This window comes from Rhinoraja longicauda, chromosome 3 (assembly GCF_053455715.1).
Source record: "Rhinoraja longicauda isolate Sanriku21f chromosome 3, sRhiLon1.1, whole genome shotgun sequence".
Classification (NCBI taxonomy): Eukaryota; Metazoa; Chordata; class Chondrichthyes; order Rajiformes; family Arhynchobatidae; genus Rhinoraja; species Rhinoraja longicauda.
The window spans coordinates 4,671,555-4,877,476 of record NC_135955.1 but is presented as its reverse complement, the minus strand read 5'-3'; the positions used below and the strand labels follow the sequence as shown (position 1 = coordinate 4,877,476).

General features: G+C 49.1%; 2 protein-coding genes across 2 annotated transcripts; one reads left to right on the top strand and one right to left on the bottom strand.

Moving 5' to 3' along the window:
- Positions 1–25,549: 25,549 nt before the first annotated feature.
- Positions 25,550–37,231, bottom strand: LOC144592307 (uncharacterized). Its single transcript, XM_078396836.1, has 4 exons — positions 37,070–37,231; positions 34,615–34,983; positions 26,229–26,328; positions 25,550–26,121 (listed from the first exon to the last, which is right to left on the bottom strand). The coding sequence occupies exons 1-4, from the start codon at positions 37,173–37,175 to the stop codon at positions 26,103–26,105; spliced, it is 594 nt and encodes a 197-aa protein (XP_078252962.1). The 5' UTR covers positions 37,176–37,231; the 3' UTR covers positions 25,550–26,102.
- A 25,343-nt stretch (positions 37,232–62,574) lies between these two features.
- LOC144611919 (dual specificity testis-specific protein kinase 2-like) lies at positions 62,575–201,453 on the top strand. The gene is made up of 10 exons (XM_078431248.1): positions 62,575–64,495; positions 134,565–134,686; positions 143,051–143,099; positions 147,969–148,115; positions 149,094–149,176; positions 167,763–167,853; positions 170,530–170,613; positions 184,093–184,179; positions 190,083–190,230; positions 200,052–201,453. The coding sequence occupies exons 1-10, from the start codon at positions 64,277–64,279 to the stop codon at positions 201,332–201,334; spliced, it is 2,313 nt and encodes a 770-aa protein (XP_078287374.1). The 5' UTR covers positions 62,575–64,276; the 3' UTR covers positions 201,335–201,453.
- Positions 201,454–205,922: the final 4,469 nt, after the last annotated feature.

Here is a 205,922-nt window from a genome sequence, read left to right as displayed (position 1 = left end):
TTTGAGTCCATTGGCGAGGTGAGGCGTTGAAAGCCTAAGAGGGAACAAGGTGCTGCGGTAAGTCTGGATTCTCAGAAGCATCTACGTTGGGTCCCAGGCATGTGTTTGGTGAACCAGGTGCGTGAAGGCGGCATTAAGGCAACTCAATGTCAGGGATTTAGAAACAGTTATCGAGCAGAATGTAGAATGAAACATCTGTATCTCTCTCATGTTGGGAGTCCACGGCTGACGAGGTACCTGAGAGATTGGTTCTTGGTCTCAGCTGTTCACAGTCTGCATCAGCGAGTTGATTGAAGGGGCCAATTGTCAGGTTTGGTGATGATGGTGAGAGGGCAGGAGGACGCGAAGATATTCGGGGAAGGTGGACAAGCTGAATGAGTGGGTGGCAGCTGGACAAGCTGAATGAGCAGATGGCAGCTGGACAAGCTGAATGAGTGGGTGGCAGCTGGACAAGCTGAATGAGTGGGTGGCAGCTGGACAAGCTGAATGAGCAGGTGGCAGCTGGACAAGCTGAATGAGTGGGTGGGAGCGTAACGTGGAATAAAATGTGGCAAATTACCAAATTGTCCACATGGGTGACTAAGTAGAAAAGCAGAGTGTTTATTAAATAGTGAGAGGTCGGGTGTTGTGGATGTTCACAAGGTCCTGAGTGTGCTTGTTCTCATGTCAATGAAGGGTGACGTCCCGAGGTGGAAGGGTCGACAAAGGCAATAGTTGGTCAGGTTTTATCAAGAGAGGATTTATAGTCAAGGGTTGAGATGTTTTACCGCAGTTATAGAAGGATCTGGCGAGACCTCACCTGTAGTCGGACATTGCTCTTCTTAACTACAATAAAGCCACGATCAGTGTGGAGGGGGTGCAGTGAAGATTCCGTCACTGTTTCCCGGAAGGGCAGGTTGAGTGAAGATATGGGGAGATTGAGTTGACCAGAGACACCGGAGATTGCAGGTACGGGAACCTTGAGCAAATAAAACGGAACTACTGGAGGAACTCGGTAGGCCAGGCAACATATCTGGAAGGAAATTGGCGGATGACAATTCATATCGAGACCTTGTCTCAGAACTGGAAGTATTCCCGGTCAAAACGACGTCTGTATATTTCCTTCTACATTTGTCTGACGTCCTGAGCGCTGTCAGCAGTCTGTTCTTTGCTCGAGTAGATTAGACCTGTACTCTCCAGAGTGTAGATAATGACAGATGATCTCAGTGAAGCATCCACCATTTGTACATTTTCCATCGCTCCCCTTTCCCGGAGACCACTCAGACTTCTCTCACTCTCTCCTCAGTCGCACAGAATTACCTGGTTGTGATCTTGTGGATCCCTTTTGGATTGAAAACCCTTGTCCTTTTAGTGATGTGTACTATCCTCTACAGAGACAAACTCAGGTATGTAATGTTGCTTTTCAATGCCTGGAATATGAACTCAATGGCCTTTGGGGAATGTTTCAAAAACTTGAGGCTTCCCAGGCCGCGCCAACCATCGATCATCCAGGCACTAGTTCCATCCTGCACTATAAGGGGGCGTTTGCAGCGGCCAATTATCCTACAAACCCGCACGTCTTTGGGACATGGAAGGGGGGGGGGGAACATGCGGTCACGGGGAGAACGTGGAAACTCCGTACAGACAGCACCCATAGTCAGGATTGAACCCGGGGCTCAGCGCTGCAAGGCGGCATCTCTTCAACTGCGCCACCGTGCTACATCTGTCACGTTTGCAATACATGGTTCACGTACATCATGTACGTACAGATGGAAGAGCAGCTTCTTACCCGCTCAGACGCTTTGAGAAACCCCTCAAAAGATAAGAATGTATTCCTGATCCTCCAGTCTACCAGAGGGCCCTTGACCTTTTCCCTTTCTCTGTAAGACTATATTCTGCACGGTTTGGCTCAATGGAATAATTTATCTGCAAAAAAAGTTTTTCCCACCGTGTCCGTGTCAAGGTGACGATAATAAACCAACCTTGCTGCAGGTAAGACAATCCTCCCCACTGACAACACAACGACCAATATACGTGTCCCCTGCTCAGTCAATCACCTTTTTTGCATATTTAACTCCACCTCAAATTTAGTTGTCAAACGCTGACATTGACAATAACGTCTCCCCTCTGGAGAATTCCGTTTAAATCTCCATCAGAATCTCTTCAGAGATTGAACTGCCGGCTGTGAATGGAGATGCCAGAAATGGTCTTGTGGTGCAATTACCGAAGCTTGTTTTAATTGATCTTGTTGTGTCCGCAGCAAGCGTGAAGACGGATCCATCGCAGGAACCTGAGCAGACCCGTGTTCCGACTGCAATGTCATCGGCTTCGCAATGAAACCGTCCGCCGGTCCCACCTGCTTTTCCGGCCTGGCAGATTTTTTCCGACCTTTGGGTGTGAATCGTGTTAACGCACCGACTCGCTTTTAATTTGTTAATGTCACACGTCCGTTTACTAATTTCTCGAGTGTACCCAGTCAGTTTCAATGGAGCACTGGAATGTGTCCCCCCGCCGGTTTAATGGGAGTGAGGGACCTGGGGTCCGGTGAGTTTAAGGGGAGGGTGGGAACAGGAGCTCAGTTTGACAAGTCGGTGCCTGCTTCTCGAGTCATAGAACTTGCAAACAGGCCCTTCGGCCCAACTCGCAGATGTTGCTCAAGATGCCCCATCTAAGCTAGACCCATGTGCCCGAGTTTGGCCCATGTCCCATCTAAATACTTTTTTATTCATAGACAGATCGCTGTCTCAACCTTTACTTTCCTGGTCCGCTGTGTTACCGAGGAGGTGCCGTGAGAATACATAGCCTCATTGAGTTTAAAGGGGGTGTGGGAAGCCGTACCCTGGTTGATATAAGGGAAGACAGAAAGCCAGACGCCCATAATCAATCGTTTCTAAAAAAGACACGAAGTTTTGGTGAAATTGAGATACACCAGCATGTACGACAGACGTTTAGGCGCATGAACAGGCACTTAATTAGGAAAAGGTTGGAAGGATAAACAAAGTGCTGCAAATTCTCAGCTGGTTAGAAGGGAACCGGACACGAAGCCTCACCTATCCATGTCCTACAGAGTTGCTGCCTGACCCGCTGAGTTACTCTAGCACATTGTGTCCATCTTTGGTTTACACCGGCATCAGCAGTTCCCTCTTGTTACAAGAGAAGGATATGGATCTAATTAGGACCAACAGGATTCATGCACAAAGACAAAGATGTTCATATCGACATGGTTGGCCGATGGCCCAATTTCTCCACTGTACAATTCTCTGACACGTTTACTCCAGAAGCATGTCCAAACCTCCCTGCTGTGACAATCCCTAGATCCTGACTAACTCATTTCTCGTCCTTTTCTTTGTAGTACTCTGCTTATAAACCTCAAATGGTGCATTGAGCACGCAGGGAACACACCCTTATTATTAATGCAGTTTGCTTAATTTAAAATATTTACAACCTTCGAAGTAAATTTTAATAGAAAAGCGACAAATCGAAAATGCTAATTAAGTTCACGTATGCAATACATAGAGAACGTAACTTTCATTTTGAATGCAGTTTGCTTAATTTCGGAAATGCACAAATCTTTCAATGTATTTGAATGGAAGAGCAACATAGAACAACGTCTAAAATGGTTATTAAATTCAGCAAAACAATAATTATTTGGTTTGCTTTAATTTGAGGTTTTCTTTTAATTCATTGACGTTCTGAATTGCTTGTAACATTTCCACAGGACCATTCGGCCCATTGGGTCCATGGCCACACCGAGCGTTTGACCAGTTCTATGTCTTTGTTACCTGTTATCTTGCACAAATCTCTGTCCATCCCCCGCCATACTCCAGCCAATCACTGTAGCGCTTGATCTTAGTTTAGAGCAAAGATAATACAGCAGAGTAAGATGGACCACTCGACCCTAAACACCGTAGTATGTCATGGCGCCATTTTAGTAGGCAGAAACTTGCAGAAACATATATATATTTTAAATATGTGAATTGATAGATGATATATATTCTGCATTGTTATGGTATCATCACACATACAGTTCTCTCACAACACTGATTACACTGCGAAAGGCATAGCGAACGGCGGGTTTTGCTTACTAAAATGGCGGACGTTACGCTCATTTGCGTACTACACTTCAGTATAAGCGATTTCGACGGAGTGGTTCATCTTGCTCCTCTAGTATATTTGGTTTAGAGATACAGCATGTGAACTCCTTCGGCTCACAGAATCCACGTCCACCATCGATCATCCGTTCACACTCGTCCGATCTTATCCCATTTTCTCATGCACTCGCCATTCACTGGGTGAAATAAATACAATACAATACAATACAATATATCTTTATTGTCATTGTGCCCAGGGGTGCAACGAGATTGGGAATGCGCCTCCCATACGATGCAATAATTTAATTAATTTAGACAACAGCAACCCAACGAAACAATTGTAACAGTTTTAGACAGGATAAAGTGCAAGTTGATCTGTGCCGGATCACTATGCGTTGTGACCATCCAGCTCAGCAGGACCAGTTCATAGCAGCTATGGCCCTGGGGATGAAGCTGTTCCTGAGTCTGGAGGTGCGGGCGCAGAAGGCCTTGTATCGTCTGCCCGATGGATGGAGTTCGAACAGACTGTTGCAGGGGTGTGAAGAGTCTTTGTGGATGCTGGTGGCTTTTCTGAGGCATCGTGTGTTGTAGATGCCCTCCCAGTCTGGTAGCTGTGTTCCGATGGTCCTCTGAGCTCTATGGACTACCCGCTGAAGAGCTCTCCTTTCTGCCTCCGTGCAGCTGAGGTACCACACAGGGATGCCATGCGTTAGGATGCTCTCTATGGTGCAGCGGTAGAAGGTCGTCAGCAGCTGTTGGGGTAGACCAGACTTCTTCAATCTCTCAGGTACCTCGTCAGCCGCAGACTTCATTGTTCTCTGTGCCTTCTTGACCAGCGCAGCAGTGTTATTGGACCATGTTAGGTCCTCCGAAATGTGAGTGCCCAGAAACGTGAAGCTGGACACTCTCCACACTGTCCCCGTTGATAGAGATCGGGGTATATTCCCCGTTATGTGACCTACGGAGGCCGCTTGACTTACAGACCCGCACGGTTTTGGGATGTGGGATGAAACTGGAGAACCCGGAGAAAGTCCTCCCGATCACAGGGGGAACAGCGCGGTCAGGAGCTCAGTTTGAACAGTTGGTGCCTGCTTTTAGAGTCACACAACATGCAAACAGGCCTTTCGGTCCCACTCATTGACGTTGCACAAGATGCCCCACATAATTTGGATCCGTTTGCCTGCATTTGACCCATATCCTCTCAATCTTTTCCACCCATTGGCCCACAGATGTCTCAACCTTTCATCTGCTAGTCCTTTGTATTTCCCAGTCCGAGCAGCTGCTATGGGAATACTGAACCTTAGTGTTTAAAGGGAGTTTGGAACCCGTGTCCGGGTTAAAATAAAGGAACACACACTGGTTTTTCAGAGGTGTTACGAAAATGTAACCAGACCTTATGCTTTAGAGATATAGCGTGTAAACAGACCCTGCGGCCCAGCGCGTCCCCGCCGATCAGTGAACCCCATATTAGACTATCCTGCACATCGGAGGAAACCCACGTGGTCACAGGGAGAACATACAAACCCCGTACTGACAGCACGCACAGTCAGGATCGAACATGGGTCTCTGGCGCTGTAAGACAACAACCCCTCTGTTACGTCACTGAGCCGCCCCAAACTCTACTTCAAACATCTGAAGATGGGGTCCAGTGTCAGAGGGGGATCATTCACTTTCTGACCCATGGACCACAAGCAGCGAAAATGGGCGACAAAACACCCTCCACAATAATTCTCAACACATGTGCCCCGCAAGGAGGTATAGGCAGTCCCCTACTATTCTCCCTCTAGTCGCGTATATGCGGGCGAACTCTGCTCTTGATCACCTACCAGTTTGTAGATGACACCATTGCAGTGGGACGATCTAAAACAATGACGAGATAGTGCACAGGAAGGAGAAAGAGAGCGTAGTAAATTGGTGTTAAGGCGACACCTCCCCCCCCCCCCCCCTTCAATATCAACAACACAAATGAGCTAGTCCTGCACTCCAGGAAACCTGGTGTTAAAGACGTCATAGACGCTCAAGTGGAAGTGGTTGAGGGCTTCCGGTTCGTTAGACGAATATCGCCTGCACCAAACACGTTGAAGCTACAGCCAAAAAAGCAAATCGTTTACTTCCTCGGGAGATGAAGATAGTTCAGCATGGCCCCAATAACAACCCACAGGGTGGTGGGGGCCTGGATGGTTCTGCTTGGCATAAAGCTGGAGACAAATGCAATAAATGGCATTCAGGAGGCGTTTGGATAGGCAGGTGGACATGCAGGGAATGGAGGGGTATGGATTAAGTGCAGTCTGGTTAGAGTTGGAAAATATCAAATGACGGCGATCCACTGCCTTCTGTGGGAACGAATTCCACAGATTCATCACCCTCTGATTAAAGTAATTCCTCCTCATCCATGTTCTAGTGGTACGTGCTTTTATTCTGAGACGCTGGCATCTAGTCCTAGACTCTCCCACTAGTGGAAACATCCTCTGCACGCCCACTCTATTCAGGTTTTTCACTATTCGGTCATGTTCAATGAGGTCCCCCCTCATCCTTCTACCTTCCCGTTTCCTCTTTACCCGCTGTTTTCACATTGTTGAACGACCCTCCCATAAACTATGGTTTAGTCCCGATCTTACAACCGAGCTGAATGTGGATATATTCTCTGGAATTGTAATCCTATAATGTTCTAAATCTATATTCTGCCCTCTGGTATATTTCTCTCGACACTACCTATTGTACCTGTGCATGGCTTGATTTCACTCATGTACACTGCAATATGATTTAGTTTGACTGATAGCACACAAACAATGGGCTTTTCACAGTGTCTCGGTAGACATTACAATAAAACCAATATCCACATCTCCAGGGCCAGTCTTCTCATTGTTTCTCTACCCCAGTCCTCCAGCCAACCGCCACCACGTTTCAGCTCATCCAAGACCCCGTCCCTACTGTCCCCCATCACACTCTACCCCCATACTGTTCACTAGTCACTGCTACTTTACCCCCACTGCCCCATTAACCAATCACTCCTGAAATGTCACAAAGTCATGGAGTAACCCGGCGGCTCAGGCAGCGTCTCTGGACGACGTGGATAGCTGACATTTCTGGTCGGAAACCTTCATTGTTCTGAATCGTCGCCTCTCCATGTCTTCCAGAGATGCTGCCCGACCGGCCGAGTTACTCCAGTACTTTATGTCTTTTTTATAAACCACCATCTACAATTCATTGTGTCAACCAATCATTCGTGTTTCAATCCCAATGTGCCATAAACCAATTATTCTTAGTTTAGTTAAATTTAGTTAAGATTAGTTTAGTTTAGTTCAGTTTAATTTAGACATATAATGTGTAAACAGACTCTTCGCGCCACCGATTCCGCCCCGACCAGATATCCCTGCACTTTAACACTTTCCACGCACACTTGGGACAATTTACAATTATACCAATCCAATTAACCTACAAACCTGTACGTGGTTGGAGTGTGGGATGAAACCGGAGAAACCCCACGCAGGTCACAGGGAGCACATACAAACTCCTTACAAACAGCACCCGTGGTCAGGATTGAACACGGGTCTCCAACGCGGCGAGGCAGCTCCTCTACCGCTACCTAGTCTGTCTTTTCTTCCCTTTTGTTATTTTAAGTATGTGTTAAAAGTATGTTTTAGTGCTTCTTGCTTTGTTCTTTGTGGGGAAGGGGTTTGGGGCAAACTTTTTCCAATCTCTTACCTCGACGGAGATGTGATTTTTCCCGTGTCGTATCTCCGTTCCCCATTGCGACCTCACATCGTGGAGCGGCGCGGCCTTTACTGGAGACCGACCTGGCGCTTCAACCGCAGGTGCGGCGCGGACTTACCATCGTGGAGCTGCGATTCCCTTGCCGGGGATCGACTGTGGAGAGCTCCAACCGCGGCCCTGTGAACTTTAACATCACGGAACCGGTTTAAACATCGCGGTCCCTGGTTAGAGATTGTGTCGCGGCTCCAAGACGAGGGAGTTTCACCACCCCGACGAGAGGGCCTCGGATCGCCGGCTGCGGGACATTTGATGGCCCCGACCGCGGATGGTTCGACAGCCCCGACCGCGGAGAACAAAGAGGGAGAGATTGGGCTTTATTGCCTTCCATCACAGTGAGGAGTGTGGGGAGCCGCTGTGGTGGATGTTCATGTTAAATTTTATTTGATGTGCTTGTGTGTCTTATTGCTTTTCACTTGGTGTGGCCGTACGGTAACTCAAATTTCACTGTATCTTATGGTGCATGTGACAACAAATCTACCTTGAATCTTGAAAGGTGCGGCACGGCGGCGCAGCGGTAGAGTTGTTGCCTCACAGCGCCAGAGAACCGGGTTCGATCCTGACTACTCTCGGTGTTGTCTGAGCGAGGTTTGTCGGTTCTGACCTGCGTGCGTTTCCTCCGGGATCTCCGGTTTCCTTCAACACACCAAAGACGTACAAACTTTTAGGCCAATTGGTTTGGTAAAATTGTACAAATCAGCCAAAACATTATGACCACTGACGGGCAGTGAATTACATTGATTATCTTGTTACAATGGCACCTGTCAAGGGGTGGGATATATTAGGCAGCAAGTGAACAGTCAGTTCTTGAAGTTGATGCGTTGGATGCAGGAGAAATGGGCAGGAGTAAAGACCTGAGCGACTTTGACAAGGGCCAAATTGTTATGGCCAGACGACTGGGTCAGAGCATCTCTGAAACGGCAAGGCTTGTGGGGTGCTCCCGGTCAGCAGTGGTGAGTACCTACCGATAGTGGTCCGAGGAGGGACAAACCACAAACCGGCGACAGACAGGGTGTTGGGCGCCCAAGGCTCATCGATGCGCGAGGGCAACGAAGGCTATCCCGTCTGGTCCGAACCGACAGAAGGTCGACTGTGGCACAAGTCACAGATTTTTTTAAAGTAGGTCACGGGAGGAATGTGTCACAATACACAGTGCATCGCACCCTGCTGTGTATGGGGCTGCACACGGAGGACCAACAGCATATTAGGCAGGTGGTCATAATGTTTCGGCTCATCTGGTCATAATATCTTGGCTCATCGATGTAAATTTTCTCTAATTAATTCCTACTTACGCTATCCTTAGCGTTAGTGAGTGGGGATCGCGGGGCAGCACGGACTCGGTGGGCCAAAGGGCCTGTTTCCACTCTGTATCTCTAAACTAAATTAAACTAAGAATGATTGGTTCGTGGCACACTGGGAATGAAACACGAGTAATAGGTGCGGAGATCGTTGGTCGATACGGACACGGTGGGCTGAAGGGCCTGTTCAGGCACTCTATCTCGAAACTAAACTAAACTAAACTAAACTAAATTAAGTAGAGAAAATAGAACAGGAGCATCCAATTCCACCCTTCAGGGTTGTTCCTCCACTCACCACAGTTCTGACTAACTCCAGGATCCTACTCCCTGTCCTCCCCGTGTCAAACATCCTCCACAAGCCTTGCCGTTTCAGAGATGCTCTGACCCAGTCGTCTGGCCATAACAATTTGGCCCTTGTCAAAGTCGCTCAGGTCTTTACTCCTGCCCATTTCTCCCGCATCCAACGCGTCAACTTCAAGAAGTGACTGTTCACTTGCTGCCTAATATATCCCACCCCTTGACAGGTGCCATTGTAACAATAGAATAGAATAGAATAGAATAGAATAGCCGTTATTGTAATCGAAAAACATGTTTTTGGACGAAATTCCGTTACCCGTAGTCAACAATGAGAGGCAATAAAAAAGAAAGCAATAAAACACACAATCACAAAACCAACATAAAACAAAAAACACAACATAATCAATGTTATTCACTTCACCTGTCAATGGTCACAATGTTTTGGCTGATCGGTGTATATATATAACATGTCCAAATCTCGACCCGAAAAGTGAGACTCAAAGACATTACATTATCAAGGCAAATGGGGAAAACGTAGGAACGGGGTACCGATTTTAGATGATCAGCCATGATCATATTGAATCGTGGTGGCGGTTCGAAGGACCGAATGGCCTACTCCCGCACCTTTTTTCCACGTTTCTGAGTTTCTATTAATTGCTACAAGCAGCATGCTTTATTTTACTTGTCGCTAGAAGAAAGCGGCTGAATCAAGTGCTGAGGTCACCTTCAATTAACCCGATCCTGCAGACCTGCCCCTCATGAAACCTGGAGTCCAGAGGGCGGGATGGCGGGACGACAATGGGGTTGTGGGGAAAAGGCAGGACAATGGCGTTATGGGTAGAAAGCCGGACAATGTGATTGAGAGGGTAATGTAGATCAGCCATGATTAACTGGTGCAGTAGACTTGATGGGCCGAATTGCCTAAATCTGCTCCTGGAATTTATGGTTTAGTTTAGAGAGGAAGTGAGGAGGCTATGAATCTATGTGGGATGATTCTAGAGCCCCTTGTTCGTCTCGAGAAATAAAGCCCATCGGGCGAGTTCACTCGACCCGAAACGTCACCCATTCGTTCTCTCCGGAGTTGCTGCCTGTCCCGTTGAGTTACTCCAGCACTTTGTGTGTGTGTGTCAGTGCATTCATTATTGACCCGGTGTCGTGACCGACGCCACGATACAGAGAAGTAAGCAAGTTTCTTGACATGGCGCATGAAGGTTCCAGGAAACTGTTGAACCAAGTGATTAGTTCTGCAATGTGTACTAGCTGATCTCAGCGGAAATATTTTAGTAATATCTTGCGAGAGAACTTACAATTAACTGCCCACATAACGAATGCACGTAACTAATTCGCGTTTACTACTGAAGTAAACAAATGGATATCTTTTCTGTCAAGTATCTCGGTACACATCACAATAAGAAAACCAATATTAACTTTTCGCATTTAAGCAATTATCACAATACTCTTCTGCACTCCGTGCTTTTTGTCCAGAAGATAGACACAAAATGCTGGAGTAACTCAACGGGTCAGGCAGCATCTCTGGAGAGAAGGAACGGGTGACGTTTCGCGTCGAGACCCTTCTTCAGACTCGACCCGAAACGTCACCCATTCCTTCTCTCCGGAGTTGCTGCCTGTCCCGCTGAGATACTCCAGCACTTTGTGTCTTCCTTCGATTTAAAGCAGCATCTGCAGTTTACTTTCCTACTCCCTTTTGTTTTTTCTTGGGACAGCAGTCATCGTTATTTTCAGCATCCAATTGTCATTTGCATCAAATAACCACTTTAATTTCCCTCTTCAGCCGAGGTAAAACCAAGGGCGATCCGATCTTACAGAGAGATGGTTCGGATGACAACCATCTGGACGGTCATCAGTTCTAGCACACCTCCAGTTTCAGGGACAGTTTCTTCCCAACTGTTAGCGGGCATCCTCCCAACCACTAGATTGCGGTCCCGAGCTATTATCTACAATGCATTCGAGATTCTCGGACGATCATTGATCGGACTTTACTGGACAGTATCTTGAACTAATTCATGTTACTTATTTTATCGTGCATTAAGGATTGTAAACGGCTCCATTGTAACCGTGCATTATGTTTACGCTGACTGGTTAGAAAGCAACAAAAGCTTTTCACTGTACCTCTGTACACGTGACACTAAACAAAACTAAAAGTATGTACCTTGCCTCTTTCCCTACCTCGGACCAGCTTCGCACTGCGCACACCCCATCAGCTGAATAAATGGGTGATTTTTACAGAGGTATAACTGCTGTGTTGAAAGACGTTGACATGCAATTGGACCTTAATCTGTTATAACAAAGTTCATAATATACAAAGTCTCCAAATTCCTCTGCTTTGCATGGGACAGGGGTACAAGGCGATAGAGTTGCTGCCTTCAAGCGCCCGAGACCCGTGTTCGACCCGGGTGTTCCGCTTTCCTTCCACATCCCAAAGACGTACTAGGTTAATTGAATTCGCTAAAGATTGTAAATTGTCCCTGATGTGCAGCATAATGTTGGTGCCTGGGGATCGCTGGTCGGCGGGCTGCAAGGCCTGTCTCTGCGCTTTATATCCCAAACTGAAACTTTTCAAATCCAGACCTTGTTTTCTTCGGCTAGCACATTCTTGCAGTATGAGCCATGTTGGACTTTGCCTAATTTGTTTTGTTGTTGCAGTTTTCGTGATGAGCAAGATCTTGAACAGGATCCCTCATATCTGGGATACAGGTTACCTACACATACACATAGTTACCTACACATAGTTGCTGGGTTCCGGGCTATGATAGCTGCGCTCTGCAGGGTTTGTCGACCTGTGTTTCCGTGACCAGAGAGTCAAAACTAGAAACCCCTCAGAAACGTGCCCTTCGGTCCACGGAGACCGCGGCAAACAGCGGCAAACAGCGGGGCCCGACATCCTTCACAAAGTGATTTGCCACTGTTACGGCAATTTACACTTGCACCAAGCCAATTTACCTAAAAACCTGTCCGTGTGGGAGGAAACCGAAGATCGCGGAGAAAACTGACGGGGAGAACGCACAAACTCCGTACAGACAGCACGCGTAGTCGGGGTCGAACCCGCGTCTCCGGCTCTTCAAGCACTGTAAGGCAACAAGACTACCTCTGCGCCACATTAGATATCCATGATGTAGCTTATTTTGCTCTAGCGCGTTAACATCCAGACCCCGCTTTCGCAAATCCCAGTCTCTCTAACCTCTTTTGAAAAGAGAAAACGATCAGTGAAAGAGTATCAGTTCCTGAAATTGGTTTTACTCCAGATTGAGGTGTCGAAATCGGGGTGTGGTCGAGAGTGCCGCCCGTCACCGTCGTTGAACAAAATCCCCTTCAGTAGAAACAGCGGTGGCAACGAAGGGACTTTCTCTCCCGACCAACAGGCGCGATTTTTTCATCTTCGTCCTCCCAGAATTTGGATAAACGATCTCGGTGGAAGCTCCAAGGAACTGTTGGATTCTCAACCCGAAGTGAGTCTCAAAGACTCGTTACATTAACCAGCAGCAGCAGCAGCAGCATTTGTCATTTTACTTGCCGCACGGAGAGGGCGTCTCAATCATGGGCTGAGGTCACAACTCCAACGATAATTGTAATGTGCGGATATTTATACAGAGAAGTACGGACGTTTCTAAACATGGCGCATTAATGTTCGACCAAACTGTTGGACCAAGCGGTTAGTTCTGTAATGTGCACCAGCTGATCTCGGCAGAATTTTTTTCAGTATTGCGATTAACTGCCCACATGACGGGGACAGCGGTCGAGTTGCAGCGTCTTACAGCGTCAGAGACCCGGGTTCGATCCTGGCCCCGGGTGCTGCCTGCAGGGGCGCATCTCCGGGAAATAGCGCATGTGGCAAGCACTGCAATTGCTCCCCTGTCCAAACATCTGACTGGGACCAGGTAGGACCCGTCATGTACGTGTTTCGAGGTAGAGTTTAGAGATACCCAACGGGTCCGCGCCGACCAGCGATCCCCGCACATTAACACTATCCTACACCCAGTAGGGACAGTTATTACATTTACCAAGCCAATTAACCTACAAACCTGTACGTCCTTGGAGTGTGGGAGGAAACCGAAGATCTCGGAGAAAACCCACGCAGGTCATGGGGTTAACGTACAAACTCCGTACAGACGGCGCCCGTAGTCAGGATCCAACCCGGGTCTCCGGCGCTACATTCGCTGTTTGGCAGCAACTTTCCCGCTGCCCGCAGGTCCTACAGGTGCTACTGATCCCCCGCCGATTTTCTGGAAACCAGTGATCCACCTCCCCCCCCTCCCCCCTCCTCCCCCCTCCCCCCTCCTCCCCCCCCCCTTTAATCCGGAGAGAGAGCGCACTTGAAATCTCCCCCTGGAAGTCCCCCCCCCCACCCACCTCCCGAAAATGTTGTGCCCAGGCTGGTTGAGGCGGCCGACCTCGACCTCGACCTCATCCGGACTTCAGTGCCAATTGGCGGGTCGAATTTGCTCCCTGCGGCTGGGGCTCTGGAACTCCGGCCCGGCCGGAGCCAGCTGATCTGTCCCCTTAGCCGACCTCCGAGTCTGGCTTTGCGGACCAGTATCTCGGCGCCGTAAGACCGTGGCCTCTGTTGGTCTGACAAAACGGATAATTTGGGAAGGCTCCGGAACCAAGAGTGCCGGTAGTGGACCTGTATTCCAACAACAACCTGGATCAGAGGTGATCTGCTAGCCTTTGAGAAGTCTATATGTGTATAACTGTGGAGTTGAACAAAACCTCTAGTTACAAAGCACCATTTAATATTTTACTATGACTTGCGTAAAGAGTTAATGGTATCACGGATCAGTTGGACCAAAGCACGCATTATCGGCAACGTAGCGGTGGAACTACTGCCTTAGAATCCTGACTACCGGCCTTGTCCGTACGGAGTTTGTACGTTCTCCGCATGGGTTTTCGCCGGGTGCTCCGGTTTTCTCCCCCACTCCGAAGGCGTACAGGTTAGTAGGTTAATTGGCTTGGTAAAATAATGTAAGTTGCCCCTAATGTGTGTAGGGTGGTGTTGGTGCGCGGGGTTGGCTGGTCGGCGCGGAATGGCCTCTTGGGCCGAAGTGCCTGTCTCCGCTCTGTATCTCTAAACTGATCTAAGACCAATGGTAAGATGGATCCAAAGAGCTGGAGTAACTCAGCGGATCAGGCAGCGTCTCCGGAGAAAATGAGTAGGTGACGTGTTGGGTCGAGACTGAGAGTCAGGGGAAAGGGAAACGAGAGATAGGGGCTGGGATATAGAGAGAGAGGTACAACAAATGAATGAAAGATATGGAAAAAAGTAACGATGATACAGGGAACAAGCCAATGTGAAACGAGTAGCAGGTGAAACGAGTACAGACAATGACACACAACAAGACGAGCTTTGAAGCGATTACAACGACACGGATGGAGGAGGGACGGTGAGAACGTGGATGCCTGGATTGCTTGAAATTAGAGAAATCATTAATCATACCACTGGGTTGAATGCTGCCCCAGCGAAATATGAGGTGCTGTTCCTCCAATTTGTGTTTGGTCTCACAATGGAGGAGGCCGAGGACAGAAAGTTCAGAGTTTGGCAACCGGGAGATCAGGTAGGTCTAGGCGGACTGAGCGAAGGTGTTCAGCGAAACGATCGCACAGTCTACATTCGGTCTCGCCGATGTATAAGAGTCCACACCTTGAACAACGGATACAATAGATGAGGTTGGAGGATGGAGATGGGAAGATGTGACTAGTGGTGGGATCTCGTTGGAGGTGACCGAAATGTCGGAGGAATATATGTTGTATGAACGGCTGATGGGGTGGATGGTGAGGACGATGCGGACACTGTCCCTGCTGCGACTGGGTTGAGGGGGAGCAAAGGCCGAGCTGCGGGGTACCGAGGAGAGTTGTATGAGGCCATATTCTATGATGGAAGTGGGGAATTCCTGTTCCCTAAAGAATGAGGACATCTCTGATGCCCTGGTATGGAACACCACATCTTGGCTGCAAATAAGGCGTAGACGAGGAATTGGGAGTTGGGGATGCAGGATTTGCATGAAGCAGGGTGTGAGGAAGTGTAGTCTAGATAGTTGTTGGAGCCCGTACGTTTATGATAGACATCAGTCAATGGTCTATCTATTGTGAGATCAAGAAAGGGGAGGGAGGTGTCGGAGATTGTTCGAGTCAATTTCAGTGCAGGATGGAAATTGGTGGTGAAGTGAGGGAAATCTATGACTTCTGTGTGGGAGCAGGAGGTAGCACCGAAGCAGTTGTCAATGTAACAGAAAAAGAGTTCAGGGATAGGACAGTGTACACCTGGAACAAGCATAATGCTAGATGTGTGTTTACAAATAAACACATTTATAGCTTTTGTATCAGGTTCCTCAGTATCTCAGCAAACTCTTAGGCAATTGTCATCGAACTCTTCTATAAATGGAAACAGGCCCCTTGGTGCACCTTGTCCATGCTGACCAAGTTGGCATTCTGGGCTTGTCCCATCTGCCCACATTTGGCCAATAGTGCTCTAATCCCTTCCTGTCCATATCCATAAGTATGTCCAAATATTGCTTGCAAGTGATCATTGTATCCACTTCCTCTGGCAGCTCAATCCAGATACAGACTATCCCAGTGAGTGAAAATATTGCCCAGCAGTGGTGGCACAGTGACGCAGCGGTTGAGTTGCTGCCTTACAATGCCAGAGTTCGATCCTAACTACGGGTGCTCTCTGTATGGAGTTTATATGTTGTATTCTGTGACCGCGTGGGATAATCTCCGGGTGCTCCGGTTTCCTCCCACATTCCAAAGACGTACCGGTTTGTAAGTTAATTGGCTTCTGTAACTTGTCCCTTGTATGTCAGATAGAACTAGTGTATGGGTGATCCTTGTTCGGTGCGGACACAGTAGGCCGGAAGGCCTGTTTCCACGCTGTATCTCTAAACTAACTAAAAGTTCCCTCTTAAATTTCTCCTCTCTTACCTTAAGCCCATGTCCTCTCATTTTTGAATCCTTTACTCTGGGAAAAAGACTGTGAGGGTTCACTTTATCCATGCCCCTCATGATCTTCTGCATCTCAAGAAGGTAATCCCTCAAAGGTAGACACAAAATGCTGGAGTAACTCAGCCTGTCCGGCAGCATCTCTGGAGAGAAGGAATGGGTGACACTTCGGGTCGAGACCGGTCTGAAGAATGGTCTCAGCCCGGAATGTCACCCATTCCTTCTCTCCAGAGACGCTGCCTGACCCTTTGAGTTACTCCAGCATTTTGGGTCTACCTTCGATTTTAATCAGCATCTGCAGTATTTTTCCTACAGGTAATCCCTCAAGGTCGGCTGCAGAAGGTGTCGCTGGGATCTAAACATCCAAGGAATGTGATGGCTGGAGGCCGTGCAGCAGCCTGGAGCTCACCAGGATTGGGTGCCACTCATAGGACCTGGAGTGCAGACTGGACTTTTAAATGGTGCCAAAACCTTGCGTCCCTTGCATGCAATCTCAGTGGACTATTTCCGCACACTTTGCTAATGGGCGGCACGGTGGCGCAGCAGTAGAGTTGCTGCCTTACAGCGAATGCAGCGCCGGGGACTCAGGTTCGATCCTGACTACGGGCCCCATCTGTAAGGAGTTTGTATGTTCTCCCCGTGACCTGCGTGGGTTTTCTCCGAGATCTTCGGTTTCCTCCCACACTCCAAAGACGTACAGGTATGTAGGTTAATTGACGGGGTAAATGTAAAAAAAAAATTGTCCCTAGTGTGTGTAGGATAGTGTTAATGTGCGGGGATCGCTGGGCGGTGCGGACTTGGTCTGTTTCCGCGCTGTATATATATGAAATATGAAATAATCGGGGATTGTGATTAGGTATTGCAATATGGCATTAGAGACCCTCGGACTATCTTTGATCGGACTTTACTGGACTTTGTCTTGTACTAAACGCTATACACATTGTTCCCTTTATCATACATCTGCACACTGTGGATGGGTCGATTGTAATCTTGCAGTTGTCTTTCCACTGACTGGTTAACCTACAACAAAAGCTTTTTATGAGACCTCGGTACACATGACAATAAACTAAACTCAAAACTTTACTGGGCTGTATGTAAGGAAAATAATTCCACTGTGTGTTTCCACATGTGAAAATAAAAGCACCACTGGAGCATTGATTCTGACCAAAAAGGGCTAGAATGTGGAAGATGGGCTGACTGGTCCCCTATGCTCTGACTGAGTGCAGTGCAGATTATCACTGAGGAACAGCCAACATCCTTGCACAAAACAGGTTTATTTGTTGCATTTCAAGTCATTGTGGCATTAATAGACAATAAACAATAGGTGCAGGAGTAGGCCATTCGGCCCTTCGAGCTAGCACCGCCATTCACCGTGATCATGGCTGATCATCCACAATCAGTACCCCGTTCATGCCTTCTCCCCATGTCCCTTGACTCCACTATCATTAAGAGCTCTATCTAACTCTCTCTTGAAAGCACCCAGAGAATTGGCCTCCACTGCGTTCTGAGGCAGAGAGTTCCACAGCTTCACAACTCTCTAAGTGAAAACGTTTTTCCTCATCTCCGTTCTAAATGGCCTACCCCTTATTCTTAAACTGTGGCCCATGGTTCTGGACTCCCCCAACATGGGGAACATGTTTCCTGCCTCTAGCGTGTTAAATCCCTTAATAATCTTATATGTTTCAATAAGATCCCCTCTCATCCTTCTAAATTCCAGAGTCTGCAAGCCCAGTTGCTCCAATCTTTCAACAGTTTCAACGAAATCTATCCACTAAAACTCTCGTTTTTTATCTTGTTTGTGACTGAACTTCAGCCAAAACGGTACACGATAGCGCGACAATTTTAGGCCCACCTTATTCACCATTGTCACTTTAGTGATAATGCAAGTACTTTTATTGAAATCGGTGTTATATTATTAAAGTTATTCACATTTTAAAGTTTAAAACTAGGGGAGGGGAGGGGAGGATGGAGGAGGGCGGGCGGAGTGGGGGAGAAGGGAGAGGGGATGGGGGGGTTGAGGAGAGAGGCGACGGGTGGGGGAAGGACAGGGTGCTGCACCAATGCAGGAGAGGTTTGGGCCCAACGGGTCCACTTTGTCTAGTGCTTTGATAAACTCAGAGACCAGCTTGGATATGGCACCTTGGTTGGCATGAGTTGGTCTGACGAGTCTGCTTTGCGCCATACGACTGTGAAAGCACAGTCCACCGTATTGGCCAGGGTTAAATTAGCAAGGGTTACGAACTCTTAATGGGGAAATAAGGGTCTGGTTGCCCTGAGACACACAGACGCAAGGGGAAGCAACTATCCATGAGGCTGGGGCTGTTCCCACCAGCTGCGTTCCGAAAGTCTTCGTGACTGGGAGGTCACAAAGAGAGAGGAGCTCATCCCAACTCCACATTCAACGATACCTCCCCGCTTATCCCTGCTTTCCCATCGAGGGTGTCTACGGCAACCTTGTGTGCGGATGATGGGCGGCACAGTGGGTGGGAGTTGCTGCCTCACAGCGCCAGATCCACGAGTTCGATCCTGACCACGGGTGCTGTCCGTGTGGAATTTGTACGTTCTCCCTGTAACCCTCCGGGTTTCCTCCTGGTGCTCTGGTTTTCCTCCCACATCCCAAAGTCATGAGGGTTTGTCGGTTAATGATCGCTGTAAATTGCCGTTCGTGTGTAAAGAGTGGATATGAAAGAGAGATAACGTAAACCAGTGTGGTGTGTGTTTGTGTGTGTGTGTGTAAATACATGCATCGCTGTATAATAGTATCATCCTGCACCATTCATGCTTGCACTCTTGTATGCTTATGCACATGTTATATGTACAGTAAATGCATGCATCAGCAGTACATGGACTGTGTTTGCAAATGGATGTAGGTACACCAATCAGCCAAAACATTATGACCTGAGGAGTCAAACCATTATGACTATCTGCCTAATATGCTGTTGGTCCTTCGTGTGCAGCCCCATACGCAGCAGAGTGCGATGCACTATGTATTGTGACACAATCCTTTAACTTCTTTACTCCTGCCCATTTCTCCTGCATCCAGCACATCAACTTCAAGAACTGACTGTTCACTTGCTGCCTAATACATCCCACCCCATTGACAGGTGCCATCGTAACAAGATAATCAATGTTATTCACTTCCCCTTCAGTGGTCATAATGTTTTGGCTGATCAGTGTGTGTGCATGTACATATATGATCTGTGTGTTATATGCTGTGGATAATTATGTGTGCAATTCTGTACAATTATACTTGTGTGAATAATTATGAATCTATGCAGCTTTGTGAAAGGTACATATGTTTGCAATAATTTACCCTTCTATCTAAACCTGTGGTTGATTTTGGTGGTGAATGCGTTTTATTATGTCTGCCTTCACGTACATTCCGAACTTCTGATGAGAAAGTGGGATAACCTAGAACTAGTAAGTGTGGATGATGGATGGTCGGCATTGGTCGGTGGGCCGAAGGGTTTGCCCCCATTCTGTGTCTCTAAACTAACCTCTCCAAATCCCACCACTCCCCTGACCTATTCCCTCCACACTCATCATTGCCTCTCCTTCGTACCCCTCGCTACTCACCCCAAAATAGATGTCCCCAAATTCCTCACCCTGGGTGTTCGTGAAGTCTAGTTACTGGTGTTCATGACCAGTATTATTATTGGGAATGATCGTACAGAAATCCCAGCGGAAATGCCAGGGCGGTGTACAACTGTGATGGATGGCTCGTCGGCAGGACGAAATTTGCACTTGGGGCCCGTGCATCGCGCATCGAATGATTGCATTCACAAGCGCAGCTGAGAATGGCGGAGGCAGGCAGTGTGGAAAGAGCGGCAGATGGGCACGTGGACGAAAAACATGGGTGTCTCAGCTTCCAGCGGTGGAGCAATCCCGCCTCCTTCTGTGGACAGAACAAGACCAGTTAAAATGAGCTTAAGTAATTCCACAGGAAATTATTTTTTTCTCCATTGATTGGTAGCATCACGGAATGGTTACGGCGCAGGTGGTGACCACTCGGCAGGTCAGGCAGCATTTGTGGAGTGAAATGGACGGACGGCATTCCCGTGTGTAACAACAAAGAACTGCAGATACTAGTTTATCAAAGAAAGACGCTTGATTATTACGGGCGCCAGGGGTTATGGGGGAGAAGGCAGGAGAATGGGGTTGAGAGGGGAAGATAGATCATCCATGATTGAATGGTGGCATAGACTTGACGGACCGAATGGCCTAATTCTGCTTCTTGAACTTATGAACATCTATATACTAAAACTCTCGTTTGTTTGTTTGTTTGTTTGTTCCTGAACTACAGCCAAAAAGGTACAAGATAGCGCGACAATTTTAGGCCCACCTTACTCACCGTCATCCCTTTGGTGCTAATGGAAGAAATTTCATTGAAATCGGTGTTATATATTTAAAGTTATTCACATTTTAAAGTTCAAATCTATCTCTTAGGGAGGGTGGGAGGGAGGGAGGGGGTGGAGGGAGGGGGAGGAGCGAGGATAAGGGGGGTTGAGGGTGATGGAATGGAGGGGGAGGAGGGAGGGGGTGGCGGGAGGGGGAGGAGGGGGGAGGGGAAGGTGGGAGGAAAGGGTGCTGCACCAATGCAGGAGAGGTTTGGGACCATGGTCTAGATTTTATTTAGAGACACAGCGCAGAAACAGGCACTTCGGCCCACCGGGTCCGCGCCGCCCAGCGATCCCTGCACATTAACACTGTCCTACACTATCCAATTTTTTTTTTTACATTTGCCCAGCCAATTAACCTACATACCTGTACGTCTTTGGAGTGTGGGAGGATACCGAAGATCTTGGAGAAAACCCACGCAGATCACGGGGAGAACGTACAAACTCCGTACAGACGGCCCCCGTAGTCAGGATCGAACCTGAGTCTCTGACGCTGCATTCGCTGTAAGGCAGCAACTCTACTGCTGCGCCACCGTGCAGCGGTAGACACAAAGTTCTGGAGTAACTCAGTGGGTCAGCAGCATCTCTGGGGAACCCTAGAGAATTTCTGGTAGATCTTCCCCTTTGCTCTACCTATTGTACTTGAATTTCATTTGATTGCATTCATGTATCATATTGTCTGATCTGACGTCATGCAAAACAAAACTGTACCTCAATAGCCGTGACAATAATAAGCCTCATCCTGAACCTCACTCGGTCACACTTGCAGCACTACATTCACTGACAACCATCACATCTGAGTTATTCAGGCCAAGAATGTGAAGGTCCGTGGGGAGAGATGGAGAAGATCATGGAGACACAAGGAACTGCAGATGCTGGAACTGTGAGAAAAATACAGAGTGCTGGCGGAATTCATCAGGTCAGGCAGCGTCTGTGGAGGGAATGAACAGATAACATTTCGAGTCAGGACCCTCCTTCACCCCCTGAATTTCTTTTCCCCTTTAGGTTTAGGTTCATTATTGTCACATGAACTGAGGTACAGAAAAAAGCTTTGTGTTTCATGCAAAACCATCAGATCAGAAAATGCTGCTCATAAATACGATCATGTCAAACAAGTACAATTGGTTAGAGCAAAGGGGAAGATACAGAGTACAGAATATACACCGATCAGCCAAAACATTATGACCTGATGGGCGAAAACATTATGACCACCTGCCTAATATGCTGTTGGTCCTCCGTGTGCAGCCCCATAAACGGCAGGGTGCGATGTGTATTGTGACACATTCCTCCCGTGACCATTAATATTTTTTGTAACTTGTGCCACAGTAGACCTTCTGTCGGTTCGGACCAGACGGGATAGCCTTCGTTGCCCTCGTGCATCGATGAGCCGGTCGCCCAACACCCTGTCACCGGTTTGTGGTTTGTCCCATCTCGGACCACTGTCGGTAGGTACTCACCACTGCTGACCGGGAGCACCCCAGAAGCACTTGCCGTTTCAGAGATGCTCTGACCCAGTCGTCTGGCCTAAAAAATTTGGCCCTTGTCCAAGTCGCTCACGTCTTTTACTCCTGCCCATTTCTCCTACCTCCAACACATCAACCAAGAACTGACTGTTCACTTGCTGCCTAATATATCCCACCCCTTGACAGGTGCCATTGCAACAAGATAATCTATGTTATTCACTTTGCCTATCAGTGGTCATAATGTTTTGGCTGATCAGTGGAGTTCTCAGCATTGTAGCGCATCAGTTCCAGAGACAATGTCCAATGTCCGCAATGGACACGAAAGGTTGAGAGGGATGTGGGTCAAATGCCGGCATATGGGATTATCTTAGATGGGGCCAAAGGACCTGTTCCATGCTGTATGGACTAGACAAATTGGATGCTGGAATGGGTAGACAAGGTTTGACACAGAGGAAAACAGAGAAAACCTGGGAAGATAGGAAAATGACAGGATGGGCAGATCCACATTTCCTGAATAAAGAGAACTTCTCAGATGTCCGAGAGGGGAAATCATCATGGGAACAGAGGGAGAAGGGATTGGCAATCTGTAGGAGACAGGGTGGGGCTGGGTGTAGTCAAGGAAGCTCTTGTGTCAGTGTGTTTGCCGTAAATATCTGTGGATAGTCTGTCCCCTGAGGGAGAGAGACAGAGAGATTGAGAGAGGAGAGAGTAATAATATAATAATAATAATAATAATATTCATTTATTGTCATTGCAACGAGTACAACGAAATTAAAAAATAGCCAATCCTGACGGTGCGTACAAACATATATGCAATAAATGCAAAAACAAATAAATACATAAATACAATTAAATACAATTATATTAAGTACAAGATTTTTTAACGGTGTTGCCTAGTGCAAAGGTAGTGTTCAGTTCTCGTATGGCCCTGGGGTAAAAACTGTTCTTAAGTCTGTTTGTTCGGGATTTGATCGACCTGAAACGTCGACCAGAGGGCAGATGAACAAACAGACGGTGGCCGGGGTGGGATGGATCTTTTATTATTTTGCCTGCTCTACTGAGGCAGCGTAGGCTGAACAGGTGCTCCAGGGAGGGCAGTGAGCAGCCGATGATCTTCTGGGCCGTCGTGATGACCCTCTGAAGGGCCTTCCTGTCCTTTTCTGAGCAGCTGGCATACCATGTGGTTATACAGTATGCCAGCACACTCTCGATGGAGCAGCGATAGAAGGACAACATGAGCTTCTCCTGCAGGTTGGTTTTCCTGAGGATCCTCAGGAAGTGGAGTCTCTGCTGTGCCTTCTTTACTGTGGTGATGGTGTTGGTAGACCAGGTAAGATCCTCTGCGATGTGCGTACCCAGGAACCTGAAAGCTGGTACCCTTTCCACACAGACCCCATTGATGTAGAGTGGGTCGTAGTCTACACTGGTTTTTCTAAAGTCAATTATAAGTTCCTTTGTTTTGGAGGAGTTCAGGACCAGATTGTTCACTGAACACCATGCTGCCAGCCTTTGGATTTCATCCCTATAGGCTGTCTCATCTCCTTCTGAGATGAGTCCAACCACAGTCGTGTCATCCGCGAACTTGATGATGGTGTTGGTGGGATGGGTGGGGGCGCAGTCGTGAGTGTAGAGGGAGTAAAGGATGGGGCTCAACACACAGCCCTGTGGTGAGCCGGTGCTCAGTGTAATGGTGGAGGAGAGGTGAGGGCCTATTTTGACGGTCTGGGGGCGGTTGGTCAGGAAGTCCTTGATCCATTGGCAGATGGTTTGGGAAAATCCAAGGTCGGAAAGTTTGGTGACCAGTCTGCTCGGGATGACCGTGTTAAAGGCAGAGCTGAAGTCGAGGAAGAGCATCCTCACATAGCTCCCCTGGTGTTCAAGGTGGGTCAGTGCAGTGTGAAGAGCAGTGTCGATGGCATCCCCTGTAGACCTATTTGCTCTGTAGGCAAACTGGTGTGGGTCGAAGGTGGGTGGGAGGCTGGCTTTGATGTGCTGCAGGACCAGTCTCTCGAAGCACTTTGTGATGACCGGTGTGAGTGCTACCGGACGGTAGTCGTTAAGACCGCTGATGACAGACTTTTTCGGCAGTGGGATGATTGTGGCGGACTTCAGGCAGGGAGGGATGGTGGATTTTAAAAGGGACAGGTTGAAGATTTTTGTGAAGACCTCAGATAATTGGTCTGCACATTCCCTCAGCACTCTGCCCGTCACACCATCGGGGCCTGCAGCTTTCCTGGGATTCACTGCTCTGAGCACGCGCTTAACATCATACTCCTGCACAGTGAAGGTGTTGCTGTCAGGTGCTGGAGAGGGTGTTATGTCTGCCACTGTAGCTTTCACCTCGAAACGAGCAAAGAAACAGTTAAGTTCCTCTGCCAGCGAGGCGTCGCCGTCGGCAGTCGTGCGGTTGCTGGTCTTGTAGTTGGTGATGTGCTGGATGCCTTGCCATACCCGCCGTGGGTCATTGTTGGAAAAGTGGTCCTCAATCTTCCTCTTGTAGGACGCTTTGGCATCCTTGATGCCTCTCTTCAGGTTGGTTCTAGCAGCACTGTATAGAGCTCTATCACTAGACCTGAAGGCGGTGTTACGGTCCTTGAGGAGAGACCTGACATCCTTTGTCATCCAGGGTTTTTGATTGGGATACAATCGGATGCGTTTGTCGACGGTGACATTGTCAACACAGTTTTGGATGTAGCAAAGTACAGTTGATGTGTACTCCTCCAAGTCCTGATCCTCAAAAATATCCCAGTTGGTCCTTTCGAAGCAATCCTGCAGCTGCGAGGAAGCTCCTTCAGGCCATGTCTTAACAGTCTTTATGGTGACTGGAGCTTTCCTCCTGAGTGGGGTGTATGCTGGAGTTAGGAATATGGACAGGTGATCTGACTGCCCCAGGTGTGGTAGTGGTGCTGACCTGAAACCCTTCTTAATATTTGAGTAAACCTTGTCTAGTGTGTTTTTCCCCCTGGTAGCACATCTTATGTGTTGTTCAAGTTTCGGGAGAACTGACTTTAGGTCTGCATGGTTGAAGTCCCCGGCTATGATGTGGGCTGCTTCTGGATATGTGCTCTGTTGTGAGTTTATTGCACCGAGCAGGTAGCCTAAAGCTGTGCTAGCGTTAGCATTCGGTGGGATGTAGACTGCTGTTACTATAACCCCTGTAAATTCGCGAGGAAGGTAAAAAGGCCTGCATTTAACTGTTAGGGACTCCAGATCAGGAGAACAGTGGCTATCTATGATTTGGATGTTAGTGCACCAGCTGTTGTGCACGTAAATGCATAACCCCCCCCCCCCCCCTTGCTCTTACCGGAGTCGATGTTTCTGTCCCAACGAAACGCTGTACGCCCGGCTAGCTCAATGGCTCCATCTGGGATAAGTGGATGAAGCCATGTCTCTGTTACTAAGAGAATGCAACAGTCCTCCACGAGTTTGTTTGCTGATATCTGTAGTTTTAGTTCGTCCATTTTGTTGATGATGGATCTGGCGTTGGTGAGAAACATGCTGGGTAGCGGTGGTTTGTGTGGCTGTCTCTTTAGCTTGGCAAGTATACCGGACCGGCATCCTCGCTTTTGCTTCCTGTTTCTCCTCCGCCTGCGACGCCTGTTCGCGCCGACAACTATCCACGGAGCGCCCGGTGTCCTGGCTATCTCTTCCGGTATATTTCGCGGGTGTGGAAATTCGCGCACAAGGTCCCGATTGCACTGGAATCCTATGATCAGAAGATCCTTTCGGTTGTAGGTAGGATTTGCCTGATTTGCCTGGTTTGCATGACTAAAATTGACTAACAGACATAACACAGATAACACACATAAAACGCACCGAAAGGGAGAGCTGTGAGCCGCTGCGTCCGTGCGCTCAGTTGGTCAGGCAGCATCTAGAGAGAGAGAAAAGGAATTAATGTTTTAGATGAATCACCAGAAGCAGACCATGAATCACATGGCGGGCATTGGAAGGAAAGTATCTTGCAGCAAAATTACGTACCTGGTTTTGTCCCTGAATAAAATGAAGCCCATCACCAAAAGGACAAGGGTTTTCACTCCAAGTGGAATACACAGTATCACAGCGTAGGAAAACTGTGGGGCTGATGAGAGAGTGAGAGAAGTCAAACCAGACTCTCGCAAAATAACATGGAGACAATTTGTTTTACCATCTCTGGCAGAAAGTACAGAAGCTTGAAATCGCGCACCACCAGACTCGGGAGGTATGCGCGAAATCTGTTATCAGGCTTCAAAACGGTCCTTCCATAAGCTAGGGTGCTGTCACCTCTACCTCATTGAGGTTAGTTTCCTACCTCAAATATAGGAGTTTCTCCATCAACATAGGCAATTATTCCTCTTCCCTAGCTAGCCTCTCCTGTGGGGTTCCACAAGGCTCCATCCTAGGCCCCATTCTCTTCTCTCTGTACATGCTCCCCCTCGGCCAAATCATTCAAAGGTACGGCATTTCCTTCCACTGCTATGCGGATGACACACAGCTTTATCTCCCCCTGAAACCCAACAACCGGTCAATTTAATCAGCCTCATGCACTGCCTTGAGGACATAAAACGTTGGATGGCACAGAACTTCCTTCAACTAAACGAGAGCAAGTCTGAGATCATCCTATTCGGCCCTCCGACTCCATCAAAACGATAACAGGCAGCCTTGGAAGCCTATCCTCCCTGGTCAAACCGCATATCAAAAACCTTGTCGTGATATTTGACTCTGCATTAAAGTTTGACAAACAAGTCAACGCTGTGGTAAAAGCCAGCTTCTTCCAGCTTCGTACTATAGCTAAAATCAAAACAATCCTCCAATTTCACGACATTGAAAAAAATCATCCACGCATTCAGTTCGTCCCGCCTAGACTACTGCAACTCCCTATACACTGGGATCAGCCAATCATTCCTGTCCCGCCTGTAATTGGTCCAAAACGCCGCAGCAAGACTCTTGACGGGTACCCGTAAATGGGACCACATCACCCCGATTTTGGCCTCTCTCCACTGGCTCCCAATACGGTTCAGAATCAACTTCAAGCTCCTCCTATTCACATACAAAGCCCTAAACGGGCTTGCCCCCCCCCCCCCCCCCCCCCCACCATATCAAAAATCTTCTAAACTACCATTCTATCTCCAGGTCCCTCAGGTCGGCCGACTTGGGGCTACTCACTATCCCGCGGTCTAGGCTTAAGCTCAGGGGTGACCGCGCTTTTTCGGTTGCAGCTCCTAGACTGTGGAACAGCATCCCTCTCCCCATCAGAACTGCCCCCTCCATCGACTCCTTTGTCCAGGCTCAAAACCTATTTCTACTCCCTAGCGTTTGAGGCCCTCTGAGGGGGCGCTGTGAACTGTTTATGTATGTGCTGTTATGTTTGTGTGCCATTGTATGTTCGTTCTTAGTACCTGAACTGATGTACAGCACTTTGGTCAACGTGGGTTGTTTTTAAATGTGCTATACAAATAAAATTGACTTGACTTGACTTTGCACGCTGTCTGTGGAACTGGTGTGCTATGCAGGACACTGTCACTGCACTGAGTAGCACCTTCAGTGACAGACTCCTTCACCCCAAGTTTGTGAAGGAATGATATCGGAGGTCCTTCCTTCCCACTGCTTTATGACTGCACAACCAGCACCCCTCCCAATAGACCAGTCAACAATAGACAATAGACAATAGGTGCAGGAGTAGGCCATTCGGCCCTTCGAGCCAGCACCGCCATTCAATGTGATCACGGCTGATCATTCCCAATCAGTACCCCGTTCCTGCTTTCTCCCCATACCCCCTGACTCCGCTATACTTAAGAGCTCTATCTAGCTCTCTCTTGAATGTATTCAGAGAATTGGCCTCCACTGCCCTCTGAGGCAGAGAATTCCACAGATTTACAACTCTCTGACTAAAAAAGTTTCTCCTCATCTCTGTTCTAAATGGCCTACCCCTTATTCTTAAACTGTGGCCCCTGGTTCTGGACTCCCCCATCATTGGGAACATGTTTCCTGCCTCTAACGTGTCCAACCCCTTAATAATCTTAAACGTTTCGATAAGATCCCCTCTCATCCTTCTAAATTCCAGTGTATACAAACCTAGTCGCTCCAGTCTTTCAACAACAGACCAGTTAACAGCAACAGTAAAAAAAACACAGTTAATGAAGACAATTATCCTTATCTTTTTTTAATTTATAATGAATGTCTCTTGCTATTCACTTTCCTGCTGTAACACCGCAAATTTCCCCAGTGTGGCACAAATAAAAGAATATCTACATACTAAAACTCTCGTTTGTTTGTTTGTTTGTTCCTGAACTACAGCCAATACGGTACACGATAGAGGGACAATTTTAGGCCCACCTTACTCACCGTCCGCCCTTTAGTGCTAATGGAAGAAGTTTCATTGAAATCGGTGTTATATTTTTAAAGTTATTCACATTTTAAAGTTTAAATCTATCTCCTCGGGAGGGAGGGGGGAGGGAGGGAGGGAGGGAGGGAAGGGGGAGGGAGGGGGGAGGGGAAGGGAGGGAGGAGGGGAGAAGGAGAGAGGGGAGGAGGGAGGGGGGGAGGGAGGGGGAGGAGGGAGGGAGGGGGAGGAGGGAGGGAGGGGGGAGGAGGGAGGGAGGGGGAGAAGGGGAGGGGAAGGGAGGGGTGGGGGAAGGGGGGAGAGGTGAGGTGGGGGAGGGGTGGGAGGGAGGAGTACAGACAGGGTGCTACACCAATGCAGGAGAGGTTTGTGCCCAGACTCTAGACTTGGTCTAGTATATTATTATAATGTTGAGAACTATATTCTGCACCCTGTACCTTCTCTGCTCCACCTATTGAGCTCGAGCTTGGTTTGATTGTGTTTATGTGCAGTATTATCTGATCGGATTAGATAACATGCGAAATAAAGCTTTTCACTGTACCTGGCTACACATGGCAATAATAAACCTAAATCTAAACCTAAAGGACACGATAGGCATTAAAATGGGCAAAGGCTTATGAAGGAGACATGCCTAGTATATCATGGAAGGACTGGTGTTTAACCCAAGAGCTTACCTTGTGGGGAAGCATGATGCAAAAAGATGTCAACATACCAAAGGTAACTTAGTAAATACTCATGCTTGGAGAGGCAATAAATTGATTTAGGATGTGCTTAGATTACAAGGCATAGCTAGCTGAAGTAAAGATAAACAGAGTAAAGATTTTAAAAAGATAAAAAGATAACAGGTTGTAAATCAGGCGGAGAGGAATAAAAACTGATCAGAAAATAGAGATGTCCTTTATTGCACCCACTGTCAGACAAATGGGGGAATGTTTCTCTAAGTAACAAGGAATGGAAGATAAAAGAGAGGTCCTGGGGACAAAAACAAGGATGAAAGCTGCCGAGAAACGGTGTTGAATTATTTCAAAACGTAGAATCTATATGTAGCCATTGTGACCAAAAGCCTATCGATGCCAGCATTTTGTAGACCAGGGTCTCTGGTGCCTCACAACGCCAGAGACCCTGGTTCGATCCCAACCTCAGGTGCTGTCTGTGTGTGGAGTATGAACGTTCTCCCTGTGACCGCTTGGGTTTTCCCTCCAGTTGCTCCACTCAAAAGACGTACAGGTTTGTACGTTAATTGGCTTTGGTAAAATTACAAATTGTCCCTAGTGCTTGGAATAGTGCTAGTTTACGGCGTGATCACCCCCCCCCCCCCCCCCCGCTTGGAGGACCGGCGCCCGTCCCGGCTTGCCCTTCCTCCCATGATGCAGCGATTAACCTTCCTCCCATGATGCAGCACGGCGGCAGAGGGTCAAAGAAGATGGCCGTCACCGTCGAGCTGCCCCTGCAGGAGTGGTTTCCATCCAACGGGTCCACGGCTCGCTCTGGCCGTCGCCATGGCCGCCCGAGGCCGGGGTGAGTGGCTCGCTCTCCCCCCTCGCCCGCCCACGGCCCCGGGGAAGACTCCCAGGCCGGCAACGGTTCCATGGGTCGTCAGTTAGGGGAGGGTTGCCGGGCCCGCAGGAGAGGTTTGGACCCAACGGGTCGCTCTGGTCACCCGGGACCGGGGTGAGTGGCTCCCTCTCCCCTCTCCCCCCTCGCCGACCCACGGCCCCGGGGAGGCTTCCCGGTCGGCAATGGCTCCATGGGTCGTCAGTTAGGGGAGGGTTGCCGGGCCCGCAGGAAAGGTTTGGACCCAATGGGTCCACGCCCGTCTGGTGTATCTCTGAAGTCCAATGTCTAAAGCACGCGAAAGAAAGCTTTTCACGGTGAAGAGCTTTTGTTCGCTGTAAAGTTCACTTTTCACACGTGACAATGTGGAGTTAGAATGCTGACTAGAGTAAAATGAAAACTGATCAGTTGACTAAAGAAAAATGAGCTAACCTACTTGAGTCAAGACCTGGCGTCATGTTTTGCAGAAGTGTGTGCTGAGTTAACAAATGTGCAGTCTTATAGACAATAGACAATAGACAATAGGTGCAGGAGGCGGCCATTCAGCCCTTCGACCCAGCACCGACATTCAATGTGATCATGGCTGATCACTCTCAATCAGTACCCCGTTCCTGCCTTCTCCCCATACCCCCTCACTCCGCTATCCGTAAGAGCTCTATCCAGCTCTCTCTTGAAAGCATCCAACGAACTGGCCTCCACTGCCTTCTGAGGCAGAGAATTCCACACCTTCACCACCCTCTGACTGAAAAAGTTCTTCCTCATCTCCGTTCTAAATGGCCTACCCCTTATTCTTAAAATGTGGCCCCTTGTTCTGGACTCCCCCAACCTTGGGAACATGTTTCCTGCCTCTAATGTGTCCAATCCCCTAATTATCTTATATGTTTCAATAAGATCCCCCCTCATCCTTCTAAATTCCAGTGTACACAAGCATAATTGCTCCAGCCTTGCAACATACGACAGTCCCGCCATTCCGGGAATTAACCTAATGAACCTACGCAGCACGCCCTCAATAGCAAGAATATCCTTCCTCAAATTTGGAGACCAAAACTGCACACAGTACTCCAGGTGCGATCTCACCAGGGCCCGGTACAACTGTAGAAGGACCTCTTTGCTCCTATACTCAACTCCTCTTGTTATGAAGGCCAACATTCCATTGGCTTTCTTCACTGCCTGCTGTACCTGCATGCTTCCTTTCAGTGACTGATGCACTAGGACACCCAGATCTCGTTGAACATCCCCTCTTCCTAACTTGACACCATTCAGATAATAATCTGCCTTTCTATTCTTAGTTCCAAAGTGAATAACCTCACACTTATCTACATTAAACTGCATCTGCCATGTATCCGCCCACTCACACAACCTGTCCAAGTCACCCTACAACCTTGTCAGTTGTAACTGATGTAACCTCAGGAAATCTAGCTGAGGAAGCGAAAATGGCCAACGCTCCTCAAAGGGCAAAGATCATGAGTTAGGGCAAGACAGCAGCTTGTGACCTTATAAGGATATATTGCTTAATTACTAATGCTGATTTGTGATAGATACCATGCTTGTGGTTTTTCGGAATAAATACGAGCTAAAAATCTGGAGCAGTGGACTTTTTTCCACTAGCCCCCGAGTTAACGACTCTGTGTGTGTTTTTAGAAACTTGTCTAAGAGCTCTCTAATAAACGAAGGTTGAATCATAAGTCTGTGCCGTCTGATTATTGACGACCGACTGACGGTGAACCGAACACAACAACAATAATAACCCTAAACCTAAACTGACTGGACCAGTTACGTGAATATTGTGACCGCAAGAGCGATAATGATATCCTGTATGAGGCAGCCACCTAGTGACACTCCAAAGACTTGACACAATTTACAGAGCACAAGTCAGGTGTGATGTAACACTCTGCATTTCTTCACTAACAGCGTTTAAGAAGCTCAAAACTTTCCAAGACAAAGCAGCCAAATTAGAATCGTGTTTAGTGATACAGCGTCCCCGCCGACTAATCCCACTTGCCTGCGTTTGGCCCCGTATCCCTCTAAACCTGTCCTATCCATGTACCTGTCTAATTGCTTCTCAAACATTGCGATAGTACCTGTCACAGCTACCTGCTCCGGCAGCTCGTTCCATACACCTCCCACCTTTTGTGTGAAAAGGTTACCCGTCAGATTCCAATAAAATCACATGTACACTTGTTCCATGGTCTCCTGGTTTTCTACACACTTGGGGCCATTTACAGAAACCAATTAACCTACAAACCTGTGTGTCTTTCAAATGTGGGAGCAAACCGGAGCACCCGGAGAAACTCCACACGGTCAGAGGGAGAATGGGAAAATTCCGTACAGAGAGCACCCGTAGTCAGGATTGAAACTGGGTTTCTAGCGCTGTGCGGCAGCAACTCTACTGCTGTGCCGTCCTCTTAAGTCTATATTATCCGACTTTTGCATTCTAAAACCTAAACAATTTACAGCTGCCCAGTAACGTACACATCCACACGCCTTTGGAGTGCGGGAGAAAACTGGGGCACCCGGAGAAAACCCAGACTGTCACAGGGAGAACGTGCAAACTCCGTACAGACTTCTGAACGGTCCTTCCATAAGCTATGAGAGAGTTCCGATTTTCCAACCTACCTCATTGTGGACATTGGTCTCTGGAACTGTAACCTGACAATGTGAAGATAGTTTTCTATAATGTGGGCGGCACGGTTGCACTGCGGTACAGTTGCTGCCTTACAGCACCAGAGACCCGAGTTCAATCCGGACTACGGGTACTGTCTGTACGGAGTTTGTACGTCTTCCTTGTAACTGCGTGGGTTTTCTCCGGGTACTCGGGGTTCCTCCCACAATCTAAGAACATTCAGGTTGATAGCATAATTGGCTCTGGGAAGATTGTAAATTTTGCCTAGTGTGTAGGATTGTGCTCGTGTAAGTGGTGACCGCTGGTCAGTATTAACTCGGTGGAACGAAGGGCCTGTTTCCGCGCTGTAATTCTGCAATCTGTTATCTTTCTCTTCTCTCTACCTGTCAATGAGTCAATGAGTCATTGGGTCGTACAGTGTGGAAACAGGCCCTTCGGCCCAAATTGCCCACAGCGACCAACATGTCCCATCTACACAAATGTGTAGCAAAAGAACTGCAGATGCTGGTTTAGATCAATCTGAAGAAGCGTCTCGACCCGAAACAGCACCCATTCCATCTCTCCAGAGATGCTGCCTGTCCCGCTGAGTTACTCCAGCATTTTGTGTCTACCATCTACACTAATCCCACGCCTGCGTTTGGCCCATCTCCCTCTAAACCTGTCCTATCCATGTACCTGTCTAGTTGTTTTTCAAACGTTGTGATAGTACCTGCCACAGCTACCTGCTCCGGCAGCTCGTTCCATACACCTACCACCCTTTGTGCGAAAAGGTTACCCCTCAGATTCCAATAAAATCTTTCCCCCAGTGGAGATTACGACCCACTCTACATCAATGGGGTCTGTGTGGAAAGGGTACCAGCTTTCAGGTTCCTGGGTACGCACATCGCAGAGGATCTCACCTGGTCTACCAACACCATCACCACAGTAAAGAAGGCACAGCAGAGACTCCACTTCCTGAGGATCCTCAGGAAAACCAACCTGCAGGAGAAGCTCATGTTGTCCTTCTATCGCTGCTCCATCGAGAGTGTGCTGGCATACTGTATAACCACATGGTATGCCAGCTGCTCAGAAAAGGACAGGAAGGCCCTTCAGAGGGTCATCACGACGGCCCAGAAAATCATCGGCTGCTCACTGCCCTCCCTGGAGCACCTGTTCAGCCTACGCTGCCTCAGTAGAGCAGGCAAAATAATAAAAGATCCATCCCACCCCGGCCACCGTCTGTTTGTTCATCTGCCCTCTGGTCGACGTTTCAGGTCGATAAAATCCCGAACAAACAGACTTAAGAACAGTTTTTACCCCAGGGCCATACGAGAACTGAACACTACCTTTGCACTAGGCAACACTAAAAAATCTTTGTACTTAACATAATTGTATTTAATTGTATTTATGTATTTATTTGTTTTTGCATTTATTGCATATATGTTTGTACGCACCGTCAGGATTGGCTATTTTTTAATTTCGTTGTACTCGTTGCAATGACAATAAATGAATATTATTATTATTATTATTATTATTATTATTATTATTATTATTATTATTATTATTATTATTATTATTATTATTATTATTATTATTATTATTATTATTATTATTATTATTATTATTATTATTATTATTATTATTATTGAACTATTGTCCTCTGTTTCTCGATCTCCCTACTCTGGGCAAGAGTGTGCGTCTACCCGAACAATTCCTGTTGTACTCGTGTTTGGTTTGATTGTATTCATGTAGAATATTATATGACTTGATCAGATAGCCTCGCAAACAAAAGCTTTGTAACCGTACTTCGGTACACGTGACAATAATAAACAAAAACCTAACAAGACAGCTAAACCTGAAAACCTTCACTGCACACTGCAGCATCTTACCTGTTGCAACTTGCAGCTGGATCTCACACTGGAACATATCGCGAGTCAAGGGAATTGGAAAAGGGGTTGAGGTCACCATCTCCACCAGGCACAAGTAGCCGTGACTGTCTTCCACCCTCAGCTGCTTTATCCTGGTTGTGGCGTTTCCCCGCTCTGGGTTCCCGACCAGCTCCAACCGAGTTGCTCCGTTCTCCACCGCCCAGGATCCATTAGCTTGGGGTCTGAACGTGACGATGTGTCGGTAGGGATCCTTCCTCATCCATGTGACCGCGAACGGGACGCGGCCGGGTGCCGGCGCTGGGAACACGCAGTGTAACGTGGCCGAACCCCTCTCAGTCCCTGTCACCGCTGGGCTGTTCCCAACAGGAGCTGAGGGAAGGACAGACACCGGTCAAGAGAAGGAGGACGAGGGAGCAGGGGATACTGTAAGCTGGAAATAAGAACTGGAAGCTGGACTCATGGTGAATGAGCTTTAGACCTGTCATAGGATCATAAGTGATATGAGCTGAATTAGGCCATTCGGCCCATCAAGTCTACTCTGCCATTCAATCATGGCTGATAGATCTTACCCCCTCAACCCCATTCTCCTGCCTTCTCCCCGTAACCTCTGACACCCGTTCTAATCAATAATCTGCAAATCTCTGACTCAAAAATATCCATTGACTTGGCCTCCACAGCCTTCGGTGGAAATGAATTCTACAGATTCACTACGCTCTGACTAAAGAAATTCCTCCTCATCTCCTTTCTAAGGGTACATCCTTTTATTCTGAGGCTGTGGCCTCTGGTCCTCGACTCTCCCACTAGTGGAAACATCCTCTGCGCATCCACCCTATCCAAGCCTTTCACTATTCAGTAAGTTTCTATGAAGTCCTCTCTCATCCTTCTAAACTTCCCATTTCCTATGGAGACCTACTGCCTCACAGTGCCAGAGACCCAGGTCCATCCTGGTTGTCCTTGTGTCCTCTGGTTTCCTCCCACATCCTAAAGACGTGCAAGTTTGTAGGTTAATTGGCTTCTGTAAGTTACCCCTAATGCATAGGATGTGAAACTGGGATAACATAGAACTAGTCATCGCTAGTTGACACGGACTCAGTGGGCCAAAGGGACTGTTTCCATACTGTATCTCTAAACTAAACTAAATCTAGAAGACATTTGGACAGTTACATGGATACGAAAGGTTTAGAGGAATATGGGCCAAAAATGGGCAGGTAGCACTTGTGTAAATGAGGCATCTTGGTCATCATGGGAAAGTTGGGCAGGAATGCCTGTTTCCACGCTGTGTGACTATGATATGATTTCAACACAACAGGTGTCAGTTATGGGGTGAAAGCAGGAGAATGGGGTTAGGAAAGATGGATCAGCCATGATTGAATGGCGGAGCAGACTTGATGGGCCGAACGGCCTAATTCTGCTCATATTCCTTACGACCTTCTGACCTTAGCATGCAAAACAACGATTTTCACTCCATTTCGGTAAACTTGACAATAATACACCAATAACCAATTAATACCCAATAAAATCGACGTAGGGGAGAAACTCAGTGGGTCAAGCGGCATCTGTGAAGAGAATGGACAGTCTGTCTTGTCCCTCCACCAATGCTGCCTGCATTGCTGAGTTCTTCCAGGACTTTGTTTTGCTTGGAATTGGAGCATCTGTAGGTATTTTGTGTTTCCAACCAATTGGCTTGGTTGGTTGGGATGTATTGGTTTCTGGAAGGGCCAGTTACCATTTTAATTTATTGTTCAGAGGTATTGGGAATCATCACAGCGTGGTGTGGGAAAACCTCGCCGGCTGCCCCAACATTATTGGCACAATCCTGTTTACCACTGACAATTTTTCGAAAGTGAAATTTACCCCCACCCTGTTTTGTTCAGTAATTTGAGTTTACACTTCTATCCCAAATTAAGCAACCGACAAAGGGGAAATTTTAAAATACTGTTTGTAACATTATTATTTTAATTTAAAATGACATATAATGGTTGGCGAAATTTACCCCCTTGGGGTAGATTTGCCCCAGGTTGGGAACCCTTGACTTAGGGCAACTTACAGAATCCAATTAACCTACAAACGTGTATCTTTCAGAGGTGAGAGGAAACTGGAGCACCCGGGGAAAACCCACGCGGTCACAGGGATAACGGGCAAACTCCGGACAGACAACATCCACAGTCAGGATCGAACCAAGGTCACTGGCGCTGCGAGGCAGCAGCTCTACTGCTACGCCACCCAGCCGCCCCTATGTTGAAATGTTGAGAGGTTGAGTATGCGAGGTGGTGCAAAGGAGAAAACTATCAGAGCGCGGAGTAGAATGTGCTACAGCTACGGAGAAAGTGCAGGTAAAAAAATCGCAAAGGCTGCAACGAGGTGGATTGGAAGATCGATCCCAGGTCTCTGCTGCCGCGAGGCAGCGGCTCGACCACTGCCCCACCATTATTGGTACAATCAGAGCCTTGCTCACCTCTCACAATCAGGCGAGTGACTTGTAGTAGTAGAGGACGCCCAGAGAGGTCATTCACATTGCACTGGTACAGACCATTGTCCTCCTGTTCCAGTCGCTCCACCATTATCGAGGCATCCCTCCGACTGAGGTTCCCGATGAACCTAAACCGACCTCCTCCTCCCTCCTGCCCCACTTCACCGCACCAGGAGTGGACGGGAGCTGTGAACAGACACTTCATAATGATATTGAAACCCCGCAGGTCGCCTTTGAACCAGCGCACCTGGAGTTTGAGGGTGTGATCAGTGGGCGGGTGGGTGAATGTACACGGCAACACAGCCGCGCCTCCTTCCAAGGCGGACACCTCATCGGCAGCTGGAAAATGCCAGGTATGGGTGGCTGTTGGAATAGAAAGGGTCAGTAATCAATATCGTGTCGGTAATATCGTGAATAACATTTAGTGCGATATAAAAGTCCAGGAAAGTTCGATCATAGACAGTCCAATGAGGTAGATAGTAGATCAGGACTGCTCTCTCGTTCTCGTAGGTAGACACAAAATGTTGGAGTAACTCAACGGGTCAGGCAGCATCTCGGGAGAGAAGGAATGGGTGACGTTTGGGGTCGAGACCCTTCTTCAGACGGAAGTCTGTAGGCGGGTCTCGACCCAAAACTTCACCCATTCCTTCTCTCCCGAGATGCTGCCTGACCCGCTGAGTTACTACAGCATTTTGTGTCTACCTTCGATTTAATCGGCAATTGCAGTTCTTTTCTAGTTCTGATAGGATTTTGATTTTTTTAGATTTAGAGATACAGCGCAGAAACAGCCCCTTCGGCCCACCGGGTCCGCACCGCCCAGCGATCCCCGCATATTGACACTATCCTACACACACTAGGGACAATTTTTACATTTACCCAGTCAATTAACCTACATACCTGTACGTCTTTGGAGTGTGGGAGGAAACCGAAGATCTCGGAGAAAACCTAGGCAGGTCACGGGGAGAACGTACAAACTCCGTACAGACGGCGCCGGTAGTCAGGATCGAACCTGAGTCTCTGGCACTGCATTCGCTGTAAGGCAGCAATTCTACCGCTGCGCCACCGTGCCGCCAAATAGAGGAGGCCGGAACAAAACAGGACGAGCAACAGAAGACGTCAGGAAGGGTGGAGGCCATAATGGCCTCCATTAATTGTCCAGGAACGGTGGAGGTTTCTGGTGGTGACAATCCCATTCCCATGCCTTCTTCTCCTGCAGCCTGTTATTTACTCATGGTGATCAGTAAGAAGGGTCTCGACCCGAAACGTCACCCATTCCTTCTCTCTGGAGATGCTGCCTGTCCCAATGAGTTACTCCAGCTTTTTGTGTCTATCCGCAGACAGTATACATTAGCCAAAACATTATGACCACTGACAGGTGAAGTGAATAACATTGATTATCTTGTTATAATGGCACCTGTCAAGGGGTGGGATATATTCGGCAGCAAGTGAACAGTCAGTACTTGAAGTTGATGTCTTGGATGCAGGAGAAATGGGCAGGAGTAAAGACCTGAGCGACTTTGACAAGGGCCAAATTGTTATGGCCAGACGACTGGGTCAGAGCATCTCTGAAACGGCAAGGCCTGTGGGGTGCTCCCTGTCAGCAGTGGTGAGTACCTACCGACAGTGGTCCGAGGAGGGACAAACCACAAACCGGCGACAGACAGGGTGTTGGGCTCCCAAGGCTCATCAATGCGCGAGGGCAACAAAGGCTATCCCGTCTGGTCCAAACCGACTGTGGGAAGATGACAAGGAGGGAGTGTGATGCTCTGGGCAATATTCTGCTGGGAAACCCTGGGTCCGGCCAATTCACGTGGACTTCACCTTCCTAAACTTCGTTGCAGACCAGGTACACCCCCCTCATGGCAATGGTATTCCCCGATGGCAGTGTCCTCTTTCAGCAGGATAATGCGCCCTGCCACACTGCACACATTGTTCGGGAATGGTTTGAGGAACATGATGAAGTGTTCACGATGTGGCCTCCAAATTCTCCAGATCTCAATCCGATTGAGCATCTGTGGGATGTGCTGGATCGACAAGTCCGATCCACGGCGGCTCCACCTCACAACTTACAGGACTTGAAGGATCTGCTGCTAATGTTTTGGTGCCAGATACCACAGGACACCTTCAGGGATCTTGTAGAGTCCATGCCTCGGCGGGTCGGCGCTGTTTTGGCGGCACACGGAGGACCAACAGCATATTAGGCAGGTGGTCATGATGTTTTGGCTGATCGGTGTGTAGCCTCCTGTACCCTCTGTTAAATCTCACCCCTCATTCCTGAGCGTTCTAATATCTAAGCTGCCACATGGTGGCGCAAGTGGTACAGTTGCTGCCGCAATGCCTGGGACCTCGTGTGCTATAGACAATAGGTGCAGGAGGAGGCCATTCGGCCCTTCGAGCCAGCTCCATCATTCAATGTGATCATGGCTGATCATCCCCAATCAGTACTCTATTCCTGCCTTCTCCCCATACCCCCTGACTCCACTATCCTTAAGAGCTCTATCTAGCTCTCTTTTGAAAGCGTTCAGAGAATTGGCCTCCACTGCCTTCTGAGGCAGAGAATTCCACAGATTTACAACTCTCTGACTTCCTCGTCTCCGTTCTAATTACCCAGCCCTTATTCTTAAACTGTGGACCTAGGTTCTGGATTCCCCCAACATCGGGAACATGTTTCCTGCATCTAACGTGTCCAATTCCTTAATAATCTTATATGTTTCAATAAGATGCCCCCTCTCATCCTTCTAAATTGCAGCCTATACAAGCCTAAGTCATGACACAGTCATAGTTATGCAGCGTGGAAACAGGCCCTTCGGCCCAACTCCTCCATGCTGGGCCATTCGCTCGCCCCCTTTACCTGAGCCTGACCCATATCCCTCTCAACCTTTCCAATCCACGAACCTGTACAAATGTCTTATAAACATTATAATTGTACCTGCCTCTACCATTTCTTCTGAGAGCTCATTCAACACACACACACCACCCTCTATGTGAAATATATGCCCCTCAGGTCCCTCTTACGTGTGTAGTTTTAGTTTGGAGAAACAGCGTGAAAATGGTCCCTTCAGCCCGCTGAGTCTGTGTTCACCACCCATCACCAATTTAACTTTTAGTTTAATTTAGTTTAGAGATACAGTGTGGAAACAGGTTCTTCGGCCCTTGTGCGTGTGAGTGACTTTATTTACGTGTGTGTGTGTGTGCGTGTGTGTGTGTGTGTGTGTCACTTGCTGGTGTGTGTTTGTGTCTGTCTATATTCATGTATGTGCACAGATCATTTGCGTGTGTGTGTATATGCGGCAGTGTGTATGTGTCACTGTGTATGTGTCTCCTACATCAGTGACTGCGTGTGTGTGTGTGTGTGCGTGTGTGTGTGTGTGCGTGTGTGTGCGTGTGCATGCGTGCGTGCGTACGTGTGTGTGTGTGTGTGCGTGTGTGCGTGTATGCGTGTGTGTGTGTGTGCGTGCGTGCGTGTGTGTGTGTGTTTGTGTGTGAGTGTGCATGCGTGTGTGTGTGTGTGTGTGTGAAGTGTTTGTACATATGTGTTAGCACGTGTGTTGGTGGTGCGAGCCGCAGGGTGTTGCATGTGTCCAGTGCCCTGGTATAAATCCAGATGCCGCTGGCTAGCAATTTTTGCGATAAAGTGAGCCGAGTGCGTGAGCCTCCCCCTGCCAGTACATCACCTCTGCATCATCAAGACTCTAGCAGTGCCTCCTCGTGGCAACACATGGTAACTGCGGCTACCTTCAGTCCCAGGCTAAACTGCGCGGGGATCTCGGAGGAACTCTGGCCCCCATAGATGGGACGTGCAGGCCCAGCGACGTGTGGACACGTCCTGACGTCACTCCGCTCCTCTGGAATCAGCCTATCAGGTGGAAAGGGGAATGCAGATGCCGGGCAAGTTTGTGTTCCCATTTACCTGCCATGGGTCAGCGGCCAAATCAAATGGAGAGGGCACTTCATCCTTGCTGGGCACAGTGAGATGTAAGTACAGATGAAAATCCCCATCTCCAAGCAGGACAGCGCCAAGCCGCATCATCATCTCACGCAGATGGATGGATGCCTGTACAGTTAGCACGTGTGTGTTTGTGTGAGTGTGTGCATGTTGTGTGTATATGCGTGTGTGTGTGTGTGTGTGCATGTTGTGTGTATATGTGCCTGTGTGTGTGTGTGTGTGTGTGTGCATGTTGTACCTGTGTGCGTGTGTGTGTCCAGTGGAGGTTTACGAGAATGATCCCAGGAATTAGTGGGTTAACATATGATTAGCTTTTGACGGCACTGGGCCTGTACTCGCTGGAGTTTAGAAGGATGAGAGGGGACTTCACAGAAACTTACTGAATAGTGAAAGGCTTGGATAGAGTGGATGTGGAGAGGATGGTTCCGCTAGTGGGAGAGTCAAGGACCAGAGGCTACAGCCTCAGAATTAAAGGATGTACCTTTAGAATGGAGATGAGGATGAATCTCTTTAGTCAGAGAGTGGTGGATCTGTGGAATTCATTGCCACAGAAGGCTGTGGAGGCCAAGTCAATGGATATTTTTTGAGGCAGGGATTTGCAGATTCTTGATTAGTACAAGTGTCAGGGATTACGGGAAGAAGGCAGGAGAATGGGGTTGAGAGGGTTAGATAGATCAGCCATGATTGAATGGCGGAGTAGACTTGATGGGCCGAATGGCCTAATTCAGCTCATATCACTTATGAACCTATGACAGGTCTAAAGCTCATTCAGCATGAGTCCAGCTTCCAGTTCCTATTTCCAGCTGACAGTATCTCCTGCTCCCTGGTCCTGCTTCTCTTGACCGGTGTCTGTCCTTCCCTCAGCTCCTGTTGGGAATGGCCCAGGTTTGACTGATTGAGGGGAGTTCGGCCACGTTACCCTGTGTGTTCCCACCGCTAGCACCTGACCACGACCCGCTCATGGTCACATGGATGAGGGAGGATCCCTACCGACACATCGCCACGTTCAGACCCCAAGCTGGGCGGCAGAGAACGGAGCAACTCAGTTTGAGCTGGTCGGGGACCCAGAGCGGGGAAAACGCCTCAACCAGGATAAAGCAGCTGAGTGTGGAGGACAGTCATGGCTACCTGTGCCTGGTGGAGATCGTGGCCTTGCCCCCTCTTCTAATTCCCCATTGTTTTAAACTTACCAAAGCCAATTAACCTACAAACCTCCACATCTTTGGAACATGGGAGGAAACCGGAGCACCCAACGTGAACCCACAGAGGGAGAATGTACAAACTCTGTACAAACAGCACCCATGGTCAGATCAAGCCCGGGCCTCTGGCGCTGTAAGGCAGCAGCTCGACCATAGCCAATATGGATTTTTTTCTCTTTAGTGCTTGCGTGTGGCATGATTGCAAGTCAAGAATCAAGAGTGCTTGATTATCAATTGTACTGAAAGAAAACAATGAAAATCTTATTTGCAACAGCATAACAGGTCTGTCAGCAGAGTATTCATTAGATAGCATAATAATCAAAAGATCAATAAAGTTATAAATAAAACAATATCAGTGATGGGGGTTTACACCAAAGATAGATTCAAAACGTTGGAGTAACTCAGCGGGTCAGGCAGCATCTCTGGAGAACATGGATGGATGACGTTTCACAGAGTGCTGGAGTAACTCAGCGGGTCAGGCAGCATCTCTGGAGAACACTCCCTCTTTTCCCCTCCCGCATCAGGCAAGTGGTACAGAAGTGTGAAAGTGCACACCTCCAGATTCAGGGAGAGTTTCTTCCCAGCAGTTATCAGGCAACTGAACCGTCCCATCAACAACTAGAGGGCGATCGTGAGCTACCATGTATCACATTGGAGACCCTTGGATTATCTTTAATCAGACTTTACTGAACTTTATCTTACAATAAACATTATTCCCTTTATCCTGGATCTGTACACTGTGGACTGTCTGTTTCTAATCATGTATGATCTTTCTGCTGACTGGGTGGCACACGACAAAAAAAGCTTTAGGGAAAAAAACTGCAGAGGCTGCTTTAAATCGAAGGTAGACACAAAATTCTAGAGCAACTCAGCGGGTCAGGTAGCATCTCTGGAAAGAAGGAATGGGTGACATTTCGGGTCGAGACCCTTCTTCAGACTGTAGCTTTACACTGTACCTTGGTGCACCAGGCAATAAACTAAACTGATCTAAACTGGGTGACGTTTCTGAAGACAGGCCCCGACCCGAAACATCACCGATCCATGTTCTTCAGTCTGAAAATGGGTCTACGTCTCCTCACTCTGAAGAAGGGTCTCAATTCAAAGCGTCACCTATGCCTTTTCTCCAGAGATGCTGCCTGGTCTGTTGTTACTCCAGCATTTTGTGTCCATCTTCTCCAGAAATGCTGCCTGACCCGCCGAGTTAACTCCAGCACTTTGTGTCTATCCCGATATTAGTAAATTACTCGGTACAGGCAGCAGTAATAAACCTACACTGTACCAATAATACGATCATAACAAAAAAAAACACTTACTGTTTCCATGTACTGAGACCAACAGCTGAACGGTAAGCAGCCAAATAGAGAGGAACCCCATCGCTGGCTGTCTCCTGGTGTCCAGCTCTCCACACTGGGTCTTTCCGCCAATACACAATAAAGTACAGATGATGAAGCCAGCGTTTCTTCACTTCCTGGTACACTCCCAGCTAACAGTGAATTCAGTGACAATGAAGAGAGGAGGGAGGCACAGTGGTAGCACGGTGGCACAGCGGTTGAGCTGCTGCCTGATAGCGCCAGAGACCCAGGTTCAATCCTGACCACGGGTGCTGCTTGTACAGAGTTTGTATGCTCTCCCCATGACCACGTGGGTTTTCTTCGGTTTCACCCCCCACAATCCAAAGGCATTGCAGGTTGGTAGGTTAATTGGCTTTGGCAAATTTGTAAACTCTCCCTAGTGTGTAGGATAGTGCTAGTATACTCGGTAGGCCGAAGGTCAGCATTTCCGCGCTGTATCTCCAAACTAAACTAAAATTGCGCAGAAATGGATAATTTGGTCTCTTGAGCATACGGCCATCTTCCCATCCCATTTTAAAAGGTATTAGTTTAGTTTAGAGGTACAGGGTGGAAACAGGCCCTTTCCACAGAACAGCAATCCCACAATGTTTACATTTACCAAGCCAATTAACATGCGTGGGAGGAAACCGAAGATTCTCGGAGAAAACCCACGCAGGTCACGGGGAGAACGTACAAACTGTGTACAGGCAGCACCGTAGTTAGGATGGAACCCATGTCTCCGGCGCTGCATTCGCTGTTAGGCAGCAACTCTACCGCTGCGCCACCGTGCCACCGGAGCGGGCAGGGAAGTGGACATGAGCTATTGTTAGTATAGTAAGACCTGAGTAATCTCCTGGACAAGTTTCGATCGCCTAGCTTGGGGTCGGAGAGGAATTTCCCGGATTTTTTTCCCAAATTGGCCTGGGTTTTTATCCGGTTTTTCGCCTCTCCCAGGAGATCACACGGTTCTTTTGGGTGGGAAGAAGGGCGATAGTGGGAAGGGGGTTGGGGTAGGATCAGCCATGATCGTATTGAATGGCGGAGCGGGCTTGAGGGGCCGGTTGGCCTACTCCTGCTCCTATTTTCTTGTGTTCTTGTGTTCTTGTGTGCAGGCCCTTTATTATCAGCCACAAGGAAAGGTTGAACAAACGTGAATTGTTTTCTCTGGAGTGTCAGAGGCTGCGTTTCGAGCTGATAAACATGTACGAGTAGAAAGGGTGTTTTGTTTAGAAACATAGAAACATAGAAAATAGGTGCAGGAGTAGGTCATTCGGCCCTTCGAGCCTGCACCGCCGCCATTCAATATGATCATGGCTGATCATCCAGCTCAGTAACCTGTACCTGCCTTCTCTCCATACCCCCTGATCCCTTTAGTAAAAAGGGCCACATCTAACTCCCTCTTAAATATAGCCAATGAACTGACCTCAACTACCTTCTGTGCCAGAGAATTCCACAGACTCACCACTCTCTGTGTGAAGAAATGTTTTCTCATCTCGGTCCTAAAAGACTTCCCCCTTATCCTTAAGCTGTGACCCCTGGTTCTGGACTCCCACAACATCGGGAACAATCTTCCCGCATCTAGCCTCTCCAACCCCTTAAGAATTTTATATGTTTCTATAAGATCCCCTCTCAGTCTTCTAAATTCCAGCGAGTACAAGCCTAGTCTATCCAGTCTTTCTTCATATGAAAGTCCCGCCATCCCAGGGATCAATCTAGTGAACCTTCTCTGTCCTCCCTCTAAGGCAAGAACATCTTTCCTCAGATAAGGAGACCAAAGCTGCACACAATACTCCAAGTGCGGTCTCACCAAGGCCCTGTACAACTGCAGTAGAACCCCCCTGCTCCTAAACTCAAATCCTCTTGCTATGAATGCCAACATACCATTCGCTTTCTTCACTGCCTGCTGCACCTGCACGCTTGCTTTCAATGACTGGTGCACCATGACACCCAGGTCACGTTGCATCTCCGCTTCTCCTAATCGTTCACCATTCAGGTAATACTCTGCTTTCCTGTTCTTGCCGCCAAAGTGGATAACCTCACATTTATCCACATTATATTGCATCTGCCATGCATTTGCCCACTCGCCTAATCTATCCAAGTCACTCTGCAGCCTTGCTGCTTTACAGCAAATGCAGCGCCGGAGACTCAGGTTCGATCCTGACTACGGGTGCTGCACTGTATGGAGTTTGTACGTTCTCCCCGTGACCTGCGTGGGTTTTCTCCGAGATCTTCGGTTTCCTCCCACACTCCAAAGACGTACAGGTATGTAGGTTAATTGGCTGGTAAATGTAAAAATTGTCCCTAGTGGGTGTAGGATAGTGTTAATGTACGGGGATCACTGGGCGGCACGGACTTGGAGGGCCGAAAAGGCCTGTTTCCGGCTGTATATATATGATATGATATGATATGATAACACTGCCACCCAGCTTCGTGTCATCCGCAAACTTAGAGATGTTGCATTCAATTCCCTCGTCCAAATCGTTAATATACACTGTAAATAACTGGGGTCCCAGCACTGAGCCTTGCGGTACCCCACTAGTCACTGCCTGCCATTCCGAAAAGGACCCGTTTATTCCTACTCTTTGCTTCCTGTCCGCCAACCAATTTTCTATCCACCTTAACACTGAACCCTCAATACCGTGTGCTTTAAGTTTGTACACCAATCTCCTATGTGGGACCTTGTCGAAGGCCTTCTGAAAGTCCAGATATAACACATCGACTGGTTCTCCCTGATCCACTCTACTAGTTACATCCTCGAAAAATTCTATATGATTCGTCAGACATGATTTGCCTTTTGTAAATCCATGCTGACTTTGTCCGATGATTTCACCACTTTCCAAATGTGATGCTATCACATCTTTAATAACTGACTCTAGCATTTTCCCCACTACTGATGTTAGGCTAACTGGTCTATAATTCCCCGTTTTCTCTCTCCCTCCCTTTTTAAAAAGTGGGGTTACATTAGCTACCCTCCAGTCCTCAGGAACTACTCCAGAATCTAAGGAGTTTTGAAAAATTATCACTAATGCATCCACTATTTCTGAGGCTACTTCCTTAAGCACTCTGGGATGCAGCCTATCTGGCCCTGGGGATTTATCTGCCTTTAATCCATTTAATTTACCTAACACCACTTCCCGACTAACCTGGATTTCCCTCAGTTCCTCCATCTCATTAGACCCCCGGTCCCCCGCTATTTCCGGCAGACGGTTTATGTCTTCCTTAGTGAAGACAGAACCAAAGTATTTGTTCAATTGGTCTGCCATCTCCTTGTTCCCTATGATCAATTCACCTGTTTCCGACTGCAAGGAACCTACATTTGTCTTAACTAATCTCTTTCTCTTCACATATTTATAAAAGCTTTTGCAGTCAGTTTTTATGTTCCTTGCCAGTTCTCCCTCATAATCTATTTTCCCTTTCCTAATTAAGCCCTTTGTCCTCCTCTGCTGGACTCTGAATTTCTCCCAGTCCTCTGGTATGCTACTTTTTCTAGCTAATCTGTATGCTTCATCTTTTGTTTTAATACTATCCTTGATTTCCCTAGTTAGCCACGGATGCACTACCTTTCCTGGTTTGTTCTTTTGCCAAACTGGGATGAACACTTGTTGTAGTTCATCCATGCGACCTTTAAATGCCTTCCATTGCATGTCCACCGTCAACCCTTTCAGCATCAATTGCCAGTCTATCTTGGACAATTCATGCCTCATACCCTCAAAGTTACCTTTCTTTAAGTTCAGAACACTTGTTTCTGTATTGACTTTGTCACTCTCCATCCTAATGAAGAACTCCACCATATTATGATCACTCTTGCCCAAGGGGCCTCGCACAACAAGACTGCTAACTAACCCTTCATCATTACTCAATACCCAGTCTAGAATGGCCTGCTCTCTCGTTGGTTCCTCGACATGTTGGTTTCGAAAACCATCTTTCAAACATTCCAAGAAATCCTCTTCCTCAGCACCCCTGCAAGTTTGGTTCACCCAATCTATATGTAGATTGAAGTCACCCATTATAACTGCTGCACCTTTGGTGCATGCATTTCTAATTTCCTGCTTGATGCCATCCCCAACCTCACTACTGCTGTTAGGTGGCCTGTACACAACTCCCACTAGCGTTTTCTGCCTCTTAGTGTTTCGCAGCTCTACCCATATTGATTCCACATCCTCCGAGCTAATGTCCTTCCTTTCCATTGCGTTAATCTCCTCTCTAACCAGCAACGCAACCCCACCTCCTTTTCCTTTCTGTCTATCCCGCCTGAATATAGAATATTCCTGGTGATTAAAGAACCACTCAGTATGACACTATTGAATGCATAGATACTGAGAATGTCTGAAATGCTTTGGCACAGTTTTGATTTGTATATATTTTTCGTTCTGAATAAGTTTGTTTTTGCAACAAGAATATCAAATTATGAGAGGCACGGACAGGGAAGATAGTCAGAACCTTTTTCCCCAGGGTGGAAATGACAAAGGCGAGAGGGCGTAGCTTTAAGGTAAGGGTGGTAAAGTTCGAAGGAGATGTGTGGGGCAAGTTTCTTTACACAGAGGGTGGTGGGTGCCTGGAACACGCTGCCAGGGGTGGTGGTGGAGGCAGATACGATAGTGGCGTTTAAGAGGCTTTTAGATAGGCACGTGGGTATGAATGGAATGGAGGGATATGGATCACATGCAGGCCGAGATTAGTTGAACTTGCAGCATGGATATTGTGGGCCGAAGGGCCATTTCTGATGCAGTACTGTTGTGTGTTCTATGTTTCTATCATGTGATATAGAAGCGGATCATTTAGCCCACTGATACCCTTCAAGTATTTGGTTATCTTTCTAAAGCTGTGGTGATAGAGTCTGGAATCCACTAGCCTTTTATAGAGGGGTGTAAGTGTGTCTTTAATTCCACACACTATCAACTTTGTGCCGTTCCTTCATTACGATCCTGCCTTCATTACCAGACTCCCTCTGCTCTGACTCGTAATCTGAAGAAGGGTCTCGTCGTGAAACGTCACCCATTCCTTCTCTCCCGAGATGCTGCCTGTCCCGCTGAGTTTCTCCAGCAATTTATGCCTACCTTAATTACTGTCCCGCAGGGTGGCGTGGTGGTGGTGAACTAGGCAAGTAACCTGCAACCTGGAGAAGGTGAGTTCAAACCCCACTCAGCACAAAAATAAATGAGTGCTGAGGCAGTGTTTGCAATGAATGAACTTTTTGTGAGCGGCACGGTCATGCAGCGGGTAGAGCTACTGCCTTACGTCGTCAGAGGCCCGTGTTTGACCCTGACCTCACGTGCTGTCTGTGTGGACTTTGCACGTTTAACCTACAAATCTGCACCTGTATGGAATGTGGCAGGAAACTGGAGCACCCAGAGAAAACACAATGCAGTCACAGGGAGAACGTGCAAACTACCTGCAGACAGCACCCGTAGTCAGTCTCTGTTATTGTAAGGCAGCAACTCTACTGCTGTGCCACTGTGCCACTCCAAATAGATAGGGTTATATAGATAGGGTGAATGCACAGGCATTTACCCAGAGTAGGGGAATGAAAACGCAGACGACATGTGTTTGAGATGAGGGGGGCAAGATTTAGAAGGAACCTGAGGGGCAGCTTTTTCACACAGAGCCTGCTGGATATATGGAAGGTGGAGAAGGTATTTAGGCAGGTACTATAACAGCATTTAAAATACATTTGGACGGGTACATGGATAGGAAAGCTTTAAAGGAGCATGGTCCAAACCTGGGCAAATGGGTCGAGTGTCGAGGTGACACCTTGGGCAGCATGGAGAATTGGGCTGAATTCTGTCCTGTGTGACTCTATGGCTCAACTTAGAGATAAGCCTACTTTGTTGAGAGAAATCATACCAATTGGAGCACAACTATAAGATAAAAATATAAGGTAAAAATACTTATAAAAGCCATATTGAACCTTGTTGTGGGTGGCACGATGGCGCAGCGGTAGAGTTGCTGCCTCACAGCGCCTGAGACCTGGGTTTGATCCTGACTGTGGGTGCTGTCTGTACAGAATTGGTACGTTCTCCCTGTGACCGCATAGGTTTTCTCCAGGTTCTCTCCAAAGACGTACGAGGTTTGTAGGTTAATTGGCTTCTGTAAATTGTAATTTGTCCCTAGTGTGTGTAGGATGGTGTTAGTGTATGGGGTGAACGCTGTTTGGCGCGGACTCGGTGGGCCGAAGGGTCTGTTTCCGCGCTGTATCTCTAAAGTCTAAAGTTCAAAATAAACCACTGTGTAATGTAGTTCCTCATTTCAGGCAGAATGTCTGAACGGATGTGTTTCCAAATCTTCCTGTTGCATTATGCACTACAGTTGTGAAATCCTTTTCCAGTCAGAAGATCATTTGTAAACCCAGAACGTATTGACCATCTAAGTTAAGTGATCTGCTGGGGCCACTGCAGAGGGAAGTTCAGACTCAGCTAAGGTGGTGTGGGCCTGCTGTTATATGTTGAAACAATAAAGATGTCGGGTTTGCTTCTCAAAAGGACCTTAGTAGCTCAATTAGTTTAGTTTAGAGATACAGTGTGGAAACAGGCCTACTTGGCCCACCGAGTCCACGCCGACCAGCAATCACCCACACAATGGTTCTATCTTACATACTAGGAACAATGTACAGAAGCCAATGAACCCACAAACCCACATGTCTTCAGAATGTGGGAGGAAACCGGAGCACCTGGAGAAACCCCACGCGTTCAACTTTCAAGGTTTCAAGGTTCCAGGGTCAGTTTATGGTCACATGTACCAATTAAGGTACAGTGAAATACGAATTACCATACAGCCATACTTATAAAAAAAGTAACATAACTACATAAAAGTCAACATAAACATCCACCACAGGGGATTCCCCACATTCCGCACTATGATGGAAGGCAATAAAGTCCAATCTCCTTCCTCTTTTAATCTCCAGCTGTCGGGGCAGTCGACCCATCCACAGTCCCACGCTCTAAAGACGTACAGGTTCGTAGGTTAATTGGCTTGGTCTAATTATAAATTGTTCCTAGTGTGTGTAGCATAGCATTAGTATGCGGGGATTGCTCGTCGGCAAGGACTTGGTGGGCCGAAGGGCCTGTTTTTGAGCTGTATCTCGAAACTAAACTAAAGGAGCCAGTTGTGTAGGCACCATAAGAGCATTTAAATGACAGGTGCATGAATAGGACAAGCTTAGAGGGATAAGGGCCAGGCATGGACAAAAAGGACTAGCTTAGATGGGACATTTTGGTTGGCATGGACTTGTTGGGTTGGAAAGACTGTTTCTGTGCTGTATGACTCTATGACTAATAAAATGGGTTATGTTAGGAGTAGTGTAAACAAGTGGTTGATGGGCCAAAGGGCCTACATCCCTATGACAACAAACCCATGATCTTCCCATTGTTATCCTCGAACAGGAACCCCTCAGGGAATGTGGGACTCAAATCTGATTTCAGAAAACAAACTGCTGGAGCAACTCAGCCGGTCAGGCAGCATCTGTGGAGGAGAAATGAACTGTCGACATTTCACACCAATACCCGACGTTAGAGCCTTTGTAAGGGCTAACATTAGGAATGCAACTATGTGGGTTTTATTGCAGGAGTGTTAAAGTTCCAGCTCGATTACATTTCTGGGGCATCCTGGGGCATCCTGTTAGTCAGCATGCCACACGGTTTATGGCTGATCGTATCCTCTGATATCAGCAACCAGCGTTCAAAGCTTTGAAGTGCTAAGAAGAACATCTTCCCACATGGACTGCCCTTTGTTCCCAAGAAAGAAGAGGTCACGTAGGTCACGATGGACACGGAGGTCCCGAAAGACACATAGAGATTTATAGGACATTGTAAACTTGCCACAAAAGGCAGCGATGGAAAAGTACTGGCACATGTACTTAGGGTATAAAATGTGTGTAAATGAAAGCTTTCGGGGAGAGAGGCTACACTAGCTGCCTGAGCGTTTCTGAACGCTCCAGTGCCTAGGTTCTCTCCCACAAGGGTGAGTAGAATAAAGAGGTTAAACGAATTCGGTTGTCTGACTATTCTGTTAATAGGGCACAAACTACAACACCTTCACCCCCTCCTCAGTCCACCAATGACTACCGGCCTGTCTCTCACCCCTCTCACTCTCCCCTTTACATCCATCTTCCTCTTAGTCCTGATACATCATCAACTCCTTTCCCTCCACAGATGCCGACTGACCCGCTGCGTTCCTCCAGCAGATTGTATTTTGCTCCAGATTTCAGCGACTGAAGTCTCTTGTGTTTCAAATCAGATTTAACTCCATCTCATTGTTTTTCATTAACGGCTTGAAAGATTCAGCATGGAAACAGGCCCTTCGGCCCACCGAATCCACGTGGACCACAAATCACCCGTTGACACTAGTTGTATGTTATCTCACTTCTGAATCCGCTTCCTGCGCACTAGGGTCAATTCACAGAAGGCCAATTAACCTACAAACCCACACGTCGTTGGGATGTGGGACAAAACCGGAGGAAACCCATGCGGTCACAGAGAGAACGTGCAAATTCCATACAGACAGCAGTCGAGCTCAGGAACTAACCTTGGTCTCTGGTGCTGGAGGCAGCAGCTCTACCAGCTACGCCACTATTGATTACTGATAAGATTTCTAATCACTCTCCAATCTCAGTTTGTTCTCAGTCTCCAAAAGTTAACCTTCATCCCGAGCCTTAATACCAAGGGAGACGATAAAACAGGTCGTTGACATGTTCTGGAGCAGAGTTCTCCGCATGTGCTTCCTGGCATTGTTATTGATAAGGCAATTGATAAACTCCCCCATGGCAGGCCATCAGCTCCCGACCAGCCGCGTGGGGCAGCAGAAGATCCTGGTGAGCCGCGGCAGGCCGGCCTCAACTTCCACGGAACCGGGAACCCAACTGCAATCATCTGGGCCGCACGGTGGCGCAGTGGTAGAGTTGCTGCCTTACAGCGAATGCAGCGCCGGAGACCCGGGTTCCATCCGGACTACGGGTGCTGTCTGTACGGAGTTTGCATGCTCTCCCCGTGACCTGCCTGGGTTTTCCCCGAGACCTTCGGTTTCCTCCCACACTCCAAAGACGTGTAGGTTAATTGGCTTGGTATAAATGTAAATTGTCCCTAGTGTGTGTAGGATAGTGTTAGTGTGCAGGGATTGCTGGTCGGCGCGGACCTGGTGGGCCGAAAGGGCCTGTTTCCGCGCTGTATCTCTAAACTAAACAAAAGAAATCTGATGCTCGTCTCCTGCTCAATCCCGAAGACCAGGAACCGGGGAAGGGGGGGGAGGGAGTCGACGACGGTAGCGGGCGCTGGACACAGGGCCATTTTCAAGATGGCGGCGGACGGAGGAGAGGATCGGTGTCTCCAGGACAACGGGCCTTGAAGGCCCAGATAAGACTGCACTCTTAACAACTTTGAAACTTTGTAGGCAGCAGAAACGTGGCGACCCTTTGTTTACTGTCTCGGGCGGCCGCCGTTGGTGGAGCGGGAGCACGTGGCGGCTGGCTGGGTGAGGTCACCTGGTCCCTTATTTGGGAGTGAGGAAGTTGGCAACCCTCGTGGCAACACAAGTAGATATAGTGGTAAAGAAGGCATATGGTACGCTTGCCTTCATTGATCAGGTCATTGAGTATTAGAGTCAGGAAGTCACGATGCAGCTTTACAGGACTACTTTAAGGGCAGCATGGTGGCGTAGCGGTAGAGCTACTGCTCACAGCAGCAGCAACCCGGGTTCGATCCTGATTATGGGTGCTTGTCTGTACCGAGTTTATACATTCTCCCTGTGAACTGTGTGGGTTTTCCCCGACATCTTCGGTTTCCTCCCACACTCCAAAGACAAACAGGTTTGTAGGCTAATTGGCTTGGTATAAGTGTAAATTGTCCCGAGGGTGTGTAGGATAGTGTAAGCGTGCAGAGATCACTGGTCGGGGCGGCTAGGTGGGCCGAAGGGCCTGTTTCCGTGCTGTATCTTTAAACTAAACTAAAATAAACTTAACCAAACTAGACTAAGGTTAGGCCGCATTTGGAGTATTGGGTGCAGTTCTGGTCACCCCATTACAGGAAGGATAGGAAGCCTTTGGAGAGGGTGCAGAGGAGGTTTACCAGAATGATACCTAAATTAGTGCACAGCCAAGCTGCACAGAGTTTGATTATATTCTCTGGAAAGCCTGATGGAAGACCTGATAGAATTATAAAAAATTATGGAAGGGGTAGAAATGAAAAACAATCAGAACTTTTTCCCAGGATAGATATCCATATACTAAAACTCTTGTTTGTTTCTGAACTACAGCCAAAACGGTACACGATAGCGCAACAATTTTAGGCCCACCTTACTAAACGTCAACCCTTTGGTGCTAATGGAAGAAGTTTCATTGAAATCGGTGTTATATTTTTAAAGTTATTCATACTTTAACGTTTAAATATATCTGCTCGGGATGGGGAGGAGGATAAGGAGGGTTGAGGGGGATGGAGTGGGAGGGGAGAGGAAGGGGAGGGGGGAGGGGGAGGGGAGGGGGAGGGGGAGGGGGAGGGGGAGGGGAGGGGGAGGGGGAGGGGGAGGGGAGAGGAGGGGAAGGGGGAGTGGGTGCTGCACCAATGAGGGGAGGTTTGGGTCCAACGGGTCCACTTGGTCCAGTATCAAATATTTGGAGACATCACTTTAAGGTGAGATGGGTAAAGTTGAGAGGAGATGTGTGGGGCAAGTTTTTGAAACAGAGAGTGGTGAGTACCGGGAACATCTTGCCAGGGTTGGTAGTGGAGGCAGATCCGATAGTGGCGTTCGGCCCATCATTAGACAATAGACAATAGACAATAGGTGCAGGAGTGGGCCATTCGGCCCTTCGAGCCAGCACCGCCATTCAATGTGATCATGGCTGATCATTCTCAATCAGTACCCCGTTCCTGCTTTCTCCCCATACCTCCTGACTCCGCTATCCTTAAGAGCTCTATCTAACTCTCTCTTGAATGTATTCAGAGAATTGGCCTCCACTGCCCTCTGAGGCATAGAATTCCACAGATTCACAACTCTCTGACTAAAAAAGTTTTTCCTCATCTCTGTTCTAAATGGCCTACCCCTTATTCTTAAACTGTGGCCCCTGGTTCTGGACTCCCCCAACATTGGGAACATGTTTCCTGCCTCTAACATGTCCAACCCCTTAATAATCTTATACGTTTCGATAAGTGGAGGGAGAGGGAGGGGAGAGGTGAGGAGGGAGGGGGGAGGGGGGAGGGAGGAAGAGGGAAGGACAGGGGGGGTGAGGGGATGGGGAGGGGGGAGGAGAGAGTGCTGCACCAATGCAGGAGAGGTTTGGGCCCAACATGTCCACTTGGTCTAGTAGAATATAAAAAGGACAGCACAGGGATAAGCCCTACAGCCCACAATGTCTGCGTTGAACATAATGCCAAGACTAACTCTTATCTGCTTGCACTTAATCCATATCCCTCCTTCCCTAGGACCAGAAAGCACAGCCTCAGAATAAAGGGACGTACCTTTAGAAAGGAGACGAGGAGGAATCTGTGGAATTTGTTGCCATAGAAGGCTGTGGAGGCCATCATGGATATTTTTCAGGCAGAGATAGATAGATTCTTGATTAGTTCAGGTGTCAGGGGTTATGGGGAGAAGGCAGGACAATAGGAGTAAGAGCGTCCTGTCAACGGAAGGTTAAAGGCCCTAGACCGCTGGAGGACAAAGAAGGGAAGAGATTGAACTTTTTTTCGCAGAATGCGGAGAAGTCACTGTGGTGGATGTCCATGTTAAAAATGTCTTTTGTGCGTTCTGTTGCCTTTTATTGGTATGACTGTACGGCAGATGAAGTTCCTCATGTGTTGCAAAACATACTTGGCTAATAAAGTATGATTATGATGAGAGACACAAAATGCTGGAGTAACTCAGCAGATCAGGCAGCATCTCGGGACAGAAGGAATGGGTGACGTATCGGGTCGAGACCCTTCTTCAGACTGATGATTAAGATTATTGTGATTAGGATGGGGTTGAGAGGCAAATATAGATCAGCTATGATTGAATGGCGGGGTAGAATGGCGGGGTTCAATCTCTTCCCTTCCTTGTCCTCCAGCGGTCGAGGGCCTCTAACCTTCCGTTGACAGGACGATCTTACTCCTATTGTCCTGCCTTCTCCCCATAACCCCTGACACCTGTACTAATCAAGAATCTATCTATCTCTGCCTGAAAAATAACATTGATGGCCTCCACAGCCTTTTATGGCAACAAATTCCACAGATTCCTCCTTATCTCCTTTCTAAAGGTACGTCCCTTTATTCTGAGGCTGTGCTTTCTGGTCCTAGGGAAGGAGGAATATGGATTAAGTGCAAGCAGATAAGAGTTAGTCTTGGTATTATGTTCAACGCAGACATTGTGGGCTGAAGGGCTTATCCCTGTGCTGTCCTGTTTTATATTCTACTAGACCAAGTGGACATGTTGGGCCCAAACCTCTCCTGCATTGGTGCAGCACCCTCTCCTCCCCCCTCCCCATCCCCTCACCCCCCCTGTCCTTCCCTCTTCCTCCCTCCCTCCTCACCTCTCCCCTCCCCCTCCCTCCACGCTCCCTCCCCTCCCCTTACCTCCCCTCCCTTCCCCTCCCCCTCCCTCCACCCCTTCCCCCTCCTCCCCTCCCCTCCTCCTCCCCCTTCCCCTCCCGCTTCCCCTCCCCCCACTCCATCCCCTCAACCCCCCTTATCCTCCCCCCTCCCTCCCCCCCTCCCTCCTCCTCCCTCTCTCCCTCCCTCCTTTCAGCCTCCCTCCCTATGAGATGGATTCTAATTTTTAAATGTGAATAACTTTAAAAACATAACAGCGATTTCAATTAAACTTCCTCCATTAGCACCAAAGGGACGATGGTGAGTAAGGTGGGCCTAAAATTGTCGCGCTATCGTGTACCGTTTTGGCTGTAGTTCAGGAACAAACAAACAAACAAACGAGAGCTTTAGCATGTAGATGATGTTCTGACCTGTTGACTTGCTGCAGCACTTCGTGTTTTGCAGAAGAATAAAACATATGATTATTATATTTTTGTACTTTAATCTTTTTTGCACTACTTCAAGAATAAAACAGTCCATCTTTTTCCCGAATGTATCGTAGAACCGCATGGTAATTCAGTTATTTAATATTTAGTGTTGAGAATAATTGGTCATTTTTGTGTTTGGTGGTGGGTGTGTTGGTGTTGTTTGCTTATTGTAAATAATTGAACACATTTATTCTTGGTAAAAAAAATCTTGTTCCTGATAATAAATCGGTGCATTACGTGCCGAACGGGTGCAATTTCTGAAATCTGTCATGCTGGGAGGGGGGGCAGTTCAAACCCTTGTTCGTTACTATTAGTAATGTACTTGACCAAGTGGACCAGTTGGGCCCAAACCTCTCCTGCATTGGTGCAGCACCCTCTCCTCCCCCCACCCCCCCTCCCCTCTCTTACCCCCCTCCCCTTTCCTCCCCCTCCCCCTCCCTCTCCCCTCCCTTCCCCTCCCCATGCCCTTCCCCTCCCCCCTTCCCTTCCCCCTCCCCCCCACTCCATCTCCTCAACCTCCCTTATCCTCCCTCCTCCCCCTCCCTCACCTCCTCCCTCTACCCCCCTCTCTCCCTCCCTCCTTTCCCCCTCCCTCCCTAGGAGATAGATTTAAACTTTAAAATGTGGATAACTTTAAAAACATAACAGCGATTTCAATGAAACTTCTTCCATTTGCACCAAAGGGACGATGGTGAGTAAGGTGGGCCTAAAATTGTCGCACTATCGTGTACCGTTTTGGCTGTAGTTCAGGAACAAACAAACAAACAAATGGGAATTTTAGTATATAGATGTGTGAACAGATACTGTATCCAGAAAGCTTACGTCTCTGGGAACCACCTATTGAACGAATATCCATAGGGACTGCTTCCATCGGTTTGGTATCCATGGAAACTACACCTAGATAGAGTTGTTGTGGATAACACATTTCCAATTGATTGACCCTGAAAAGTGCAGTCTCATGATCAGCAATGGAAGTCACAGATCAGATTAGTTTATTGTCATTTCCCACAGGGTCCAATGAAATTGCTTGTTCACTTGAGATGCACAGAGTAAACAGTACACATATAGCAATGATAAATACAGCAAGAATTTCAACAAGAGCAAAACAGCAGAATGGAGAAAGATATATATATATATATGTGTGTGTGTGTGTGTGTGTGTGTGTATATATATAAATATATATACGCCAACACGCACAAAATGATGGAGTAACTCAGCGGGTCAGGCAGTATCTCTGCATCTGAAGAAGGGTGTCGACCCGAAACGTCGTCTATTCCATTTCTCCAGAAATGCTGCCTGACTCGCTGAGTTATTCCACATGTTGTATGCATGTGTATATGTACAGTATATATCTATATATATGTATATGTATATATACGTTTGTGTGTGTGTGTATATGTATATACGTGTAGATATATATGTATGTCTATGTATATCTATGTATATATGTGTGTGTGTGTGCATATGTATTTTTTTATACATATATATATATACACCGATCAACCAAAACATTATGACCACCTGCCTAATATGCTGTTGGTCCTCCGTGTGCCGCCAAAACAGCGCCGACCCACCGAGGCATGAACTCTACGAGACCCCTGAAGGTGTCCTGTGGTATCTGGCACCAAAACATTAGCAGCAGATCCTTCAAGTCCTGTAAGTTGCGAGGTGGAGCCACCGTGGATCGGACTTGTCGATCCAGCACATCCCACAGATGCTCAATCGGATTGAGATCTGGAGAATTTGGAGGCCAGGGCAACACCGTGAACACTTCATCATGTTCCTCAAACCATTCCCGAACAATGTGTGCAGTGTGGCAGGGCGCATTATCCTGCTGAAAGAGGCCACTGCCATCAGGGAATACCATTGCCATGAAGGGGTGTACCTGGTCTGCAACAATGTTTAGGGAGGTGACACGTGTCAAATTGACGTCCACATGAATGGCGGGACCCAGCAGAACATTGACGTCCACATGAATGGTTTCCCAGCAGAACATTGCCCAGAGCATCACACTCCCTTCACTGGCTTAGCATCTTCCCACAGTCGCTTTGGACCTGACGGGATAGCCTTCGTTGCCCTCGCGCATCGATGAGCCTTGGGCGCCCAACACCCTGTCTGTCGCCGGTTTGTGGTTTGTCCTCCCTCGGACCACTGTCGGTAGGTACTCACCACTGCTGACTGGGAGCACCCCACAAGCCTTGCCGTTTCAGAGATGCTCTGACCCAGTCGTCTGGCCATGACAATTTGGCCCTTGTCAAAGTCACCCAGGTCTTTACTCCTGCCCATTTCTCCTGCATCCAACACATCAACTTCAAGAACTGACCGTTCACTTGCAGCCTAATGTATCCCACCCCTTGACAGGTGCCATTGTAACCATTGTAACAGGATAACCAATGTTATTCACATCACCTGCCAGTGGTCATAATGTTTTGGCTGATCGGTGTATATATATATATATAATCTATATCTATATCTATATCTATATATATATCTATATATGTATACTGAAACTTTTTTCTATTTATTATATTGTTTACAAGGTACTATGTTTACCCACATACACACACACACACACACACACACACACACACGCACACACACACACACACACACACACACACACACACACACACACACACACACACACACACACACACACACACACACACACATATATAATATATATATAAATATATATTTATGCTGAACTTTTTTCCATTTATTATATCGTTTACAGGGTATTATGTTTACATATTCTTTTGTGCTGCTACAAGTAAGAATTTCATTGTTCTGTTTGGGACATTTGACAATAAAACCCACTTCACTCTTGAGATTGTAGTGCAATCTGAAGTAGTGCAAAAAAAATTTAATTACAAAAACATAATAACCCTATGAGCTAGAGTTAAGAGTAAGCGTTTGTGCCAGCACCTCTGGCAATGGGGTGTGAATGAGATGGTTAGTTCAAGAGTTGAATTTAGTATAGTTTAGGGATACAGCATGGAAGCAGGCCCTTCTGCCACAGAGTGCATGACGACCAGCGATCACTCCGTACACTAGTTTTATTCTGCACACCACGGACAATTTACAGAAGCCAATTAACCAACAAACCCACACGTCTTTAGAATAAGGGGGGGAAACTGGAGCACCCGGAGAAAACCCACGTGGTCACAGGGATGCCGTACAAACTCTGTACAGACAGCACCCAAAGGGAGGAGCCAGTGCTGCCCTCACAGCTGCGGCTTGCCTGCAGTCCGTCTGTCTTTTGTGTTTTTTGTTGTTTTTGTATGAATTGTAGTTTGAATATGGTGTATGTTGTATGTTATGGGGGGGGGGAGGGAACGGGAACTGTAACATTGTCTCTCCCGAACGGAGACGCGACCTTTGTTTCTGTGTAGTGTTTCCGTTCCCGCTGCGGCCTACCACCGGCCATGCACCTGGGACCACCTGGGGCTCTGGTTCGCAGAGCCCGCGGCCCGGACTCACCACCTGCGGCGCTGGCTGCCTGCGGATGCTGCGGGAGCGGCTGCGACTCGTCTCCGGAGGCTCCGGCGCGGGCCGCGTGGACGTCGGAAGCCCACAGGCCCCTGGGTGGGGGCCGACATCGGGAGCTCCGGCAGCGGCAGCGGCAGCGTCTTCGCCCGCCCCGAATCGCTGGGCTTGGGTCGGCCCGCCCCGGACTGTTCACCGTCCAGTGCGGCCTGGAATAGGCCGCTGGATTTTCTCCGCCCGGCGGGGGCTTCAATGTCGTGAGCCACGACCGCCCCGATGTGGCAACTCCAACAGCCTGACCGCGGGGGAAACAGCAGGGGAAGAGAAAAATACATTGTGGCCTTCCATCACAGTGAGGAGGTGACTGGAGGAGACTCACTGTGATGGATGTTTCCTTTTGTTTGGTGTTAGTTGTGATTGTATGTCTTATTGCATTTTTATTGATTATTCTTATTGGTCGTATTGTTGAACTGCGGGTAATGTTTCATTTCACTACACATTTATGTGTATGTGACAAATAAACGACTATTGACTATTGATTGACTACTCAGGATCGAACTCAGATCTTTGGCGCTGTGAGGCAACAACTCTATCGCTGCTCCACTGTGCTGGCCATGGACAGTGGTGGTGAAGAAGCTGTTTTAAAGTCTGGATATCGGGCTTTCAAGCTCCAAGCTGAAGAAGGGTCCCGACCCGAAATGTCGTCTATCCATTTTTTTCCATTGGTCCTGCTTGACCCGCTGAGTTACTCCAGGACTTTGTGTCCAACTTTGGTATAAACCAGCATCTGCCTCCCGTACCTTCTCCCAGAGGGTCTCTGAAGAAGGGTCTTGACCTGAAACCTCACCTATTCCTTCTCTCCAGAGATTTTAGATTTAGATTTAAATTTAGAGATACAGCGCGGAAACATGCCCTTCGGCCCACCGTGTCCGCGTCGCCCAGCGATCCCCGTACACTAACACTATCCTACACCCTAGGGACAATTTTTACATTTGCCCAGCCAATTAACCTACAAACCTGTGCGTCTTTGGAGTGTGGGAGGAAACCGAAGATCTCGGAGAAAACCCACGCAGGTCACGGGGAGAACGTACAAACTCCGTACAGACGGCGCCCGTAGTCAGGATCGAACCTGAGTCTCCGGCGCTGCATTCGCTGTAGGGCGGCAACTCTACCGCTGCGCCAATGTGCCGCCTGTCCCAGAGTTACTCCAGCATTTTGTGTCTATCCATGTTCTCAGGGAGAGGGGGGAGGGAGTGAGGGAGAAAGGGGAAAAAGAAGAGAGGGAGAGGGAAGAGCGAGAAGAGTGAGGAGGGAAGAGGATGAGGGCAGAGGGAGGGCAGATTGGGTGAGAGGAGGGGGAGAGAGATAGGAGAGAGAGAGAGAGGGAGAGGGGAGAGGGGGGGCAGGGAAGAGGGAGAGAGTAGAGGGAAAAAGGAAAGTGAGAGGGAGAGGGGAGGGGGAAGGGGGAGAGGGGTGAGAGGGGTGAGAGAGGGGGAGAGGGAGTGGGACAGGGAAGAGGGAGAGTGTAGAGGGAAGAAGGGGAGAGTGGGAAGGGAGTGAGGAAGTGGGTGAGGGGAGTGAGAGAGGGGGGAGTGAGGGGGAAAGGGGAGAGGGAGGGGGACAGGGAAGAGGGAGAGAGTAGAGGGAAAAGGGAAAGTGAGAGGGCGTGAAGGAGAGAGGGGAGAGATGGAAGAGAGAGGGAGAGAAGGACAGTGGGGAATGGGGACAGAGGGGGGAGAGAGGTGAGAGAGAGGGGGGGGGAGAGGGGGGAGAGAGGGGGAGAGAGAGGGGAGAGGGGGAGAGAGAGGGGAGAGGGGGAGAGAGAGAGGGGGAGAGAGGGGGAGAGAGGGGAGAGGGGGTGAGAGGAGGGGGAGAGAGAGAGGGGGAGAGGGAGGGGGACAGGGAAGAGGGAGAGAGTAGAGGGAAAAGGGAAAGTGAGAGGGCGAGAAGGAGAGAGGGGAAAAAGGGGAGAGAGGTGAGAGAGGGAAGAGAGAGGAGGGGAGAGGGGGAGAGAGAGAGGGGGAGAGAGGGGGAGAGAGGGGAGAGGGGGTGAGAGGAGGGGGAGAGAGAGAGAGGGGGAGAGGGAGGGGGACAGGGAAGAGGGAGAGAGTAGAGGGAAAAGGGAAAGTGAGAGGGCGAGAAGGAGAGAGGGGAAAAAGGGGAGAGAGGTGAGAGAGGAAGAGAGAGGAGGGGAGAGAGAGAGTGGGGAGTGTGGGGAGAGGGAGAGGGGTGAGAGGGGGCAGAGAGAGGAGGGGAGAGGGAGGCGGAGGGAATGAGAGACGGGGGAGAGGGTGTCAAGTCAAGTCAAGACAATTTTATTTGCACAGCACATTTAAAAACAGCCCAGGTTGACCAAAGTGCTGTACACTCATGCACTCAAGTCCCGGGCTCTGGGACACTCTGAGCTTTGCTGGGCTCGGCAGTGGCCCGCAGGCGGCGCCCGGTGTCTAGGGCTGGGCTGGGCTGGACGGGACAGGACAGGGCAGGGCAGCGCCGCCCCGCTCCAGCCTCCCCGCCTCCAACATAAGGAGCCGCAGCCAGCGCTGTGCGCAGCCGGGCGGCAGCTCCGTCAGCCCCAGCCGCAGAGCCCAGCCCAGCCCAGCCCAGCCTAGAGAGGCCTCGCCGGAGCGGCAGCAGCAGCAGCGGCAGCAGCAGCAGCTAGACCGGGAGCAGAGGTGGTCCAGCACTGACACCCGGATCACAATCGAGGCGAGGGAACCGAGAGCAACTAAACTGAACTGACATCAGGTCAGAGACGTGTGGACCGGGATCACACCAGGAGCAGACAGACTGGGATCAATCCAGGATTAGATAGACTGGGATCTATCCAGGATCAGACAGACTGGGATCAATCCAGGATCAGATCAGGAGCAGATAGACTGGGATCAATCCAGGATCAAATCAGGAACAGATAGACTGGGATCAATCCATGATCAGATCAGGAGCAGATAGACTGGGATCAATCCAGGATCAAATCAGGAACAGATAGACTGGGATCAATCCATGATCAGATCAGGAGCAGATAGACTGGGATCTATCCAGGATCAGATCAGTGGCAGATAAACTGGGATCAGATCTGGAATCAGCTGCAGATAGACTGGGTTCAAACCAGGATCGAACTGGGATCAATCCGGGATCAGAAAGACTGCGATCAGACAAGGAATCGGTGGATATCCTGGGATTGGACCAGGACCCAGGATCAGGTAGACTGGGATCATTACTGGGATCAGACTAAGAACCAGGATCAGATGGACTGGGATCAGTCCAGGAGCAGATAGACTGGGATCAGACCAGGAGCAGATAGACTGGGATCAGACCAGGAGCAGATAGACTGGGATCAGATCAGGAGCAGATAGACCAGGGTCAGACCAGGATCAAACCAAGAGCAGATAGACCGAGTTCAGGCCAGGATCAGATAGACTGGGATCAGACCAGGAGCAGATAGACCAAGGTCAGACCAGGAGCAGATAGACCAGGGTCAGACCAGGATCAGATAGACTGGGATCAGGCCGAGATCAGTGCAGGATCAGATAGACTAGGTCAAACCAGGAACAGGTAGATTGGAATCAGACCAGGAATCGGGAACAATTAACAACTCTGACGGCTTTGAGGAGAGAAGAGGTTCTGTTGCGACTCTGTCCACTCTGAATCAATGCAAGCCATGCACAGGTTCAGCCACCTCCCCGGTCAACACCCCAATGGTGACTGCTGACCAGTCTCCGAGTTCAGGAGATCTATTGCTCTCTTAGTTTGTGATTGAACTCTGAATATTGTCTGCTGATTGATCATCGCTTTACCATTCACCTTTGCCTGATCATACCGATCATTGATTCATGGATCGTCAATCCGTCGGTTGACTTGTTGAATTATCAATGCTGGATTATTGATGACTTGTTGCTGTGCAGGTCCAAGTTATTGATCAATATTGCAAGATTATCCACCGATTACTGTTGGATTGTTGAATGGCCGATGGATTATTGATTCATGGTGATTGGGCATCTAAATGACTTGCAGAGCGATCCAGGTGGGCCCCAGTTTGTCATCAGTTGCTCGTTGCTTCTTACCTCTCCATGGCCACGGCCCGATCACGGCCCGAGTGGATGAAATGCTGGAGTTGAAGGTGTGAAGGCTTCATCTCAGAACACTCCCGGACACCCCGCCTCCCCCCCTGCGTTCCGCTGCCGAGCCCGAGGAGGATGTGAGTCAGGTTGGGGCAGGTCTGGTGGGATCACCAGGAAGAGGGCAGGCAGAGAGATGGCCAGGGAAACGAGCCTGAGATTGGACTTACCCAGCGAGGTCCTGGTGCCGGACTGCGGCCCCTACTCGGCCCCCGCGTCGGGCATGATGCCAGGCTGCAACTGCCTGCGGCCCTCCTCATACAGGGCGCTGTGCAGTGCCGTGTCCACCCTGGCCAGGATCGACGACTTCTACTGCGAGAAGATCGGCTCGGGATTCTTCTCAGAGGTGTTCAAGGTAAGGGTCTGATCGTCCGATCTAAAGAGTCAAGAGTGTTTCAATGTAGACTCGTGGAACTGCAGGTGCTGCTTTACAAATAAGCACAAAAGCAGCGGGTTAGGCAGCATCTCGGGAGAACACGGATAGGTGATGTTTTGGGTCAGGGAGAGACACAAAGCTCTGGAGTAACTCAGCGGGTCGGGCAGCATCTCTGGAGAACATGGGTAGGTGTCGTTTCACAGAGTGCTGGAGTAACTCAGCGGGTCAGGCAGCATCTCTGGAGAACATGGATAAGTGACATTTCACAGAGTGCTGGAGTAACTCAGCGAGTCAATGGACAATAGACAATAGACAATTGGTGCAGGAGTAGGCCATTCGGCCCTTCGAGCCAGCAGCACCATTCAATGTGATTATAGCTGATCATTCTCAATCAGTACCCCGTTCCTGCCTTCTCCCCATACCCCCTGACTCCGCTATCCTTAAGAGCTCTATCTAGCTCTCTCTTGAATGCATTCAGAGAATTGGCCTCCACTGCCTTCTGAGGTAGAGAATTCCACAGATTCACAACTCTCTGACTCAAAACGTTTTTCCTCATCTCCGTTCTAAATGGCCTACCCATTATTCTTAAACTGTGGCCCCTTGTTCTGGACTCCCCCAACATTGGGAAATGTTTCCTGGCTCTAACGTGTCCAACCCCTTAATAATCGTATACGTTTCGATAAGATCCCCTCTCATCCTTCTAAATTCCAGTGTATACAAGCCTAGTCGCTCCAGTCTTTCAACATATGACAGTCCCGCCATTCCGGTCAGGCAGCATCTCTGGAGAACATGGACAGTTGACGTTTCACAGAGTGTTGGAGTAACTCAGCAACTCAGGCAGCAGCTCTGGAGAACATGGATAGGTGACGTTTCACAGAGTGCTGGAGTAACTCAGCGGGTAAGGCAGCATCTCTGGAGAACATGGATAGGTGATGTTTCAGGTTGGGACCCTTTTTCAGATAAAGATTTTACTTGCTGAACCTGAAGCTGAATTTGCAGTATTTTCTGTATTCAGTTTTGGACAGCCTGCTGTCGGAAGGATGTCGTTAAGCTGGAAAGTGTGTAGAGAAGATTTACGACTATTTTGTCAGGACTCGAGAGCCTGAGCTGCAAGGGAGAGTTTTGTCAGGCTGGGACTTGATTCCTTGGAGTGTTGAGGGATGAGGGATGATCTTACAGAGGTGTATAAAATCATGAGGGAATAGATCAGATGAATGCACGGAGTCTTTTACCCATGGTCGGAATCAAAAGCCAAAGGACCTAGCTTTAAGGAAAGAGGGGCTGGAGGGCAATGTTCTCACTCTGAGCGTGGGAGAGGGGGAAGTGGGGTGGGCGGGACGGTATATGGAACAAGGACGTAGTTGAGGCAAGTACTGTAAAACAACATACAACTACGTTGAAAGACTGGAGCGACTATGTTGAAAGACTGGAGCGACTAGGCTTGTATACACTGGAATTTAGAAGGATGAGAGGGGATCTTATCGAAACGTATAAGATTATTAAGGGGTTGGACACGTTAGAGCCAGGAAACATTTCCCAATGTTGGGGGAGTCCAGAACCAGGGGCCACAGTTTAAGAATAAGGGGTAGGCCATTTAGAACGGAGATGAGGGAAAACTTTTTCAGTCAGAGAGTTGTAAATCTGTGGAATTCTCTGCTCCAGAAGGCAGTGGAGGCCAATTCTCTGAATGCATTCAAGAGAGAGTTAGATAAAGCTCTTAAGGATAGCGGAGTCAGGGGGTATGGGGAGAAGGCAGGAACGGGGTACTGATTGAGAATGATCAGCCATGATCACATTGAATGGTGGTGCTGGCTCGAAGGGCCGAATGGCCGCCTCCTGCACCTATTGTCTATTGTCTAAACTTGGGCACATACATAGATACGATTTAGAAGGTAGACACAAAAAGCTGGAGTAACTCAGTGGGACGGGGAACATCTCTGGAGAGAGGAATGGGTGACGTTTCAGGTCGAGACCCTTCAGAAGGATATGGGCCAAACAGGGACAAATGGGACTAGCTTAAATGGGGCATCTTGGTCAGCATGGATGTTGGGCCAAAGGGCCAGGTTAGCGGAGAACATCACACACACAGATAATAATGTAGTGAACAAAAGTTCAACACATTAATAACCCCAACACCAGTGCAGAAAACCCAAAGTCCTCAGATCAAGCAAGGACAGTCCATTCTTCATAGCTGGTTCAAAGTGTTGTGTGGTGTTAAAGATCCTGATGGTTGTTGGAAGGATCTGAAGAAGGGCCCCGACTTGAAACGTTATCTATCCGTTTTCTCCAGAGATGCTGCCTGACCTGCTGAGTGACTCCAGCGTTTTGTGTCTCTCTTTGGTTGTTGGAAGAGGCTGTACCTGAACCTGGTGGTCACAGTTTTCAGACTCCCAAGTGAAATGAGAGTGCGACCAGGCTGGTGTGTGTTTTTGATGCTGGCTGACCCTTCTGAGGCAGTGTCTCCTGTAGATCCCTCCGATGGTAGGGAGGTCAGTACCTGTGATGGACTGGGGCAGTGTTCACCACCTTCTGCAATCTCCTTCATTCCTAGTACAGCATGGAAACAGGCCCTTCAGCTCACCATGTTATCCCACTTCTGTACAAGCTCCCTACATACTAGGGGGCAAATTACCGAGGGCCGATTAACTGTGTGCAGTTTTGCTCTCCTGGTTTGAGGAAGGACATTCTTGCAATTGACGGAGTGTCGTGTAGGATCACCAGGTTAATTCCCATGATGGCGGGACTGACACATGATAAAAGAATGGATCGATTGGGCTTGTATTCACTGGAATGTGGGAGGAAATTGGAGCACCCAGAGGAAACCCACGCGGTCACTGTGAGCATGTGCAAATTCCACTCAGTCAGCCCCTGTCTGGGTGCGGCCCTGTCGAGGGAAGTGCCCTGTGAGAAAAGTGTGTCTTTGGCTGCGAGTCTTCGGCGAGGAGGCTGAGGTGAGGAGGATACACTTGTTTTTGCGCCTGATTTATTTTTAGACACTAAAGTAATGGCAGACAAGTTGGTGCAGTGTGTTTCCTACAGGATGTGGGAAGGTAGGGACACCGCTGGAGCTTCTGGGAGCTACACCTGCAAGAACTGTGTCCAGGTGCGGCTCCTGAATGTAACTAGGAAAATTGATAGGGGAGAGTCAGTGGATGTGGTGTACCTCGACTTTCAGAAAGCCTTCGACAAGGTCCCACATAGGAGATTAGTGTTCAAAATTAGGGCACATGGTATTGGGGGTAGGGTACTGACATGGATAGAAAATTGGTTGACAGACAGAAAGCAAAGAGTGGGGATAAATGGGTCCCTTTCGGAATGGCAGGCAGTGACCAGTGGGGTACCGCAAGGTTCGGTGCTGGGACCCCAGCTATTTACGATATACATTAATGACTTAGACGAAGGGATTAAAAGTACCATTAGCAAATTTGCAGATGATACTAAGCTGGGGGGTAGTGTGAATTGTGAGGAAGATGCAATAAGGCTGCAGGGTGACTTGGACAGGTTGTGTGAGTGGGCGGATACATGGCAGATGCAGTTTAATGTAGATAAGTGTGAGGTTATTCACTTTGGAAGTAAGAATAGAAAGGCAGATTATTATCTGAATGGTGTCAAGTTAGGAGGAGGGGGAGTTCAACGAGATCTGGGTGTCCTAGTGCATCAATCAATGAAAGGAAGCATGCAGGTACAGCAGGCAGTGAAGAAAGCCAATGGAATGTTGGCCTTCGTAACAAGAGGAGTTGATTATAGGAGCAAAGAGGTCCTTCTACAGTTGTACTGGGCCCTGGTGAGACCGCACCTGGAGTACTGTGTGCAGTTTTGGTCTCCAAACTTGAGGAAGGATATTCTTGCTATGGAGGGCGTGCAGCGTAAGTTCACTAGGTTAATTCCCGGAATGGCGGGACTGTCGTATGTTGAAAGGCTGGAGCGATTGGGCTTGTATACACTGGAATTTAGAAGGATGAGGGGGGATCTTATTGAAACATATAAGATAATTAGGGGATTGGACACATTAGAGTCAGGAAACATGTTCCCAATGTTGGGGGAGTCCAGAACAAGGGGCCACAGTTTAAGAATAAGGGGTAGGCCATTTAGAACGGAGTAGAGGAAGAACTTTTTCAGTCAGAGTGGTGAAGGTATGGAATTCTCTGCCTCAGAAGGCAGTGGAGGCCAGTTCGTTGGATGCTTTCAAGAGAGAGCTGGATAGAGTTCTTAAGGATAGCGGAGTGAGGGGGTATGGGGAGAAGGCAGGAACGGGGTACTGATTGAGAGTGATCAGCCATGATCGCATTGAAGGGCTGAATGGCCTACTCCTGCACCTATTGTCTATTGTCTATTGTCTATTGACGTGTGGTGGAGTTGGAGAAGCAGCTGGATGACCTCAGGGCCATCCGGGAATGCGAGAGTTACCTGGACAGGACCTACTGTGAGGCTGTCACGCCAAGGGTCCAGGTCGAGCGAAGGTGGGAGTGAAGGGGAGTGAACGTGGACTGCAGGAGACCCCGGTGGCTGTGCCTATTGTAAACAGGTGCACACTCTTGGGAACTGTCGGGGCAGAAGACGCTTCCAGTCCGAGCGGTGGACAGGTTGGTGGCTCTAATCCAGGCAAGGAGACTCGACCGGGGAGACTGAAGTCGGGAAGAGCCATAGTAGTGGGTGACTCCATTGTCTGAGGTACGGACAGTAGATTCTGTGGCCGCAGGCGGGACTTGAGGATGGTCTGTTGCCTCCCTGGTGCCAGGGTTCAAGACATCACGGAGCGGCTTCAGAACATCCTAGCGAAGGAAGGCGATCAACCGGAACTAGTTGTGCACGTGGGCATGAACGACGTCGGGAGGAAGAGGAAGGAGGTACTGCAATGTGAGTTTAGAGAGTTAGGAAGAAGACTGAGAAGTAGGATGTCGAGGGTGGTTATCTCTGGACTGTTTCCTGTACCTCGTGCTAGTGAGGGCAGGAACAGAGAGATCGGGGATATGAATGTATGGCTGTGTGGTTGGTGCAGGGAGCAGGGATTTAGATTTCTAGACCACTGGGATCTCTTCCCATCTAGAACTTTCCTTCCCATTTATTCGAGAGTCCTTTGCAATTTCTCCTGTATTCGCTTCCCCTTTAACGAAGTCTGGAAGAGCCGTAGTGGTCGGTGACTCCATAGTCCGAGGGACGGACAGAAGATTCTGTGGCAGCAGGAGGGACTTGAGGATGGTCTGTTGCCTCCCTGGTGCCAGGGTTCAACACATCACAGACCGGCTTCAGAAAATCCTAGTGAGGGAAGGCGATCAACCTGAAGTCGTTGTGCACGTGGGCACGAATGACGTCGGGCGGAAGAGGAAGGAGGTGCTACAGCGGGAGTTTAGAGAGTTGGGAAAAGCGCTGAGAAGTAGGACGTCGAAGGTGGTTATCTCTGGACTGCTACCGGTACCTCGTGCTGGTGAGGCCAGGAACAGAGAGATAGAGGGTATGAATTTATGGCTGAGGGGCTGGTGCAGAGAGCAGGGATTTAGATTTCTGGACCACTGGGATCTCTTCTGGGCTAGGGGTGACTTGTACAAAAGGGACGGGTTGCATCTTAACAGCAGGGGGACAAACATTCTGGCAGGCAGGTTTGCTAGTGTGACACCTGTGGCTTTAAACTAAGTAGTGGGGGGGAGGGGTTAACAAATTGTGAATATGAAGATGAGGTCAAAGGGAATACAGGAGATATTGCAAAAGACTCTCGGAAGAATGGGAACAGAAGTTCTAGAGCGGAAAAGAAATTAAGGGCAGGGCCAATTGTGAACGATGTGAGAGAGGAGGTAAATACAGAAGTTAAAGTGTTGTACTTAAATGCGCGTAGTATAAAAAATAAAGTGGATGAGCTTGAGGCTCAGTTAGTCATGGGCAAGTATGATGTTGTAGGGATCACTGAGACATGGTTACAAGAGGACCAGGGCTGGGAACTGAATATTCAGGGGTACACAACGTATAGAAAAGACAGACAGGTGGGCAGAGGGGGTGGGGTTGCTCTGATGGTAAGGAATGATATTCATTCCCTTGCAAGGGGTGACATAGAATCAGGAGATGTTGAATCAGTATGGATAGAAATGAGAAATTGTAAGGGTAAAAAGACCCTAATGGGAATTATCTATAGGCCCCCAAACAGTAGCCTCGACATAGGGTGCAAGTTGAATCAGGAGATAAAATTGGCGTGTCAAAAATGTAATGCTACGGTGGTTATGGGAGATTTCAACATGCAGGTAGACTGGGAAAATCAGGTTGGAAATGGACCCCAGGAAAGAGAGTTTGTAGAGTGCCTTCGAGATGGATTCTTAGAACAGCTTGTACTGGAGCCTACCAGGGAGAAGGCAATTCTGGATTTAGTGTTGTGTAATGATCCTGATCTGATAAGGGGACTAGAGGTAAAAGAGCCATTAGGAGGCAGTGATCACAACATGATAAGTTTTACTCTGCAAATGGAAAGGCAGAAGGGAAAATCGGAAGTGTCGGTATTACAGTATAGCAAAGGGGATTACGGAGGCATGAGGCAGGAGCTGGCCAAAATTGATTGGAAGGAGGCCCTAGCAGGGAAGACGGTAGAACAGCAATGGCAGGTATTCCTGGGAATAATGCAGAGGTTGCAGGATCAATTTATTCCAAAGAGGTGGAAAGACTCTAAGGGGAGTAAGAGACACCTGTGGCTGACGAGGGAAGTCAGGGACAGCATAAAAATTAAGGAGAGGAAGTATAACATAGCAAAGAAGAGTGGGAAGACAGAGGATTGGGACTCTTTTAAAGAGCAACAAAAGTTAACTAAAAAGGCAATACGGGGAGAAAAGATGAGGTACGAGGGTAAACTAGCCAATAATATAAAGGAGGATAGCAAAAGTTTTTTTAGGTACGTGAAGAGGAAAAAAATAGTCAAGGCAAATGTGGGTCCCTTGAAGACAGAAGCAGGGGAATTTATTATGGGGAACAAAGAAATGGCAGACGAGTTAAACCGTTACTTTGGATCTGTCTTCACTGAGGAAGATACACACAATCTCCCAAATGTTCTAGGGGCCGGAGAACCTAGGGTGATGGAGGAACTGAAGGAAATCCACATTAGGCAGGAAATGGTTTTGGGTAGACTGATGGGACTGAAGGCTGATAAATCCCCAGGGCCTGATGGTCTGCATCCCAGAGTACTTAAGGAGGTGGCTCTAGAAATAGTGGAAGCATTGGAGATCATTTTTCAATGTTCTATAGATTCAGGATCAGTTCCTGTGGATTGGAGGATAGCAAATGTTATCCCACTTTTTAAGAAAGGAGGGAGAGAGAAAACGGGTAATTATAGACCAGTTAGTCTGACATCAGTGGTGGGGAAGATGCTGGAGTCAATTATAAAAGACGAAATTGCTGAGCATTTGGATAGCAGTAACGGGATCATTCCGAGTCAGCATGGATTTACGAAGGGGAAATCATGCTTGACAAATCTACTGGAATTTTTTGAGGATGTAACTAGGAAAATTGACAAGGGAGAGTCAGTGGATGTGGTGTACCTCGACTTTCAGAAAGCCTTCGACAAGGTCCCACATAGGAGATTAGTGGGCAAAATTAGGGCACATGGTATTGGGGGTAGGGTACTGACATGGATAGAAAATTGGTTGACAGACAGAAAGCAAAGAGTGGGGATAAATGGGTCCCTTTCGGAATGGCAGGCAGTGACCAGTGGGGTACCGCAAGGTTCGGTGCTGGGACCCCAGCTATTTACGATATACATTAATGACTTAGACGAAGGGATTAAAAGTACCATTAGCAAATTTGCAGATGATACTAAGTTGGGGGGTAGTGTGAATTGTGAGGAAGATGCAATAACGCTGCAGGGTGACTTGGACAGGTTGTGTGAGTGGGCGGATACATGGCAGATGCAGTTTAATGTAGGTAAGTGTGAGGTTATTCACTTTGGAAGTAAGAATAGAAAGGCAGATTATTATCTGAATGGTGTCAAGTTAGGAGGAGGGGGAGTTCAACGAGATCTGGGTGTCCTAGTGCATCAGTCAATGAAAGGAAGCATGCAGGTTCAGCAGGCAGTGAAGAAAGCCAATGGAATGTTGGCCTTCGTAACAAGAGGAGTTGAGTATAGGAGCAAAGAGGTCCTTCTACAGTTGTACCGGGCCCTGGTGAGACCGCACCTGGAGTACTGTGTGCAGTTTTGGTCTCCAAATTTGAGGAAGGATATTCTTGCTATGGAGGGCGTGCAGCGTAGGTTCACTAGGTTAATTCCCGGAATGGCGGGACTGTCGTATGTTGAAAGGCTGGAGCGATTGGGCTTGTATACACTGGAATTTAGAAGGATGAGGGGGGATCTTATTGAAACATATAAGATAATTAGGGGATTGGACACATTAGAGGCAGATAACATGTTCCCAATGTTGGGGGAGTCCAGAACAAGGGGCCACAGTTTGAGAATAAGGGGTAGGCCATTTAGAACGGAGATGAGGAAGAACTTTTTCAGTCAGAGGGTGGTGAAGGTGTGGAATTCTCTGCCTCAGAAGGCAGTGGAGGCCAGTTCGTTGGATGCTTTCAAGAGAGAGCTGGATAGAGCTCTTAAGGATAGCGGAGTGAGGGGGTATGGGGAGAAGGCAGGAACGGGGTACTGATTGAGAGTGATCAGCCATGATCGCATTGAATGGCGGTGCTGGCTCGAAGGGCTGAATGGCCTACTCCTGCACCTATTGTCTATTGTCTATTGTCTAACTCCATCTTCATCTTCCCATTTTGTCAACCCCTCCCCCCACTACTTAGTTTAAACCCACACGTGTAACACTAGCAAACCTGCCTGCCAGAATGTTGGTCCCCCTGCTTTTAAGGTGTAACCCGTCTCTTTTGTACAGGTCATCCCTACCCCAGAAGAGATCCCAGTGGTCTAGAAATCTAAATCCCTGCTCCTTGCACCCTGCTCCCTGTAGCATTACATTTGCGACATGCCAATTTTAGTTCTTGATTCAACTTGCACCCTATGTCGAGGCTACTGTTTGGGGGCCTGTAGATAACTCCCATTAGCCTCAACTGAGCCTCAAGCTCATCCACTTTATTTTTTTATACTTCGCGCATTTAAAAAATAAAGTGGATGAGCTTGAGGCTCAGTTAGACATTGGCAAGTATGATGTTGTGGGAATTACAGAGACATGGCTGCAAGAGGACCAGGGCTGGGAACGGAATATTCAGGGGTATACGACCTATCGAAAAGACAGACAGGTGGGCAGAGGGGGTGGGGTTGCTCTGTTGGTAAGGAATGATATTCACTCCCTTGCAAGGGGTGACATAGAATCAGAAGATGTAGAATCAGTATGGATAGAAATGAGGAATTGTAAGGGTAAAAAGACCCTAATGGGAGTTATCTACAGGCCCCCAAACAGTAGCCTCGACACAGGGTGCAAGTTGAATCAAGAGCTAAAATTGGCATGTCGCAAATCATCATCATCATCATCATATATATACAGCCGGAAACAGGCCTTTTCGGCCCTCCAAGTCCGTGCCGCCCAGCGATCCCCGTACATTAACACTATCCTACACCCACTAGGGACAATTTTTACATTTACCCAGCCAATTAACCTACATACCTGCACGTCTTTGGAGTGTGGGAGGAAACCGAAGATCTCGGAGAAAACCCACGCAGGTCACGGGGAGAACGTACAAACTCCTTACAGTGCAGCACCCGTAGTCAGGATCGAACCTGAGTCTCCGGCGCTGCATTCGCTGTAAAGCAGCAAATCTACCGTTGCGCTACCGTGCCGCCCTTGAAGACAGAAGCAGGGAAATTTATTATGGGGAACAAGGAAATGGCAGATGAGTTGAACCGGTACTTTGGATCTGTCTTCACTAAGGAAGATACAAACAATCTCCCAGATGTTCTAGTGGCCAGAGATCCTAGGGTGACGGAAGAACTGAAGGAAATTCCCATTAGGCACGAAATGGTGTTCGGTAGACTGATGGGACTGAAGGCTGATAAATCCCCAGGGCCTGATGGTCTGCATCCCAGGGTACTGAAGGAGGTGGCTCGAGAAATCGTGGACGCATTGGTGATCATTTTCCAATGTTCTATAGATTCAAGATCAGTTCCTGTGGATTGGAGGGTAGCTAATGTTATCCCACTTTTTAAGAAAGGAGGGAGAGAGAAAATAGGAAATTATAGACCAGTTAGTCTGACATCAGTGGTGGGGAAGATGCTGGAGTCAATTATAAAAGACAAAATTGCGGAGCATTTGGACAGCAGTAATGGGATCGTTCTGAGTCAGCATTGATTTACAAAGGGGAAATCATGCTTGACTAATCTTCTGGAATTTTTTGAGGATGTAACTAGGAAAATTGACAGGGGAGAGCCGGTGGATGTAGTGTACCTTGACTTTCAGAAAGCCTTCGACAAGGTCCCACATAGGAGATTAGTGGGCAAAATTAGAGCACATGGTATTGGGGGTAGGGTACTGATATGGATAGAAAATTGGTTGGCAGACAGAAAGCAAAGAGTGGGGATAAATGGGTCCCTTTCAGAATGGCAGGCAGTGACCAGTGGGGTACCGCAAGGCTCGGTGCTGGGACCGCTGCTATTTACAATATACATTAATGACTTGGATGAAGGGATTAAAAGTAACATTAGCAAATTTGCAGATGATACAAAGCTGGGTGGCAGTGTGAACCCGTGAGGAAGATGCTATGAGGTTGCAGGGTGACTTGGACAGGTTGTGTGAGTGGGCAGATGCATGGCAGATGCAGTTTAATGTGGATAACTGAGAGGTTATCCACTTTGGTGGTAAGAATAGGAAGGCAGATTATTATCTGAATGGTGTCAAGTTAGGAAAAGGGGACGTACAACGAGATCTTGAGGTGTCCTAGTGCATCAGTCACTGAAAGGAAGCATGCAGGTACAGCAGGCAGTGAAGAATGCCAATGGAATGTTGGCCTTCATAACAAGAGGAGTTGAGACTAGGAGCAAAGAGGTCCTTCTGCAGTTGTACAGGGCCCGAGTGAGACCGCACCTGGAGTACTGTGCGCAGTTTTGGTCTCCAAATTTGAGGAAGGATATTCTTGCTATTGAGGGTGTGCAGCGTACGTTTTTCGAGGTTAATCCCCGGAGTGGCGTGACTGTCGTGTGTTGAAAGACTGGAGCAACTAGGCTTGTATACACTGGAATTTAGAAGGAGGAGAGGGGATCTTATTGAAACATATGATTATTAAGGGGTTGGACACGTTAGAGGCAGGAAACATGTTCCCAATGTTGGAGGAGTCCAGAACCAGAGGCCACAGTTTAAGAATAAGGGGTAGGCCATTTAGAACGGAGATGAGGCAAAACCTTTTCAGTCAGAGAGTTGTAAATCCGTGGAATTCTCTGCCCCAGAAGACAGTGGAGGCCAATTCTCTGAATGTATTCAAGAGAGAGCTAGATAGAGCTCTTAAAGATAGCGGATTCAAGGGGTATGGGGAGAAGGCAGGAACGGGTTACAGATTGAGGATGATCAGCCATGATCTCAATGAATGGCGGTGCTGGCTTGAAGGGCCGAATGGCCTACTCCTGCACTTATTGTCTATTGTCTATTGTCCCTCTTCTCCTCTCTCCCATCAAGCAAGAAATACGGAAGGTATGTAGGTTAATTGGCTTGGTAAATGTAAAAATTGTCCCTAGTGGGTGTAGGATAGTGTTAATGTACGGGGATCGCTGGTCGGCGCGGACCCAGTGGGCCGAAGGGCCTGTTTCCGCACTATCTCTAAACTAAACTAAACTAAATTAAACTCAAGAAGTTCTGGTCACCCAATTACAGGAAGGATGTGTGAGCTTCAGAAAAGGTGCAGATGGGTTTTACCAGAATGCTGCCTAGATTAGAGGATATTAGCTGCAAGGAGCAATTGGTCAGAGGGGCGAATTTTAAAGGGGAGGTGCGGGCCAAGGTAATTTCTACTCAGAGAGTGGTGAGTACCTGGAATGGTGACAGTGCAGACCGATATAATACTGGTGTTTCAGAGACATTTAGATAGGCACATGGATGCTGCTTGGATTAGAGGGGTATTAGCTTCAGGGGCAGGTTGGACAAACTTGAATTGTTTTCTCTGGAACGCCAGAGATAGAGGGGAGAAATTACAGAAGTATATAAAATTATGAGAGGCTTAGATAAGGTAGACAGTCAGAAACTTTATCCTCAGAGTGGAAATGTCAAAGACTACAGGCCAAAGCTTTAAGTTGAGGGGGGGGGGGAAGTATAAAGGGGCAAGTTTTTAATTATTACTAGACCAAGTGGATCTAGTACTTGGTACTTGGTACCAAACCTCTCCTGCATTGGTATAGCACCATCTACTTCCCCTCTCCCCCCTCCCCTTTCCCCCCCTCCCCCCTCTCCCCTCCACCCCCTCCCTCCTCCCTCTTCCCCTCCCCTCCCCGTCCACCTTCCCTCCCCCTCCCCTCCACCCCTTCCTCTTCCTCCCTTCCCCCCCTTCCCCTCCCTCCCACTCCATCCCCCTCAACCCCCTTAGCCCCCCCCCCTCCCTCCCTCCTTCCCTCCCTAGGAGATAGATTTAAACTTTAAAATGCGAATAACTTTAAAAATATAACACCGATTTCAATGAAACTTCTTCCATTAGCACCAAAGGGACGACGGTGAGTAAGGTGGGCCTAAAATTGTCGCGCTATCATGGCTATAGTTCAGGAACAAACAAACGAAAGTTTTAGTTTTCTCCGAGATCTTTGGTTTCCTCCCACACTCCAAAGACCTGCAGGTTTGTCAGTTGATTCGCTTTGGTAAAAATTGTAAATTGTCCCTCGTGTGCAGGATAGGGCTAGTGTAGACGGTCAGTGTGGATTCGGTAGGCCGAATGGCATGTTTTCGCACTCTATCTTTAATCTAAAGTAGTTTAACTTGACATAGTGTTCGGCATGGACATTGCGGGTCTTAGTTTAGAGATACAGCGCGGAAATAGGCCCTTTCGGCCTACCGGGTCCGCGCCGACCAGCGATCCCCGCACATTAACACTATCCTATATCCACTAGGGACAATTTTACATTTACCAAGCCAATTAACCTACAAACCTGCACGTCTTTGGAGTGTGGGAGGAAACCGAAGATCTCGGAGAAAACTAAAACTCTCGTTTGTTTGTTCCTGAACTATAGCCAAAACGGTACATGATAGCGCGACAATTTTAGGCCCATCTTACTCACCGTCGTCCCTTTGGTGCTAATGGAAGAAGTTTCATTTAAATCGGTGTTATATTTTTAAAGTTTTAAAGTTTTTAAAGAAAACCCGTGCAGGTCACGGGGAGAACGTGCAAACTCCGTACAGACAGCACCCGTGGTCGGGATGGAACCCGGGTCTCCGGCACTGCATTCGCTGTAAGGCAGCAACTCTACCGCTGGGCCACTGTGCCGTCCCAAGGGTCGAGAGGAGTGTTCCTGTGCTGACCTGTTCTACTGCAGCTCACTGTGCAATGCTCCCTGACACGCAAGTCAGCGGGAGAGACAGCAACTGAGAAATGAGCAGGAATCCTGACACAGAACTCTTCTCTAGCTCAAAGAGCAGCAACAATCACCAGGGCAGCACCAATCACCTGTGCGGGCCAGTGGAACCGGGTAGAGCAGCTGCCTCACAGCACCAGAGACCCCCCTCCCTCCTCCCCCATTTCCCCCTCCCCCCTCTCCCCCCTCCCTCCCCCTCCTCCCCCTCTCCCCTCTCCCCCCTCCCCTCCTCCCTTCACCCCTCCCCTCCTCGTCCCCCCACTCTCCCCCTCCCCCCTCCCCCTGCAGTGTGTCACGGAGGGGGTGAGCTGTATTGTACAGGATGCTCCGCAGTTTGAGGAACATCCTCCCCTCCAAGACCCCCTCCCGTGAATCCAACTCCGCTCCCAGGACGGAGCTACAGTGTTTAGAGTTTAGAAACACCAAAACTCTAGTTTAGAGATACAGCGGGGAAACGGCCCCATCGGCCCATCGAGTCCACACGCTTACACTATCCGACACACACGCAATAACGTCCAAGCTTCTTCCCGCTTTATTCTCCCGCGGTCGGGGCAGCCGAACCATCCGCAGTCGGCGGGATCGAAGCTCTCGCAGCCGGCGGTCGACGCATCCGCGTCGGGGCGATTGAAACTCCTGCGTCGGGGCGATTGAAACTCCTGCGTCGGGGCGATTGAAACTCCCGCGTCGGGGCGATCGAAACGCCTGCGGCTTGGAGACCCCGATGCCGGTCTCTGACCAGAGACCACGGGCTCCGCGATGTTAAAGTCCTCCAGCTCCCACGGTTGGAGCCCCACAGACGACCCCCGACAGGGATCACGGTCTCCGCGAGGTTAAAATCCCGCAGTGGAGCTCCCGGGTCGATCCCCAGCAAAGGCCGCCAACTCCTCGATGTTAGGCCGCAGTGCGGATGGAGATACGATATGGGGAAAAAATCGCATCTCCCTCGAGGCGAGAGATGAGAAAAGGTTTCCCCCAACTCCCCCCCCTTTCCACCCCCCACAAAAAACAAGCAAAAGGACACTAAAAAACAGACATTTAACACATACAAAACAGACATAGAGAAGGAAGAGACAGACAGACTGTTGGCGAGGCAGCCATTGCTGGCGCCACCCTGTGGGGAATCTTGAGCAAAACACACAGAGTGCTGGAGCAACTCAGCAGGTCAGGCAACATCTGTGGAGGGAATGGTCTAGGTCTGACTCCATGTTGTATGACTGCATTGCTAGACTAGTCCAAATAAGGAAATATGAGCAAGTAGGGGGAATTATGCTCATGGCTGATTTGGTCAAAGTGACCTCAACTCTACATTCCTGTCTTCTCTGCCATAACCTTTATCCAAAAAACATCCATCTTTGCCGTGACAATCACTGTAAATCTTTGCTTCCAAATGCTTTTTGTGGAAGAATGTTCCAGAAATGTAGAGAAAACAAAATCGTCTTCATCTCACTCGTAAACGGAGGAGATTTTATTAAAACATTTGTTGAAGTGCAGGAAATGAGGCAACGACAGGAACCTCGAACAAACTACATGAAGATTCTGATGAGATAGTCAATTCTTGACACTCTCAGTTGAGATCAAATGTGTCTTCATTATCTCTGGTGTGCTGGCAAGGACTCTGGAGATAATTCATCCACTGCTCTTTGTCAGGAGGCTGGCTGTAGTTCAAGAGGTCACAGTGGCGTAGCGGTAGAGTTGCTGCCTTACAGCAAATGCAACGCCGGAGACCCGGGTTCGATCCCGACTACGGGTGTTGTTGCTATGGAGTTTGTACGTTCTCCCCGTGACCTGTGTGGGTTTTCTCCCAGATCTTCGGTTTCCTCCCACACTCCAAAGACGTGCAGGTTTGTTGGTCAATTGGCTTGGTAAATGTAAAAATTGTCCCTAGTGGGTGTAGGATAGTGTTAATGTGCGGGGAATGCTGGTCGGCGCAGACATGGTGGGTCGACGGGCTTGTTTCCGCGCTGTATGTCTAAACTAAACTAAACTAAACTAAAGGGGTCCCCGGCTCAAAACATAATGCTGGAGGAACCCAGTGGGTCAGGCACCATCTGTAGAGGGAATGGGCAGGCAAAGTTTCAGTTCAGGACCCGTCTTCAGATAGAGAAGGGTCGCGACCCTTGGTGAGGCCGCATTTAGGGTATTTTGTTCTGTTTTGGTCACCGTGTTATGGGAAAGATGTTGTCAATCTTGAAAGGGTTCAGAGAAGATTTACCAGGATGTTGCCAGGACTCGAGGGACTGAGCTACAGGGAGAGGTTGTGCAGGCTAGGGCTCTATTCCTTGGAGCGCAGGAGGGTGAGGGGCGATCTTATAGAAGTGTATAAAATCATGAGAGGAATAGATCGGGTAGATGCACAGACAGACTTTTTACCCTAAGTACGGGAATCGAGAACTTGAGGACATAGGTTTGAGGTGAGGGGGGCAAAGATTTAATGGGAACCTGATGGGTAACTTTTACACACAAAGGGTGGTGGGTGTATGGAACAAGCTGCCAGAGGAGGTCATTTAGGCAGGTACTATTGTAATGTTTAAGAAACATTTAGACGGGGACATGGATAGGATAGGTTTAGAGGGATTTGGGCTAAAAGCAGGCAGGTAAGACTAATGTAGATGGGACATGTTGCTCGGTGTGGGCAAGTTGGGCTGAAATGCCTGTTTCCACAGTTTTTGACTCTGTAACAATGACCCGAAGCACTCCGTGTCTATTTTCCTCCCGAGATGCTGCCTGACCTGTTAACATAGAAACATAGAAAATAGGTGCAGGAGTAGGCCATTCGGCCCTTCGAGCCTGCACCGCCATTCAATATGATCATGGCTGATCATCCAACTCAGTATCCCGTACCTGCCTTCTCTCCATACCCCCTGATCCCTTTAGCCACAAGGGCCACATCTAACTCCCTCTTGAATATAGCCAATGAACTGGCCTCAACTACCTTCTGTGGCAGAGAATTCCACAGATTCACCATTCTCTGTGTGAAAAAAAACTTTCTCATCTCGGTCCTAAAAGACTTCCCCCTTATCCTTAAACTGTGACCTCTTGTTCTGGACTTCCCCAACATCGGGAACAATCTTCCTGCATCTAGCCTGTTCAAACCCTTAAGAATTTTGTAAGTTTCTATAAGATCCCCTCTCAATCTTCTAAATTCCAGCGAGTACAAGCCGAGTCTATCCAGTCTTTCTTCATATGAAAGTCCTGCCATCCCAGGAATCAATCTGGTGAACCTTCTCTGTACTCCCTCTATGACAAGAATGTCTTTCCTCAGATTAGGAGACCAAAACTGTACACAATACTCCAGGTGTGGTCTCACCAATGCCCTGTACAACTGCAACAGAACCTCCCTGCTCCTATACTCAAATCCCCTCGCTATGAATGCCAACATACCATTCGCTTTCTTCACTGCCTGCTGCACCTGCATGCCTACTTTCAATGACTGGTGTACCACGACACCCAGGTCTCGTTGCATCTCCCCTTCTCCTCATCGGCCACCATTCAGGTAATAGTCTGCTTTCCTGTTCTTGCCACCAAAGTGGATAACCTCACATTTATCCACATTATACTGCATCTGCCATGCATTTGCCCACTCACCTAACCTATCCAAGTCACCTTGCAGCCTCCTAGCATCCTCCTCACAGCTAACACTGCCCCCCCAGCTTCGTGTCATCCGCAAACTTGGAAATGTTGCATTCAATTCTCTCGTCCAGATCATTAAAATATATTGTAAATAGCTGGGGTCCCAGCACTGAGCCTTGCGGTACCCCACTTGTCACTGCCTGCCATTCTGAAAAGGACCCGTTTATTCCTACTCTTTGATTCCTGTCTGCCAGCCAGTTCTCTATCCACATCAATACTGGACCCACAATACCGTGTGCTTTAAGTTTGCATACTAATCTCTTATGTGGGACCTTGTCGAAAGCCTTCTGGAAGTCCAGATATAACACATCCACTGGTTCTCCCTTATCCACTCTACTAGTTACATCCTCGAAAAACTCTATAAGATTCGTCCGACATGATTTACCTTTCATAAATCCATTCTGACTTTGTCCAATGATTTCACCACTTTCCAAATGTGCTGCTATCACATCTTTAATAACTGACTCTAGCATTTTCCCCACTACCGATGTTAGACTAACTGGTCTGTAATTACCCGTTTTCTCTCTCCCTCCCTTTTTGAAAAGTGGGGTTACATTAGCTACCCTCCAATCCTCAGGAACTACTCCAGAATCTAAAGAGTTTTGAAAAATTATCACTAATGCATCCACTATTTCTAGGGCTACCTCCTTAAGCACTCTGGGATGCAGCCTATCTGGCCCTGGGGATTTATCGGCCTTTACGGTTCCTCGTTGGTTCCTCTACATGTTGGCTTAGAAAACTATCCCGTATACATTCCAAGAAATCCTCTTCCTCAGCACCTCTGCCAATTTGATTCACCCAATCTATATGTAGATTGAAGTCACCCATTATAACTGTTTTACCTTTGGTGCACGCATTTCTAATTTCCTGTTTGATGCCATCCCCAACTCTACTACTACTGTTAGGTGGCCTGTACACAACTCCCACTAGCGTTTTCTGCCCCTTAGTGTTTCGCAGCTCTACCCATATCGATTCCACATCCTCCAAGCTAATGTCCTTCCTTTCTATTGCGTTAATCTCCTCCCTAACCAGCAACGCTACCCCACCTCCTTTTCCTTTCTGTCTATCCCTCCTGAATATTGAATATCCCTGGAAGTTCAGCTCCCAGCCTTGGTCACCCTGGAGCCATGTCTCCGTAATCCCAACAATATCATATTCATTAATAACTATCTGCACATTCAACTCATCCACCTTATTCCGAATGCTCCTTGCATTGAGACACAAAGCCTTCAGGCTTGTTTTTACAACACTCTTACCCCTTATACAATTATGTTGAAAAGTGGCCCTTTTTGATTTTTGCCCTGGATTTGTCTGCCTGCCACTTTTACTTTTCACCTTGCTACCTATTGCTTCTACCCTCATTTTACACCCCCTGTCTCCCTGCTCATGCTCCCATCCCCCTGCCACATTAGTTTAAATCCTCCCCGACAGCACTAGCAAACACTCCCCCAAGGACATTGGTTCTATTCCAGCTCAGGTGCAGACCGTCCTGTTTGTACTGGTCCCACCTCTCCCAGAACTGGTTCCAATGTCCTAGAAATTTGAATCCCTCCCCCTTGCACCATTTTTCAAGCCAAGTATTCATCTGAAATATCCTCCTATTTCTACTCTGACTAGCACGTGGCACTGGTAGTAATCCAGAGATTATTACCTTTGAGGTCCTACTTTTAAGTTTATCTCCTAGCTCCCTAAGTTCACCTTGTAGGACCTCATCCCGTTTTTTACCTATATCGTTGGTGCCAATCTGCACCACGACAACTGGCTGTTCACCCTCCCCCTCCAGAAAGACAGGGAATGGAGGTATATGAATCACGTGAAAGCAGAGAAAATAAGTTTATCTTGGCATGTTGGCGCAACGGTAGAGTTGCTGCCTTACATCCAATGCAGCGCCCGAGACCCGGGTTCGATCCCGACTACGGGTGCCATCTGTACGGAGTTTGTACGTTCTCCCCGTGACCTGCGTGGGTTTTCTCCAAGATCTTTGGTTTCCTCCCACACTCCAAAGAAGTGCAGGTTTGTAGGTTAATTGGCTTGGTAAATGTAAAAGAATTGTCCCTAGTGGGTATAGGATGGTGTTAATATGCGGGGATCGCTGGTCGGCGCAGACCCGTTGGGCCGAATGGGCCTGTTTTCGCACAGTATCTCTAAAGTAAACCATGTTCGGCAAAGACACTGTGGCCCGATGGGCCGGTTCCTGTGCTGTAGTGTTCCATATTCTCTGCTCTCCGTTCTAACCATCCAACGTGCATGTGTCTGGGACGTGAGAGGAAATCGGAGCACCCAGTGGGGAACGTGCGGACTCCACATCGATAGCGCCCAAGCCCAGAATTGTTTTAAAAAATTTTTTTAGATTTTAGAGATACAGCGCGGAAACAGGCCCTTCGGCCCACCGGTTCCGCGCCGCCCACCGTCCCCGCACATTAACACTACACACTAGGGACAATTTTCACATTTGCCAAGCCAATTAACCTACAAACCTGCACGTCTTTGGAGCGTGGGACGAAACCGAAGATCTCGGAGAAAACCCACGCAGGTCACGGGGAGAACGTACAAACTCCGTACAGACGGCGCCCGTAGTCAGGATCGAACCTGAATCTCCGGCGCTGCATTCGCTGTAAGGCAGCAACTCTACCGCTGCGCCACCGTGCCGCCCCATAACCAAATTGAACCCCAGGTCTCGGGATCTGTGAGGCCGCGGCTCTACCCACTGCGCCAGGTTGCCTTGGTGCAAGGAGTCACCAAATAGTTAATGGGATGGGTGGCCTCTGCCTCTAGTCAGTTTGAGATACAAATAACAGGAGGTGACCTTCACTGGCCAGAGTGTCGACAGGCTCTTGGCCAGGCCATGCCGACCTGTTCTGCTGTGATCTATCGGCGGCCCAGTCCATTTCAGCGGTATCCCTGCGACGTTGGAAGTGGAAAGGTATTCATAATAATCATCATCGCAACTTATTAGCCAAGTATTAGTTTAGAGATACAGTGCGGAAACAGGCCCTTCGGCCCACCGGGTCCGCGCCGACCACTGATCCCCGCATATAAACACTATCCTAAACGCAAACTAGGGACATTATTTTACATTTACCAAGCCAATTAACCTACAAACCTGTACGTCTTTGGAGTGTGTGGGAGGAAACTGATGATCTCGGAGAAAACCCATGCAGGTCACGGGGAGAACGTACAACCTCCTTACAGACAGCACCCGTAGTCGGGATCGAACCCGGGTATCCGGCGCTGCATTCGCTGTTAGGCTGGAACTCTACCGCTGCGCCACCGTGCCATGTTTTGCAACATACAGGGAATTTGGTTTGCCATACAGTCATACCAAAAGAGCAACAAAACCTACAGCTACATAAAAATTTGATATCAACATCCACCACAGCGGCTCCTCCACATTCCCCACTGTGACGAAAGGCAGTAAAGTCTTATCTCCTCTCCTCCCGCGGTTGGGCGAGTTGAACCATCTGCAGCCGGCGATCAAGCTCCCATGCCAGGGCGGTCTAAGCACCCGCATCGGGGCGGTCGAATCTCCTGCCGTTTGGGGTTCCCGAAGTCGGTCGCTAACCAGGGACCGAGAGCTGCACGATGTTAAAGTCCGCAGCTCCTGCAGGGTGGAGAACCAAAGGCCGACCCCTGGCAAAGGGATCGCCCGCTCCGGGACGTTAAGTTCTGCAGGCTCCGCGGTTTTTGAGCTCTAGAAGTCCCAAACAAGAGGTCGCCAGCTCCACGATGTTAGGCCGCAGAGGGGATGGAGATACGATACGGAAAAGGTTGCATCTCTGTCGAGGAAAGAGATAAGAAAAAATACCCCACCCCCCACATAATTCGTAAACCAGCATCTGCAGTTCCTTGTTCCTACAGAAATAATAGTCAGAAATGATGGTCAGCAGTATTTAGATTTAGATTTAGAGATACAGCGCGGAAACAGGCCCTTCGGCCCACCGGGTCCGTGCCGACCAGCGATCCCCTCATATTAACACCATCCTGTACCCACTATGGACAATTGTTTTACATTTACCAAGCCAATTAACCTACAAGCCTGCACGTCTTTGGAGTGTGGGAGAAAATCGAAGATCTCAGAGAAAAACCCACGCAAGTCACGGGGAGAACGTACAAACTCCATATGGACAGCGCCCGTAGGGGTGGAACCCGGGTCTCCGGCGCTGCATTCGCTGCAACTCTACCGCTGCACCACCGTTGCCAACTGTCTCGCATTAGCCGGGACGTCACGTATGTTGGGCTAAATTGGTTTGTCCCGTACGGGACCGCTCTTGTCCCGTATTAGGCCCGGAAGGCGCTGTAGGCCCAGACACGATAGGTCCGGATAGTGTAGGCCCGGACACTGAAGGTCCGGACAGTGTAGGCCCGGACGCTGTAGGTCCGGACAGTGTAGGCCCGGACACTGTAGGTCCGGACAGTGTAGGCCCGGACGCTGTAGGTCCGGACAGTGTCTGGACGTGTAGACCCGGATGCTGAAGGTCCGGACAGTGTAGGCCCAGACGCTGAAGGTCTGGACAGTGTAGGTCTGGACAGTGTAGGCCCGGAGCCCCGGGCGCCACCTAACAGAGGTTGCGTAGCAACCCGCCTCCCGGCCCGGGTGACCACCGTTGGTGGAACGGGAGCACGTGGCCGCTGGCTGGGTGAGGTCACGTGGGGCGCGGGGCGCTGACGTCAACTTGTCCCCTATTTAGGAGTGAGATAGTTGGTCAGTGAAAGACAAAGTAAGCTGGATGAACCTCATCGAAAACTACAGCGTAAATAAGGGTAAGATTGGGCATGTCATTTATCCAATCATGCTGGTTCTGAAAAGAGAAGGACAGATTATTATCAGAACAGTGGTAGATGGGAATGGGAGCATTGCAAGGCGATCTGATGTCCTTGTGCGCTAGTCATTGGAATCAATGTGTATTGGATAATCAGGATAGTGACTGGAACGTTGGTCTGTATTGCGAGAGGGTTTGAGTGCAGGAGTAAGGACAACGTATGCAGCTGCTACTGTGGGCGGCTATATTGTAATCGTGTTTCGTCTTTCCGGTGACTGGATAGCACACTACTAAAACAGCTTTTCACTGTCGCTCGGTACACCTGATCAACAACTAGAGAGCGGTCCTGACCTCCCATCTACCCCATTGGAGACCCTCAGACTATCTTTAATCAGACTTTACTGGACTTTATCTTGCACTAAACATTATTCCTTTTACTATGTATCTGTACACTATGGGCGGCTTGATTGTAATCATCTGTAGTCTTTCCGCTGACTACAATGCTGAGACCTTATATTCTGCGCTCTGTATCTTCCTCTTTGCTCTACCTATTGTACTTGAGTTTGACTTGATGTATGTTATTATCTGATGATTATATAGCATACGATGGTAAGTCCGCGCCGAGCCCACGGCTTGAAGCGCCGGGCCGGTCTCATAGAAACATAGAAACATAGAAAATAGGTGCAGGAGTAGGCCATTCTGCCCTTCGAGCCTCCACCGCCATTCAATATGATCATGGCTGATCATCCAACTCAGTATCCCGTATCTGCCTTCTCTCCATACCCCCTGATCCCTTTAGCCACAAGGGCCACATCTAACTCCCTCTTAAATGTAGCCAATGAACTGGCCTCAACTACCTTCTGTGGCAGAGAATTCCACAGATTCACCACTCTGTGTGAAAAAAAACTTTCTCATCTTGATCCTAAAAGACTTCCCCCTTATCCTTAAACTGTGACCCCTTGTTCTGGATTTCCCCATCATCGGGAACAATCTTCCTGCATCTAGCCTGTCCAACCCCTTAAGAATTTTGTAAGTTTCTATAAGATCCCCCCTCAATCTTCTAAATTCCAGCGAGTACAAGCCGAGTCTATCCAGTAGCGAGTACAAGCCGAGTCTATCCGAGTCTCCAGGAAAAGCCGCCAACTCCTCGATGTTAGGCCGGAGATACGACCCGGAGAAAAGTCGCATCTCCGTCGATGAGTTGAACTTGGCATTGGTGTTCGGCATGGACATTATGGGTTGAAGGGCCTGCTCCTGAGCTGCGCTGTGTTTATACGAGTGTAGCCCTACTTGAAACATGCCCCCACTGACTGCTTGCCCCAGATAATGTACCACCGCAGGGACCAAGGCTGGACGGTAGAAGGAATGGACACCACTCCCTCCAACACGCAACCTGCTCCCAAGACAGAGTTAACATGAACCTGCTCAAAACTCCCTGGTCCACAAATAAAACAAACACACGAGACTCATAAAATTTTAAAAAAGCAGAAACTAGCTCAACCCAAGAATGTACCACTGAATTCTTCAGGATTGTCAAACATATTTACTTGTCAATGAAACGGAACAATGCAATTCTTAATTGCTGCAGCTACCCATAGCAACAATAAATGTGCAATAAATTGTTGGTTATTCTGAGTAAACTGGATCATGGTAATGCTAAGACCAAAGTACATGGAACAAATTAGGGTGCAGCGGGTAGAGCCGCTGCCTCACAGCACCAGAGACCCGGGTTCGATCCCGACCTCGGGCGCTGTCTGTGTGTGGAGTTTGCACGTTCTCCCTCGTGAACGCGTGGTTTTCCTCCGGGTGCTCCGGTTTCCTTCCACATCACAAAGACGTGCGGGTTTGTAGATTAATCGGCCCCCTGTAAATTCCCCCCTTGTGTGCAGGGAGTGGATGACAAAGTGAGATATCACAGAACTAGTGTGAACAGTTGATCGATGGTTGGCGTGGACTCGGTGGGACGAGGGGCCTGTTTCCATGCTGCGTTAATGAAAAAAAACTTCAGTAGGATTTGTTGGAAATAAAATAACCTGCTGATTCAAAGGCAACTCTCCCATCAATGGAAAGGTGAGAGTGAGCGGGTAATCTGCTTTTATGCAGTATTGGACTTCTACAGCAAAGCAACAGGCCCATTAATACAGGCTAACCATTGTTAAGCCACACTAATCCTATTTCCATACAGCGGTTCCATAGCCTTCAACACTTAAAGGGACTAGACAGCCCTTAAATGTTCTAATTTAAATGATGCCTCCACATCATCTCTGGGCATTGCGTACCCGATACTGACTCCTCTCTGTGTGTGAAAAAACCTTCTCCTCTAAACCTCCTCCCTCTCAGCTTTCTGTGGAGTCCGTAGAAGGGTCTCGACTTGAAACGTCACCGACTGATGGTCTTCATATATAGTCTTTCCACTGACTCGACAGCACCCAATAAAAAGCTCTTCACGTAAGGGTGGTCATGATAGCGCAGCAGTAGAGTTGCTGCCTTACAGCGAATGCAGCGCCGGAGACCCGGGTTCGATCCTGACTACGGGTGCTGTCCTGACGGAGTTTGTACGTTCTCCCCATGACCTGCGTGGGTTTTCTCCGAGATCTTCGGTTTCCTCCCACACTCCAAAGACGTACAGGTTTGTAGGTTAATTGACTGGGTAAATGTTTTTTTAATTTTTATTGTCCCTAGTGTGTGTTAATGTGCGGGGATCGCTGGGCGGCGCGGAATCGGTGGGCCGAAGGGCCTGTTTCCGCGCTGTATCTCTAAATCTAAATCTAAAAATCTAAAATCTTACCTGCCTCCTGGGCTCCAAGGAATAAAGTCCCAGCCTGCCCAACCTCTCCCTACAACTCATGCCCTCGAATCCTGGCAACATCTTCATGAATCCTTTCTGCACTCCTTCCAGCTTCATGACATGCTCAGTCAGTTTGTTGTTATTGTCACGTGCATCGAGGTACAGTGAAAAGCTTTGTTGTTGCGTGCTGTCTGGTCATTGGAACGACTGCACAGTACATGATTACAATCAAACCGTCCACAATGTACAGATTCAGCATGAAGAGAATAACACTTAGTTCAAGATTAAATATTGACCAAAGGTCTCTAAACGAGGGTAGATGGTAGCTCAGGACTGCTCTCCATGGAGCTGAGAAAGGAAGTGTAGAAACAAAGTCATGCATTTTGGTAATAGGAATAAAGGCGTTAGATTATTTTCTAAATGGAGAGAGAATCCAGAAATAGGAGGTGCAAGGAACTTGGGAGTGCTGGTGCGGGACTCCCAGAAAGTTAATTTGCAAGTCAAATCGGTAGTAAGGAAGGCAAATTCAATTTCTTATATCAAGAGGACTGGAATACAAAAACAGAAATGTAATGCTAAGGCTGTACAAGGCGCTGGTCAGGCCGCACTTGGAGTACTGTGAACAAATTTGGGCCCCATATCAGATAATGCTGTACATAAATACAGTCAAATTCAAGTACAATTGGTGGAGCAAAGGGGAAGACCGCCTAAGTGGGACAGGGGCTTTAGTCTGGTGATGCGCACGTGGAATTAGACTTTAGAGATACAGCATGGAAACAGGACCTTCGTCCCACTGAGTCCGTGCCGACCAACGATCACCCCATTTGCCAGGACTATCCCACACACTCAGGACAATTTCCAAATTTGTACCCAAGTCAATACAAACCTACACATCTTGGAAGTGTGAGAGGAAACTGGAGCACCCGAGGAAAACCTACGCAGTCACAGGGAGAACGTACGAACTCCATGCAAAGCACCTGTGGTCAGGATCGAACCCCCCCATTCTCTGGTGCAATCAGGCAGCAACTCTACTGTGCCGCCCATCATAGGATCAGGGCTGGAGTTTTGACAGGGACACCACCTCCATGCCTCCAGGGACACATCAATTATCTAATCTCACAGCAGTGTTAAGCTGATAGCGTTCCTTCCTCGCCCATCCATGTCAATACCCTCATGTACCTATCGCCTTGCTTGGGATATTATGGCACCAGTGGCTGATGACGTCAATGGTCCATGCAAACCACCACCTACCTGATGTCAGGTCACCCTCCTCCCTCCTCCCTCCCCCATCAACCTCTCCCCCTCTGAATCATTTGAACAGCAAGGCCAGGTGCATAATCAAGGACCAGTCCCACCCCAGTCACTCCATCTTCTCCCCCCTCCCTCATGTCCCCAACAACTCTCACCGACTTGGACAGATGCACCATAGAAAGCATTTTATCGGGATGCCTCACGGTTAAACACCAGCTCCATCAAAACCGCAAGAAATAGCAGGGAATTGTGGACGCAACCCAGACCATCGTGCAAACCAACCTCCCTTCCATTGACTCCATCTACACCTCACGTAGCCTCGGCAAGGCCAGCAGCATAATCAAGGACCAGTCTCACCCCGGTCACTCCCTCTCCTCCCCTCTCCCATCAGGCAAGAGGTACAGAAGAGTGAAAACACACACTTCCAGATTCAGGGACAGTTTCTTCCCGGCTGTGATCAGGCAACTGAACCATCCTACCACCAACCAGAGAGCGGTCCTGAACTACTATCTACCTCATTAGACTATCTTTAATCGGACTTACTGGACTTTATCTTGCACTAAACGTTATTCCCTTTATCCTGTGCCTGTATTCTGTGGAAGGCTTGATTGTAATCATGTACAATCATTGACTGGATATCACGCAATAAAAAGCTTTTCACTGAACCTCGCTCGGTACACGTGACAATATTAATAAACTAATTAAGGATGTGATTAAGCTGGAAAGAGGGGAGAAAGGATTTACAAAGATGCTGCCAGGATTCAAGGGTCCAACTTATAGGGAGAGGTTGGACAAGCTAAGACTTTATTCCTTAGAGTGCAGAAGGCTGAAGTGTGATCTTACAGAGGTGTACAAAATCATGAGCGGAATAGATCGGGTGAATACACAAAGTCGTTTACTCAGAGTAGGACAATTAAGAAGCAGAAGACATCAACATCGGCGGTCACTCGAAGTGAGTGTGACTGTCCTCTCCATAGAGGACGCCTGTGCATGGCTTTCCTTAACGTGGGGAGACTGGCGCACAGACAGCCATCACACGGTCCTTGGCAGATCTGGGTCAGGATCCAGAGGCATGGAGTCTAAGACCACCGGGGACCCTTTTCTGCTGCACCCTTCATCCATCCGCCTTCCCAGCTGTTGTGACGCTCCACTAAAGTCAGCCGTCATCCTCCCTCCGCCTGTTCCACCGCTTCTTCTTTCGTACGTCAACTACGACAATCAAAAGTGGCAATTGGTGCTTCAGAGTACCGCAGTTGACGCTTTGCTGCAAATTTTGCCAGTCCCGTGGAACTACCTAGGGTGGACGACGAGGATGTAAAGCAGCTCCCACCCCATTTCCACCGCTGAGGTCTTGGTTGGATCACTCTTTGTCAGGGACCTCCCCCTCGACCTTACCGCCATGGGTGACCCTACCAGGAGCGTGGCTCCAGACGGCATCGCCCTCAGGATCTCAGGACCACACAAGCTTCTCCACCATTACAAGGTGACAATCCACAGAGAAGCAGAGGACGTAGGTTTAAGGTGAAGAGGGAAGGATTTAACAGGAACCTGAGGAGCAGCTTTTTTAGATTTTTTTTTAGATTTAGAGATACAGCGTGGAAACAGGCCCTTCGGCCCCCCGGGTCCACGCCGCCCAGCGATCCCCGCACATTAACACTATCCTACACACACTAGGGACAATTTTTTTACATTTACCCAGTCAATTAACCTATATACCTGTACGTCTTTGGAGTGTAGGAGGAAACCGAAGATCTCGGAGAAAACCCACACAGGTCACGGGGAGAACGTACAAACTCCGTGCGGACGGCGCCCGTAGTCAGGATCGAACCTGAGTCTCCGGCGCTGCATTCGCTGTAAGACAGCAACTCTACCGCTGCGCCACCGTGCAGAGGGTGACGGGTGTATGGAACGAGTGTATGGAACGAGCTGCCAGAGGAGGTAGTTGATGCAGGGACTTTAACAACATTTAAAATATATTTGTACTTGCACAAGGATAGGAAAGGTTTAGAGAGAGGTATATGGACCAAGCACAGGCAAGTAGGACTGCATAGGTGAGGTATCTTGGTCGCTTTAGACAGGTTAGGACTAAAAGGTTTGTTTCGGTGTTTTTAGAAGGATGAGAGGGGATCTTATCAAAACATATAAGATTATTAAGGGGTTGGACATGTTAGAGGCAGGAAGCATGTTCCCAATGTTGGGGGAGTCCAGAACCAGGGGCCACAGTTTAAGAATAAAGAGGTAGGCCATTTAGAACGGAGATGAGGAAAAACCTTTTCAGTCAGAGAGTTGTAAATCTGTGGAACTCTCTGCCTCAGAAGGCAGTGGAGATCAATTCTCTGAATGCATTCAAGAGAGAACTAGATAGAGCTCTTAAGGATAGCGGAGTCAGGGGGTAGGGGAGAAGGCAGGAACTGGGTACTGATCGAGAATGATCAGCCATGATCACATTGAATGATGGTGCTGGCTCGAGGGGCTGAATGGCCTACTCCTGCACCTATTGTCTATTGTCTATCGCTCTGTGACTCTATAACTGGCTTGTGATCAGTTTCCTGTATTCTGTAAATCACTTATTTGTGTAAATCACTTCTTGTTGTTTTGCAAATGTTGTACAAACGCAAGTGTTATTCTTAGAGAGATACATCATGGAAACAGGCCCTTCAGCCCACCGACCCTATACTGACCATCAAGGTCTGGGTTTTTCCACTAGTTCCTGAGATGTTAGACTTTAGAGATACAGGTTGGGAATAGGCCCTTCTGCCCACCGAGTCCGTGCCGACCAGCGATCACCCCGCACACTAGTACAATCCTACGCACCAGGGACTATTTACTATTTTACCAAAGCCAATTAGCCGACAAACCCGCACGCCTTTGGAGTGTGGGAGGAAACCAGAGCACCCAGAGAAACCCACGCGGACACAGCGAGAATGTACAAACTCCGTACAGACAGCACCCGTAGTCAGGATGGAACCCGGGTCTCTGGCGCAGTAAGGCAGCAACTCTACCGCTGCACCACCGTGCCACCCTCGATTCTACATGAATCCCATTTTTCTTCTCCCCACATTTCCATCAACACCCCCCAGATGCTTCCCCTTCACGTACACACAGGGGGCAATTAATAGAAGCCAACCGGCCTGCAAACCCACACGTCTAAAGGATAGGATGCGGGAGGAATCGAGAGGACTGTGGAGAGGGAAAACTGGGAGAACATGCAAACTCCACCCACAGCCAGCCCCGGAGGTCAGCATCGAACCCGGGTCTCTGGAGCTGCAAAGCAACGGCTCTACCCGCTGCGCCACGGCATCACCTCTTGTTGATAGACACAAAATGCTGGAGTAACTCAGCGGGCCAGGCAGCATCTCCGGAGAAAAGGATCAGGTGAAGTTTCGGGTTGAGACCTTGAGTTTTGAGTTGAGTTTATTGTCACTGAGGTACAGTGAAAAGCTTTTACTCCGTGTTAACCAGTCAGCGGAAAGGCAATACACGGTGTACAGATAGATACATGATACAGGGAATAACGTGAATAACGTTGAGTGCAAGGTAAAGTCAGTAAAGTTCGATCAAAGATAGTCCAATGATGTCGATAACAGTTTAGAACCGCTCTCTAGTTGTTGTTGGTAGGGTGGTTCAGTAGCCTGATGACAGCTGGGAAGAAACTGTCCCTGAATCTGGAGGTGTGCGTTTTCACACTCTGGACCTTTTGCCCGATGGGAGAGGGGAGAAGAGGAAGTGGCCGGGGTGCGACTCGTCCTTGATTGTGCTGGTGACCCTTCTTCGGACTTAACTTCTTGTTGTATTGGTGTCCCGGCTGCTGACAGCGTCGAGGCAGAGATAAGGGCAGCCTTGATCCTTGTCTCTCAACAGGAGATCAAGAGAAGCTTCGAGCAACCAAACCTTTCCACCATCTGGTTTATGAAGTCAGTGCATCACAACATTATATCAGTGGCCTTAAAGCGTCCGATTAGTCTTGGTGTTTGAGCAGACTGAGGCTGGGCAAGGTGATTTACTTCTGACTTGGTCCCGTGTATTCCCCTTTCAACTTGCTGCAATATGTCTTGCGGTTGTAGATACAAATAGGACGCAGTCCAACTCGATCCAATCTCTGAGAGGCCACAAGCCCTCCCCTGAATAAAGAACAACTGTGGTTTGTTAAAACACTAGTTATTAAACAGTCCAGGTTATCTTCAAGGGGGAACGGCAGAATTCACCCTGGATTGTGTGCATATATGTGTATGTATGAATGAATGAATGAATGAATGTATTAATTAATTAATACGTTTATTGGCCAAGTATGTGCAGATACAAGGAATGTGCCTTGGTGCTCCGCTCACAAATGACAATACAAACATACAGTTAACAATTAAGAATAAAGCATAACCACATCAAAACAATAAGGATACAACATTACGATCTAAACATGTGGGTGAAAATAAACCAGAGCAAAAAAGAGACTACAGAGTTTGGTTATTGAGTAGAACTATCACTCGTGGAAAAAAGCTGTTTTTATGTCTGGCTGTGGCTGCTTTGACAGTCCGGAGTCGCCTTCCAGAGGGAAGTGCTTCGAAGAGTTTGTGGCCAGGGTGAGAGGGGTCAGAGATGATCTTGCCCACTCGCTTCCTGGCCCTTGCAGTGTACAATTTGTCAATGGAGGGAAGGTTGCAGCCAACAACCTTCTCAGCTGTACGAACGATCCGTGGTATATGTATGTATGTATGTATGTATATGTTTGTGTATGTGTATATATATACACACCGATGAGCCAAAACATTATGACCACTGACGTGAATAACGTTCATTATCTTGTTACAATGGCACCTGGCAATGGGCGGGATATATTAGGCAGCAAGTGAACAATTAGTTCTTGAAGTTGATGTTTTAGATGCAGGAGAAATGGGCAGGAGTAAAGACCTGAGCGACTTTGACAAGGGCCAAATTGTTATGGCCAGACAACTGGGTCAGAGCATCTCTGAAACGGCAAGGCTTGTGGGATGCTCCCGGTCAGCAGTGGTGAGAACCTACCGACAGTGGTCTGAGGAGGGATAAACCACAAACCGGCGACAGACAGGGTGTTGGGCGCCCAAGGCTCATCGATGCGCGAGGGCAACGAAGGCTATCCCGTCTGGTCCGAACCGACAGAAGATCGACTGTGGCACAAGTCACAGAAAATGTTAATGGTGGTCACGGGAGGAATGTGTCACAATACACAGTGCATCGCACCCTGCTGCTTTTGGGGCTGTGTAGCCGCAGAGTGCCCATGATGACATAGTGTTTTGGCTCATCAGTGTATACTAGTGACCACGATTGTAATATACTGCACCAGTGTGTGTATATAGGGGGAGTGTTTTCTCGTGATCACGGATTATAACGCACTTTCCCAAGGTGGGGATAGGGAGAGATTATCCTCGTGACCCAGTCCTGGTTTGTGTATATATTGGGAGAGTGTGACCTTGGATTGTAACGCACTGTCCTGGTGTATATATTTCTAGGGAGTATGTGTACTGGTTACACTGTCCTAGCTTGTGTTTATAGGGAGAGTGTGTACTTGTGACACATTCATTTGGTGTGTATGGACAATAGACAATAAGTGCAGGAGGCGGCCATTCGGCCCTTTGAGCCAGCACCGCCATTCACTGTGATCATGGCTGATCATTCTCAATCAGTACCCCGTTCCTGCCTTCTCCCCATACCCCCTGACTCCGCTATCCTTAAGAGCTCTATCTAGCTCTCTCTTGAATGCATTCAGAGAATTGGCCTCCACTGCCTTCTGAAGCAGAGAATTCCACAGATTTTCAACTCTCTGACTAAAAAAGTTTTTCCTCATCTCCGTTCTAAATAGCCTACCCCTTATTCTTAAACTGTGGCCCCCTGGTTCTGGACTCCTCCAACATTGGGAACATGTTTCCTGCCTCTAACGTGTCCAACCCCTTAATAATCTTATACGTTTCGATAAGATCCCCTCTCATCCTTCTAATTTCCAGTGTACACAAGCCTAGTCGCTCCAGTCTTTAAACATATGACATATGTTGAATATATACGTATATATATATATAGTGACAATGGTTTAGTTTGGTTAAGAGATACAGTGAGGAAACAGGTCCTTCTCCCCACAGAGTCCACGCCGAACAGAGATCCCCAGACAGTAGCACTATCCTTCACACAAAGGACAAGTTACCATTTTTACCGATCAACCTACAAACTTTGTAGTGTGGGAAGAAACCGGAGCACCCGGAGAAAACCCAGGCAGTCGTGGAGAGAACCGCTGCACTACCGTGATTGACCTGGTGGTGCAGCGATAGAGTTGTTGCCTCACAGCGAATGCAGCGCCGGAGACCCGGGCTCGATCCCGACTACGGGTGCTTTCTGTACGGAGTTTGCACGTTCTCCCCGTGACATGCGTGGGTTCTCTCCGAAATCTTCGGTTTCCTCCCACACTCCAAAGACGTATAGGTTTGTCGGTTAATCGGCTTGGTAAATGTAAAAATTGTCCCTAGTGCTCGTAGGATGGTGTTAATGTGCGGGGATCACTGGTCGGCGCGGACCCGGTGGGCCGAAGGGCCTGTTTCCGCGCTTACTCTCTAAACTAAACTAAACTAAACTAAACTTACCAACCCGGTACAGACAGCACCCGTGGTCGTGATCGAACCCGAGTCTCTGTCGCTGTCAGGCAGCAACTCTACCGCTACATCATCGGTGGTGAGTGTAACAGAGACCATGGATTGCATGTAACACACTGCCCCAGAGTGTGTTTAGTTTAGCTTTGTTTATTGTCAGACGAACCAAGCTACAGTAAAAAGCTTCTTGGTTGTGTGCTGTCTAGTTAACGGAACGACAATGCATGATTACAATCAAGCCGCCTTCAGTGTACAGTTATACGATAAAGGGAATTACATTTAATGCAAGATAAAGTCCAGTAAAGTCCAATTAAAGAGAGTTTGAGGGTTTTCATTGAAGTAGACGATAGGCCACGACCACTCTCTAATTTGTACCAGTGACCATGGATTGTAACACACTGACCCAGGTTGGGCAGAATATAGACAATAGACAATAGACAATAGGTGCAGGAGTAGGCCATTCAGCCCTTCGAGCCAGCACCGCCATTCAATGCGATCATGGCTGATCACTCTCAATCAGTACCCCGTTCCTGCCTTCTCCCCATACCCCCTCACTCCGCTATCCTTAAGAGCTCTATCCAGCTCTCTCTTGAAAGCATCCAACGAACTGGCCTCCACTGCCTTCTGAGGCAGAGAATTCCACACCTTCACCACTCTCTGACTGAAAAAGTTCTTCCTCATCTCCGTTCTAAATGGCCTACCCCTTATTCTTAAACTGTGGCCCCTTGTTCTGGACTCCCCCAACATTGGGAACATGTTTCCTGCCTCTAATGTGTCCAATCCCCTAATTATCTTATATGTTTCAATAAGATCCCCCCTCATCCTTCTAAATTCCAGTGTATACAAGCCCAATCGCTCCAGCCTTTCAACATACGACAGTCCCGCCATTCCGGGAATTAACCTAGTGAACCTACGCTGCACGCCCTCCATAGCAAGAATATCCTTCCTCAAATTTGGAGACCAAAACTGCACACAGTACTCCAGGTGCGGTCTCACCAGGGCCCGGTACAACAGGGCAGCACAGGAACAGGCCTTTCGGCCCACAATGACCATGCCGACGTGATGCTATGTCGAACCAATCTCCCCTGCCTGCACAAGATCCATATCCCTCCATTGACTGCATATCCGTGGGTCTATCTAAAAGCCCCTTAAATGCCACCATCGTATCCGTTCCAGGCCACAACCACTATCTGCGTTTTTTTTTAAACTAGCCCCTCACATCCCTTAAAGTTTGCTCCTCGACACCTGAACTGTACACCAGCCTCTGTAGTTCCTTTTTCCGCAATGAACAGTACAGCACGGGAACAGGCCCTTTGGTCCACACTGTCTTGTGCCGAACATGATGCCAGTTTAAATTAATCTCCTCTGCCTGCAAGCAATCAATATCACTCATTCCCTGCATAACCATGATCCTATATGAATTCCTCTTCAATGCCACTATCATATCTGCCTCCACCAGTACTCCTGGCAGCATGTTCCAGCCACTCTCCATTCTGGCTACCCTACTTATGGCACTCATAGTTTGGCAATCCACAAGGTCTCACCTCAACCTCTGACGTTCCAAAGAAAAGAATCCAAGATTGTACAGTTTATCCTCATTGTTAATACCTTCTAATCCAGACAACATTGTGGTAAAACACAAAATACTGGAGTAACTCAGCGGGTCAGGCGGCATCTCGAGAGAGAGAAGGAATGGGTGACGTTTCGGGTCGAGACCCTTCTTCAGACTGATGTCAGGGGAGGGAGAGGGACAAAGATAGGATGTAGTCGGAGACAGCAACACTGGTGGGGAACTGGGAAGGGAGAGGGGGATAGAGAGGGAAAGCAGGGACTACCTGAAGTTAGAGAAGTCAATGTTCATACCGCTGGGGTGTAAACTGCCCAAGCGAAATATGAGGTGCTGTTCCTCCAATTTGCGCTGGGCCTCTCTCTGACAATGGAGGAGGCCCAGGACAGAAAGGTCAGACTGGGAGTGGGAGGGGGAGTTGAGGTGCTGAGCCACCGGGAGATCAGGTTGGTTAAGACGGACTGAGCGGAGGTGTTGAGCAAAACGATCACCAAGCCTGTACATGGTCTCTCCGATGTAGAGAAGTTGCCCTCTACAAAATCTTCACATCTTTCAATAGACAATAGACAATAGGTGCAGGAGTAGGCCATTCGGCCCTTCAGGCCAGCACCGCCATTCAATGTGATCATGGGTGATCATTCACAATCAGTACCCCGTTCCTGCCTTCTCTCCATACCGCCTGACTCCGCTATCCTTAAGAGCTCTATCTTGCTCTCTCTTGAAAGCATCCAGAGAATTGGCCTCCCCTGCCTTCTGAGGCAGAGAATTCCACAGATTTACAACTCTCTGACTGAAAAAGGTTTTCCTCATCTCCGTTCTAAATGGCCTACCACTTATTCTTAAACTGTGGCCCCTGGTTTTGGACTCCCCCAACACTGGGAACATGTTTCCTGCCTCTAATGTGTCCAATCCCTTAATAATCATATGTTTCAATAAGATCCCCTCTCATCCTTCTAAATTCCAGTGTATACAAGCCTCGTCGCTCCAGTCTTTCAACATACGACAGCCCTGCCATTCCGGGAATTAAGCTCGTGAACCTACGCTACGCTGCACGCCCTCAATAGCAAGAATGTTCTTCCTCAAATTTGGAGACCATAACTGCACACACTATTCCAGGTTGGGGCTCGCTAGGGCCTTGTACAACTGCAGAAGGACCTCTTTGCTCCTATACTCAACTCCTCTTGTTATGAAGGCCAACATTCCATTAGCTTTCCTGTAATGGGGTGACCATGACTGCAGAAACTCCTCAATTGCGGCCTAAACAAAGTCCCATAGAGCTGCAACATGACTTCCTTATGACTTTCTTATACTCAATGCCCCGACCAATGAAGGCCATACACCATATGCCTTCTTTCCCTGAAGAAGGGTCTCGACCCGAAACGTCACCTATTCCTTTTCTCTAGAGAAGCTGCCTGACCCGCTGAGTTACTCCAGCACTCTGTGAAACGTCACCTACCCATGTTCTCCAGAGATGCTGCCTGACCCGCTGAGTTACTCCAGCACTGTGAAACGTCACCTATCCATGTTCTCCTGAGATGCTGCCTGACCAGCTGAGTTGCTCCATCCACCCTTTGATGTCTGTCCTTCTTTACCACTATTTACGTAGCCACCTTAGGGTGGGTGGTGGATATGGACAAGCAACATTAAATGGGGAATTAGCGGAGGGCACCAGTAAATGGGGAATTAGGGGAGGGCACCAGTAAATGGGGAATTAGGGGAGGGCACCAGTAAATGGGGAATTAGGGGAGGGCACCAGTAAATGGGGAAATAGGGGAGGGCACCAGTAAATGGGGAATTAGGGGAGGGCACCACTGAATGGGGAACTGGGACAACAGTGAAGGGGGACTGGAGGAAGGCAATCGTCATCGTCAAACAGCAAGGAAACTGGCCTTTCACCCCAACTCATTCATGGTACCTGAGCTAGTCCCATTTTCCCCATGTCCGTCTAAATCTTTCCATTAACTGTGTGCTATGTCGAGGGAGATTGTTCACCAGGATGGTTTTTGGACACAGAGACAACAGGTTAGAAAAGCCACTGAATGGGGAACAGTGGGAGGGTGAAGGTAAATGGAGAACTGGAGACTGGGGGAGCTCAAGAAGGCACCTAACCGAATCTCTCCAGAGATGCTGCCTGACCCGCTGAGTTACTCAAGCACTCTGTGAAACGTCACCTATCCATGTTCTCCAGAGATGCTGCCTGACCCCCTGAGTTACTCCAGCACTCTGTGAAACGTCACCTATCCATGTTCTCCAGAGATGCTGCCTGACCCGCTGAGTTACTCCAGCTTTTTGGGCCTACTCTCGATTTAAACCAGCATCCGCTGGTTAGCTGGTTAGAGTAGCTTTTAAACATCATTATTGTTCCCCTGACCTCTCGTCCTATATATTCACCACTCTTGGTGTGAAAAAGTTGTCTCTCTTTTCAATCTTTCCTCTCATATCTTAACTGTGAGTTATGACAGGATTGAAGAGGTGAATTGTGAAGCCGGAGGAAGGAATGTAGTTGGGTGGGAAGGGGAGGAGGGGTAAAGGGCGGCACGGTGGCGCAGCGGTAGAGTTGCTGCCTTACAGCGAATGCAGCGCCAGAGACTCAGGTTCGATCCTGACTATGGGCGCCGTCTGTACGGAGTTTGTACGTTCTCCCCGTGACCTGCGTGGGTTTTCTCCGAGATCTTCGGTTTCCTCCCACACTCCAAAGACGTACAGGTATGTAGATTAATTGGCTGGGCAAATGTTAAAAAAAAAAAATTGTTCCTAGTGGGTGTAGGATAGTGTTAATGTGCGGGGATCGCTGGGCGGCGCGGACCCGGTGGGCCGAAGGGCCTGTTTCCGCGCTGTATCTCTTAATCTAAAGGGGATAAATAGGTGGGGCACAGGGGAACGGTGGGGGGGGGGGGGATGTGTGGAGAAATGGAGGCCGTGGGGGAGAAAGCGGGCTTGTTAAAGGTTCATTCTGGATGCGTGGGACTTCAGGCATCCGTATCTCCTGACCGACGGTAGCAGTGAGAAGATGGTGAGGATTCAGTCTCTGAGAACTCATTAAAGATGCAACAGTCTTGGAGGACCGGGGGGGGGGGGGGGGGCTGAGTCCACAGGAGCTGTTTCCCATTAATAACACATTAATCTTGTAGGAAAGACACAAAGAAGCTCATTAATAAATAAATGGAAGAAGCAAGATAATGACAAGGCTTGCCTTGAAGCCAGACAGGTACAGAGAGAGCAGAGCTATTTCTCAGGGTCCTTAGTCTCTCTCTCACAACGGCACGGTGGTGCAGCGGGTAGAGCAGCTGCCTCACAGCGCCAGAGACCCGGGTTTGCTCCTGACCTCGGGCACATTCTCCCCGTGACCGCGTGGCTGCTCCGGTTTCCTCACACACTCCAAAGACATGCGGGTTTGTAGGTTAATTGGCTTTGGTAATAATTGGAGGATAGTGCGAGTGTACAGGGTGATCGCTGGTCGGCGTGGACCCGCTGGGCCGAAGGGCCTTTTTCCACGCTGTCCAAAGTCTAAAAGGTTTCCCCTTAATCTCTGTCTCTCCAGAGAACATCTGCCTGCACATGATCCACATCTCTGCATTTCCTACATTATCTATGTGCCCATCTAAAACATCACTCTCGTATCAGTCTCCATCACCAACCCGGCAGCACGTTCTAGGCACTCGCTACTCCCTGAGTGAAAAAAACCTCGTCCTGTTCATCTCCTTTAAACTTTGCCCCTTTGTCCAACCTTTCCTTACAGCTAATACCCCGTAATCCAGGCAGCATCCTGGTAGATCTCTTCAGCACCCTCTCCCCATCCTTCCTGTAATGGGGCGACCGGGACTAGAGTGGCACGGTGGTGCAGCGGTAGAGTTGCTGCCTTACAGCACTTACGGTGCGAGAGATACAGGTTCGGTCCTGACCTCGGGTGCTGTCTGTGTGGAGATTGCAAGTTCCCCCCGTGACCTGCCTGGGTTTCCTCTGAGATCTTTGCTTTCCTCCCACACTCCAAAGACTCACAGGTTTGTAGGTTAATTGGCTTGGTGTAAGTGTAAAAATTGTCCCCAGTGTGTGTAGGACAGTGTTAATGTGCGGGGATCGCTAGTCGGTGCGCACTCAGTGGGCCGAAGGGCCTGTTTCTGCGCTGTATCTCTAAAGTAAACTAAACTTTGCACAATGCTCCAAATGTGGCCTAACCAAAGTCTTAACAACATGAATTCCTAACCCTTATGCTGAATGCCCGGACAGGTGAAGGCAGGTCTACCTTATTCCTTCTTTACCGCTCTATCTAATTGTGTTGCCTTAATTGCACCCTCTGATCCCACTAATTAAAGAACTTTGTTCTGACCAATGTTCATCCCTTCAGCAATGGTTCTGGGAATAGAGATTACATTGATATTGCAGAGTAATTAATTGGCTGTAAGGCGCTCCTGAGAATGGGTTCCGGTGGAAATTAGCTGCAGTCCGACTGAATGATAGAACAGGTTCCAAGGGTTTAATAGCCTCCTGTTCAAGTTAAACTGTTGTAAGTTTTTTCACTGAGAATAAATGTCATTATTTTACCTGGGGGAAAGTGGATTAATTAAATTAAACCAGCATGGAATTGTGAACTGCAAAGAGTTTGATAGAAATTTTAGTAAGTGATAACAGTCTAATGATTCTTTAGAGTTACACGATAGGGAAACTATCTCTTGCACCCTGGAACGCGCTGCCAGGGGTGGTGGAGGAGGCAGATGTGATAGTGGCGTTTAAGAGGGTTTTAGACAGGCACATGGATAGGCAGCGAATGGAGGGATATGGATCACGTGCAGGCAGAGGAGATTAGTGCAAACTGAAGATAGACACAAAATGCTGGCAGGACTCAGTGGGACAGGCAGCATTTCTGGAGAGAATGAATGGGTGACGTTTCTGGTCGAGACCCTTCTTCACGATTAGTGTTAGTTGACATCGTGTTCAGCATGGACGTTAGGGGCTGAAGGTAGGGTTGCCAACTTACTCACTCCAAATAAGGGACAAAAGGTGATGTCACCACCCGCGCCCCACGTGACCTCACCCAGCCAGCGGTCACGTGCTCCCGCTCCATCAATGGCAGCCGCCCGGGCCGGGAGGCAGGTTACTACGCAACCTCCGTTAGGCGAATGCACTCGGCCCCGCTCCCCGAACACACTCCGTTAGCATACATTGTCCGGGCCTACAGCGGCCCCCGGGCCTACAGTGTCCAGGCCTAAAGTGTCCGGGCCTACAGTGTCCGGGCCTACAGTGTCCGGGCCTACAGTGTCCGGGCCTACAGTGTCCGGGCCTACAGTGTCCGGGCCTACAGTGTCCGGGCCTACAGTGTCCGGGCCTAAAGTGTCTGGGCCTACAGTGCCCCCCTGGCCTAATGCGGGACAAGGGTGGTCCCGTACGGGACAAACCAATTTAGCCCAAAATATGGAACGTCCCGGCTAATACGGGACAGTTGGCAACCCTAGCTAAAGGGACTATCCCTGTACTGTACTTTTCTAAGTTCTATGTTTGCACTCACCAACTTCTGCACAAACTATCTACTGCTCATTACACTAATACTATCTTATTCTTCCCATGTAGCCCTTGCACTTTTAAAAAGATGTCACCTTCTCTGTGGCTGCAGTGATATATTCTGCACTTTGTTTCCTATTTTGTTCTACCATCTGGTAAACTCATCTTTGGTTCTGTGCTTTAAAACCTTTGGTTTGGCCGCCTTTGAAGTGTGGTGTTCATTTCTGATCATTCCCATTAGAGGATGGATGTGGAGCTTTTGGAAAGGATGCAGTAGAGGTTTACCAGAATGATGCCTGGATTGGAGGCTATTAGCTATCAGGAGAGGTTGATCAAACTTGCATAGACACAAAATGCTGGAGCAACTCAGCGGGTCAGGCAGCATCTCTGGAGAGAAGGAATGGGTGACATTTCGGGCCGAGACCCTTCTTCAGACTGGGATTGTTTTCTCCGGAGTGTTGGAGGCTGAGGGAAGTTTTAGAGATACAGCACGGAAGCAGGCCCTTCAGCCGCCCGAGTCCATGCTGCCCATCGATCACCCATTCACACTAGTTCCACTTTCTCACCCTCTCGCTACACATTAGGGGCAATTTTACAGAGGGCAAATTAAGCTGCAAACCTGCACGTCTCAGGGATGTGGGAGGAAACCGGAGCATCCGGAGGAAGCTCACGCGGTCACAGGGAGAACGGGCAAACTCCACACATTCAGTGCCCCGAGTCAGAATGAACCTGGGTCATTGGCGCTGTGTGGCAACAGCACTATCCGTCGCGACACTGTGCTGCCCGAGAGCACAGCGAGACCAGAGGGCATAGCTTTAAGGACAGAGATGAAAAGTTTATAAAGAAAATGTGCAGGTCAATTTTCTACACAGAGAGCGGTGGGTGTCTGGAATGTGCTGCCAGGTGTGGTGGTAGAGGCGGATATGATGTTTAAGAGACTTTTAGATCAATACACAGATATGCATTAATGACTTGGATGAAGGGATTAAAACTTCCACTAGCAAATTTGCAGATGATACAAAGCTGGGTGGTGGTGTGAACTGTGAGGGAGATGCTATACAGAATACAGAGCTTTATTTGTCATTCGGTACCGAGGTACCGAACGAAATTACATTTCCAGCAGTCACACAAAAAAAAAGAACACAAGACACATGACCCCAACACAAACATCCATCACAGTGACTCCAAACACCCCCTCACTGTGATGGAGGCAACAAAACTTCCGCTCTCTTCCCCACGCCCACGGACAGACAGCCCGTCCCCGACCGACCCGCACAGTCCCCGCGGCCGAGCCGCACCGGGCGCTGAAACATCCCGCGGCCGAGCCGGGCGATGGAAGGCCCCGCGGCTGTACCGTGCGCAGCTAAGTCCCGCGGTCGAGCCGCACCGGGTGATGGAAGGCCCCGCGGCCGAGCCGCACCGGGCACTGTTAAGTCCAGCGGCCGAGCCGCACCGGGCGATGGAAGGCCCCGCGGCCGTACTGTGCGCAGCTAAGTCCCACAGCCAAGCCGCGCCGGGCGATGGAAGGCCCCGCGGCCGAGCCGCACCAGCGATGTAAAGTCCCGCAGCCAAGCCGCGCCGGGCGATGGAAGGCCCCGCGGCCGAGCCGCACCTGGCGCTGAACCGTCCCGCGGCCGTACCGGGCGATGGAAGGCCCCGCGGCCGAGCCGCGCCAGGTGATGGAAGGCCCTGCGGTCGAGCCGCACCTGGCGCTGAACCATCCCGCGGCCGTACCGGGCGATGGAAGGCCCCGCGGCCGAGCCGCACCGGGCACTGTTAAGTCCAGCGGCCGAGCCGCACCGGGCGATGGAAGGCCCCGCGGGCGATGGAAGGCCCAGCGGCCGAGCCGCGCCCCGCGCCGCGAGGAAGAGACCTAAAAAAGAAAGGATATTGAGGCCGTGCAGCGTAGGTTTACTAGGTTAATTCCCGGAATGGCGGGACTGTCATTTGTTGAAAGACTGGAGCGACTAGGCTTGTATACACTGGAATTTAGAAGGATGAGAGGGGATCTTATCGAAACGAATAAGATTATTAAGGGGTTGGACACGTTAGAGGCAGGAAACATGTTCCCAATGTTGGGGGAGTCCAGAACAAGGGGCCACAGTTTAAGAATAAGGGGTAGGCCATTTAGAACGGAGATGAGGAAAAACCTTTTCAGTCAGAGAGTTGTGAATCTGTGGAATTCTCTGCCTCAGAAGGCAGTGGAGGCCATTTCTCAGAATGCATTCAAGAGAGAGCTAGATAGAGCTCTTAAGGATAGCGGAGTCAGGGGGTATGGGGAGAAGGCAGGGACGGGGTACTGATTGAGAATGATCAGCCATGATCACATTGAATGGCGGTGCTGGCTCGAAGGGCCGAATGTCCTCCTCCTGCACCTATTGTCTATTGGAATGGAAAGATATGGATCACATGCAGGCAGAGATGATTAGTTTAACTTGACATCATGTTCGGCTCGGACGTTGTGGGCTGAAGGGCCTGTACCTGTGCTGTACTGTTTCAGTTGTGCTCACATGTGGTATGATTTACCTGGATAGCACGCAGATCAAAGTCATCGTCATAGAGTCGTCCCAGGGTGGAATCAGGCCCTTCGGCCCAACTTTCCCCCACCGCCCAACACGTCCCATATACATAGTCCCACCTGCCTGCATTTGGCCCATATCCCCCTGCACCGGCACCTGTCCAAATGTTTCTTAAATCTCGTGATAGTCCCTGCCTCAACTACCTCCTCCAGCAGTTCGTTCCATTTACCCACCACCCTTTGTGTAAAAAAAAGTTGACCCTCAGTTTCCTATTAAATCTTTCCCTGCTCACCTTAAACCAACATCTGCTGGTTCTTGATTTCCCGGCTTTTGGTAAAAGACTTGACATTTACCCATTCTATTCCCCTCATGATCTGATACACCTCCACAAGATCGCCCCTCATCCTCCTGCGTTGCATGGCATAATGTGGATAAATGTGAGGTTATCCACTTTGGTGGCAAGAACAGGAAAGCAGACTATTACTTGAATGGTGGCCGATTAGGAGAAGGGGAGCTGCAACGAGACCTGGGTGTCGTGGTACAACAGTCATTGAAAGTAGGCATGCAGGTGCAGCAGGCAGTGAAGAAAGCGAATGGTATGTTGGCATTCATAGCGAGGGGATTTGAGTATAGGAGCAGGGAGGTTCTGCTGCAGTTGTACAGGGCATTGGTGAGACCACACCTGGAATATTGCGTACAGTTTTGGTCTCCTAATCTGAGGAAAGACATTCTTGCCATAGAGGGAGTACAGAGAAGGTTCACCAGATTGATTCCTGGGATGGCAAGACTTTCATATGAAGAAAGACTGGATAGACTCGGGTTGTACTCGCTGGAATTTAGAAGATTGAGGGGGGATCTTATAGAAACGTACAAAATTCTTAAGGGGTTGGACAGGCTAGATGCAGGAAGATTGTTCCCGATGTTGGGGAAGTCCAGAACAAGGGGTCACAGTTTAAGGATAAGGGGGAAGTCTTTTAGGACCGAGATGAGAAAGTTTTTTTTCACACAGAGAGTGGTGAATCTGTGGAATTCTCTGCCACAGAAGGTAGTTGAGGCCAGTTCATTGGCTATATTTAAGAGGGAGTTAGATGTGGCCCTTGTGGCTAAAGGGATCAGGGGGTATGGAGAGAAGGCAGGTACAGGATACTGAGTTGGATGATCAGCCATGATCATATTGAATGGCGGTGCAGGCTCGAAGGGCCGAATGGCCTACTGCTGCACCTATTTTCTATGTTTCTATAAAGTCCTCGCCTGCTCAACCTCTCCGTATTGCTCAGACACCTCGAGACCTGGCAACATCCCCGCAAATCTTCTCGGCATCTTTTCCAGTGTGTTTCCGCTCTATCGCTGCACCTCTGTGGATGTGACAGTACCACAGGGCCCTTCCATTCCTCCCAGTCTCTGCCACTCACCTGCACTCCAGGGGCTACACTGACAGGGGCCAGTTAACCCACCAACACCACGGGCCAGCGAGAGGAAATGGGAGCACAGGGAGGCCTGGCAAACCCCACTCAGACAGTGGCGGAGGTCAGGCTTGAACCTGATGCGCTGGAGCTGTGACTCGACCCCGATGGGACGTTCCGCTCATTATCTCTGAGGGTGACTAGTTCGTTAATGGTCTCCCTGCGCAGTTTTATTTTGCCCAGGGCAATGTTGATGCAGTTAACCAACAGGAAGCTGTTCCTGCCCAGGAGAACGTCACCAGAGGTTTTGTTCTTAATTTCCAGAAATAAACCTTCTTCGGATTAAAAAAATAACTGAAAAAAAAAAAAACTTTGCAAAAACTGAGTTTAGTTTAGTTTGCTTTAGAGACACAGTGCAGAAACAGGCCCAACATGTCCGGGCCGACCAGCGATCCCCACACACTAGTTCTAGTTTAGTTGAGGGATACAGCACAGAAACTGGCCCTTCGGCCCACCAAGTCCGTACCGACTAGTAATCCCCATATTCTAACACTATCCTACACACCAGAGATAATTTACAATTATACCAAAGCCAATTAACCTACCGTTGTGCCAAAGTGCCGTCCCTTCTTCCGACTCCCTACTCCCAACTCCTCCGTCATTCTCAGTGTCTATACATCCATCTGTATACTAAAACACTTGTTTGTTTAGTTGTTCCTGAATTACAACCAAAACGGCACATGACAGCATGACAACTTTAGGCCCACCTCACTCACCATCATCCTGTGGTGCTATGGATGAGATTTCATTCAAATTGGTGTTATATATTTTAAAGTTTAAAAAAACTCGCGTGCGCATTGGGGGGGATAAGGGGGGAAGGGGGGAGGAGGGGGCAGAAGGAAAGTGGGGGGGATAAGGGGGGTTGGGGGGATGGAGTGGAGGGAAGGGAATGGGGAGGGGGAGGGAGGGAGGGAGCGGGGAGGAGGGGGGATAAGGGGGGTTGAAGTGGATGGATTGGGGGAGGGGAAGGGGGGAGGGGGAGGGGGCAGGGAGGGGGAGGAGGGAGGGAAGGGGAGGGTGGGGGGAGGGGAGGGGAGGGAGGGGGGAATGGGGGAGGAGACGGTGCTGCACCAATGCAGGAGAGTTTTGGGCCCAACTTGGCTTAGTTAGAGTTATATTTGGTAGTGTTTACAAACTATACTTAAACCAAGTACCTTTGCCACTCCTGTGACCTCCTGGAGTGAGATCCCTTCCCCTATTTGAGGGGTGTCCCCACCGAACTCTGCCCCTCAATGTCCATCAGCGGAAGGACATTGGACTGTGGTCCTCCCCCACGGAGCTTTGGTGTTGGCTGCACCGAGCTTCAGTGCGTCCCTCAGCACCAACCCCTGCAGTCTGGAGCGGGCCAGTCGGCAACTAACATAATCCAGGACCAGTCTCACTCCGGTCACTCACTCTTCTCCCCTGTCCCATCAGGTAAGAGGTACTGAAGTGTGAAAACGCACACCTCCAGATTTAGAGACAATTTCTCCCCATCTTTTATCAGGCAACTGAACCATCCTATCACCAACTAGAGAGCGGTCCTAACCTTTCTTTGGAGACCCTCGGACTATCTTTAATCGGACTTTCCTGGACTTTATCTTGCACTAAACGCTATTCCTTTTATCCTGTATCTCCATACTGTGGATTTAGATTAATATTTAGAGATACAGCGTGGAAACAGGCCCTTCGGCCCACCGAGTCCGCGCCGCCCAGCGATCCCCGCACATTAACACTATCCTACACACACTAGGGACAATTTTTTATACATTACCCAGTCAATTAACCTACATACCTGTACGTCTTTGGAGTGTGGGAGGAAACTGAAGATCTCGGAGAAAACCCAAGATGGCTTGGTTGTAACGACGTGTAATCTTTCCACTGACTGGAGAGCACGCAACAAAAAGTATTTTCACCGTACCTCCGTACACGTGACAATGAACTAAACTGTCAACTATTATTGTGTAGAGAGGAACTGTGCAGAGAGTTATATACCTAAGATAGTCACAAGGTGCTGTAGGAACTAAACGGGACAAGCAGTATCTCTGGAGAAAAAGGGTGGTTAGGTTAAAAAACTGCAGATGCTGGTTTAAAAGAAGGTAGACACAAAATGCTGGAGTAACTCAGCGGGTCGGGCAGCATCTCTGGAGAAAAAGGATGGGAGACCTTTCTTCGAAGGTTGGGACCCTTCTTCAGATTCCTCAATAGGGTCCCGAGCCGAAAAGTCACCCCCCCCCATTTTCTTCACGGATGAAGCCTGACCCGCTGAGTTTCTCCAGCACTTTGTGTCCTATCAACTATTGTTGCTATTAGACGTGCATCTCACTCTGCTGGGGGTCCAACGGGTTTCGAGCAAACCAAAGAGTATCCTTCACTGTGGATGGTCTTCCAAGGGGCACTTGATGTCCGTCTCCGAATGTGTCTCTCAGGAATAGAGTTTCCACACCCATCAGCTCTCAGCAGAGGAAGCCCAGGAGAACTTTCTCTGTGGTACAAGGAGTTCGGATCTGAAATGCACGGCCTGACCAGACAGTGGAAACAGATTCAACAATAACTTTCAAAATTAACATGAAGAAAGGAAATGCAAATACTGGCTTACCTTCTTTAGCCAGAGGGCGGTGAATCTGTGGAATTCTTTGCCACAGAAGGCTGTGGAGGCCAAGTCAGGTCAGTCGATATATTTCAGGTAGAGATCGATAGATTCTTGATTAGTACGGGTGTCAGAGGTTATGTGGAGAAGGCAGGAGAATGTGGTTGGGTGGGAGAGATAGATCAGCCATGATTGAATGGCGGAGTAGACTCGATGGACCAAATGGCCTCATTCTGCTCCTAACCCTAATGATCTCATGATCTTTACACCGAAGATGGACACAAAATGCTGGAGTAACTCAGCGGGACAGGCAGCATCTCGGGATAGAAGGAATGGGTGACGTTTCGGATCGAGACCATTCTTACATCTGAAGAAGGGTCTTGACACGAAACGTCACCCGTTCCTTCTATCCCGAGATGCTGCCTGACCTGCTGAGTTACTCCAGCATTTTGTGTCTATTTTCAAAATTAAACTGGATCAATAATTGCGCAGGTTTTTAAAAAACTTTAACAGAGCAATGAGTAAGATTAGTGGGCGGGTAGGACTAATTAAATAATAGACAGATAGGGTGCGAGGCGGAGAGGGTGGGAGGAATCGTGTGTAGATCATTAATACTGGTGTGGACCGAGAATGACGAGCTTGAAACCTTCCCTGCTACTTAATATGATAATTGCTGATTTAATTATAAACGTAGAACAGTACCACACGGGAACAGGCCCTTCAACCCACGAGGACTGTGCCAAACATGATGGTGAGTTAAACTGATCTCAGCTGAGTCTCAAGAAGGGTCCTGACCCGCTGAGTTCCAGAGATGCTGCCTGACCTGTGTTAGTTTCTCCAGCACTCTGTGAAACGTCACCTATCCATGTTCTCCACAGATGCTGCCTGACCCGCTGAGTAATTCCAGCACTCCGTGAAACGTCGCCTATCCATGTTCTCCAGAGATGCTGCCTGACCCGCTGAGTAATTCCAGCACTCCGTGAAACGTCGCCTATCCATGTTCTCCAGAGATGCTGCCTGACCCGCTGAGTTACTCCAGCACTCTGTGAAATGTCACCTATCCATGTTCTCTAGAGATGCTGCCTGACCCGCTGAGTTACTCCAGCACTTGGTGTGATCTCATCTGCCTGAACATGATCCATATCCCTCTATTCCCTGCATATCCATGTGCCCATCCAAAAGCCCCTTAAACACCACCATCGTATCTGCCTCCACCACCACCCCTGGCAGCAGGTTCCAGGCACCCACCACCCTCCTTTAAACCCCGCACATCTCCTTTAAACTTTGCCCCTGTCACCTTGAGGCCATACCATGTTGTCTTTGACGATTCCACCTTAGGGAAAAAGGATCAGACTATCTACCATATCTATACCTCTCATAAATTTATATACTTCTATCAGTTCTGCCCTCAACCTCCGGCATTCCAGAGAACACAATCCAAATTTATCCAACTGCACTTTGTAGCTAATATCCTTTGGAAGTGGTGATTCGTGTCAGCTTCCGCACCCTTTCCAAAGCCTTCACATCCTTCTTGGAATGGGGTGACCAGAACTGCATGCAATACTCCAAACTTGGCCTGACCAAAATATTATTGACTCATGCTATTAGAGTTATTAAGGTCATGTTATTAAAGTCATGCTGCATCATGCGTTCCTGACTAGTTGCCCCAACTGATGAAGGCAAGTATACCATACCATACCCCTGTGTCAGAAGGAACTGCATAAGCTGGGTAGACACAAAATGCTGGAGTAACTCAGCGGGTCAGGCAGCATCTCGGGAGAGAAGGAATGGGTGACGTTTTGGGTCGAGGCCCTTCTTCTGACTGATGTCAGGGGAGGGGGGGGGGGGAACAAAGATAGAATGTAGTCGGAGACAGGAAGACTAGTGGGAGAACTGGGAAGGGGAGGGGATAGAGAGGGAAAGCAGGGACTATCTGAAGTTATTTCAAAAATCCAGCCCCTTCCCAGTTCTCCCACTAATCTTCCTGTTCAATCTGAAGAAGGGTCGCGACTCGAAACGTCACCCATTCCTTCTCTCCTGAGATGCTGCCTGACCTGCTGAGTTACTCCAGCATTTTGTGTCTACCTTCGATTTTAACCAGCATCTGCAGATTTTCTCCTGCACATGCTGGGTTACTCCAGCATTTTATGGATGCCAGGCCCCTCCTTTCCCAACCGATTTACTTGTGTGGCCAATTTCAGGGAGGCATAGATTCATACAGCATGGAAACATGTCCTTCAGCGCCGACCAACACACCCCATCTACACTCGTCCCACCTGCTTACACCTGGCCCATATCCCTCTAAACCTGTCCTATCCATGTGCCTGTCCAAACGTCTCTTAAATGTCGTGATAGTATCTCCCTCAACTACCTCCTCTGGCAGCTCGCTCCATACGCCCACCACCCTTTGTGTAAACAAAATATATCCCTCAGGTTCATATTAAATCTTTCCCTCCTCAGCTTCGTCCTATAGGCAATAGACAATAGGTGCAGGAGGAGGCCATTCGGCCCTTCGAGCCAGCACCGCCATTCAATGTGATCATGGCTGATCATTCTCAATCAGTACCCTGTTCCTGCCTTCTCCCCATACCCCCTGACTCCGCTATCCTTAAGAGCTCTATCTAGTCCTCTGGTTCACGATTCCCCTACTCTGGACTAAAGGCTCTGCATTCACCCTGTCTATTCCTCTCATAATCTTATACACCTCCATAAGATCACCCCTCAACCTCCTTTGCTTTAACCAGAACCTCAGTCTGAAGAAGGATCTTGACCCAAAACCTCATCTCTTCCTGTTCTCCAGAGATGCTGCCTGACCCGCTGAGTTACTCCAGCATTTTCCATCCATCACCTGTGTAAACCAGCACCTGCAGTTCCTTCCCACACAGCTAAAAGGCCCTTTAATACAACAACACGACAAACATCTATACAACAAAAATGATACAAAAATTGTCAGTTCTACTTGGTGACCAGACCACAAGGCAAAGCACAAAATCATAAAGACAGAGGCAGCTTGTATTTAAACACTGCAGGAAGGAACTGCAGATGCTGGTTTACACCGAATATAAACACAAGACCCTGACCCTTCCGTCTGAAGAAGGATCTCGACCCGAAACGTCACCCATTCCTTCTCTCCAGAGATGCTGCCAGTCCCGCTGAGTTACTCCAGCATTTTGTATTTAAATGGAGCCTCCAGAGGTATCAGTTTGAATTACAGCCAGTGTTCAATAAAACTTAGATATTCCACTATTTGTAAATTCTTGTGGTTTATATACAAAGCCCGTGGTTCGATGCTGAGGTAGCGTTGTGGTTAGTGTTGTGGTGGGTGGTTAGGCCAGTTTCTATGCTATTAGGTTCTCTGTTGTCGGATCGTCCTTTCAAAGAGCTAGCACGGGCATAATGGGCTGAATGGCCTTCTTTGTTAGAACATAGAATGCAGAAAAGGACAGTAGAACGGGCGGCAAAATGGCGCAGCGGTAGAGTGGCTGCCTTACAGCGCCAGAGATCAGGGTTCGATCGTGACTACGGGTGCTGTCTGTACGGAGTTTGTACATTCTCACCGTGACCGTATGGAGTGAAGGCAGGTACGGGATACTGAGTTGGATGATCAGCCATGATCATATTGAATGGTGGTGCAGGCTCGAAGGGCCGAATGGCCTACTCCTGCACCTATTTTCTATGTTACTATGTGACTACATGGGCTTTCCCTGGGGAGCTCCCACACTCCAAAGACGTACGTGTTTGTCGGTTCATCGGCTTCTGTTAAAAATTGTAAATTGTCCCCAGTGTGTCGGAGAGTTAGTTCAGATTATTGTCCCGTGAACCGAGGTACAGTGAATAGCCTTTGTTGCATGCTGTCCATTCAGCGGAAGGACTATACGTGAACACAGTCGAGCCGTCCACAGTCTACAGATACAGGATAAAGGGAGTGATGGTACCCACAAAATGGCTGGAGTGACTCAGTGGGTCAGGCAGCATCTCAGGAGAGAAGGAATGGGTGACGTTTCGAGTCGAGTCTGAAGAAGGGTCTCGACCCAAAACGTCATCCATTCCTTCTCTCCAGAGCTGCTGCCTGACCCGCTGAGTTACTCCAGCATTTTGTGTGTCCACCTTCAGGACAAAAGGGACGGAGTGTAGAAGAGTATTGTGATAATTGCTTAAATGCGAAATGTTGACATTGGTTTTTATTGTCAAGATACTTGACAGAAAAGCTATATGTTTACTAAAGGGTGTGTAGGAAAATAACTGCAGATGCTGGTACAAATCAAAGGTATTTATTCACAAAATGCTGGAGTAACTCAGCGGGTCAGGCAGCATCTCAGGAGAGAAGGAATGGGTGACGTTTCGGGTCGAGACCCTTCTTCAGACTGATGTCAGGGGGGCGGGACAAAGGAAGGATATAGGTGGAGACAGGAAGTTAGAGGGAGAAATGGGAAGGAGGAGGGGAAGAGAGGGACAGAGGAACTATCTAAAGTTGGAGGTCAATGTTCATACCACTGGGCTGCAAGCTGCCCAAGCGAAATATGAGGTGCTGTTCCTCCAATTTCCGGTGGGCCTCACTATGGCACTGGAGGAGGCCCATGACAGAAAGGTCAGACTGGGAGTGGGAGGGGGAGTTGAAGTTCTCAGCCACCGGGAGATCAGGTTGATTCAGGCAGACTGAGCAAAGGTGTTGAGCGAAACGATCGCCGAGCCTGTGTTGGTGATCGCTGGTTGGCACGGACTTGGTGGGCTGAAGGACCTGTTTGCACGCTCTATATCTAAAACAAAGTACTTAAGTAAAGTACTTTACTAAAGCAAAAGAACATTCTCTTTGAGCCGCAAGGTCCATGCCGAACATGATGTCGAGTTAAACAAACAAACATGATCCATGTTGAGTAATTCTACCCCAATCCTCAACAAATTTACCATGCAGGGTTTATTTCTGTCCACCAGTATTTTCAGAACGTCTGCTGCTTTTTAGACCCGTCAAAAATAATTCTCCATCCTCCTCCTACAATTAGCAGTGGTGAGTCATGGCTGCCCCAGTGGTTCGATCACAAAATCATAATGACAGTGGCAGCTTGTATTTAAGCACTGCAGGAGGGAACTGCAGATGCTGGTTTACACCGAAGATAAACACAAAATGCCGGAGTAACTCAGCGCCACAGGCAGCATCTCTGGAGAGAAGGAATGGGTGACGTTTTGGGTCGAGACCCTCCCGTCTGAAGAAGGATCTCGGCCCGAAACGTCACCCATTCCTTCTCTCCAGAGATGCTGCCTGTCCCGCTGAGTTACTCCAGCATTTTGTATTTAAATGGAGCCTCCAGAGGTATCAGTTTGAATTATAGCCAGTGTTCAATAAAACTTAGATATTCCACTATTTGCAAATTCTAGTGGTTTAGAATCACCAGTTGGTATGGCTAGATATTCTCATATTCTGTTTGAGTAGCTGACAACCCAACGGCCTGAATATTGCATGTAATCACTAGGAACTGCAGATGCAAACCAAAGAAAGGCACAATGTGCTAGTGTGCTAGAGTAACTAATGGGGGTCAGGCAGCATATCTGGAGAACATGGATAGGTGACATTTCACAGAGTGCTGGAGTAACTCAGCGGGTCAGGCAGCATCTCTAGAGAACATGGATAGGTGACGTTTCACAGAGTGCTGTAGTAACTCAGCGGGTCAGGCAGCATCTCTAGAGAACATGGATAGGTGACGTTTCGGGTCGAGGCCCAATTACAAGTAATTAAATATAGTAGGCAGCCACAAAATGCTGGAGTAACTCAGCGGGTCAGGCAGCATCTCGGGAGAGAAGGAATGGGTGACGTTTTGGGTTGAGACCCTTCTTCAGACTGGAAACCTTCGATTTAAATCAGCATCTGCAGTTTTTCTCTTACTAATTAAATATAGTGTCGTTTGAGAGTCTTTTCTGCGTCTGGTGGTGCGCGCTTTCAAACTTCTGTATCTTTTGCTCAACGCGAGTGGGGAGAAGAGGGAATGACCGGGATTGGAAAAGTCCATGATTGTGTCGGCTGCTTTCCCGAGGCAGCGTGAAGTGTAGAAAGTGTAAAAAGCTAATGGCATGTTGTAAATCTGTGGAATTCTCTGCCTCAGAAGGCAGTGGAGGCCAATTCTCTGGATGCATTCAAGAAAGAGCTAGATAGAGCTCTTAATGATAGCGGAGTCAGGGGGTATGGGGAGAGGGCAGGAACGGGGTACTGATTGTAGATGATCAGCCATGATCACAGTGAATGGTGGTGCTGGCTCGAAGGGCCGAATGGCCTCCTCCTGCACCTATTGTCTATTGTCTAGACGGAGTCGATGGTGTGGGGTGTGGCCTGTGTGAAGGACCGGGCTACATCCACAATTCCCAGAGTGGATATTGTAGGTTGAATGGCCCCCTCCCGCAGTTCCATGTTCTGTGCTCCATGACTTCATAACATTTGCTCTTTGCACCAAATTATTTAGTTTAGTTCAAAGGTTCAATGTTTCAAGGTTAAAATGCGTAGGAAAAAAACTACAGATGCTGGTTTAAATCCAAGGTAGACACAAAATGCTGGAGTGACTCAATGGGTCAGGCAGCATCTCGGGAGAGAAGGAATGGGTGACGTTTCGGGTCGAGGCCCTTCTTCAGACTTCAAAGGCTCAAAGGTCTTTTAGTGTCATGTGTACCAATTAAGGTACAGTGATATTCGATTGACCAGTTTAGTGATACAGTGTGGAAACAGGCCCTTCGGCCCACCCAGTTCACACTGACAACAACCACCCGTATACTAGTTCAATGCTACAAACTAGAGACCATTTACAGAAGCCAGTTACAGATGTGAATGACTTTGGGGTGTGGGATTAAACCAGAGCACCTGGAGAAAGCCCACAGGGTCACAGGGAGAACGAACAAACTCTGTTCTTCTCGTTTGGATGGATACTAGCTAGAAGGGCCGAATGGCCTACTCCTGCACCTATTGTCTATTGATACAGTGTGTGGCGTGTAATGGATCTGTAAAGGACCTTGCAGAGGCCAACGACGTGGCACTGAAATTTAAGGTATCACAAAATGCTGGAGTAACTCAGTGGGTCAGGCAGCATCTCAGGAGAGAAGGAATGGGTGACGTTTCGGGTCAAGACCCTTCTTCAGACTGATCACAAAATGTTGGAGTAACTCAGCCGGTCAGGCAGCATCAACGGCAGCATAGCTCAGCGGGTCAGGAATGGGTGACGTTACGGGTCGAGACTCTTCTTCAGACTGAAGAAGGGTCTCGACCCGAACGTCACCCATTCCTTCTCTCCTGAGATGCTGCCTGACCCGCTGAGTTACTCCAGCATTTTGTGATACCTTCGATTTGTACCAGCTATTGCAGTTATTTTCCTCCACGCCTATTGCACTAATATTTGATCGCTATTGGCAAACAGTTGTGTGATGACACAAAATAATAATAATTCTCTTTTGGAAATTGTCACCTCAGATTTAGCTTGTTGGCCATGTTTGCAGTTTGAATCCTTTCCGCTGCACATTTTATTTATGTTGTAAACCCGATGCAAAGATTGGTACCTTGTTCTGTAAAACACATTAGTCTTAATTAGGCTGACTGAAGCACTATGTTTAAAGGTAATTAAAAACAGTGCAAGTTTAATTATTTAATATTCTGCTTAATCCTCTTGTGTGTTTGTGCATTTGTGTGTGAAAGGGAAATTTTGTCAGATTTTAATTTACAGCCATGCAAGGGCCTTCTTGTTTGTACAATTGTACAGAAAATTGTATAAGATTTAGTCTTTAGAGATACAGCGTGGAAAGAGGCCCTTCGGCCCACCAAGTCCACGCAGACCAACGATCGTAAGGTCGTAAGGTCATAAGTGATAGGAGTAGAATTAGGCCGCCATTCAATCACAGCTGATCTATCTCTCCCTCCCTCATAACCCCATTCTCCTGCCTTCTCCCCATAACCTCTGACATCTGTATTAATCTAAATCATCCCGTACACTAGCACTATCCTCCACTCGAGGGACAATTTACACTTTTACCAAAACCAATTAACCTGCAAACCTGTAAGTCTTTGAAGTGTGGGAGGAAACTGGAATGCCCGGAGAAAACCCATGCTCGTGGTCACAGGGAGAATGTGCAAACTTCGTACAGACAGCACCCGTAGTCAGGATCGAACTCAGGTCTCTGGCCTTGTAATTCTACCGCTGCGCCACTTTGCCACCCTGGTGAGCCACTAAGCTGCCCTATATAAAATGATATAGACATAGTATGTAAAATATGTAAGTAAATTATGAGAGTAATTTTCTTCACTGCCTGCTGTACCTGCATGCTTACTGAAAGTTGAAAGAGGAGTTGAATATGGGAGCAAAGAGGTCCGTCTGCAGTTGTACAGGCCCCTTGTGAGACCACACCTGGAGTACTGTGTGCAGGTTTGGTCTCCAAATCTGAGGAAGAACATTCTTTGCTATTGAAGGAGGTTCACGAGGTTTATTCCTGGAATGGCGGGACTGTCATATGTTGAAAGAATGGAGCGACTGTGCTTGTATACACTGGAATTTAGAAGGATGAGAGGGGATCTGATTGAAACATATAAGATTATTAAGGGATTGGACACGTTAGAGGCAGGAAATATGTTCCCGATGTTGGGGGAGTCCAGAACCAGGGGCCACAGTATAAGAATAAGGGGTAGGCCATTTGGAAAGGATTTGAGGAAAAACTTTTTCACCCAGAGTCGTGAATCTGTGGAATCTTCTGCCTCAGAAGGCAGTGGAGGCCAATTCTCTGGATGCTTTCAAGAGAGAGTTAGATAGAGCTCCTAAAGACAGCGGAGTCAAGGGATATGGGGAGAAGGCAGGAACGGGGTACTGATTGTGGATGATCAGCCATGATCACAGTGAATGGCGATGCTGGCGTGAAGGGCCGAATGGCCCAACTCATCCAACATGCCCCTTCTAAACTAGTCCCATTTGCTTGCATTTGGCCCATATCCCTCTAAACATTTCCTATCCACGAACCTGTCCAAATGTCTTTTAAGGAAAAGAAACTGCAGATGCTGGTTTAAATCGAAGGTAGACACATAACTCTGGAGTAACTCAGCGGGTCAGGCAGCATCTCGGGAGAGAAGGAATGGATGATGTTTCGGATCGAGACCCTTCTTCAGAGTGAAAAGGAAGACTAGTGGGAGAACTGGGAAGGGGCTGTTTTTTAAAAACTAACTTCAAATAGTCCCTGCTTTCCCTCTCCATCCCCTCCCGCTTCCCAGTTCTCCCACTACTCTTCCTGTCTCCAACTACATCCTATCTTTGTCCCACCCCTCCCCTGACATCAGTCTGAAGAAGGATCTCGACCCGAAACGTTACCCGAAACTTCTCTCCTGAAATGCTGCCTGACCCGCTGAGTTACTCCAGCATTTTTTGTCTATCTTCAAATGTCTTTTCAGTCTAGTTCTTATATCCGCCTCAAATACTTTATGGGGCAGCTTGTTCCATATATGTACCACTGAAAATGTACTTGCAGTATTTATCTATGGTATGCTGATATTTTTAAAAGCGTGCTGACAAGAGTTGATGTCTCTGTTGGAGTGACGGGCAAGACAGGCAAAGGTAAGGAAGCCTTGGATGACGAGGGAAATTGGGGCTTTGGTCAAGTTTAAGAAGGAGGCTTGGGACAGGTGTAGGCAGCTGGGATCGAGTGTATCCCTGGAGGAGTTTCGGGAACTAAGGAGTAAGTTAAAAAAGAAAAATCAGAAGGGTATAAAGAGGACAGGAGATAGCTCTGGCAGATGGCATTAAGGATAATCCCAAGAGATTTTACGTACATAAATGGGAAAAGGGTAACCAGACGGAGAGTGGGATCCCTCAGTAATCAAAGCAGTCAACTCTGTGTGGAGCCACAGGAGATGGGCAAGGCCTACTCAATACTCAACGAGTATTTCTCCTCTGTTTTTACCGAGGGATAAAGACAGGAGGATGGTGGAAATTGGGGGTTGTCACCGGAAGTGTCTTGTGAGAAGGCAGTATTGTGGCCGCAGACGTGCTGAAGGTCCTAGACGTGTATGAAGATGGACAAATCTCCTGGGCCTGATCGGATATATCCGAGGACACTGTGGGAAACTAGAGAGGAAATTGCTGGGGCCCTCGCAAAGATTTGTGAGTCGTCAATAGACAATAGACAATAGACAATAGGTGCAGGAGGAGGCGATTCGGCCCTTCGAGCCAGCACTGCCATTCAATGTGAACATGGAGGGAGGCAAATGTTGTGCCTCTGTTCAGAAAGGGCTGCTGGGAAAGGGCTGGGAACTGCAGTGAGTTTAACATCTGTGGTTGGAAAGTTACCAGAGAGTATTCTGAGGGATAGGATATACATGCATTTAGACAAACAAGGGCTGATTAGGGACGGTCGGCATGGTTTTGTAAACGTGGGACGTCGTGTCTCACAAATCTGATGAGTTTTTTGAAGACGTGACCAAAAAGGTCGATGAGGGCAGAGCTGTAGATGTTGTGTACATGGATTTCAGTAAGGCATTCAACAAGATTCCGCATGGTAGGCTGCTCTGGAAGGTTAGATCCCATGGGATTCAAGGAGAGATAGCTGAATGGATAAAAAAATTGGCTCCATGGAGGGAAGCGGAGGGTGATGGTGGAAGGTTGCTTCTCGGACTGGAGACCTGTGACTAGTGGTATGCCTCAGGGTTCGGTGCTGGGCCCGTTACTGTTTGTCATCTACATCAATGATTTGGATGAGAACATACATCACAAGATTAGCAGGTTGGCAGATGACACAAAAAAGTGGGTGTAAATTGTGAAAGGGGTGGTAAATAGACAATAGGTGCAGGAGTAGGCCATTCGGCCCTTCGAGCCAGCACCGCCATTCAATATGATCATGGCTGATCATTCACAATCAGTACCCCGTTCCTGCCCTCTCCCCATACCCCCTGACTCCGTTATCAATAAGAGCCCTATCTAACTCTCTCTTGAAAGCATCCAGACAATTGGCCACCACTGCCTTCTGAGGCAGAGAATTCCACAGATTTACAACTCTCTGAGTGAAAAAGTTTTTCCTCATCTCCGTTCTAAATGGCTTACCCCATATTCTTAAACTGTGGCCCCTGGTTCTGGACTCCCACAACATTGGGAACATGTTTCCTGCTTCTAGCGTGTGCAATCCCTTAATAATCTTACATGTTTCAATAAGATCCCATCTCATCCTTCTAAAAAGTGCAGCAGGATCTTGATCGGTTGGCCAGGTGGGCTGAAGAATAGTTGATGGAATTTAACACGGAGAAATGTGGGGTGTTGCATTTTGGGAGTAACATGGGCATGGTCCACACAGTGAACGTCAGGGCTCTGGGGAGTGTTGTAGAGCAGAATGATCCAGGAGTACAAGTACATAGTTTGTGGGTGTTGGGTACAGAAAGGATTTACAAGGATGTTGCCAGGACTCGAGAGCTTGAGCGAAAGGGGGAGGTTGAGCAGGCTAGGACTCTATTCCTTGGAGCACAGGAGGATGAGGGTAGATATTATAGCGGTGTGCAAATCATGAGAGGAATAGGTTGGGTAAATGCACGGTCTTAAGGCAAGAAGCATTGAGAATCAGAGGACATAGATTTAAGGTGAGGGGTGAAAAGGAACCTGAGTGGTTACTTTTTTAAACTAAGGGTGGTGGGTGTACGGAAAGAGCTGCTGGAGGAGGTAGTTGAGGCAGGTACTATTGCAACATTTAAGAAACATTTCGACGGGTACATGGATAAGATAGGTTTAGAGCGTTTTGGGCCAAAAGCAGGCAGGCCTTCTGCTTTCATGTCCATCATCCATGTTCCAAATGTTGACATCACTGTCATCGTCCGACCTGAAAAGGGCACAAGCTTCCGACAATAGTCAGTGGGAGCCATCACTTGTCACAATAGATGATGGTGGTGGCAGAATTAGCTCAGGACACTTCCAATTTCCAGCCCCGCGACCTGGGCGCTTCTGCTATGGGGCCATCCAGGCAGGTGGGGCATGTGGGCAAGTTGGGCCGAAGGGCTTGTTCCCACGCTGTATCGGACATGATACGATAGAACCTTATTATTTATCCCAGGAGAGAACCAATATTCAGTCATAAAACACATAAGATGCATGAAACATGAAATGAAAGTGACCAGCGGAAATAATCGGGGATGTGCAAAGATTGGGGAGGGGGGGAAGGGGGGGGGGGGTAGTCAGTCTAGAAGGGGGAGGTGTTGTACAGTTCGATAGCCACAGGGAAAACAGATCTCCTGTGGCGTTCTGTGCTGCATCTTGGTGGAACCAGTCTGGCACTGAAGGTGCTCCTCAGGTTGATCAGTGCGTATGACTCTGTGAATATAAATACAAAGATATCTGACGGTGTACGTTCTTGGGTCTGTGGTAGGCAGCTAAGAAAGTGGATTAAGAAGCATACAGGATCCTGGCCGCAGTACGAGAGGAAGTCACAGTGCACGGCTGCTGGTTTGGCCACAAATGGACCATTGTGTTCCATTCTGGGCACCACACCCAGGGCTTTGGAGAGAGGTTTACTGGAACAAGAAGCTTTAGCGAAGGATCACAGAGTGCTGGAGTAACACAGCGGGTCAGGCAGCATCTCTGGAGAACATGGATAGGTGACGTTTCACAGAGTGCTGGAGTAACTCAGCGGGTCAGGCAGCATCCCTGGAGAACATGGATAGGTGACGTTTCACAGAGCGCTGGAGTAACTCAGCGGGTCAGGCAGCATCTCTGGAGCACGTGGATAGGTGACGTTTCACAGAGTGCTGGAGTAACTCAGCGGGTCTGGCAGCATCTCTGGAGAACATGGATAGGTGACGTTTCACAGAGTGCTGGAGTAACTCAGCGGGTCAGGCAGCATCTCTGGAGAACATGGATAGGTGACGTTTCACAGAGTGCTGGAGTAACTCAGCGGGTCAGGCAGCATCTCTGGAGAACGTGGATCGGTTACGTTTCGGGTCGGGGACCCTTCTTCAGTGGTTGATGGGGAGAAAGCTGGAAGAGAGGTGGGGGCGGGATAAAGCCTGGTTGGTGATAGATGTATACAGGTGAGGGGGGGGAGGAGTTGATTGGCAGATGGATGGAGTAAAATAAAGTTTTCCCCCGCACTGAAGTACATGTGACAATATTAAATCTAAACCCACCAGTTTGAACACTTAATTCACCTTATTGATTAGTTTAGTTTTGAGAGACAGTGCGGAAACAGCCCTTTCAGCCCACCGAGTCCATGTCGACGATCTATCTATCACCTGTTCATACTAGTTCTGTGTTATCCCACTTTCTCATCCACTCCCTGCTCACTAGGGGGCAATTCACAGAAGCCAAATAACCTACAAACCCGCGGGTCTTTGGGGTGTGGGAGGCAACCCACACCGTCACACGGTGAACGTGCAAGTTCCACACAACCGAGGTCAGGATCAAACCCGGGTCTCTGTCGCTGCACCACTGTTCTGCAAAGAGTTACACAAATGAAGGGCTAAATGTCCCCAGCCCCCAATGCTGTAACGGCTTTTTGACGATCGGAAGAACAGACAAGGTTTGTAAACCACAACTTCTCTTTCACAAGGTCACCGGTAATTCTTGAGGCCACCCTCAGTGGAAAGTCCAACGGCACAAATCTTTGGTCTCTGGCTCAAATCTCTGGCTCCCGTATTAGCCGGGACATCCTGTATTTTGGGCTAAATTGGTTTGTCCCGTACGGGACTACCCTTGTCCCGTATTAGGCCCAGACTCGCTGTAGGCCCGGATGCTGTAGGCCCAGACGCCGTAGGCCTGGGGATTGTAAGCCCGGACGCTGTAGGTCCAGACGCTGTAGGCCCGGGGACTGTAGGCCCGGACGCTGTAGGTCCAGACAGTGTAGGGCCGGACAGTGTACGTCCGGACAGCGTAGGTCCGGACAGCGTAGGTCCGGACAGCCTAGGCCCGGACAGTGTAGGCCCTGACAGCGTAAGTCAGGACAGTGTACGTCCGGACAGTGTAGGTCCGGATAGTGTAGGCCCGGACAGCGTAAATCAGGACAATGTACGTCCGGATAGTGTAGGACCTGATAGTGTAGGCCCGGACAGCGTAAGTCAGGACAGCGTAGGTCCGGACAGCCTAGGCCCGGACAGTGTAGGCCCTGACAGCGTAAGTCAGGACAGTGTACGTCCGGATAGTGTAGGTCCGGATAGTGTAGGCCCGGACAGCGTAAGTCAGGACAGTGTACGTCCAGATAGTGTAGGTCCGGACAGTGTAGGTCCGGACAGTGTTGGCCCGGGGGCCGGTGTAGGTCCGGAGGCCGGACGTCGCCTAACGGAGGTTGCGTAGCAACCCGCCTCTAGGCCCGGCCGGCCGCCATTTGTGGAGCGGGAGCACGTGGCCGCTGGCTGGGTGAGGTCACGTGGGGCACGGGGCGGTGAGACGGCTTTGTAATGGCCCCTGCTCTCCACTGATGAGGCTCCCGTGTGTGGCTCTGGAGGGTGTTCCAGAGTTTGGACACACGTGACTTCAAGGAACAGAGATCAACTTCGAAGCCAGGCCAGTTTGTGGCCGACATGTTTACAAGAAATAAAAACAGGAATTACTTAGTCACTGAGAGTAAGATCACGAGACAAGAGAGAGAGAGAGATGGGGCGAGGGGGGGAGAGAGAGAGAGAGAGAGAGAGAGAGAGAGAGAGAGAGAGAGAGAGAGAGAGAGAGAGAGAGAGTGAGAGAGAGAGAGAGAGAGAGAGGAGAGAGAGAGAGAGAGAGAGAGAGAGAGAGAGAGAGAGAGAGAGAGAGAGAAGAGAGAGAGGGAGAAGAGAGAGAGAGAGAGAGGAGAGAGAGAGAGAGAGAGAGAGAGAGAGAGAGAGAGATGGGGTTGAGACAGTGAGAGAGAGAGAGAGAGGTAGAGAAAGAGCAAGAGAGATGTAGGGAAAGGTAGAGGGAGAGAGGGGGCGGGTGGTAGAGTGCAACAGTCATACAGTGTGGAACAGACTCTTCAGCCCATCTTGCAGGAGAAGGCAGGAACGGGGTACTGATTGAGATTGATCATCCATGATCACATTGAATGGTGGTGCTGGCTCGAAGGGCCAAATGGCCTCCTGCACCTATTGTCTATTGTCTATTGCTCACACCGACCAACATGGCCCATCTACACTAGTCCCACCTGCTTCTGTTTGGCCTCTATCACTCTCAACTCATCCTATCCATTCTTGTCCAAATGTTTCTTAAATGTTGCGATAGTACCTGGCTCAACTACCTCCTCTGGCAGCTCGTTCCATACACCCGCCACCCTCTGTGTGAAAATATTACCCCTCGGTTTCCCATTAAATCTTTCCCCCCTCACCTTGACAGAGGGACGTAGAGAGAGAAAGAGGGAGAGAGAATAAGAGGGAGAAAGACAAAGAGACAGAGAGGGATACGGATTGGGAACTAGAGAGAAAAAGAGAGAGAGGGAGCGAGAGAGAGAGTAGAGAGATAGGTGCAAAGAAAGACTGATAGATGGGATGGAGGCAGCATGAGATGGTAGGAGAGAGAGATAGGGATGATAGATGTGGTAGCGACAGAGCAGGAGACAGAGGGGAAGTGAGAGAGAGTTAGAGAGAGAGAGAGGGGGAGAGAGTGAGAGAATGAGAGGTAGAGAGAGAGAAATTCAGATATGTGGCAGAGACAGAGCGAAAGACAGGGAAGGAAATAAAAAAGAGAGATGGGGAGAGACGGAGAGGGGGGCAGGGAGGGAAAAGGGAAGTGAGAGAAAGAAGGGGAGGGAAAGAGAGAGAGCAAGAGAAAGATGAAGGAGGGAAAGGTGGGTGGGGGAGGGTGGGAGAGAGAGGAAGATAGGAGGAGAGAGATGGAGAGATGGGGACAGAGAGAAACAGGTGTCAGAGTTCAGAGAGAGATATATGGTTCTCTAGTTCATACTCCAAAGACGTACAGGTATGTAGGTTAATTGACTGGGTATATGTAAAAATTGTCCCTAGTGTGTGTAGGATAGTGTTAGTGTGCGGGGATCACTGGGCGGTGCGGACTTGGTGGGCCGAAAAGGCCTGTTTCCGCGCTGCATCTGAAATATGAAAAAACAAAATATGGAAAAAAAACTGCACAGAAAGAGGCCATTCGGTCTTGCTGACCAAGACACCTAATTGAGTTAGTGTGTAGGAAAGAACTGCAGATGCCGGTTTAAATCGAAGGTAGACACAAAATGCTGGAGTAACAACGGTGCAGGCAGCATCTTGAGAGAAGCAATAGGTGACGTTTCGGGTCGAGACCCTTCTTCAGTCTGAAGAAGGGTCTGTCTGAAGAAGGTTCTCGACCCGAAACATCACCTCTTCCTTCTCTCCAGAGATGCTGCCTGACCTACTGAGTTACTCCAGCATTTAGTGTCTACCTAATTGAGTTTGTTCCCTTTGCCTGATTTTGCATTGGGCAGGCTAGGGCTGTATTGCTTGGGGTGCAGGAGGCTGAGGGGTAATCTCAGAGGTGTATAAGATCGTGAGGGGAATGTACAGAGTCTTTTACCCAGGGTAGGAGAATCGAGTACCAGGGGCGGCACGGTGGCGCAGCGGTAGAGTTGCTGCCTTATAGCGAATGCAGCGCCGGAGACCCGGGTTGGATCCCGACTACAGGTGCCGTCTGTACGGAGTTTGTACGTTCTCCCCGTGACCTGCGTGGGCTTTCTCCGAGATCTTCGGTTTCCTCCCACACTCCAAAGACGTGCAGGTTTGTAGGTTAATTGGCTTGGTAAATGTAAAAATTGTCCCTAGTGTGTGTGGGATAGTGTTAATGTGTGGGGATCGCTGGTCGGCACGGACCCGGTGGGCCGAAAGGGCCTGTTTCCGCGCTGTATCTCTAAACTAAACTAAACTAAACCAGATTTAAGGTGAGAGGGGAAAGATTGAATAGGAACACGAGGGGCAACTTTTTCCACACAGAGTGGCTATATGTAACGAGCTGTTAGAGGAGGTAGTTGAGTCAGGGACTATAACAACATTTAAAAGACATTTGGACAGGTACATGGATGGGAAAAGTTTAGAGGGATATGGTCGCATGCAGTAAAATGGGATGAGCTTAGATGGGGCATCTTGGACAGCAGGGGCGAGATGGACCGATGGGTGTATGATGGGCAATTGTCTGGCCAATTAACCAATTAGCCCACACATCTTTGGGATGTGGGAAGAAACTAGCCCACGTGGTCACAGGGAGAACATAGAAACTTCACACACACACACACACACACACACGCTCAGATCGAACCTGAGTCTCTGGTGCTGTGAGACAGCGGCTCTGCTAACTGCATCACTTTAGCCGCCCAACACCGCACCGCCCAGGGCGTGCATGACGACTGTGGGGACTGTGCCTTTAAGGGACATCTCCCTGCTGTACTCCAGTGTACGCGGGAGGGGAGAGGTTGGGACGGAGAGTGATCACTATTTAATGCACCACCTTTGCTGCAAACCGCACAAACATTGCGCAGTTGCAGTCATCTTTGCAGTCTTCTTTTTTATTTTGCAGAGCGACAGATTTGCATGCAATTACATTTTGGAGTATTCATATTTTCTTTTAAACGGTGCAGTCCAGTTTGTGGAACCTGCAGTGTGAGCTTGGTCGCTGGGACCTGGGTGGGAGCTGAAGCAACATCTCTGGCCATCGGACGAGAGGGCTAATGGATGATGACTCATGTCTCCACGACACGCAGCCACTTCCTGACTGACTGCACAGAGGGAAATGCACTTGCTCTGCACAGAGAAAAAGGCACAAAGTGCTGGAGCAACTCAGCGGGTCGGGCAGTGTCTGTGGAGAACAAGGACAGGCGACGTTTCGGGTCGGGACCCTTCTTCAGACTGCCTGGCCCGCTGAGATACTCCAGCACTTTGTAACTTTGTTTTGTAAACTAACATAAGTACATACACCGATCATCCAAAACATTATGACCACTGACAGGCGAAGTGAATAACATTGATTATCTTGTTATAATGGCACCTGTCAAGGGGTGGGATATATTGGGCAGCAAGTGAACAGTCAGTTCTTGAAGTTAATGTGTTGGATGCAGGAGAAATGGGCAGGAGTAAAGACCTGAGCGACTTTGACAAGGGCCAAATTGTTCTGGCCAGATGACTGGGTCAGAGCATCTCTGAAACGGCAAGTCTTGTGGGGTGCAGCAGTGGTGAGTACCTACCGACAGTGGTCCGAGGAGGGACAAACCACAAACCGGCGGCCAAGGCTGATCGATAAGCGAGGGCAATGAAGGCTATCCCGTCTGGTCCGAACCGACAGAAGGTCTCCTGTGGCACAAGACACAGAAAATTTTAATGGTGGTCACGGGAGGAATGTGTCACAATACACAGTGCATCGCACCCTGCTGCGTATGGGGCTGCACACGGAGGACCAACAGCATATTAGGCAGTTCGGCACAATGTTTTGGCTCATCAGGTCAAAATGTTTTGGCTGATCGGTGTAAGACATAGGAGGAGAATCAGGCCATTCGGCCCATCAATTCTCCTCCGCCATTCAATCATGGCTGAACTATCTGCAGTTTACCTGCACAAAACTGTCTCAGTTTAGATTCGTTTGGTGCATTCAGTGTGGAAGAAGGCCCTTCGGCCCAGCAAGTCCATGCCGACCAATGATCACCATCCTACACACTAGGGACAGAAGCCCATTAACCCACAAACCCGCAGGTCTTTGGATTGTGGGAGGAAACCGGAGCTCCTGGAGAAAATCCACGGGGAGAAGGGGTTTGATTTGCACGTTATCTAAACAGCAGATAATACCATACATAAATACAATCAAGAAAATGGATGGCTGACGTATCGGGTCGGGACCGTTTCTACCAAAGATACCAGAGGAACAAGTTAGACCACTCGACCCTGAAAACCGTAGTAGGTCACGGTGCCATTTTAGTAGGCAGAAACTTGCAGAAACATATAAAAAGAAAAATAACAAAAATCTGTGAATTGATAAATGAGATATATTCTGCATTTTAATGGTATCATCACACATAGTGTTCCCCCACAACACTGATTACACTGCGAGAGGCAGAGCGAACGACGGTTTTGCCTACTAAAATGGCGGACGTTCCGCTCCTTTGCGTACCACACTCCAATGTAGGCGATTTCAACGGAGTGGTCCATCTTGTTCCTCTAGTATCTTTGATGTCTACAGACTGATTGTGGGGGCGGGGGAGGGGAAGAAAAGAAGGAAAAGAGGAGGGGCAGCATAAAGGGCGGCAGGTAATAGGCCGACACTTTGGGAGGAGCTGTGGTGCAACGGTAGAGTTGCTGCCTTTCAGCGGCGGAGACCCGGGTTCGATCCTGATGTCGGGTGTGTCGGGTAGAACTTGTGCACGGGGTGATTGCTGGTCGGTGCGGACCCGCTGGGCCAAAGGGCCTGTTTCCATGCCGTATCTCTAAACCAAACTAAACTAAACCAAACTGCACTAAAGGTGAGGAGAATTACTTGATGGGCAGATGGTTGGTCAAAGGCCAGACATGAAAAGACAGAAGGTGTGAGACAAAAGGATCGAAGAGTTGCAAATTGTGAAGCTGGATGAAAGAATGTAGGTGGAAGGGGAAAGGGAGGGGAGAAATAGGTGAGAGTGTAGGTGGGACACAGGGGAGAGGGGCGTGCTACCTTAACAGATCATATAATACTATACATTGCTACAATCAAGCCAAACTCAAGTACAATAGGTGGAGCAAAGGGGGAGATACAGAGTGCAGAATGTAGTTCTCAGCATTGTAGCGCATCAGTTCCAGAGACAAAGTCCACTGTCCGCAATGGAGTAGAGGTGAATACGGCAGCACCCTAGCTTATGGAAGGACCGTTCAGAAGCCTGATAACAGAGGGGAAGAAGCTGTTCCTGAGTCTGGTGGTGCGCGCTTTCAAGCTTCTGTACCTTCTTCCGGACGGGAGCGGGGAGACGAAGAAATGTCTTTATGTTGGCTGCTTTCCCGAGCTACAACGCACGGACACACACACACACACACACACATACACACACACACACAACTCTGTTGTATGTCTTGAAGACGCTCCGTGAAAAATAAATCAGGGGCCGAGTAATTGTCATTGAAGTTCATAGTCATACCATTCATAAACACACAGAGCAGGCAAGCAGGCCCTTTGGCTCACACAGTGGTGGAAATCAGCCAACATCTTGCAATTATTGGGCGGCACTATGGCGCAGCTGATAGAGCCGTTGCCACATAGCGGCAGAGACCCAGGTTCGATCCTGATCTCAGCTGCTGTCTGTGTGTAGTTTGCACGTTCTCCCTGTGGGTTCCCTCCAGGTGCTCCCGTATTAGCCGGGACATCCCGTATTTTGGGCTAAATTGGTTTGTCCCGAACGAGATCGCCCTTGTCCCGTATTAGGCCCTGTAGGGGGGCGCTGTAGGCTGGACGTTGTGGGTCCGGACAGTGTAGGTCCGGACGGACAGTGTAGGTCCGGACAGTGTAGGCCCGGAGGCCCGGGCGCCGCCTAACGGGTGGCCGCCATTGGTGGAGCGGGAGCGCGTGGCCACTGGCTGGGTGATGTCATCTTGTCCCTTATTTGGGAGTGAGGTAGTTGGCAACCCCTAGTTTCCTCCCACATCCCAAAGACATTTAGAAAAAATGCCCACTAATGTATTGAGAGTGGATGGGAAAGTGGGATAACATGGAACAAGTGTGAACGGGTGATCGACGGTCGGCCTGGACCCGGTGGGCTGAAAGGAACCTGTTTCCATGCAAAACTAAACTAAACTAAACTAAACACGCACAGCCTGTTGACTTCCTCAGTGAGACTTGTGCCCTTTCCTTTCTCTGTTGAAAGACTTGGCAGTGTTGTGGGCTGGGCACCGATCCACAGCCGTCTGACCTGCCCCTCCCCCACTGTCACCACCCTGCCAACAACATGTCTGTCCCGCAGCTCCAGGTGATTTATACCAGTGTCTATGTTACACCAAGGAGCTTCCTGGTGACATTTCTTCCCTCCCCCCCCCACAACCTCTCCCCCCACACTCAACTCAACTGAAATACCATTTCTGTATTATCCGGTCTGTCGGGACTGCAATGAGATTCTCATTTGCTGTAGCTCTATAGGCCCATTAACTCAATAACACAAAGAAATATACAATAATCAATAATGCAATAAATTCATAATCTGTAATACTTGGTAACCAGAACTTAATACTGGAAAACCCAAATACGAGTACAACCAGAACAGAGTCTGTAGATCGGTGCTGAGGTTGGGCTTTGGTTAGTGTTGTGCAGTGTGGTTAGTGCCCCGGATAGTTGATGGGAACCTGCTGGTCATGGTTCCCAGGCTCCCAATGGTAACAGCTGGATGAGATTGTGGCCAGGGTGGTGTGGGTCTTTGATGATATTTGGGTTTTGTTTAGTATTTTTTTAAGAGATACAGCTGGGGTTGCCAACTGTCCCGTATTAGCCGGGATATCCCGTATTTTGGGCTAAATTGGTTTGTCCTGTACGGGACCGCCCTTGTCCCGTATTAGGCCCGGGGGGCGCTGTAGGCCCGGGGGGCGCTGTAGGCCCCGACATTGTAGGCCCCGGCGCTGTAGGTCCTGGCAGTTTAGGTCCCGACACTCTAGGTTTCCGACCTCTTAGCTCCGGACAGTGTAGGCCCGGAGGCCCGGGGGCCGCCTAATGGAGGTTGCTTAGCAACCCGCCTCCCGGCCCGGGCAGCCGCCATTGGTGGAGCGGGAGCACGTGGTCACTGGCTGGGTGAGGTCACGTGGGGCACGGGGCGGCACACACACACACACACATACACATACATACACACACATACATACACGGACACATACACGCACACACATACACACACACACACGCACATACACACACGCACACATACACACACACACACACACACATACATATACATGCACACACACAGGCACACACACACACGCTCACACACACATACACACACACACACGCAGGCACACACACAAACACACACGCGCACATACACACACACAGGTACGCATACACACACAAACACATATACACACATACACACAGGTACACACAAAACCACACACACATACACATACATACACACACATACACATACATACACACACTCATACACACCTGCACTCACACACATACACTTACATACACACACATACACACACACATACATACACATACACACACACACACACACATACATACATATACACACATACACACACATACATACACACACACACACATACTCACAGACACATACACACACATACACCGCACTCAGATACACGCAAACACACAAGCACATGCACGCACACAGACACACATACACACACACACACACACACACTCATACACCAAAGATTCACACAGACACACACACACCAAGCATACACACACGCACACACACATGCACCCACACAGGTACGCATACACACACATACATCGCACTCAGATACACACAAACACACAAGCACATGCATCCAGATGTGGACACATACACACACACACATATTTACACATACATCACGCACACACACACATACACACACTCATACACCAAGCATTTACACAGACACACACACAAAGTTGTTGACCCATATTGCTCTTGTGCAGCAACTTTACATGAATGTTGGGCAAGTGTCTATAAATGCCGACGGTTGTTGTTGCCGCGGCTCCAGTGGGGATCAGGTGATGCTGTGATGATCTGTTCTGCAGATGTGTTTCCGTTTCTCCCCCCGCCTTGCTTCACCGTCCGCTGCAGTGAGCACTTGCAGTCAACCCGTCGCTTGATTTCAGACGCCCTAGAATTTAATCCCACCCACTATATCCTCCTGTAACTGCAGACCCCCCCATCCCCCCCCCCCACCCCAACCCCCTCAACTCAACACATCCCGCTCCTGCGGGAAGACAGCACGGGTGCTGTCCGTGCGGATTTTACATATTCTCCCCGCGACCGTGTGGGTTTTCTCCGGGTGCTCCGGTTTCCTACCACATTCCAAAGACGTGCAAGTTTGTAGGTTCCTTGGCTTCTGAAACTTGTCCCAGTGTGTGGGATAGAACTAGCGTATGGGTGATCGCTAGTTGGCGCAGAGTCGGTTGGCCGAGGGGCCCGTTCCCATGCTGTGTCTCTAAACTCAAACTTCTGCAAACTTCACACCCACCCCAAACATACACTGGGATTTAGAAGGATGAGAGGAGATCTTATCGAAACGTATAAGATTATTAAGGGGTTGAACACGTTAGAGGCAGGAAACATGTTCCCAATGTTGGGGGAGTCCAGAACAAGGGGCCACAGTTTATGAATAAGGGGAAGGCCATTTAGAACGGAGATGAGGAAAAACATTTTCAGTCAGAGTTGTGAATCTGTGGAATTCTCTGCCTCAGAGTTGCTGCCTCACAGCGCCAGAGATCTGGTTTCGATCCTGACCACGGGTGCTGTCTGTCTGGAGTTTGTACCTTCTCCATGTGACTGCGTGGGTTTTCCCCGGGTGCTCCGGTTTGCTCCCACACTCCAAGGACGTGCAGGCTTGTAGGTTAATTCGCTTCTGTAAATTATCCCTAGTGTGTGTGGGATGGAATTTGTGCATGGGGTGATCGTTGGTCAGTGTGGTCTCGGTGGGCCGAAGGGCCTGTTTCTACAGACGTACACGTATACACACACACACACATGTGCACACATTTACTCCTATGCATACACAGTCACATGTACACTCACACGCACACACACACTCCCTCACAGATACACATACACACTCACACACATGCACAAATTCAAACCACACACACATACTCGCATGCATGCACAGTGACATGCACTCTCACTCACACTCACTCACTCACTCACTCACACACACTCACACACTCGCTCACTCACATGCACACACACACTCACATGCACACTCACTCACATACATATGCACACATGCATACTCACATGCGCCCACACACACACTCACATGCGCCAACACACACGCACACACACACAATTTCGCACACACTCACAGTCGTGGGTCACGGCTTGGATTAATCGTCACCTCTGTCCGCAGGTTCGACACCGGATATCGGGGCAAGTGATGGTCCTGAAGATGAATAAGCTGCCGAGTAACCGTGCCAACATGCTCCGTGAGGTCCAGTTGATGAACCGTCTCTCCCACCCCAATATCCTGCGGTGAGATACTCCCTCTCCTTCCTCCACTCTGCCTTGCCCTCTCCCCCCTCACTCCCTGCTCTCCCCCTGCGACCTTCCCTCTGCCTGGTGTAGTTTTTTTTGTTGTTTTAGTTTTAAAAATAGGGCGCAAAAACAGGCCCTTCGACCCATCGAGTCTGCGCCGAACAGCGATCACCCCGTACGCCAAGACTATCCCATACACACTAAGGACAGTTTACAATTTAACCAAGCCAATTAGCCTACAAACCTGTATGTCTTTGGAGTGTGGGAGGAAACTGCAGCACCCGGATAAAACCCATGCAGCTCATGGGGAGAACATGCAAACTCCATACGGACAGCACCCGTAGTCAGGATCGGACCTGGGTCTCTTGCGCTGTGAAGCATCAACTCTACCACCGCGCCACCGTGCCACCGTGCAGCCGAGATCTATGGCTAGATCATGGAGTACTTGAGATAGTTTACAGACACAGCATGGAAACGGGCCTTTCGGCCCACTGATTCCACGCCAACCATCGACACACTAGTTCTACGTTATCCCACTTTTGCATCCTCGACACTTGGAGCAATTTACAGAAGCCAATCAACCTACAAACCAGCACATCTTTGGATTGTGGGTGGAAACTGGGGATCCTGGAAAAATACCCATGCAGGTCACGGGGAGAACGTACAAACTCCATACAAACAGCACCCGTAATCAGGTTTCGAAATTGGAATGGTAACTTACCAGATTTATGAAGTGGAATGTTTGTTATATTTTATTATCATTGTCACGTGTACCGAGGTAAAGTTTTTGTTGTGTTCTGTCCAGTAAGCAAAAAGATGACACATTATTACAATTAAGCTATCTATAGTGTACAAATACAGGATAAAGAGATGACGTTTAGTTCAAGATAAAGTCCAGTAAAGTCCGATTAAAGACAGTCCGAGGGTCTCCAATGAGGTTGGTGAGGTGTCAGGGCTGCTCTCTAGTTGGTGAGAGGATGGTTCAGTTGCCTGAATGTGTTCTAGTCAATAGCTGGGCAGCTGCAAATCCTCTATAGATAGGTCTAGCAGAGGATTTCCCTCGATAGGTTCCTGATCCACTACAGATCCGCCAACTTAGAAGGTCAGGGGAGCAACTTTTAACTTGGACGAGGTGCAGGGTAGAAAGGGGGTAAAACAAAGGTAAGCACAGCAATGGTGGCTGAGCTATCCCAGCATGCACAGCAACCATGAAAGCCCTCCATTCAGCTCCAGGCACACTTGTCCCAACGGAGTTCTGTTTTGTTGCTGTTGGAATGGGTTAAAGGTCTGACCTTGTGGAGAATTCTCTCTCTTCATTCAGAGAGAGTGCAACTAATTACATAGAGAGAGAACCACTAACGTATCTGCCTCCACCACCATCCCTGGGGGCCCGCACATAGGGTTGCCAACTTTCTCACTCCCAAATAAGGGACAAAAGGTGACGTCACCGCCCCGCGCCCCACGTGACCTCACCCAGCCAGCGGCCACGTGCTCCCGCTCCACCAATGGTGGCCGCCTGGGCCGGCTGGCGGGTTGCCATGCAACCTCTGTTAGGCGCCACCCGGGCCTCCGGGCCTACAGCAGCCCCTGGGGCTGCAGTGTCCAGTCCTACAGTGTCCGGGCCTACAGTGTCTGGGCCTACAGCGCCCCCTGGGCCTAATATGGGACAAGGGCGGGACAAACCAATTTAGCCCAATATACGGGATGTCCCGGCTAATACGGGACAGTTGGCAACCCTACCCACACATCTCATGGAGTCATAGAGTAATGAGGTGTGGAAACAGGCCCATCGGCCCAACGTGCCCACACCGACCAACATGTCCCAACAACACTAGTCCCACCTGCCTGCGTTTGGCCTGTATCCCTCTAAACCTGTCCTATCCATGTACCTGTCTAAATGTTTCTTAAATGTTGCGATAGTACCAGCGTCAACTACGTCCTCCAGCAGCTCGTTCCATATACACCATCCTTTGTGTAAAAACGCTACCCCTCAGGTTCTTATTAAATTACAAAGGACGGCACAGTGGCGCAGCGGTAGAGTTGCTGCCTTACAGTGAATGCAGCGCCGGAGACTCAGGTTCGATCCTGACTACGGGTGCCATCTGTACGGAGTTTGTACGTTCTCCCCGTGACCTGCGTGGGTTTTCTCCGAGATCTTCGGTTTCCTCCCACACTCCAAAGACGTACAGGTATGTAGGTTAATTGGCTGGGCAAATGTAAAAAATTGACCCTAGTGTGTGTAGGATAGTGTTAGTGTGCGGGGATCGCTGGGCGGTGCGGACCCGGTGGGCCGAAGGGCCTGTTTCTGCGCTGTAGCTCTAAATCTAAAGAATCAAAATGTTTCCCCCCTCACCTTAAACCACCGATATGTCCACTGGTTCTCGATTGCCTTGATTGTAATTTTGTATTGTCTTTCCACTGACTGGTTAGCACGCAACAAAAGCTTTACACTGTACCTCGGTACACGTGACAACTAACTAAACTAAACTATCCACATCAGAACAAAAGGCTACCGCATACTAACAAAACACCGTCTTCCTGGTGTACACAGCCCTGCCTCTGCGATAAACAAGATATCCACATTGCAGAGGTGCAGTCACATCTTGTAGCTCCAGGAACAGGCCAATTAAACCCTGCCCGCCGTGACCAGATTGCCTGCCGGGATTTATAAAATGAACGGCGTGCCGGCCGCTCTCTCAGGGCTCCCGCAGCTGCCTGCCGGATGTTTGTGAAGGTTTGAACAGGTGCTGAATGAGGCAGCGTGAGCCAGGGGCCCGGGAGGGGACAGGGCCATGTTCGGGTAACGTGAGCGGTGATATCCACCGTCTGTTCCAACACGGGACTGCGGGAGAGGCCATCCCGGTAAACCAAAACTGTCCTTAGCCTCAGGAGGGCACTGGCATCCCGGACTTTTGTTCAGTTCACACAACCTATTCAGGCTATAACCACATCAGCCTATTGAACACTACAACCGTCAAATGGGCTCCGAACGGCATCATCCACATCATCGACCCTCATCCACGCCTTCATCACCTCCCGTCTGGACTACTGCAACAGCCTCCTCTATGGCGCACCCTCAAAAATCATCAGTAAACGTCAATACATTCAAAACTCCGCTGCCCGTCTACTCACCCACTCCCCGATCCGTGACCATATCACCCCCGTCCTTTACAAACTCCACTGGCTCCCCATCCCCCAGAGAATCCAGTACAAAATCCTCCTCATGACCTACAAAGCCCTCCATAACCTGGCCCCATCCTACCTGACTGACCTCCTCCACAGGCACACTCCCACCTGCACCCTCCGCTCTGCTGCTGCCAATCTCCTATCCCCCCCCATCCAGACCAAACTCAGATCCTGGGGGGACAGGGGTTTCTCCATCGCTGCTCCCACCCTATGGAACTCACTACCCCAAACCGTCAGAGACTCCTCCTCACTCACCACATTCAAAACATCACTGAAGTCTCACCTGTTCAGTACTGCCTTCAACCACTGAAGGTCACCTCACCTTCTGTCTCCTTTCTCTGTTCGTTTACTTATTCATCTATTTATTCACTTCCCTATGTTCTTTAAATCCCTGTAAAGCGTCTTTGAGTGTATGAAAAGCGCTATATAAATGTAATGCATTATTATTATTATTATCATCATGAGGACATCATTTTGGGCTTTGCACCACCATTATTTATTTTGTTGGCTGTTTGTCCCCATTTCTACACACATACACATACACACACACACACGCATACACACACACGCACACACACACACACACACGCATACACACATGCACACACACACACACACACACACACACGCATACACACACGCACACACACACACACGCATACACACACACGCATACACACACGCACACACACACACACGCATACACACACACTCACACATACACACACGCACACACACACACACACATGCATACACACACACACACGCACACACACACTCATGCATACACACATACACACACGTATACACACATGCACACACACACACGCATACACACACACACACTCATGCATACACACACGCACACGCGCACACACACACGCACACACACACGCGCATACACACACACACACACGCATACACACACACACACACACGCATACACACACACACACCCACGCACACACACATGCACGCACACACAACACACATACAGTATATACACATACGTACAAACACATATATTTTCATACATATGCACACTCACATGTGTGTGTATTTATGTACAAAACAAAGGGTGTGTGTATATATATATGTGTGTATTTGTATATATATATATATTATACCAAATTTGAGATTTTCGACTCTTTTAAGTCGGTGATTTACAAAGCTAAGCTCTGGAATGCGCTCTCTGGGTAGAAATAGCCACTGTTAGAGTTGGTAGAAACAGTTTTCTTCAACTTATTGGTCGGCTAGATGTTCCTCAGGCATCTCCATGGACTCACAGAGTCACGCTATGTTTCTTCTCCTTTCATCACTCTCTCCATCCAGCGCGTGCAGTTCTCATGCACAATGTACATCACACTGACGTATGGCACATACGCACGTGAATACACATACGTACACACGCTCGCTTGTAACAGCATGTACACATACCGCATGTGTGCCCACACACATCCCATTTTCCTATTGTGGTCAGACAACATGGTGGTTGTTTTGAAATACTGCAGAAGTAAAAGACTGAAGACAGGTAAACTCCTCCTCTCACATATACCCACTTTTCTCTTTTACACCTGGTAGTTAACCCTTGAGGCCATCAATACAGCACAGGAACAGGCATTTCGGCCCACAATGTCCGTGCTGGACATGATCATGGAGTCATAGAATCATGGAGTTATACAGTGTGGAGCAGGCCCTACGGCCCAACATGACCCACGCTGACCAACGTGACCCCTATACGAAATGTGTAAATTTCCCCGGTGTGGGACAAATAAAGGAATATATTATTATTATTACTAGTTCCACCTGCCTCCATAATGGCCCTTGTCCTTCTAAGCCTTGCTTATCCATGTACCTGTCCAAATATTTTTTGAACGTTGTGAATAAACCTGCTTCAACTACCTCCTCTTGCAGCTTGTTCCAGATACCCACCACCATTTGTGTGAAAAAAAGTTCTCCCTCAGGTTCCTACTAAATCTTTCCCCTCTCATCTTAAAGCATATGTCCTCTGGTTCTTGATGCCCCTACTCCAGGTGAAAGAGTCTGTGCATTCACCCCATCTATTCTTCCCATGATTTTAATCACGAGTGTAAAGTTGCTGCCCCACAGCACCAGAGACCTGGATATCTATCCTGACCACGGGTGCTGTCTTTTTCGGAGTTTGCCCGTTCTCCCTGTGACCATGTGGGTTTTCTCCGGGTGCTCCGGTTTCCTCCCACGTCTCAAAGACGTGCAGGTTTGTAGTTTAAGTGGCCCTCTGTATCTTGTCCATAGTGTTGAGGGTTAGAACTGGTCAGCCATATGGTCATAAGTGATCGGAGCAGATTTAGGCCATTCGGCCCATCGTCTACTCTGACATTCAATCATGGCTGATCTACCTTTCCCTCCTAACCCCATTCTCTTGCCTTCTCCCCATAACCTCTGACACCTGTCGGAGTGTACACGGGTGATCGCTGGTCGGCGTGGACTCGGTGGGCCGAAGGGCCTGTTTCCACGCTGTATCTCTAAACTAAACCTCTATAAGATCACCCCTCAGCCTCCATGGATCCGTGTGGATTGAGGAGAGGCTGTGATGCTGTCTGTATATCGACTGCACAGCTTATAACAGTGCCAGAATAGTGATGGAGATACATCCTTGGCCCATGGCAGTGTGCATAGCCCAGCCGGCAGGAAACCTCCAAGTGGCTACAAAAACAAGGAATTCCCATGGATTCTCTTAACCCGTTGAGTCTGTTTTCCATGTGCTTTAAAAAAAAATCTTTCTGGGTTCTGGGTATTGCTTGCAAGATCTGCATTTATTATCCATCCCTAGTAGCCCACCCGAAGACCCTGTTTCCATGATGTACCTCTAAACTAAACTAAACTAAACTAATCAGTTGGAAAGGTGCTGGTGAGGGCGGATTAGTTCAGAGATAAAGCATGGATAGAGGCCAACTCGCCCACACCGACCTTCAATCACATGTTCACACTCGTTCTATGGTGCAATGGTTCTGTACTGAGGTACAGTGTAATTCATTTTTGTGTAGCATTCAGTACAAGCATCACATAAATCATGATAGCAGAATTAGGCCATTCGGTCCATCGAGTCTACTCCACCACTCAATCATGGCCAATCTATCTTTCCCTCCCAACCCCATTCTCCTGCCTTCTCCCCATATCCTTTGACATCCGTACTAATCAGGAACTTGTCAATCTCCACCTTAAGAATTTAGGTACATCTTGCAGAAGCATCAGTCACAAGTGTATATAGGGGTTGCCAACTATCTCACTCCCGTGCCCCACATGACCTCACCCAGCCAGCGGCCTCGTGCTCCCGTTCCACCAATGGCGGCCCCCGGGCCGGGTGGCGGGATGCTATGCGACCACCGTTACGGGCCTACAGTGTCCAGCCCTACAGCGTCCGGACCTACAGCGTCTGGGCCTACAGAGTCCGGGCCTACAGCATCCGGGCCTACAGTGTCCTGGCCCACAGCATCCGGGCCTACAGTGTCCGGGCCTACAACGTCCGGGCCTACAGTGTCCGGGCCTACAGCATCCGGGCCTACAGTGTCCGGGCCTGCAGTGTCCGGGCCTACAGCGTCCGGGCCAACAGTGTCCAGGCCTACAGTGTCCGGGCCTAAAGCGTCTGGGCCTACAGCGTCCGGGCCTACAGCATCCGGGCCTACAGTGTCCGGGCCTACAGTGTCCGGGCCTACAGTGTCCGGGCGTACAGCGCTCCCCTGGCCTAATACGCGACAAGGGTGGTCCCGTACGGGACAAATCAATTTAGCCCAAAATACGGGATGTCCCGGCTAATACGGGACAGTTGACAACCCTATGTGCATAGCAGTAGTACACTGAGACAGTGTACAGAGTCGCCAGATTTGGCACCATTTTCAAGACCCAGTTGTTGTAAGTGCAGAGTTTCTCAACCTGGCCATGAAGGCCTGTTGTCCTTACAGGGTTGGCCTGGCCAAGCTTGGCCGTGGTGTCCTCCACCGCTGCTCCACCGCTGCAGGCCACGTGCGGTCCATGCGCTCGGCCTCTTGGAGCGGCACCCGGTCCAGCCGAGCCCCAGGCTGCTGCAGGGCCTTCAGCGGCCCACTCCCCTGTCGAGAGTGTGCACGGCTTCTCGCAGTCAATCTACTTACCGGCCCTCCATCTGTCTCCTGCCGCTCTGGGCGGGCGGGCGGGCTGGGCCTTCCCACGGGTTCTTGGACCGCGGCGGGGGTTACCCCACTTTCTCATCCACTGCTCACGTGCTAGGGATCAGCCAATCATCCCTGTCCCACCTGCAATTGGTCCAAAACGCCGCAGTGAGACTCCTGACGGGTACCCGTAAAAAGGACCACATCACCCTGATTCTGGCCTCTCTCCACTAGCTCCCAGTACAGTACAGAATCAACTTCAAGCTCCTCCTATTCACATACAAAGCCCTAAATGGGCTCCCCCCCCCATATCAAAAATCTTCTAACCCACCACTCTATCTCCAGGTCCCTCAGGTCGGCCGACTTGGGGCTACTCACTATCCCGCGGTCTAGGCTTAAGCTCAGGGGTGACCGCGTTTTTGCGGTTGCAGCTCCTGGACTGTGGAACAGCATCCCAGTCCCCATCAGAACTGCCCCCTCCGTCGACTCCTTTAAGTCCAGGCTCAAAACCTATTTCTACTCCCTAGCGTTTGAGGCCCTCTGAGGAGGCGCTGTGAACTGTTTATGTATGTGCTGTTATGTTTGTGTGCCATTGTATGTTCGTTCTTAGTACCTGAACTGATGTACAGCACTTTGGTCAACGTGGGTTGTTTTTAAATGTGCTATACAAATAAAATTGACTTGACTTGACTTGACTAGGGATAATTTACAGAGGACAATTAACCTACGAACCCGCACGTCTTTGGGATGTGGGAGGAAACCGGAGCACCCGGAGAAAACCTGTGCATTCATGGGGAGAACGTACAAACTCCACGCAGACAGCACCTGAAGTCAGGATCGAACCTGGGTCTCTGGTGTTGTGAGGCGGCGGCTCTACCCGCTGTGCCAACGTGCCGCCCTTATTCACATGGTGTTGAATGGAGTGCAAGAATTCAATGACGCAAACACACAGGGCTCACAAAACTCTTCTGTCTTCATTTTATTACGTTTAGTGGCTTATTACTCAGGCTTTGAACATGGACTAATCAGTGTGTTTGCTTTTCTCTAGGTTCATGGGTGTGTGTGTACATGAGGGGCAGTTACATGCTCTAACGGAGGTAAGTGGTGTGTGCCAGCGATTGTGTTTAATTTAGTTTAGACGTTTAGTTGAGACATGCAGTGTGGAGACAGGCCCTTCGGCCCACCGAGTCCGTCCATGCCGACCAACGATTACCCCTGCACCAGTTCTATCCTACACCTGAGGGATGTTACCAACATGGAACAATGTTACCAAAGCCAATGAACCTGCAAATCTGCACACCTTTCGAGTGTGAGAGGGAACACCTGGAGGAAACCCACAAAGGTCATGGGGAGAACGTACAAACTCCATGCAGACAGCACCCTTGGTCAGTATCGAACCCTCGAACCTAGGGCACCGTGAAGCAGCAACTCTGTCCCTGAATCTGGAGGTGTGCACTTTCACACTTCCATATCTTTTGCCTGGTGGGAGAGGGGAGACGAGGGAGTGGTCAGGCATAAATGGAGCCAATGGAAGGGACTCTGTCTGAAGAAATGTCATGATCTGAAACGTCACCTATTCCTTTTCTCCGGAGAGGCTGCCTGACCCGCTGAGTTACTCCAGCTTTTTGTGTCCACCTTCGGTTTAAACCAGCGCCTGCAGTTCCTTCCTACTCAATGAAATGGGGTTTGGTTAGTGTGATGGTCTGGGCTGCGTCCACACTTGGCTGCAACATCTTATGGCCTTGGACGGAGCTGTTGGTGAGGGTTGTTGGGGCCAGGCCGAACTTCCGATGCCTTCTAAGGAATTGGGGTCGTTGGTGTGCTTACATGGCCATTGCTTCAATATTGGGTGGTCCAGGACAAACTGTTGGTGATATTTACACCTAGGAATTTGAAGCTTTCAACCATCTCTCCTTCGGCACCATCAATGCACACTGGAGTTTGCGTACCACTTCTCTTCCCGAAGTCGGTCACGATTTCCTTTGTCTTGCTGACATTGAGGGAAAAGTTGTTGTCTGGACACCAGGACACGAGGTTCTCAATCTCCCGACTGCACTCCGTCTCATCATTATTTGATACCCGGTCCACACAGGTGGTGTCGTCTGCAAATTTAGAAAAATTGAATTAGACAATAGACAATAGACAATAGACAATAGACAATAGGTGCAGGAGTAGGCCATTCAGCCCTTCGAGCCAGCACCGCCATTCAATGCAATCATGGCTGATCACTCTCAATCAGTACCCCGTTCCTGCCTTCTCTCCATACCCCCTCACTCCACTATCCTTAAGAGCTCTATCCAGCTCTCTCTTGAAAGCATCCAACGAACTGGCCTCCACTGCCTTCTGAGGCAGAGAATTCCACACCTTCACCACTCTCTGACTGAAATAGTTCTTCCTCATCTCCGTTCTAAATGGCCTGCCCCTTATTCTTAAACTGTGGCCCCTTGTTCTGGACTCCCCCAACATTGGGAACATGTTTCCTGCCTCTAATGTGTCCAATCCGCTAATTATCTTATATGTTTCAATAAGATCCCCCCTCATCCTTCTAAATTCCAGTGTATACAAGCCTAATTGCTCCAGCCTTTCAACATACGACAGTCCCGCCATTCCGGGAATTAACCTAGTGAACCTACGCTGCAAGCCCTCAATAGTAAGAATATCCTTCCTCAAATTTGGAGACCAAAACTGCACACAGTACTCCAGGTGCGGTCTCACCAGGGCCCGGTACAACATTAGAAGGACCTCTTTGCTCCTATACTCAACTCCTCTTGTTATGAAGGCCAACATTCCATTGACTTTCTTCACTGCCTGCTGTACCTGCATGCTTCCTTTCAGTGACTGATGCACTAGGACACCCAGATCTCGTTGAACATCCCCTCTTCCTAACTTGACACCATTCAGATAATAATCTGCCTTTCTATTCTTACTTCCAAAGTGAATAACCTCACACTTATCTACATTAAACTGCATCTGCCATGTATCCGCCCACTCACACAACCTGTCCAAGTCACCCTGCAGCCTTATTGCATCTTCCTCACAATTCACACTACCCCCCAGCTTAGTATCATCTGCAAATTTGCTAATGGTACTTTTAATCCCTTCATCTGTCATTAATGTATATCGTAAATAGCTGGGGTCCCAGCACCGAACCTTGCGGTACCCCACTGGTCACTGCCTGCCATTCCGAAAGGGACCCATTTATCCCCACTCTTTGCTTTCTGTCTGTCAACCAATTTTCTATCCATGTCAGTACCCTACCCCCAATACCATGTGCCCTAATTTTGCCCACTAATCTCCTATGTGGGACCTTGTCGAAGGCTTTCTGAAAGTCGAGGTACACCACATCCACTGACTCTCCCCTGTCAATTTTCCTAGTTACATCCTTAAAAAATTCCAGTAGATTTGTCAAGCATGATTTCCCCTTCGTAAATCCATGCTGACTCGGAATGATCTTGTTACTGCTATCCAAATGCTCAGCAATTTCGTCTTTTATAATTGACTCCAGCATCTTCCCCACCACTGATGTCAGACTAACTGGTCTATAATTACCCGTTTTCTCTCTCCCTCCTTTCTTAAAAAGTGGGATAACATTTGCTATCCTCCAATCCACAGGAACTGATCCTGAATCTATAGAACATTGAATTAGGTTTATACATGGCTGATCAGTCATGGGTGTACAGGGAGAAAAGAAGGGGACTGAGAACGCATCCTTGCGGAGCACCAGTGTTGAGGATGCTGGGTGCTCCGGTTTGGTCCCATGCCCCAAAGACGTGCAGGTTTGTAGCTTAATTGGCCTCTGTAAAATTGCCCCTGGTGTGTCGGACACAGAGTTTTATAGGTTTAAGATGAGGGTAGAAAGATTTCATAGGAACCTGAGGGCTGACATTTTTTACATTAATGGTGGGGCATGTGGAGAGATAGTAGTTGAGGTAGGTACTATAACAACATTTAAGAGACATTTGGAGATGGGTCGGATAGGTGTAGAGGGACATGTGCCAAGCGCGCGCGTGCAGGTGGGACTAGTGTAGATGGGGGCATGTTGGTGGGTGTGGACAAGTTGGCCCAGGAGGGGCTGTTTAAATGTAGTATGACTCGATGACTCAAACTAGTGTATGGGGGATAGATGGTCGGCGTAGACCCGTTGGGCCAAAGGGCCATGATTCCATGCTGTATCTCTAAACTAAACACCCTTCAGAGCTGCCTGGGAACGTGCTCCTACATGAAAGGAATGTGGGAACATTTACAAAGCCATGCCAAGCTATTCTAGTTCTGCAAAATCATCCGAGCTGTGTATCGGTGAGTCCCGGCAGGCGATAAGGTGGTTGTTTTCCAGTGAAGGGGCGTGGAGGGATGGTTGGCAAGAAATGAAGATTTTACTTTCTCTCCGAATACATGCTGGGGAGAATGTCCTGGGAGTTAGACACAGTCTGAAGAAGGGTCTCGACCCGAAACATCACCCATTCCTTCTCTCCAGAGATGCTGCCCGTCCCGTTGAGTTACCCCAGCTTTTTGTGCCTATCTTTGGTTTAAACCAGCATCTGCAGTTCCTTCCTACACAAATATGTCCTGGCAGTTCCTTGTTGCAGTTGGCCTGCTTGTCTCACTTTCTCTGAATCAGTCATGTGGACCCTGCCTGGGGAAGTCCCATAAACCTCTCTGCCTTCCCTCGCATTCTCCTCACTGCTACTCCCTGACGCCTTAGAACATGGAGCATGGGGCAGTACAGCACAGGAGCAGGCCCTTTGGCCCACCTTGTCTGCTCCGACCCTGTAACCAAATTTTTAGTTTGCGGTTTTATGGTCGCGCAGTGGCACAGCGGTAGACTAGCTGCCATAAAGCGCCGGAGACAGGGGTTTGATCCTGACTGCGGGTGCTGTCTGTGTGGAGTTTGTACGTGCTCCAGTTTCCTCCCACACTCCAAAGACGTGCAGGTTTGTAGGTTAATTGGCTTTGGTAAAACTGTAAGTTGTGCACCGGATAGTGTTGATGTACGGAGCGATCGCTGGTCGGCGCACAACTGATTGGCCGAACTGTGAGTTTCCGTGCTGTATCTCTGAAGTCTGAAGTCTAAAGTTTTAGAGATACAGCGTGGAAACAGGCCCTTCTGCCCACCGAGTCCGCACCGATCTGCGATCGCCCTTGCACTAGTTCTGTCCTCCACACGAGGGACAAACGTATAAGATTATTAAGGGGTTGGACACGTTAGAGGCAGGAAACATGTTCCCAATGTTGGGGGAGTCTAGAACAAGGGGCCACAGTTTAACAATAAGGGGTAGGCCATTTAGAACGGAGATGAGGAAAAACTTTTTCAGTCAGAGAGTTGTGAATCTGTGCAATTCTCTGCCTCAGAAGGCATTGGAGACCAATTCTCTGAATGCATTCAAGAGAGAGCTAGATAGAGCTCTTAAGGATAGCGGAGTCAGGGGGTATGGGGAGAAGGCAGGAACGAGGTACTGATTGAGAATGATCAGCCATGATCACGGTGAATGGCGGTGCTGGCTCGAAGGGCTGAATGGCCTACTCCTGCACCTATTGTCTATTGACAATTTACGGAAGCAAATTAACCCACAAGCCTACACGTCTTTGGGATAGGGGAGGAAGCCGAGCACCCGGAGAAAACCCATGCAGTGGTCACGGGTTTAGGAGGTGCTATCCTCCGAACAGAGTAACCCAGGGGGTAGTCCTGAAGAAGGGTCCCGACCCGAAATGTATGTTCTCCACAGATGCTGCCTCATCCACTGAGTTAATCCGGCACTTTGTGTCTTTCTGGGGTACCTTAGGTTAGATTTATTATTGTCGTATGTAGGTTAATTGGCTTCTGTAACATTGTAAATTGTCTCTAGTGAGTAGGATAGTGCTAGTGTACGGGGCGATCGATGGTCAGCGCGGACTCGGTGGGCCGAAGGGGCTGTTTCTGCACTAAAGTCTAAAGTAAAAGTCTCACTTGCGTTTGCCTTTGTTCTCAGTACATAAACGGAGGGAGCCTGGAACAGGTGCTGGCCAGCAAGGACCACCTGTCCTGGTTGGTCCGCATCAAGATTGCACTGGACATTGCCAAGGGCCTCTGCTACCTACACTCCAAGGGGATCTTCCACCGAGACTTGACGTCCAAGGTAACAACAACACCAAAGCCGCAGTGAAGTGCACCGAGTCAGAGAGTGATGTGCAGTTTGGAAACAGGCCCCTCGGCCCAACTTGCCCACATGTCCCAGCTACACTAGTCCCACCTGCCTGCACTTGGTCCATATCCCTCCAAATATGACGATACGATACGATACGATACGATACGATAGAACTTTATTTACCCCAGGAGGGAAATTGATCTGCCAACAGTCATAAAAACACAACGTGTACGGAACGAGCAGCCTGAGGAGGTAGTTGAGGCAGGTATTATCGCAACGTTTAAGAATCATTTCGACAGGTACATGGATAAGATAAGTTTAGAGGGATACTAGACCAAGTGGACCCGTTGTGCCCAAACCTCTCCTGCATTGGTGCAGCCAGCTCTGTCCTGGGTTGCCCCCTCGACTCAGTGCAGGTGGTGAGAGAACGTACAAGCTCCGTACAGACAGCACCCGTAGTCGGAATCGAACCCGGGTCTCCGGTGCTGCATTCGCTGTAAAGCAGCAACTCTACCACTGCGCCACTGTGCCGCTAAATCATAGATTTAGGGCATGGATATATGGTAGATGCACAGTCTCGTGGCGGAGTAGGGGAATCAAGAACTAGATTACCTAGTTTTAAGGTGAGAGGGGAAAGATTTCATAGGAACCTGAGGGGCAACTTTTTCACATGTGTGTGGGTGTATGGAATGAGCTGCCAGAGGAGGTGGTTGAGGCAGGTGCTCTACCAGCATTTAAAAGACATTTGGACAGGTACATGGATGGGGAAAGGATCAGAGGGGTATGGTCCAAACGTGGGAAGGTGGGACTAGTGTAAATGGGGCATCTTTGTGGTGGGCATGGGCAAGTTGGGGCAAAGGGCCGGTTTCCATGCTGTACGGCTGACTCGATGGCTAAGTCGAAGCGTTGATGATCTTTCTTTGCGATTGCTTTGTCTTTTGACCTGTGTTATTGCTGCTTTCGTTTCAGAACTGCCTGGTAAAGTGTGAGGATAAGTCGTACACTGGCGTGGTGGGAGACTTTGGCCTTTCGGAGAAGATCCCAAATTACAGGTGAGCAAAGCTAAGCTTAAAAGGGTTGGCAATTCTCGGCAGGGCGCTCACGGTGGAGCAGCGTTAGAGTTGCTGCCTCACAGCGAATGCAGCGCCGGAGACCCGGGTTCGAACACGACTAAAGGTGCCGTCTGTATGGAGTTTGTACGTTCTCTCCCCGTGACCTGCGTGGGTTTTCCCCAAGATCTTCGGTTTCCTCCCACACTCCAAATACGTACAGGTATGTAGGTTAATTCGCTTAGTAAATGCAAAAAATCTCCCTAGTGGGTATACGGTAGTGTTAATGTACGGGGATCGCTGGTTGGCGCGGACCTGGTAGGCCGAAGGGGCCCTGTATCCCTAAACTAAACTAGATAAACTAAATGAAGATCATAAATCTGGCAGATGCCGGAGAGGTGAAAAAACAGCATGAAACCTATTGGGGGAAAAACCCATTAAGCTGGAAAGAGTGCGGAACAGATTTACAACAGGATGTTGTCAGGTCTTGAGGGCCTGAGCTACAGGGAGGGGTTGGGCAGGCTGGGACTCTTTCTCCTGGAGCGCAGGAGGATGAGGGGTGATCTGATGGAGGTACATAAAAGCATGAAGGGAATAGATAGAGTGAATGTGTTCAGTCTTTCTCAGAGAAACAAGAACCAGAGGACATGGGTTTAAGGTGAGAGGGGCAAGATTTAAAAGGAACCTGAGGGGCAACATTTTCACTGAAGGTGGTGGGTGTATGGAACGAGCTGCCAGAGGAGGCAGTTGAGTCATTTCCCTTCTCCTTATTTTCCTACTGCCTATAACGTATTCACTCTCTTAGCTCCATCAACCCCCACTTGATCCTTTTTGTTCCATGAACTACACTAAGATAGTTTACACAGAACTGTCTACCCATTGCCAAGGGTGGTGAATCTGTGGAGTTCATTGCCACAGACGGCCCTGGAGGCCAATTCAATGGGTATTTTGTAAGGCGGAGATTGTCAGATTCTTGATTAGTACGGGTGTCAAGGGTTATGGGGAGAATGGGGTTGAGAGTGAAAGAAAGATCAGCCGTGATTGAATGGCGGAGTAGACTTGATGGGCCGAATGGCCTTACTCTGCTCCTGGAACTTATGAACCCACCAACTTGCATCTCTTTGGGATGTGGGAGGAAACCGGAACACCCGGAGGAAACCCACGCGGTCATGGGGGGAACGTGCAAACACCGTGCAGACTGCACCCGAGGTCAGGATTGAACCCGGGACCCCGGCGCTGTGAGGCAGTGACTCTACCGCTGCGCCACCGTGCCGCTTCGCTTTGATTGAGGCTGAAATTGGCCAACTTTCTCCAGGAGCTCCGCTCCAGACCTGATGAACAATTGATGGGGAGGTTGTCACATCTATGTAGAGAGGCACTGCAGGTGCCGGTTTATACCGAGGATAGACACAATGTGCTGGGGTGACTCAGCAGAGCGGGAAGGCAGCATCTCTGTTCTTGGGGAGAAGGTAAAACCGGCTCGTGCGGGGCTGAGGAACGATGGTGTTGGAGGCTGTGGAGGCCAGACATCCTGAAGTGATGCATTTATTCACAAAATGCTGGAGTAACTCAGCGGGTCAGGCAGCATCTTAGGAGAGAAGGAATGGGTGACGTTTCGGGTCGAGACCCTTCTTCAGACTGATGTCAGGGGGGCGGGACAAAGGAAGGATATAGGTGGAGACAGGAAGACAGAGGGAGATCTGGGAAGGCGGAGGGGAAGGGAGGGACAGGGGAACTATCTAAAGTTGGAGAAGTCGATGTTCATACCACTGGGCTGCAAGCTGCCCAAGCGAAATATGAGGTGCTGTTCCTCCAATTTCTGGGGAGCCTCACTATGGCACTGGAGGAGGCCCATGACAGAAAGTTCAGACTGGGAGTGGGAGGGGGAGACATCAGTCTGAAGAAGGGTCTCGACCCGAAACGTCACCCATTCCTTCTCTCCTGAGATGCTGCCTGACCTGCTGAGTTACTCCAGCATTTTGTGAATAAAAATCATCACTTCAGGATGTCTGCCCTCCACAGCCTCCAACACCATCGTTGGCGGGTTTGATGATCATGTCGGGGTTGTTGCAGAGTGAGCAGAGGGCTGTACCTTCGCAGGGGGTGAGGTTAGAGTAGATAAGGGGCAAGTAGAAAGTTAAAGAAGGGTCCTGAACTGACCCGTCGTCCATCATCTTTCTCCAGGGATGCTGCCTGAACCACCGGGTTACTCCAGCATTTTATGTCTCTCTAGGTTCTCACAGTTCTCTGACTTCGCCCTTTAAATGGTTCAAAACACTCATTAAAACATAGATACATCGAACCAGTACAGCACTGCAACGGGCCCTTCGGCCCACATTGTCCATGCCGAACATAATGCCAGGTTAAATGAGTCACCTCTTCCTGCACATGATCCATATCCATCCATATCCCTCCATATCCACGAGCCCGACCAAAAGCCTCCTAAATGCCACTATCATATCTGCCTCTGTAGAGTCATACAGTCATGCAGCGAGGAAACAGGCCCTTCGGCCCAACTTGCCCATGCCGACCAACATGCCCCATCTACATGAAGAGAGACACAGAGTGCTGGAGTAACTCAGCGGGTCAGGCAGCATCTCTGGAGAAAAAGGATGGGTGACATTTTGGGTTGGAACCCTTCTTCAGACTCAAGGGACCCCACCGGAAACAGCACCCATCCTTTTTGGGTCGAGACCCTTCTTCAGAATCAGTGTCCCGACCTGAAACGCCACACTTCCTTTGTCTCCAGAGATGCTGCCTGACCTGCTGAGTTACTCCAGCACTCTGTGCCTATCTTCGGTATAAACCAGCATTTGCGGTTATTTTCCACACACATGCCCCCTTCTACACTGGTTCCACCTGCCCATGCTTGGCCCACAACCTCCTACGCCTATCCTATCCATCCCATGCTGCACTGTTTTATTTTCTGACTGTGATGTCTTGCTTGCTTCCAAAGATGAATCATTTAGACCTCACCGCCCAATTTCTTGCATTCCCTCGATGCTAATTTCGCTGTTGAATGAACCGGTTCGTGTAGTCAACATCTCTGATGCCAATTAGTGACCGTCTGGGATTCACATCGTGTTCTACATGTTACGCAATGCCCACAGTAGCTCTGGCAGGACATGGGGGAGTACCTTGGACAGGAGCTGCTGGGAATTGGAGCTTGGTATGGATGGAGGGACTGCTCCACTCCCCAATCCCTCACGTCCGTTTGAGTAATCGAGTCCCTTCGGAAACAGGCCCTTCGGCCCAGCTCATCCACGTTGGCCAAGGTGCCCTTATCTAAGCTAGTCCCTTTTTCCCCACGTTTGGCCCGTATCATGTGCACAAACAAAGGACTTTTTGGAACATAGAACAGTACGGTACAGAGATGTGCTGCGCAGTGGCACAGCGGGAAAGTTGCTGCCTTACAGCGAGACCCGAGACCCGAGTTAAATCCTGAGTACGGGTGCTACCGGTACAGAGTTTATACGTTCTCCATATGACCATGTGGCTTTTCTCCAGGTGCTCTGGTTTCCTCCCACAGTCCAAAGACATACAAGTTTGTAGGTGAATTGGCTTCTGTAATATTATAAATTATCCTAGTGTGTAGGATAGTGCAAGTGAATGGGGTGATCGCTGGTTGGCGTGGACTCGGTGGGCCGAATGGCCTGTTTCCACGCTGTATCTCTAAAGTCTATAAAGTCTAAAGGGTCTGGCGGCATCTCTGGAGAACATGAATAGGTGACGTTTTGGGCTGAGACCCTTCTTCAGACCAAGAAAAGACACAAAGTGCTGGAGTAACTCAGCGGGTCAGGCAGCATCTCTGGAGAAAAGGAATAGGTGACGTTTCACAGAGTGCTGGAGTAACTCAGCGGGTCAGGCAGCATCTCCGGAGAACATGGATAGGTGACGCTTCACAGTGTGCTGGAGTAACTCAGCGGGTCAGTCAGCATCTCAGGAGAACATGGACAGGTGACATTTCACAGAGTGCTGGAGTAACTCAGCGGGTCAGTCAGCATATTTGGAGAACGTGGACAGGTGAAGTTTCACAGAGTGCTGGAGTAACTCAGCGGGACAGGCAGCATCTCTGGAGAACATGGATAGGTGACGTTTCACAGTGTGCTGGAGTAACTCAGCGGGTCAGGCAGCATCTCTGGAGAACGTGGACAGGTAAAGTTTCACAGAGTGCTGGAGTAACTCAGCGGGTCAGGCAGCATCTCTGGAGATCATGGATTATCTCTCGGGATTAGCAAAGGGTTAGAGACCATGGGCTCCGTCCGTTAAGGGGTACTTAACAAAATTTGGGAGCTAAAGCAATACTTAATAAAAGGTGGCCGCAGTTGGGACGTTTGATCGGCAAGGTGGACAGTGTACGATCCCAGTGAAAGGGTTAAGTGGACTCCAGGAAGTGCTGTGCCGAGTTGGCTCGGAAAACCCCAGGCTTGAGGCTTTGTCGCGCTACCTGCGTTTCTGGCCCTCTCACCTGAGTCTGGGCCCACAGTGTCCCTCGCGTTAATACGACTTGTAGAGACAGGGGCGGAGGGCAGGGGGAGGGGGGGGTGGAGATGGACACAGGGCTCCCAGCAGGTACCACAATAAACTCAGCGGGATATGCCCGGGGAGAGAGCACTTCCCTCCCTCCTGCTGCCTGCCATCTTCCTGACCACTCTTGCTATTGAGGGCGTGCAGCGTAGGTTCACGAGGTTAATTCCCGGGATGGCGGGACTGTCGTATGTTGAAAGAATGGAGCGACTGGGCTTGTTTGGTTTCTGTCTGCCAACCAATTTTCTATCCATGTCAGTACCCTATCCCCAATACCATGTGCTCTAATTTTGCCCACTAATCTCCTATGTGGGACCTTGTCGAAGGCTTTCTGAAAGTCGAGGTACACCACATCCATCGGCTCTCCCCTGTCCATTTTCTTAGTTACATCCTCAAAAAATTCCAGAAGATTAGTCAAGCATGATTTCCCCTTCGTAAATCCATGCTGACTCGGAACGATCCTGTTACTGATATCCAAATGCTCCGCAATTTTGTCTTTTATAATTGACTCCAGCATCTTCCCCACCACCGATGTCAGACTAACTGGTCTATAATTTCCTGTTTTCTCTCTCCCTCCTTTCTTAAAAAGTGGGATAACATTAGCTACTCTCCAATCCACAGGAACTGATCCTGAATCTATAGAACATTGGAAAATGATCACCAATGCGTCCATGATTTCTAGAGCCACCTCCTTAAGTACCCTGGGATGCAGACCATCAGGCCCTGGGGATTTATCAGTTTCAGTCCCATCAGTCTACCCAACACCATTTCCTGCCTAATGTGGATTTCCTTCAGTTCCTCCATCACCCTAGGATCTCTGGCCACTAGAACATCTGGGAGATTGCTTGTGTCTCCCTTAGTCCACTGAGTCTCCTGCCCAGAGCAGGTGGAATCGAGAAGCAGAGGACATAGGTTTACGGTGAGGAGGGAAAGATTTAATAGGAACCTGATGAGTAACTTTTACACACAAAGGGTGGTGGGTGTACGGAACAAGCGGCCCGAGGAGATAGTTGAGGCAGGGACTATTGTAATGTTTAAGAAACATTTAGAGAGGTACATGGATGGGACAGGTTTTGAGGGATACGTCAGAAGCATATTTAAGATGAAGGGGGAAAGATTTAATGGGGGCATGTTGGCCAGTGTTGTGTAGAGGGGCCGATAGGCCTGTTTCCACACTGTATGATTCTATGACTTTATTTAGTTGGTCGTGAGGTGCTATGAGCTTGAAGGTTTGCAGAGTGTTTTTATCATTACAAAGTGCTTCCTCCTATAGCGTAGTGAGCCGTGGTCTGGTGTGTGTTGTGAGGCACTGATCTCTTTGTTGTGAAGTGACTTTGCCAACATTCCTGCTGCATTCTCGTGATTCATGATGCTGTCGAGACCTGTCCGTGTTCTGCAGCTTGTGACATGTTCCAGTCCTCTGCTGCTGGGTTTTATATATAAACCATCAACCCTTTAGCCCCCGACATATATGGCACATTCTGTGTGTTTGTATGTGCGTAACATACGTGTGTGTGTGTGCGTGTGTATGCTTGTGCGTCTATGTGTATGCGCCTATGTGTTTGTGTGTACATGCGTGCGTGTGCATCTTTATGTATATGCATCTGTGTGTGTGTATGTACATGTATGTGTGCGCGTGCATCTATGTATGCGTCTGTGTGCGTGTGTACGTACACACGTGTGTGTGTTCAAAGGTAATAGTTAGGTGGATGTTTCTGCATTCTTTATATGTTCAGTCTTCGGCTACAACCGCATACTACTGTGTGTGTGTGTGTGTGTGTGCATATATGTGTATATGTATGTGTGTGCATGCGCGATCGTGCGCCTGCATGTGTATGCATGCGACTGCATGCGTATGTCTGTGTGTGTGTGTGTGTGTGATGGTGTGTGTGTGTGTGTGTGTGTGCAAGCGTTTGTGTCTGTACGTGTGTGTGTGTGTGTGTGCCTGCATGCGTATGCGTGCCTGTCTGTTTGTGTGACGGTGTGTGTGTGCTTGCATGTGAACGTGTGTGTTTGCGTGTTTGTATGTGTGTGTATATGTTTGTGCGTGCGTGCGTACGTGCATGTTTGCATCTGAGTGTGAGTGTTTGTGTGAGTGTGTGTGCGTGCGCGCGTGTCTGTGTTTAAAGGCAATAGTTTAGGAGGATGGTTCTTCTGCAGTCTTTGGAGGGTCTGTCGTATGCTCAGTCCTTGCCTACGAGCGCATACTACTATGTGGGTGTGTGTGCGCGTGTGTGTGCCTGCTTGTGTATGCGTGTGTGCAGTCTGTGTAAATGTGAGTGTATGTGTGCGTCCGTGTGTGTGTCTGTCTGCCTGTGTGTGCGTGACGGTGTGTGTGTGTGTATGCGTGTGCGTATGTGTGTGTGCGTGTATGCATGTGTGATTTTGTGCGTGAGTGTGTTTGTGTGGGTGTGTGCGTGGCTGCGTGTGTGTGTGCGTGTGCGTGCATGTGTGTGGGTGTGTGCACTGTGTGTATATGTGTGTGCGTGTTTTCAAAGGCAATAGGAGGATGGTTCTTATGCAGCCTTTGGAAGGTCTGTCATATGCCTACGAGCACATACTCCAACACAGGAGTCTCTAGAGGCTGCAGATTGATTGATTGATTGATTGAAAGATGTTACCGGAAAGATATTCTTGAACTGGAAAGGGTGCAAAGGAGATTTATGAGCATATATCTCCAGGACTCGTGGGTCTGAGCTGCAGGGAGAGGTTGGGTAGGGAATTTATTCCATGGAGCGTAGGTGGATGAGGGGTGATCTTATAGAGGTGTACAAAGTTATGAGAGGAATAGATCGGGTGAATGCACAGTCTCTTGCCCAGAGTAGGGGAATCAAAAACCAGAGGACATCGGTTTAAGGTGAAGGGGGGAAAGATTTAATAGGAACCTGAGGGGCAACTGTTTTGCAATGAGGGTTGTGGATTTATGGAACGAGCTGCCGGAAGAGGTAGTTGAGTCAGTGACTATCATAAAGTTTAAAAAACATTTGGAAAGGTATATGGATACAGGTTTAGAGGGATATGGGCCAAATGCAGGCAGGGCAGGTGGGAGTAGTGTAGTTGTGGCATGTTTGACGATGTGGACACGTTGGGCCAAAGGGCCTGTTTCGACACGTTGTGACTTTACAACTCTACGACACTATGTATCATGGAAACAGGCCCTTCGACCCACGCAGACCATCGATCACCTGTTCACACGTGTTCTTTGATATCCCACTTACTCATCCACTCCCTTCGCACCACGGGCAATTTTTACAGAGGGCCGATTAACCTAAAAAACCCTCGCGTCTGGGGTTAACCTACCCGGAACCCACGCGGCCACAGGCAGAACGTGCAAACTCCATGCAAACAGCACCCGAGGTTAGGATCGAACCCAGATCTCCTACGCTGCTAGGCAGCGGCTCCACCTGAAATGAAGGCTGGAGGAACACAGCGGGTCAGGCAGCATCTGGGGAGGGAAATGGACAGTTCAAGTTTTGGGTCTGGATCCTTCTTCTGGTTGATTGGGTATGGGGAGAAGGCATGAATGGGGTACTGATTGAGAATGATCAGCCATGATCACATTGAATGGTGGTGCTGGCTCGAAGGGCAGAATGGCCTCCTCCTATTGACCTATTGCCTATTGTCTATTGATTGGAGTTGGGGAGGGAAAGCTGGAAACGAGTGAGGTGGGAGCTGGACAAAGACTGGTAAGTGAAAGGTGGATATGATAGAGATGGATACAATGCTGTAGGAACTCAGCAGGTCAGGCAGCATCTGTGGGGGGGAGGAACAGACAACATAGAGACATAGAAAATAGGTGCAGGAGGAGGCTATTTGGGCCTTCGAGCCAGCACCGCCATTCATTGTGAACATGGCTGATCTTCCACAATCCGTGCCTGCCTCCTCCCCATATCCCTTGATTCCACTAGCCCCTAGAGCTCTATCTAACTCTCTTTTAAATTCATCCAGTGAATTGGCCTCCACTGCCTTCTGTGCCAGAGAATTTCACAAATTGACAACTCTCTGGGTGAAAAAGTTTTTTTCTCACCTCAGTTTTAAATGGCCTCCCCTTTATTCTTAGACTGTGTGGCCGCTGGTTCTGGACTTGTTACAGGTCGGGACGTTTCGGCCTGACCTGCTGTGTTCCTCGAGTTTGTTTTTTTGACCACCGTGAGGTTGCATCCAGGGCCTACATCATTCTGACAAGCATCAAGAAGAAAAGAGTGGCACAGTGGCGTAGCGAGGAGAGTTGCTGCCTTACAGAGCCAGAGATCCAGGTTCGATCCTGACTGCAGGTGCTGTCTGTACGGACTATGTACGTTCTCCCCGTAACCGCGTGGGTTTTCTCTGGGTGCTCCGGTTTCCTCCCACACTCCAAAGACGCAGGTTTGTAGGTTAATTGACTTTGGTAAAATTGTAAATTGTCCCTACTGTGGAGGATAGTGTTAGTGTATGGAGTGATCACGGGTAGGCGCGGACTCGGTGGGCCGAAGGGCCTGTTTCCACACTGTATCTCTAAAGTCTAAAGTCATTCAAATGTCCTTTGTGAGACACAGAAGCCAAAAATCAAGCTAAAATAAGTCGAGTTTATTGTCCAATTAAAATCTAGCTTGCAGTAGTATCACAGACACATAGACTCAGACACCACACAGAAACATTATGACCACTGAAAGGCGAAGTGAATAACATTGATTATCTTGTTACAATGGCACTTGTCAAGGGATGGGATATATTAGGCAACAAGTGAACAGTCAGTTCTTGAGGTTGATGTGTTGGATGCAGGAGAAATGGGCAGGAGTAAAGACCTGAGCGACTTTGACAAGGGCCAAATTGTTCTGGCCAGACAACTGGGTCAGAGCATCTCTGAAACGGCAAGGCTTGTGGGGTGCTCCCGGTCAGTAGTGGTGAGTGCCTACCGACAATGGTCCAAGGAGGGACAAACCACAAACCGGCAACAGACAGGGTGTTGGGTGCCCAAGGATCATCGATGCACGAGGGCAACGAAGGCTATCCCGTCTGGTCCGAAACGACAGAAGGTCGACTGTGGCACAAGTCACAGAAAATGTTAATGGTGGTCACGGGAGGAATGTGTCACAATACACAGTGCATCGCACCCTGCTGCGTATGGGGCTGCACATGGAGGACCAACAGCATATTTGGCAGGCGGTCGTAATGTTTTGGCTCATCAGGTCAAAATGTTTTGACTCATCGGTGTAAATCATACCTAAAAGTCACATCGATTTTACAAGGCATCCCAAAGGCGTGCGAGTTTGTAGGTTAATTGGCTTCTGTAAACTGTCCCTAGTGTGTTGTATTGTGCTGGTGTACGTGTTGGAAGGAACTGCAGATGCTGGTTTACACCGAAGATAGACACGAAAAGCTGGAGTAACTCAACGAGTCAGGCAGCATCTCTGGAAAAAAGGAATAGGTGAAGTTTCGGTTGGAGACCCTTCTTTAGTCAGTGTATGGGGTGACCGCTGGTCGGAGCAGACTCGGTGGGCCGAAGAGCCTGTTTCAATGCTGTATCTTTAAACTATACTGAACTAATGGCAGCACGGTGGCGCAGCGGTAGAGTTGCTGCCTTACAGCGAATGCAGCGCCGGAGACTCAGGTTCGATCCTGACTACGGGCGCCGTCTGTACGGAGTTTGTACGTTCTCCCTTTGACCTGCGTGGGTTTTCTCCGAGATCTTCGGTTTCCTCCCACACTCCAAAGACGTACAGGTATGTAGGTTAATTGACTGGGCAAATGTAAAACATTGTCCCTAGTGGGTGTAGGATAGTGTTAGTGTGTGGGGATCGCTGGGCGGCGCGGACACGGTGGGCCGAAGGGCCGGTTTCTGCGCTGTATCTCTAAATCTAAATCTAAAATCTAAATTACAAAAATGAAATCTATCTATAATTAATAGGAAAAATCCCGAACAAACACACAGCTTGACTCCCTGTGGCTGTGTTTATCTCACTGAAGCTTCCCATTATAAATGTATGGATGGTATTTACGAACAGGTTTGAACCCACATCCTCATCGCTCTGCTTGGTTTCGTTGCCAAGTGCGTACAGCTGACAACCAAACAGTTTACAGGGAAATGAGTAACACAACACCAGACAGAAAACAGACAAGAGTTGATAGTTTAATTTATTATCACGTGTACCAAGGTAAGTCCATCCAAGGACCCAAACAGTCTTTCCTGGTGAGGCAGAGGTTCACCTGCACCTCCTCCAACCTCATCTACTGTATCCGCTGTTCCAGGCGTCTACCTCACTACATCGGCGAGACCAAGCGCAGGCTGGGCGATCGTTTCGCTCAACACCATCGCTCAGTCCGCCTTAACCAACCTGATCTCCCGGTGGCTCAGCACTTCAACTCCCACTCCCAGTCTGACCTTTCTGTCATGGGCCTCCTCCATTGTCAGAGTGAGGCCCAGCGCAAATTGGAGGAACAGCACCTCATATTTCACTTGGGCAGTTTACACCCCAGCGGTATGAACATTGACTTCTCTGACTTCAGATAGTCCCTGCTTTCCCTCTCTATCCCCTCCCCCTTTCCAGTTCTCCCACTAGTCTTCCTGGCTCCGACTACATCCTACCTTTGTCCCGCCCCCTCCCCTGACATCAGTCTGAAGAAGGGTCTCGACCCAAAACGTCACCCATTCCTTCTCTCCTGAGATGCTGCCTGACCCGCTGAGTTACTCCAGCATGTTGTGTCTACCTTCGATTTAAACCAGCATCTGCAGTTTTTTTTTCCCTACAGTGAAAAGCTTTTTTATTGTGTGCTATGCAGTCAGCCGAAAGACCAGACATGGTTACAAATTAAGCTGTCACAGTGGACAGATACAGGATAAAGGGAATAACGTTTAGTACAAGATAAAATCCAGTAAAGTCCGATTAAAGATAGTTCAAAGGTCTCCAGTCGAGTACATGGGAGGTCAGGCCCGCTCTCTAGTTGGTGAGAGGATGGTCCAGTTGCCTGATAACAATCTGTTCCTGAATCTGGAGGTGTGCGTTTTCAAATTTCTGTACCTCTTGCCTGATGGAATGGGGGAGCAGAGTGAGTAACCAGGGTGAGACTGGTTCTTAACTATGCACTCGCATGGGCCCCAGCTCTGCCTGCCTGCCTCTCTGTAGGGTATGTTGAACAATCACTGTTGCAGGCGTACACTGTTCCAATCCCTTTTTTGAGTGCCCCTCTTGCCTGAAGGGATAGTTAATCAGAGGGAGTGACCGGGATGAAACTGGTTCTTGATTATGCTGGTGGCCTTGCTGAGGCAGCGTGAAGTGTCGAGGGCAATTGACTTACAAACCCACACTGTTGGGAACTGGAGCACCATCTGGAAACCCATGGAGAACTCAGGGAGAACGTGCAATCTCCACACATTGACAGCCCCCGAGGTCAGGATCAAACCCGGGACTCAGGCACCGTGAAGCAGCGGCTCTCCCCGCCACCCTGCAAGAACAAAAAGAGAGGACGTGTGATCAGATAGATTGAAGGTAGACACAAAGTGCTGGAGTAACTCAGCGGGTCAGGCAGCATCTCTGGAGAGAAGGAATGGGTGACGTTTCGGGTCGAGACCCTTCTTCAGACTGATGTCAGGGGAACGGGCGGGACAAAGATAGGATGTAGTCGGGGACAGGAAGACTAGTGGGAGAACCGGGAAGTGGGGGAGGGGGATAGAGAGGGAAAGCAGGGACTATTTGAAGTTAGAGAAGTCAATGTTCATACCGCTGGGGTGTAAGCTGCCCAAGCGAAATATGAGGTGCTGTTCCTCCAATTTGCGCTGGGCCTCACTCTGACAATGGAGGAGGCCCAGGACAGAAAGGTCAGATTGGGAGTGGGAGGGGGAGTTGAAGTGCTGAGCCACCAGGAGATCAGGTTGGTTAAGGCGGACTAAGCGGAGGTGTTGAGCGAAACGATCGCCGAGCCTGCGCTTGGTAATTCCAGAGATGCTGCCTGACCCACTGAGTTACTCCAGCATTTTGTGTCTACCTTTGATTTAAACCAGCATCTGCAGTTTTCTTCCCAACCACTCGTTCAAAACGCCCAATGTCCTTGGTGCAACCAAACACAGCCATTGAAGTTCCTAGACAAGGTTAGTAGTGTTTAGTTTTCAAGTTGCTGGGAAGAAGCTCTCTTGAACCTGGTGGCCACAGTTTTCAAATTCCTGAACCTTTTTTCCTGCTGGTAGCGGTGAGATGAGAGCATGGCCAGGGTGATGTGGATCATGATGACATTGTCTGCCCTTTTGAGGCAGGGCCTCCTTTAGATCCCTTTGATGGTGGGGAGGTCAGTACCTGCGATGGACCAGGCAATTAGTTTAGTTCGGAGATTTTGTTTAATGATGCAGTGCGGAAACAGGCCGTTCGGCCCACCAAGACCATGCCGACCAGCGATCCCCAGGCGGCACGGTAGCGCAGCGTTAGAGTTGCTGCTTTACAGCGAATGCAGCGCCGGAGACTCAGGTTCGATCCTGACTACGGGTGCTGCACTGTAAGGAGTTTGTACGTTCTCCCCGTGACCTGCGTGGGTTTTCTCCGAGATCTTCGGTTTCCTCCCACACTCCAAAGACGTACAGGTATGTAGGTTAATTGGCTGGGTAAATGTAAAAATTGTCCCTAGTGGGTGTAGGATAGTGTTAATGTACGGGGATCACTGGGCGGCACGGACTTGGAGGGCCGAAAAGGCCTGTTTCCGGCTGTAGATATATGATATGATATGATAATAGCACTATCCTACATACTAGTCACAATTTACAATCTTTGCCAAAGCTAATTAACCCACAAACCTGTACATTGTGGCGGTCACGGTGGCGCAGCGGTAGAGTTAGTGCCTTACAGCGAATGCAGCGCCGGAGACTCATGTTCGATCCTGACCACGGGTGCTGTACTGTACGGAGTTTGTACGTTCTCCCCGTGACCTGCGTGGGTTTTCTCCGAGATCTTCGGTTTCCTCCCACACTCCAAAGACGTACAGGTTTGTAGGTTAATTGGCTGCGCAAATGCAAAAATTGTCCCTAGTGGGTGTAGGATAGTGTTAATGTGCGGGGATCGCTGGGCGGCGCGGACCCGTTGGGCCGAAGAGCCTGTTTCTGCGCTGTATCGCTAAATCTAAAAAAATCTTTTAAAAAATCTAAAATCTAAAATCTTTTGAGTGTGGGAGGAAACCGGAGCACCCAGGGAAAACCATGCGGTCACTGGGAGAATGCACAAACTCCATACAGTCTGTACGTTCTCCGTGTGACTGTGTGGGTTTTATCGGTGCTCCGATTTCCTTGGCTTCAGTAAACATTGTAAAATCACAAAAATTGTAAATTGTGTGTAGGATAGTGCTAGTTAGGGTTGCCAACCGTCCCGTATTTGCCGGGACATTCCTTATTTTGGGCTAAATTGGTTTGTCCTGTACGGGACCGCCCTTGTCCCGTATTAGGCCCGGGGGGGCGCTGTAGGCCCGGACACTGTAGGCCCGGATACTGTAGGCCCGGACACTGTAGGCCCGGACACTGCAGGTCTGGGCGCAGTAGGCCCGGATGCTGTAGCCCTGAACGCTGTAGGTCCAGACAGTGTAGGTCCGGACAGTGTAGGCCCAGAGGCCCTGGCACCGCCTAACAGAGGTTGCGTAGCAACCCGCTTCCCGTCCCGGGCGGCCGCCATTGGTGGGGCGGGACCACGTGGCCGCTGGCTGGGTGAGGTCATGTGGGGCGCGGGGCGGTGACGTCACCTTTTGTCCCTTATTTGGGAGTGAGAAAGTTGGCAACCCCAGTGCTAGTGTATGGGGTGATCGCTGGCTGGTGGGTCAAAGGGCCTGTTTCCACACTGTGTATGGTCTAAGTGGTTTCATTTTCGTTTAAATACTAACTTTCTGTGTCTACTTGTTGCTGCAACACTCTATCTGAGTCTCCACTGCTGTAAGGACAGATTAGACTGGGTCCAGCAACATCAGTCTGAAATGCTGGTACCGTGAGACAGCTGACATTTTGATGTGACAAGATTTATTGCCTGACCTTTGGTTCAGTGTGATGTTTCTCAAGCAAACCTTTTAAATAAACAGTTAAGTGCCTGGCAGGCTCTTGCACCAGGTTGTAAAATGAATCCAGTGTTATTGGATTGTCTGTCTGCCTGTCACAGCGTGTTTGTTCAGTGTGGATTGGAAAAGGCCTCGAATGTCAGTGGTTGACGTTTTTTACTGGCAGCTTACCTTCCTGAGAAATCTTAGGGCAGTGTGGGTGTGAGAGTGTGTCTTCGTGTGGGAAAACCTAGGCACAAGGTCACTATTTAGTTTAATTTATTGTCACATGTACCGAGGTACAGTGAAAAGCTTTTTTTTTTGCGTGCTAACCAGTCAGCGGAACAGACTGGCTCAATCGAGCCGTCCACAGTGCACAGAAACAGGATAAAGGAAATAACGTTTAGTGCAAGATAAAGTCCAGTGAAGTCCATTTAAAGATAGTCCAAGGGTCTCGAATGAGGTGAATAGTAGCTCAGGACACTCTAGTTGTGTAGGAAAGAACTGTAGGTTTAAATCGAAGATAGACACAAAATAAATGCTGGGGTAACTCAGCAGGACAGGCAGCATCTCTGGAGAGACGGAATTCAGACTGTAGAAGGGTCTCGATCCAAAACGTCACCCATTCCTTCTCTCCAGAGATGCTGCCTGACCCGCTGAGTTACTCCAGCATTTTGTGCCCACCACTGTTTGTTGTTGATAGGATGGTTCAGTTGCCTGATAACAGCTGGGAAGAAACTATCCCTGAATCTGGAGGTGTGCGTTTTCACACTTCTGTACCTTTTGACTGATGGGAGAGGGGACAAGAGGGAGTGACCGGAGTGAGACTGGTCCTTAATTATGCTGCTGGCCTTGCCGAGGCAGCGTGAAGTGTAAATTGAGTCAATGGAAGGGGAGGTTGGTTCGTGTGATGGTCTGGGCTGCATTCAGAACTCTGCAATTTCTTGCGGGTCTTGTATTTAAAAACATGGGGTCACCAAGTTAAAATGGAGATGAGGCAAATTTAAGTTTCAAGTTTAGGGTTATTGTCACAAGAAAAGACACAAACAAGGGAAACATAGAAAATAGGTGCAGGAGTAGGCCATTCGGCCCTTCGAGCCTGCACCGCCATTCAATATGATCATGGCTGATCATCCAACTCAGTATCCTGTACCTGCCTTCTCTCCATACCCCCTGATCCCTTTAGCCACAAGGGCCACATCTAAATATAGCGAATAAACTGGCCTTAACTACCCTCTATGGCAGAGAATTCCACAGATTCACCACTCTCTGTGTGAAAAAAAACATTCTCATCTCAGTCCCAAAGTGCTGGCGTAACTCATTGGGTCAAGCATAATGTCTGGAGAACATGGTAGCGACATTTCAGGACAGGACCCTTTATCCTGGTCCCAAAGTGGACTGCACGGTGGCAACAGAGATCTGCGTTCGTTCCTGCCAACTGGTGCTGCCTGTACGGAATTCTCCCTTTGACCACGTGTGTTTTCTCCGGATGCTCTGGTTTCCTCCCCCACTCCAAATATGTACAGGCTTGTAGGTTAATTGTCTTCGGTAAAAAACTGTAGTGTCGCGAGTGTGTAGGATAGTGGTCGTGTACTGGTTGGCCACTGGTTGGCCCAGACCCGGTCGGTGGGCCTGTTTCCGTACTGTATCTCTAATCTCTAAATCTGTCCATGTTTGTCCAGAGATGCTGTCTGGCCCGCTGTGTTACTCCAGCACTTTACTTCTTTTTTTTGTTGTAAACCAGCATCTGCAGCTCGTTTATTATCACAAGAATGGTTTAAGGAGATTCTGTATGTCTTCAAATACTCTTAACAAAACCTTTACAGATGTACTTTGGAACATATCCTGACTGGTTGCATCAGGGCCTGGTTATTTGGCTTCGGGAAAATTGTAAATTGTTCCGAGTGTGTAGGATAGTGTCAGTGTATGGGGTGATCACTGATCGTCAAGGACTCAGTGGGCCGAAGGGCCTGTTTCCCCGTGGTATCTCCAAAGTCTAAACAACATTACAGTGGCACCCAATGCTATTTTAACATTGATACATGGAGTGTGAAGCAATATCTAATCTTCATGTTCTATCAGAATTAAACTGTATACTTCCTGAACTAATTTAATCTATGGTGGTGATATATGTGGTTGTGATGTATCACAAGTATATATACTTTGATACAGCTTATGAACAAACAAGCAAGTAGCAGGAATAGGAATCACACAGAGCGATGGCGTAACTCAGCGGGTCAGGCAGCATCTCTGGAGAACATGGATAGGTGACGTTTCACAGAGTGCTGGAGTAACTCAGCGGGTCAGGCAGCATCTCTGGAGAACATGGATAGGTGATGTTTCACAGAGTGCTGGAGTAACTCAGCGGGTCAGGCAGCATCTCTGGAGAACATGGATAGGTGATGTTTCACAGAGTGCTGGAGTAACTCAGCGGGTCAGGCAGCATCTCTGGAGAACATGGATAGGTGACGTTTCTGCTCAGGACTCTTCTTCAGACTGATTGCAGGGGTGCGAGGAGAGAAAACTAGAAGAGAGGAGGGGCAGGCTAAAGTTCAGTGGGTAATTGATGACCACAGGCGTGTGTGTTTTTGATAAACAGATGATATGACAAGAAAGTAGATGTGCCAATGAACCTTCTTCGTGATTGTATCTAGATTCTGGGCCCAGGTTTGGTCATCCGATATGTTAACCCTTAGGTATTGGAAGCTGCTAACATCCACCATCGACCCAAAGGTCTCTCAGAGGATTGTGAGTCTTTGAAAGCGTTCCTCCATGGAAGTTTTATGACTGAGATGGGAAGGTATTTGATGAGAAAGAATCTGGAAAGGTCACCGGGAATAGATAGGAAAATGGGAATTGAATTATCCTAATTAAATGTCAGAACAGGTTGGAGGGATTGTGTGGCCTATTCCTGCTGCTTGTTTGTTTGGTGATATGCTGTATCAAAGTGCATCTCAACTGTAGATTAAATGAGTTCAAGAAGTATACAAGATAATTTTAATAAAAATGTTGAAGATTAGATTTTGTTCAGATAGCGTTGAGTGTCACTGTAATGCTGTTTACAGCAATTTCAACTGTGAATTTTGAAGATCAGAGATATGAGCTAAATGCAGGCAAATGGGACTGGTCCAATATGCCAACTTGATCGGCATGGACAAGGTGGGTCGAGGGGCCTGCTTCTGTACTGTACAACTCAGTGACATCATTGTGAAATGCACTGAGATGCAAGTTACAACAATGGACAGTGGTGTGGTGCAATCTTTGCAGCTACCTTTCAAAGCAATGGCCTTATCCAGTCAGCGGAACAACTGTACATGATTAAAGTCGAGCCGTCCACAGTGTACAGATACAGGATAAAGGGAATAAGGTTCAGTGCAAGATTTTAGATTTAGATTTAGAGATACAGCGCGGAAACAGGCCCTTCGGCCCACCGAGTCTGCGCCGCCAGCGATCCCCACACATTAACACCATCCTACACACACTAGGGACAATTTTTTACATTTACCCAGTCAATTAACCTACATACCTGTACGTCTTTGGAGTGTGGGAGGAAACCGAAGATCTCGGAGAAAACCCACGCAGGTCACGGGGAGAACGTACAAACTCCGTACAGACGGCGCCCGTAGTCAGGATCGAACCTGGGTCTCCAGCGCTGCATTCGCTGTAAGGCAGCAACTCTACCGCTGCGCCACCGTGCCGCCAGTCCAGATTTATTGTCCAGTAAAGCCCGATTAAAAATAATCCGAATGTCTCCAATGAGGTAGATGGGAGGTCGGGACCGCTCTCTAGTTGGTGATGAGATGGTTCAGTTGCCTGATAACAGCCGGGAAGAAACTGTCCCTGAATCTGGAGGTGTGCGTTTTCACACTTCTGTACCTCTTGCCTGATTAATGGCAGAGGGGGGAGAAGAGGGAGTGACCGGGGTGAGAACGGTCCTTGATTCTGCTGCTGGCCTTGCCGAGGCAGCGCGAGGTGTAGCCTAGTGCCGCTCATGGCAGGCATGACACCTGTGATACCTGTTCATCGGTTGTCCTGTTTGTAACGAGGTTACACGGTCGCACACTGACGACTGCTTTTCATTCCGCAGCGGAGACGGGGAGAAGGAGCGGTTGGCCGTGGTGGGATCGCCCTACTGGATGGCACCCGAGGTCCTGAGAGGAGAGCTGTACGACGAGAAGGTAAAAGCAGGCGGCTAACGCAAGCACGCGGCCACTCTTCCAGTAACACATGAACCCCCGGGGGAGTCCAGAACAAAGGGCCACAGTTTAAGAATAAGGCCATTTAGAACGGAGATGAGGAAAAACTTTTTCAGTCAGAGAGTTGTGGATCTGTGGAATTCTCTGCCTCAGAAGGCAGTGGAGGCCAATTCTCTGAATGCATTCAAGAGAGAGCTAGATAGAGCTCTTAAGGATAGTGGAGTCAGGGGGTATGGGGAGAAGGCAGGAACGGGATACAGATTGACAATGATCAGCCATGATCATATTGAATGGCGGTGCTGGCTTGAAGGGCCAAATGGCCTCCTCCTGCACCTATTGTCTATTGTCTATTGACAAGGGTGCAGCCTGAGAGCACGGAAAAGGACCCTTGTAAATTTCCCCGGTGTGGGACAAATAAAGGAATATATTATATTATTATACATATTTAGTTTAGAGATACAGCGCGGAAACAGGCCCTTTCGGCCCACCGGGTCCGCGCCGACCAGCGATCCCCGCACATTAACACTATCCTACACCCACTAGGAACAATTTCACATTTACCAAGCCAATTAACCTACAAACCTGCACGTCTTTTGAGTGTGGGAGGAAACCGAAGATCTGGGAGAAAACTCACGCAGGTCACGGGGAGAACGTACAAACTCCATACAGACAGCAACCGTAGTCAGGATGGAACCCGGGTCTCCGGCGCTGCATTCACCGTAAGACAGCAAGTCTACCGCTGCGCCACCGTGCCGCTTGAATTCCCTTGTTCCTTTCTGGGTCATATGACAATGAATCTCTGTGTATAAAACTATGTGTGTGCCCCCAAGCCTACGTAGTTCAGAGTTTATTTGGAGTCGTGGTGTTTAATAGCCTGAAGGTTGTTGGGAAGAAGCTGCTCCTGAACCTGGTCATTATAGTTTACCGGTACGGTGGCGCAGCGGTAGAGTTGCTGCCTTACAGCGCTTGCAGCGCCGGAGACCCGGGTTCCATCCCGACTACGGGTGCTGCCTGCACGGAGTTTGTATGTTTAGTCTAGTTTAGTTTAGAGATACAGCGCAGAAACAGGCCCTTTCGGCCCACCGGGTCCGCGCCGACCAGCAATCCCCGCACACTCGGGACAATTTTTACATTTGCCCAGCCAATTAACCTACAAACCTGTACATCTATTGGAGTGTGGGAGGAAACCGAAGATCTCGGAGAAAACCCATGCAGGTCACGGGGAGAACGTACAAACTCCGTACAGACGGCGCCCGTAGTCGGGATCGAACCCGGGTCTCCGCTGCTGCATTCACTGAAAGGCAGCAACTCTACCGCTGCGCCACCGTGATCACCATGAACACCTGCGTGGGTTTTCTCCGAGATCGTCGGTTTCCTCCCACACTCCAAAGACGTGCAGGTTTGTAGGTTGATTGGCTTGGTAAATGTAATAATTGTCCCTAGAGGATGTGGGATAGTGTTAGTGTGCGGGGATCGCTGGTCAGCATGGACCCGGTGGGCCGAAAGGACCTGTTTCCTTGCTGTATCTCTAAGCTAAACCTCTATACCTCCAAGGCTCCTATACCTTCTTCCCGACGGCAGGAGTGAAATGGGATTGTGCCCAGGGTGGTGTGGGTCTCTGATAATGCTGGCTGACATTTTGAGGCAGTACCTCATGTAGGTCCCGTTGACGGTGGGGAGATCAGTACCCGTGATGGACCGGGCCGTGTTCACCACTTTTTTGCCATCTTCTTCCTTCCTTGGTATTTGAGTTGCCCATCAAGATGCCAACCAAGCTGTGCCATCGATTTGCCCTCGCCTGGTCCATATCACACCCAAGTTATAGGAGTAGAATTAGGCCATTCGGCCCATCGAGTCTACTCCGCCATTCAATCATGCCTGATCTCTGACGCCTAATCCCATTTTCCTGCCCTCTCCCCATAACCCTTGACATCTGTTCTAAAGTTCACGCAAGTTATAAGAGTACAATTATCCCTCGAGGGATATCCCTCCAAACCGTTGGGAGGTACAAGGAACTGCCGGGTTACTCCAGCACTTTGTGTCTTCCTTTGCTGGTCCCATTGCTCAACTGTCTTTTTTTCTTAAAGAGGAGGTTCACTGGAGTTTGGGAGGATGAGAGGGGAACTTATAGAAACATATAAAATGGACAAGCTAGATGCAGGAAAAATGTTCCCAATGTTGGGCGAGCCCAGAATCAGGGGCCACAGTCTTAGAATAAAGGGGAGGCCATTTAAAACTGAGGTGAGAAGAAACCTTTTCACCCAGAGAGTCGTGAATTTGTGGAATTCTCTGCCACAGAGGGCAGTGGAGGCCAAATCACTTGATGGATTTAATAGAGAGTTAGATAGAGCTCTAGGGGCTAGTGAAATCAAGGGATATGGGGAGAAGGCAGGCACGGGTTATTGTTTGTGGACGATCAGCCATGATCAGAATGAATGGCGGCTTGCTCGAAGGGCCGAATGGCCTCCTCCTGCACCTAATTTCTATGTTTCTGTGACTTGAAGACACTTTCAGTGCACGGACTGAAGGGGATCAAGCCTATTGTTCAAACCGAAGAACAAAATATCACTCAAAGTTCCCTTGTTGAGATGGGAACAATGGGTAGTCTGGGACCACATCTTCCATTTAAAATGTTGCTTCCTTCTCTCCCTGATGCAGACGGATATCTTCGCGTTCGGCATCATTCTGTGCGAGATGATTGCCAGAATACCTGCTGACCCCGACTACATGCCCCGCACTGAGGTAACGATTTATTCTGTTCCTTAGAGTTTAATTTGTTTTCGAGGTGCAGCGTCTAGTTTGGGCCGACCAGCGATCACGCGTGCACTAGTCCTATCCGAAACGCTCGAGTCAATGTGCTTCCAAACTTGGAGTGTGGAAGGAAACCGGAGAACCTGAAGAAAACCCACGTGGTCACAGGGAGAATGTACAGACTCCATGCATGCAGCACCCATAGTCAGGATCGAACCCAGGTCTCCCTTCCCCCTTCCCAGATCTCCCTCCATCTTCTTCTCTCCACCTATATCCTTCCTTTGTCCCACCCCCCTGACAGCAGTCTGAAGAAGGGTCTCGACCCGAAACGTCACCCATTCCTTCTCTCCTGAGATGCTGCCTGACCTGCAGAGTTACTCCAGCATTTTGTGAATAAATACCAGGTCTCAGGTAAGGCAGTGACTCCACGGTGCTGCAGTGATGTACCCTACAATCTCACCCTGCATCGTTATTGAACCATAAAAAGTACGTTTTTTTAAAGAAAGACTTTATAGAGCAATCTTTAACATTTTAACTTTTTTTTGTTTTGAATTTAGTTTATTTTAGTATAGTTTTCAGTTTTGAGATGCAGCGCGGAAACAGGCCCTTCAGCCCACCGGGTCCGCGCCGACCAGCGATCCCCGCACACTAGCACTATCCTACACATGCTAGGGACAATTTACAATTTTTCCAAATCCAATTACAAACCAGCACATCTTTGGGATGTGGGACAAAGCCAGGGCACCCAGAGAAAACCCACGCGATCACGGGGAGAACGTACAAACTCCGGACATGCAGCACCCGTGGTAGGGATCGAACCCAGGTCTCAGGCACTGTAAGGCAGCAATCCTACCACTGCGCCACTGTGCTGCCCCATGTTCTGGTTATTGTCTTGAACTCACTGCCGGAGAAGGCAGTGGAAGCAGATATATTTCCCAGAGGGGAAGGAAAGCTCGATGTGTCCCTGAGCATTGTCGTTGAAACCAACCACTGACAAGTTACCAAGAGGCACGGAGGTGTGGAGCTTACTTGTTTCTCTGCCCTTTTGACTAATTCGTTGCAACTTTTTTCACCTCAAATGTGGGAAGTGCCGGAGTAACTCAGCGGGTCAGGCAGCATCTCTGGAGAACGTGGATAGGTGAAGTTTCACAGAATGCTGGAGTAACTCTGCGGGTCAGGCAGCATCTCTGAAGAACATGGATAGGTGACGTTTCACAGAGTGCTGGAGTAACTCAGCGGGTCAGGCAGCACCTCTGGAGGACATGGACAAGTGACCTTTTGGGTCGGGACCCTTCCTCAAACTGATTGTTGTGGGTGGGGGTGGGGGAGAGAGAATGCTGTAAAAGAGATGGGGGCAGGACAAAGCCTGGCAAATGATAGTTTGGTACAGGTGAGAGTTTTTTAAAAAAATTTGGCAGATGGGTACATAAAGGACAGATGAATGGGAAACAAAACGCTGACAAAAGGGGATTAAAGTAGACAAAAGGGTGTTGATAGGAGAGACGAGTTTTGAAAGCACAGTGAAATGTAAAGCCAGAGGGAGGGATATAGGTGTACGGGAACAGGGAGGGGTGGGGGGCATAGAGAAAGGTAGGTGGGTAAAGGCAGAATAGGTGTGCACTAGGATCAGGTGAGAGGGAAATGTTTCTACTAGTGGAGAGTAAAGGACCAGAAGGCACAGCCTAAGAATAAAAGGTCGTCCCTTTAGAAAGGCGATGAGGAGGGATATCTTTAGTCGGAGGGTGGTGAACCTGTGCAATTCATTGCCAAACCATTGGGTATTTTTAAAGCGGAGATTGAGTTTCTTGATCAGTAAGGGTGACAGGGGTTATGGGGAGAAGGCAGGAGAATGGGGTTGAGAGGGAACGATAGATCAGCCATGTTTGAATGGCAGAGTAAACTCCATGGGCCTGTGAATTTATAAAATGTGGGTAAAATGGGATTAGCGTAGTTAGGCATATTGGTTGGCGTGGACAAGCCGGGCTGAAAGACGTGTTGCCACTCTACGACACTTTCAACAGAAAGCTCATCGTAACTCACACTCTTCTTTCACTGACACCTTCACAGTGTACAAGCATCCACAAGCACAGTGAGGGGTCACATGTACGGTGAAATTATTTTCCTTTGCAGACAGTTCAGTAAAGTGCGACTACACATGGGCACAATCCTAGATTAAGTACAAAGTGTGTAGAAATAGCACAGTGAGGGGTCAGCCATCTGAGGAAAATAAGGTCTCACAAACAACAATGTAATAAATGAGCAGGAAGGAACTGCAGACGCTGGTTTACACTGAAGATAGACACAAATGTTTAAGAATAAGGGGTAGGCCATTTAGAACGGAGATGAGGAAGAACTTTTTCAGTCAGAGAGTGGTGAAGGTGTGGAATTCTCTGCCTCAGAAGGCAGTGGAGGCCAGTTCGTTGGATGCTTTCAAGAGAGAGCTGGATAGAGCTCTTAAGGATAGCGGAGTGAGGGGGTATGGGGAGAAGGCAGGAACGGGGTACTGATTGAGAGTGATCAGCCATGATCGCATTGAATGGCGGTGCTGGCTCGAAGGGCTGAATGGCCTACTCCTGCACCTATTGTCTATTGTCTAAAAAGCTGGAGTAACTCAGCGGGCCAGGCAGCATCTCTGGAGAGAAGGAACAGGTGACGATTTCAGGTCGAGACCCTTCTTCAGACTGATGTCAGGAGAGCGGGCGGGACAAAGATAGGATGTAGACAGAGACAGGAAGACTAGTGGGAGAACTGGGAAGGGGGAGGGGATAGAGAGGGAAAGCAGGGACTACCTGAAGTTAGAGAAGTCAATCTTCATACTGCTGGGGTGTAAACTACCCAAGCAAAATATGAGGTGCTGTTCCTCCAATTTGTGCTGGGCCTCACTCTGACAATGGAGGAGGCCCAGGACAGAAAGGTCAGATTGGGAATGGGAGGGGGAGTTGAAGTGCTGGGCACACCAGGAGATCAGGTTGGTTAAGACGGACTGAGCGGAGGTGTTCAGCGGGAGAGGGGAACTGGAGATGTGAAAAGGTACAAAGGACAAATGAATGAAATGCTGATGAAAAGAACAAATCAAAGCCAGCCAGATGATCAAAGACAGGTGGAGCTCACAACGGTTCATTGTTGGCTGTGGAGTAGGTGATAATGAGCGATACAAATGGAGAAACTAAGCAGGAAGACAGTGAAACGAGGAGGATAACTAGGGGTGGGGGGGGGATGGAGAGAGAGGGAATGCAAGGGTTACTTGAAGCTAGAGAAATCAAGATTTATACAGCTGGGCTGTAAACTGCCCAAGCGAAATATGAGGCGCTGCTCCTCCAATTTGCAAATGTCCAACAAATGAACAAGTTTTATTGCTTGAATGATAAACAGTGAGCAAGTAATCAGGAAGAGATTTACTGATTTTCATCCAGTAGTATTATGACGTTGGACACAAAATGCTGGAGTAACTCAGCATTATGATGTTATTGTTCAATCAGCTAAGAGTTATTGGTTATTGATTTATTATCGTCACATGTACACAGTGAAAACACAAAATGTTTTTGTGAGCTTTCTTACCATAGAAGAATACATCAGGTAGTGCAAAAAGGAAGTAAAGATAGAGTAGAATATAGTAGACACAAAATGCTGGAATAACTCAGCGGGTCAGGCAGCATCTCGGGAGAGAAGGAATGGGTGACGTTTCGGGTTGAGACCCTTCTTCAGACTGATGTCAGGGGAGGGGGCGGGATAAAGATAGGATGTAGTAAGAGACAGGAAGACTAGTGGGAGAACTGGGCAGGGAGCGGGGATAGAGAGGGACAGAGGAACTATCTGAAGTTAGAGAAGTCAATGTTCATACCGTTGGGGTGTAAACTGCCCAAGTGAAATATGAGGTGCTGTTCCTCCAATTTGCGCTGGGCCTCACTATGGCAATGGAGGAGCTCCAGGACAGAAAGGTCGGATTGGGAATGGGAGGTCGAGTTGAAATGCTGAGCCACCGGGAGATCAGGTTGGTTAAGGCGGACTGAGCGGAGGTGTTGAATATAGTGTTTCAGCTACACAAAGTGCAGATAAATAAGTGCAAGGTAGATTGGAAGATCAGGAATACAACCTAAGCTTGTGAGAGGTCTGTTCAAGGGTGTTATAACAAGAGGGGAAAGCAGCTGTTCTTGAATCCGATGGTATGCGTTTGAAGCTTTGATGTCCTTTCCTTGATCGGAGAGGAGTGAAGAGGGGATGTTTGGAGTATGCCTAGTCCTTGATCAGATCTCATCCTCAGGGTAATGGTGAATTAAGTTAACGTGCTTCCTGAGCAGCACAACACAGGCAAAGGCCCTTCAGCCCACAGCATCCGTGCTGAACATGTCAAGATAATCTCATTTGCCTGCCTATGATCCATTTTCTTCCATAATCATGTGTCTTTCTCAGAGTCTCTTAAATGCTACTGTCGTGTCTGCCTCCACTACCACCCTTAGCAGCACATTCCAGGCACCTCTATGTAAATATAAGATTCCCCGCACATCTTGTTTAAACTTTGCTTCACTCAACTTGAAGCTATGCTATCTAGATGAGGGTGCTAACAGACACCATGTGGGGGTGGGGGGGAAGGGGTGGGGGGGGGGGGGGAGGAGCAGAAGGGAGTTGTCATTGTGTGTGTCGCTGTCATGTACAGGATTTTTATTGAACAGGGGCTTTCTCTGGATTTAACCCGGAGTATTAATCTGGGCTGTGGAAAGGGAGAAAAGTTAGCAACTTTGATTGTCCATTCTGTATAAACGAGCATTGTGCCTCTTATCAGCTCTAGCTCCCATTAGCCAGTTTTTAATCGGCATTCCTTTTGGGAAAGTTGTGTAGGAAAATAACTGCAGATGCTGGTACACATCGAAGGTATCACAAAATGTGGGTGAGTGGAATTCTCTGCCTCAGAAGGCAGTGGAGGCCAATTCTCTGAATGCATTCAAGAGAGAGCTAGATAGAGCTCTTAAGGATAGCGGAGTCAGGGGGTATGGGGAGAAGGCAGGAATGGGGTACTGATTGAGAATGATCAGCCATGATCACATTGAATGGCGGCGCTGGCTCGAAGGGCCGAATGGCCTCCTCCTGCACCTATTGTCTATTGTCCATTGTTTCGGGACGAGGCCCTACTTCAGCATTAGAAGGGTAAGTTACTCCAGTATTTTGTGGTACCTTCCTTTTGGGAAATGCCATTGTTGATTTGTTGGGATCTGTCTCGGCACGCGTGAGTGTTGAGTAATCCTACTTCAGGCCCACGCAACCCTGCTCTACTTTACTTTAGAGATACAGCGTGGAAACAGGCCCATTGGCCTACCGAGTCCGTTCTGAACCAGCGATCGTGTGTACACCCGCGCCATGGGGACAATTTACAATTTTACCAAAGCCAATTAACCGACAAACCTGCACGTCTTTGGAATGTTGGAGGAAACCGGAGCAGCCGGGGAAAACCCACGCAGGTCACGGGGAGAACGTACAAACTCCACACAGACAGCGCCTGTATTCAGGATCGAACCCGGTCTCTGGCGCTGTGAGGCAGCAACTGTGCGGTCAAGAGACAAGCGATTAAACAAGGTCGACTGCTGCAAGGCGCTGCTTGCTGTACAAACTGAACAAGCTTGCTGTGAAGAAACGAATCCCTTTACTCATTACCGTTTGAAATCTCTTTGGTCCTAGCCATAAAGTCCAATACGGTTTCATTGCACTGTGGCGCAGCTGGTAAAGTCACAGCGCCAGAGACCCGGATTCGATCCTGACCCTGTCTCTGTCTCTGTCTCTGTGAAGTTCTCCCTGAGACGGCGTGGATTTTCTCGGGGTACTCCGGTTTCTTCCCACATCCCGAATCTGTAACTTCTCCACAGTGTGCAGGGAGTGGATGAGATACTGGGATAACTTAGAGCTAGACTGAAAATTGGCATGGAATCGGTGGGCCGAAGAGCCTGTTTCCATTCTGTATTTCTAAATTATAAAAAACATTAGCATCTTACTCGGCTAGATCATGTTCTGAAATATCAGGAATTGGATTGTTGTAAAAGGCTCCATGCTGTCGACTGAATCCATACTGCACCTTTTGTGCAACTTTAGTTTAGTTTAGAGGTACAGCGTGGAAACAGGTCCTTCAGTAGGGTTGCCAACTATCTCACTCCCAAAATACAGGATAAGGTGAAGTCAAAGCCCCGCACCCCACGTGACCTCACCCAGCCAGCGGCCACGTGCTCCCGCTCCACCAATGGCAGCAGCCACCCGGGCCGGGAGGCGAGTGGTTATGCAACCTCCGTTAGGCGGCGCCCGGGCCTCCGGACCTAGACTGTCCGGACCTACACTGTCCGGAGCTAAAATGTCGGAAACCTAGAGTGTCGGGACCTAAACTGTCGGGACCTAAAGCGTCGGGACCTAAAGCGTCGGGGCCTACAGCGCCGGGGCCTACAGCGTCTGGGCCTACAGCGTCTGGGCCTACAGCGCCCACCCCCCCCCCCCCCGGCCTAATACGGGACAAGGGCGGTCCTGTACGGGACAAACCAATTTAGCCCAAAATACGGGATGCCCCGGCTAATACGGGACAGTTGGCTACCGTAGTGGTCGGACACCATGGGCTGAGCCATACTCCAGGCCTGACTTTCACTCGCCCAGAGTGTATAATCCATTGATCTGAGTGGAAAATGTGCCATTTCGCCAGATATAACACTTACCACCTTTTGACAAAGAACCTGTTTTTCCCGATCACTCACTCTGTTGCTGCATGAATTTTGAATGATCAGTCTGTGACTAGGCTCCACAAGCTGTGAATTATTCAGAAGGGGACTGTGTGTGGCAAGCGAAGGCCTTTCTCTGCATTCAGCACCACCTTTGTGTAGGCTCCCTGTTTTTTAAAAGCGATTATAGAGGCTTAGCCATTGTACATGGAGCATTCAAATTACCTGTGCTGCCACATAAATTATTCACGTCACCTTTGCAGCAAGTGGCCTTCAGTATGACTGCTTTCCGTCAAGACTGATTCCCGTCAATCCTATCAACTGGAGAACGATCCTTAGCCACTATTTACCTCATTGAAGATCCTCGGACTATCTTTAATCGGACTTAGTGGACTTTATCTTGAACTAAACGTTATTCCCTTTATCATGTATAGATTTTTTATTTATTTTTTTAGATTTAGGGATACAGCGCGGAAACAGGCCCTTCGGCCCACCGGGTCCACGCCGCCCATCGATCCCTGCACATTAACACTATCCTACACACACTAGAGACAATTTTTACATTTGCCCAGCCAATTAACCTACATATCTGTACGTCTTTGGAGTGTGGGAGGAAACCGAAGATCTCGGAGAAAAACCCAGGCAAGTCACGGGGAGAACGTACAAACTCCGTACAGACGGCACCCGTAGTCAGGATCGAACCTGAGTCTCCGGCGCTGCATTCGCTGTAAGGCAGCAACTCTACCGCTGCGCCACCGTGCCTCACCGTATACAATTGACAATAAACTAAACTAAAAGAGGACATGGCAGGCCAGACAAAAACAGACATGAGCAAATGGGAAGGATGTGTCGGGAAAAAACTGCAGATGCTGGTTAAAATCGAACATAGACACACAATGCTGGAGTAACTCAGCGGGTCAGGCAGCATCTCGGGAGAGAAGGAATGGGTGACGTTTCGGGTCGAGACCCTTCTTCAGACTGAGGTCCGGGCCCGGCAACCCTCCCCCAACTGCGCAGGCCTGGGCCCGGCAAGTGGGAACGTATCATATCATCATATCATATACATACAGCCGGAAACAGGCCTTTTCGGCCCTCCAAGTCCGTGCCGCCCAGTGATCCCCGTACATTAACACTATCCTACACCCACTAGGGACAATTTTTACATTTACCCAGCCAATTAACCTACATACCTGTACGTCTTTGGAGTGTGGGAGGAAACCGAAGATCTCGGAGTAAACCCACGCAGGTCACGGGGAGAACGTACAAACTCCTTACAGTGCAGCACCCGTAGTCAGGATTGAACCTGAGTCTCCGGCGCTGCATTCGCTGTAAAGCAGCAACTCTACCGCTGCGCCACCGTGAATTACTTAAAAAATATAACGAAACTTGATACCGCACACCGCAGGCGAATGGTGAGTAAGGTGCCCCTAAAATGAAAATGTTTACGCTATCAGTCTGAAGAAGGGTCTCGACCCCAAAACGTCACCCATTCGTTCTCTCCTGAGATGCTGCCTGACCTGCTGAGTTACTCCAGCATTGTGTGTCTACTGATGAGCAAATGGGACACACATCTGAGATTAGTACATCACAGTGGCGCGGCTGGTAGAATCACTGGCTCGCAGCACCAGAGAACAGGTTCGATCCAGACCTTGGGCACTGTCTGTGTGTGGAGTTTGTACGTTCGCCCCATGACTGCGTGGGTTTCCTCCGGGTGCTCCAGTTTCCTCCCACATCCAAAACATGTGCGGGTTTGCAGGTTGAGTGGCCTCTGTAAATTGTTTCTTGTGTATTGGATAGAACTAGTGTGCGTGTGATCGTTGGTCGGTGGGCCGAAAGGCCTGTTTCTACACTTTATCTCTAAGCCAAACACGCGTGTATGTACGCTAATTGGCCTCTGTAAATTGCCCCAAGTGCGTTTGGAGTGGAGGAGAAATTAGGATAATTGTGGATTGCTGGGTTAATTGGCCACTGTAAAATGCCCCCAGTTTTGTGGGTGAGGGATAGAATCTGGCAGTTGATGCAACTGTGAGCATCTCTGGAGAACATGGATATGTGACGTTTCACAGAGTGCTGGGGTAACTCATCGGGTCCGGCAGCATCTCTGGAGAACATGGATATGTGACGTTTCACAGAGTGCTGGAGTAACTCAGCGGGTCAGGCAGCATCTCTGGAGAACATGGATAGGTGACGTTTCACAGAGTGCTGGAGTAACTCAGCGGGTCAGGCAGCATCTCTGGGGAACATGGATAGGTGACGTTTCACAGAGTGCTGGAGTAACTCAACGGGTCAGGCAGCATCTCTGGAGAACATGGATAGGTGACGTTTCACAGAGTGCTGGAGTAACTCAACGGGTGAGGCAGCTTATCTGCAGAACATGCATAGGTGATTTTTCAGGAAGATACACTTTGTCAGACACGTTCCGATCCATGTGCTCCAAAGATGCTGCCTTACCTGTTCAGTTACTCCAGCACATTATGTCCTTTTGTGTAAACCTGCATCTGCAGTTCCTTGTTTCCAGAAGATGGGATCAGTGTAGGATTAGTGTAAATGGGTACTTTACGCAGACTCAAAGGGCCTGTTTCCATGGTCATAGTCATACGGTGCGGATCTGAAGCAGGGTCTTGGCCCGAAACGTCACCTATTCCTTTTCTCCAGAGATGCTGCCTGACCCACTGAGTTACTGCAGCTTTTTGTGTCTTATCTTCAGCGTGGAAAACAGGCCTTTCAGCCCAACTTACCCACACCAACCAACATGTCCCATCTACACTAGTCCCACCTACCTGCGTTTGGCCCATATCCCCCTAAACCTGTCTCCATGTGCCTGTCTAAAAGCTTCTTCAACGTTGTGATAGTACCTGCAAAGAGGTGGATGGTTCTATGACTTGAAATTCACTGAGGTTTTAATAACTGGGAAATCAGAGATACAAGTAACTGCAGGTGCTGGAACCTTGAGCTAAGCACAAAGCACTGACCGAACACGGAGGGTCAGGCTGAATCTGTAAAGGGAGTGGACAGACGACGTTTCAAGCTGGGACCGTTCCTTAACTGGGACATTAGGTCCGATGCTGAGAGAGACATAAATAAATGCATATCACTTCATGGCGATAAGGAGCTGAGACAATTATTACTTTAAAGTGAGAAAGGGGGGACAGAGGAATCTGCACTTCTCGAGTCAAGAGTGTTTAATTTTCATATGTAGATAAGCGGAACAATTAAATTCACACTCGCTGTAGCACAACGGTTTTGTAAATGCAGTTGTCAATAGATAGTGTAGGAAGAAACTGCAGATGCTGGTTTAAACCGAAGAAGTTTTAAAAGCTGGAGTAACTCAGCGGGACAGGCAGCATCTCAGACGAGTGAGGGGAAAGGGAAACGAGAGATATAGACGATAATATGGAGAGATAAAGAACAATGAATGAAAGATATGCGTGAAAGTAACGATAATAAAGGAGGCATACCATTGTTAGCTGTTTGTTGGGTGAAAACGAGAAGCTGGTGCGACTAGGGTGGGGGAGGGAGAGAGAGAGAGGGAATGCTGGGGTTACTTGAAGTTAGAGAGATCAGAATTCATACTACTGGGCTGTAAGCTGCCCAAGCGAAATATGAGATGTTGTCCCTCTAATTTGATAGCATAAGAAACAAACAAACAAAAAGTTCAAATATAGAAAATCTCAATAGTGTGCAAAACAAAAGCCTGAAGTCCCTTAGTGCAACCAAGACTGTTCATAGTTCAAACTTTATTGCTATTTGCAGTGTTCAATTGCCTGATGCTTGTTGGGAAGACATGTTCCTTATAACAATTGGAGACGTTTTATCTCGGCTACAATGTTCATTTTATAATAGATTTGTGGCTGCTTTTAACAGCTCTGGCTTACACTCCTGTTTGCCACTACCACTGGGGTGGCACAGCGGTAGAGTTGTTGCCACACAGCACCAGAGACCCGGGTTTGATCCTGACTGCGGGTGCTGTCTGTACAGAGTTTGCACCTACTCCCCGTGACCACGTGGGTTTTCTCCGGTTGCCTCGGTTTCTTCCCACACTCCAACAATGTCCTGGTTTGGGTTGCAAGTTACTTGGCTGTGGTAAAATTATAAATTGTCCCCAGGGTGTAGCATAGTGCTAGGGTACGCGGTGATCGCTGGTCGGCTGAAGGGCCAGTTTCCACGCTGTATCGCAAAAGTCTAAAGTTCATAATTGTGCATTTGCATTAAGTGGCCCGACCTCTCACCAGAGCAAGAAACGGCACAAAGTGCTGGAGTAACTGAGCCGGGCAGGCAGCATCTTTGTGGGAGATGACCAGGCAAAGTTTCCCAATCAGGAGCCTTCTTCAGACTCACCAACAACAGGCCGCAGAGCCTAAAGAATCATGCACACACACACACTGCACCACCTGGTGATGTTAGTGCGTAGTGCGCAAATGACAGTCCAACTTCCTTCCTGCTTCCAAAGGTTTCTCAAACACGTTCACATCACGTCATTGTTGCTATTGGAGCTGCAGGGGTACATTTCTTCTCTCTTCTGGTTATCCACAAAGTTAAATCAAAGTAAATAGTTGGATTGTACAGTGAGGCATCATATTGCCGGCTAGCTCTTACGAAATTCTATGGTGGAAAGCAGACTGTTGGGTTGCATCACAATTTGGTTCGGGTACAGCTCTGTCCCAGGCTGCAATGAACTGCAGAGTTGTAGATGTAGCCCAGTCCATCACACAGACCAGATTCCCCACCATTGACAGAAAAAGGACACAGAGTGCTGGAGGAACTCAGCGGGTCAGGCAGCATCTCTGGAGAACATGGATAGGTGACGTTTCACAGAGTGCTGGAGGAACTCAGCGGGTCAGGCAGCATCTCTGGAGAACATGGATAGGTGACGTTTCACAGAGTGCTGGAGGAACTCAGCGAGTCAGGCAGCATCTCTGGAGAACATGGATGGGTGACGTTTCACAGAGTAATGGAGTAAGTCAGTGGTTCAGGCAGCATCTCTGGAGAACATGGATAGGTGACGTTTAACAGAGTGCTGGAGTATCTCAGCAGGTCAGGCAGCATCTCTGGAGAACATGGATGGGCGATGTTTTGGATCGGGACCTTTCTTCAGACATCCCCACCATTGACCCCATCCATACTTTACACTGCCTCAGGAAAGCGGTCAACATAATCGAGGATCTTTTCCACCCTGGTCATTCCTTCTCCTCCCTACTTCCAGCAGGCAGAAGATACAAAAGCTTGAAAACGCACACCACCAGACTAGGAATAGCTTCTTCAGCTCTGTTATCAGACTACTGAACGGTCATAAGCACTTTAACACGTGAGCATCTCAGATACAGTACAAATGTGCAGCAGTAGTACACTGAGACGGTATAAATTCACCAGAATCAGTGCCATTTTCAAGTCCCACTTGTTATAGGTGTAGAGTTCTTGACCTGACCATGAAGGCCTGTTGTCCTGGTGGAGTTGGTGAATGGCTGTTGGTGTCGTTCACCGCTGCTCCACTGCTCTGTGCTGCTGCAGGCCGCGTCCAGTACAGATGCAAGGCCTCTTTGAGCGGCGCCCGGTCCAGCCGAGCCCCAGGCTGCTGCAGGGCCTCCAGTAGGGGTTGCCAACTATCTCACTCCCAAATACGGGACAAGGTGACATCACCGCCCCACGCCCCACGTGACCTCACCCAGCCAGCGGCCACGTGCTCCCTCTCCATCAATGGCGGCCGCCACCCCCCCCCCACCGGGCCGGGAGGCGGGTTGCTACGCAACCTTCGTTAGGCGGCGCCCGGGCCTCCGAACCAAGGCTGTCCAGAGCTAAAATGTCAGAAACCTAGAGTGTCGGGACCTAAACTGTCGGGACCTACAGCATCGGGGCCTAGTGTCGAGGCCTACGGCATCCGGGCCTACAGCGTCCAGACCTACAGCGACCTGTCCTACAGTGCCTTCGGGCCTAATATGGGACAAGGGAGGTCCCGTACAGGACAAACCAATTTAGCCCAAAATACGGGATGTCCCGGCTAATTCGGGATAATTGGCAACCCTAGCCTCCAGTGGCCCACTCCACTGTACAGGCACTGCACTTCCACCCTTAGCCGGTCTGTTTCTCTTAAATGTTGTGATAGTACCTGCCTCAACTACCTCCTCTGGCAGCTCGTTCCATATACCGACCACCCTTTGTGTGAAAAAGCTGACCGTCAGGTTCCTATTAAATCTTTCCCCTCTCACCTTAAACCTTTGGCCTCTGATTCTCGATTCCCCTACTCTGGGTATAAGATTCTCTGCATTTTAACGATCTGTTCACCTCCTGTTTTGTACAGCTCGACAACATCCCCCCTCATCCTCCTGCACTCCAAGGAATAAAGTCCTTGCCTGTCCCAACCTCTCCCTATAGCTCAGGCCCTCCAGTCCTGTACTGTTTTCAAGTAGAGTTAGATTTAGCTCTTGGGGCTAAGGGAATCAAGGGATATGGGTAAAAAGCCAGAACGAGATGTTGATTTTGGACTGATTTCATCAGTCTGAAGAAGGGTCTCGACCCGAAACGTCACCCATTCCTTCTCTCCTGAGATGCTGCCTGACCTGCTGAGTTACTCCAGCATTTTGTGAAATAAATACCTTCGATTTGTACCAGCATCTGCAGTTATTTTCTTACACTACTGATTTTGGACGATCAGCCATGATCATAATGGGTCGAACGGCCGAATGACCTACTCCTGCACCTATTTTGTGTGTTTCTATGCACACTGTTTACTGTACTTGCACAGCAGTCAACTGACGTGCTAACGTCTGTGTTGTCCACCCTCTTGCAGAACTTTGGCCTGGATGTGAAGACTTTCCAGAAGATGGTGGGAGACTGTCCGCCTATATTCCTGGACCTGGCTGTCCTCTGCTGTGATGTGAGTCTCGTAACAAACTTGCAAAATGGGGTTTGCACAAGTCCCTGTAGGAACTGAAATGCATGTGCGGAATTAAAAGCAGACAACGAATGGTGGAGCTCTTGGGTGCATTGAGAGACTTGCATCCCTGAAATTCTCGGGGTGGCACGGTGGTGCAGAGGGAGAGTTGCTGCCTCACAGCGCCAGAGACCCGGGGTTCAATCCCGACTACGGGTGCTTGGAATGTTGGGGGGAATCCGGAGCACCCGTAGTCAAGTTTGAATCCTGGTCTCTGGCGCTGTAAGGCAGAACTCTACCGCTGCGCCACCGTGCTGCGATAGGCCAGGACGGTCACGGTGGCGCAGCGGCAGAGTTGCTGCCTTTCAGCGAATGCAGCGCCGGAGACCCGGGTTCCATCCCGACTACAGGCGCCGTCTGTGTGGAGTTTGCACGTTCTCCCCGTGACCTGCGTGGGTTTTCTTCGAGATCTTCGGTTTCCACCCACAAAGACGTACAGGTTTGTAGGTTAATTGGCTTGGTAAATGTAAAAAATTGTTCCTAGTGGGTGTACGATGGTGTTAATGTGCGGGGATCGCTGGTCGGCGCGGACCCGGTGGGCCAAAAGGGCCTGTTTCCGCGCCTTGTCTCTAAACTAAACTAAAAGTTTCTTAATTCAGTCAGAGGAACCCTAAACATGCTTAGTACATAATTTGTAAATATATCGGAGTCTCAGTGCAAAGCACTCTGATGGTATGGTGGGATGGGAGGGGGGGTGGCTGGCAGAGGCGTTGAGTAAGTAATGGTACAACAGTGCAGTACTGAATTGACAGCGAGAGTTTTGGATCACTGATCCTAAGACGCAAGTTTAAATCCCACCATGACAGCTGGGGAATTTAAAATCTGAGTAATTAAGAGGAATATACACCGATCAGCCAAAACATTACGACTCGATGAGCCGAAACATTATGACCGCCTGCCTAATATGCTGTTGGTCCTCCGTGTGCAGCCCCATAGGCAGCAGGGTGCGATGCACTGTGTATTGTGACACATTCCTCCCGTGACCACCATTAACATTTTCTGTGACTTGTGCCACAGTCGACCTTCTGTCGGTTCGGACCAGACGGGATAGCCTTCGTTGTCCTCACGCATCGATGAGCCTTGGGCGCCCAACACCCTGTCTGTCGCCGGTTTGTGGTTTGTCCCTCCTCGGACCTCAGTCAGTAGGTACTCACCACAAGCCTTGCCGTTTCAGAGATGCTCTGAGCCAGTCGTCTGGCCAGAACAATTTGGCCCTTGTCAAAGTCGCTCAGGTCTTTACTCCTGCCCATTTCTCCTGCATCCAACACATCAACTTCAAGAACTGACTGTTCACTTGCTGCCTAATGTATCCCACCCCTTGACAGGTGCCATTGTAACAAGATAATCAATGTTATTCACTTCGCCTGTCAGAGGTCATAATGTTTTGGTATGATTCTATTATAGAAAAAAACCCATAACAGTAACCATAAGGCCATTGGATTGTTGTAAATATAGATCTGCTTCACTAATGTCTTTCAAAGAGGAACTCTGTCATCCTTACCTAGTGTGACATCCCCAGTCCCAAAAACATGAATGATTTGTCACTGCCTCATCAGCTCTGGACTAACCAACATTGCTAACTTGTCCACAATATCAGAAACAAATAGAAAAACCCTTTTCTGTGAAACATATAGATAAAGCATTAGTCATTTAGTCCCCTGCCCTGCCATTCAACCTCATACCTCAGGGTCATACAGCACTGAAACAGGCCCCACGGCCTAACTTACCCACGCCGACCAAGATGCCCCATTGATGCTAAACCCACCTGACCCCATTTGACCCATATCCCTCGAAACCTTTCCTATCCATATACCTGTCCAAATGTTTTTTAAATGTTGTTATAGTGCCTGCCTCAACTACCTCCACTGGCAGCTTGTTCCATACACCTACATCTCTCTAGTGTGAAAAGATTGCTGCTCACATTCCTATTAAATCTTTCCCCTCTCATCTTAAACGTACGGCCTCTGGTTCATGATTCGCCTATTCTGGGTAAAACACTTTGTGCAATCTCCTACCTCAAGTGGTGCCAACTATCTCCCTCCCAAATACGGGACAAGGTGACGTCACCGCCCCGCGCACCACGTGACCTCACCCAGCCAGCGGCCACGTGCTCCCGCTCCACCAATGGCGGCCGCCCGGGCCGGGATGCGGGTTGCTACGCAACCTCCGTTAGGCAGCACCGGGGGCCTCCGGATCTAGAATGTCCGGAGCTAAAATGTCAGAAACCTAGTGTCGGGACCGAAACTGTCGTGACCTACAGCGTCGGGGCCTACAGTGTCCAGGCCTACAGGATCCGGGCCAAACCTCCCCCCCCCCCCCCTCCCCGGGCCTAATACGGGACAAGGGCGGTCCCGTATGGGACAAACCAATTCAGCCCAAAATACAGGATGTCCATCTAATACGGGACAGTTGGCAACCCTACCTACCTCCTACACTATTTCCATATCTCTTAATTTTTTCCAGAAAGTTACTTATCTGTTTTGAATGAAATCAATGGCTGAGCCTCCCCAGTGTCGAATTCCAACGATACATCATTATTTGAATGAAGAGATTTCTCATTCTAGTCCTTCATCTATATACTAAAACTCTTGTTTGCTCGCTTGTTCCTGAACTACAGCCAAAACGGTACACGATACCGCAACCATTTTAGGCCCACCTTACTCACCGTCGTCCCTTAGTCCTATGGAAGACTTTTCATTGAAATCGGTGTTATATTTTTAAGGTTATTCAGATTTTAAAGTTTAAAAAACTGCGCATGCGCAGTTGGGGCTCCGTTGATCTGGTACTTACGTAAGATGGCCGCCGCATCCGCGCGTGCGCAGAACAAAAGCGTCCGCACCTGCACAGTTAGGGTCCGTTGAGCACGGCTCGGCCGCCTGTCTCTTGGGGGGCGGGAGAGCCACGCCTGGTGCAGCCAGGGCCTGGGCCTGGACGTGACCGGGGAACCGCGAGCCCGAGCTGGGCGGTGGTGGAGGTGGAGGCCGAGGCCTGGCGCTGGGCCTGCCCTCGGCTCCCCCGTCCCCCGTCCTCTCCCCGGCAGGCTCAGCGCCTTCCCCACGCTGCCCAGAGTCCAGCCGCTCAGCAACAGTGGGAGAGCCGCCGCCATCTACCACTGAACATCCCCGCACCGGAACGGGACAGGACCCCCCCCCCGCAACCCCGCTCCACCAATGGCTGCCGTCCCGGCCAGGAGGCGGGTTGCTACGGAGGGAGTTAGTGTGGGGGGAGGCAGGAGGGGGAGGTGGGGTGGAGGGAGAGGGAGGTGGGGGAGGGAAGGGTGTGGAGAGGAGGGAGGGGGGGTGGAGGGAGGGGGGAGGAGAGTGGGGGAGGAGGGAGTGGGAGAGGAGAGGGTGCTGCACCAATGCTGGAGAGGCAACCCTAGGGGGGAGAGGGGGGTGGAGGGAGAGAGGGAGGGAGTGGATGGAGGGGGGGAGGGAGGGGGAGGGGAGAGGGAGAGAGGAGTGGGGGAGGACAGGGTGCTGCACCAATGCAGGAGTGGTTTAGGCCCAACGGGTCCACTTGGTCTTGTAGCAAATAAATTTCTGTACCAGCCCTGGGACCACTAGATGCTGGTCTTTTTCTTTAATAAATGAAAATTGTGCCAGGATTCTTGTTGGGACAAGAATTTGGTTGAGTGGTTGAATCATTTGTTCCCCTGGTAAAGTCTACTGTAGATACAAAGTGCTGGAGGAACTCAGTGGGTTAGGCAGCATCTGTGGAAGGAATGGGCAGATGACGATTGGGGTCGGGACCCTTCTGCAGACAGATGGACAGATGAAATTTCTGGCCGGGACCATTTTCAGTCTGAAAAAGTTGTTTGTGCGTTCCCTCCCCCTGGATGCCGGCTGTTTTGCTGAATTAATCTTCGGTGCCCGGTTTTGCAAGTGATTTAGTTTAGATTAGTTTAGAGTTTCAAGCTGCAGCACAGAAACTGGGCCTTCGGCCCACCGAGTCCGTGCCGACCAAAGCTCACCCCTTACACTTGCACCATCCTACACACGATGGACAGTTTACAATTTACAGAAGGCAATTAACCTACAAACTTAGTACACCTTTGGAGTAAACCGAACCTCCCAGAGATGTAAACCGAACCTCCCGGACATGGTCACAGGGAGAACGTACAAGCTCCACACAGACAGCACCCGTAGTCAGGTCGAACCCGGGTCTCTGGCGTTGTGAGGCAGCAAATAGGGTGGTGGGTGTGGGCAAATAGGGTGGTGGCTGCCGGAGGATGTAGTTGAGGCAGGTGCTATCGCAACATTTAAGAAACGTTTAGACAGGTTTAGAGGGATACGGGCCAGACACGGGCAGGTGGGCTTAGTGTAGATGGGACATGTTGGTCGGTGTGGGCAAGTGGGCTGAAGGGCCTGTTTCCACCCTGTATCACTCTATGACTATAACTCTACCGCCTCACTACTGTGCCGCCCGAGGTGGTCTGCATGTATTGTCTAGGCAGGAATCAGTGTAGCTGGCTATTCACCGGGGACACAGTGAGAACATTGATATATTGCTCCCAGATGGGCAATTGTGAAGGGATCATTGCCCAGTGTGCGGTTGCAAGTAAACAGTGATTGATGTCACTTCGCTGGCAAATGGAGATAACACTGCTGGTGCAGCCTGATGCATGCAGCCTGAGAATAGGCAATTCATAAGATGGAAAACTTGAAAAGGCCACTGGCAGCAATTTCCCCAGAAAGTCTCCCTCAATTGGTAGTGTCGGCCATGTGCATTTGTGGTGTTTGACCATGCTATGTATTAAGTGCATACGACTTACACATATATACGGGTTCAAAGTGACAGCTGGTAGAGCTGCTGCCACAAAGGGCTCGACGAGGCCCACATTCGGCCCTGACCTCTGTTTGTGTGGACTTTGCACGTTCTCCCTGTGACCGCGTGGGTTTTGCTTCAGTTTCTTCCCGCATCTGAGATGTAAGTTTGTAGGATAACTGGTCACTGTGAATTGCCCTTAGTGTACAGGGAGCGGATGCGAAAAGTCGGATAACATAGAACTAGTGTGAATGGCTAACGGTTGATCGATGGTGGGCGTGGACTCAGTGACCCAAATGGCCTGTTTCTATGCTGCATCTTTCAATCAAAAAAGGGTGGCACCGTGGCACAACGGTAGAGTTGCTGTCTTACAGCGCCAGAGACCCGGGCTCGATCCTGAGTACGGGTGCTGTCTGCACGGAGTTTGTACGTTCTCCCCGTGAACCTGTGTAGGTTTCCTCTGGGAGGTCCCGTTTCCTCCCACATTCCAAAGATGCGGTAGAGTTGCTGCTTTACAGCGAATGCAGCGCCGGAGACTCAGGTTCGATCCTGACTACGGGTGCTGCACTGTAAGGAGTTTGTACGTTCTCCCCGTGACCTGTGTGGGTTTTCTCCGAGATCTTCGGTTTCCTCCCACACTCCAAAGACGTACAGGTATGTAGGTTAATTGGCTGGGTAAATGTAAAAATTGTCCCTAGTGGGTGTAGGATAGTGTTAATGTACGGGAATCACTGGGCGGCACGGACTTGGAGGGCCGAAAAGGCCTGTTTCCGGCTGTATATATATGATATGATGATATGATGTACAGGTTTGTGGGCAAATTGACTTGGTAAAATTGTAAATTGTCCCTGGTGTGTGCGGGATGTTGTTAGTGTGCGGGGATCGCTGGTCGGCGCCGACTCAGTGGGCCAAAGGGCCTGTTTCCGCGCTGTATCTCTGATCTAAACAATCAAAATGGTATGGGCAGTCAAGGACCTATCGATCAACTTGCAACACTAAACTAATTCGAAGTGACGCAATGTGATCCATGTAACGAGTGGTCTGAATCTATGTTGCGTTTCCATTTTTCGCACGTTTAGCTGGATTCCAACCAAAGGCCAGCCTCTGCTGAGATTGAGCGGCAGCTGGAAGTGATCCTGGAACAGAGGCTGTACGAGAACACTGCTCCAGATGTAGAAACAGCAAGAGAACATCACATAGCCGTTGAAGTATCAATAGTGCACAATGGTAGGTGGTGAATTGAGCCTGATGCTGGGGTGAGAAAGAGGTGGGGACGGTGGGATGGATTAGCAAAGGAAAATTGCACGGAGAAATGAAGTGAGAGGAAAAGCAGAGGGACAACGTGAGGTTCAATGCTTTCTTTATTATCATGTGTACAAGGCGCAGTGAAATAGTTTTTGCATACAGCTCAGCAAGATCATCCCCGTACATAAGCACAAACCCCCAGTTAGTACAGAATGTACACAACAGCCGTCTCAGTCCGCATGCAAGAAGCGCCGCCATTTTGGCTACAAAAGGGACAGATGAACAACTTACGAATAGAGACTCAAAATTCTGCACATGTTTTGAAGCTACCATACAATTATTTCCATTCCTCTGCTGGAAGAGATTGATTTCAGATGTTCCTACCTTTGCCAGGGTCAGGCCAGTTAGCAATTAGCATCTGTCCACCAGTCATAGAGCTGTGCAGCATGGAAACAGACCCTTTGGCCCACCTTGTCCCTGTTCACCACGTTGGCACACTGGGCTAGTCCCATTTAGCCCTAGTCCTTTAAACCCTTCTTATCCTTACATCTGTACAAACATCTTTTAATTTGTAATTATAGCTTCTGGAGGTTCCTCTGGCAGCTCGTTCCAGATACGGACTACCCTCAGTGAAAGAATTGCCCCCGAGTTCCCTCTTAAGCTCTCCCCTCAAACCTCTGCCCTCTAGTTTTAGAAACCCTCTGCAATGGGGAAAGGACTGAGAGCGTTATCTTTATCCATACCCCTCATGATCTTGTACACCTCAATCAGGTCATTCCTCATCATCCCACACGCCAAAGAAAAATATCTCAGCCTATTTAACCTCTCCCTATTAACAGTGTGTAGAAAGGAACGGCAGATACCGGTTTATACTGAAGATAGAGACAAAGTGCAGGAGTGCTAACTCAGCGGGTCAGGCAGCATCTCTGGAGAAAAAGGATGGGTGACGTTTCGGGTCAGGACCCTTCTTTGGCCTGGCACCTCCCCACAAGCAAGCCCAGTTAACATCCTGGTGAATCTCTTCTGCGCCGTTTCCAAATGAATGACATCTTCCAACTTAAAAGGTCACTTCATGTTGTTGAATAATACCTCCCTTAATTGTTGATATTATATTAGGTGTTCCAGTCCACATGTCACAATAAGAATCTGAGCAGGAAAAGAACACGCTGCCCTTGAGCCTAATCTGCTTATCTGGCTGATCTGTTATCTCAACTCACCATCCTGCCCCATCGCTGTAACTTTGGTATTAAGAAACCTACCAATCCCAATCTTAAACTTACTCAATATCTGAACATTCAGACTCCGCAATGAACAATTTTCCCTCCCCCCCCCGATGAAATTCCTTAATTTAGTCGAATGACCAAATTGGTATCCTGTAAGAAAATAACTGCAGATGCTGGTACAAATCAAAAGTATTTATTCACAAAATGCTGGAGTAACTCAGCAGGTCAGGCAGCATCTCAGGAGAGAAGGAACGGGTGACATTTCCGGTTGAGACCCTTCTTCAGACTGATGTCAGGGGGGCGGGACAAAGGAAGGATATGGGTATCCTGAAATTGGTATCCTGAATTTGTGTGCAATTCCACTCGCCCCATTACAAAAAGGATATGGCGGAGTAACTCAGCAGCGCATGCAGCATCTCTGGAGAGCATGGATAGCTGATGATTTGGGTTTGGACCATTCTTCAGACTGATTGTGGTAAAAAAATTAAAGGAGATGTGCGGTTCAGATTTTTTTTTCACAGAGGGTGGCAAATGCCTGGAACGCTGTACCAGAACGGTAGTGAAGGCAGATACGATAGTGGCATTTTTTGGAGTCACTTGGATATGCAGGACATTGAGGGATATGGATCCTATGCAGAGGCGATAAGTTTATCTTCCCATGTTTGGCACGTTGCGTGCCCAAGGCCCTGTCCCTGTGCTGCACTGTTCTACCTTCTATAAATCAAATTATAGATTTTTCCTCAGGAAGGCAGTATCTAGAGGCTAACCATAAGGCACAAGCCCAGGTCTGATCACCCTGCGGTGGGCCTGCCTCGACTGAGGGTGTCTTGTGATAAAAGGCCGAAACACCCAGTGACGTTGAGGTAACACAACTGAAGATGTGTCTGAATGGTAGCAACATCACCTAGTGGTCATCCCCAAGAACAACACCAGTCAATTGTGGTGCAAACCCTAGGGATTGTAACATCCAGTCCTACTAATCAATCTGGAGGAAAAGGATAGGTGACTTTTCAGATCACAACCCTTCTTCACTCAAGAATTACTCACTTCAGACTCAGGCTGAAGAAGGGTCCCGACCCGAAACGTCACCTATTTCCTCCTTAGATGTTGCCTGACCCGCTGAGTTACTCCAGCACTTTGTGTCTCTCGTACAAACCAGCATCTGCAGTTCTCCGTTTCTACAGGAATTCCTTACGTCTACTGCAAGATTTTCTATTTGTCCCGCTGCCTATTTGCTTGTGTTATTGCCCAGGTCTGAATCCTTCCAGCAGTTGCTGCAGTTTCTTTCCCCCCCCCCCCCCCCCCCAATTTTAAGCTTGAATAATTTGCAGTCATCAAATCATCCCGCTAAATTCTGTCCTCCAAATTTTTCTGAACGCCAGTATCTCCATTCTACCATGGAACCAAAGTGTCTTCCCTTCTACAAAATATTTTCTGTCCCTTCTCCAGGAATTTCCTGCAATACGTACTCCACTGTTCTTTAAGGCTAGCATTTGAGCACGTTGCTGCCGTGCGGTGTACCAAGATTTATCACCAGTGTAGTCAATAGATAATGCAGCCATGTGCTTCCAGTGATGGATGGGATACCAACCACACTGCATACGAATGAAAGACTGGAGCGACTAGGCTTGTATACACTGGAATTTAGATGGATGAGAGGGGATCTTATCGAAACGTATAAGATTATTAAGGGGTTGGACACGTTAGAGGCAGGAAACATGTTCCCAATGTTGGGGGCATCCAGAATCAGGGGCCACAGTTTAAGAATAAGGGGTCTGCCATTTAGAACGGAGATGAGGAAAAACTTTTTCAGTCAGAGTTGTGAATCTGTGGAATTCTCTGCCTCAGAAGGCAGTGGAGGCCAATTCTCTGCAAGCATTCAAGAGAGAGCTAGATAGAGCTCTTAAGGATAGTGGAGTCAGGAGGGTATGGGGAGAAGGCAGGAACGAGGTACTGAATGAGAATGATCAGCCATGATCACATTGAATGGTGGTGCTGGCTCGAAGAGCCGAATGGCCTACACCTGCACGTATTGTCTATTGTTTTACAAGCCTTAATGTATATAGGTTCAATCTTCTTCATTATTACAGTATAGAAGTTGAGAGGTCATGTTGCAGTTGTAAAAGACGTTGGTGAGGACACATTTAGAGTATTGTGTTCAGTTCTAGGCACCATGTTAAAGGAAAGATGTTGTCAAGCCGGACAGGATGCAGAGAAAAGTTATGAGAGTGTTGCCAAGACTGGGGTCTGAGCTATAAGGAGGTTGAACAGGCTAGGATTCTATTCCTTGGAGCACAGCAGGATGAGGGATGATTTTATGCAGATGTACTAAATAATGAAAGGAATTGATCGGGTAAACACAGAGGCTCTTGCCCACAGCAGGGGAATCGAGACCCAGAGGACATACGTTTAAGGTGAGGGGGGGGGAAAGATTTAATAGGTACCCGAGTGATAACCACAAAGGGCGGTAGGTTTATAGATCGAGCTGCCGGAGGAGGTAGTTGAGGCACGTACTATCACAATGTTTAAGAAACATTTAGACAGGTACCATGGATAGGATGGTTTTAGAGGGATACTAGACCAAGTGGACCTGTTGGGCCCAAACCGCTCCTGCATTGGTGCAGCACCTTCTCCTCCCCCCCTCTTTCCTCCCCCCCCTCTTTCCTCCCCCCTCCACTCCCCCCCTCCCTTCCCTCCTCCCCCCTTCCCTCCTCCCACCCCACTCCATCCCCTTCAACCCCCCTTATCCTCCCTCCTTCCCCATGGAGATAGATTTAAACTTTGAAATGTGAATAACTTTAAAAATATTACACCGATTTCAATGAAACTTCTTCCATTAGCACCAAAGGGACGACGGCGAGTAAGGTGGGCCTAAAATTGCCGCGCTATCGTGTACCGTTTTGGTTGTACTTCAGGAACAAACAAACAAACAAATGTTTTAGTATATAGATGGGCCAAATGCAAGCAGATGGAACTAGTGTAGATGGGACATGTTAGTCGGTGTGGGCAAGTGTAGATGGGCATGCTGGCCGATGTGGGCAAGTTGGGCCAAAGGGCATGTTTCCACACTGTATGACTCCATGACTCTAAGAGCAGTGTAAGAAATACCTGGAAACACAACCCCTTTATGGAGAAAGTTTTGACTGATATAGCATGGAAGCAGGCCCTTCAGCCCACTGGGTCCATGCCAACCATTGATTACTCATTCATCTAGTTCTATGTTCTCCCACTTTCATATGCAATCCTTATGCACCAGGAGCAATTTTACAAAGGGTCAATTGAACAAAAAAGCCTTCACACCTTTGGAATGTGGGAAGAAACCGGAGCACCGGAGGAAACCCACTCAGTCACAGGGAAAACGTGCAAACGTTTAGGATCGAACCAGAATCTCAGGCGGTGATGAAACCAGCCGTACCACTGTGCCACTCTTTATGTGATCAAGCAGGTGCTAGTTTTTTTTAAAAACAGCTCTGAGGAACTCCCGGAGCAGTGTACTGGGGCTAAAATAAATGGCCTGCAAGAATCATAATATAAAAATAGGCATCCATCAGTCAGCAAGATCAAGGCTGATCTTCTACCCACTGCCCTGTGAGCTCCCCCTAACGGCTAAGCATTCAGAAATCTACCGACTTCTTGTCCACAGACTCAGAGACAGATCGCGCACAATCCCCAAGGCAGATTATTCCAAAGATACACCCCCCCCCCCCCCCCCCCCCACCCCCCGCTTAGAAATTTCAAGGACAGCACGGTGGGCCGTAGTAGAGTTGCTGCCTTACAGCACCAGAGACCCGGGTTCGGTCCTGACTACAGGTGCTTGTCTTTACAGAGTTTGTACGTTCTCCCCGTGACCTGCGTGGGTTTACTCTGGGATCTCCGATGTCCTCTCACACTCCAAAGACGTACAGGTTTGTAGGCTGATTGGCTTTGCATAATTCTACATTGTTCCTAGTGATTAGGATAGTGTTAGTGTGCAGCCATCGCTGGCCAGCACGAACTCAGTGGGCTGAAGGGCCTGATTCCACACTGTATCTCTAAACTAAACGAAATCAGTCCAAAATGGTGCTTATTTTGTGCACTCTGGTTATAGACTCGTTGGAGTGTAGGAACATTCGTCCCTTTTATAAGAGTCAGTAGGATTGTCTCTCATTCCTCCAAACGTTGGAGAATCCAGCCCAAGTCTCCTCCAACAGTTCATCAGTGGTAAACCCACCATCTCAGGGATCTGCCTGGTGAAATAAAAACTGAAAATGCTAGAATAACTCACTGGGTTAGGCAGACTCACAAATGAAATGTTCACTGCCTTGCTTTCCACAACTTCAACCTGACCCACTGAGCCTTTCCAGCATTTTCTGTTTCTGAAGGGAAAATCTGAATAGCATTAGAGCAAGATAAAGTCCAGTAAAGTCCAATCAAAGATATTCTGAGGGACTCCAATGGTGTAGATAGTTGCTCAGGATTATTCTTTAGTTGTTGATAAGATGGTTCAGTTCCCTGATAACAGCTGGAAGAAACTGTCCCTGAATCTGGACGTGTGCGTTTTCACACTTCTATACTTCTTGCCTGATGGAAGAGGAGAGAAGAGGGAGTGACTAAGGTGTGATTATGCTGGTGGGCTTGCCGAGGCAGAGTGAGGTGTAAATGAACTCAATGGAAGGGAGGTTGGTTTGTGTGATGGTCTGCGCTGCATCCACAATTCTCTGCAATTTCTTGCTGTCTTGGATGGAGCTGCTCCAAAAACATGCTGTATTTTTCTGAGGAAGACCACCAAAATGACACTTCACATGTCGTCTCACCAAGGCCCAATATAATTGCAGTACCTTATCTTTATTTATTTTCACGCACACATCCTTTCATAATGAAGGCCATCCCAGTTGCTTGCTGAACCTACGTATTACTTTTCAGTGACATTTACAAACATTTAAATTACTTTGAATATCAACATTTCCCAATCAGTTAAAAAAAAAACATTTCCTTGTTTTCAATGGTTCAACGGTGCTTTTATTGTCACATGTGCAAAGTGCAAACACAAGGAAATTATTTTCTTACAAACAGTCCAGTAGAGTATTGTCATTTCTAAGCACATCCCCGGTTAGCAAATTGTACAGAAATAGTGTGGTGCCATGTTTTGGCGCCATTTTGAGAGTCCAGTGCACTCTCTAGGTATTATGAGTGGTGCCCGTTCCAGGCGAGCCCCAGGCTGCTGCAGGGCTCCAGCCGTCACCTTCCCTTGGCCGGACGTGCGGGTCGACCAGCGAACCAACGTCCCTCTCCTCGCCGGTCCACCTTGATGTTCCCCAGAGGACCCTCCCACAGCCGACCTCGCGGGCGCGGTAGGCCAAACCCCGGTTCCCTCTCCTCTCACACCAGTCTCACTATTCGCCGGTCACGTACATTGGCGGCGGCTGTACCCACCCAGTCTCTGGTCTGCGGGGGACGAGCACGAGTCAGCTCGACGGACTCCGCCTTCCATGCCATAGTCTGCTGGCTCCCGTGTTTGGCCGGAAGGAGAGGGGGGGGCACCTGCTCAGTAGCTACCCCCCTCGGTGCTCTGGGTGATTCTGCCTCTACACCCAGTGCTCTGGGAGCTTTTGTGTGCCACGTTGGGTAACCTCACATTCCTTCTCGTTATACCCATCATGAAACATAGAACAGTACAGTACAGAAACAGGATCTTCAGCTCACATGCTGGACATGATGCCAAGTTAAACTAATCTCCTCTGCCTGCATATGATCCATATCCCTCTCCATGTGCCTATCTAAAACCCTCTTAAACAGCACTATCATATCTGCCTCCATAACCACCACTAACAGCGTTATCAGTCATCCATCACTTCCTCACTAAAATAATGCCCCACACATCTCCATTGCGTTCAGAAATACACGTTGGCCTTCATCACGAGAATGATCCTGGGAATGATTGGGTTAAGATATGAGGAGTGCTTGAAGACTCCGTGTCTGGATTCACAGGAGTTTAGAAGGATGAGGGGACATGCCATTGAAACCTACTGATAATGAAAAGCCCAGAGAGAGTGGATGTGGAGAGGGTGTTTCCAGTAATGGGGGAGTTTAGAACCAGAGGGCACAGCACTCAGAATAAAAGGACCTACCTTCAGAATGGAGACATTGAATTTCTTTAACCAGGGGGTGGTGAATCTGGGGAATTCATTGCCCCTGAAGGCTGTGGAGGCCTTTTTAAAGCAGAGATTGAGAGATTCTTGATTAGTAAGGGTCAAAGGTTATGAGAAGGCAGGAAAATGGTGCTGGGTGGGAAATATAGATCAGCCATGATTGCTTTTCCTTTAGTTGCCTTGCTAGTTCCAGCCTGTTTATTCCCTTGCACTGCTCTGTCTCTAAAAAAATAAAGATCAGCCATGATTGAATGGCAGTGTAGACTCAATGGGCTGAATAGCCTTATTCTGCACCCATATTTTATAGTCTTTAAACTTTGCCCCTCTTACTTAAAACTATGCCATCTAGTCTTTGATATTTCCACTATGGGGACAAAGTTTTCCTTATTTACTCAATCAATGCCTCCCATAACTTCACATACTCTTTTAACTTGACTCTAACCCCTTTGCATACTCCTCCGTTATCACAATCCTGCACACTTTTGTATCAGGAAGGTTGGAACAATGACATTTGCTACCATTAAATAGTTGATATGGTGAATAGCTGAGGCGGAAATCGCTGATTCTTTAGCTGCCTTGCTAGTTCCAGCCTGTTTATTCCCTCTCTTTGCTCTGACCTTTCTGTCATGGGCCTCCTCCAGTGCCATAGTGAGGCCCACCGGAAATTGGAGGAACAGCACCTCATATTTCGCCTGGGCAGCTTGCAGCCCAGTGGTATGCACATCGATTTCTCAAACTTTAGATAGTTCCTCTGTCCCTCTCTTCCCCTCCCCCTTCCCAGATCTCCCTCTATCTTCCTGTCTCCACCTATATCCTTCCTTTGTCCCGCCCCCCTGACATCAGTCTGAAGAAGGGTCTTGACCCGAAACTTTACCCATTCCTTCTCTCCTGAGATGCTGCCTGACCTGCTGAAGTACTGCAGCATTTTGTGAATAAATACCTTTGATTTGTACCAGCATCTGCAGTTATTTTCTTATACTTATGTATACCCTCTCTTTGCTCTGTCTCTAAAAAAATGATGTGCATCCACGCTATTTCCCCTCATTCTCCTCTTTGCATTGCATTTATGTGTTCTATCCCCCTCAATGTGTAGGAAGGAACTGCAGATGCTAGTTTACACCGAGGATAGACACAAAATGCTGAAGTAACTCAGCAGGTCAAGCAGCATCTCTGATGACACAAGAAGAAGGGTTTTTACCCAAACGTCACCTATTGTTTTTCTCCAGAGACACTAGCTGACCCGCTGAGTTACTTTAGCCTTTTGTGTCTATCTCCATCATGATTTTTACACCTCTATAAGATCACCCCCCAGCTTCCTGTGCACCAAGAAGGCACTCTGTGTCTGCCGCAGGAGTGTGTGATGGGACAGTGTAGTGGGTCCTTCAATTTGTTTAGGAAGCAACTACAGATGCTGGCTTGCACCAAAGATAGACACAAAATGCTGGAGTAACTCAGTGGGATAGGCAGTATCTCTGGAGGGAAGGAATGTGTGATGGGACAGTGTAGTGGGTGCTTCAATTTTTTTAGGAAGCAACTGCAGATGCTGGCTTACACCGCAGACACAAAATGTTGGGGTAACTCAGCAGGACAGGCAGCATCTCTGGAGAGGAGTGTGTGATGTGATGGTGTGGTGGGATTTTCACTCCTTGTCTGACCCCGGGAGTGTGCGATGGGATGGCGTAGTGATGGACACTACCTGAGGAGAGTGTGATGGACACTACCTGACCCGTTGAGTTACTCCAGCCTTTTGTGTCTATCTCCATCATGATTTTTACACCTCTGTAAGATCACCCCTCAGCTTCCTGTGCACCAAGAAGGCACTCTGTGTCTGCCGCAGGAGTGTGTGATGGGACAGTCTAGTGGGATCTTCAATTTGTTTAGGAAGCAACTGCAGATGCTGGCTTACAACGCTGACACAAAATGCTGAAGGAGTAACTCAGCGGGACAGACAGCATCTCTGGAGAGAAGGAATGTGTGATGGGACAGTACGGTGGGATCTTCACTCTGTGTCTGCGTCTGGGAGTGTGTGATGGGATGGTGCAGTGGAATCTTCACTCTGTGTCTGCGTCTGGGAGTGTGTGATGGGATGGTGTGGATGGAGCTTCACTATGTGTCTGTGAGTGTGTGATGGGTTGGTGTGGATGGAGCTTCACTCTGTGTCTGTGAGTGTGTGATGGGATGGTGTGGATGGAGCTTCACTCTGTGTCTGTGAGTGTGTGATGGGATGGTGTGGATGGAGCTTCACTCTGGGTCTGCCCCTGGGAGTGTGTGATGGGTTGGTGTGGATGGATCTTCACTGTGTCTGCGTCTGGGTGTGTGTGATGGGATGGTTTGGATGGATCGGTGTGGGTGGATCTTCACTGTGTCTGCCCCTGGGTGTGTGGTGATGGGATGGTGTGGATGAAGCTTCACCCTGTATGTAACCCTGTTCTCCCCCTTCCCTCTGCCCTAGGGAGCGGCGGCGAGTGCCAGGAGGCGGCGAGGAAGAGGAGGAAGGGCAGCGGCAGTGGCGGCCTGTCCCCAGGGCCGATCTCCGGCCTGTCCCCCGGGCCGAGTCCCGGCCTGTCCAACAGCCTGTGGGTGCAGTGCGAGCCGCGCCTGTCCCGCAGCCACTCGGACATGTTGTCGCCGCCGGCCGGGGGCGGGGGTCGCGTCAACCCTTTCTCGGGCCGCGACGACCTGAAGGGCGGCAAGACCAAGCTGTACGACTCGCCCAGCAAGTCGGTGATCTCGCTCAGCTTCGAGCTGCCGCCGGTGCCACTGCCCAGCAACGCCGCCACCCGCTGCCACCGCCGCCGTATGCCCGCCACCCCGCTGCTGCCGCTGCCCACCCGCGGCCTACCTGCCCCGCTGCTGCTGCAGCTGCAGCCCGCCCGCCGCTGCCGCTCGCTGCCCACCTCGCCCGAGCTCCACCGCGGCGGGCCCTTCTTCCGCCTGGAGCGGGAGGCGGAGGACCTCAGCGACGAGGAGGATGATGAAGGTGATGTTGAGCTGCCGGAGCGCTCAGGAAAGGCCGAGGCCCCCTGCGGCGGCGACGACGCTGTTCCTGTGAGGCCGAGAGAAACCCAGCGCCATCTTCCCGGCGCCGGTCCACCCGAGCATGCGCACACGGAGGCGGCCGGCGGGCTGCCGGGCAGTGCGCAGGCGTCGACCGCGGTCGCCGGCCCTCCGCTGGACAGTGCGCAGGCGTCCGAGAAGACCGCCGGCGCCCCGGGGGGCAGTGCGCAGGCGCCGGCGGGAACAGTGGTGGCGGCGGGAACAGTGGTGGCACCCAGTGCGCAGGCGCCGGCGGGAACCGTGGTGGCACCCAGTGCGCAGGCGCCGGCGGGAACCGTGGTGGCACCCAGTGCGCAGGCGCCGGCGGGAACAGTGGTGGCACCCAGTGCGCAGGCGCCGGCGGGAACCGTGGTGGCACCCAGTGCGCAGGCGCCGGAGGGGACCGTGGTGGCACCCAGTGCGCAGGCGCCGGCCGGTCCTGGAGGGGTCGGGCTGGCGGCCAGTGCGCAGGCGCCGGTGTCGACGGTCGGCGTGCGGGGCGAGGCCGCGCAGGCGCAGGAGCCCCCGGCCTGCGATGGCGGGCAGGAGCCCGAGGAGGCGCTGCCGTGCCCCGGCTGCTGCCTCGGCGGCTTCTTCTTCCCGCCCGTCTGTCTCCGGCCCGCTGCCGCCAGGCCCGCCCGCTACCGCAGCCTCAGCTGTGAGTCCGAGCAGGGCCCGCGTCACATCCCGCAGGCCTAGCCCGGCCCGGCCCGGCCCAGCCCAGCCCAGACCCGCACAGACAAGCTGCTCCCCTGGAGACCCCCATCATCACCATCACCCCCTGCCCCATCAACATCAACATCATCACCATCACCCCATCAACATCAACATCATCACCATCACCCCCTGCCCCATCATCACCCCCTGCCCCATCAACATCATCACCATCACCCCCTGCCCCATCATCATCATCACCCCCTGCCCCATCAACATCATCACCATCACCCCCTGCCCCATCAACATCATCACCATCACCCCCTGCCCCATCAACATCATCACCATCACCCCCTGCCCCATCAACATCATCACCATCACCCCCTGCCCCATCAACATCATCATCATCACCCCCTGCCCCATTAACATAATCACCATCACCCCCTGCCCCATCAACATCATCACCATCACCCCCTGCCCCATCAACATCATCACCATCAACATCACCCCCTGCCCCATCAACATCATCACCCCCTGCCCCATCAACATCATCACCCCCTGCCCCATCAACATCATCACCCCCTGCCCCATCAACATCATCACCCCCTGCCCCATCAACATCATCACCATCAACATCATCACCCCCTGCCCCATCAACATCATCACCATCAACATCATCACCCCCTGCCCCATCAACATCATCACCATCACCCCCTGCCCCATCAACATCATCACCATCACCCCCTGCCCCATCAACATCATCACCCCCTGCCCCATCAACATCACCCCCTTCACCATCACCCCCTGCCCCATCAACATCACCCCCTGCCCCTTCCCCAGACACTTCCCTTCACCATGAGACCCTTCCCCACCTCCATGAGACCCTTCTCCACAACATCAACATGAGACCCCCACAACATCACCATGGGATCCTTCCCCATCTTCATGAGACCCCCATCACCATGGGACCCTTCCCCATCACCATGAGATCCTTCCCCATCTCCATGGAGCACTTCCCCATTGGCATGGAGACTCTTCCTCCACCATGGAGATCCCCACCACCATGGCGACAATTCCTCATCAACATCACCATGAAGACCTTTCCCACATTTCCATGGAGAATTGTCCCCATCAACCTATTCCCATCCGTGCAGGACCCACGGCACATCACGAGCCGTGGCCCGGAGAATGAACCTGCTCCCCTGGAAACCATTCCATGCCAACATCACCATGGAGACCTTTCGCATCTTCATGGAGACCATTCCCGACCAATATGACCTTGGAGACGCGTCCCCATCACCCATTAACGCGATCCCAAGGAGAACCTTCCTCACCACAGACACACTTCCTCACAAACCTCTCATGGAGATTCTTCCCACCAATCTCTCCCCATGGTGACCCTTCAAAGCATCAATCACCACCATGGAGGTGGTTCCATTCACCAAGCTCCTATTGAGACCCTTCCCCACCAAACCTCTCCCCAAAGGGATCCTTCCACCCACCAACCTTTTCCCTTTCACTTGACGATCTGCCATCTTATCATCCACCAAACTTCCTCTGTCTCATCGGTCCCCCTCCTCTCCCTGTTATTCCTTTCTCATCGCCGCCACACCTCCAGTTGACATAAGGCCGCATCAAGGCCTTGTAAATACGCGCATGGCTGCTTTGGCTCAAAAGGTTTGAGTTAGACCTTGAAAGTTCCTTATATTAATCAATGTATTTTTTAACGCAAAGGGAAAGGGTTGGTTAGTGTGGTACCTCCAGGAGCACACTGTGCCTTTAATGATGCTTGGTGCAATACTTCGCCTTTGAGTGGGGCCCAAATCGTAAATAGGTGTATACACGCAATGGATCTTTTTATGTCCTTGTGTTTATTTTTTGATCGGTGCACTTGGATTTTAGTTTTGTTTTTTTACTATGTTGCTTGCTTATGGTGTACTTTAAGCAATATCCATTCCTCACAGCGGGGATTTAATGAAACGAGAGAGGGACCCTCCAGTTCTCAGTCTCTGCCTGGGGCGGTGGGCTTCTGTCTAGCGCTGGCTTTCCATGAGGTCTTGTGAGAGAGAGAGAGAGAGAGAGAGAACGACGCTGTCCCACACATCGGGTTTGGACCCAAACTGCTGGACTCATGATGACAGATGAAACATGGACGACCCAAGGCCAACTGATGGCCAAACACACGCTTTGGTGAGCCAGCAGGGGAAAGAGACAGAATGGTCACAAGCCCCAGAGTGGCGGAGGTTTCTGACCGGGATACCACCCGATTTCAATTTTGCGTCTTGTGTTGCTCCACTCTGTGTGTGTATGCGTGCACAGACACCATCACCTGGTGTCATTCAGCTAAAGGAAGAAAAAAAATCCCACATCACTGCTAGGATTGCACCCCTTTGAGGAAACTTGCACTGGTGTGGGCAGAGGGGGGGGGGGGGGGGTGGATAGAAATCACAGCGTTTGTCTGTACAATACTTTGATATACCTCTTATCTTGAGTGCACAGGATGCAGGGCAGAAAACCGAACAGTATCTACATCGCCAGATAATGCACAGCAAGCCCTGTGCAGAATGTTCTTATGAGGAAAGGGCTGGAGTATTAGACATTGTGATTGTATGATGTAAAATCGTATTTGGAGGTTGGGATGGGTGGGTGGGGGGGGGTGGATAGGGGAATGAGAGGGACAAGCAGGCAAGTGACATTCTCTGCACGGGTATTCACACAGTGACTGATGAAGATCTTCCAGGGAAGGGCCACACAGTGAACGCTTCCCATCGCGGCACGCAAGAAATTGCGACTTGCCATGGTCGAGATTGTTCTTCCAGGGAGCGAGTGGCTTCCCAGTGTAAAGATGCAAAGATTCCCCCTACAGATTAGACTGAGATTTTCTGCAGAGGACGCAAAGTGCTGGAGTAACTCAGCGGGTCAGGCAGCATCTCTGGAGAACATAGATAGGTGACGTTTCACAGAGTGCTGGAGTAACTCAGCGGGTCAGGCAGCATCTCTGGAGAACATGGATAGGTAACGTTTCACAGAGTGCTGGAGTAACTCAGCGGGTCAGGCATCATCTCTGGAGAACATGGATAGGTGACGTTTAGGGTCGGGACCCTTCTTCAGAAGGTCAGAAAGGTCCCGACCCAAAATGGTCTCACAATGGTTCAACGGTGTGCCAGGTACAGCAAAATACTTTTTTTGTTGATTACAGCTCAGCAAGATTATTACTATACAAAAGCATAATCCCCTGCTTGGTACAGAATGTACAGAACAGCCCACTAAATCCATATGTAAGAGGAACCATTTTATCACCCATCGCCAAAAACGTCACCTATCCCTGTTCTCCAGAGATGCTGCCTGACGCACTGAGTTACTCCAGCACTCTGTGAAACGTCACCTATCCATGTTCTCCAGAGATGCTGCCTGACCCGCTGTGTTACTCCAGCACTCTGTGTCTCTCCTTGGTAACCCAGATCGGCAGCTCCTTGCTTCTACACTGAGATTTCCCGCAGTTGTGGATACAGCACCCCGAGATAGAAAAAGACTGAGAAACTCAGCGATGTACTAATACTAATAACTCAGCAGGATATAGCTCCTCGAAAGAGGGGGACCTGCGAGATCCCAGTGTGCACAGATATTTTGTTGTAAATTGGGCAAATATTGTTCTATTTTGAGGACGCCTTTTGTAACCTTTGGTTAATCTTTCTTGCTCTTTATTGTCTGACCAAAGAGTCAGAGTTTAATAAAGCTTTGAATCTCTGATAGTTCATACCCTACGTTTCATTTAATTGTATTTTTCGTGAATAAAGAAGGCACACTGAAGTGGAAAGGCAGCGTGCCATTTAACTGCCAGAAGCTAGGAAGACTGCCTGTTCTTGATCAGTCCTGGGACTTCTCACAAGACTGAAAGGCCTCAGCCCTGCTTAAAAGGTTCCCAGTTCCTTGCCAGTATATTTTACATAGAGCATAACACAGCAACAGGTCCTTCAACCCAAGTCCAAAGAAGGGTTCCGACCCGAAATGTCACCTATTCCTTTTCGCCAGTGATGCTGCCTGACCCGCTGAGTTACTCCAGCATTTTGTTTATCTTCTGTGAAAACCAGCATCTGCAATTCCTTTCTACACCTTCAGCCTATAATGTCTGCTGAACATAATGCCAGCATAACCTCAGCATAATCTATACCCCTCCATATCCATGTGCCTATCTGAACGTCTCGTAAGCACCACTATCGTATCTGCCTCCACCACCACCCCTGGCAGTGCGTTCCAGGCACCCACCACCCTCTGTGCAAAAAAACACTTGCCCCTCTCACCTTAAAATTATTCCATCTGGTCCTCGATATTTCCATTCTGAGAAAAAGGTTCTGACTGTCTACCCTAACTATGCCTCTCATAAATTTCATATACTTCTATCAGATCTCCCCTCAATCTGTGCCATTCTAGAAAAGACAGTCCAAGTTCGTCCAATCTTTCCTTGTAGCTAATTCCCTCAAATCCAGGCATAACTCTGGTAAACCTCCTCTCCAAAGCCTCCCCACCCTCTCTGTAATGAGACAGCCAGAACTGTACACAACACTCCAAACACAGCCGAACCAAAGTCCCGTAAAACTGCATCGTGATCCTAACTTAATCCACGACATCGGTA

Excerpts from the sequence above, each read along its gene's own strand:
- LOC144611919 (XM_078431248.1), top strand. The coding sequence starts at position 64,277 with ATGGCCAGGGAAACGAGCCTGAGATTGGACTTACCCAGCGAGGTCCTG. Across the intron at positions 134,687-143,050 it reads TCCCACCCCAATATCCTGCG|GTTCATGGGTGTGTGTGTAC; the intron begins GTGAGATACTCC and ends GCTTTTCTCTAG. Across the intron at positions 190,231-200,051 it reads AGTATCAATAGTGCACAATG|GGAGCGGCGGCGAGTGCCAG; the intron begins GTAGGTGGTGAA and ends CCTCTGCCCTAG.
- LOC144592307 (XM_078396836.1), bottom strand. The coding sequence starts at position 37,175 with ATGGTGGAGCGACTGGAACAGGAGGACAATGGTCTGTACCAGTGCAAT. Across the intron at positions 34,984-37,069 it reads CACTCGCCTGATTGTGAGAG|CTCCTGTTGGGAACAGCCCA; the intron begins GTGAGCAAGGCT and ends TCCTTCCCTCAG. Across the intron at positions 26,329-34,614 it reads CCAGCTGCAAGTTGCAACAG|CCCCACAGTTTTCCTACGCT; the intron begins GTAAGATGCTGC and ends CTCTCTCATCAG.